The sequence below is a fragment of the Eptesicus fuscus genome, chromosome 14, assembly GCF_027574615.1.
Source record: "Eptesicus fuscus isolate TK198812 chromosome 14, DD_ASM_mEF_20220401, whole genome shotgun sequence".
Taxonomy (NCBI): Eukaryota; Metazoa; Chordata; class Mammalia; order Chiroptera; family Vespertilionidae; genus Eptesicus; species Eptesicus fuscus.
The window spans coordinates 13,846,856-14,135,213 of record NC_072486.1 but is presented as its reverse complement, the minus strand read 5'-3'; the positions used below and the strand labels follow the sequence as shown (position 1 = coordinate 14,135,213).

General features: G+C 46.4%; 2 protein-coding genes and 1 pseudogene across 4 annotated transcripts in view; all 3 read right to left on the bottom strand.

Moving 5' to 3' along the window:
• CDCA7L (cell division cycle associated 7 like) overlaps window positions 1-1,003 on the bottom strand; it is a 34,214-nt gene extending 33,211 nt beyond the window's left edge. For all 3 annotated transcript variants that reach the window (XM_008148225.3, XM_054726108.1, XM_028155887.2), the window contains exon 1: window positions 609-1,003. In XM_008148225.3, the coding sequence (XP_008146447.3) occupies window positions 609-632 (24 nt within the window). In that variant the 5' untranslated portion in view covers window positions 633-1,003. The remainder of the gene's footprint in view (window positions 1-608) is intronic.
• A 75,605-nt stretch (window positions 1,004-76,608) lies between these two features.
• On the bottom strand, window positions 76,609-272,985 carry RAPGEF5 (Rap guanine nucleotide exchange factor 5). Its single transcript, XM_054726573.1, has 26 exons — window positions 272,671-272,985; window positions 234,659-234,709; window positions 232,894-233,000; window positions 226,235-226,356; window positions 224,199-224,367; window positions 208,394-208,460; window positions 195,128-195,176; window positions 172,802-172,875; window positions 163,528-163,653; window positions 135,508-135,617; window positions 134,979-135,067; window positions 118,273-118,351; window positions 114,035-114,179; window positions 112,786-112,883; window positions 110,836-110,866; window positions 109,965-110,043; window positions 107,570-107,719; window positions 103,896-103,993; window positions 100,933-101,055; window positions 99,079-99,257; window positions 93,366-93,456; window positions 90,113-90,163; window positions 89,245-89,332; window positions 84,151-84,215; window positions 79,999-80,053; window positions 76,609-77,011 (listed from the first exon to the last, which is right to left on the bottom strand). Exons 1-26 carry the CDS (start codon window positions 272,899-272,901, stop codon window positions 76,893-76,895), a joined length of 2,646 nt encoding a protein of 881 aa, XP_054582548.1. The 5' UTR covers window positions 272,902-272,985; the 3' UTR covers window positions 76,609-76,892.
• LOC129151492 (small ubiquitin-related modifier 3-like) lies at window positions 228,437-230,627 on the bottom strand (annotated as a pseudogene).
• Window positions 272,986-288,358: the final 15,373 nt, after the last annotated feature.

Sequence of the window (288,358 nt, the reverse complement as noted above, 5' to 3'; positions counted from 1 at the left end):
TAATGACGTCGCCATCCCCACTCCTCCCCAAAGTGGTTACAAATTCCTTGAGAACATTCACCAAAGTTCTAGAACAAACACAAGAGCAATTCCTTTTGCTTAAACGCCATTATCCAGGTTGAACTGGCCTGACCCTCAACTGTTTTTCAGAAAGATGACGCTTTTCTTAAACTTCCTTCTGTCTGTGCCAATTCCGAGAGAAAGTGGGGCGGGGGGGCGCGCACCAGAAAAGCTCCCCACTCCCAGCCCCGGTTCCACGAGCGCAGCCCACGCCGCGCGCTGCGCCTCTGCAGCCTCCCCTCGAAGTGCCTGCAGTCCTGGGGCTCGCAGCCGCCGCGGCGGGCCTGCGACCCTGGGCACCGACCCGGGCCGGAGGTCACAGCCCGAGCGCGGAGGCCCCCCGCCCCTCCAGCCCGGCGGGCACCGCCGCCACCCACCGCGCGCACCTGGGAGGCACGCCCACTCCGGGGTTCGCGGGACCCGGCGCGCCCGGGCCACAGCTCGGCGGCCGAGGGCCACGTTTCCCACCCCGGGCAGAGCCGGGCCGGGCGCTAAGGGAAGGCGGGCCGCGGGGGCGCTGGGGCTGCGGCGAGCGGCCGGACCCTCACCTGAGAGCGAGTCGCCAGCTCCATGCTTCCACCCGGGCTCCAGCTTCCTCCGCGCACGCCGCCCGGGAGCCTGCCTCCCCGCTGGCCAGCGCACGGCGAACGCCCGCGGCCGCGCAGCGCCCGAAGCTCCGGCCGCCCGGGGAGGGGCGCACTCGGCGCCGGGACAGGGGGGAGCGCGCGGCGCCGCCCGGTTGGCGCCGCCGCCCAGGGCCGCGAGGCTTCGGCCCCAGATCCAAACTTCGCGACCAGGGACCTTCGCTTCGCTGGCGGCGCGAGAGGGGGGCTGCAGATGGGCGCGGCCTGGGGCGGCTACCAGTAGGGGGGTGCCGGGCTCCCCCCTGCAGCAGAGGGAGGGAGTGGAGCCGTCCGGCCGGATTTCGCGCGGGAGAAATGAAAGGGGGCAGTCCCGGGGCAGCCTCCAGCTGGCACGCTGGGCTTGGCTTTGCGCGCGGGATGTTTGCAGGGTTTATTGCTGGCGTCTGCTGCAGTCGGTGGGTGTCTCCAGGGCCGCCTCAGAACTTGTCTGGTTTTGTTGTTTTCAAAGGGGCGTTTTGTGCCGCCTTCCAAAAAACATTGAGCCAGAGTTCCCTTTGCAAAAAGTTGCAAACTCCACTGGAACTTTAGATGGCCTTTGCTACCCATTGTAGGCCTCCAGCGCCGCTAGGCAGAGTTCTCCAGCGATCAGGAATGCTGATTAACTTAACCAATATTGGCTGGGCACCTACTATGTGCCAGGCCGTGTGTTATGCAATGTTTTTATTCACATGGTTGAACAAAAAAAACAGGTCCTTACTGTGTTGGAGATTACAGTCAGGGAACCAGCCACCTACAAGATATAAACGTAATAGTGATGCAAATAAGGGTAATAATAATGTAGTTAGTAACCGTTTTGATTAATAATTTAACAATGAATTCAAATAATGCCATTAATCAATAATGGTGATAACGAGTTCAATAACAATGATGCAAATAAATGTAAGTTTGGAGCTCTGATAGGTGGTGAAAAGTAAGGGGACTTCACTTAGCACCGGGCAGGGAAGACTCCTGGAGTTCGGATATGAAGAGTGAAGAATTCAGTGGGTGGAAATTGTGGAAGTCTTGAAGTAGGTTCTGCAGAGGGAGGGCGGTAGAAGTCCTGAAAGTGTGGCAGGTTTGCCGGCCAGATTGAAAGCCTTTTTAGGCCTGTGAACATGAGCTCATGACATAGAGGCACTCTCTGTCTGCGTGAGACCTTCTGCAGGCCTTCTTGGCTGCTTGGGATCTGAGCATTTTCATCTTTTCCTTTTTGAAGGAGTGAATGAACTTGGTCAAACTTTTACTCAAGCTTAAGGAGAAAATATCTGGGAACTGCCTTCTTCCTTCTTTCCTTGGTTCTGCAAACAGGTGCCCTCCATGCCCCAGACCCTCTAAGTAGTAAGATAGTCAAACACTGATTTAAGAAAATGCTTTGTTTTCTTTTTATTGGATAATGTAAGCTATTGATTATAACCACTTTCAGTTTTACTATGCTTTAGAGTCTTCCTCCACATATACAGTTTCTCCTTGAATTCCCCCAACATTCCTCCAGATTCTTATTATCCACACATTTTTAAAATAAGGAAACAGAATGGAGGAAGAAAGACACCTGCCACCCTGCTGTAAGTGACAGCTGCAGGTTGCCAAACTGGAAACCATTCCTTGTGCCTGCAGACTCAACCTTCCCACCATTGTTCTTAACTTTTTCCCTGTTGGTTGCCAGGAAGCTCAGAGCATAATTTATTCAATCAAAACTTTTTAATTTTTTTTGGGGGGGGGTATAATTGATGAACCAGTGATCTTATTTTTATTTATTTCTGCTCTTTGTAGGTTTCATCAAATCCCTTTTGGAATTTGAAGGAGGTCACATTTTGTAAAGCACTTGAAGTAACCAGCTTCATACTTGGAAACCTGTAGCTGCTGAGCCTGTAGCTGCTGGGCCTTAGAAATGTGCTGTAGCCAGTCCTACGTCTTCCAGTGGCAACCTGGAAACTTTCTTGCTTTGCCTGGCAAAGCCCATGAACTTGAATGGTACGTAGGAACTGATTCTATAATGCTGTGTTTTGTTTCCAAATTTGGGTTCCCTCTGTTTAGGGAAATCCCTTTGGACCCAGGGCATTTTAATATCCTGTGATAACACTCCCTCCTCAGGTTACTGATGTGATGAATAAGATGTGCGCATTGAGTTTCAGCATGGCACAGCAAGAGTGACTGTCCCTCCCAGAAGCAATGGTATTCATGTTGCAACAGAGGAACAGCAGACATAATGTTTGCAAAATGCTTTTAAGACGTCTCTGTCTAGAAACCTATGCTTGCTTCCTTTATAAAATGACATAAAAATAGCTGTGACTGGACGTCAGCCCCAGCCCACAATGTGTGCTCTGTAAAAGGAACCCCAGTATCTCTTCTCTACTCTGTTGGGTGGCTCTGCCCTCCCCACAGAGCTTAGCTGTGGGCAGACTGCTCAGTCTGTCCTTCGTAACAGTGAGTTGCGCCAGTTTGGTGTTCCAGACCACCCAGCGAAGACTCCCCCGGTGCCAGAGAGCTGGAAGCATTGTGGGTAATACCTGTTTAGCAGTGTACACGATCATGAATAAATCAAGGACAGTTAAGCAAGCTAACATCCCTGGTTGTTCTCTATCTCCTGGTTCCTTGAGACTGCCATGTCACTGTGATTAGATAAAAACCTGTCCTAGGAAGGGAAGGCATCCCTAAATTTGAAACACTTGAGAGAGAATTTTTCCAAGTTGTTGCAAAATGAAAGATCTAGAATTGAGTCTCTTGCAGCAGAATTCTCTAACAGTGACTGGGTGCCTTTCTGGAAAGTTCTTATCACAACCTGGTATTCCATCTTCCTGACTTTGCACGCAAAGATACTACCGTCACAGCCGTGCAACGTTCTCATGATAACCACTCGAATGGCTATGGAGAAAAGGACCCCAACAACCAAACGTCGATGCCTTCCTAGCTACGGGGTAAGAAAGGCACACGTCGTAATAAAGCTGTCACGCCCGTGGTTCTACCAAAAAGTCAGTAGCAACAGTGGCATCGATAATGGCAGCTGCTTGCGGAGCACTGGCCGTGCACCAGGCCCTGGGCTGGGTTTATCGCTGCATGTGTCTCTCATTTCATCCTTCGGCGGTGACAGTGACCCATCTGCTCCCGGAAAACAGTGCTGTGAACATAAGTGAAACAGTATTTCCAAAGTATTTGGAATTTCTGAGGGCTGCTATGTAAACTCTACGTGTGGTTAATGCAACCCATATTCCATAGGTTTTTGCAAAATATGTAATTAATATAGACTTTGCATATAAAATAGGATTCTAACCAGGCACTGACAACAAATGGATAGAAATTAGAAGGGATTATCCAATAATTCTAGCCTCTCTAAAAACATGTATATAGGATGGGGCAAAAGTGGGTTTCCAGATCTGAGTATGCAAAACACAGTTTATTCTTATATTATTATTTATGAATTCTTGTATTATTTTCCATACGAACAGTTGTAAAAGCACTTTTGTCCCACCCTGTATTACAAAAGAAAATGATAAGGATCCATTTCTAATTTGTGGTACCAGCAAAAGTACTGTGGTACATAGTTTTTAAAGAACTGAAATTTTTCATAATGAATTATATAGGTAGCATTTTTTAAAAACTAGTCTTTAAAATATCAACATAGAGTTCAGACTATATCTATAAAAATAACTTTTAAATTACTTCTTAAATGACAGAAAGTCATAAGACATTTCATTAGAATATTTTTAAAGCAGGGTTGATTTTCAAATTTTGTCAAAACTAAGATAACTCTAGTGTTCAGAAAAGAATTTCAAAGTATCTATATTCATTACAATATTATTAAGGAAACATAACTGCTTTACCTATGGTCAGGAATCTCTATTATTTGCTAACTCTAATTATTTGGCAAGCATTAGAGAACTGTGGGTCACACAATGGGAAATTTGGAATCAGAAATGTAAAACTTCTCTAAATAGTTGGCTCTACAAATATTTTGCATTACTACTATACACTGAGTGGCCAGATTATTATGATCTCTGAACACATAATAATCTGGCCACTCAGTGTGTGTGTGTGTGTGTGTGTGTGTGTGTGTGTGTGTATTAGAGGCCCGGTGCATGAATTCGTGCATGGGTGGGGTCCAGCCAGCCTGGCCAGGGGGAGGGGACATGGCAGTTGGTCGGCCTGCCTGCTGGTCTAACTCCTGGTCGAGGGGACAATTTGCATATTTGCCTTTTATTATATAGGATATACACTGAGTGGCCAGATTATTATGCGTTCAGAGATCATAATAATCTGGCCACTCAGTGTATATGGTGAGGGGAAACCCACAACTTTCCAGATTTTGTGGAATTTCCAAAGTTATTACAGATTTATCCTTTTGTACTGGGAATAATTGAGTTTTATATGCTAGTGGTAATGCTGGATCATACTTTCAATAGAAAAATCCACAGCCTTGAGGCAGTTATGGGGTCGTTGATTTTAAGCCTCCAGATGATTCTAATGAGCAGGTATGTTTGCGAACCATTACTCTAGTTTAGCTCAGTGGTTTGCAAAGTGGGTCTTAAGACCAGCAGCAGCGGCAGCAAACCTGAGCTCTGATAAAGTCACTTTCATGGGCCGCACCCCAGACTTATTTAATTGGAAACTCGGGGTGGAACCCAGCAGTCTGGGTTTTAACACCATTCTGGTGTTTCTGATCCTGGCTTAAAGAACCACGGTGGTTGTAATCCAAGGTTGATTGCTCACCAGTGGGGTGACTTTGGCACTAACCACTGGACTTCATTTTTCTCATCTGTAAGATGTAGATACTACAAACCTGCTCAATCCATGCAATAGTATTCCTACCAAAAACGAATATGTAGTATCCGATGTGATTGTAACTTATTAAGCCTGGGGTGGTGGACACTTGTAATGAGTACGAACAGTGATAATCCTCCTGTTTATTGAACACTGACCATGTTCCAGAAGCTGTCTAGGCATTGTTTCTCCCAGTCTCCACCACAAACGCGTGATGTGCATAATACTGTCTGCGTTATTCAGATGAGGAAGCTGAGGCTTTGGGGCTTTAAGAAACTTGCTCACAGCGACCCAGCAGAGCCAAACGAGAACCAAGATGGGTTCTACTACAAAGCTAAAGCTATGCTCTCACCTGTTTGTCTTTATTCAGATGGCTTGGGGGGCGGGGAGTAAATTCAATTTTTAATTTGAAAAAAAATGGGTACTAGGTTCTTTATGTACCATCGTCCCAACTTACTTAATGTGTCTAGGATTCTGAGTCTTCTCCCCGTTTGTTTGTGAAAGTAACTATTTTTCCATTTGTAGGCCACTTTTAGCAGGTGTTCCTCCATTCATTTAAAGAGTCTCTTCCCCACCCCCACCTCCCACCCCCCTGTCTCTCTCTTCCTAAATCTACATGTGGTCTAGACTGTAATGTGGCTAAATTGTCCCAGATGGTTACTCTCCTGTCTTTAACAGCGTTCAGCTCTGACCTACTTATCATGTCTGGATACTTTTATAGCTTTGGAGTCCAAATGAGCTCCTGACCTTGCTAACTGTGTAGCCCAGCCCCAGGAAATCTCTGACAACATAAAACTCAAGGTCTAATCTTAAGACTATGTAATGAAACCCATAACCATAAATTCCAAGTTGGGCTCAGGAAACCGAGTGCGACAAGACTTGGGCACTTCCGACCGTTATTTCCCAAGCGAATCCTATCTGGAGGTGAAATATGGACAAGAAAGCCTCCGCTCTGCAGGCGTGTTAAATATGGCTTGTTACAGAATGTCATCTTGCAAGCACAGCCTCTGCGCACTCCGCTTACACACAGGAGGTGGGCTGTTTCAATCAGACACGGACCAAGTACATGGAAATGCTGTATCTTGAGTCTTTCTGTTTTTTGTGTTTTTTTTTAAGAAAAGCAATGTGTCAGCTCCCCTGCCTCTTCCCTACAAATGCTCCCACTCCACCTTTCTCTCCCCCAAACACTTTAAAACTGTCAGGCATTTTATATACCAGACCTCGCCGTCAGTTCTCCGCGGGGCTAAGGAAAGGCTGGGAGGATTTCCTAGGCAAGGTGGCATCGCTTTGGCAATTCTTCAGGACATGTAGGACCTAGACAGAACCTATTACACTTGAAACCTGAAACATGCTTCCCAAACTAGGAAGAAAAGCAAAGTAACCAAACAAAAACCATCATCAGCATCACCATCCATGGAGTTTTCCCTTTTCGGAAACTGCCTGTTGATGGTGAGCGTCTGGGGCGGTACTCCCAGCCTGAAGACGTTCTGAGAGAAGGTAAAGCAGTCTCTACATTACACCCAAAAGGGGAGTTCAGCCACAAGGTTGAAAGAAAAAGCAATGCAAGCAAACCACTTATTTGACATCAGACATTTATCTTTTGCTTTCTACGCTTCCCTTACAAAAAAGCAACATAGTGTGGTCCCGTGGCAATTAGCCCATCTTTATTTTTTTTAATATATTTTATTGATTTTTACAGAGAGGAAGGGAGAGGGATAGAGAGTTAGAAACATCGATGAGAGAGAAACATCGATCAGCTGCCTCCTGCACACCCCCTACTGATGTGCCCGCAACCAAGGTATATGCCCTTGACTGGAATTGAACCTGGGACCCTCACTCTGCAGGCCGACGCTCTATCCACTGAGCCAAACCAGTTAGGGCAATTAGCCCATCTTTAAACAGATTGTTTCCATTTTGTCCTCTCTGGGGACAGAAATCAGAATGCAATATACCTCTAAAAGTGTCATTTTTAGTTGACATATTAGGACCTTCGTAGATTTACATGCAGTTGTAAGAACTACATTTTGCACAGTTTCCCCCAATAGTAACATTTTGGGGAGCAATGTACACTGTCCCATCCAGGACACTGACACCGATGCAATTCACCAACCAATTCGGATTCCCCCAGTTTGACCTGTAGGTGTGTATTTAGTTGTATACAGTTTGTCACCATGTGTAGATTTGTGCACACGCTACCACAGCCAAGATACTGCACCAACATAGCAAGGGCCCCTCCTATACACAGAATCTCTCTGTCTTATTTCTTACAATTGCATTTGAATCTACAATGGTCTCAATATTTCAACTAAATATGACACTTTATTTTTTTTTAAATTCTTAAATCTTTATTGCTGAAAGTATTACATATGTCCCCTCTTTTCCCCCATTGACGCCTTCTAGCCCACCCTATCCCCCCCATCCCAGCCCTTCATGACCCTATTGTCTGTGTCCATGGGTTATGCATATATGCATACAAATTCTTTGGTTGATCTCTTCCCTCCCACCACTGACCCCCCCCCCTTCCCTCTGAGATTCGACAGTCTGTTCCACTTTCTGTCCCCAAAGAGGACAAAAGAAGAGACAGTCTATTTAAAAACGGATCTTTGACACAGGACCACACCTCTGAATCACGGCCTTGCTTTTCACCCTATTCCTCTCATCATCCTACTGACTTCAAGTGCTGTTTCTTGACAGTCTCACATTTTATGTCAATCAGAGTCGAGTCAGGCAACAGGATCCCTGCCCATTATTTGAGCAGAGAGAATCTAATATGAAGAACGTTTAGCTAGGTATAAAATCCTCAACAGATAAATGAAAGGGTAGAAGGAGAACACTAAGGTATCATAGAGACAGCAACTGCCATAGGTAGCCACCACTCTAGGAATTGGGTGGAGGGGAGAGGGGCACTATGATTGTCAAAATCAGACCCTAAGAGGAGGGCCTGCTGAGCTGAAACACCTCTGAAGCACAGTCCTCCTTGGCTGGCGCTGGTGTCTCTGAGATAGGCTCCATAAAGCCAGTTCTGCAAGTATTAGAAAACCTCAAACTGGACTCTGTTTTTGCTATGGGGAGGAACTGGTGCCTGGGTGAAGAAACATGGCTGGGGTAACATCGATAGAAACAGGAAACAGACAGGAAGGAGCAAGCTCCTCCTTCCTCCTCCAGCTCTGTCGTCTCACCCTATTGGCAGAGTGTAACAGGGAGCCATGTGGCAAAGCAAAAAGATCTGCAAAGCCCCAGGCCTGGCATCACAAGGGGAAATATAGAAGATGAGTTTTGAGCTGTGAGACAACGCCCTTAACCTTGGCATTACTAATATCTGCATCATCTCTGAAATAGTAATTCCAAGCATCTCACTCTTTGACAACTGCCTCCCCTACCACGGTTTACCTTCTTTAATACTTCCATTTCAAGCGTCATTTTAACCCCATTAAAACCTCCAATCCATTGACAGTTGACAGACGTCCACCATCCATCTCCTTATGGCTTCTCTTTCCTCCTTAAACAGCCCGGATTCTACATCATGATCATCACTTCCTTACCTTGAACTCCCTGGGTTTTCTCTCCTTGTGTCTTACTTGCCCATCAAAATACCATCCCTAATTAAACCCGAACAATCCTACCACCGCGTGCCTGCGCCAAAGTAGCAAGCTCTCCCTGAGGAGGGATGTGGAGAGGTCAGCAGTAAAGCACACACAGGCTGCCCAGGGCCCCAGACACGCCTGGTTGTCAGCCTGTCTGGTCGCTTCACCTCCTCCTCAGAGGGTTTCCAGGAGGAGGGGAGGCTGCACTGAGATGGACCGTATCTGCTCCTGTCCCGTCTGGCCACTTTCTATCTGCTGGGAATTGTGGGATTTAAATTGGAAACAGTCGGCAGTTCGGTACATGTTGAGTTTGGTCTCACTCTCACTCCCCGCCTCGCCTCTGTTCTGTTTCGAAGGGGCATCAGGAAGATAAAGAAGGGGATGCTGGGGGCTCCTGGGTGGAGACAGGATAGTCTTGGTGCCACTGAAGGAGCTGAGCAGGTGGCAGGGACACAGTCTCCCCTTAACTCCCCAGTGGCTCTACCCAGTGGTGCGAGATCTGCGCTGAGGGCAGGGTGACCCCGGACAGGGTTCCCTGGTTCCTCAGAACCGCACAGCCAATGTGGTCCGTGTCCCCGAGGAGCCCTGAAGTGAGGAGAGGCCTCAAGTTTGGGCCGTGGACCAGCTGTCTTGGGTGAACGCCAATCTCAAACGCCTGCAGCCACAGCAGTAGGACAAGTTGAGGGGCTAAGGGCTCCTTAAGCCCCCACCAGGCTTCTGATTGGAGATTTCCGGGAAGAAGTCGGATTATGGCTGATTTGTTTTATGTGGGAGGGAATGAGAATAAACCTGAGAGAGGTTTTAATGGATGTGACTCTACCTGTATGACTGATTTGAAAAAGAGGGAGGTAGATTACAAAGAAAAAAATCTGTTATTTTTTTCTTAAAAAATTAGTTACAGCTATAACACATGAACACATTCGCATGAAATAAACTGTATAGACAAATAGAGAGTAAAATCTTAAAGTTCCTCCTCACTCCTGTCACTGCCCACACACATCAACTCCCAGAGGGCATCTGGGTCAGTGATGTGTGTCTACCCCAGTCCTTTGGGGTGCATTGACACATGTGTCACATGATTCGTTTTAAGTAGAGTTCTGGTTGTTGTTTTTTAATCCTCACCTGAAGGATTTGAGAGAGAGAGGAAAGGGGAGTGAGAGAGAGGGAAACATCGATTGGTTGCCTACCATACATGCTCCGACAAGGGATCAAATTCACAACCTAGGTATGTGCCCTGACCGGGAATCGAAACCACAACCGTTTGGTGTATGGGACGATGCTCCAACTAACTGAGCCACCCAGCCAGAGCTAGAGTTTCTGTTTGGACGTTTGCGAGTCAATCTTTCTGTTCTTTTCAGATGAGAACTTCTAGCTTCAGAAAATAGAGTTGAGTCCCTGGAACCCTGGGGCTTGGTGAAGCTGAGGTTTCAACAACAGAGTTCAGGGTTCAAGATCTCAGACCCACTTTTCTCTTTGGCAGAGATGCTTGTTTTCTAAGCGGAAAGTTAGCAAGTCGGTACTATTTTAGCAACTTCCCATGAGTCCATAATTATTTCAAATTGTAAAAGAAAATTAAAAAAATCATTTTTTAAAAGCCAGCATGTGGTTCAACATATTTTCTTTCCCCTGACCCTGCCACTGTGAAGCACGGGGCACAGCGGACCTCCCATCGCCGGGATCCCTCGGTGACTGCTGGGGGGTGGGGGGGGGGGGTGGGGGGCGGGAGAACCTCCCGGCCCACCCACGGCAGACGGGTAGCATCTGCGAGAAATACGCTTTACTGGGTTCAGCAAAAGCACCAACAAAAACAACAACAAACAAAAATACAAACAGACTGTGATTCTCATCCTGGTCCCCCCCCCTCTCTTGGATCACTGGCTGTGGGAAAAGCCACCTGCCACTCAGGCAGCTTGTGGAGAGGCCCCGTGGGAAGGAGCTGAAGTATTTGGCCCCAGGCCAGTGTGAAACAGACACTGCCAAGGATGGCCCGGAGCTGAGGAGCAGACTTTCCTGCCCTACAGCCTGCGGGCCGGGCAGCCTCAGGAGTGATCTGTGGCCTGAAGCCCCCAGCTCAGCCTCTCCCAGATTCCTGCCCCCCTGAAATTGCATGAGATACATGCGTGCTTCTTAAAGCTGCTAAATTTGAGGTTACCTTGTCAGGCAGCAAAAAATATCACCAACACACGTGCAGGGTCAAGTTGTGATTTTCCAGGGCCCCCCACATGATTGCCTTTGTAGTTGTCTTCCACCATAAATACTAAAAATTCTATTGTGTGGTGTTCACACAGAACAATAATAGGATAGAAAGTTGAGGAGATCCATGTACATGTGGGAGTTCAGTCTATGATAAAAAAAAAAATCAGTATTTAAAATTAATGTAGGCCCTAGCCAATTGCTCAGTGGATAGAGCATTGGCCTTCGGACCAAAGGGTCCCGGGTTCGATTCCAGTCAAGGGCACATACCTTGGTTGCAGGCTCCTCCCCAGCCCCGGGCAATGGTCGGGTGCATGCAGGAGGCAACCAATCTATGTGTTTCTCTCACATCAATATTTCTCTCTGTCTTTCCCTCTCTCTTCCACGCTCTCTGCAAATCAATGGGAAAATGTCCTCTGGTGAGGATTAAAAACATTAATGTGGAATGGAATGACTAGCAGCAAATATTGTTGGGACAACTGGTGAGTTTTGGGGGGGCATTTTTTATGTTAAATTGACAAGTTTAACTATATCAAAAAATTGTTAATTCCATATAATAAATCACCACAGCAAAGCTGGAAGATAAGCAACCTTTCAAAGCTGCTTTTCTCTTTATCAGAGCTCCGGTAAAATAATGGTGAAGTCACAGTCCACTGTGTATGCCCACGAGGGCAAAGAGGATGGAAGAGGAGATATCAACGCATGAGAGATGTTTTTTATCATTTTGGGGAGAAGCACAGCAAGCGGACGACAGGTAGCTGATCTAGCAGAACAGTGGTCGGCAAACTCATTAGTCAACAGAGCCAAGTATCAACAGTACAACGACTGAAATTTCTTTTGAGAGCCGAAAACCGACTTCTGCGAATGGGCCACAAAGTTTCAATCGCACTGTACGTGCGCGCCCGCACGTGGTATTTTGTGGAAGAGCCACACTCAAGGGGCCAAAGAGCCGCATGTGGCTCGAGAGCCGCCGTTTGCCGACCACTGTAGTAGAAGAATCTGAAGCCAAAACCCATGGGTGGGTAGACGGATCCAACTTGCTTCCACAACCTGGAGAGGCTTTGGACCAGGAGGCGGGAAGTGCGGCTGAGGGGGGAGCTGTGGGCTGAGGGCTGGAGATTAGTTCCCACCCTGCATGGCGTGTGGCTGGGGGAGCCCCCCATCTCCCTGACTCCTGTGCTGCCTGGGATCCAACCTGCGGGCAGAAAACCAGCACTTTCTTCCCCGGAGACACGGGGCAGCCTCAGAAACCCCCCAGGCGGGCAGCTGAGGGTCCCCAAGCGACACATTCAGTGCCCGGCTCTGCTGTCCTACAGGGAAGGGAGCCCCCTGGCCGACAAGCCAGGGCCATGCCCCCCGCCAGCCTGTACGGCTCTTCTTAACACAAGCAGTAAACAAGGGATTTTACGAACTACGCCACCATGGGAGAGATTCAAATAAGCCGATAGGAAACACACACCTGGTACAGAAGGTCATTCATATACTAGAAGACATGCTTTTAAAATCTTTTTCGGTCTCCTCAAACGGATACTACAAGATAGTGTGCCCACAGATAAGAACAGGACACCGTGAAAAAGGAGCAAAGCTAGAATAATAAAGAGTTCTTGGATATTAAAAATATGCTCTAACCCGCAACCCATGTACATACATACCCTTGACCAGGAATCCAACCCGAGACCTTTCTGTGGGCTCTAACCACTGAGCACACCGGCCAGGGCTTTCTTCCCGAATTAAAAGAGAGACACAGTTTGTCTGCCTCCAAATAAGATGCGGTTCCAGGAAATGCCAGCCTGCCCTGCTTGGCCCTTTCAGCCCGACATAAAACAGGAAAAGCGGTGACGGGCAAAGCTCTGTTCTCTGCTGGGTTTGCCCTCTTGTCTCCGGAGGTAAGATGCAGAATTTGTGTAGGCCCATTGCCTGCAGTATCGCCTTCATTTTCCATCATTTCTTTCAAAACATCATGCGTGTGTCATTTGAGGACGCTCCTCCATAACGAAGGCTTTCCTCGTTTGTGCATGACTGGGGCTCTTAAAGCCGGGCGGCTTACTCAGGCTTGGGATTCTGCATTACCCATTTGTTTAAACTTTTAATTTCAAAATAATTACAGACTTAACAAGAAGCTGCAAACCTAGGAGGCCGTACCTTCCCTCAGCTTCCCCCAGTGATAACATCTCCCGTAGCGCAGTTCATTGTCAAAAACAGGAAGCTGCCATGGGCACACTCTAGACATTTTCATCGAGAAATATGCACACCCTTGGGACAGCTGTGTGATACCACCTCCGAGAAGGTAAACGGAGTCAGAGAAAGTAGACAAAGAAAGGTGTGTGTGTGTGTGTGTGTGTTCCTCCGCGAGTCACCGTTTTCAGCGAGGCAATGATTTTTCTGTGTTCATTTGGTGACACCAGCACAAAGCATAGTTGTCTTCCTGTCCCCTCTCTTTTTGTGACAGAGATAGCAAAGCAGGCGCATTCCCAGGAGACATGGGAATCCTCTATCAGGTGACTTCGGCCGGGGGACTTCCTGGTGGTGGTGCCAAACTTTCCTTGGAACTGCACTGCCGTCTATGAGGCGCCACCTGGGCCCTGGCCTGTGCGGCTCCGTTGGTTAGAGCGAGCGTGGTCCTGTGCACCGAAAGGTTGGGGTTTGATTTCCGGTCAGGTTGCAGGGTCCATCCCGGGTTGGGGTGCATGCAGGAGGCAACTGATCAGTGTTTCTCTCTCACATCGGTGTTTCTCTCTCTCTCCCTTCCTCTCTCTCTCAAGTCCACAAACATATCCTCAGGTGAGGATGAAACAAAACAAAACTACCTGTCGGCCATTCAATTTAGGGATGAGGGGACTAGGCGTAGGGAACTGACTTGTCCAGCAGCACCAGGACGGGAGTGCATGCCCCTGATGTCTATTCTAGAACCTTCCCCACCACATCCTGCTGCCTCCCAAAGGCCTGTTTGTTTTGCCATCATTTTTGGCACCAACGGACAAGGTCACACTCACGTTAGTACCGAGGCTGTGGGCTCTGTGCCCTTTCTCTCTCGCTCCCCTGCACTGAATTTTCCAAATCTCTTCTCAGTGCCACAGCCTTCCGTGTTGGCAGCTCGTGCACTGGTGGCCACAGACATTTCTTGTTTGTGGTGGAGTAAGCTCAGAAGGGGAAGGAGGAATTTTCTTCCGCCGTAGGAGTGTTTGTACATCAGCAACATGCCAGGCATTTTCCCCCCAACATAAGTAACAATTATATTTATTTTCGATCCCAGTTTCTAAATATATTTTATTGATTTTAGAGGGGAAGGGAGAGGGAGAGAGAGACAGAAACATCAATGATGAGAGAGAATCATTGATTGGCTGCCTCCTGCACGCCCCCTCCTGGGGATCAAGCCTCCAACCCAGGCATGTGCCCTTGGCCGGAATTGAACCTGGGACCCTTCAGTCTGCAGGCTGACGCTCTAACCATTAAGCCAAACCAGCCAGGGCAATGATCCCAGTTTCTAATATGTGACTTCCTCGATTCCCTCGCTGAGCCGGGGTCCTTTGGTGTGTGTGCGATTCTGAGCTCACTGTCCTGGGCTCAGCCACTTGGCCTGGAAAATTCTCTAATTTTGTCAGTTCACAAAACTAGCCTACAAGGAAACGGTGGCTTTCTTCTGTCAGGTCTCTGCATAACAAAAGGCTGGCTGTAAGGGAAAATGAAGGATAACACCATTCAGAACATTTTCTCTTTCTTTCTTGACCTTGAGATCTTGATCTTTCTCAAGATGGTCAAGATCTAACAGTGCCCACAATCGGTCCCAGAGGATCTCATTTTCCCTGGTTACACGATGGAGTCTACTTTTTATGGAGTCTAAAAGTTTACTTTTAAACTTTCCTCTTCCCATTGTTTGCTGCGTGAACAATTTAAATGGCAGTTTTTCACCTGCAAAAATACTTTCAATTTTCTTGCAAAAAGGCTTTTGATGTGTATTTTCTTTGACTACTTTCTTAATACCGACATTTTAGTTTCCCAGTCGTCTTTCCTCACCAGCTCATATTTTTAAAGATGTGATCCAAGATGAAAGGGATCTTGATGAAATTTAGAAGCTACGTCACAGCTTTCCATGAAAGTTGATGTAACAAATCTTAAAATAAAAAAAATGTCTTCTCTCATCTCACTATTCCCCAGGATACACTGAGCACCCAAAGAGTCCTGGTGTTTCCTCAACACATTAAAAATAGAATTACCACATGATCCAGCAATTCCATTTCTGGGTATATGCCCAAAATAACTGAGAGCAAAATCCTAAAGAAACATTTGCCCACCCATGTTCATAGCAGCACTACTCACCATAGCCAAAAAGTGCAAGCAACCCACGTATGCATCAACGGGTGAGTGACTAAACAAAATGTGATATATGCAGACAATGAGCCATTGATTATTCAGTCTTCACACATGCTACAACACGCATGTCAAACTTCGGCCCCGAGGGCCACATGCAGACCACAACAAATATTTCTGTGGCCCAGCCAATATAACGGTACGTAAGAAATGTTTTAATAAAAATTTCATAACTTAATTTTTACAATATCCTGTTATACATAATTTTAATAACGAACTACAACGTTCGCTAATGACTGATGACTATAATCGTGTTGCATTCACTTCCCTTACACGCCTTACGCGCAGGCGCACCGTTTCTCTCCACTAATACCAGCAGCGAATATTTTAGCAGCCGATTGCCACGTCATTAGCCTTGGACTGACTTGTTTGGTGTGTGCAACGGGAAATATTTCACTTTCGGAGAACAAGAAAAATAGGTTTATTTGCATTACGCTTATTAATTTGTGCAATTATTCAGTGTCTGGTAAGTTAATGTTCGGGAACAAATATTAATTTTTATTAAAATGTTCTATTATTTTATGTTAACGATTGCTCATTTATTTCAGCCCTTTGTATCCAGTATGTCTCTATTGAAATAAACCTACGTGTCTATGAAAATTGAAGCTTTTGTTTTCTTGCGGCCCCCGTCAACTTAAACCTTGTTTATTTGGCCCGTGTTAGCCTTTGAGTTTGACATGCTTGTGCTACAACATAGATGGACCATGAGAACATTATGTTTTGTGAAAGAAGCCGGTCGCAAGAGGACAAATATAGTGCCATTCCACTTCCGTGAGGTACCTAGAGGAGTCAAATTTATAGAAACGGAAAGCAAAGTGATGACTGGCAGGGGTTGGGGGAGGGGGAAGTGGGGAGTTATTGTTTAATGGGATGGAGTTTCAAGATGAGAAAGTTCTGGAGATTGGTGGTACCACCATGTGAATAAACAGCACTCTACTGATCTGTACACTTAAAAAATGATTAAGGTAGTAAATTATATGTTACCACAATTAAACTTGAAAAAAAGAGAAAGATCAAGATGAACCAAAACCCCAATTCACACGTTGTTTGAAGCGTCTGCCTAAGAAAATGTAATTCAGTTTCTACTTTTGCTTAGGGAAGCACGTGGGTGGTGGGTGCCACACTTACAAGAATAGACGGATAGACTCTAATCAGAGCAAGTGGGACGAGGCAAGTATCTCGGCACGAAGAGGGAAAGGAGCTGGAGATGTCTCGCCTGGAGAGAGGGATTCAGGATGGAAGTCACCGGTTTCCTCAACTACCCGAAGGGCCGTCTTGTGAAGGAGGGCTGTTCCATCTGACCCAGTTGTCTCCCAAAATGGAATTCGAACTGGGTGGGAGCTCCCGAGACAATTGCAATGGAAACGTTCCATGAAAACGCTGTTTAAATGTGGAATGTGCCGCCGAAACCGGTTTGGCTCAGTGGATAGAGCGTCAGCCTGTGGACTCCAGGGTCCCAGGTTCGATTCCAATCAAGGGCATGTACCTTGGTTGCGGGCACATCCCCAGTAGGGGGTGTGCAAGAGGCAGCTGATCGATGTTTCTAACTCTCTATCCCTCTCTCTTCCTCTCTGTAAAAAAATCAATAAAATATATTTAAAAAAAAATGTGGAATGTGCTGTCTCAAAACAGGTTTTGAAGAGTAGTCTGCAAGCTGCTTATCTGGATGCCAGAGAAGGAATTCTTCAGAAAAGCACTTGCCTCCACAGAAACCCAGACCCCTTCCTTTTCTTTGAGATGCCCCGCATCCATGGAGGTCCTCCCTGACGCTGTCGGCTAAGTAAATCATCTCTCTAATCTGGGTACATTTTGTCCCGCCCAGTTTGGGATCTGTGACTTGACTCGTCTTGGACCTTCCCTTCAGATCCCCCATGAGCTCCATAAAAATACTGTTCGAAGGAGCACATGGTTTGATATATGTACACACTGTGCGATGACTACCACAATGCAGTTAAATAACACACAGTTACCTTTTTATTAGGTTTGGTGAGAAATTCAGGATCAACTCTTTTAGCCAATTCCAAGTAGGCGGTATAATGTATGCTCTGCATTAGATCCCCCAGACCGCATCCCTCTCCAAAGTGAGCGTTTGAACCCTCTGAGCAACCTCTCCCCCTTCTCCCCACACCCCCGCCCCCGTAACCACTGCTCTACCCTCTGCTCCTATGAGTTTGACTTTTTTAAGATTTCACACATAAGGGCGATCAGACAACATTCTTGTCGATTACATCTCAATAATACTGGGGAGAAAATAAATTTTAGGACAAGACTCCTCGGCCTTGCAGGGATTTTCTTGCAAACCCTCGGAAAGATGCATGATCTTCCTCGGAGGCAAACTTCATTTGAGGCTCCTTATCACTTTCCCACTATTTATGAGTTTAAGCCGAGGCGGATTGTGTTTTGACACAGGGACCACAAATATTGGATTTTCCAAGGCTACAGTCTCACATTCATAACAATGAGATTTCAGATTTCAGACTTAAATATGGAACAGCCAGGAAGTGTAATCTCTCGGCCCGCAAGCGTCGCCTGCCTTTGCAGCGTTATTTAAGGAAACGGGACAGCGGCAGTAAAATGTGATTTAGCAGCACGAGGGGCCGGGTTGGAAAGCTGTGGCCCCCACCCCCGTCCACACTCACCTGTAATTTAAGAGGCACGAGAAGAGGCGTGGTGAATGTGGGAGGCGGCTCGTGTGGTAGACTCACAGAAAACAGTTCAGGTCCGTTTCACTACAATTTCACCTGGAGTTTCTCCTGGAGTTGGAGGTGAAAGCTCTAGACTCCGCACTTCCATTCAGCCGGACCAGGTGACGTTATGGGAAGGGCCTGGACTAAAGCCCCATTTGGCATCTGGAGAAACAGCAAATCTGTGTGTGTGTGTGTGTGTGTGTGTGTGTGTGTGTGTGTGTGTGTGTAATCCTCACCCGAGGATATTTTCCCATTGATTTGCAGAGAGAGTGGAGGAGGGAGGGAAAGACAGAGAGAAACATGGATGCGAGAGAAACACATCGATTGGTTGCCTCCTGCATGCGCCCCTGACTTGGGCCCAGGCCGGGGATGAGCCTGCAACCAAGGTACGTGTCCTTTACCAGAATCGAACCCGGGGCCATAGCAATGACAACACCAGAAATTAAACTCTGTAGGTTACAGAGACTGGGTGGGGATGGGCTGGGAAGGATGGGAGAGTGGGGGCGGGGCAGCAGGATCAGGAGGAAGTGACAGTTCTCCAAGTACATGTTTTTAGAGCCCTGGTGACATTTTACATGCCTCAAGACACAATTAAAATCAACCCAAACATGGAGGGAACCCAACATGGAGTACGGACAGTGGCAAATGAGCCTAATCGTGTAACAAATGAGTAACATAACCACACTGAAGAGGGTGAGGCTAAAAGGAAGTAACCTAAGTAGATGAGTCAACACTGGGAGATTCAGTAAGAGCAGAAATTAATCACCGGACAATTTAATCACTTTTACTATCAGTAGCCACATGTATTGAGGATATGTCACCTTGCTGTGGGCGTGGAGACCTCTAGACCCTGAAAGCCACAGGGTTGGGACCTGTTATTGACCAGAAACATGGGGTGGGAGGGACCAAGCAGGTAGAAAACCCAGGATGTGGACTCTTTGGGGTATAAAACACATGATCTTTCCTGTAGGGAGCGGTTATAGGGTTAAGCCTCGGACTGACCTGTTGGCAAAGCCACAAACAAGTCCCAGCTTAGAGGACACAGCCCTCTTAGCATAATGAAGCTTGACCTTATGACGCTCCCTAGATCCTTCCTGGGTAGCTAATGGGCTGTGGGAGGTGCGGCAAGGGCTGCCCAAACAAGTGAAACTCACAAGAACATTGTAACTGTGTTGACCACTACCTTGTTTTTCTCCAACTATAAAATAAAGCCTCAGCTTGCCGGCTGGATCTCCCTTTCTGTGGCCTCAGCCAGGCACAGGAGATCCACCTAGCCCCAGCTTATTCTCTTCGTCCGTCTTTTCTTTAGTCCTTCGCCGCCCCTGCTCAGGCTCGCCGAACCCTTGACTGTGCTGGCCCGGCACACTTTCCACCACACAATTCTAGGTCTTTAGATATAAACAAACTGAGGAAAACATTAACAACAACCAAAAAATCGGGTCAATCCCTCACTCCACACCTTTATCTGCATGGTCATAATGGGGAGAAATAAAAAAAAAGATACAGCTCAGGTTTCTCAGCTCCTCTTTTTTAAAGCAAAAGGTTTGTTAAACTTAGGAGTGGGGTAGGGGGAGAGAGATAGGATTAACCTTGCAAGGTCCATTAATATCACAGGCCCCCGGAATTACCAAATACGTAAAATTTCAAATACGTAAAACTTTACTTATCTGAATAAGACTTTCCCATTAGCGCCATCCATACTCATTCCTGTGAGTTGTCCATTGGGGGAGGGAGAATTCTAGAAAGACAGCAGAAATCTTTCTCTAGTCCCCTGACCCAAATGATGGGCGGCTTTTATACAATACTGCCATCTACTGGAATGATTCAGAATTACAGAACACTCTAGAAATGATGAAGTCTGTTTTCGGCTTCACTTTTAAAACGAGCTAAAAAATGTTGAGATCTCCATTCTTGGTTACTAACAGCTCTATTTTATAAGTTATCATGGGGGTACAGACCTGGCTGATTCCTGGGTATGCACTAAAACCCCACAGCAGCCTAAAAATGGCGCTCAAGGATTTCATACTGGGACAAATAGAAAGAGATGATCTCTGGAAATTCGAGATTCTTTTTCATTTGAAATTGAAACAAAAAATTATTGCAAAGAAACGGTTCTTTGTAGAAAGAAGAGAACACTTACAGGGGCTAAAGGGAAAGATAGTCACCCCATGTTTCTGGTCAATTTCTCATGCTAAAAACAATCAACCTTTACATTTCCTTGTTTTCAGTATTTACAATTTTGGAATCATATTGTCTCTATTGTCCTATAAAATCTTCCTTCCCATTAGTAATCTATAATAATAAAAGCATAACATGCTAATTATACAGGACGTCCTTCCGGACAACCTTCCAGACGAAGTCGGGGCTGCGAGGGAAGCCCAGGTCCCTGGTGCCTGCCAGCAGCCGGAGGGAAGCCGGTGCCGGCAGCCAGGTGAAGGAAGGCCTACTCTTGCATGAATTTTGTGCATCGGGCCTCTAGTAATGATATAATAATCTATACTAATAAAAGCATCATATGCTAATTAGACCTGTGGCGGGAGGGAAGCCTGGGTCCCCGGTGCCAGAGGGAAGCTGGTGCCGGCAGTCTGGGGAAGGAAGGCCTACTCTTGCACGAATTTCGTGCATCGGTGCTCTAGTTATATATAATCATAATTTTATATACAATATATTTGGAACAATGATGATTATATAGAATCATGATTTTATCATTACTAGAGGCCCGATGCACGAAATTCGTGCAAGAGTAGGCCTTCCTTCCCCTGGCTGCCGGCACCGGCTTCCCTCTGGCACTGGGGACCCAGGCTTCCCTCCCGCCACAGGTCTAATTAGCATATGATGCTTTTATTAGTATAGATTATTATAGATCATTGTCTGAAAAACATTGTAATCCTCATGCTACTGGCCAGTGCCCATCACTGTTTTGTTTCTGTTTCATTCCGATAACAGGGTCTCAGGACAAGTCTAGGCAAGGACTTGGCTCTCGCGTGGGTGCTTAGCTGTTCCATCGGCCCTAAAACGCCTCTTATGGGTAAGAAGGCCAAAGAGCAAGAAGCTAACCATTCCCCACCTCTCGTTCCCCCTCTTTCAGACCGTCCTTTTCATGGAAGCCGAGAAGTGAGGGTACAGGGAGGCTGAATCACAAAGCACACAATAAAAGCCCTCTTGCAAAAGGCTCTGAACCGGGAGTCCTCCGCGGTCCCTTAACTATTTAGAAGCCATCGTGACCGAATTGGAAGAAACCCACCCCAGTTTTAAGAGGAATACGGAAGTCACTGGCGTTATTTTGAGTGTCTCTGCTTTTCATAGAGAAATGCAGATGGCCACAGCCATCGAATGATTTCCTCCGCAATTACCCTGAATTCTGAAAAGATCGATATTCTTACACATTAGGGGTTCTTTCCAGCGAGGATCCTCAGCGCAGGCGGGTCCAGTCTGTTGGCCGGATGTCAGTGCATCGGTGCCCATTGTGTGGAAAAGAGAAAACAGTTCTATTTATTGTGAAAAGCCTGCCATGGGTTTATGGTTGTTTTCTGCCCACTTCTCTGACATAAGTGGCTCCTCTTAATGATTTACTTGGTTCTGAGGCCTTGTTCAGGAAAACAGCCTTCAGGGAGAACATCCTTCCTATGGGGAGACAGGCAACACTTGGCAATGATTTACTCCACCGGGTGGCTCCCAGGGGGCCCCAGGGGAGATGGCAGATCTTATGTCTCTGCTTGACTTTGAAGTTCTGTGAAGACAAACGTGATTCCTCACATATCACAGGAAGGAAATGAAGTCCCGTAAGAAGCTGAATGAGGCTAGTGTCTCCGTCTTCCTTCCACAGTGCATTCTGCTGAAGTTATATTCCCGGCCTGTCCTTGATGGGGGTAGGAGTTAAGGTTGTGGATCTGGATGCCTGGTTTGAGTCTAGGCTCTGTACTTGACTTCACTGTGTATTAGGCAAGTTGCTGATCTCTCTTTACTCAGGATTCTAGTCTGTAAAATGGGATGATGAGAATAATAGTATGTTATCTCAGAGAGTTGGTAAGATGATTACATTAATAAAGCAGTTTTTGAACAGTGCCTAGAAGAGAAAAATAACACAATAAATATTAGCTACTGTTGTCTACAAGGTCAATTCAATTATATACTAATAGTTATTTCAAGTATTTAAAAATATAAGCAAAGGTATTACCATAATTTAAATGACATTAATAAAATCATTAATTTCCAGTTGATGGGTGATTACTATATGCCAGACACATTATGTATTTTCTTTTATGCTATTTTACTGATTTTAGAGACAGAGGAAAGGAGAGGGAAAAAGAGGGAAACACTGATGTGAGAGAGAAACATAAATCAGCTGCCTCCTGCATGCCCCCTGCTGGGGAATGAGCCCACAACCCGGGCATGATGGGGAATTGAACCAGTGACCTCCTGGTGCATGGGATGACACTCAACCAACTAAGCCACACCAGCCAGGGCCTTATCCCCATTTTAGAGATGGCAAACTGGAGTCTCAGAGAAATTAAGTAGCTTTCCTAAAGCCACACAGCTAGCAAGTGGCAAAGCCTGTCTTAAATTCTGGGCTCTTCCACTGTTAAACCCTGTGGCCATTTCAGCTGTCAGCTAGACGATGACACACTAAACAACGGTGACCTGGCATTATTTATCTGATATGATGACAACAGTTTGGCTTGTAGTTCAAAAGTCGCTTTTCTGATTGTGAGAGACCAGAAATTTCTTTTACACTATAGGTCATTTCAAGATAAGTTGTTCTCTGAGTGTTTGAGGGGACCCAATGCCAGACAGGGAGCCAATGGTGAGCAAGACACACTCGCTGAATTCAAGCCGCTCGCAGGCTGGGTGGAGGGGGAAGTCCGACCACTAATGGGAAATTGAAGTGCATGATAGAAAGTGTTCCTAAGTAACGGTCGAGTAAGGTGCTGTGGGAAAGTATTTCTTACCAGCCCAGTGTCATGGGGTAAATGGTGGGTGGGGAACATTAAAAATTGATAGACGAGCCCTAGCTGGTTTGGCTCAGTGGATAGAGCGTCGGCCTGTGGACTGAAGGGTCCCTGGTTCGATTCCAGTCAAGGGCACATGCCTGGGTTGTGGGCTTGGTCCCCAGTGGGGGAGGGGGAGGGTGTGTGTGCAGGAGACAGCCGGTCAATGATTCTCTCTCATCATTAATGTTTCTATTTCTCTCTCCCTCTCCCTTCCTCTCTGAAATCAATAAAAATATATTTAAAAAAATTGATAGATGAGCTAAGACCTTACTGGCCCATCAGGTTCTAAAAAGCACAGATAGTACGTGCTCATTACCTGATGAACATCAGGCATGCACCTAAGACACCTTATCTCATTTACCCTCCTCCCCCCAATTCTCTAGGGTGGTACCATTATCTCCATTTTTGCAAATGAGAAAACTAAGGTTTTGAGAAACCTAGTAAGTTGCCAGAGGCTACCCAGCTAGTAAGTGGTGTGCCCAGAATGTAAACCTTGTCTGTCTGCCTAAAACGCTCAGGCCATTAACCACTCTATCAGATCGCCTCCACTCTTACATCGTTTTCTTGTGTTTGGTTCAGGTTAACCTGAAATTGTAATTTTTGCCTTCATCCATGTCTGCATTTTGCTGTTGCACTTGTTTCAAACAGCATCCTACCTAATAAAATGGTAATATGTAAATTACCATCACTCCGCTACGCCCACGATTGGGCCAGCGGGAGGCGCAGGGGGCGGGGCTCGGGGTGGCCGGGGTAGCCGATTGGGCTGGCAGGACACTGAGCTCGCATCACCAGCGGCAGTGCAAGCTCAGTGTCTGCGCCATGGCTGTGCTGTGGAACAGAAGGGGCCTCTGGGGCAGCGAGCTCACATCCTGCCGCGGACCATCAAAAGCAGGGGAGCTGGGTGCCTGTCTGCTCTGGCACCAGGCCTTTCAGAAGTCTCCGGCACTGCGGAGGCTTCTGAAAGGCCTGGTGCCAGAGCAGACAGGCACCCAGCTCCCCCGCGATTGAAAGCGAAAGCGTGTAGGGGACCCTACACGTGCATGATTCAATCATGCACTGGGCCTCTAGTTATTCCATAAGTAAGCAATTTCTATTAAAAAGAAAAGTTCTTCCTCTTCACTGTTATGTTAATAGGCTGGACCGGCTGCATTGCCTTTTCCTGAAGCTTGCAGGGTGCACGCATCTCTTGCACAGCTTCTGTGGAGCACAATAGATTGGGAAAGAGGGGAAAGGACCAACCATCCAGTTTGGAGTTGAATTGGTGGGTCCAGATCCCCGATTTTCTATGCTAAACCCCGTTTGACAGATTTTCAGCTTGTGGGTGGGCCGGTTGTACCAGGCCACACCAGGTTTGGGGAAAACAGATTTAACCTTGGCCTGATTCCTTGAGAAACCCACAAAAGGAGGTAAGTTACTTAAGGCCCTAATGTCATTCTCTTGTACCAACATGAATCAAAACCTGATGGACAGCCACCCAAAGGAGAGGATGCTGGGATATTTAGGAAGATGGAATCAGCTGGGAGGTAGAATATGAGCAAAGCACGATTCCTGCAGCCTTCAGTCTCCGGCACACTGCTCTGGCTCAGTTCTCTCACAGGTCATAATCGTGGGGATGATCTGGCCCCTGACTCCCTTCCTTCCGTGGTCTCTTGCAACGTGCCTGTCTTCCCGCCCCTTCCCCCCGATCTCAGAAACCCCAACACCACTCATGATCCAGCTACAGCGAACTTGCAGTTCCCTACATGTCATGCTCTTTCTCACCTCCCAGCTCCTGCACACACATTTGCCCTCGCCCCCCTCCCCCCAACACACACACATATACTCTTGCCCTGGCATGACCTTTCCCCACATCTCCTTGACCTCTGGCTTCTTACTCTTCAAGGTTAATTCACATTCAGGTCTTCTCTAGAGATTTGAGTCCTCATTTAAAGAATCAGGAGTTTCTCTTTGGGCTTCCCATAGCATCCTCAGAAAGCCTTTTTCTTAAACCATTGCTCTGATTCCTTATTGCATGTGTGTTTCCCTGATAAACCACAAACACTGGAAAACTAGAACCATATTTCATCCACCTTGTTACTCACCACCCCTTGAACAGTGCCTACAACGGGATAGGCACTTACTAATTGAATGGATGGATAAACGGAATTAACTTGTACCGAGGACACATTGCACACGCTCAAACCAACTCAGAAAAGAGACTCTTCAGTCAAGACACCATCAATGACTCAAAAATTAAGGATAGCCCTAGCCGGTTTGGCTCAGTGGATAGAGCATCAACCTGTGGACTAAAGGGTCCCGGGTTCGGTTCTGGTCAAGAGCACATGCCTGGCTTGTGGGTTCGATCCCCAGTAGGGGACATGCAAGAAGCAGCCAATCAATGATTCTCTCTCATCTTTGATGTTTCAATCTCTCTCTCCTCCCTTCCTCTCTGAAATCAATAAATATATATATATATATATATATATTTAAAAATTAAGGATAAAGCAATTTCAGACTTCACTAAGAAAACTCCTTTATGAAGGAGCCTATACTTACAGGATCCTTTGGCCCAGTGACCCCCCCACCCCCGCTGTCCCCCCAGCTTAGGCCAGTTGCTACATTTCATTAACCTAGATTAAAAATGGGGGGAAATTATGGGAGCATTTACAGATTTCCTGAAAGTAACAAGGCCACCTGAAATAGTCAAGAAAACACTTAACAAGAAAGTGATAGATCCTCCTGGAAGCAATGGTGGAGGCTGTGGATATGAAAATGAAAACCACTCCCCTCTCCTGTCGGCTCCTGAACGCTAGTCCTTTCCGGATGGACCAGAGCTGGGAGGGCAGAGGGGTTGGCATGCTCTCCGTCGGCCTTGCTGGCCAAACTCCATAAGTGACACAAAGGAAAAGGCATCGCTGCCCGTGCCTAAGGCAATGAAGTCCTTCAGCAAGCCCGCAATTAAGACTGTGGAGGAGTGAAGTTTCCACTCCTGCTATTTCCTTCCCATTTCAACATTGTTTGTGAAACAGCACTCAGGCCACAGAAAGAACAGCCCAGAAAGGTGTCTATTAGTCAGGCCCCATTATATAAGTCCCCCCACTTCTAGCAAGTCTTGTTAGCAGGCAGCAGGCTTTGTGCCTTTAAATGCTGCTAGTGGCTGCTGGGGGCGCCTTTTCCGCTCGCCTCTGGGGCGGTGATTGCTGCCAATGTGCATGATTTTATCCACAATATACAGTATCGTGTGAAGCTTGCTTTTATTGCCTTTAGCCTTTTCTTTCTTACAATTTATTTTAATACGTTTGGAATTATTATCCCACACATTAGCCAGCTGGCCCGCTGGGGTTTCCTTTGCCGAATTCAGGTCTCTGTTTTTCTAATCCTCTCTTCACGGATAATCCACTCTAATGCTTCTTGGCTGGTGAGGAGGCTTTGCTATTACTACCTGTTGATTAGAAATTCACTTTGTCCTGTGTAGGTGGCTCTAACTGTTCGGTAATGAACAACTTTTTGGAGTTGGCTGAGGTCAGAGTTATATTCATTAAATTTTCTTTCTTCTTTCCAGATTTCTGGATGCTTACTTGTCTTTTCAAATTTTTTTCTTCTGTGCTACAATTCAGTTGGGCCTTGAAAACAGCCTCTAAGACCAAAAAAAAAAAAAGAAGAAGAAGAAGAAGAACCGCCCTAACCGGTTTGGCTCAGTGGATAGAGTGTCGGCCTGCAGACTCAAGGGTCCCAGGTTCGATTCCGGTCAAGGGCATGTACCTTGGTTGCGGGCACATCCCCAGTAGGGGGTGTGCAGGAGGCAGCTGATCGATGTTCCTCTCTCATCGATGTTTCTAACTCTCTATCCCTCTCCCTTTCTCTCTGTAAAAAAATAAATAAAATGTATTTTTAAAAAAAGAACAGTAAGAAAGAAGAAGAAAACTGTATGGCAGGGCCTGAGAAAGTAAGGCTCTCATGTCCTTCTATAGCTGTGAGACACCAGGTATATTGGCTCTTGTCTTTGCCAACCAGTGGGGGGGGGGGGGGAGGGAGAGAGAGAGAGAGAGAGAGAGAGAGAGAGAGAGAGAGAGAGAGAGAAACATCGATGTGAGCGAAAAATATTGATTGATTGTCTCTTGTATGCACCCTGACTGGGAATCGAACCCGCAACCATTTCTGAGGTATGGGACAATGCTCCAACCAGGGCTGGATGGATGGTTTGAACACAGTTGTTCCCTGTGTATAAGCTGCACAGGATGTGGGGGTCAGGTACAAATGGTCAAAGGTTGCTTGGTGAGCGAAGAAACAGAACCACTTAGTACATGAAGGCATCTGGCTCTGCCAGCAGGTGCTTCCATCCTCACACTGGACGGGCCACCCAGACTGGTTTCTCTCCCAGGCCGTGTCCAGCGGACCCTGCGAGCCATTATCTCTCTGCCTCTCCATGGGTCATGTGCTTCTTGCTGACTTACCTCCTTTCTCACCAACAGCTTATTTCTTTAGATGTGTAATAACCCACCAGGTTTAATCCCTTCATACTCAACCTCGGAGCTCTTTCTGCTTCTCCTTCTCTCTGCTCTGACCCATGTGTATTGGTTTATGGTTTTGATCCCATCTACCATTCCACTTCTATAATACTTGAGCTTTTAGCTATCATCTCATGTATGCATTTATCATTTTATGTATTTATAGCTCCTTTAGAGCAAGACGCTCACCTCATACCCCTTGGTACCCAAGCTCTTCAATGGCGTCCCACCATGGCACTCCTAAATGTATGCGATATTTATGAGGAGCCCAGGATGACCAAAGCCTCCATTGGCAGATGGCCCAAGATGTGGCTGTCACCTGAGCATGAGGTGGTTAAAGGTGCCCTAACAAAAGTAAGGTTGGTGCCAGGAATAAAATGTTAATAGCAATTTAATGACACAGGATAGTCAGTAAATTTAAATATAGGAGCTGTAGCTTTTGCACTTTTCAGTTACAGTAGGAATAATAAAAACATGTCATGTGGTTTTTAGAAACCTTAATGTAACCTTGCTGCCTTTCCCCATATTGCATTAAGACTTCCAACCTGAGGTTAGTTTCCCACAGCAGGTGTGTGTGTGTGTGTGTGTGTGTGTGTGTGTGTGTACACACGCACGTGCCTACTCTACTTCTGGATTTAGTGAGTGATGTGGGGATGCATGACTGGCTTGGTGAAATTGGGTACTTAGCAATACTAAGACCAGATGCCCACTGAACAGAATGCCAAAGAAAAATGTTGGCATCTTGTTCTTTTGGAGAGCTGACTGCATCTGATGATTCCATGACAAGCTGGTTTGAGTCTGGGTGAAGTCACAGTCCATAAGCCCTCTGAACCCAGCAGACCGGGCAGAGCTATTAAATGTGAATAATGAGTGTGTGCAATTCAGCCATGTCTGTCTGTGCCTGGGAAATGAAAATGGGAGTTTTGATGAGGAGAAGAGATGGGAAACTTTTAGATCGTGGGCACTGGAAGTGTTTATGGGGTGAGGAAGAGGGAATGACTCAGGGCCCAAGAGCTGATTTGGAAAGGGTACCCTGGGGGTCAGATAAAAAGGAAGCTGGGGGGGAAAGTGCATGCTCAGAAGGGTGCTAGCGAGTGGCCCCAGACAGGAGGAAGGAGAGGATAGTCTGGGCGAGATGATAGTCTTGGATAACGAGGGAGTGGGAGCTGCAGTTGTAGACCATTTAGATAAATTTATCAGGAAATAGAGAGAAATAGAAAAACAGATAGAAGGAGCAGTCAGGCCGGCTGAACCCCAACCCCCTCCCATGACCTTCCCTTTGCATCCTGCTTTGTGGACTGGGGGCCTTTTAGCAATACCACACACCCATGCTATGATGAGAGGTGATCCACACTAACAACTGAGAAGGCCGTTGATGTTGGTGATCCACACTAACAACTGAGAAGGCCGTTGATGTTGGTGATCCACACTAACAACTGAGAAGGCCGTTGATGTTGGTGATCCACACTAACAACAGAGAAGGCCGTTGATGTTGGTGATCCACACTAACAACAGAGAAGGCCGTTGATGTTGGTGATCCACACTAACAACTGAGAAGGCCGTTGATGTTGGTGATCCATACTAACAACTGAGAAGGCCGTTGATGTTGGTGATCCACACTAACAACTGAGAAGGCCGTTGATGTTGGTGATCCACACTAACAACTGAGAAGGCCGTTGATGTTGGTGATCCACACTAACAACAGAGAAGGCCGTTGATGTTGGTGATCCACACTAACAACTGAGAAGGCCGTTGATGTTGGTGATCCACACTAACAACTGAGAAGGCCGTTGATGTTGAAGGTGCTCCACCCTGAAGAATGTGAGAATCCAGGACGAATGGCAATTGCTGGCATAGATTCAAAAAAGCACGAGAAAGGAAATGCTTGCTGTACCCAGATGGGCAGTAAAGGAATGATGGAGGGGGCCCCTTGCACTCCCCTGGAAGGTTCAGTAGAGAAAGGTGTATGCCCTCATCTGGACCTGGGCGTATACACACCTGACCACTGGTGGAGTTGGCCTGTTTGGTGATGGAATGAGTCTGCCTGGCTTTCAGAGGATCGAGGGCTCTCATGGCAAGGTTTCATTATCTTTTGGTTTAATGCGTAGATTAGTTGGTTGGCTTTTGTTGTTGTTGCTTTGGGGTTGTTTTGCAAATCAATCGGGGAGGGGGGAGGTGGACAACATGTTTGGAGGCTGAAAGGAAGCAGCTAGGAAAGAGAGTGGAAGGTCTCCCTTGAACCAGAAAGGGATGAGAATGAGAGCAGAGCGGTAAGGGGAGTCTGTGCAGACAGATACTGTATCGGGAGCGCTGTCACTCGCAGATATCCATTAAGTGCCTAATAGGTGCTGGGTCTGAGCTTGGCACTTGCCTTAACCCTGATAGAGTAGGTTTCTATCTATAGAGTCAGCTTGGGTCAGGGCCATGGTCGGCAAACTGCGGCTCGCAAGCCACATGTGTCTCTTTGGCCCCTTGAGTGTGGCTCTTCCACAAAATACCACAGCCTGGGCGAGTCTATTTTGAAGAAGTGGCGTTAGAAGAAGTTTAAGTTTAAAAAATTTGGCTCTCAAAAGAAATTTCCGTCGTTGTACTGTTGACATTTGGCTCTGTTGACTAATGAGTTTGCCGACCACTGGGTTAGGGGATGAAAGAAAGGTAAACTATTTAGAATAGCTTTTGGGGTTGGGGATTGACTTTTAGGGAACAATAAACCAAAGGGTAGCAGGAACTGAAGGTGGGCTTTAACGTCTACAGAGTTAGCGAGTCGCTATTAAGAAATGAAGAGAAATGGCAAACAAAAAAACAGATCAAGCCAAACCCAGGAACATTTTATGAAAATATCAGGGTCCAGAATAATGGGCAAAGCGCCTTGAGAGAGACTGCACACTCCCAGGCTCCCCTTTGCCCTGGGGTTACCTCATTGTTGGTCATAAGAACACAGTTTCTGAATTCCCAGGCGAAGTAGAAAAGAAAGGGCAGATTTGCTGCTGAGTGAAAGCACAGTGCCCCAGCACAACAGAGGGGCCCATTTCTAGCAAGGAAGCCCGGTGCGTATTAATCCGTTCCGCCGGCCCTGTTGTTTCTAATTCTTGCTTACATTTGCTGTCATGCATTGGAGTTAAAATTTGCACCCCTTTTCGGATGCAAGAAGTTATTTTTATTTATCCTTCTTTGTTAGCTGTTTCCCTTCACAATAATTAATCAGATCACCAAAGCAGCCTCGAATTGGGGGGTGACGATTTATTCGAATTATCTGGCTTTTCTGAAGGGGGTATCTCAGAAGGTGAGGGCTCTGCGCTCACATGGCCCTCTGATTTTATGACAGGTTGCAATTTTCTTGTAATGTTAGATGTGGTGCATCTTGGTAATTATGCTAAATTAGGTAGGCCTACACATTATAGACATGCGTGTTAAGATACATGAACTAACATGAAGAATTTTCATTAGGTTCTACATATCATAGAAATATATATTAAACAAGAATTCATCTGAAATTCAGAGTTTGAAAGTAATTCCACACAACGCCAACAAATTACTAATGGAGAGATGGGGGTAACCGTAACCTCCCAGCCTTTCTCCGGATTTGAAGTTGTATAACGTGAAAGTGAAAAACCCATCCACTCTAATCTTTAGCTATTTACATAATAAACATCAATGAAAATCGCTTAGCTCTAAAAGAATCTTCAAATGGAAGCTGGGCGTTTTGCTAAGTTTGGGGCTTTGATTTTAGAAGGAGCATTGGTCCTGCCGTGAGCACTAATGTCCCGAGTCCTTTCCTCGTGCTCCATACAGCCCTCTTTCTCTTCTTCAAACCACTTAGGCCAGAAGAGCAACTGGCCAACCCCTGAGAGGTCAGTTTTCCCAGAGTGAGACATAGCTAACAATTTCTGTAGAAAACGAAATGACGGTACAGGAACGAATATTTAGCACCCAGGATGTTCAGTCAAAGATAAATTATCGTGGAGGCTTATAAACTTTGTGCTTATTTATTCTTTCCCTGTCAGGCCCTATATAATAAAATAAATTCTTTTGTTTTTCATCCATAAAATGTTAGTGCGCACATTTAGATGGCTCTGCAGGGATTGACTACAGTGGGGTTGGGGGGGGGGGGGGGAGGGCAGGGCACTGCTGCACACTCTCTCCAAGCAGCAAGAACCCCGAGGCTGATTACTTAACTCCATTTCCTGTGAGGCTTTTTTCTTAGTGGGATGACTCAATCCCACAGAAGTCCACAGTAGGGGGACCTAAGTTGGGACAATTATCCTGAATTATGTGCCTTCCCCAAACAATTTACTCTGCGGGAAAGTCCCCAACTTGGGCCTGCCATTCTTTCATAGGAGCCTTACTGTATTTTCTTTGCCTCAGTGGGAGAGGAAATGGATGTTATCACTGTTGTGCCCAGAAAAAAGCAATACATGCCAGACACATGCTTGTTACAAACATCACTGTAAGCAGGCTCAGGGGATTGTCCCCCTGTGGAGTCAGAAGGCGGTTTGGAATGCGTGCATTGCCTCATTGGTGTTAAAAAGTAGATCAACTGGGTTGAAGTCACTCAAGGAGAATAAAGGGGGTGGGGGGTGCGTGTAGAAGGAAGAGGAGGGCAGAGGTGGGCAGGCGCATCTTCCAAGATGAAGTCGTTGATACACAGCCCAGGCAGTACCAATCGCTGTATGTCTCGTGACCAGAAATTAATGGATGTACATGCAACACTCATTTAATTTGCCTAATTACCATTTGTTCGCACCCGCGCCACAGGGCTTTGTTACAAATGATTCCCCAGCCCAGTCCACCGGGTGGAGGGCAGAATACCTCTCCCTGGCGTTTTGTGGGGGAAATTTGCATAGAACATCTCCCCCGTCAAATTATTAATTGGCTCCTGGGGAGGCACTGGTTTCCAAGGTTCTGCTTAATTACTGTTCATGTCAAGGTTAAACATCTGCCAGTGGTAAGCGGGGGGTACCTGCTAGCCCGTCTGCTCGCCGCTGACAGCATCGTGTTTACATTCACAGCTAGGTAGCTGGTGTCAACACATCCCTTCCATGAAAACAAAAGGGTGTGTTGCCGGGGACACTGTTTATGCTGATCGCCCAAGGTTGTGTGGGTGGAATGTAAACAAGTAGAGGGGGGGGGAGGCGTGGTCCTCTGCTCTGTGCGGAGGGGTGTGGGGAGGGGCTCCCAGTGTCAGGCGTGGGGCTGTGCATTGAGAAGCAAACAGGCTGAGCTGTGGACGGTGGCGGGTCCCCCCTCCCCTCCTCACCAAGGATGGGAAATATTCTCAACTCATCTCCTGGTGGTCCCCGGGTTTCTCTGCGGTTCTTGGAAGTGAAATGATGCCTTCTCCCAGCCCCTTGATCCCACCAGATGAAAAGGTTGGGTTTGGGAACATTATGCTAAATGTACTTTTGTTATTTTGTGTTGCTAATCTGATGGCCAGTCTTCGTTTTAAATGTACCAACATCATCGATTTGAAGACCAAGATTTTGGATGGGACAATCCAGCTAAACTGGCTTCCGTCATCACCAGCCAATTCTGTAAGGATCAGGGTGGCTGACTTGGACTGCAGGACCTCATATGCCCTGAATGGGCTAGTTCGACCAGTTAGGCTGAGAAGGCTAAAAAGGGCTAATCCCAATGTAACCCTGATATTTGGGGGATAGTGATCTGAATCCATGCCAGCAAGCTCAGTGTACATTCTTGATAACCTATAATTATGTCCCTACCTCCTTCCCAGATACTGGTCTTGCAGAACCTGTTACTGTGAACAGTGCACTGCCCTGGAGGGAGGGTTATTAACACTGGCACCAGGCCAGACCATCAGATATGGCCTGGAGACCCCCAACACCTGGGGGCCTTCTTGTAAGGCCCGTGAAAAGGACCAGAAGCATAATCCATGTTTGCGGGACAAAGACCGACCACAGGGAGATATAAAGGAAAACCCCCTGCATGTTTCTTCACTCGGATTTGGAAGGCTGTTCCCTGAGTCCGCTGGTGTACTAAGCAGTGTCCCTCTTCTTTAAAACGTCGCTTGGTTTTTCTTTGGTCTTTTGCAACAACGCTAATGAGCAACCCCACTTCCTGACCCTCTCCACTCCTCTCTAAGGGTCTTCCACACACATTGCACATGCTAAGCTATCTTTGCAATTGGAAAACCACATTTCATTCTCATATCCCATGTTCCCTGGCTGGGAGTGTGGGTGGCGGGGGGGGGGGGGGTGGGGGGGGGGTGGAAGAGACCAATACCAACGATAGAGAGAAAGAAATTAACCTCAAAGTACAGTTTCAAAATAAATCAAGAAATAATTGAGAACAGGGGTTGGCCAAATCCAGCCCACTGGCCAAATCCAGCCCACTGCCTGGGTTTGTAAATAAAGTTTTATTGGAATACTGCCATGCTCGTTCATTTACATACTGTCTGCTATGGGCTGAATTGTATCCATTTCCCCCCCCTCCCCAGATTCACACGTAGAAGCCCCCAATCCCAATGTGACTGGATCGGAAGACAGGGCGTTAGGACGTAATGAAGTGAGATTATAAGGGCAGGGTCCCGATCTGAGAGGTTTGGTGGCCTTGTAAGAACAGGAAGAAAGGGAGGGATTTCTCTCTCTTCAGGAGCACACTTGGAGGAAAGGCCATGTGAGGACGTGGGGAGAAGTCAGCCAACCTCGAGCCAGGAAGAGGCCTCACTAGAACCTGACCGCGCGGCAGCCTCACCTTGAATCACCACACTTCAGCACTGTGAGAAGTCCATGCCTGCTGTCTAAGCCACCGGGTCTGCAGGATATTGTTGTCTCAGTCCGAGCAGCCTCACACATCCTCTTTGGCCCATTTGGGGATATGGCAGAATTGAGTGGTGGACAGAAACTGTAGGAGGTGCAAAGCAAGAAATAGTTACTGTCTGGTCTTTTACAGAAAAGGTTTGCTGACTCTGACGTAGAAAGCTACATTCCCAAGTCATGTTTAGAGATGAATACTATTATAAAAATAACCAGGGGAAACACCTCCTCAAGACATGTTAGAAGCAGGCAGTAACATAGAGGCTACACAGATGACTATAGGCGCCAATTAATGACAAGATGTAGATTAGATAGAAGTTGATACCTGGCTAACTGTAGACAGAGACTAATTCTTGATGGAGGTGGGTTGAAAGAAGTGAAAGAACATCATGGAATGAATGTGAAGTTTGGGGCATAATTTTGTATGAATGGCTCATTTAAAATTGTGACTTCCTAAAACTAGGGAGAGCTACAAACTTAAATGCCTAGTCAGTGTGTGGGAACCTGCCAACATGGGCAGGATTCTTGTCTGTCCTTCTCATTTCATGAAAAAAGCCCCCAAATCTGAATTCTTGAATGATGTCTCCTGGTTTGTAAAATGAAAACCACTCAGTTCTACAGATCAGTGTAGAATCTTGACCCATGAGCCACTAGTTTGTAATCTTTTTGTGCAAATATATATTTTATAAAGGACATTATTGAAAAAGAAAGGAAAATGAAAGATTTCCTTAATAATTATTGAGGGCATTTCTTCTGGAGAGGCTTCCCTTTCAGATAGGTTCTGTGTTTTCTGTCTGTATTTCCCCATGTGTCCAAGGTTAGCCAATGGATTAAGCATTGGGGTGTCACTTAAGCCCCAACAGTTCCTCATTTCAGGCAGGTGAAATGTGGTGTGAGCAGGAAACATTGCCTGAAGGCCTTCATTGTGCTTATTTGCTTTCATTTGAACAATGCTGCTGGCCCACAGACCATGTTTGAACTGGGTCAGGGTACCGCAAACATAATTCATCATAAACCCCCCTGGGACGCTTACTAAAAACACCATTCCTAAAAACAAAAGTGAAAACATGATTCCTGGACTCCCACCAAGTATAAACACACATATGTATACACCCGTGCCCATGGAACAGAACTTTTAAAATGTATTCAACACATTTTAAATGAAAACTCAATGATATTCACTATAAATACCTCAATTTCTAAGAGATTACTCAAAGACTTCTTACAAACTTCAGACAATTGAAGAAAACATCCAGACCAAAGTTGGTGGACAATTCCTGCTTTTTACCGTGTTAGCGCTGTGCCATTGCTAATTATTGGGTGAAATACACAACTAGTTCTCCAAATTTTGAAATTTTTCTAGATAAATTCCTGGTTAAATTTCTATCTCAGAAATATTCAAAGTTGTCTTTAAAAGTTTTCCTCTATCTGTTCCAAAGAGTTAGCTTGGATATGAAGATGGGATGGGATGTAATGTGATTGCTTTGGTTTAAAACGAAATCTCTGCCCTCTTTTCAGTAGTGTCACACAGTTAGATGTTACATCATCTGTCCCCCTTTTACAGATGATGGTAATGATGGCGCTCTAACCTTCACAGCTAGACTCAGCCCCAAGCTGGCCCACCAGCTTAAGCGGCTGAACACGTGAGCTCGGGTGAGCCCCATGGAGTAACTTCCCAGGCAACATATAGAATCATGGGAATTAACAAACCACTGTTTTCAGCTAAAACAGGGGTTGGTTGTTAGACAGCAATACATATCTGATATAATGACTTAAAAATAAATACAATTCAAGGCAAACAACTCTCTTTATAACTAAGGATCTTTGGAGAATTGTCTAATTTAATAAGGATTTTTGATTCAAGAAAATAATTTGATGTATTTGATTCAAGAAAATAATTTGATGTACTAAAGAGTAAATGCCTGTGACCAAATTAAAGATGGAAGGGGACACATTTACTCTTAGCGGTTTCCAAAATCACTTATTTTCAGAACCAGCAACAGCAAAGAAGGCCATTAACTAATTGCATTGCTACAAATTGGAATAATCATGGATTTCATATCTGAGATTTGCAGCCAGTGGCTAGAAAGATTTTGTGTCTACATTTTTATAGTATATTGGCAGTGTATTACAAATAACATAATTCCCCTCTTTTAGAAAAGATACTATATCAGAAATATAAATCTCCATTTACAAAGGGATCCAACTTCTAATTAATGGGGAACTGAAGCACTCTCCACGGATCTAAAATCACTCTGTGCTTTTGGTTACTGTGTTGTACATTCCACCTCTGTGTTTGCAAGGAAACCTGTCAAATTGTTTTACTGTAAGCTTGTTTTCACCCACCTAAATTGTAGACCTTTATATGTTTATCGCCGTCAAAAGTCTACAAAATACATTTCAGGTAATTGTGGAAAATCATAAACACGGCCTGGGGTAGGACATAGGGATCGTTCCCAAATTAAACTTTCTGTTAATCAGTTCAGACACAACTGAACTGTAAATGAACTATTTTTCCATGGAAACCACAGGTCTTTTTTTCTCTCCACCTTTTCTCTGCAGCAGGTACAAATATAACAGCGTCTGATAGTTTCAAAATCGTGTACACAACAGAGCCTTTTGATTACTGCAAACTAGACTAACACCTGCATGGGTCACGACGCATGAGGACTTCTAGGGAACTATAAAGCGTTACCAGTTACACAACTATTAGTAGCTCCAAAAATCAAGAAGACTAGGGGAAAGGTCACATGCCTTTTTCCCCTCGATGGAAATTCCAAAGACAGGTGATTGCTTATTATTTTGTGTGCTTTAGGTTCCATGGCAAAGTGTTAGTTATTTGGAAGGCATTTTCTTGAAATCACAAATTTTAAAAGTAATCGTTCCCATAAGCTACTGGTTATCTTGGCCAGCTTCCATTATTGGTAAAAAGTAATGGCACTGCATTAAATTTCTTTCATTATTTTCCAAGAGCCTAATCATGCTAAATCTTTGGTCTGGATGTATATCCCAAAGTTGTTGTTTTTTTAATTTATTGCTATAGATATCAATATTTAGCTAGGAGTCCAATGGGGGTCTAAGATTTTGTGAGACTAATGTCAGATTGGCACATTAATATGATCCATCCATTTATCCACATAAGGAATTTTCCCATCTGCCCAAAAAGGCATCGACAAATTGCAAAAGTGGCCAGTCTCAAACTTTGCCTGAAATTTTAACACAAACTTTAGAACCCAGCTTAATCTATTGTTTTATTTTCCTTAAGATTGATAAGATCAATTTTCCTTGAGATACTGTCAATAAAGGTGTCAACAGTGTGGACATAGAAATGTAGCCACCCCACCCTTCCACGTAAAATGAGCTCAGACACCCTTCCATCTACTTCTATGTCTTGTGTGAATTCTGGTGCCCTCCCCAAGGTATCTGTAATTCATGGGAGATGGGTCTCACACTTTTATACAAGCATGTCAAACTTGTGGCCCATGGGCCGCATGTGGCCCACATGAATATTTTTGCGGCCCAGCCAATATAATGGATGTAAGAACATTTTAATAAAAATTTCGTAACTTAATTTTTATAATACCGTTATACATAATTATTAATAACGAACTACAACGTTCGCTAATGACTGATGACTATAATCGTGTTGCATTCATTTCCCTTACGCGCCTTAAATGCAGGCGCATCGTTTCTCTTCACTAATACCAGCAGTGAATATTTTAGCAGCCCATCGCCACGTCATTAGTCTTGTACTGACTTGTTTGGTGTGCACAACAGGAAATATTTCACTTTTGGAGAACAAGAAAAATAGGTTTATTTGCGTTACGCTTATTAATTTGTGCAGTTATTCAGTGTCTGGTAAGTTAATGTTCAAGAACAAATATTAATTTTTATTAAAATGTTCTATTATTTTATGTTAACGATTACTCACTTATTTCAGCCCTTTGTATTCAGCATGTCTCTATTGAAATAAACCTACATTTCTGTGAAAATTGAAGTGTTTTTTTTTTTTGCGGCCCACGTCAACTTAAACCTTGTTTATTTGGCCTGTGTTAGTCTTTGAGTTTGACATGCTTGCTTTTATAGTTACTCTTGGCTCTTTGATCTCCTTTTTCTGTGGTTTTAGTTGATTTTTAGAATGTCTTTCTTGAAACTGTTGCCCCTTTCTTTACTTGTGTGTGTTAATCCTCACCCAAGGATATTTTTCCATTGATGTTTTAGAAAGAGTGTAAGGGAAGGGGAGAGAGAGAAACATCGATGCGAGAGAGACACATTTCCTGATTTACAGGGTTGGATTTCCACAGTGAAGAACTTCCTTCTGTGGGCCTGCCTTAGTAAGAATTAGGGAATTGCCCTGCAGTTTCCTCTTCGAGAGAAGAAAGTAGCAGCCTAAAGGCACAGTTTACCTCGTCAGCAAGGACAAGACATCGAAAGAAACAGAAAAGGGAAACTTCCCCTGACTCACACTTTGATGAAGGCTGGTCCTGGAACGCCCCCACTTTCAGGTGCTAAAGTTGGTTTCCTTCCTCTCACCCCCGAAAGAGGATGGGCATTTGGCTCAGCTGGTTGCATCTTCTTCCTTCTTCCATCTCTACATCTGCCATTTATTTCATCCATAAAATTCTCTATGAAGTCTTCTTTTAGAAATCTCCGTTAACTCTACATTTTCATACTTACTCAACAAAAGCTTACTCCCCACCAGAAATAGGTATCCTATCCTTTAATAAAGTTATGATTTTACTGATTGCTTTGAGTGAACTGATCAGAGTTAAAATTATCCATTGAGAACAAAGAAGAAACAAATGGCCACAAAACCACCCAGCCCATCCATTTATTCAGACACCTATTCACTGAGCACCTACTAAGTACCAGTCACCAATATAGGTGCTTGGGATACAAATTCCAATAAGACATAGTCACAGTCGCCAAGGAATCTTTGGGAAGTAAGTCGGCCTTTCTAGGTGGGCCCTAAGGATTATCAGGACATAGTGTTCCTCCTCTCACAAGGATTTTTTTTATTTTATTTCATTGCTAGTCCAAAAGGGTGTGTCCTTTGAAGAGACCAGATTTAATATGGGAATCGGGGTTTGTTTAATGGTTTACAAAGGTATAGTCATATCTGGAGTCCATTATAAACATCACGGCCAACTTAGTTTGTGGGAGTTGGTTTCCGTCTGGGTTGGGTATAAAAACAGGTTAACTGTGGTGTTCAGTAAATGGTAAAAGGCAAGGAAGCTTTCACACGCACATTTAGGAAGTTGTTGCTGGACTCGCTGAACGTGGAGGCTCTGTCCTTGGTCTGGGTCTTTGTGTTTTCTACGCAGAATCTACAATTCCTTAGGAGCTTCATCAAAAGTGAAAGAGCAACTGGACCTTCATTCTTTTCAAATGCTCTTTTGCATGGAAACTCCTTTGCCCTTTAGAAATTTTAGGCAGATGGAACCAAAAATCATAGAAGGAAACAGATGCTTTGACCCACTACTATCGTCCGCAGTGTCGCCTCCCGCGAACGGCAACATTATGCCCCATTGAGGGGGCTCCGTGCCTGGCGTCCCCGGGAGAGGATGGCCCGTGTGGCCCCACCTGCCTTTCTCCCACCACCACAGCCACCGCACTCGGTACGTCCAACAGGCCGGTCTTGGAAAACAAGTGGAGCAGTCTTCAGTCTTCTAAGGCCGTTAAGCAAGTTGGCATTTCATGAGCGAGGATAATCCTCTCCCATTTTTGGAAATAAGTTTACAAGCCCGCGGGCAATGGGAGCGGTGTGACAAATGGGGACACAGAGCGTCCTCCCGGCAGTAAATTCTCCTGCTTTGGCAGGTCAGCCGTGTGGGGACACCGCGAGATCGTTTCTCCCTCGGCCTCACAAAGCATCCTTCCTGGCCGATGGCTGCTCAGCCGGGAGAGCAGCTTAATGAAGTAGATGCTGGAAGCTGACAGGAGTATTGGAAATGAATGGAGAGGAAATGGAACTATGATGCACCAAATTGGCAGGACGGAAGACCGAGTGACGATTAGTGGACACAGAAACGGAGCGTGGCTGCGCGTTCTCTCAGGCCAGCTGGTGACAGCAGAGTGTCTGTGCAGGGGGAAGTAGTTAAATTAAAATCCGCCCGTGAGGGGGGCAGTGCTTGGAAATCCGAGTCACACCACAGAAGGCCGGGCCCCACTGGGACATTCGGGCCCGCGGGCAGGCATGCTGAAACAAACACAGCCACGGGGAGAGGGAACGTGAGGACCCGAGTTGTTGGGGAGGAAGGTGAAAGCCCGAAGACAGAGTCAGGAAAGATAACCGGCAAAGAGGATCTGAGGGCGGCAACCCCCCCTCCCCTCCCTCTGGTTGTTTTCTCTTCCGTCTACTAATGTGTTGCTTGTTTGGTCTCTGATTGGTCACCATATTCGTGGTATCTACTTTTTATTTTATTTTTATTTTTTGCATTCTTCTTCTTTGAAACTACACAAATGCACATGGAGAGTAACGTACCATTCAGGTGGAAAATTATTGTAAAACGGGGAAACGATGTTTTACGGTTTGAACTGGTATTCCTAGCAGGGATGCCCATAGGACTCTCCAAGTGGCAGGATGGGGAAATGCATGCACTGTGACCCAAAAGTGGAAGAAAGGTGTGAGGGTGGAACTCTCCTGCTTTCAAGGAAAAAGGGTCTGGCCATTTGAGAACATAAAACGCCTCCTTGAAAAGGACATCCTTGCCATGAGGGAGGACCTCAGCCCAGCTGTGCTCAGCGGAGGCAGCGGGACTGTTGCTCACAGCTCCCCGGTCCCGTCCAGGCGTTGCTGTCACCTGTACAGATCCCGGAAGTTGTAGGGAGTACCCCCCTTGTCCCGAGGTCAGGTCAGGACAGACTCACAAGCCACCCAGCTCTGAAGAAATGTCCCGAGGGAAACGGTGCTGCTCAGAAATAACTCGACTGGAAGGAGTGACTCAGCGACGGCCCTGTTCTGTCAGGAGAACAGGAAAGAATGAAGCAAGGAGGGATCGCACTATCAGGATTAAATCCCAACAGGCCAGACAGGTTTAAAATAGGAAAAGGAGACCCGTGGGGGCCACAGAGGTAGGCATCTCTCCCTGTTACCACCTGCACGCCATAGTGAGAGGGAAGAGGAATATAGGAATAAGCTATCTGAGAGCTACCTAACCGGCAGACATAGATTAAGGCAACGTTATCACCGCTTTGATGGACATGGCACGAGGTGATAGAAAGACAATAAGCGACGTGAGATTCACGCACTGGATCACACTACCAACCCGGCAACTGGCCGCGGGGCTTCTAGAACGTCAGGGTTTTCTGTCCTGCCTCACACAACAACCCTCAGCAACCGTATTTCTATGCAACTACCAACAGGACTTGGAACGTTGCTTCCAAATGGACCGAACTGCCTCCAGGGGAAAGGCTTGGGTTCGGCTCTGAGGCTGCTTTCCCGGAGCCTGTAGGTTTGCACCATGGAGCTTTGCTCTTTCGTTCCCGCCAAGGTGAGTCTCCGGAGCCTGCGGCCTTGACCGCGGGAATCCATATCCCCACACCTTCTCTCCGCTACCGGCTTCAGAGTTTATGCCAAAGAACCCGGCCGAGAAGCTAGCAGAAGGGGCAATGGGGGGGGGGGGGGAAGATGGATGAGCAAAACAAAATGGATTATGAATTTGAAAATTGCCAATTACCTTGTATCATACAGCTCAGAGCCCTGGCACAATGATGAGCCACGATCCAGATTTTTCAGCTTAAATGGCTTTACATTCAAGCAAGCAAATTAACCATAAAATAGAGGAAGGGGGGGGGGGCGGTGGTGAGAAAAAAACAACAAAATATCCCAAGAAAGAATAAACTGCAGATAATAAGCACCAATCTGGTGCTGAATGCAGCCCAAGACACCAATTGTTTTAAGTCACGACAAAGACAGCTGAGCGCTCATCCTGCGGCTGCCGAGCGAGGATGATTGCCTGCCATGAGGATCTTCTCTCCCAAATAACAGTTTTTTTCGCTCTTAATTTTCTGCTAAATTGGAAGCTAACTGCTTCCCACATTGTCGTCGGAACACCTGCAGCTGCGCTGGGTTTCCGCGCCCCATTTCTTTGAGGTAGAGCAGCACCCCGCTTCCTCCGGCGCCTCATTATGCCGAGGTCTTCCTTTCACGGCGCTGCGCCCCTAATGACTCAGGCAGGCTGGTCAGTCATTAAGTGACAAGCAAATGATACCGTGTGCGCCGTGCGAGCAATCGGTCTGAACAAACGAAATCACAGACTGCCGCTGCCATCACTCAGTGCACAGCAGCGGCGCTGTGCCGCACAGCAGGTAGCGGGGTTAAAACCAGCCTGGTAAACGCCTGCCTGCTGCGGGCTGGATGCCTCGGCGGGGGCGGGGCCCCAGGAGTTAAGGGAGGTGGGGTGGGTGGGGTGGGTGGGGTGGGGGTGGAGGGAGACGGGAAGGGGGGGCCTTGGGACATACGGGTTTTAGAGTAATTACGGGTTTTGTGTCCGATGGGTATGTTTTCCATTTCAGAAATGACTGTTGGGGTAGCAGACCCCAAACATACAGCATCCCCGTCCCCGGGCCTTGTCGGAAGGTAGCTGTGGATTGGCCGAAGGGGGAAGTTCCCAAATAAATATTCTGCATTTGGAGTCACTGTCCATCAGACGGGTCGCCCCGGAAGCTAGAGATGCAAATCGCAGTGATACCATAGCTCCTGGCTTTTCTTTTCCCAGGAGAGCCCCTGTTTGGGGGGCTGACCTGTTTGGTTGGGTAATTGTTTTGTGAACCGTGCAACCGGCCACTCAGAGAAACCCGGCTTGCATGCTAACGCTTCAAATAAGTTCGAGTAGCCTGGACATAAAAGGCGTAAAATTCGAGAGAATGACAGGAAATTCTTCGTCGTCCCAAAGTCTGCGCCTTCATGACCAGCCCAGCCCAGCCCAGCCCAGCCCATGCCAGGCAGGACAGGGAAAGGGGCTGCTGTCTTCAGGGACCTGGGGTCTCCCTTGCAGCGTCAGCCGCTCTGGCTCTCCGTGCATTGTGGCCCAGGCCCATCAGGGAACCAGCGGTGTTTTGGTTGAGAGTGTGTTCAAGTCGTTATAGCAACAGTGTGGGGCTGTGGAGGTCAGACCTGGGGCTCTGAGGGCCCCTCACCGGCTCTTTCCTCCCACATCGTCGGAACAAGACTGAACAGGGTCTCAGGGCTGGCACCCGAGTTTCCTCTCTCTGGTGTGATCCTGATGTTGACGTCACTCATACGCACCCTGGCCCTTTAGACAGGAGAGGTGAAAGGTCCCAGAAGAGGGCTGGGCAGTGGGTCTGATTGGGCCACTGGATAGGTCAGTGTTCAGCAAACTGTGGCTCTGTTGACTAATGAGTTTGCCGACCACTGACCCAGACTCTCAATTCCAATCATTACAGGCTGTTGTTGTTCCTTGTGATTAAGCCCCTATAGGCGCACACCGTGAAGCTGTGTGAGGCTGTAAGGACACCTAGGCTTGCGATCGGCCTCCTGGACCCGCACAGACTGCATTTAGGGCCACAGCCTCCCTCTGGCTCGGACACACAGGATACAGGGACCGTGTTACAGGGATGAACGGAAGGCTATCCCTGAGTCAAGAGCATTGGTACACCAGGAAGTTTCCTCGGGGTGAGGCCCACCTTCTCAGGCTGGAAACCCTTTGTGGGTGGGTTTGAACTCACTCACTAAAGCAACTGTAAAAGGATGAGAGAGGGCTGAGTGCGCAAGGCGAAGGGATTAAGAAGCACAGATTGGTAGTTACGGGATAGTCACAGATGTAAATTACAGCATAGGGAATATGGTCAATAATATCGTAATAACTACGTGTGGGGTCAGGTGGGTGCTTGAGAGATCAGGGGGACGGACCACTTTGTAAAGCAGATGATTGTCTAACCACTGCGCTGCACACCTGAAACTAATACAAAACAATATTGAATGAAAACTGTAATTGAAAAAATAAATGTTTTTAAACTGTAAAAAAAGGGTGACATAATAAGATATTCTTCTTGCAAATGGATAAGGCGTCCATTGCAAAGAAGGCATCCTTGCTCCCTTCAGCCCCACCTCCATCTATGTGCAGCTATGAGTCGACCCAAATAAGATTGACACAAAGCTGTTCTTGATTTGCCAAAAAAGGATGCACAGAATTTAAGTTTTCAATAGTATATTATTGAATTTATACCTGCTTGTAGATAAATCAAACTGTATAGAAAATTGTAGAAAGCAATCCTCACTCTGTGTTAGCATTCACAGAGTAACCACTGTCATGAAGTATGTTGTACATCATCCCAGAGATGACTTTTCTATACCAACATGCTCACATTTGTGATCACACTCCACACCCTTCACCAACTTACACTATACACAAGAATAAACTCAAACAGAGGATAAAAGATTTAAATGCAAGTTGTGAAACCATGAAAGTCCTAGAAGAAACCACAGGCAGCAAAATCTCTGACATCTCTCGGAGCAATATGTTTGCTGATACATCTCCTAGGGCCAGGGAAACAGAGGAGGAAATAAACAAATGGGACCACATCACAATAAAAAGCTTCTGCACAGAAAAACAAAACAAACAAACAAACAAACAAAAACACCATCAACAAATGCAGAGAGAGCCCGCTGCCTGGGAGAACGTATTTGCCAATGATACAGCTGATACGGGGTTAATAGCCACACCCTTTTCCGCAATTAATCCAGACCCGGGGGCACCTTTCCATGTCAGACATGGCGATTCATCTCATTGGTTTTAACATCTACAGAATGCTTTGGCCTGTGGGTGCACTTTAATTCATTTAACCATTCTTCTACTGAAGGACACGTAGGTTGCTTCCAATTCTTAATCTATTGAAAATGACGTGGCAGTGAAAATCATTTTATCTTTGTGCATTTGCGTGAGTGTAATTATAGGGTAAATTCCTAAAAACAGAGCTACCACACGGTGTAATCCTTGCCAACCTGACAGCTGATTGTTTTTCACATTCAGTCTTATTTAACTAAATAGGAAGTTGAGAATTGTTTCATGTTTCAATGACATTTGCAATTCTTTCTGTCTGTGGCTGGCTTGTTTGTCCATTTCTCAGTTAGGTTGATGGACTTTTCTTATTGACTTATAGATGTACTTTATTATGCATGTCTACGCAGCATGTGTTACAAATACTTTTAGAAATCACGTTGGCTCTTTTACAATAATAAATTTTTTTGCCCTAAAGTAATGTTTGATGTTTTTGAAATTATAACAACTCTCATCTTGTACGACTTTATTCTTGACCTCTTCTTGGTTCAAGGACAGAACACTGCCCACAAACCCATATTTGGCATGTTAAAGTGCAAAAAACTCAGTAAGCTCACACTTTTTTTCTTCTTAATTCGCTTGATGGCAAAACTAACCTTAACCATCATAAAGCTATTTAAAAATGGGAATAGTGTAAACTTCAAAAACATATCTGGCCCTAAGGATTTTGGAGAGGGGACCGTGGCTCTGGTGAGAGGCATTTGTTTGACACAGAAGCAAAAGCTTGTCAATAGACAGAATGGAGTATGATGAGGGTTCATGGAAAGGGGAGCAGAGAGGAGGGAAAGGATGACAACTGTGAGAAAATGGAGCTGAGAGGAGAAAATGCTCTCACAGACATCTTTTTCCATTTAAAGCTGCAAGTAAGCATACCCATCAGACTTCACACTCAGTGCAATCCGGTCTGAGATTTTATGAAGGGGAGAGCAGTCACAAAGGCACTTAGATTCCTTGCAAAACAAACCCAAAAGGCCTTGAGGTGCTGGTCATCGATACGTGAGAAAAGGCCATGGTTAATATTATAGCGTCTCATAAAGTAATGCACTTCTGCATTTCTCTGAGGATCTTGCAGTACCGCTTGGGACTCTGGGGTGACGTTTCATTTCTGTCAAGGGTAGGTCCTGGAGGCAGATTCTCCAAGAACAGTGGTCAGCAAACTCATTAGTCAACAGAGCCAAGTATCAACAGTACAACGATTGAAATTTCTTTTGAGAGCCAAATTTTTTAAACTTAAACTTCTTCTTACGCTGCTTCTTCAAAATAGACTCTCCCAGGCCGTGGTATTTTGTGCAAGAGCCACACTCAAGGGGCCAAAGAGCCGCATGTGGCTCGCGAGCCCCAGTTTGCTGACCACGGTCCCAGGACATTGTAGGCTGAGCCTTCTTGACCCATAGCACAGGAGGCCAGAATTCTCTCATGTGCCTGTTTGACCTCAAGGACCAGAAACGAAGCAGGCACTTGGCCTTTCCTTAGCTGAAACCAAACAGAAGGACACAGGAAGCGAAAGAAAGACCTAAAGGTTCTTAGCCCTGGTTGCACATGAATGCCATCTAGACTCATCATTTGAAAATATCCAGTGCAGGCACCTCCCTTGAAACCTGACGGTGCTCAGCGCCCCCCGGAGGACTTGGGATTGCTGGGCCCCACCCTCCAAGGTTCTGATTCTTCGGGGCCCAGAATGTGCACCTACGTTCCTGGGTGGCGCTGGTGCTGCTGGTCCAGGGATCTTATTTTGCGATCTTGATTTAATTAGCCTGTGGTGGGACTTGAGTCCTCAATATTGTCAATAGGTTCTTAGAACTTCGGTGAAGTAGCGATTAAGGACACCAATTTGACCACAGGCTGATGGATGTAAACAAGTGCTCAGTTCCTGCAGCATCTCATCAACTTTATAATGAAATGACGGTGAATGAAACGACGTTATTCCAGGACCGGCTGTACTTTTTATTTTTCAGAATTCCCCCACGTGTTTCAAATGGGCAGCCAGGCTGAAGGGCCACCGAGCAAGGCCTGAAGACGTGTCCTGTGCGTACCCGACCCGCAGAGCCCACGGCTTTCTCCCACAGCCTCAGTCTGCTTCACATCTTCAGGACATTTTACCTGAGGGGATAAGGCTCCTCACAGAGCCAGAGACAGTGAAACATGGCTGCTTTTGGGGGTGGGGGGTGGCGGGGCAGAAGAAGAAACATTTTCCAAGTACACAGATAACTAGGTGATCAGAATATGATTGGGCATAAGATCTGGAAATTTTAGCCCTACCTGGTTTGGCTCAGTGGACAGAACATCAGCCTGTGGACTGAAGGGTCCCAGGTTTGATTCCAGTCAAGGGCACTTGCTCGGGTTGTGGGCTCGATCCCCAGTAGGGGGCGAGCAGGAGGCAGCCAATCAATGATTCTCTCTCATCATTAATGTTTCTATCTCTCTCCCTCTCCCTTCCTCTCTGAAATAAATAAAAAAATATATATTTTTAAAAGATTTGGAAATTTTAGGTACAATCTAATTGAAAACACACCTTTTAAAAAATTGTTGTTATAGCTTAGAAGCATAAGTAAATTGGAAACATAAGAGGATGGTGTAAAATGGATATAGAATGTTTAGAAAATGAATATAGAATTTTATAAAATGGATACATTCTGTATCCTTATAAAATGGATACAGAATATTTACAATGGGCTACTGCTTAAGAGCCCACTATAATTTACAGCCTAGACTTGTGCGAAAGTAAATCTTGCTTAAAAATTACAATGAAATAGAAATTCCAGAGGCTATGCAATGAAATGATATCCGTAGAAAAGAAACTTAAGGAGCCATGATTGTTAATTCATTTCTGGACACCCAATAATCTACTCTTATGAAAACAGAATTGTAAAGATGAATGTCAAGGGTACACGAGGCATTTACTTTGTTTGAAATTTCACGTTCACCGAGATTTTGTTCGACTGTTGTTCCTAAATGTTTGAAGAGGCAGAAGACATCCTCCAATGCGCTAGTCCACTCCCCGGCCGTCTGTTAACACTAGACCGATTTGATTCTCTCTTATTTGTTGATTTCTTTTAGAGTCTCTGGCAACACTGCTTGGCTCTGGGATAAGAGCCACTTAATCCTGCCAAAGAGAAGTCTGGGAATTTTCTGATCTGCCTTTGTTTTCCAGATTGGCGTTGAGGCTCCGATGGAACACGAAGGCGGACGTGAGAGAGTATAGACTCTGCTGAATGAAACTGAACAAAGGGAAATAGATCTTCACAATTAAGCAATACTGCGTGACTAGTTTGTTTACTTCTGGGTTAGCATATTTATGCTTCCGGCAAGCCTCATGGGACATTTCTCTGCTGCACGCTACATTTCACTGCTCTGCAGTCTGCATTCAGGTGAGAACACCAACTCTTCCACGAATCAGCAAGAAGACGAAACAACAAAGATGGATGTCCAGCCTTACTGGGAAGGGCTGCCTTGAGCGGAAGTGGTAAGGGCAGGAGTGCTTCCTACGTCCTTGTCTAATGTAGCTGCTAATTGTGCCCAAGACCCTGGGGTGGATTCGGTTCCCTCACTTGGTTGATTGATGAGACACTGTTTCATCGCTCTCTTATCAAATGGGCTTATTTCTTTGGACCTGAAATAGCTATGCACGTGAGGAATGTTCGATTTGGGGGATTTAGCGTTTAACCGCTCTTCTGCCTTTGCCTACCCTCTTAGATGATAACACACAGGTCACTGAGCTCCAGAGCAGAAGATCGGATCAATACTGTTAAGAGGTTATCACCAACCTTCCTTCAGTGGCCGGCCATCCAAGCACAGGAATTCCTTTTCCCTGCCCCTGCCTATGGGAGGGTCATGTTGCCATTCATACAGCCTCCACCATGTGGATGGGAAGGGAAAGGAAAGAAGGTGGAATGCAAACCATTCAGTTTTGGTATTTCTTAGTTGTAGGTCAGAGGCAGCATGAAATAAAGCTTGACTGTCTGCAGTGGGATTACAATGTGGGGACAGATCAGAGCTCCAGTTGGCTACCCCACTTAGGTGTCACACTCTGAGGTGGGGAGAGCTGGCTGGGGGCTTCCGCCATCCTCACTGGCCAATCGCTGCGAAGTCCTCAGTGGCTCTGGGAGGGGGAACAGCCGCTGACTGTGAGGTTTTCCATCTCAAACCCCTTTTGGTTTCTCTCCTCTCTGCCTGCCCACCTTGGGGTGCTGTGACATTGGGCTGGCAGTTAGGAACTTGGATGCCCCCTTCTTGGGGTCCCAAAAGCCATTAGACATTATCTTAATGGGGAGTCATCTTACCCATCCCAGAGCCCACATCACTTCTCACCACTGACACTCTCTTAGAGACCCTTCTGTGTCTGCCCTTCTGGGACGCTCCAGGCTTCCCCTGGCTCATGGGCTTTGAGTATATCTCCAATAGATTCCCAATTCCCTGCTTAGGGTTTGTTTCCAGGAGCTTTCACCCCAGTAACTCAGGCCCTAATCCACAAAGCACTATGGCTTACTTCACTATCACGTACACCTCGATATCTATAATAATAAAAGTGTAATATGCTAATTAGACCAGACAGCCGATCCACCTTCTGGACATCATTCCGGATGTCCTTCCAGACGAAGCTGCCGTGGCAGGGGCCAAGGCAGAGGTGGTTAGGGGTGGTCAGGAAGGCAGGCGAGCAGTTAGGGGTGATGAGGCAGGCAGGCAGAGTGGTTGGGGTGATGAGGCAGGCAGGTGAGTGGTTGGGGGTGATCAGGCAGGCAGGCGAGCGGTTAGGAGCCAGCAGTCCTGGATTGTGAGAGGGATGTCTGACTGCCGGTTTAGGCTTGATCCCTGCGGGATCGGGCCTAAACCGGCAGTCGGACATCCCCTGAGGGGTCCTGGATTGCAAGAGGGTGCAAGCCGGGCTGAGGGACCCCTCACCCATGCACGAATTTCGTGCACTGGGCCTCTAGTATTACAGTATAATAGGCTTGCTTCTTCCTTTGACAAAGCCCAGAGTCATTTGTAACAGGCCTATGCGAGGCTTGCTGCGTGGTGCACAGAACCTGGAATTTCCCACTGAAACAACCACTTGACACATTTAACTGCCAAAGGTGAGAATCCAGCATAAAGAAACCGCCCAAACCAGTTAGGAAAAGACAAACAATCCAAAGGGAAAAGGGGCAAGAGGAGATGAAACACCCTTAAAGTACCTATAAACATGTTAGAAGACACTGAACCCCAGTAGGAATTAGAGAAACGCAAGTCCAAAGCCACCATTAGATTAGCAACATTTTAAAAAGGTTGATCACATACAATATTGACAAGGATGGGGCAGGGGAAACGAGCAGTCTCAGGTCCTGCATGTGAGCATGTGAATTGCTCAGTGCCCTGGAGAGGATAGGGGAGGGCAGGGAAGTTGCTGGTGTACTTGACACATAGCCCAACATTCCCCCTCGCCACCCAGGGTATATGTCCTAGAGAAACTCTCACAGAGGCCCACGAGGCGTTGTCTGTAAGAAGGCTCATCAAAGCATTGTTTGTAATGGTAAAAAGAGAGACATATAAATATTTATCCATAGGAAATAGAGAAATAAACCGTGGTCTACACTCACATAATGGACTTGTACACAGCATTTAAAACCAACGATTTGGAGGTACATTATCAATATGGGTCATTCTTGAAAACACAATAGAGTATGACGCAATTTGCCTAGCGTCATTTAAAAGCACACAAAATGCTACTACTATGTATGCTCTTTCTAAATACACACCTGTGTAGGGAAAGCATTAAAACATAGAAAAGGTAAACCAACATCAGAACTCCTGCCCTAGCTGGTTTGGCTCAGTGGATAGAGCATCAGCCTGTGACTGAAGGGTCCTGGGTTCGATTCTGGTCAAGGGCACATGCTGGGGTTGCAGGCTCCATCCCCAGTAGGGGGCATGCAGGAGGCAGCTGATCAATGATTTCTCTCATCATTGATGTTTCTATCTCTCCTGTTCTCTTCCTCTCTGAAATCAATAAAAACAAAACAAAAAACAACAACAACTCTGGAGAGAGTGAGAAGGATGGCAAGTGAGGGCTGCACCAGAAGCGCCAACGATACCCAAAACACTTCATTACCCTAAAAAGGAAAAAATATATTAAATATGGGTGGGCACAGGCGTGCGTGCTTTTCTGTGTATCTGAAATATCTCTCCTTTTTTCGTCATATTGTAACTTCCATTTGTCATGGGGGAATCCTTTAACCTCTTGATAGGATGGATAAACCCAACAACTGAACTCTCAGTTCCTTCGTCTGGTCCTTCTTCTCCGGGGCTTTTACCTGAAGCTCAGGGACGGAACCACAGGTCATAAAGCAGACGTGCTGGACCCAGAGCACGTCAGGCCAGGCTGCGGGACAAGTCGCTGCTCAGACGCTTCCAGAAAGCTCTTTCCGTCCCCTTCTCCTTTAAATGCTACGTAGGAAGAAGAAACAAGAGGAGATGGGACCCCCCATGGCGTTAAGTCAAACCCTTAATTTTATTTGAAATCGTTTTGTGTGTTATTTTTTTTTGTTGTTTAATTACTGCCAGTTTTTCTTTTCTTTAAAGCTCCCAGCTTGCTGTGTAATTTCTGTATCTACGCAGATTAGCCTGAGAGGCCAGGAAGGCTCAGCCACGTAATTAAGGAGAGAACAGCACCTTCCACTTGACATCCATCTTCCCCAAGCCGAAGAAATGACGCGTTCTGTTTTCAGATCACACGTTGTCACTTCCAGGTTTTCACTGTCGACCAGTATTTTCTGCTCAGACCTGCTGCAGGGAGTTCGCAGCCTCGTGAACTTGGACTTGAGTTGGCAGGGCATGTCCAGAACTCACTGGTGTGTCTCTCTGTTTCTAATTCTAGGAAGAAACAGTGGGGACCGCGTAAAAAACTCCCCCCTCATGCAGGGCCTTCCCTCGAGAGCTTTTGTAGGACCTCGAATGAGAGCTTTTTATAGATTTGGAAGGACCTCCTTGCTGCGCCCGGGTGTCTTTTTGTGGCCTCCCTGGCCGTCGAGTCTAAATTGCTTCACCAGAGGTCTATGCAGCGGCAGTGGGCTGTCAGTCAATGTCCAGAGAAACAGGTGGCAGACCTAAACTCGGGAATCTGAAGAAGGAACTGTTTTCAAAGACGTCGTCAGGGTAAAGGAGACCACGGGACTAGTTACGCACCCCACCCCTCCTTGGCCCCTACAGGAGGGAGGAGCGGTTACGTGCAGCCAGAGAGAGGTACGGGGCAAAGGTGGTCTGGGTGTCAATGTGTAATATGTGGCAAAAAGCCCTGGGAACCCCATCATGGCATTTACTCAGAAAGAAAACAAGAATTGTGGAATGGGCTCTTTTGAGAAGGAATTTGCTTTTGGAAAAGGTGAGGCAAATGACTCAGGATAAAATATTTTGGTTTAAAAAAGCCCAGTTGTACCTATACAAGGAAGAAAACAATGTTTTTAATTACAGCTTAGTGTTGGCTCTGAAGGCAATTTAAAAAGATGTCTCTTGTTTCGTCATTATAATATTCCCTAAACAGGACGGCCAAATGTGGCAGAGGATAGGTAGGCTCAGCCGGAGGTGAGGGAGATAAGCAAATGGTTTCATTTCAAGGGCAATGGAGCACAAGGTTCTGGAAGGTCAACACATCTGCAAGCCCAGTATGAGGGTGAGGCACGAAAGGTGTTAGGGACCCTGAGTATCCCCTTACATTTTGTGCTCTGCTCACTCCTCCCTAGTGCTGGCCCTGGTGGTCTAATTCCGAATCATAAGGAGGCTGATTAAGCAGCAGGTAGCACGCAGTCCCAGGAAGAAGAGAATGGGGCCAAGCAGATCCACTCACAGGTGGCACGTGAGGAGGACAGAATATTGAAATCATCTGAAAAAGTTTTTTTTAATTATTATTATTATTATTTTTAGAGAGCGGGAGAGAGGAACATTGATTTTGTTGTTTCACTTATTTATGTATTCATTGGTTGATTCTTGTATGTGCCCTGACTAGGGACTGAACCCAACACCTTGGCGTATGGGGGCGATGCTCTAACCAACTGAGCCACCTGGCCAGGGCCTCGTCTTGAAAACTTTTGAAGAAACCTGATGTCCCCTTCATAGGCTCTGAGTTCACTGGGCTAGAGTGAGACTCAAACACCAGGTGTTTTTCAGCTTTCCCGCATGATTTTAATGTCCGGAGAGAACTGGGAAAGGCGCACCTCAAGAAGATGACAAGTGCAGGCAGGGAAGCAGAGGTCAACATCAGATCCAGAAAAATGGCGGGAACCATCCAATCCTCAGTTACTGGAAGTTATTGTAATTTATAAGTAACTTTATAACAGCAACCTGATAAGGCAATACCTACTCTGTCTACCAACATAACTACCCAGGGTGAGGGGGCTAGGCCCACTTCACTGAAATTTTCAATTTGACCATGAAATACAGGCCCCTAGGGTTATATAAGCTCAATTTCACAAAACCGGGGAACAAGACTCATGAATGAGAACTCCATCAGCAATGGCTCATGGAGGGCAGAGGGGGCATTATGATCTATAATAATCTATAATAATAAAAGCATAATATGCTAATTAGACCAGACAGCCAAATGACCTTCTGGACGTCATTCCAGATGTCCTTCCGGATGAAGCCGCAGCGGCAGGGGCTGAGGCAGGGGTGGTTAGGGGCCATCAGGCAGGCAGGCAAACAGTTAGGGGCAATTAGGCAGGCAGGGAAGCGGTTAGGAGCCAGTGGTCCTGGATTGTGAGAGGGATATCCGACTGCCGGTTTAGGCCTGGTCCCAGCAGTTGGACATCCCCCAAGGGGTCCCAGATTGCAAGAGGGTGCAGGCTGGGCTGAGGGACCCCGCCCCTGTGCACGAATTTCGTGCACTGGGCCTCTAGTGTATGAATAAAAGGAGATTGAAAAATGTTTATTATACGCATGGTGACAGCATCCAAAAGATAATCCAGTTTCCATGAATCTAGCTCTTGGCTGTAAATTACAGAATGAGGGAGACAGCACTCATTTGAAGTAAGGACAGTCCCAAAGCAGAGAATTCCCACCAAAAATAAAAGGAGAAACCCACCCACTCTCCTTTACTTTCCATCTTCATGGAAAGTTTTATGCTTTTTTTTTTTTTTTTTTGGGCCCCTTTCTTCTCTCTGTGCCTCCTGACACCCTGTAATTAGTGCTCCGGGCTCTGCCTCTGGCTCCGGGGCTGTAGGTGGCTGGCGTGACATCCCTGCCTGCCCCTGCAGTGCTGTAAGGCACCCCGTGGCGCACAAACAAAAAGCCCAGCAGGCCTGACCCGACTATTTTCCTATGAATAGACCGAGCTTCCTTTATGGCGATGAAAGGTGCTTGTGTGTGTCTATTCGCATAGGGATGAGCTATATGCATGTAGGCATAAACACAGGGACTTAATGCATGTGTTTTGCATGTGAGTTTCTTAGTCTATTTAAAGAGGTTCAGGCTCGGACATATTTTTGCCGCGTCCTCAAATAGGACTGGAAACTCCTGAAGGACCAAACTTTTGTCCTCCACGCTGGAAAGGCTGAGAGGAGAGAGTGGACCTTTCTAAGAAGGTCTTTGTTTTCTAATTCCCCGGTTTTCCCATCTGAAAGCTTTCAGGTCTGTTCTCCTGTTGCTGGAAATTACTTTCATGTTTTACCCCTGGAGGGACTATTTTCGATACTGAAACACCAATCTTTCCAATACATATTGACTTGTAAGGGAAAAAAAGAGATGCCCCTTTACTTGGAAAAGCTTAACAGAAAACTACAACCGAGCCCAATAACAACCTAATAGGAGCAAACCAAGAATGCCTGTCCAGAGGGTAGAAAAGGACAGTCCTTCATTAGGGCAGCGCTGCTCCCTGCCATTCACTTCGTTTTCCAAGCCGGGAGGGCTGGTGAGAACTCGGGGGCCGGCTGAGGTTTTCCGTGCAGTAATCTGTGTTCCTTCATTTCATCACTCATGCACTGCCAACCACGTGCCCATCCATCACGGGGCTTTGGTATGAGGCTGGTGGAAGTTCCGGTCAAACTTGTGGCCAGTAAAAGACTCTGGGAGTTCTTCCAGTCTTTATTTATTTTTTAAAATATATTTTATTGATTTTTTACAGAGAGGAAGGGAGAGAGAGAGAGAGCTAGAAACATCGATGAGAGAGAGACACCGATCAGCTGCCTCCTGCACACTCCCCACCGGGGATGTGCCCACAACCAAGGTACATGCCCCTGACCGGAATCGAACCTGGGACCCCCCAGTCCGCAGGCCGACGCTCCATCCACTGAGCCAAACCGGTTTCGGCTCTTCCAGTCTTAAAAAAGCCTTTGCATAGAGTGCTTTTACTTACAAGGAAGGAATCTCATCAGTCACAGCGTCTCCGGTGCTCACCTGCTGAGGCCTGGTGAGCTGACTTGCCCTGGGGGAGGGCGAACGTGGCCACTTCAGCAGGGCTGGAGGTCAAGACCATAGCAGAGGCACTAGGGGCAGAGAACCACTCGTTTGTGTGATATGCGCTGTTTCCATCGGGTAGAATTTTTCAAAATCCTTTCACAGCACTAATCACTTGATCTCTGCAACTACCCTGTCGATGCGGCAGAGTGTCCCATCCCCCTTCTACGAATGGGCAGCGACGATGCCAAAGATGCAGCGACTGCCTTTCCATCTGCCACACGCCCATGTGTGCCCCGCAGGCGTGTAAAGAGCCGAGTCTCACTCCATGGCACCGGGACACTCTGAAAGCCATTGGCCTCAGGCGGACAGTCCCGGGAACGGATCCAACCCGGTGTGCACACGGGCAAGTCATTTTCTGTTGGACATCATCATCATTAGCTCTCAGCAATTAAATGCTTCGTCCCTTTCGCCCGGAAAAGCCGATGGAGAAGCTGTTCAGGTAGTTCTGATCCAAAGTTCCCAGACCCAGGTGGCCCGGTTTCTCCAGCGACGGTTCAGTAACGCGTAGGAGCCGTGGACTGCGAAGGCGCAGAGTGGTTCGCCCGCCACCGTGGGTGGTCCTGCTCGGGCTGTCAGCCTGCGGCCGACCGTGGCTTTCACACATGACTGTGGCCACTGAGTGACAGTGTCAGGAAAGTTAAGCTGGGACTATTCCCAGCTCCTAATTTACCTCTCACTGAAAATGGAGTTTGAAAGAAAGCTAGCTTGGCTGCGGCCTCTGAGTGTTTTTGAAGGACAGGCTGGGGCAGGCAGGGCGAAGGAAGCCATCTGACCGAGAACGTGGGTTAGCTGGAGATGCGGGGGAGCCATTTTTAGGGGGCCGAGTATTTTAAGGGGGAAGTGGACAATTTGTCCTGATCCAGAGGGTGCTCCTCATTTACGGACGTTCAGGCAGACCCCGTGACCTCGGCCCTTTTCAAGCATCTTTTCTTTACGCTCCTTTGATAGTACGTCTCAAACCTGGTGCCATCAATGTAGAAACTTAGGATTCTATTTTCTAATGTCAGGGAATTCTTGCTGCTCTATGTGACTGCCTGGGACACTTTAAGGTAGGTCAGCTTTGTTAATTTTTTTGTTTGTTTTGTTAATCCTCACCAGAAGATATTTTTTTCCATTGCTTTTTCAGAGAGTGGAAGGGAGAGAGGGTGGGGGAGAGAAAATGGGGGGAAGAGAGAGAGAGAGAGAGAGAGAGAGAGAGAGAGAGAGATCGATGTGAGAGACACATCGATTGGTTGCCTCCCACATGCTGGGGGTGGGTAGGTGCCTCTGGCTGGGAATCCAACTCTCGATCCTTTGGTGTGCAGGCCAATGCTCCAACCACTGAGCAACACTGGCGAGGGCTAACTTTTAATTCTGTAGGTTGTTTATTTTAAAAATTATTTCTGATTCAAAGAATTTTATAAGAACCATAATCAAAAGAGAAAGAGAGAGAGAGAAGCTCTGGCCTGTGTGGCTCAGTTAGTTGAGTGTTGTTCCGTGCACAGAGGGGTTGCCAGTTGGATTCCCAGTCAGGTCCCCAGTTGGGAGAGGCAGCCAATCAATGTTTCTCTCTCATATCCTCTCACATCAATCTCTCTCTCCCCCTCACCCGTCCTCTCTCTCTCAAATCAATAAAACATATTTTTAAAAAAAGAAAGTGGGGGGAGAATCTCACTCACTATGCTACCACCCTAGCTTTCAGTTTTCCTCCATTACAGTCTTAATTCCAGCGAATTATTTTTTAAAAGTTTTCCATTAAAGATGCTGAGTATTTCATGGGTCCAGGCCGTGGCACTACAATCGTGATGAAGTGCTGGCTTTTGAGGGTCGCTACTGCTGTAACCATGAGCGAATACCACAAGGACCCCGGGAATCCTCAGCTGACAAATGTTTGGCCCCTTCTCCACCCCACAGCACTGTGAGGTCTCCCACCTCCCACGGCTCTGATCCACATTGGAAATTCCTGACATTGGAAATTAGCTCAGCGCCTTATAATTTAAGCGAGACTTTAATTTAAAGGAATGGTTTAGTTACCATCTGGAAAAGGCCTGGCAGAGGGCTAGAAAAACTGTCTAAAATGTCTTGTATGTTTTACTCCACATTTTCCTAATATTTTGCTTTATGTATCTCTTTCTGGTTAGCAGTTATTACTGGGTCTTTATCTTTCTCTTTGCCCATGTTCACCTGCTCAGCTTGCATTTCTATACTTCTTCCTTCTCTCTCCAGTTCCTCCCTGTTGCTCTGGGTCTCTCTCTCTCCCTTTCCCTTCGGATGAGCTAGTGGTGTGGTGTGCAGGACAGCGCCATAGCTCGTTAAGGAAGGTCCCTGTAGGAGGTGTGGCTTACCTGTCTTATCCATCTTTTAATAGGCAGGTAAGGGAGGTACAACAGTGACAACTTAAAATTAGAAATAAAATCACAATCCATTGCAATTTTTAAAAAGTCAACAGGCATCAAAGGCAAAGGCGATGAAAGCAAAATAAACAAGTGGGACTAGATCAAAGCAAAAAGCTTCTGCACAGCAAGGAAAACCATCAATCAAATGAAAAGGCCACCTACAGAGCGGGAGAAAACATTTGCAGATCACATATCTGTTAAGGGGTGAATATCCAAAATAAATTAAGAACTCATGCAACTCAACAGCAGCAACAACAAAACAACAACAACAAAAATAACCACCAAACAAGAGAATGAAATCATGGGCAGAGGATCTGAATCAACATTTTTCCAAAGAAGACGAACAGATGTCCAACAGGTACATGAAAGTTGCTCAACATCACTCATCATCAGGGGCATGGAAATCAAAATCACATGAGATATCACCTCACACCTGTTAGAATGCCCATCACTAAAAAGACAAGCAACAACAGGGAGAATGTAGAGAGGGGGGACCCGACGGTGAAGTCCTCATTCCCAGGACCCCCAAATGTGACCGTACTTGGAAATAGGGCCACTGCAACCAAGATGAGGTCATGTGGAGCAGGCGGGGTTCCTAATCCAAGATGCCGGGGGAGGCGGGAGACAGGCGAGCACAGGGGGACGGCGGGTGAGCACACAGAGGGAACGTCCTTTGAGGGTTGGAGTTATGCTGCCACAAGTGAGGAACTTCCAGAAACACAGAGAGACCTGAACCCATTGCCCTCAGGGGGAGCTTGGGCCTGCCCACACCTTGATTTTGGAGTTTCGGGCTCCAGATTTGTAAGACAATAAGTGTCTGTTGAAGCTGATCCGTTTGTGGTTCTGTTACCGCCGCCCTAGGAAATGAACAGGGGCGTGCGGTACAATGGCTGCTACCAGTGATTTCTCAGTAAGGGTCTGAAAAGGAGAAAAAGCGGGTCTGGGCCCGCCGCCCTAAGCAGAGTTAAACCCCCGAGGTAGGACAAGGCGGGACATTCGCCCAGCGGACTGAGGCCGGGGTGTGCCAGGCCTCTGGCTGGAGGCTGAGGAGCAGGGGACAGATGGTCACCACTGCTGGTCACTCCTGCTCTGGACGAGGACCAAATGCGAGGCGCAGAGGCAACGGCGTGCTCAGGCCGAGGTGGCTCACCTCTCTGACGCTCCCGGGAGGCCTCCGTGCCTTCCAGGGTGGCCCGCCCTCCCAGCCACCAGATCCCTGCCTGGGGACCAGCATCCACCACCAATTCCCTATCTGTTCGGACCCTCCAAACCCGGGCGCTGTGTGTGTGCTGTGTGTGCGCGGTGTGTGACCTGTGTGTGTGCGCTGTGTGTGTGCGCTGTGTGTGTGCTGTGTGTGTGCTGTGTGTGTGCTGTGTGTGTGTGCTGTGTGTGTGCTGTGTGCATGCTGTGTGTGTGTGTTTGCTGTGTGTGTGCGCTGTGTGTGTGCTGTGTGTGTGCTGTGTGTGCGCTGTGTGTGTGCTGTGTGTGTGCTGTGTGTGTGTGCTGTGTGTGTGCGCTGTGTGCATGCTGTGTGTGTGTACTGTGTGTGTGCTGTGTGCATGCTGTGTGTGTGTGTTTGCTGTGTGTGTGCGCTGTGTGTGTGCTGTGTGTGTGCTGTGTGTGCGCTGTGTGTGTGCTGTGTGTGTGCTGTGTGTGTGTGCTGTGTGTGTGCGCTGTGTGCATGCTGTGTGTGTGTACTGTGTGTGTGCTGTGTGCATGCTGTGTGTGTGTGTTTGCTGTGTGTGTGCGCTGTGTGTGTGCTGTGTGTGTGTGTGTGCTGTGTGTGTGTGTGTGCGCTGTGTGCATGCTGTGTGTGTGCGCTGTGTGTAAGGTCATTAAATCACCTGAAATGGAAATAAATGAGGCAGAATACAGGTCCCTTTCCTCAACCCTCACAGCGCCATCCTCTGGCCGCTGGTTAGAGGTGCCACCTCTGAAAGCGAGGGACTTCTTTGACTTCTGCGTGTCCGCAGAGAGAGGAAAGGAGCCAGGCTGCTGACGTTTCCTTCTGTGCATGTTGCTGAGCAGCCCGGACCCATTTCTTCCTCACCAGCCCCCCACGGCACCCTGCCTGGCACGGGGCGGGGGTGGAACCTGTTTTGTAAACATCTATCTCACAGGGGCTGGCAAGCCAGGTTCACCAGGGCGTGGGGTGTTGCACGACCTCCAAGGCCCTTTTCCACTCCGAAGACCCCACTTGCTTCAAGTCCCTGAGTATATAAAGGGACAGTTGTATCCCTCATCTCCCCTCCACCCCTTAGCAACCGCTCGGTACCAAGTGGAGTGACCGAGCTGGCTGGGCTGACTTCCGCTGCTGCCCTGGGGCCTGAGTGGGTCCATGGCAAGCGGGGGGAGTGAACGGGGCTCCAGTCCTACCAATGGCATCACCGTGCCCCTCTGGCCAGCTCTTTGCTGGCGTCAGCCATGGCAGGGAGGCATGCTGCCCCAGCGGGAAGCCAGCTCTCCACCAGCTGCAAGTTTACATCCAAGCTCGCTGCCCCCACCCCACGGATCCTGGAGCCCCCCTCACCCCCAGGCAGTAAGGGTGTAAGGGCACTAGTCTTAGGGCAGCAAAAATCCTCTGTGTGAGCTCGGGCAACGATCAACTTCACCGCACATGGGGCTTTGGTGTTTCCTCCTTAAAGGAAGATGGGTTTAACAGTGCCTCCGTGGCTTTTCTCGGGAGGCTGTGAGGTGAGGCAGGCTGCGGGTGACGTGGCCTGTAAACAGCAAGAAGCCCCGCTGTAAGCGCTGCACGGAGGGAAACTGACTGTGGCGTTGGGAAATCTGCCTGTAGGTCAGGGCTCCCTGACCTTGGTCTGACAGCTTCGCCCACGTCGTTCAGCGACGCAGGTGGAGCTCAGCAGGAAAAGCAGCAGGCTGAATGAGGGCAGCGTGAAGCGAGCTGCCATTCAGTGGACAGGGATTTATTTTACGTTATGTTTTGAAATATATATTTTAGTGATTTCAGAGAGGAAGGGATAGAGGGAGAGATAGAAGCATCAATGATGAGAGAGAATCACTGGTCGGCTGCCTCCTGCACGCCTCCCACTGGAGGTAGAGCCCACAACCCGGGCATGTGCCCTGACCGGGAATCCAACCTGTGACCTCCTGGTTCATAGTTTGACACTCAACCACTGAGCCACGCCGGCCGGGCTGGACAGGGATTTATTACACCTTATTGCCTTTCATCCACTCAAAAATCAAGTGAGAGAGAGGTAGTTAGCCACGGTCAAACCAGAGGTTCCCAAACATCCTCAGTTCACGCTGCTCCTGGCCTGTCAGCGTCCCGAGGAAAAGCAACACCTACCGGCGCCATTGATGGTGGAGTCAGGGCCAAACGGTGTATGTAACACACACTGCTCTCCTGACGGCGAGCACCTGCGGGGCCTGCACAGCTTCCCGGAGTGGGAACTGGACAGGACTGCACGCCCATTTCTCCGTCCACACTGCCTGCCTTCCCCACAGCACTAGGGTTTCATCACGGCAGAAATCCTAGCTGGCCATTGAAAGGATGAAGCGATGTACTGCTGACACTGAACTGTGCGGAGCTGGTGGGTCACACACAGCGTTGGACAGATGTTACCGCATTTCCCTTGAAATTCCAAAATAACCCAGAGAGCCTGTGATTCACTGGGTGCCCCAGGGTGCCTCTGTGCACAGTTTGGGAACTGAGGTAATAAACTAATGTTCAAAAGGGTGAAGTAACTTCACAGCAGAGTTTTTCAGCTTCTAGCATGCACTGGAATCACCTGGGGATCCTGCTATAATGTGGCTTCTGGTTCAGTAGGTCTGGGATGGGGCCCGAGACGCTGCTTTGCTGGTGAGCTGCTGGGTGTGGAGGGAGCAGCTGTGTGCAGGGAGCTGCTGGGTGTGCAGGGAGCGGCTGGGTGTGCAGGGAGCTGCTGGGTGTGGAGGGAGGGAGCTGCTGGGTGTGCAGGGAGCTGCTGGATGTGCAGGGAGCTGCTGGGTGTGGAGGGAGCTGCTGGGTGTGGAAGGAGGGAGCTGCTGGGTGTGGAGGGAGCTGCTGGGTGTGGAGGGAGCAGCTGGGTGTGGAGGGAGCTGCTGGTGTGGAGGGAGCAGCTGGGTGTGGAGGGAGCTGCTGGGTGTGGAGGGAGTGGCTGGGTGTGGAGGGAGCGGCTGGGTGTGGAGGGAGCTGCTGGGTGTGGAGGGAGCTGCTGGGTGTGGAGGGAGCTGCTGGTGTGGAGGGAGCTGCTGGGTGTGGAGGGAGTGGCTGGGTGTGGAGGGAGCTGCTGGGTGTGCAGGGAGCTGCTGGGTGTGGAGGGAGCTGCTGGGTGTGGAGGGAGCTGCTGGGTGTGGAGGGAGCGGCTGGGTGTGGAGGGAGCTGCTGGGTGTGGAGGGAGCGGCTGGGTGTGGAGGGAGTGACTGTTTGTGGAGGGAGCTGCTGGGTGTGGAGGGAGCTGCTGGGTGTGGAGGGAGCGGCTGGGTGTGGAGGGAGCGGCTGGGTGTGGAGGGAGCTGCTGGGTGTGCAGGGAGCTGCTGGATGTGGAGGGAGCTGCTGGGTGTGGAGGGAGCTGCTGGGTGTGGAGGGAGCGGCTGGGTGTGGAGGGAGCGGCTGGGTTGGGGCCACACTGCACATAGTGAGGGTTTAGGTGGAGCATCAGGAGGGGCAGCGAGCCCACTGAGTGGTGAGTCTCCCAGCCATGCCTTTCCCACCACCATCCTGGTCCCAGAGCTCAAAACTGGAGGACGTGTAAGACATTGCACTAGTGCAGGGGTCCTCAAACTTTTTAAACAGGGGGCCAGTTCACTACCCCTCAGACCATTGGAGGGCCGGGCTATAGTTTAAAAAAAACACTATAAACAAATTCCTATGCCCACTGCACGTATCTTATTTTGAAGTAAAAAAACAAAACGGCAAAAACACCCGCATGTGGCCCGCGGGCCGTAGTTTGAGGACGCCTGCTAGTGCTTCCAGCTCAGCCTGCAAGGAAGCTCAGAAGCCCTATGTCCTATCTGCACAATTACAACAACAAAAAGCTGAACAAACTGAAAATCAACACCTCTTCTTAGATCCATCAGAGAACCGAGGTCACCACACAAGCCACTGCTCCCCCAAACTGGAGAGACATCAGGCAGATATACAGCTACAACCTACAACAGGCGGATATAGAGCCATAACCTACAACAGGTGGATATAGAGCCATAACCTACAACAGGCGGATATAGAGCCACAACCTACAACAGGCAGATATGGAGTCACAACCTACAACAGGTGGATATAGAGCCACAACCTACAACAGGAGGACATAGAGCCACAACCTACAACAGGCAGATATAGAGCCACAACCTACAACAGGCGGATACAGAGCCATAACCTACAACAGGCGGATATAGAGCCACAACCTGCAATAGGTGGACATAGAGCCACAACCTACAACAGGCGGATATAGAGCCACAACCTGCAATAGGCGGACATAGAGTCACAACCTACAACAGGCGGATATAGAGCCACAACCTACAACAGGCGGATATAGAGCCACAACCTACAACAGGCGGATATAGAGCCACAACCTGCAACAGGCGGATATAGAGCCACAACCTACAACAGGCGGATATAGAGCCATAACCTACAACAGGCAGATATAGAGCCACAACCTACAACAGGCGGATATAGAGCCACAACCTACAACAGGCGGACATAGAGCCACAACCTGCAACAGGCGGATATAGAGCCACAACCTACAACAGGCGGATACAGAGCCACAACCTGCAACAGGCGGACATAGAGTCATAACTTACCGGAGCAGAAACCTCCTCCGTGGAGTCAGTGCCGGCGGAAAAGCTAGTGTAGCTGCTGAGTTGCGGGCGGCCCAGTGCGGACACGTCTGAGGGTTCAAGCTGCAGGGACGCCCCCACACTCCAGGTGTGGCCGGCCAGGTCCTCTCAGAGAAGCCAGGCGGAGACCCCTCCTGCTCTGGGCAGGGAGGGGAAACAGCCTGATGCATCCAGAGCATTCGGGTCTGAACAAGGCCTGCGCTCCAGGGCCTCACCTGCGGGGGACGGAGCGGGAGGGAGGTGCCCAGCGCAGCCCCTTCCCGCCTCCCTGTCTCAGCCCAGGGGACAAACAGACCGAATGAAACCGAGACGCCTTCGTGAAGGTCCAGCCCAGGCCACAGGCTCACTAATCCTGTGACTAAGGCCACTGCCCCTCCACCATCGCCTGCCTATCCCCAGGGCTCCTGTGTGACAGCGGGGACAACTGTGCGTCTCAGGACACCGGAGAAGTCTCGGGAAACCCAAAGACCACAGGAGGCACCAACAAGGACACGGAGGAAAGCGGAGCCTCTAGGACCTTGAGCCACAGCAGACAGAAAGCAGCCCAGCCCTGGCCAACACCCACGGCCCACACCCACGGCCTACACCTCCCTCCCTCACCCAGTGCGGCAGGGCCGGCATTCCGAAAGACAAAACCCACCATTCGGAGGGCCTCCAGCCCCGGCACGTGCTCCATTGTCCCACTGGGCGTATGTCAAAAACACAAATTCAAAAAGACAACTATTAAGAATTTCAGGATGGAAGCTACCGAGCACTCGGGGCCTCCTGGGCACGTCTGAGCGCCGTCCTGCACGCCGGACCGCAGTCGCTGAGCTTTGCTGCAGATCCCGCCCAGGACCTCGGCTCTGAGAGGACGCAGTGTGGAGAAGCCGGTCTTACTCCATCCATCACATCATCACAGAGTCCCTGGGGCTCCCCCAGGCTCCGCGGCCGTGGAGCCCACGTGCTCCGTTCCTGGATGCCTGCCCTGACCTGGCGGGCAGCACAACGGCCCTGCCTGCAGGAGGCAGCCCCGTCCCTGCGTGTGGCCGCCACGCTCCGCCACACACGGCTGGGCCGTCTCCTCAGTGTTGTCAACGGCTCTTAGGAGGAAAGCGTGTGTGTAAACTCTGCACGGCACCTGCAGAAGCCATGCACTCGAGGGCCCCTCTCCTAAGACACTCACCTGAAGCAAATCAAAGCTATTCAGGAAGACGAACCACAAAACACAGGCGACGTTACCTGGTTGCAAAGTGGACTTTCCTTAACGCCACGGAGACGCTCACGCCGATGAGAAGGTAAGACAATTAGTAGCAGCTCCACAGAGCCCTGGTCCCCCTGGGCGGGGTCAGCCACCAGGACCCAGCACCCGCACCGTGCACGCAGCATGCTGGGAGCCGCAGGGACCAGCTGGCGGGAATCAGCCAGGGGGATGCCTAACAGGGCAGCGCAGCTGTAACCATCGGGAGAGAACTCGCCGTGGACAACCACAGTCGTTCTGAGGACGCGTCCTGGAAAAGGGAAAGCCCTTATTCTGCCACGTTCCTCGGTGGGTTTGGACTTGCAGAGTGTGGCCTGGAGCTGACCTCTGGCGGTGGGACGGAGGGAGCTGAAATGAGGAGAACGCGGTGAGGAAGGATGCAGGAGAGGAGCTGAGTAGGAAGCCACATGATGGAAAAATGGCCAAGGGATTTAAAAAAACCCCAAACAGGAATGTCTCGAATTCCATGTTCGATTGCCTGTGTTGCTATAGTAACCGGATAGAAGGAGATACTGATTACATCTTCTGTGGCCCTATTTGAAACACAATCACACTCTGAGGTGCTGGAGGTTAGGACGGCAACATATGAATTTGGGCGGGGGGTGTGGACACAGTTCAATCCCCCCAAATGTGTACGGTAGCAACTGTGACAAAGCACACGTCACGAGGACCGGTCTTTGCAAAGAAAAGCTCCCGAATCCCAGCGCTGGGGGGCAGGTGGCGTTGCCCCCACGGTGGTGGCAGGCGTGCCCCTGGACTGTGCACCAGGGGCTGCGCGGCGGAGCCTCCTCCGAAGCCTCTCTCTGAGGAGGTGCCAGCCGGGACACCTGCCAGATGCAAGGCTCTTACACACAGAACAGGCCACCCGTGAAGCCAGGAGGAGGTCACGGCAAGTCGGCTGCAAGGAAAGATGGGCCGCTTACCCACCGCGGGGTGACTTTGCCTTGAGGATATAGACGGAATCTCAGCGGAGAAGAAAGCAAGAAGGACTGAGGGGCTGTTGCCAAGTGGATTTTCTTTTTTTAGTCGTTTACAACTTGTTTTTGTAGACTGGTGTCCTCTCCCTCAGTGTGCTGCCTTTAGCATGGAAATGTTGAAAACCGCACTAACCAACGGGGTTGATGAAAAGATTGAACGGTTGCTCTCTCCGCTGATTTGGGGCACCCTCAGGCTCTCAGGGTGCTCTCGAGGTCTCCCTCTGGCTGCCTGCCAGTCAGGTGGCCTCCGAACCCAGTGTCCAGGGCAGTTGAGGTCTGACTCAAGCACTGATCTGGGGCCCCCCCGGGGAGGGTTTTGCGGAGTCACTTGGTTCAGAGGGCCCAGCGCTCGGCAGCCTTCTGAGCGGGTGAGCCACTAGATGGCGCTCCAGGCCCACACGATCCTGTGGAAGATCAGCACCACCAGCCCTGGGCGTCCCCTTCAAAAACATGGTTCCTCTAGGGCTGCTGGTTGGTCCCGGCATTTTGACACAGAAGCCCCAGCCCGGCCTGTGCACAGAACCACCTCGGGCCAGCAGGAGTGACAGATGGAGAGCTGGGGACTTTTCCTTCTGGATCTGCCCTCTTTCGCGGGAAAGGAGGGAGGCGGGAGGGAAGGAAGCTGTTTGCCTTCTGCCTGCCCAGCAGGTGTCGCGAGCGCCTCACGTTTGGTGACTGCAGTGGTGGAGGCTCTTTCTGTCAACAGGTTAAGCAAACGCTGCCAGACTTACCTTCCAGCTAGACCTGGAATCATTCTACGTCCCTCCCACAACCCCCCCCCCCCGCCCCCGCCGCCCCCCCCTGCCCCGCCCCAGCGGCAGAGGTCACTGTGTGGGTCATCCCAGGAGCTTCCTCACTGGTGATTTCTTGCCTCCATCCTCGCCCCCAAGAGGAAAACTCAGCAGTGGTCTGGTTCAAACACGAATCAGACCCTATCACTCTCTGCTTGACACCTTCCAGAGGTCTCTCCTCTGAGTTAGAGACACGTCCTGGTTCTGTGTGGTCTGGCCCGCGGCCTCTGGCCTCCAGCCACGCCAGGCTCCTGTGGGCCTTGAACCCAGGTGCACCTTCAGGGTCTGCACTCGCTTGCCTCTGTGTGCGGGTGCTCATCCCTCCGGGGTTGGCATGGCTGGCTCCCTGCCTTCCTTCCGGGCTTCCCGGCAGGGCTCCGCGGCCATCTCAGGACTGCCCCTTCCCAGGACTGCCCCTTCCCAGGACTGCCCCTTCCCAGGACTGCCGTACCAAAGCACCACCAGCCGGGTGGCTAAAAAATACAATTCATTGCCTCCCAGCTCTGAAGGCTGAAGGCTGTCAGGAAGGGGTTGGCAGGGCCGGTTCCTCCGAGGGCTGGGAGGGAAGGATCCGCTCCAGGCCTCCGTCCTGGGCTTGTCCACAGACGTCTATCTCCATGTTCACGGGGCGTTCTCCCTGCACACATCTCCAACTTGACCCTTCTTCTCAGGACGACAGCCACACGAGAGCAGGGCCACATAGCCACTGCATCCTAACGTGATCACGTCTGTAAAGACCGGTGTCCAAGTTGGGTCATATGCTGAGATCCTGGGGGTTAGGACTTCAACATGTGACTCTGGAGGGGACACAAGTTGACCCATAGCCAAGGCCTTCCCTGGCCGCCCTGCCTAACACGTCACCCACCTTCCCGGCACTCTCCAGCCCCCTTCCCTGCGTGAGCTTGGTGCTTTTCACAACCCTCTTATCATCTAGGGAACTACTGCGTATTCCACTCATCTGTCGTGTTTATTATCTCTCTCTCTAACTGTCCAGCTGGATCGAAGCTCCATGAGGGAAGGGATCCTTGTTATCTTCATGTCTGTCTTCCCATCACCTCGGATGGAACCTGGCACATAGTAGGTGCTCAAGAAATATGTATTAGACACATCTGATGAAGTCTGTTGCACATTAATGTTAGCTTACACCAGTGATGGGCAACCTTTTGAGCTTGGTGTGTCAAACTTTGCCAAAAAACTGAGCATAACTCGGGAAGTGTGTCACTTTGAGGAAAAAACATTATTTTGCAAATGTTTCATCCTCAGGAGCAGCAAATGTTTCATCCTCGGCGTGCGGCCGCCTCAGAATTGAACCTGGGACCTTTCAGTGCTGACACGCGTGTCATAGGTTCGCCATCACTGGCTTACACGAAAGAGAGGGAGAGAGAGAGAGAGATAGGGTGAGAGAGAGAGAGAGAGAGAGAGAGAGAGAGAGAGAGAGAGAGGTGGAGCAGAGAGAAAGTTAGCTATTGGTTGCTTTAAGGAAGAAAAGCACTAGGCCAGTTGCATCCACAGGCCCAGGGTGAGCTGTCCTTTCGGCCGCCCCTGCTTTCCTGCCTCACAAAGGGAACTGCATCTCAACCCAGGCTCAGAGGTCGGCCCTTTAGCACTGGTACCGACTGACTCCACATGAAACCAGAGACAACTGCCCCCAACCGCAGAGGACACAGCTAGAGGCAGAGAGCGTGTGTCCATCTCCGTCTCCTCGGAAACGGTGATGCTTCCGTGTTGCCCCGGGGAAGCCCAGAGCTTGTGAGGTGGACGTGCTGCTTAGGAGTTCCCCATCCTGTGGTCCAAACCAGGGAACAGGAAGCAGGGGGCGGGGCCAGGAAAAGCCCTCCGGCAGCGGCAGCTTCACCCAGTCAGCTGCCCGGGGTCAGTCAGCCTTTCTTCTCCCCGTGTTATTAATACGTGAATGACAATGTTAATGCTAACAGTAGGGTTATGCCAACTCTGCAGGCTCTAGGCAGACATCATCATTCAGATCAATCAGCAAACGTTTAGGGCGCCCTTGCTTTGTCCCAGCTTGGAGCAAGGCAAGTGGGGGTTCAAAAGGAAACCTCGGATTTGTATCTCACTGGAGCTCCCTGCATTGTCCATTGCCTGCTCACCGCTGCCCTGGGCAGATGTTGCTAAATGCCTTGTTGGGCAATGGAGAGAACCAAGGACAAGAGAAGTTAAGTAACTTGCAGGCCGTGGAGTGCAAATGTGTGTATCTCGCATTAATCACCACCATCCTCACCATCTTCAATCGTTATTTGAATGCCTACTAGGTACCAGGCATGACACTAAGCACTTCACATGCATTTTCTCATGCGATTTCTCATACAACCTTGCCAGGTAGGGGGCAGAGTAACCCCCGTTTTATGGGGTGCAAGTTCAAGACCTTGGCCAGTGCTTTCAGCTTACACATCGGAGCCGGACTTGAACTTGGCGGCATTCTGGCTGCAGAGGCCACACTGTTAGCCCTGCTCCTCACCCTCTGGGCGGCCCACGCTGGGTGGGGGGCAAGACAATGCAGGGTGGTTCCCCCAAGAATAACGAGTGGGACCTGCTGCAGGAATTCAGATAGGGATAAGGGGGTTCAGGAGGGCTTGGTTGTGGATGAGCCTTGCCTGGGAGGCAGGAAAGGGGTCCTGGCATGTGGTATCCAGCAGAGTAGACTGGGTGCAGGCAGGGAGCCTGGGCGAGAAGGCACGAGGGGCCAGAGGGCTGGGCTGGGAACACAGCGACAGCAGATCAGAGCCCCCTCCTTTCCCTTGGGGGAGGGGGGGCAGCAGCTTGGTACCTGGAGGCAGGCCCTCTGTGCGGATGGAGGGCCTTTGTTTGGCTGTTTGTGGCAGGCCTGCGTCCAGGGCAGGACTGTGGAGTCAGCAGGGGCACCGGACAGGGAGCGGCGAGGCACTCCTTTCCGGCTTCCGCCCTCTGCCTCCCCGGCCAGCTCCGGCCCAGCCCAGGTCACTGGAATACAAAGGAGCACGAACAGTCCTTATTTCCCACAGCAGCCAAGCCACTTCCTTGAATAAAACCCAAGTAATTAGCTCTAGCCATCACAGGCCTGCACGCTTTCTTTACAGCCCGCCCGAAGGATCCCAGAGGCCTCCTAGCACAGCCGCATCCTGTGACCGGATTGCTAGGTGGGCTTAGGTCTGTTTGCACATCTCTGGTGGGGAAGGGTTCATCTATCCTGAATGCAATTCCGGGTGGCCTGGGCTCCTCCGGTGAGGGCCCCCCAACCCCAGCTAGCTCTGTATCCCTGTCAGTCTGGCTTTAAGATGGAATACCTTGCAAGTAGCAACTGAGCCTCATAAACACTTACTTGTTTAGCAAATGTCTGGTGCGTGTCATTGTCAACAGGCATTTTCTTTAGTAAGAATCAATTCATCTCCCCATGAGGGATACGAGGTTAAAGGGGCTTCCACCTTATGAGTGTCCTGGGGCATCGGCCCCATCTCTTTGGCCCTGAACAGGTGAGTCGAGGCCAAAATGTGAAGCCCTTGTATGCCATTGAGGTTTATTTAGTTCTATGGCCTGGGGGTGCTATTGAAGGATTTTCAGATGGAAAAAAACCACACATCAGATTTGTGTTTTAGAACAAAAACATGTTTCGGAGAGCAGTTTGGAGATTAGATGGGGGGCATTTAGACTCGAGGGAGGGCGATGGGGTAGCAGGTCACTGCCATGGCTAGAGGGAGGCGGCAGGGCTGCGCTCATGCGGGGGGTGGGGGGGGTGGGGGGGTGGGCAAAGAGGGAGCCGCTGGTGGAGAACTGGGTGCTGGGCTGGGAGCCAAGGTAGTTCCTGGTTTGGCCTTGGTGCTGGCGTCACTCACCACAGCAGACTCTCTGGAGAAAGGACCCACCAGCAGGAGCCGCCAAGAGGCCCTGTGGCCAGAACTTGGGAAAGCCCTCGCCCCGGGAAATTACAGCCTCTAACCACACAGGCAACTTGGGAACCTCCCACCATCGGAGCAGGGAAGGGGCCTCAGGACAGAGGGTCAGTGCCCCCTCCCAGGCAGCATCCCAGCTACTGGCTCCACGCTGGGACCTGGACCACCTGCGGGTCCTCCTGGGAGGAGAAAAGTCTAGTCAGCACCACCCGCCTCCCCGATTCCCACTTACCTGGAGAAAGTGGGGGTAGGGGATGTTAGACAGTGGGGGGCGGGGGAGTCTACAATTGGGCGGGCTTGGTCTTCTCTTCGTAGATGGTCTGTGGAGAAGGTCTGCCCCTTGGTGTGGTTTTAGCGGGAAATAGAGGGCGGGGTGGTGTGGCCAGGCAGCGGGGAAGGGCTTGGAAGAGTGCAGGGCCATCCAAGGAGGAGGACCAGGAATTCTGTCACCTCCTCACCTCGGGGCTGGGTGAAGCGTGGGCTCAGGAGGGGCTGCAGGTGCCGTGGGGAGGAGTGAAGTGGCCGCGAGGCAGACGTGCCCTGACCGCTGACCACAAGGGACCCTGAGCCACCCCTGGAGGACCTCTGGCTGAGAAAGGGAAGGAGCCCTGCTGGACTGAGTAGGCCCAGCTCCTCCAGGGCAGACACGGTCACGGTAAGAGAAAACCGAGAGCTGCGACGTGACCGGCTCTGAGTGAGGCTGGAGCAGGGTCCCAGCTCGTGTCCCCAGGAGCCCAGTGAACAGGAGCCAGGCCTTGCTCAGCAGGTGCGCGGGCAGGGTGGGGGTGGGGGGTGGGGGTGGTGGGGGGGAGGCTTCTCTGCCACGTCAGGGTGGGGCCAGGACCAGGACCACTTTACTGAGGATCAGTCTGTGTAAAGCTTAGGAACCTCTTGGGTGCGGCAGCGAGTGGAACCAGGCACAGCGGCTCACCGGGACCCAGAAGACCCGAAAGGAGAGCCTGCCCACACGGAGCGCTCAGTGCCTGGAACACGATTCTGTGTTCGTGCACCGGGGCCAGGACCAGATTTCGGGGTTTGCAGATTTGAACAAGAACTGGCTTCTGAGTTGGCAGGAGCCCTTGCCTTTCCAGTCTGGGAAACCCCAGTGAAGAAAATCCCCAGTACCCGGGCCATGGGAATGCCCCTTTCTTCCCTACTCCCTCCCGACGTGGAACCCAGCTCCCTCCCTTCCTGGCCTGCGCGCTCATTCAAATTTTATGCGGGGAGGGGGAGACCCCTGCCCCCGGGATGGCGATGACGGGACCAGGACAGCAGGAAGCTCAGGGGTCCCTCGCTCTGGCCCCTGTGTGCTCCACCCCTTCCCTTGTCTCACAGAAGTGCCACTTCCTGGGGATGAAAGTCCTGAGAAACTCATCTGGGGTCTCCCTTTCCCTTTCCCACAGACAAGCCTTTGCACCATCTGGGAGGACAGGGGTCTCGTGCATTGGGCCTCTTGCCCACCCGTGGGCTGAGGGAAAGGGCAGTTTATCAAGGACAGTGTCCTGGGAGACTGCACCTACCCGCCAGCTCAGGCTAATTTCTCCAGAGACACCCCCAAGCCCCACCGACCCCCAATCCCAGTAGCTTCTAATGATGACGTTTTATTTCTCACTTGTTACACGTCCTTCAAAGCTGGAGAGCAGGCGATGGCGCCGCCTCCCCTGCTCGCCTGGCTCACTGAGTCTCGGCAGGAGACGGGCAGGTGCAGGCTGCCGGGTGAAGCTCCGGTTTACGGGCCACACGGCCACTCCCTCCCTTTGTTCACCGGACGGAGCGGGACCTTGGCCACTGGGAGTTCAACCTGGGGAGACACACACCCTGTGCGGGGAGGGACCACCAGGCGGGCCCAGCCGGACACCAGGGGGCAGGACGTGCCACCCTTCCAGAGCGGGGAGAGAGGGTTGGAAGGACAGGCCACCGTGGTGCGTGGGCACCGAGACATCCCATGTCCCCAGAGCGTCGTTAGCCCCCCTCTGCGGAAGCATCTGCCCACACTCGTGTGCCAAGGCTCTGCCTAGGCCCAGGCCACCCCACCAGGGCTCAGCGCTTCCCCGGCCCCTGGCCCTGCTCCAGGGGGTGAGGTGATGAGGGCGTCGCTGAACCCTCCAAAGCCTAGAACCTGAGGAAGCTGATGCGATTTCCAGCCCAGGGCACGAGGGTCTGCAGGAACTCAGGGGCAGCGTGCGTGATGTGGGCGTCTGTGGGCTGCCCCAGACCGCTTCACCCCCTCCCAGCTCTCGCAGGGAGCAAGCGATTTCCGAGCTCCAACTACTGCATGTAATAAGCCGCCCCAACGCGGGCTGCGCACCCACACGCATCACGGACACAGCAAGAAGCTCCCAGGCACGGATAGCGTTATTAGCATCATCTTATATTTGGAAAAGCAGTTTTAAAAAAAAACACTTGAAAATACAAGGTAAGGTAACAGTGACATATAAGTTTTTAACCTTATATTGCCCGGCCGTTTTTTTTTTTACATATAAATTATTGCTTACTAGCTTCGATAAATACACAGCACAGTCATATATGTACAGAAGCAGAAAGCATGAAATCTGAGGAGGGAAATACTGTTAATGGCAATTCTGGTAACTCAACCCATGTTTCATGTTTACCAGCTCCGGTGATGGTGGAAAACTACGGGGTGTGGTCCCTGAGAAGTTAGGTGGGCACCCTGGCCGCGGGTTTCTATCGGCTGAGCGCTCACGCCAGCGGACGTCACCGCAGTCCTAATGAATGGCACATCAGAAGGCCAGCGTCCTTGCTGCAGCTCACTGATTCCGTCCCAGTATTTAATAACAGCGCGACACGAATACAATAAATAGGCTATGCAAATAAATAGTACTCTGCTAAAAAAACGTTTAGTATGTACAGCTTTGCTTTTTACAGTAGTACATTTTCATCTAGCTTTTTGGCAAATTTTAAAAACATTTCCCCCCTCCCCGTGTCCAGCACAGTGGCCCGCTCGTCACAAGCAGGCTGAAATTTTAAGGACATGTTTGAAGCGTTGAAAAGAAAACTCCGTGTCAGGCAACGGCAGGGCACCCGATGGTCCCCATTTTCATGGTTTCCCCCTAGTTTCCGAGAAGCCTGGGTTCCTTGTGCCATTTGGGAACACTGAGTCTGCGACTGTGTACGTGATGGCTGTCACAAGGCGGCCGGGCTGGGACGGGGGCCGCAGGGCAAGCCCAGCTCTGGGGGCCCAGGTCCCAGGCCCCCTCTCCTTCCTGCAGCCATTTCTCCCACCAGGAGGCGGTAAGCCTCCCAGAGAGGCACCTGCCCCTGCCGACCGGGAGGGGTGGGCTTTTACTTTATCCTCACGCTGACGAGCCCGGTGCACGCCCCACCTGACTTGCCTGTGGACAGGGTTTCTGGGTAAATGAACTTCTTCTAAACATAATGGATGATACAGAATAAAGCGAGCGCAGGCCATCCTATTTATCAGGGCAGCCATTTGGCAATTGTGCAGATCACAACGAAGAGTGACTCTGAAACGCTGCAGTCTTTGGAGCAGCTGTAAGTACGGATGGAGAAAGAAGGCGTTTGGCAAGGTTGCGGTTTTGCCCACTGGTACCTGCCCGTTCTGATTTCTAAGCGGGGCTGACAGAGAGAACCACTCGGAAGGGCCGGTGACGGCGGCAGCTGGCAGATTTCCAGGGCGAATGGAGGTTCTATGCGATCATAACCATCTAAAAGAGCCGGGAAGCAGCACAGACGTCTTCCAGTCCACCCGTCTGTCTAGCCAGCACAAGACCTATTCCAAAGAGGCTGCGGCAGGATTTGGAGGGAGCACAGACCATCCCCGCTCACAGGGAGCTGCTGAGCCCCACGTCGGCCGCTCACGGCTGGGGGCTCAGGTTTTTAGAAAGAGCTCCATGTTGCGCTAAACCCGGCTCCCACAATCCCGCCTTGGATTCTTTAGTCCCAGGCTTACGTCTCCTCCGCGCTTCTGAAATCTCTCAGAGCGGCTGCCTGGGACATCGCTGGAGACAGCTGCTACATTTCAGAAAGATTGGGGGATGTGGACATTCAGAAGATGGGGATGGAAAAGCAAATCTAAACGGAACAAAATCCCCCCTTCCCTCGGCTGCCCCGAAGGCCACCGACCACGGCTGGAGGAAACGTGGCCGCACCACGCTCTCCCCCGCCTGTGTCTGCCACGCCGTGGGGCGTGCTCTGCCTACACTACCAAGACCGGTTTAAACGTGATGCACGTGTGGATTTGTCTGGCCGTGGACATATCTGAAATGAGGTCTAAGCAACGGGGGCTTTGCTGAAAAAGTTCTCTACTAAAGAAACTGCAATAGTTTTCGTTGGAGCAAAGCAGGTCCTATGTGAATAAAAACTTAAATGCAAAACAGGGAGACAGTATCAAAATGGCCTTAGATGGTTTGACTGGGCCAACGCTCCTCCCCAGCATGGAGCAGACAGGAAGGCCTGTGCGTGCGGCGAGCCCCTGCCCCCCTGCAGCGTGTGATCGGCCCCCAGGGAAGCCTGCTGCCCTGGCTCCAGGCTCAGGTCCCCTCCAGTGGGTCGGCCCTGGGTGGTGCTTTCGACAAAATCCAGCGAATTTTCAGGGCTGACGTTTACATGCTGGGGCAGACGCAATCTCTCTGCAAGTTCCAACAACATTCTTCTCCCCGTGGCTCCTTCCAGTGACTCAAGCTCTCTGGGGCTCCTGAGCCAGGACACAGCCCTGCTGTGAGGGGACAGGCAGCCCCGGACGGAGGTGCTGAGGCGGCAGGAAGCTACAAGATGCACAGGCGGCCGGGCTGAGAAGAGCATCGGCTCCCAGGGCTGGAACCTGTGTGGACCTGGGATCTCAGCAACGTGGTATGCATCTAGCTGGCCGGGTGCATTTCACTGCTGTATCCCACCGGCTTTTATGAAGGGCAAGGGGACGCTAACCCATTCTGGAGAAGAGCCAGGGTCTTATTTACTGGAGGAGCCCTAATCTATAAAAATGGAAATTAAAAAAAAAAAAGACTTAAAAGACTCGGAGGAAAACAAATAAACAAATTTGGCTGGAAGGTGAACTCTAGGTGAACTGTGAGGGTCCAACATAAACCAGATGTTTGCTGTGAGACGGGCAATCAGCACCATCTTCCTCCCTTGCTCTTCACTAGGGGGGGGGGGGAGTGCGGAGTGCCTCGCACATCCCACCCCACTCACCTCCCTGGGCGGCTGCCACCCCTGCACGCGGCGGGCAAGGATCCCGCGGAGGCGAGCAGAGCACCAGGGCACCGGCAGGCTCCTCTGACTGTCACCCTGACGAACGGTCACGGAGCCGACGATGTGTCAGGCACTGCGCTCTTTCAAAAACCGTGTCGTTCCCAATAGGAGGAGAGCCTGCTTGCACGTGTCAAGAAAATCCCCGGAAATTAAACCACGCGTCAATCTCCTAAGGATTCCTATTTTTCCTTATTGGCAAAGCCACGTAGCCTAAGTTGTCCACAGCTGCAAATCAGTGGAGCAGAAACGGACTTCACCGGCGAGCCGACCTCCGTAAGTGATTGTGGGTGCAAAGCAAGGCCTGCCCTGACGTTTCCCTTCCGGGGCTCAGGGCACGGGCTCCCCAGCCACAAGGGGCCTCCGGTGAGGTCACAGTGTGTATCAGCAGAGACCACGCCTTCTCCCTGGAAATCCGGACGTGCCCTCACTCCTTCTGGGGTTCAGACAAGCCCCTTCGTGGACAGCCTGTACACAGTGGCCTGCTCCCCGGCGAGGCCGCGCTGCTCCTGTGTCAGGCACGCTCTCGCTGGAATATCTGGCCACTGTAACAAGACAGGCCCCCTGGTCGTGATGCTGGCACATCTCAGGTTGAAAACTGGAGGGGATCAACAATGTCCGTGTAAGGAACCGGACTTCCCCGTGCCAAGATGCTCTGAGTCTTCTGCCTTCTCGTCCGAGAGCGAGAGCGGCGAGGCACGGCGAGGCGCGGCGAGGCCCTTCCCCGCCGCGGGTGGCTGGAGCGTGTCTTGTGAGTTACTGATAAAACTCAGCAGCTTTTTTTCTCCCAGGGAAGGGACGTGCTGGGCACCGACGTCCGTGGCGGGAGAGCTGCAGGTGCTCAGGGGGCGGCTGGGCTCACGCCCGGGGCTCGATCCGGTGGGAGAGCTCGAACAGGGCCTGCTGGCTGTCGATGACGAACAGGTGGGTGACGTAGGACTTTAGCTCGTGGTGCTCTTTCGGAGACACGTCCCCTCCTAATTTTTTGGAGGAAAAACACACCCCAGTTAGTCCCACGAGCATGGTGATGTTATGGCTAAATCCCAGTAAACCCCTCGGTAAGGCTTAGTGTAAACCTACCAGGCAGGCTCCGTGAGCCAGGCTCGCAGAGGAGCTCTCGATGCTAACCGGGCGGCTGCGTTCTCAGCTCGGACTAGGTTCCTCGGCCAGGTGTTTAGACCCGGCAGGGTGTTTTGTCTTACCACATGTCTACAGTGTTTATTACCTAACAGAACACAGCATCCAGCAGCTGGGTTATCACCCCTCTCAGAGGGGAAGCAGCACACACACACGAGTGAGTGCCGCGTGGGTCTGGAACCCGGGCCCTGTGGCGCCCGGTCCATGGTCTGAGGTCCCGTGTCTCAAGACATGCCCATGTCCATGGCTCTCACGGGCTCTTAATCTCAGTCTGGAGCTGTCGGAGATCACTGCTAACCTGGTGAGTGCACAGACACAATTCTTTTTGGTGTCCTTATTTTTTGGGGGGAAAAAAATGAAGGGACCCATTAAATGAACGGATATCACAGAACTAAAGGTGAGGCATGGCTAACAGGCACCGCAGGTTCCTAAAGGACGCGGCTGGGCTAACATACCCCGTGGAAGGCGAGGCAGGGGGTTTGCACTCCCCATCCAGGACCCGGGGTGGTTAAATACCGCGGGGCCGCCCGGCTTCGGTGCACGGTGAACACACAGGTGCCCCGCTGGTGGCAGCTCTGATAAGGAGCCAGAGATGAGGGGGCCTGGACAATGGGGCAGGCTCACTTCCCATACTCAGCCGTGAACACATCCACCCCACCCCAACCCCGGGGCCCCGGAGACCGAGCTGGGCCGCGGAGGACAATGTGACCACGAGTGAGCGAGCGGCGTGAGGTCACTGGCGTCGGGATTTCTGGGGGGGGGTGGGGGGGGGGAGCAGGGCCCAGGCTGCGCTCAGTCCGAGCAGAGGGGCGGGGCCTGAGGAGGCGGACATTTCACAGCAGCTGTTTTCTTCTCCCTCCTCTATGACAATGTGTTTGATCATCTAAGGCCTGTATGTCCTGGGTGGCTTATCATTCTCAGGTTCAACAGAAATAAGACTTTCTGGTTTCAAAAGGTGAAAAGCACCAGGAGTTGATGTTTTCACCGTCCTACTTGTTTGAAAGTGAGCAAAGGCTGTGTCGTTCCAGAGGCCGTTTCCGGAGACACCAAGATAATGTGGCAGCTTCGTGAACACTGGTGTCGAACACACGACGCTACCAAGGTAATTCTGTTGTTAAATTTCTGGGCTTAAGAGAAGAAGATAGAACGAATGGTTCCGATCATGACAACGGACACTTGCAGGCACCCCATAGCTTATAGGGGCCTTGATTGATCTTGTTTTATCCCAAATGCCGACAGTGGCTTACCGCGCCTACCTAAACTGTCACCTTGAATTGAGGCAACTCAGTCACATGTGCGATTTTTAAAGATACAGAAATATAGAACACAAACAGGCCTCACAGTTAAGTGAATTTCTCCTTTGCTTTGTGCTAAGGAGACTTATTCTCTGGTAATGGCAGGTTCAAGACAGAGTCAAGGTCAGCCCAGCCTTCCTGTCCACACTTGCAGCACATATAAACCAGTAAATGAGACTGAAGTCTTAGAATTAGCTGAGTGCCCATAAATACGTGGGAAGCACAGGAGGATGGAAGACATATGAACTCGTTAGCAACATTATACTTGTGCACTTGAAAGGATCTCCAGGATAACGTTACTATCGCTGTTTCTATTGTAACAGCATTGTACTTGTGTGCTTACTGGAGAATTATAAGCACATATCAAATGGTATTTATATGAATATTTTTGTACTTGTGTGCTTACTGGAGAATTATAAGCACATATCAAATGGTATTGATATGAATATTTAGAAAATTAGGCCTTGCATTTATAATTCTTCCTTTCGAACAGAATTCATACAGATGTTCAGTTGTTTTGTTGGGGGGTGATACAGCCAACCAAGACCAGCCCAGACGAAAAAAAAAAAAAAATTCTTAAGAATGTGCACCCACCCTTAGAAAGTGCGCCTTTGATTTTCTACTTTACATACATTCCTTGTTGTTAAAGAAAAACTGTCTTACAATGAGGATGGATTACTTAACAAAGTAAGTTTTACTTAGCGGACACCTTTGATGGATTTATAATTTTTGAATTCAACTTCCTATTTTTTAAATTGCCCTTTATATCTACTGAATCTGCAGAAGGCAAGGGGAAGGGCATGGGCCAGGAAATCGGGTGGACTCGGGTGAGTAATGGCTGTGTGATTAACCTCTGAGCTCCCCCTGCTCCGTACCCGCAGGGGTAATATCTCCATTCACCAGTCACCAGTACTGGTGACAGGATCCCACCGCCCAGGCGAAAGCTCCGGGAACTCAATAAAGTCGATTTCCTTCCTTCCTGCAGTGTTTTAACACGACCGAAACATAATGTAAATTGTGCCCAAGATTTAGAAAAGAACGAATATTCCTACTTACATGGGCCTCCGTGGGGAGTCTACAAAAATGCTCAGAAACACACTTTTTCGGGGAAAGGCAGCTCCAGACAGGAAATTTTTGTTGGAGGGGAGGACAGACTCTGGGCGGCTGCATTAGGCACATTCACAACGATATTCCTGTTCCAGGAAGGCTCCAGGCAGAGAGGTTAGGGACGGGTCGCCCCTGATAAACCCACTGGCATTTCTGTGCCCATGGGCACACTAACAAGACTTCCTGGGGTAGGGTTGGGTGGGGTGGGAGCTTCTGACTGTCCAAAGTCACTCTCTACAGTACAATCTTGCCTCCCTCTGCATCCCAAACATGCAGAGATGAAACACAGAGAGGGTAGTGTATGCGTACAACGTGCATATTATACTTCACAGTCTGCTTACATGTTTTACCACAAACCCTTGTGACAGTGTCACCGTCTACTCTGCTGCATGTGAATACATCGCACGCCGACTGCGATTACTCACCACACTGGTTGGCCCTGCAGTGTCTCAGGGTTCGGACGGTGTCTGCAATCATATGCTGGAAGGCAAGCAGGAAGCAGGTCAGTGGGAGGGTTACTGCGGGTGAGGCCCAAGTAGCATGCTTGTGGGGATCGATGGGTATTTACACCCTCGGGTGTAACTTAGAGCTGGACTTTAAGTGATAATACTGAGCCTGGGTTACAGAAGAGTATTTAGTCCTTGTCTGTAGAAACAGGGGCTCCCCCACCTAGCTGCACAATTCTAACGGAGCCCCGGAGCCCCGGGAAAACACACTCAAAGATGCAGCTCTCCTCCGCCTGCTGCCCACCCTTCCTGACCTAAGGCTTTGCCCTCCAGGCGGTGCCCCCCCCCCCTCTTCCCCAGGAGGCCTCACTGAGCTCTCCCGGTGAACCTGCGAGGCGTCCCTCTCCACCCTCCCCCTGTCCTTTGTACATTGCAATGGGCTTTGTGTTGTGGCATTTGTTGTGGAGCTTCCCCTGTCGACCAGGTCCCACCAGCCGGCTCTGCTTGCCGGCGTCTACCAGCTGCCAGGCACGTTGACTCACGCCACCTGCCGAAGGGAGGTTGGCATTTTTGTGGAATCCAAGGTTCACGCGTCTCAAATGGTGAGAGGAAGGGAGGCGTTCATGGAAGGTAAACATTTTCTAGAACCTCCTTATCTTCACAAAAACGTGTAATTAGATTCCCTCCTGGACTCCCCAGTGTTCTACTTCAACGTCTCTCTTTCCAGTCCTCACCGGTCTGCAGGCAAAGGTCTTCTTCAGCTCGCGGCTGCTTCGGACGAGACCCCACCGCCCCCTATTGGTGCCCCTGCAACAGCCTTCTAAGTGCTTGGTTTTCCACGATGGAGGAGACACAGCCTTTAGGGCAAGGCCACTCTCCGCTCCAGGTCCCCCCATCACCTTCCAGAATCATCTCCAGACACTCTCGTCCTCCTGCTCTAGTCTTCGGGTAAGTCCCAGTGACTCCCTGATTTGTTTCATATCAAAACCCAAACATCATCCCATTACCCGAGCATCCGCACTGTTCATCACGCGGTGCCCCAAACCCCTCCAGGCGGCATCACCTGCCAGGCCCTGTGTGTGCGCCCTGAGCCCGGGGCCGTGCAGACACGGCAAACCCACAGGGGACCGCTGCTGACATAAGGTTGGTACTACAGAACTATAGGAACTGTCGTGTGTGAATGTGACCTACTTACTAAACTGTTCCCACAGATGCATTTCTAAGCGGCGGAACATTAAATAGGACAGTGATTAGAGCAGTCGCTCGGTTGCCTGTGTGACGGAAACGGGCCTGACTCATGTCTGCGAGTGCATGGTTACGTTTCCTCCCGCCGTGGGCCGCTGTTCCCGGCAGCCCCTCGCGGGTATCAGCCGCGGCGTCACACTGATGTCTGTCGTGTGCCGTTGGCGCAGCGCGCGCAGGGCTCGGTCCTGAGCGCGGAACCTGAGCCCTGATCCTCATCGTTAGGCTTCCTGAGGGCGCAGAGAGGACGACGTGGTGAAAAGAGGATGCTCTTCCCACTGAGGGGTGGAGAGGAGGAAGGGGAGAGCATTCGTTTCCTCACGATGTCACAGGTTGGACTGGAACACGGGGAGCCGCCGAGGCAGCGTGGGGAACGGCGGGAATCTCGTTAGGCCCGCTGAGCGCTCCCGGGTCTTCTGAGTTAATGTGCCGGCCTGGATCAGCCAGATAAAGATAATGCACTGACTTCTCCGCGAGCTGGTTAAGCTAATATCCGTCATGAGGAATCGGCTCCCCACAAGTTAATTCAGTTACGTTCTATTGGTTCATTATTGTGAAAGATGAACCTGTTTTAGCGTAAGCGAAACCCTGTCCTTTGCTGAGAAATATCCTTAAAAAAACTGCCTCTCCTAGGAAATTCAATTTCATTCCCCGGCATCTGAGTATAACATAGGTTATGTACAATAGATATTTGCCCTTCCAGAAAATTCTAACGTCACCCCGTCTTTTCTGTGCAAGGAGGGGGTCAGCAGCAGGTGTGCTGTATCTTAAATGCCATCTACGTCGAGGCCTAGGAACCCACTGTGTGTCCTATATGGCCTTACAGAATGTTGCTTCTGTCTTCTTAATAAAAGTTCTCTTTAGGAATGTAAAATGGAAAATAAGGTATTACTTACATATGCTATGCTATTTCCTTAAACTTTCTTAAAGAATTAAGGGTACAGATAATTACTGACCACAGTAGATGTACTACTAGGTGGACTTTCTTAGTTTGAGCCCCAATGGTTAGTATGACATCTGAGCACGGATGAAAGCAAGACCCCGGATGACATCGGCAGGCGTTGAAGGCCTTCCCGGGGCTGCTGGGGGAAGCAGGGGAGACCAAGATGCTGGTCAGAAACAAGGAGAGCAGGGGCCGGGGCCCCTCCATCGCGCACTCCCCTTTGTGCCATTACTGAATTGTTCTCTCCCTCGTAGCACTTAGGGGAAATGACACAATGAGCTTAACCAAACCACTGGTTCACTCCGGCAGAGGGTCAAGCACCCGTCAGCCCTTAACAATGGGTAACCGTCTGCGTACAGAGTGCAATTGTTCTCCCATATTCCAAGGGAACTTACTGGACCTTTATAGGGAATTCCACCCGCGTGACAAACCTGCTCTCCAAAGCTTATCTGGCGTTCTTCACTCGGTGCATTGGCCAGGATTTGGAGTAAATATCGACCCAAGGTTTGATATTCCTGCAATCCTCCCATTAATACCAAACATCGAAGATTAATCTGCCTGGAAACCAGAATGTTGGCGCCTACAGCCTTTTGTTGCAAATAGCTGCCCTGTGATCTTCAGAACATTACACAGCGACACAGAACACATCTTCAAAGAATAAGTACCGAAACCCCAACACCTTAAATGCCCATTCCCAGCTGTGTTGGTCTGACCGTATGTAGTATCTAAATAACTGAACTCTGATTCCAAAGCACTTAGTGCAGAGAGAGACGCGAAAAGTTATAGGCATGTCCACTTTAAAAACAACTAGCCATAGAGGGGTGGTCCTCAGGGGTTACACCTATGGCTAGAAGCCTGACGCCTGCCTTCAGAGGCCAGGTGCATGGTCCGCGAGTGGTACGGTGGCCCTGTGCCCTCTCACCCTGTGTGCGGTGAGTTAGAGCAGGGCACTCGGGAGGCCAAGGTCAGACGCCAAACCTCGTGTGGACTCGGCAGTTTGCATTGTTCTGTGGTCATGGTCTGCGTCCCCCACCTCCCTCCTCCTCCCCCACCTCCCTCCTCCCAGGGAACCGGGGGTCATTTCCCGAAAGAGTTCACACAAATCCATTACCGTGACTGAAAAGTCAGAGGCCAGGATCTATGGGCAGAGGTCACTGGTATCGTTCTTAACCATGAAGGACAATCTAATTCATGACTAAAGTTCATCGGTCAGACACATCCATCCTTCTTGTCGTCCACCGGGGCTCGCTGGAGCTCTCCTAATTTATCCTCGCTCAGTTCTGACAGGCAACCCCTCCTCTGCCCTGGGCGTGGCTGGCACAGAGGCCAGGGGGAGCCCGTGCAGAACAAAGCCCCGGCCATGTCCTGGAAATGACTCGGGAGAATCCCTGTGGAAAAGCACTGGCTGGGGACCCTTCTTGTGAGCAGGGAGGGCAGTGTGTCAGAACTGCCTCTCCATGGTGGCCCTCTCTGTCCACAGGCTGATGAAAGGGGGTCCTTCCCCTCACACACAGGCCCTTCCCATCCCCCTTCCTACCCACGCTGGGAGGACTGGGAGGTGGGCACCTCCCCAGGAGGGCAGTGCATGCTGCGACACAGAGAGACACCGCTCAAGCTATAAAACTCAACCTCAGGAGTGTGAATTCCCCAGACAGGATTCCTATGTTTTACTTTTGGTTCAATAACATACACTCAACTGCTGATGCTAACCTAATGAAGTTCCATTTTTTGACACTAAAAAGCAGATTTTTATATTTGGTCCTCAGAACCTTGCTGGTCACGTAGTTTTAAGCGCAATACATTTTACTGACAATGCACCACATGAAGCAAATAGCTCCTGGAAATCGTCACGTGTTCACTGAAGAAAAGGGCTGCATCCACTGGCTTCTTGGTGCAAAATGGAAAGGTATACATTTGAAAAGGGAGAAACAATGCAAGTTACTTACCAGCTTCTCAAAATTGACGAGATTATCCAAAAATGTTTTATTTCCCTCATGAATAAATGTCACATCTGGAAATTAAAAGCAAAAAGATACATGTATCATTAGGAATGGATTATGAGTCAGGGCTGAAGAGGTCTAGATGCAACGTAGCTTATTAATTTTTCTTAAACATTATGGATTGGCCCATGCATTTGACACGGCACCTTGAAATTGAATCTGTTCATTATTTGAAGTGAAAGGGCATCATTTATGTGTGTGTGTGTAGAGGGGGGAGAAAACATTATAACATTAACGCAAGTATATATTTTCCACTGACAATGAAGTGTTTGACTCCAACTGCTTCATATAAACTAAGACTTCGTACTAGTCTATGACCTGACAGGTCCATTATGTTTTTAGGTCAGAACATTGAGCAGAAAACAACAGAATCTCCTGAAATAATAAGATCTTAATATTTATGATTTTTTAAAACAATTTTTGGCAAAGTGTAGGGAACCTGCTTTATTTAAAATGTTCAGACCTAGATTTAGGTGTTTCATGTAGATTTCTGGCTCTCCGAGTCAGTGCCTGATTGTGTACCAGACGTGAGTGAGGAAAGAGGCAGCTTTGAAAATGGCAAGGTCCCCGGCCGTGTCCGCCCAGTAGAAAGGAAACACCGCTGATGGAGATAACCTGAGGACGAAGGATGAAGGCTCATGGGGAGAGGAAGGGAACGTTACGTTTGGCTTGAGCGTCACTGCATTTAAAGTGACAGAAGACATTCCAATACAGGTCTCCTTGTGGTTGCACGAAACTGAGGCGCCCTCCCAAGAGACAGGGGTTTAGGAACTGGTCCCAATGAAGACAGCAGCTGAAGCTAAGAGGATGGAAGACGAAAACGTTCAGATCAGAGGGTCAATGACAGAGCATGAGGGAATCCTCACAGACAAGAACCAAAGTAAGAAATACACGACAACTTGAAGAGCATGAAAATAACCAGGTTTCGTCACAGACACGGAGGGCAAACCAAAGGAAAATAATTTTCAAAAACCTATTAAAACAACCTGATGTAAAAAAAGGGCACCTTACCAGCCCTGTAGATAGAAAGGGAAAGCACTGGTATTTAATCAAGACTTTGATCCTGCTGGCTGACTGGGGGGCAAGTAAGAGCTAGGCGCTCGGAAACCTGCCCACAACACACTGGGCCACCTAACTCTGCCCACCAGGGGGCGACACGAGTTCCACATACACTTTCCTCAAGGCATTTCTTACACAGCTTCCAGCACCCACTGCAACGTTTCCCCATGCTTTTTGCCTTTTCTTTCTTTTTCCTCTTCAAACTGATGTCCTAGCAGGAAAGCAATTCAGTTACGCAGTCGTGTGACCAAGTCTCTGGTTATTGTACTACCTTCCATGATTTTGCTTTCAGAAAAGAATCGCAAGTTTTCACTGTGTAACAGTATTTAGGAAAGAGTAGTCAACGCAGGTAACGTCCACCTTTTCTGTATGGCAAACCCAGCGCCGTGTGCACTGTCTCCACACGAACCCCCACCTGCAGGCCTGGTCTCTCCCAACTCCCTGAGAATTCGGATGACCAACGGCCTCTGACTGCCATCCCGCTCCTGTGTTCCCCAGGATGACAATGAGGGGTGATGACAATAAGGACAGATTATATTGATTGACAGCGTCCAACGCGGCATTAACGCGTTGAATCCTCACCAAGGACTGAAGGTAAAGCCCTGGCAGGAAAGAATGCGGAGAAACACTGGTCCAAAGAACATGCACAGTGCCCCCCACGCTCACAGCTCTACATGTCACAGCCAGGATTCAAACCCAGGGAGCCGGTCCCCTCACCACTGTCCTGGTACCTCACCCGCTGAAGGGACTTGACGTTTCTTACAACCTGTCACAGTCAACGTGCCAAGTTCCTGGCACAGGGGGCGCCTGCAGCCACGGGCTCCTCTCCCTGGGGGGGGCCTCACTTACCCCCCATCTCAGGACTTGTCAGGGGAGCAGAGGAGATGGCTGCTCTCTGAGGGTGGGGCGGTCGGGCAGATGCTGATGAGAATAAGGCCCGGAAGCTTCTGGCAGGTGGGGAGGGAAGAGAGGCAGGAGAAGGGGGTTCAGGTGACTGCGGGTTCTGACCCATTTGCGTGGCAGGGGTGTGATGGGAAAGGTGTGAGAGATGAACCAGGAGGTGGCTGAGCTCAGACCCTGGGACCTCAGAGCGGAAGTCACGGGTGTGAAGCAGCTCAGATGGGAACTGGCACGTGCCAGGTCCCTTTTATCCGAGTCGCCCGGACACACTCCAAACACTTCACAGAACAGAACTGCGGGCGACAGGCTCCATCTGAAGAGATGGCAAGTGAAAGAGAAAGAAGAAACATACCAGCACCCTGCCATTCCTTTTATTTAAATACCCCACAAAACTGCAACATTGATCCTGCTCTAAGGGACACACACAACCCACGGGGACCTCAGTTTACCTTCAAGCACCTGTCAGTTTACCTTCAAGCCACCATCTCCCAAACACCACTTTCTAGAGACTCTTCAGCTGCTTGGGACCCTGAGCCTCAACACTTCTGTAGGGTTTCCCGCTTTCTTACCAGATTCCACACCACAGTGTGGGGGGAGCGGGGGAGTAAATCAAAAGGCAAGACATTCAGCTGGAATGTAGGGAAGCTGATGGCGGGTAGGAGCCCAGGCCATGTGGTTACTTCATAATCTGCAGGCCTCCTGGGTGCTGAGCACCTCGAAGAGTGAAAGATGGGAAGCCAGCCCTTCCTAACACCCAACGAGTTCAGTCCAGTCCCTTTACTCTAACTAAAAGGCCCCCAACGTAGGGAGCACAGGTGGGGCGGTGTGTGTGTGTGTATGTGTGTGTGTGTGTGTGTGTTTTCTAAAGTAGTTTATTGCAACTTTTAAAATAATTTTTCAGTTAAAAAAGCCTAACCATTAATGTAGTTTATTTTTTCAAAATGTCTTATTCTCAGGCATGATATATATATATATATATATATTTCAATTTTTCATCCTATTTTCCTTTGGAAATTATTTCAGACAAAAATGGCAGCTTTAAATACAAAAGACTGCTAATGATGTTTGTTTTTGTTATCCCAAACAATTAATGTGAAGGAAAAATAAGTGCTTATTTAACTCAAGAAAACTTCTAAGGAAGAAAAGAACAACGTGTTTAAATTTACTAGAGCGAATGCGTGATGTCTTTGCAGTAGGAAAAAGGGGGGTTTGTTGTGCTGCCGACAAGGAGGTCTCGATAGGCTCCGTGGGGCAGAAAACTGCGTCTGAGCTGAGTTGTGGGTGTGAGACACCTGGCTGCAGTAAGCAGTTTGGGGGGAAATCACCAAAGTACAGCAGAAAGCTCTGCGCACGTCTGATTAAGTTAAAGGGGCACTGCCAGCTAATTTCTCATTACCTTAAAAACATCTGTTTCAAAATTTTTAATTCCTAAACTCATTCCTTCCTAAGAGCTGTCCTCATTCTATTTTTCCTATTTGTGTCTAAATGAGTCTGTGTTCCTCCCCCTGCCATCCCGCTCTCCCACTGGGTGTGTCTCATTTGCAAATAAAAATCACAAACTTATCCTAAAAGGAAATAAATATGGAGAACCAAAGGTCCCTTTAAGTTATTTTGCTATTACAACCTCTCCTTGTTTCATCCCTGTACATTAGTGGACTCTTTTCGGGCTGGATGAAGTGTCTGTGCACCTCTCAATTGTTCCCAGTGGTCGGCAAACTGCGGCTTGTGAGTTTGCCGACCGCTGGTATAGGGGCTTAATCACAAGGAACAACAACAGCCTGTAATTATTGGGATCGAGAGTCTAGGTCAGTGGTCGGCAAACTCATTAGTCAACAGAGCAGCAAACCGCGGCTCACGAGCCGCATGCGGCTCTCGAGCTCCAGTTTGCCGACCACTGTAATAGACTATTGTCTTTATGGTTTCACAGAGATGCTTGCTTTATGCCAGATGAAGACCAAATGAGGAGCTGCAAGAGTGAATAGCCACTCGGTAATTCGAAGGGGGAGGTGGGCGCAGGGGGAGGGGGCGCAGGGAGAGGCGGGGGAGGAGGGCCGGGCCAGCCAGCCCTCCAGCTCCAGGTAACTCATTTCCAGAATCACATCTAAGGGTCCAGTCATGGGGGCCTGGCCCAGCCAGAGAGCAGAGGCTATGTTGTTTCCATAAAATCCTTCCCAGGAATCACAATATGGCCAAGAAAAATGGCCAAATCCACCCTGGCCGGGTGGCTCCGTTGGCTGGAGCATGTCCCGTACACCCAAAGGTGGCAGAGGTTTGATCCCAGTCAGGGCACATACCTAGGTTTCGGGTTCAATATTGGGATGGGGTGTGTGCGGGAGGCAACCGATCCATGTTTCTCTCTCATATCGATGTTTCTCTCTCTTCTCTCAAATCAATAAAAGAAGAGAGCAAACCCCAGTGGAAAGCACACAGGAGGACATGTACGGAAGGTCAGGAGCGTAGGCCAGATTAAAACGAGCTTCCCCTTCATGAATCCCCTTCGTGTGAAAGAGATCGTGCAGATCTCGTCAGGACATTTAACCAACATGTTCCATGAGGCGTCATTTGCTGCTCCTCAGAGAAGTCAGCGGACCAACTTGGAGCGGTCACGTTCTTTCCCAGCAGACCCCCTCCTGGAAAGAAGCAAGGGAATCCTGTGTCCCACACGGCAGCAGGCGGGGGCTGCGGCTCTGAAACTTGGGCTGCCAAAGTAGCGCTCGGCTGCCCGCCTCTGGGGCCCTGCATGCCAGCCTGGTCCCGGTGGAATTGAGTGGATTGTAAACTCACAGAAAAACCAACGGCGCGTAGGAGCAGGGTAAAGCAAACACACAGAAATTCCCAGTCCTAAATTCTGTGAGTCGCAGAAAATGCTCTGCTGTCTGCTCACGTGGAAGTCCGTATTGTAGGCATCTCAGAAATAATGGCGCATTTGAAAAACAACCACAGGGAAACCCTGTTAGTTCTGAATGTGGAAATCACTTTAAAGCAATAAACTGAGCCCTCTTTTTTTTTTTTTGTTCTGTACAGTTATAACGAGACGTTTCTGGAAGATGGAATGACAAGGGGAAGAGAAAACATCGTTACCTTTGAGCAGTAAGGGCATGAACGGGATTTTGGGCGGCTTCATCTTTTTGAACGCATCTCTGTAGGCCTTGTGGTTCAGGGAGGGATCCTGCCCAGCCAAGCGGATCACAAAGAGAAAGAAAAATCAATCTGCTATAGAAACACTTCTCAACCCACGTTGCTATGCAATTTGAACACGATTTGGATATGGAGACATCTTCCCTAAGAACGAAGGGACAAAAGGCTTCCTAGGAAAATAAACTCACTAAATGAGGGCAGGAAATCTAGGTAATGAATGAAAGCCACGTTATGGGTTTAGAATAATGGGAAGTGGCCGCAAAAGAGAGGCACCTTTTGATGGCCCTATTATTGTCCTCGAATCGGTTCTGTAAGTAGTTTCCTCCGCGTAATTTCTGTCATGAGGAAACCTGGGTGTCTTTTGTCAGGGACACTGCACGGAAAAATGCCCTCGTCACGCACAGACAAGGCAGCGAGCACAAGAGAACACCGCCTTATTGTGTTCTGAAAAGAAACTCTGCATTTTGTGCCTGAACCTAAGCAATGGTACAGAGGAGAAGAGAAGAGGGCATAAGCCACTGACTGCACACTAAATCTATACCAGTGCACGTCACAGGCTGGAATGGACCTCATTTAGCAGTCTGCCTGCTGAAAACCATGCCGAAGGGCCATTCCCAGTGCTGTGTTCCACGGAGAAGCAGCATTCACCGTGTACTTGCTTCACTTCCTAAGAGGCAAAGCTCCATTTTCAGGGCAGGTGAACGTGTGTGTGTCTAAGCTACCTGCCCCGACGCAGTGCAGCCCCCACCACTGGGATCTAGAAGACAGTCAGACGTTGGAAGGGTAAGTCCCCTCTGGGTCAACTACTTACCGTTAAACTTTCAAGCTCAGAGAAAAGTTTCTTAAACTTCCCAGGGATTTTCTAAAAACAAAGACAAAAAAAAACAAACAAAAAGGTCAAAGAGGTCAGCTATTTGAGAGGCGACCAGGGGAGGGTTCGTGAAGTTGTGCTGACGTGAGCCGTGGCTCTGCATGTAACTCTCTCACCTGGCTCTCCCCGGACTCCTCCTCACCGGCGGTTTTCATCGCCCCGCAATGTGGCTGTGCATTGCTCGGGAATGTGGCAAAAACCAGTTTAAAATACGTAACAGCCACATGAACCGGAATTGGGCTGGTTAGACATTCCATACACGGGTGATTTTTTTTTTAAATAAACACTTGGGTTTCAGTCCATATTCTACCTTTGACGAATACTTGCATCTTCTTAAATAGTCTTGCTGATTGGGAGTAATAATGTCAGCTGACACTTTTTGTGTAAATGATATAATTATGTCTCACGGCAGAGGGCCAAAGCGTGGGAGGCTGTGAAAACCCTCCATGACGAAGCCTGCCCTTTAGCAGGTAGAAGGACTGGATTATAAAGATCAGCCGCACGGACAGGTGGCGTGTAAGTGACAGCAGATATGCCATCCTCCCCATTACAGCTTCGGGCCTCAGGAAGAAGAGCCGGGGTTCCCCAGCCCGCCTGTCACGTGGTCAGTTACGTGAAGAGCTGGGCGCCTTCCACACTGACACAGGCAGCAGACGGTCTGCATCTGAGTTCTGCCTCCGCCCCTTGCTGGCTGTGTGGTTCGATGTGAGTCTCGAAGTTCTCCGGCTGACATGGAGACAACGTCTAAGAAGTGCACAGTTCATGGCTGGTGCTTAACCAATTCTAGCCATGAACGCCAACGCCCAAGTTCTGGAAGATATTGGTGGGACTGTCTGCTTCCAAAACACATCAAAGTAACGGAGGCGAACCCCACAGTAATTAGACTTCTACATCATTTAGAAATAGACTTTTCAATGTGATGGTTTTGAATGTGGACTCCGTTTGTCACAGCACACAGGCAGTTTGATATGTTTGGAAATACCTTCTGACACTTCAATATTCATGAATGGAGGACAAATCAAATGAGAAAAGGTAAAATGCAGCCATCTGCAGCTTACTCCCACCGTTCTTCTGAGCTGCATACCTTAGTCTATTGGACTAAGTGGCTCCTCAAACTCGGAGCCAAACTGGTCACCTCCAGGGGTCAGCCATGAATGGGCCAGATCCGGTTCACGGCCTGCTCTTGTGAATAAGGCTGCACTGGAACACGGCCACGCCCACTCACTTACATACACCTTGTGCTGACTCTTGCCCTGCAGTGGCAGAGTGGAGTCATGGAAACAGAGACCACAAGGCCTACACAGCCTAAACACATTGCTGTCTGGCCCCTTCCCTGCAGAGCCGGCTGACCCCGTTCTACTCCTTTAAATCCGCTCCGTTCGCTATTTGGGACAGTGCGCTCACTTGTCAGCAGGCCTAACGGTCCCACGGTCACTTCTGCTTGGTGCCCACCCCAACCCCCAGCAACTCCCAACTCAACCTCTAAGGCCCTGCTTCTCAGAGCTTCTCTGTAGAGCCTTCTCGCTCCCGGGAGGCAGAAGGAGTCCCTCTACTTGCTCCTCTGCGGTCCGACGGGACTTGGTTCAGCACCTCCTCCATCAGAGCCGCTCTGTTCCCATCTGTCTGACCCGTCCTCCTTCTGCCACGGTGAAGACCCAGCGCCTTGCACCAAGTAGGCAGCCAATGTGCTCATGGGATGCACGCGGTTTGAATTTCATTTCTCCTCCCAATGTGTGCAAAGCAAAGCTTTTTTCCAGGTTTGACTCACATTCCACTCTCCTCTAGCCCTTGCCAGCCAACTGTTCCTCCTCTGGTCAACCGGGGCACTGGCCGGCCACCTCCTTCATCTTATGATGTGCACACACACACTCTCGTTTGCTTCACCAGATGATTTCATTTCTTTCTTTGGAACCTTTTTAAAAGGAGCACTGGCCCCGACCCTCAGGCCACCCACCCGGTGGATTCCGTCAGAGCATCTCCCTGACCCACAGAGAGTGACCTGCAGGTTGCCCTGAGACCCACGCTGAGACCTACTGTAAAGAAAAGGAACAGGCGGCCTACCGGCTTCTCTCTCGCAGGAGTTTGCATTGGGACCCACGAAGGGAATGAGCGGTTACTGATCGGAGCTGAACCTGGGAAGATGGAGAGAGGCCAAGGAGACGGAAGGGAACACATGCAGGCTGAAGCCAGGAGGGGGGTTAGAGAGAAGGGGTGGGGAGGGGGGGAGTATGATCCGCGGAGTGAAGTAGGCAGTCAGCAGGGAACAGGCAGTGAAGGAAACAAAAGCCCAAGGAGAGAAGAGCCCTACCTCTGTGCCTGGCTCAAGAGGGATGCCCCACCTTCAGTGCTTCCCACACATACCCTGCAAGTCCATGTCTGAGAACTTGGGCTAACTTTTTAAAAAATATATATTTCTTTGTTGATTTCAGAGAGGGAGGAAGAGGTAGAGAGAGATAGAAACATCAATGATGAGAGAGAATCATTGATCGGCTGCCTCCTGCATGCCCCCCCACTGGGGATCGAGCCCTGCAACCTGGGCATGTGCCCTTGGCCAGAATCGAACCTGGGTCCCTTCAGTCCATAGGCCGAGGCTCTATCCACTGAGCCAAACTGGCTAGGGCTTGGGCTAACTTTTGTGGGCCTCTCCCTCTTAGAACCTACACAGTCTTCATCATGTAACAGCAACAGAGGCAGGACCAGGATTTGGGAGGCCTGAAGCGTACGGCATTTTGTGGGCCCTCATTAAGAAAATCAACACAAAATCACTTCCCTTTTGCAAATTTTACAAAGATGTACATTGTCCACGTGAACACACTGCCAGGGGCCCAGCAAGTGTGAGGCCCGGAAGCTTAATTCGTTAGCATCTCAGCCAACAGACTTCTGGGCACAGGCCCGCAGGCGAGCGTTTGAAAGGACCACCACGGAGCGGTACCCACGCCACCTCAGGGCAGAGCCGAGGAAGACTCAATCTGCAGGGGCTCATTTTACAGTTCTCATCGCTTTCACACACATCCCACAACCGTTCTGAAGACCACTTGATTAAAATAGTCCCTACCAACTGGACACATTATTTTTCATGTAAACCCTTTAAATCAACGTACGCATTGTAAACAAAGGCTTTTTGCGGGCCATCTCCCGTTCGGTGTTATCTGTCCCGCCCCCTCCCCTCTCTGTGAGGACCCCCGAGGCTCACCTCCCAGGTCTGCGACAGCCGGCTGACAGAAGCGGTGTTGAGGCCCATCACGATAGCAAAGAAAGAATTCAGGTTCCTCTGGGCTTTGCAGCTGCGGCATTAAAGAAAGCAGAAGGCACTTTGAGGCAACATCCTTTCTCCAGGTGATCGCAAAAGACACAATGAAAATACTCCCCAGGTCCAGAGTTCAACCTCAAGGGCAGGGCTGAACCCTGCTCCGTGGCCCCCACATGCCTCCACACGCGTGAGCACCCCAGTGGGAGGGTGGTGTCCCCGCCACTGTTTCTCACAGAAATGAACCGATTTCAAAGGTTCAGCCCATCCTTACTTACCATGAGGAGAAGATCTATGCTCTGATACCTTCTGACACTTCAAAAACTTCCTCCTTTTAAACACTCTATTTTGGATGCATTTTCAGTTTCAACTGAAAATTCTTAAACTCGTCTTCCTCTGTATATACCATACCCTCATCATACCAGCTCTCTAGTCCCGCCCCTTTCATCAGCAAGCTGTCTATTTTTTGATAAACAAGCCCCTCTCCCTTCACAGGTCTAAGCGGCCCCTCCCATTACACTCAGACATACTTTCTTTGCTATCTACAAAATTACTGCCATATTCTGGATATATGTAAAATATGGCCCATATTCTGGGGATGCTGTCTCATTTAGAGAGAGAAGGAGATAACATGCAAAATGAGACCATGCTGAGCTCCATTCACTCTGCAAGGTTATCTGTTGTGCATGACATCAACCTTGCCTTTGACTTAATTGGTCAAAATTCCACCAATATTTATTCACGGCCTGCTGAGGGCGTCTGGAACAGCAGAGGGAGGCTTGGCGTCTGGTCAGCCAGAGCAGCCTGTGAGTTCTAGACACTCTGTTGTCTGGGATTCATTAGAAAACAACTTCTCTGAGGCAAGTCTTTAAAATTAAGAAATTACCCTCGCTTGATAATTAAATATGAAAAATATGAACGTGCTTAGCAGTAAGCTGGGTGCAGGAAAAATACCGAGTGTCTGCTAATCTAGCTTCCCTGGGCCGCCATCTCTCCCCGACACCTCCATCAATCATCAATGCCTCAGGTGGAATTTGGGAACAGTGCATATGTAACTTCGTATCTCATTCTTTCAGTTATATACTGTGTTAAATTATACATTGTGCATTCTTCACTACCACCATTAATGGCTATGTAACACTTTATCAGAAACATCTCTCTATATAAAAGCCTAAGCAACCAGTCGCTATGACATGTACTGGCCACCAGGGGCAGATGCTCAATGCAGGAGCTGCCCCCTGGTAGTCAGTGTGCTCCCATAGCCAACCTCCTGCGGCCAGCCAACCTCCTGTGGTCCCACCCTCCAGCCGGCAGGCCCCGATCAGCCCCAATCGCCAACTTGGCCGAGGAACCCCACCGTGCACGAATTCGTGCACCGGGCCTCTAGTATTTCATAATTTGCTTACTCACTCCCCTGTTGTTGACATTTAAATTATTTTCAATCAATTCAATTCAATTAAATTCAATGCAATACAAAATGCTGCAATGAGTATCTTTGTGTATAAAACTTTTGACTATATTAATGATTTTTTTATTATGTTAGACTTCCACGCATTCCACAATAGGTCAAAAGTGATCATGACTTGAAAAGTTCTTGACACATTAAACACTTCTGTCTCCCCAAACGATACCCAGTTCTAGGCGCGCAGGTTGTGTAAGAGCATCCGGTTCTGAACCAGGAAAATGGCCGGGCTGCTAAAGTAGCAATAGACACTGCTGGCTACACCGGGGCAGGTCCTGCAGAACTGCCTGCTCCTGGGGCCAGCCTCAGGACCAGGTGCTGCCCAGTCCAGCTGAGAGCCACACCGGAGGTTCTACTCATCAACAGTGGAACCTGGACAGGCACTGCTGCCTCCACACCCAGTGTCCAGGGCACCTGGGGTGAACTCAGCCCTGTGGGCCCCACCGCCAATCTCCAGGGCACAGTCAGTCCCGGCTCTGGTCTCCGCCTCTTGGTAGGCAAGAGGATCTGAAACTCAGTCTAACTGGCCCTCTGGTTTCTGCTAGCTTTCTCCTGGGTGACCCTGCTTGGTATATTCCAGGAATAAACAGACAAGATACTTCCTGGGCTATGATTTAGGAATCCATCTGTTCTTGAGAACCACTGGTGTCTAAAGGCACCAGTATGGTGACTCTACTTCCTTTCTGCCACTGACCCGCACTCTTTCTATCTCAGCGCAGCCCTGGACACTTCACACCAGCTGGACAGAGCTGAGTGGGCTCCCTCTCTGGACGTGACGACTCTGAGTACCCTGTGACCAGCGAGAGCCGTCCCATCCCGGTGCCAGAAGACCTCGGCCGGAGGCTCTCCCTTACCCCAGGTCTCCTGCTACAAACCTCATGGAGGCCCCTCTGGTCTGTCTCTCCCCACTAGACATTAGGTTCCTGAAGGCTGGATTATAGTCTATTTCTGGCCATCACCCCAATACCGGGTAGGCAGGAAGCCATTCAGATGGCATTTACTGGAGTTGAAACTGAGACTTTTTGGGGAAATGGATTATTATTATCTCTATATGTAAAAGCCTAAGTCACCATCTGACCATTAGACCGTCCAACCAGTAGCTATGATGTGCAATGACCACCAGGGGCAGACGCTCAACGCAGGAGCTGCTGAGCTGCGATGACTTGGCAGCTGCAGTTCTTGGGTGACACAGCCAGAACCAGAGAGGAGGGAGCCCGATTCTGGGGTGCATCACCTGAGAACCGCCCTCTCACAATCCGGAACCCTTCAGGGGATGTCGGAGAGCTGGTTTTGGCCTGATCCCCACAGGCCAGGCCTAGGGATCCCACCCTCTAGTTCAGGAGTCCTCAAACTTTTTAAACAGGGGGGCCAGTTCACTGTCCCTCAGACTGTTGGAGGGCCGGACTATAGTTTAAAAAAAAAACTATGAACAAATTCCTATGCACACTGCACATATCTTATTTTGAAGTAAAAAAAACAAAACGGCAAAAACACCCGCATGTGGCCCGCGGGCCGTAGTTTGAGGACGCCTGCTCTAGTTCATTATAAAAAGGTTTATTCTTCTTTTCATTCAGTATCATTTATCTATGTGGGATCTTAGATATAATTCCCATTTTTATCTTTTAGCCCTCCATAAATAATTTTCTTGGCCCAGATCTCTTTTTCACTCATACTTAAAATAAAAAGGGCACTTATAACTAACATCTGACTCTGTGAAAAGGAAAAAGGAATGAAAACAGACACGATTTCTCTAGAAGACAAATTGAGGCAGTACAAATATTAGATACCATTCCAGTCCGGACTCCTCTGGGACTGAGGTTCATTCATTCCATGATAAGAACAGACCGTCTGACACTAAACATGCCAGTTTAGCAAAACTCCTTTGTCTGTGAGAGGGAATAAAATCCACTCTATCCGCAGAGGTGGGGGATGGGATGGTGAGAAGGAAGGGAGACATGAATATGCAAATAGGATGCCCAAGGCAGGGAAAACACTCCGTGATCACGGAAATGACTGTTTTCCCTTGGCTATCCCTACTACTGTGACGATAAAGAATTTAACTCTGTGTTCCTATTGCCATTCCAGTCCATGGGCTAGGGTTAGAGACCAGGACCGTGAATAATTCAAGACCATGGGGCCGTACGGAGAAGAGGTGAATAGATTTCATTTCCCTGAGGATCCATATAATCTTACACCGAGAAGAGAGCTGTGTGGTGTCATTTGACTCCTTGGAACATTAATCTCCCATTTCTCCAAGTAACTGGCATTTATAAGAGCGTTTTTTGTTGTTGTTGTTTTTTAATTCGAAAGAGCCTCACTGTTAGGTATTTCACAGGCTGTTATAGAATGTATTGGCCAAATTAAAAAAAAAAAAAAGGGAGCATTTAACCTAAGAGCAGCCCCAGATTTAGGCTTCTCTGTTACTCTCTCTCCTTCCCTTCCAGGCACACCAACCGAGGCAGGCACTCCCACTATCTCTCACCGAGTCAATGGAACGCCCTGCCTCTGGGGTCTTCTCCCTATGGTTTACTCTACACCCAACTCTCAGACCAGCCTTCCCGAGGGACCACGCTGAGCATCCGCTTCCTGCACAAACATTTTCAGTGACCTCCTACCGCCTCCTCCAGGCAGTGCAAACCCTTCCATCTGAAATTCAAAGTCCTTTACCGATTGGTCCCATCTTCCTTTGCAGATGAATCTCCCACAACTTCCTTACAAACACCCTCCGCGAGGGCCCCCCTGGGTCAGAGTACTTTCCCGGACCACGTGTGCCGTGCCTCCAGTGAATGGACACCTGTCCAGTTCTACCCGGAATTCAAACATAGCCTCACATGTTTTCCAAACCCTCCTTTCCCACCTTGGCGGTATGTGAGCTTCCCCTCCTCTAAAGCCCCCAGAATGTGACCTCACATCGTGGCACGTCCCCGTTCTAATCTGCACGCTGGCCACTCGCGTTATAGAAGCGCCACCCTGACCCTGCAGACTGCAAACTCCCGAAGGCAGGAATGGGGTGTCGGCTCGGTCTGATTTGCCCACGGTACCCTGCGTGGATCTGCACCTATACTAAGTGATCAGTAAGTATTTCCTGAAGGTTGGTCTGGCATGTACTCAGAACACTGATACAAAAACTATTCTGGAAGACAAAGGAGAAATAAAGTGGGAAGGCTGGGAGGTAGAAGGAACGGGAAAGATTTCGGTTCCTGCCGCCTGCTTTGGTTGGGAAGCTGTCCCAAGAGCGGTCTCAGGACACGGCTCCGGTATATTCAGGGATGCTCCCAGCAAGTTACGAAAATGTCATTCCACCAACATTTACGGAGTCCCTGCTATTCACTGAGTGCTGTTCCAGGCTCCCAGTCCAATGACTGCTTAGAACTGGTCCCTGTCCTCTGGAGCCTCACGCAGCCCCGGGAAGGAGCCCTATATAAACAGATAAGTTCAATCAACATAATAAAGAGGTTTTAAAAAAGGAAACACAGCATGAGTGTGTGTGTGTGGGGGGGAAGGGGGGTCTCAGAAGGGAGTAGTTGACCTTCCATTTGAAACTCAGTGATGTCTTCAAGAAGGAAGCAACACTTGCCCTGCATCTTAAAGAGTGACAGCAATCTGCGGGGTGGAAAGGGCCCTTCTTAGCAGACGCAGCACATGTCCATGCTTGGGGGACGGTGTGCCTGGGAAAGAGACAGCCATTCAGAGTGGCTGCAGCATGGCGTGCACCCAGCCTGGGGTGAGGCTGAGAGGACAGGAGTGAGGCTGAGAGGCCAGGAGGGGCCAGCCAGTGTAGGGCCTGCAAGGAGTTTATAAGGTTCACACTGTGGGCAACAGGGAGCCAAGAGGAGAATTCTCGGAAGCACCTGATTCTCAGTGATTGTTACCCCATCCCATCACCTCCCCCATTTTCCTAGCTGCTGTAGCTGTCTGGCCACATGGCAATTTGGCTGCAGGATGCGTATGTGTGCGCGGCCTGCTTATTAGCTCTGTAGCACAGAGCAGAGGGCCTCCGTCTGGGATTTTGATATTTACTTTAAAATAGAAAGACTTCAAACGCAGAGTCATAAATATTCAGGAAGAGGCCTTTCCAATTATTCGGTCACCGCACCCAATGTGACACGTTTACATCACCCTTCCTATCACCACAAGGGAAACGGTCCTCTGGCGAGGAGCGGAGCGGAATTGCAGGTTTCATCACAAGGAACTCACTGGGCGGCGATTTTGATGAACTTCTTCACCAGCTGCACCCGCTTGCCCAGCTGGCTGCAGAGCAGAATCTCCGTGGCCACCCACAGCTGGACCTCATTGCAGCGCTGGAGCAGAAGGCTGAGGTTCGCGGTGTGCTCCCCACTTCCTTGTCTGCTGAATGTGAAATAGATCAGCTCTTGCTGAAAGAAAAGGTAGTCATGCCAGTGTTTATTTTCAGCGCAAAGTCAGGTGGATACAAAATTCAGTCCATCTTTAAAACCTCTTTCTGGTAGCCATCCTCATATCCGACGATGCGACAATATATTCACTTTGAAACAACTTCCCTTTAGTTTTAGGGATGCCTCATTAAATAATGCTCACTTAGACTCCTTATACAAATGCATTACTTTAGAATGTAAGAATGGTGCCTTTACATGGAAATCTAAGACATTCAACGTTTAAATCACAGGCTGAATGAAATCCAAACTTCCTGAACTTGTTACGCTGGCCAATTCATGCGTAAATGAAATGCTATTATAGTCCTTGTTAAGATCACGTTAGACCCTCACAGGTAGAGTCTCTAGGCAAGGGTTCTCCAAGGGTTTAGTGTGAATCAGGATCACCTCCCTTCCCCCAACCAGCCTCTGATTCAGTTGGTCTGTGGTAGGGACAAAAGTGCCCATTGCTAACAAGTTTCCAGGCAGCGCTGAGGATGCTGGTCTGGATGCCCAGGCTTTGAGAGCCACGGACCCAAGACAGTGTCAAATCGTAAAGAGAAAGAGCAAGGTCCAAAATGAAAAAAAATACGAGTAAGGCCAGTAACTATTTACTACATATATGGCCCGTTCCCAGGTAGAGCAGTAGAAGATGCTTGTTTCTAAGTGGAGGTGTGTGTACTCTACAGAAGTCGTTCACATTCTCCCACTGCCTACGCAGGACGCATCCTGTTCTGTTAACATTTCCAAAGCGACATGTCATTGAGCGGGAATGACTTCACCACTTGCTCAAATTCAGACCACCGTGTTGGAAATGTGATGAGCAGACATGAGGACACTTAGAAGTCATTCCCAACTGACAGCGAAGCGCAGGGAGCACGCTGGGCCCGAGGCCCTCCTGCGGGAGGAGGGGCCGCCTCCTAGTGAAAATGCCACCACAGGCAAAGCAAGGGCAGCGCGTGGTTGCACAGAGCTTCTCGCTGCTGGCCTTCGGATGCCCGTGAGCGTCCCACGGGCTCCGCTCATTCGTTCATTGTCAGTAGCATTTTGCCCATAACCTGTTGCTTTACAAATGTTATAAGCTGTCCTCCAGGGAGAAGTTGATGGACATAAAAGTTTGAAATATATCTCAAAATTTTTAAGAAAGTACTTGACATCTTGCTGAATAGTCTAAATTTATAGAATGTTCTTATGTAAAAGCATGTGTGTGTACATATATACATACAATATACATATGCTTCTTCTATAACTATTATAAACTTCATGGGAAAAATTAAAATATCAATATCAAAGACATCAAATACAAAATAGCTCTTCAGCCCCATTAGAGCTCCATATATATATACACACACACACACACACATAATATACATATATACATATCTATTCATACATATACTAGTAAAACCGTGACATGTTTAAATTACATTCTACAAACATATGATTGTACCAGGAGCAAAGAAAGCATGACCAAGTATTTTGATTTTCCTCGGACTGGATCAAATATCAAATATCTTTTTGGACCATGATATTCTTGCATAATGTTATCACTAGATAATGGATCTTTTAAACACCTAGTCACATGCATAAATATTCTTCAAAAAGAATTCACAGTTAAAAGAGCACTAGCATTTATTTGACCTTTTCTTTCCTTCCTTACCTCGTGAATGGAATTGAAGAGACTCCAATCAAAATTCATTAATTCCAGAGCAAGATCCCAAGTGTTCATTCCCAAGATCCTCAACGGCCTTTGCTGGGACTCCTCGTTTTCTGCAAAGGGGTTCTAAACCAACAGAAGCAAAAGGATCCTCAGTGGCCTCAACGTGCGACACTGCATTGGCTGCCCGTGGAAGGCACTAAAGCCCAGATTAGAAAAGCAATCTTGTCTGAGGGCACTTCATATTCCCCCCGGTCTGTTCACCTTCAGTGAGTTACAGCCAATTTAGGAAACAGCCTTGCAAACAGGAGAATGTGATCAATGAGTTAGCCTGCCCCCTGCCTCCCCCATACGTGCCCACACACATCTGATTATAAAACACTGCCGGGCAGACAGCATAATGAAAGCAAAAGCTCCGAAGCCACGTGGGCTTCTGGTGGGAATTAATATGCCAGCAGGGTGAGTATGAAAACAAACAGAAGAAATGTCACGGTGCACTTCAATAAAGACAGACACGGCTTCCGCAGGAAACGTGCTTAGTAAGACACACGGTCACAAATTGTGTTGCAGCGCGTGTGGAAAGCGAACAAAATTTAAACGTGAAACATAAAATAAAAGTGACTTCATTTATACCGTATAGTGGGTGATTATGTTAAGTACCGGTACTTCCTTAAAAGATGGCATGGAATTATTAAATGTCACCACAACTTTAAATCTACTGTCACTGTTAAATGTATTAAAAAGTATTTGGCCTCTTTTCAAAATAGTTGGTATTTTTAAATTAAAATAGGAACTCTCCCATTTGAGGGGTGGACTGGAGCAGTTAATGAAATACTAGTTACTGACTTGGAAAAGAAAGAATGGGACTTTGCGAACTACATGACATCGCAGGATGGAGGGAGTCGCTCAGATTCCAGATATTAACCTCTGCTTCTAAACTGCAAAATAAACTATTTGCATTTTAGAATTTTTACATTTATGAATAGTTTTTCTAATTAAACCAAGAAATGGCAAAGGACCTTCCTAGAACTATTCCACAGACCTGAATCTGCTCAGAGCAGGTCAAGGTACAAATTGTCTCCGTGTCCCCAGAGTGGGAGGCAGAGGGGAGCTCAGCCCGGGCGGTCGGCCTGGACGCACATGCAGATACGGAGGCGCTGATGGGGGGACAAATCAAGGCTTCTCAGGGATTGTCCGACGGGACCAGACGGACACCAGGCTGCACGGCAGACAGTCAGAGGGAGAGCCACGGGTTGGGAAGTAGCAGTAACCTCGGCTCACTGAGCTGGAGACACAAGGATATTTTCACAGGGCCTTGAACCCCTCCTACTTTCTCCCTAAATACGCCCCTTACCTTGGTACTGCCCTATGGTTTATTCAAGGTTGTCCACCACCCTCTCGGAGAAATGCTTTCTATGTATTTCTCCATCCCATTCATCCAGGGCTCCAGGCCTGCTTTCCAAGAATATTATCTACAGGCAAGCATAGTGGATACTGGTGGTTTCACGTGCTATTCGCCCGTTACAATGCCCCCTGTCAACTGAAATATTCTGGAGATAAAATCCCTACAGCTATGATTCTAATGGGGAAATGTTAGGTGGTGTGCAAAGTTGGTGGGGGAAACATTCGAGGGCAGGATGGTGTCTGGCGCATCTTGGCATGTACTTTGTAGCATCCATGGGGACCGTGACTCGGGCCTGCCTTCTCCTCTTCTGAAGCTGGCCCTAGACAGTGGGGAGGAGAGCTCTGGGGATGCAGGTTCCCTCCGTCACCAGGAGCCCAGAGAAGCCACACAGGAGATTGCCCTCCTTCACGGGGAGGGGTCAAGTCTACTCAATCTCATTATTTACTCAGAGATGCCGTGCAGCATCGGTGTGTCGTGTGTCACTGGTGGAATTACATCGTGCGCAGACACAGGACTAGTGACCGGTGGGATACTCAGAACTGGAAAGGGCCCAAGTTAGAGCCAAATATAAATGGAAGAGATCCTAGCACCATCCCCTCCCTGAGTGTGGGAAGCCAGAGTAAGCTACTCAGCCTCTCCCAACTCCACAGGGTTACTGGGAACGGTAAATGAGATATTGTATATACATCACTCAGCACCTACGTGTCTGGTAATAAGTAGCCAAAATGACAGTGATTAGTATTATGGTAGCTTGATATCCTGCAGGTAATTTAGCATAAAACTTGTGTTATTGTAAGCCAGTCTGGTTTACCTACATGGTATATACATTCCTCAATTATATGTACACCAGGAGCCAGCGAAGCAGCCCCAGCCCAGGGGTGACTCATGACACAGACCGGGGACCAGGAGTCTAGAGGGTACAGTCACAACCTGGTAAAACGGGCTTCTCATGGGCGATGAACCCTCCCATAGAGAGAGAACCAAAAACAGGTTTTTAGAAACAAGCAAATCATCTACTTGGGTGTCAATGTTCTCACATTTGGACTGAAATAACTTAACAGTATGGTTTCTACATTTCCTTAACCGCTCACTCTTCAGCGGCATCTGAGGCCCCATTGTTATGAGACCATTTTGCACGGGGAAGGCTGACACCCCTTCTTCAAGAAAAGGGGTGCACTCCAGGTGCATCAAATGGATGCAAACCAAGGGTGGCGTCTCTCCCTTAAATCCTCGCAGGGTGCATCTCTCGGCCTACTCTCCACATGTCCACCAGAAAAGAAGACGTGGAATTAAGATCCATTGGTGAAGAAGTCACTTCTCTCAAATCCCTTGTTTCAGGGGCTCAGAGAGAAGGAGGATTTGACTTAGGAAGGGTTTAGAATTCCTCATGTTGTGCGTCTTTGATTTGCCAAGGCAATGCTACGCGACACGCGTATTGTTGGCTAGAAGAGGAAACAATTCAATGCATTTTTTCTGACATTCGTTATAAAACAGACACAAGTATGTTTTCAGTCTGACATCTGTGTCCGTGTGTTTCAAGTGCAAGGCTAAAGGTCCTCACCAAAGTGTCAGCCAGGTCTTTCCGGTAGACATATATCCGACCAGATGCTTCCAGGGATTTGGAGATGGCCAGGTCATTGGGATGAAATTCACGCTTTCCTTTAAAAAAAAAAAAAAGAGTAATTAGAACACACAAACAGCAGTAGGCATACAAGGTGCATCTGAAGAGTGAAACACACCAAAGAAAAATATTTCAAAGTAAATAGGATGCAAAGTACATAGAACTGAGTTCTGCGTAGTCTCTGTAATGACACCAATGATACCAGTGGGAGCAGGGCCATCACTGCTCACTATCCATGAAGGAATCCTCTTGTGAGTCTCTTACAATATTTAGTCATTCTTTGGAACACAGAACATTTTAGGGGAGAAAGTACAATTCACTCATAACCCCAGCACTCAGATAACTGTTTGATGGGAATATTGGTTAACATTTAGGCATATTTTTGTTCTGATTTTGATGTAAGTGTGTGTGTGTGTGTGTGTGTGTGTGTGCATGTGTATTCATATACATACATATAGTGGCAATTATTTATACATATGCATACATATTTATTATGAATACATATATTTTTGATTATGTAGTTTTATATTCTGATTTTATTATAAGCACTTACCCATTTGTCAAAATTATTTATATATGTCATATTTAATTGGTTCCATAACAGTCTATTATACTATCATTTAATTTTCCCGCTTTTGTTGAACATTTCAGGTTTTCTAATTTTGTTGGTCATATAAATTAGATGGCAAGATGTACGCTAAGTCCTAGCACAGGGCTTGGGATATAGCAAGGGGCTTGATAAATGGGATCTATTATTACCGCAGCCATAATATATACCGCTGAAGTCAACATCCCTGTGCATAAATCTTGGGCTGCTTATAGATGATTTTCTCAAGATAGATTCCCAGTAGTAGAATTAGTGGGTCAAAGGGAATGAATATTTTTTGAAGTTTTTGATGCAAACTGTCAAATTGTTTTCTAATGCTTACACTGACCAACACTGATCATTACTTTTGGTAATTTTGCTTTTTTTTTTTTTTATTTTTATGAAACCACAAACAGATTCGCGGTTTATTGTGTATTTCTTGACTGCCAGTGAAGCTGGAATTTTTCATATAATCTTCTTCCATTTTATTTTCCTTCTTGCAAATTGTCCCTGTCCTCTGACCATTTCTCTGCCATTGCTGGAGCTCTCCTGTACAATAGAGAAATGTCCTCCTCCTAACTACACGACACAGGTGGGGAGCAACCACAGGAATACTTGAGTTTATTCCACTGTAATACAATCAGCTCCCCGCCCGCACCCCCCCCCAACCCCCCAAAGCAGCCCTTCAGATACCCAGCCTGGCTGGGAAATGCGATATTCCACCTCTTTTTCTAGGTAACCTAATCAGCGTAAATGCCAAATTTTGTTTTGAACAGTTCTGCTTAATACAGAGCACACGAATGATAACCTAATACATTCTTTACGGCCCCACATTATAAAGATCAATAGCACTGTCATGTCTGGCTGTTGACGTGTGTAGTAAATGGTCCCACAAGGCTGGGCTCAGAGGTTCTTCCATCTCCTCCCTCTTTGTTTGGCTACAATTTCTTGCAACCCTCTGTGTGCCCAGATGTACCTTCAGTCAGAATTTATGAGCCATTCTGCACTTGCTATGGGAAGAATACCACGGCGTTCTGACAGTAATTTTTCCAGGTGCTCAGAAACCCCCCCTCCCCTTCTTTCCAGGTTTGTCACCAGACTATAAAAGATTAAAGCTGAAAACATTTTAAGCTCTGATATTCCGGTAGGTAGTTATTACCTACATATCCCTACCCTCGGTACAAAAGAGCACAAAACCTACTGAAAGCTAGAAGGATAACAGCACCAGTCCTTTTAGGAAAATCCATGAAACCTACAAAAGGCCAACATCTTAAAAAAAATTTTTTTGACAACAATAAAATAACAGTCGATCTCATTGTCATTTTATTTTGCAGTAGCATTTGAAATATTATTTATTGAAAATTGTGTAATTAGAACAAGGAATACATTAAGCTCTGTTTTCTTTTTCTTCTTCATAAAAACATGATTGTTCGGGGGATATTAAGCTGCAGGCAGAAAGGTTCTCAACGGATGAAACTGCTGATTGATGGAAACTGATGGCACATTTCCAAACTGGTGGGATAATTCAAGAGATAAGCTGATATTTCTAGTGATGATTAGCAATGAGTCTACGCACATTAAAACGCCACTGCCCACCCTGATGAATCCGATTTAATAGAGTGTAAAAATGGTATTTCATGGCCATCAGATAGAAACTGGGTAGTAAAAGAGCTGCTCATTAATTTCCAGGTCCACACGTTGGCCCTGTTGGGTCCCACGTGACTCTCTGCCCCCCCCCCCCCCCCTCAGTTCACGCAGGTCCCTTCTCCTCCAGCACTTCTGAGTGGGGACCCGGGGACTACTTTTTGTAGCGGTACTGTCTTGAGAGGAAACTGTTGGTTTTGATGAAACTTAGTATTGTTTAGGATCCTTTAATAATTTGGTCACTTAAAATTAAAATACTTGTCGTATCTATCTGGAATGTCTGAAATATTTTATTAAAAATTCAACCACGCTCTGATTAAAATTCATGTAATCCACGTTTCTCCAAGTTTTGCTCTTTGTTTTTCTGGGTAATGTTTTGACGGGATGCACACCTAGGGCCCTGGGAGAGGGAGGAGGCCCCCTTCGCTGACGAGGCTGGATCTGTCTGCCTTGCAACCCACTAGCCTGCAGGTGGGACGGTTTCACCTGGCTCCGAGTAACAAAGCAAGAGCAGCAGTGTCCGGCCCCATGATGCTCTCATGGCGAGTTCAATTCTGACCTTCTCCTCCTGACTCGAGAATGCTAACAAAGGGTGAAGAGCAATTCGGTCATCTGCTCCCTTCCCCCACCCACCCGCTCACCTCCTCCCATTTTTCAATGCTAAGTCACTTCCTTTGTATTTTTCTCAGGGTTAATGAGATATTCAATAAAAACTGTAAGCCAAAAAGGAGGCCAGCGTGCCGCAGTCTCGCAGGCTCTGGTGAAACGAAGGGTCTGCTCAGGTCACAGAGATCAATAGTGTCAGCGTGTAATCTGTGTGATCTTATTCAAAACAGACAAGAAGCCATCCTCTGAGGATCAATGAGGCCCGAGAGGAGACAAAGCTATAAGCAGGCCTCCCTCCCCACGTCCACCTGCGGGAACACTGCCTGCGAGCTTCGGGCTTGTGGTGCAGGCTTTATTTCCTGCAGTGGGGAGTCTGTAAGTATTAAATTGCCAGCCAGCAATATGACCAGCTCAAGGCTGTGCTTCTTCTTCCTTCTTCCTAAAGTAATTTCATCCTTTAGCAATTTCCCACGTTAATTTAAATAGGAAAACAGAGGGCTTATCTAGAGCACAAAATATGAGAAGCTTTACAATGTACTTCAGAGCATGGGCATGCCTCTCTATGCAGCGCTCAGGGAGGATGCTCAGCATCCCACGGTACCCAGCTGTCGTCATGGAAACTCCTCTGGTGGGCGGCTTCTCATGGTCCCTGTGGCCGGCCAGCTGCGAACCCCGAGGGGACACGCCGCAGGCACGTTGACTCTGTACAAATGTCAACTCCCTCCCCTCGGAGGAGACCCGGCGAAAGGTTAGTGTTCTGGGACAGAAGAGCGCTCACCCCCGGAGAAGGAGACGGCCACCAGGGCCAGGTCCTCTTCCGCGTGCTGGATCTTCTCTGCCACGACTCTTAGGACCTCCTGGGCTGTACTGGAAACTTTCGCCTTCACGCTGACATATGAGTGCTCTGTGATGTACACGTGGCAAAAAACTGCACAGGACAGAAGCATGGTTAGTAAACGGAGGGCCGTGGCTCTGAGTCACAGACTTTTCTAAATCCAGGCGCCCACCTTCTTCACCTCACTAGTATGAAACATCCACAGCTAGATGTACCTACTTATGCACGCAGATGGGCGCCGGAGGGCATTTGCACACACATGTGTGCTTGCACACACACAAGATATCTATCCGTCTGTTCCATGTATCCATGCCTCTGTTTCTATTTTGTCTGTTTATTTTGTTCATTAGATTCCACATATAAGGGAGAGCATATGGTATCTGTCTTTGTCTGACGTGCTTATTTCACTCAGCACCATAACTTCCAGGTCCACCCACGCTGTTCGGTGGTGGTGAGTTTTTAGTTTCCAAAGAGTGGTCACATTTCTAGCCATTTTAATTTCCTTTTTACTGTCTGCAGTGCTAATTATTACTAGGACATTATCCCCAGCTGGGTGAACGGGTCCTGGAGAAATGCTTCTTTATGATTTGGTAGCAGAAACTGTTTTCATAGCAGTCGGGATAATTGACACATTATTTGCTTATTATATCAGCTATTTTGAACAGTAGTGTCCCTGGGACACTATTACATGATCAAGGAAATGATAACGCCCAAAGGCTGTGTTTCCAGGCAACTTTACACTCTTCCCACCTTTTCCTCTTCTTTGGAAAAGACAGAAGGACGATGATAGACTGAGACATTTTTCTCTCCTTTAATACAACATTTTTTTTAAAAAAAGGAATGCAGCTGCTGGAGAAATTTCATGTGAAATTTGAACGGCACCACACCACAACCCCAGGAATGTTTGCACAGAAATGCAAGTAAAGCGAAGACAGACTGTGAGTTTACATGTGCCAACCTCAACGTGAACACGCCACCAGGAGGCACTGACAGTATTCAGCGTTTGGTTTCATTGGGTGTGTCGCTGAGACAATAGCATCTAACAAATCGTCGTTTGATATGTTGTCAACAGACTCCTGAGGGACAAAAAGGCTTTTTTTCCTTGCATAGGAGCATGGAATTTTTGAGCAAGGCAAAGATCCCATCTACAGGCCACTAAATATGATGTCATTCACAGCTTGCTTAACGAACTGATGAACAGAAAGAGGCCAGGGCCTTGGAATACTCAGCTTGGAGAATGGCACAATTAAATTGTGAGACCAACAGGCAAGGAAGGTCAGTAAGCAAGGAATGAGAGGTGAGATCCTTTTGTTTGCTCGTCCACTTCTTATGACACAACAGCACCCTTGCGAGCAGCATGAGGTACAAACAACACAACAGAAGAAGTATTCTTGTGACACTGCGTTAAGTGTTCAAGAGGCTGAGCAGATGTTAACGCTCTCCCTTAGAACGGCAGTGCTTACGGAAAGGCCAGTTAAGAGAGAAGGTCTCTGAGTCACCTCGAGTGAACATTTTAATTGCTGTGTTTCCCGGCTCTTGCACTTGACTCAGCCCTTATCCAAACAGGAGGAAACCGTGTTCTGTTCCGTTACAAAATGTTACCATAGAAAAGCACGTCAGATTTCCCCTCGTACTGACTGGTGGGTCCCGAGCCCACTGATGGGCACGGATTGAGGACATGCTGGGTGTGGGGCACTGCCCAGCACCGCCATGCCTTGCAGGAATTTTGGTTGCACATCCTTCATTATTCTCCCTGAGATTTCTTTTCTAAACGTGCCCTGCACGTGCGCTTCAGCGGCCTTTCCAGCTAGTCACAGGCCAGGGGCTGACAGAGCGGGGGAGGACCCAGAGGAAGGCTGCATTTCCAAGCAATTCTGCACCTCTTCCCAAGAACTCGGGAAGCTCTTTGCAGTCTCCTTTCCATAGTTCCCAAATTACAAGTGTCCTTGGGCCTGGCCAGTGTGGCTCAGTGGTTGAGCATTGACCCAGGAACCAGATCATGGTTGGATTCCTGGTCAGAGCACATGCCCAGGTTGCAAGCTCTATTCCCAGTAAGGGGCGTGCAGGAGGCAGCTGATACATGATTCTCTCTCATCATTGATGTTTCTCTCTCTCTCCCCTCGCGGAAATCAATAAAAACATATCTAAAAAAAAATGTCCTTGGTCCCGGGGGACACTATTACAGGATTAAGAAAAGGGTAACACCCAAAGCAAAGCAAAGCAAAGCCATCATTTTTTGATGCTAATGTGCTGGTTAAAGGGTGTGACAGCTGGAGTGTTCAAGCTGCAGAGCGATGGTGATTGACAGCGGCTCCACCTACCCCCAGGCCATACTCACTTTCCTCTGTTTCAGTCACAGTGCCTCGGTGCTGGAGCCAGTTCTCCTTAAGACTGAATTGGTGGAAAAGGGCCTTATTCTGTGAGAGGGGAGAACAAGAACAATGAATGAATGTATTCCTGCCCTTTGGAAAGCCACAGCTGTTTACAACATGTTCCAAAAGAGCTAGCCAATTTCTTTTTTTTTCATACGAAATCCACCCATCCAATCAAAGAGGAATAAACTGGGAGTTGCCTCAGCTAACACATGTGGAGGTGGACAGTCTGAGCAACACGGCAGACCTCCGCCAAGGCCAGCAGAGCAAAAAGTCCCTACGATTATTCTCTGCCACAAGCTGCAGAGTATCTGGTTACGACAGACACCCCCAGATTCTCCTGAGAATCCCCGTATCCACCCTGCTTTGGGATAAAGCAGCCTTGGGATGGCCTCGGACTCTGTGGGAGGGCAATGACTTTCCTAAGGGAAACAGGTACCTTACCAGCTTCTATAAAACTTGTGCCTGAAACTCAGTTTCCATTCTCTCCCTCAAGTTGAATAGGAAACACATTCATTCTTGCTACCATCCCTCTTTCTAGGTTGAAAGTGCGAAACTTTTTCTTCCGAGACTATTTTTATTCATGTTCTTGCCTGGAATTTTTTTCTTCTTCCAGTGTCTGACATTCAGATTTGCATCACTCTGGGGACCCTGGGGAAACTCCGAGACTTCAAAATGCCCCACCAAAAACAAACAAAACAAAAACCCCTGAGAGCCAGTCCAGGGCACAGGGCTGACCTGAGCCTGCACGGGCCCAGGGGGCTGACGTAGCAGAGTGTGAGCAAGCTGCAGCCTAGGTCCCCTGCCTCTTGTCCCAGGCAAGAGGGGCTGCCTTACCTTCCTCTGTGGTGAATACTCATCCACGGTGCTGAAAGGAGAAGAAGGAGAAGTCAGCCTTTGTCCCCAACCCAGAACAATGCGGCTATTGTCCCCGAAGACTGATTTTCAGGCCCTGGGCGGAGGCCTTTGCTTTTCCCGAAGACAAGGCACTTGACTTTGGGCTGTGGGTCCCCAGGGAACCGGGCAGACATGAAGCCGTCCCCCCCTCGGGTGTGTTTTGCTTCCCACCCGCAGGAAGTTAACCCTGCAGGCAGCTCTTCCCTCCACAGAAGCCCCAGCGCCCCCCTGAGAGGGACAGGTTTCAGTGGGAAGGATCGTCCTGGCGGCAGCTAAGTGCCGCACTGCATCTCTCCCAGGATGTTTTCTGCGTGTGGTGGGACTGGGGGACCTCCTCAGGTCCCCAGCTTGAATCTTCTTCCAGAATCTAAAGACGTTTCACAATCGTGTCTTACGCCATTACCCAAGGACCAGGTCTTACACCATTTTCTTACTTTATTATTTCCCACTTTTACGTAAGTTCTTTAATGACATGGCATTGAAGTGTCTGAAGCCAAGGATGGAAGGTTGGAAGGATGGAAGGTTCGCAACAGGAATCAGGCCTCCCTGCAGCACAGGCCGCCTTCCGTAGGGGGACTATTTTGATGTCGTTTGTCTTTTTTTTTTGTTTCATTTCATTGTTCCTATTTTCACACGAGTCCCAGGCAATGGAAACGCTACAGTGCAGACTCCGATAAAAGAAGACCACGCAAACCCACAACATTCATTTCTAACATACTGTCCCCACTTACACCTCATTTCTGAATTTCTAAACATGTAATTTTCGTGTTTGAGGATTTATTTGCACCCTAAAATTACCTAGACATTTAATTTGCAGGAGGACCATTCTTTACTGAAATCAGGTCAGGTTTTAAATCTCAAATCAGTAATCTGGAAGGCCTGAATTAACATTTTCTAGGAGACGTGCATTTGTGACTGCTGGAATCTTACTAGAAGTTTCACCACTTGACAACAGATGTGTTTCGTGCTTGCTAAGTAGAAACCACACTGTAAGTCAGAGGACAATTTTCCCCTTCAGATTAACTTTGCAGCAATAGCTGAACAATGAGCTGATGTTTTTATTTACCAAAATGAATAGGAGAGTTCGTATAATCAGAGCAAAGTCAAGTTTTGGCAGTTTGAATGACTAATGATAGATACCTGGGGGGCACTTGGATATGCTGAAAGTCACTGAATAAGTGGTTTCCTTTAATCTTTCTAAATTGATTAAAAAACAAACAAACAAACAAACACCCCCAGGAGCCCATAAAATGGAGCTTTTAAAATGCTCCATGGTTTACTGGGACATATTTATTAAACATTTTTTTTCCTATTCCATCAGAAATAGCTATGAGGCCCTCAAACGACAAGTTAAATAGTTACACTTTTAAAATTACATATTAATATATTAGATAATTGTTTTTTGATTTAATCCCCACCCAAGGATATATTTACTGATTTTATTTTTAGAGAGATAAAGAGGGATAGAGAGAAACATTGATGTGAGATATATTGGTTGGCTGCCTCCTGCACGCCCCAACCAGGGATTGAACCCCTAACCTAAGTATGTGCCCTGACCGAGAATCGAATCTGAGACCTTTTGGTGTACCGGACGACACTCCAACCAACCGAGCCACCTGTCCAGGGTTGAAATTATTGTTTTCAGGTTGTCTTGGCTCAGTTTCTTTCTCTTGTATCAGAAGAAAGTTAAAAAGTAGTCAATAAGCTTGATTTAGTGTTCACTCATTTTGAGATATAAAAACAAAACACAATTTACAACTAGAAAAGCTAAAGAAATCAAGATGACTCTCAGATTCAAAGTGTTCAAAATGAACTTTCTGGGATATCTCGAATTCTACCACATTTGCTGCTTTCTTTCATTGACCGTAACATGGAAAATAAAATACATACTGACGACGGTGCATTCCAAGTATCTTTTGAAATTCTTTCAATTCTTTTTCAAGTATTGGATATTCATATACATCATCCAGTACGTTCCTGTATATGGTCTGGGGGGAAAAGAAAAATGGCAGTTGAATTGGTTTAATGTCCATTTAGTGATGTCCATTTAGACCCATACAACGGTTATGCCCAGGGAATTGGTGGACCCCAGGACAACGCAGGGGTTAACCCCGGTAGCAGGGAGATCCAGAGTGGGGTCACACCTCCGAGCCCCTCACTCGGCTGGCACGGCCCTCTCGCACTCTTAGGGCTGCAGGTAGGAAATGCTGGAAACTCAGAGCTCTCTGGCTGGCTACTGCAGAATCCTATGCCTGTTCTATACTTTAAAAAAAATCTACCCACATAATCATCTGGGAGGAAAAAATGTCAATTGAGTTAAATTACCCAATTGTTCTGAAATAACGTTAGTTTACTCAAAGAGCTGGGTGAACACCTTTACACTGGATGTCTACATGACATCTGAATTTTGAATTCGAGTGGTTTACTCCATGAAAGAGAAACAGCCAGACACTTCCCTGTTCGGAGACAGAGCCCCTTCTGGCTCAAATCCCACTGACCCCTTTGTGTTAACTGCACAGCTAATACGGCTTTGGTGGCCAAAGGAATCCAAGCACCTACAAATCACCTCCAGAGAGTGATCTGTGTTGAAAAGATGTTGCAGCCTATTACTGATTAGAAAAATATATCAGTTTATCTAATTCCAAATGTAAATCTAGGTTAGCATCTATCCTATAAGCTATTATTACTTAAAATTCTCAAAATATGCCATATCCTCAAAAAGTTTCATAATGTATATATTGGGAATATAGTTTTTAAGTGGTCATGTTTTATCCAAATATTGTATATATGAGACCGGTTAGTTCGAATTTATAATAAATCCCAATATATGAAATACTATTAAGTTTTGAAGTATGTTTTATTTTACCTTCCTTAATTATTTCATTTGCAATCAAACTCCCCATGACTTGTATAAGGTAACATTAAGTTAGTGAATGTAAAATTTGCCCTCTACATTTTTTCACAATGAATCAACATTTTAAAAATTCTATCTATGTATGGAATATCAGGCCTTTGAAGTCAAAACAAATGAACACTTTGTTCAAATCACGACTATAACCTACAAAGGAGTTTTTCAAACGCAAACTAAAAATAAAATCAGTCATCCGGCATCAAGGAATAGCTGGCAGTTTCCCATTACCTTTAAGAACATTTTGGAGTGTTCATCTTCGTGTAGCCAGTCTTTGTACAGAGAAATCCACTGGGAGACAAGATGCAAGACTTTACGTTTCCGACAAGGAACATCTGAGTTTTCTTCTTTGCCTTGATACTTCTTGGCAGAATAGGTGCAAGTGGTTAAGAAAGAATATTGCCTTGTTGAAAATAAAAATATTCTTATGAAGCGTATTTTCTAGAGAATCTACAGGTATCTAAGCAAGGAAGAAAAGAATATCTGTAGAGAGACCAAAAGGTGTATATGGCAAAGAGCAAAAGTAAAGCCAGGAAAATGACTCACGCACACTCGGAGACAGGCCATGCAGGTGAGGGCTAGATGATGCCACTGTCAGCTGCTGGCTTAGTTCCGTAGGCGGCACAGGCTAATGTCACCTCAAAGAGATACGAGGTGGCCCATTAATTTTATGGTGGCTCCAAGAGATCTGGCCACTCTGTTCCCATGAGAGTTAGGAGAGAGCGAAGCCACATGTCCATTGCTCCTCAGAAAGTCACATTCTGTAAAACCAGTTACTTCTAAAGTAGCCCCAAATGAGCACAGATTTCTGAAGCATAATTTGTATCATGTTTCAGATGCCCACCCCTATGAATTTACTTGAAATAAAAAGGGACTGGATAAATGTGCAAACATAAATAAAAAGGACTGCTAATTTTAACTTTCACTGGAATAAAGAAAAGAAAGTATGAATGCTTTAATCATTGAGGATAGTTAATGAAATTATTTACATATCCATTTAATGGGCTATTCTGCAGCCATAAAACTGATAGCCCAGCAGTACATTTACTGACAGAGAACATCCCATCATATCGTTAAGTAGGAGAATAAGAAAAGGGCATGTTAGGATGATCCATTTCCATTAACTATGCTCATTTATACGAATAATTCCATTACCTGGAAAGATATACTGACAGTTAACAGTGGCTTCTCAAGGTAATGAGATTTCAGAACACGTGAATTGCTATACTTATAAGTGTGTTTTCTAATTCATATACAATGACCACGTGTTAACAATGTTGTTAAAATTGTTAAAAATGCCCTAGTGCCAAAACTGGTTTGGCTCAGTGGATAGAGCGTCGGCCTGCGGACTGAAGGGTCCCAGGTTCGATTCCGGTCAGGGGCATGTACCTTGGTTGCGGGCACATCCCCAGTGGGGGTTGTGCAGGAGGCATCTGATCGATGTCTCTCTATCATCGATGTTTCTAACTCTCTATCCCTCTCTCTTCCTCTCTGTAAAAAATCAATAAAATATATTAAAAAACAAAAACAAAACAAAAAACGCCCTAGCTGGTTTGGGTGAGTGAATAGAGCGTTGGCCTGCAGACTGAAGGGTCCCAGGTTCTATTCTGGTCAAGGACACATGCCCGGGTTGCAGGCTCGATCCCCAGTAGGGGGCGTGCAGGAGGCAGACAATCAATGATTCTCTTTCATCATTGATGTTTCTCTCTCTTCTCTCTCTCTCTCTCTCTCTCTCCTTCCCTATCTCTGAAACCAATAAAAATATATTTTAAAAATTTATTAAAATAATAACCTCAAAGGCAACGTGCTGAAAGCCTGAGGAATGAGACAGAAGCTTGGTGTTTTTCAAATCAACCTAGTGTTTTTGTTTGCAAAATTATGATTTCTGAGTCTCCTGGACACATTGGAAGGTTCACTAGGAATAAGAAATGCTAAGATACAACACACAGGTAGGCTTTGAGGTTGATGGACAGGTGTCTATATTCCTTAAGGCTGATACATAATTGCAAAAGAGAAACAGATTCTATATCAGGCTTTGTACTTATTTTAAAACATAATTCAGTCACTGTCTCCTGAACCTGCAAAAATACATTATGACCATCTGATTTCTTTAATTTCCACTAGTGACATAAACTCAAGCAAACATGCAAAGGCTGTTAAAATATCCATTTCGTCTAGCTTTTCTCTTGAAAGGCAAAATATAAAGATTAATCCCACTTATGCAAATTCCCTTTTCTCCTTTTCCTGTAACTATCATGACTTGACTACTATGAAGAAAAAAAAATCTGGAAAATTAAGAAATACTAAACTTCTTTCTTTTAGTTCAAGAGGTAAGCTTTTTATTATGGCTGCATATACATTCTACAATTATGGGCCTGGAGGTTAAAGCAATTTTGAGAACTGAAATTTCATTAATCATTATCACCATTTATCTGCTTAATCATGTTCTCTACCCTACAAGATGCACTTTAAAAATATTTACTGGTTAAATTTACGTTCATATTATTCTGGTTTTCTGGTATCAGGACATATTCAAATGTATGTTCACACATTTTGCTCATGCTAAATTATATTAACTTACAAATTTAGCTGGGTGTGGGGAGAGAAATAGTGGGAAGGTATTCAGTGCAATGCAGTGAACATTAGCCCACCTGGGCTGTGAGCTTAAATAATGCTCTTTATGATGATAAAAGTGAAAGGTCTTAAATTCTATCGCAATAAAAGTATCCACCTTAGATATCCCAACACAGAAGTGGCTCTAACCTATAAGTAATATTCAAAAAAAAATGGGGGGGGGGGGGAAATAATTTGGGCCATTCTTTAGAATGTGATAGCAGTAGGGTATAAAAGATATCTTCACTAAAATATACTTCAAACTATCTCAGATTAAATATGGATACCATATTTTTGTTTGTGATTTGCATTATTTCATAAAAGGCAGAGGTTGTAAATATATCAAAATAGTCATGTAAAAAGATTCCTGGCTTAAAATGTTCTGGATTTCACGGGTTTTGATGATTACTAAAAAAGCTGCTAAGAAATTGAACTACATTTATGTATAAGATGTCTTAGTCAAAGACTCAAAACATGTTTACCAGCAAGCAAAGTTTTAGAGATTCTTTAGGGAAATTCTATGAGGCATTAAATTACTCAGTGGTAATCACAAATTATGCTAGGATCATATTTAAAAATAATTGTTGGAAGGCACGTAACGTCTATAAAACAAACTATTAGTTAAGGAATGGTAATTCTTTTGGAAATATGCTAGCATTAAAAAATAGACGAAGTCAGCTCATAGATATTTTTTCAAAACACTTTTAAAGAAGGAGAAATGGAAAATCTTGTAATTATTGCTAATTTTTTTAGTTAACACCCCACTTGGAAGCTGTGGAAGAAATCTGTTTTTGAAATTTTCCAAATTCAAAACCATGTTTCAAGACAAGTTTTATGAACTGCTTCTGAGAAGTTTTGTGATCTCTACAGTGGCCACACGATGTAGTAAAGCACTAAAACGTTTCTAGCTTATATATTTTTAAGAGAGACTATGCCCTCTATAAAGTTTTAAAGTATTATTTTAAGCAAAAAATGCTAACATGGAGGAGAAATGTAACTATTTAACAGAAAAGACCATTCCTAGGGCTCAATAAAACGTAGGTAAATGCAAAAAAATAAATAAATAAAACAAAAAACCCATCTTTCTAACGCCTTTCACGTGGGCTCGAGTGGAATCTTCAGTTTGGCCGAATAAAACCCCAACAGCTACCAGCTACCTGAATGCTCCTGCAGCATCCCTCCTTCAACACCCAGGCAAGGAGCGTGTCTGGGGAACCGAGGGAGTTTTCCTGGCGTGGCTCTTTGGCCTTTCTTCTGTTGCATCTCTTCTCCTCGGTGCATAAACCATAAAGCTCCCTACACTGGCCATTACCCTTCTCATCACACCCATCCTTCTGGGAGAGCATGCCATGACAAAGCTCTGAAAAGACGAGGGGTGGCTCCGGGGCGGGGGGTAGTTTAGACATCCCAGGTGACGGGATGGCTGGCCTCCCCTGGGACACTTGCCCAGAAACACGATCGCACACACGAACACGTTCCCCGCCATGTGGTCCGGCCCTGACTGAGGGATTGCCTTGTAAATTCACATACAGCCAGTTCACTCAACCTCTTGACCCCGGGGCTTACCCAGGAGGCCACATTTGCCTCCAGATGTGTCAGGCCTTGAGACATAGGGATGGAGAAGAAAACAATAACGAACAGTACGATTTCGAATGGGAAAAAGGCAGCTGCGTTTCCAGGCCCCCCGGTCTATTCTGTCTCATTTCATCTTTTGCCTTGGCTGTCGTCACATTAATAGGGAGCATAGCTGTCCCCGACTGGGGGTTGAGTAAATGAAGAAAGGCAGTTAATCCCTAAATGCGAGCCATCTGCCTGCGAGGGGGGCGGCGCAGCCCCCCGAAGCTGACGAAGGATATTGTCTCAGCAGCGCCTGGCACAGGTCGTCCGTGGTCATGAAGACGGTGTACGTGAGGAGGAAGTCATCGAGGAGGGTCTCTGCAAGGAAAGAAGCACCAGCACGAGGTAAGCAGAGTCGTGAGGAGGAGGATGAGGGAACATGACAAGTGCTGGAGGGTGGGAGGAGCCAGGAGGGAGCATTTTAGCCACAAAAGAGATTATTTATTCAAGTTAAGATTTTTAAAACTCCTCACACAAAATACTTCAAGTGGTGTGACATTTTTATTGCAAGACTCTAAACATACAACTTGTGTCATCTTCCTCCCCCTCCACCCCTAAAACAGCATTTATATTTGTGGGTAAAGATGTTATGGAAAACCAATGCATAAATCATGTGCTTTTAGAATAAAATTTTACAGTATTTCCGAGGTATACACTCCAGTCCTACAGGGAATGAAGCTGAGTGTTCTAATAAATGAAGGCTTTCTAAAGCCATTCACCTAAGTCTAGGGCAAGAACGACGGTAATAAAACCCAGAGGACATGTATCGGGTTCCAAGGGCGTTCGCCTTATCTCTCAAATGTATCTGTAAGAAGCTGGGAAAGTGGCGAGTGATTTTCTTATTGCTGTGAAGACAGACAAGAGCTGAGTCCTTGCTCCGTCCTAATTCCTCTTCCACCTCCTTAACCAACAAGAATGGGCTCCATTTTCATCACCTCTTTGCCTTGGGAGTTCTTTGAAAAGTCCAGCTCACATATAATATGGAACTGCTGACCTGGCAAATGTGACCTCGAATGTAACTTCCAAACGGACAGAAAAGATTATATGCAGAATACTAAGTAGAGCTTCTGCCCTAAGTCTTTATCTAACCTCCTTAACTTGAGATTCATTTTACTAGACAATTTCATTTTACATTCTGGACATCAACCTTTTAGTTATTTGAAATAGTAATAAATATACAAATAGTGGGCTTGGCGTATACTCAAGAGTATCTGTGATCTCCAAAGTCTATCCACTAAAGACGTGGAGACAGAAAGAATTGTACAGGACAGAACTTTAGAGATACACGTTGGAGACTGGAAAAATTCCAGAATCTTTAGAAACAACCAGTACCATTCACTTTAAAAGGTTAGGATCACAACCCTCTGCTGACAAGAGGTTGTGGAGGGCATCTGCAGGCCTAGTCAGCTGCAGGGCTTCATTTATTTCCACGCTCTGCTTATGCTGCAGAGTGTCAACAGTAACCCTGATCCACACAGGTCGGGGCCGCAAATGGTAACGCTCAACCACAACAACACAAGAAGGGAACTTTTTCAAATATATTTATTTATTTTCGGTAACAATATCCCTTCTTCAAAAATAAGCTTGACAAATGGCACCTACAATGTAAAACAAGCCTACACTTGGGAAGTATCTCACTGTAACATGTTGTAGATAGTCACCGGCCTAACTTACTTGATGGCAAAAGCAAGTTCTCAAGCAGCCGTGCCTGGGCCTTGCCGAGCATGGGGTAAGTCCAGTACGAGAAGACGCTGGGAATGTGTCTGGGTGGACGATTTAATGTGAGGGGAGAGGCCCAGCCTGCATTCACAGGAGAGCGAGGGGCTTCCTACTGGAGCCCCTGTTTACAAGAGCCTTACATCTGCACAAAAAGGCAGGGGAAGCTTCGTTCGGAGATCTGCCCCCATAGTCGTTAACCTGGCAGCAAAAAATATATCACTGGTCGCCCTAATAAAAAAGTGTGGAATATACATTTGAAACTTTATGTGTCTCTCATTCAGGTTTTTAAATAGTTTAAAGTCAAATGATGGCATACTGTCTGAATCCCTGGGATATTTTAAAGAGGAATGCTCACCCACAACATTTTTCTGTACTAAACATACCTAGTAATTGATGAAAATCCTCAACTTCTCTTGTCTGATTAGAAATTGAAAAAAAAATTTTTTTCTTTATTTTTGCATTCAATGGTAGATACAGGCAGCAAGGACGAGAGAGAGCCTAGAATCTGCCTTAGATTGGCGCCAACGACGGACAGAAACTACTGCGTGACGGAGCTGAGACCCTTACCCTGCCAGCATTTCAAATGCTGGCCATTCAGGTTCAGGCTCTTTGGGGGTGATCTTACACTTAGCTCATTGAATTAGGTTGCAAGGAGTCTCTAATCAGGATTTACTCCATTAGGAGCCGAGATGAAGAAGAACACCATTAACTTTGACATAACCAGTCTTTCCTTTCTGGAACAGCTTTAGGTAATGAGCTGAGCGACTGTGAGTCTGGTTGGATGCTGGCAAAACAACCTGACATTCGGTTCAATTAATCAGCTCGCATATGACAATATTTTGTTAAGGGCTTTGACCCAGAAATGCTTATTTCCCCAAAGTTACTACCATATTAAATATTCAAGGCATTTGCCTAATTATCTCTCTGCCATAGAAATATTAATGAAATAAAAACAATAAGGCTTCATAAAAACATCTCCAGCTAAAATCCTAATGAATAGAATAGCTAAAAGTCGTAAAGAATAGAACAGATTCCTAATAGTCTTGAATTTCTCTCTATTTAATTAGCATATTGTTCTGAAATTTTTCTATATATAAAGAGCTTTCTTTTATTCTTTTTCAGCACTGGTATTTTTTTTCCTGCACATGAAAGTAATTGAGTGATATAATCAAAATGACACACTTCAAGTAAAAGTGCATTTTATAATAGCCATGCTTCAAAAAAGGCTGTCCCATTGGTACTTAAAGATATTTTTAGAACCACAATAGCTATATAAATGATCCCCTGAAGACTATTAGAAAACAATAGCCATTTAGAAAGACTAGCAAATCCATTGGCATCCACATTAACTCTATAATTATCTATTACATTCTATAGCGCTTAATTAATAGTAATTTAAGACCAGGCAAAAAAGCACCTTTGTGTATAAAAGCATCTTTCATTAAAACAAATTCCTAGTTGCCATATGCACTAACATTCTTATAAAAAGATGTATTCACTTTGATTTCTAAATCTGTGAATACCTAGGTATCAATATACAAAAAACCTTTACTTTAAAATTCTATTCATTAAATCAATCACTAAATCTAATTCCAAGTTCTTGGCTCATCACTGACAAAACTATTCAGCCATTCTTTTGGGAATACCCCATACTCAAATATAAAAGAATATTTTTTAGTGGCTTTTTAAAATACAGGAAGTACTCTTACATTCAAAAAGTAACATGCTAATGGCAATCAAAACTGGAAGGCAGCCCGGCTGGCGTTGCTCAGTGGTTGAGCGTCGACCTATGAACCAGGAGTTGGTCACTATTTGATTCCTGGTCAGGGCACATGCCTGGGTTGAGGGCTCGATCCCCAGTAGGGGGCGTGTGGGAGGCAGCCAATCCATGATTCCCTCTCATCATTGATGTTTCTATCTCTCTCTCCCTCTCCCTTCCTCTCTGAAAGGAAATAGTATTACAGTTTTAAGTACTGTGTAATAACCTGAAATAAAACATATCAATGTGTAGTTAAAACTGGAGCGTTGGTAGAAGGAGCGCTAAAATTCATGTCTGTAATTAGCCCCAATGACGTTAATACAGGGCTCTTCCTAGCATCTGTTTTCATTTTAAGGCATAAGAATTGGCTATTTTTATTTGGTTTTACTTGAATGTATTTTTCTTTTATGTATAAATTAAAATATTTTCTCGGTCTCATTTTGAGTGTATCAAGCATTAATAATTTCCATTTTATTTCTGCAAAACATAAGCATTTCTAGAGCCTCCTGGATGTGTGTCATGGAGGAAAAGTAATTGGTTTGGTACAGACCCTTTTTGTAATCAAATTCTAGAGGCGCTGTGCTAAATGTTTCCAAGAGGTCTAAGCTTAATGCTTTTTTTTGGTAAAAAAAGAAAAAAAAACACACATAAAAACAAACCTTGAAGCCCAAAAATCACAAGGAGTATAGGGTTACTTAGGAGCAATTAGAGAAAACTACCTCAGTTATTTTTCAACACTCATAAGCAAAATGCACTGCAATAATGAAACCACTCATCTGTTAAAGTGAATTACCAAATGAAAAGAATTTTGACAGACAACTGCCTATAGTGGCCATTTAATCTAAGTAAGGTAATGTGAATATTCGACATTTCTGTACTAACTCATATTCCCTAACGTACCGTTAGCAGTTTTGTGTCACCTGTATTTCTACCTCAGATGCAATGGAATGTCAGGCACTCTAAAATATGTTCTACTTAACCTTTATTTCAAGGAGACAAGAAAAGCTTTGTACTTGAAAGGGCCCATTTCTGGCCCTGGAATGTCACAACTTACCATTATTTTTTGAGGAGCAGTGCCAACATGTACCATGTAATTTGATAAGTGCACTCACACGTGCGCACACGCACACACACAAACTTTCAGGTTCATGTTTGAATCGTAGGTAGGTTACAGCCATGCTTCTTTCTCAATGCCTTGGTCCACAGAACAACTGTGAAACAGCCATGGGAGAGATCACATGGTATGACAAGAAGTCAAGCTAGGAAAGTAGGTTGGAATAAATTCCCAGAGGGACTTGGAGCACCAGACTAAGGAGCCTGGAGCACCTTCTACAGGAAAAGGGGAGATTTTCAAAATGAAGAGTGACAAGAGACACAGACTATGCTTGCTGCACCAGGGAAGTCAGACTGGGTAAGGAATAAGCATGTGTTTGCTTTCAAACACCTTGAGCTTGAGTTCCATGGGTTTAAGTGACGCTATTGAGCAAAAGCCTCAGAGATGAGAGCTTGCCAAAGAGGGCTGGATGAGTATGGGTGCTACTGTGGAAGATGGCTGAGACCAACATGAATTCTCAGACACAGTCCTTGGAAAGGTGTCAGCAGGGGTCTGAGGGTTGAGCTGGGTTGTATGTTCACATGTGGGCAATAGTAAGAGAAAGATGAGTTAAGGCAGGGGAAAGAGAAGAGAGATATAGGAGAATTGGGAGATAGAAATGTAACAGAAGCCAACAAGAAAGAAGGATTAGAAAAGAGAGCAGATTTTAAGTGTCAAAAAAGTGGCTGGAAGGAGGTTCATGAGCCTGGGCGTTCAAAGGCCATCGGATCTGGTGTGCGGATGGTCCCTGGTCTGAAGGCTTTAGAGCAATGACCCTGAGTAAGTGGTAGGGGCATACTCTTGTGAGACTAAAAGGGACAAAGGCTATTCTGATAATCAGCTCTCACACCATCTATCACACTGTTTTCCCCCAAAGACTCCGACTGCAGTTGTACAGCTCACTGATTAGTAACAGCAGCTGCTCTCACAAATGAGGCAGGAGGAAAAATTTCTTCATGATCAATGCAAGTATCATTTTGTTTAACAGTATAGATTGGAACATGGGAATCGTCATGGGTATGTGGCCTTCAATACAATCTGCCAGCATCTACCAACAAAAATTAATATCCGGTTGTGAGATTCACTCAGTTGAACATAATTGACCTCTCTGGGTTGCTCCATCTTGTATGATTAATAGCACATAATGCATTCTTGTGATATAAACTGTGTTCCTAAGAGCTGGCCAATTAAACATTCTAAAACTTGATGTCATAAGTAAAAAAGAATTTTAACATTAAACCTTAAATTAGAAGTCTGGGGCATGGTTATTTCAAACAATAACTCTAATACTATTAGAATCAACTTAGAACGAGGTATGATATTTTATCTCCCAAGCACCAAGAAGAATCTCTGCTATCAGCTTTCTTTCAAAACTAGAAATATATCACAATTCAGAAAGTTTCCCACTCCCCCAGATTGTTGTGAATCATTAGCACCGAGTTTCAGAGAAGCAAATTTTTATTTATTTATTTTTGTTTCTGGTTAACAGAAATTCTAGGGATACTAGAACTTCTAGAGAAGTTATTTTCTTTAAGGTTTAGCAACTGACGATTTTAAAGCTAAGAATCAGCACGACAGCTAGATATATTAAAGATAAAAAGATATTGCACAAACTTACTAATTTAAAGTAAATGCAACTAAACACAACTAACGCTCTTTCTAAACAATCTGGCGCAAGGTCTTCCACACGCCGAAAGCTTCCAATACGGGAAAATTTACTTTAGTGTATTTCCTATGCTCAAACGTACTCATGGGATAAATATTTCTACCAGTGGCTGACAGCAGGCGCGCCTTAGTGTTCTGGTTTCCAGAACAGTCATTGGAGTCTTCATCAATAACACAGAGCTGCCTCCTTTCTCACACAGGTGGAAGGGAGACGTGGTTTAGGGTCACAAAGAAAGGCTGGGCCCCAACCGAAGACCTATTACTTACGGTTGAGCACGGTGCTCTCTGTTCTGAAGAAGACAAAGTTGTAAGATATGGTCTCGGTGAGGGCATGTGCCGGGGGTTAGGGGAGGCTGCGGGGAGGTCAATGGGGGAAAAAAGGAGACATAGGTACTACTATTTATAATACTTTAAACAATAATAATAAAAAAATAGAAAAAAAAAAAGATAAGGTCTCAACTTCTGTAGGGGTTTGGCATCTGACAGGTGAGATCATTAAAGAACCACATAAGGCAGCTACAGACCCAGGCTGATAAACATCCCATTCATGCGAATGTCGGCGCAAACCTCCACATGCCACTCCTGCCTACCACACCTATTCTTACTGTGCACCGGGAAGCCAGGGGTGGCTTTGGTGGGCAATGAGGCAAGTAGGGAAGGGAACACAGTAGCTACTTAAAGCCACTACTTAAATGACCACTACTGTGTTCTGTACCAGAGCTTTACCCCCTGATCTGTGCTCTCCATATCCACCCTGGGAGGGTCGGCCTTCTATTATTCTCTTTTGTGATGATGACACTGAGACTGAGATCCATAAGGGGGATAATCACCGAGTTACTACAGATCGATGTTGGATGGTGCCTAGGTCCCAAGGTCTGACTCTCTCCCTGTGGGAACCAGGTCAGGGTCCCCAGATAGTCAAGGCCAATGGGAGCACAGGGGCCTTGTTGTCAATACAGCAGAATGGCCAAGGCCGCTCTGAGCAAGAGCCTAATCGGGGTGCCCAAGGCCAAGATGCCATAAGCGGGTACAAGGACACATGGTACCCTGTGCCCTTCTGTAGCCAAAATATGATTGATGTCACTGCTGGCAACTAGCCTTCTTTGTCTCTGGAGTAATACACACGTTACTGACCAGCTAGTGCGCTGGAGTGAGAAGAAGCAGAGGAGTAGGCACAGAGAACGTAGCTCCTGTGTGTGCAGGAGAGAGGAGAGCTCAGACGGAGCCGAGAGCTGGTACTGCTACGATGTAAGGCCAAGAGCTCATAGAGAGCTCAGATATAGCTACCGTGTTACCTAGCCAGTGTGCTGGGCAGGGGAGACGGGAGAAGCTGCTGAGCCAGAGAGGTTGGAGAGAAGGCTGAGGCGCTATGTAAAGCTGGGGGTCCAGAGGCAGAGTGTGGCTGCTCAGATAATAACTGTGGGTACAGAGACTGATGCTGCTTTACGGGAAAGATATGTATTTACCAACCAGTGTCTGGCTGCCTGCCTGTATGGACTTTGCTGTGAAGAATCGTCTTTTCTGATGGCTATGTGGCGGCCACTGGATTCTGCAATAAATACTCATTCTTATATACCCACTAGAGGCCCGATGCATGAAATTCGTGCAAGGGTAGGTCTTCACAGCCCCGGATGCCTCGTGAGGGTGACACCGGCTCTGGCTGCCTCACAGCTCTGCCGCCCCCCCTCCTCCGCCTGCCTTGGCCTGGCACTGACCATGTCCGCTGCCACACACCCCTGGTTCCTTGGTTCCGTGGAGCACACCCCTCCACCCCCGATCCATCACCCCACAGAGGGTGGCCTGGGCCTCCCTCTTTGGGGCGATCATGTAGCCCCATCCCCCAATTAATCGATCGCCCCACTGGCCAGTGGCCTGGGCCCCTTTGCAGGGCGATCATGGGGCGATGGCCGGGGCCCCGACCAATTGCATCGCACCCGCCTTAGCTGGTCTGGCGCCATTGGGTGTCACAGTGTGGTTGTCTGGACGGTTGTTCTGCTGTTGGGTTGATTTGCATATTACGCTTTTATTATTATAGACAACCTCTCATGGCTTCTCCGTCTAATACCCAGCAACCTAGGAGGTCCATCCCCAGGCAGAGGGGCTCAGACCTAACACCTGTTACTAGTGAGCAGAGGATAAAGGAGGAACTTGGACTAAGTTCCCAACAGTTAGTACAGTGGGCAGGGTTCTAGAAGGACCTGCCCTGGCGTAGATGGGAAAAAATTAGAAAAATATATGGACTTAGAACAACTCAGAGCAGCAGTGCTGAGCAGTGCTCCTGCTGTCTCTGACACTCCCTCTCCCTTCCTCTCTGAAATCAATAAAAATAATAGAAGATTCACTAAGTATAAAAAAGTTAGAAGATTCGCCAAGTATCCTGTATACCCAGAACAAATAAGAACAGTAACTTTAAAATAGAAAAGGATACAGAATTGCTCTAAAAATAATTTTCTGTTCACTATTTAGGTTATAACAAGATATTTTAGTTTTCCCCATGTTCTGCTCAGCCGCATTTAACAATTCTAAGTTCATGTTTGTTTCTGAGGTTTGGGGGAGTAGTGTGGGGAGGGGTGGGGGCGGGGAGAGGATTGCCAGCCAAGTAGCTGCCTTAAGTAGAAGGCAGAACGCTGCAACCTAACGAAAAGAATGGTTTCAATTATAGAGCAAGAAAGCCCCGAGGGCAGAAAATGAAGATAATGGGAAATGGGAGGGAAGGTTATAATGAGAAGACTGTGAAATGAGGAAAAGCTCAATTACAGGTATGTTACAGGCAAAGATCCCCCCAACTCACAGAATGTCCCTTTCAGACATGTGCTTGTCAATTACAGCAATTCAGTGGCAAGGCACCCCTTAAATGAAGCAATAATTTGCCTGAAACATGCTGTGAAAGATTAACACGCAGTGATTATAATCAACAAATTGCCATCCACTAACATTCTTTCCTCACACGTGTAAGACTGTCTGAAGTACACACTTGTACACTGAAAAATCACTTTTTTTTTTTCATTTTCTGATAGGATGCTCAATTTTGCTTGAGGAAAATGTCACAGCATTTAAAAATACAGACAAGGACATCTGATGGTCTCACTTTAAATCCATCAACTGTGTGGGGAAGTGCCCCTGAGATCTCTGAGAGACAGAGAGGGAGAAGAGTGTTTTCATCCTTTGACATTATCTTCAACGGTCTCGAGTAATTCCAGGCACTGATGTTACAGTAAAACTATGGTTTCCCTAAAATCACTAGATTGTTAAACTCACTGTTGAACATAATATCTTGTCTCCATGGATTTCAGAATCTGTTGCTCCTTTCAATTTGCTGCTCCCCAAATGCCTGCCTTACATCACACCTTTAAGCAAGTTTCTGAGAATGAGGCTGGACGCTGAGAAAATCACAAGTGTATCATCTACTAAAGTACAATTATTATGACAATAGACCCAAACTCACTTAGAAAATATGATACACTTAAAAACTTTAAGATTTGAGAATAGCATTTTCTTGTTAAAGGAACAAAAATCCATTTTTTCTTTTAAAATAATACAAACAACACAAAAAGAAAAAATTTACAAGAACAAATATTGGCACCAAACTGCTGGGAACCTGCTGTAGAGATTACAGAACTATAGATGGAAAAGAAACAGACATAGCAACCTTCATTCTTAAAGGGCGGAGATTAGGGAGACAGATTTAAAAATAAAACTAAACAAAGCTGTCATCTTTCTCAAATGTACTTTTATGAGGAAAACTACAGGCTATATTGAAGACTTGTGTTTCAAAACAACCTTCATCCTATGACAAAGAGACAATACAGATGTAATATCTTATTCATATAATAAAACTGACGTCCTAATAGACCTCAAATTCTATATGAACTTTGGAACTTATTAAACAGGGTCTTTATATTTTAGAATAGATTATAATTTTATATATTCTGATTTTTTAAAAGCTGACCAATCAAACACACACTTTTAGCAGCTCTCAATGTGCCAGAGTATTATATTACTTGGAATAACTTATCCTCCAGATAAGTTGGAAATGTACTGAACAACAAGGAAAGAAATACCTAAGGTTTCCACCGTCATCTTTCTAAAAAGATGAGTATCAAACCGGCATTTGAGGTGGAGGGAAAGCAATTCAGGAGATGCAAATACAATGTAAATAAGAGAAAATGCGCAAATGGGTATAAAGAAGAAAGCCCATTCATGCCCAGGTCTTCCATATTGGCTGCAGTGTACACAGGGAAACCCCTATGGTCAGGGGGTTGAGAACATTGTAACTACAGAACCAGCTCAAGATGGTCCTATCTTGTTTAGTGAGATGCTGAGTTGCTTTTTGGAGAGGATATACCAAATCATGCAGCCAAAGCATGTGCAGAGGAAAGAACGTGGACCTCTAGCTGCATCTGGAACCGAAGTCTTGATCCCTGGCCCCCTTTCCTTCCCCTATCCTCCAAAAGCAAAGAACCAGGACATGACCCCAACCTGGACACCAGAACCCTGTCAGAAGCCAAGGGTCCACTGTCCAGGAAGCTCTGGTGTTGATGCCCCTTTACCATAAACGGCCAGGTGCCAAGGTCCTCCAATTAAAACTTGTCCCACCAGCATTTCCCCATGCCTGTTCCCCCATTCCCTTAAAAACCCTTAACCTAGTCCAGCAAGTGAGATGGATTTGAGGCTTCATTAAGTCTCCATTCTTCTCAGTTGGTGCTTTCTCAATCAATAAACTTTTCATTACCCCAAACTCTGAAGTCTTGAGTTTTGGCCTTTTGAAGCATCGGGCACAAGAACTTGGGTTCAGTAACATCATCATCAAGAGAACTGACTTTAGAGACACAAGCAGTCACGTGGGTACTACTTCATTTGGAACACAGTGTGAAGGAAACTTTCAAAGACCCTCTACCTCACCTCCAGGCTCCAAACAACCAGAAAGGGGTTGACAGTTTCCTTAAAAGCATTCAAAGAAGAAAATCTAAAAATTCTTGCTAAGATGCCCAAGTTTTTCAAAATTCTTATAGTCAAGAGGGTTAAGATCTACTTTCTAAGGTAATTCTTGCCCCTCACATATTTCATTTCCACCTTTGGATCCTCTTGAAATTAATTTCCCATCGCTTTACAATACTTCAGTTTGTTTCTAGTGTGCTCTAAGAGCTATACTTAACCTCTAAGTATTGGAAGAGGTCATGTGGAGTCAACATGAAAATGATGCAATTAAGAAAATGCATTGCAATGATCCCTTCTCATTCCAAATGGGGACTAAACAGTCCCTGAAAAGCATCTTTATCCATTAAACATCTCCCTTTGCCCATTGGTTGTGCTACAATGAAAACGTCCACATTTCCATTATTAATCAGTGCATGTTAATGACCTTATGCTCCCGTCTGTCCCGCTTCATTTCACCTTGCTTCATTACCAACGAGAGTATTAATTAACCCACAATCTCCTGGCAGTGTAAAAGCACCACTTTCCTAGCTATCATACATGATAGCACATGTTCAAAGGGGCTGTGGATAAGATGAGTCCGGAAGATGAACACCTCAAATGAAATCCAAAGTCAAAACCTGACTTCTAGTCACTTCTCATGTGAATGTCTGATACAGCACCATCCGCTGAAATTAGGACCTCTTGTAACCTTCTTGAAGCAGTGAGCTCACCCACTGGCCTCTCTGCTCACAGCTGGGAACCAAGCAGCAGGTTTGTGCTGGAGATTAGATCGCTCTTAAGTGGCTACTAAAGCACCTGATTTGGGGGCATATAGCCAGAGTTGAATGGTAGGTTTTTATTTCATTTATGTCTTTCATCCATGATTCTAAGTCACTGGACAAAAATGATAAAGGAATAAAGCTAGGAATAGACCTGGGTCCATCCCCAGATTCAAATGATCACTTGATCTCTGAAACAGCTTAGTTAACTTCTTTCTTAGTTTCTCTGTCCATTAGATGAGGATAATGATCCTGTATAAGGATCTATCTAATGGGGAGGAAGTTTAATGGATTAAATGGAGTGGTGTCTTGAGTAATCTTCAAATCCTGGCTCTCAAATCTGGAAGGGAACTCAAATGTCACATGGTCTAAGTCCTCTGCTTTCACAAATGAGGCAACTGAGAAGAACATTTCTACGCAATTCCAATGATCCTATCACTTTGTCAATGCTAATTTATAAAGTCTCCCAATGCTTCATTTACAGCAAACACATTGCATTCTTCATATTAGTAATTAGGAGAGAAGCTAAGGGAACTGCCCAAAACACACACAAACCAAACCAAAAGAAACAATCCCTGGAGTACAAAGATGAGAAAGCAGAGCAGAAACCATATTACACACACACACACACACACACACACACACACACACACACACACATTTGTATTAATTTCAGAGAGGAAGAGAGAGGGGAGAGAGATAGAAACATCAATGATGAGAGAGAATCACTGATTGGCTGCCTCCTGCATGCCCCCTATTGAGGATTGAGCCCACAACCTGGGCATGTGCCCTGACTGGGAATCCAACTGTGACCTCCTGGTTCATAGGTTGATGCTCAACCACTGAGCCACCCTGGCTTGGCAGAAACCATATTCTAGTGTAAGCACGTCTGCTCCAGCTCTCCCTCCCTCCACAGCACTTGGAGATTTTCACTGTCACTGCGGACAGCTGTCTCAAGCCTTTGCTCTGCCTGGAAACAGAAGGTGTCTGTCCAAGCTTTACTCAAAGTTCTGGTGGTGCAATAATACTCTACAAAGCCATGAAGCTGGCGATGGAGAATGATGTTTGGACTCTATCCACAGAGGGAGAGGCTCCCCTCATACATGCCAGGCACTTACACAGAGGTTGTTGCCTTGTTACAATGACATGCTCCACCTCCTAGGTGCTCAGCACACCACCAACATGGAGGCGCCTATCACAGGATCCAAGCAGGCTGGGGAGACATTCCCACACTGAGCATAGACTATACCAGATAACCCATGAAGTTAAAGAAAATACCAGCCATACCTTGAAGAAATCAGGTCAAGCCTAATAAGAATCAGCTGGTAGGATCTCCCTCGTTCCCCTATCCTAGTCTCTGTTTGCTTCTTATTCTTGGAAACCTGCAATCATAGCGCATTTTCATCAAACAGATGAATGAGGAAACTAAAAAAGAGGGGAGCACATCATGCATTTCCTGGTGTTTCCCTGAAGGTCCACCCATCAGACTGCAGATTTAGAGAGAAAAGTCAATAAGAAGGTTTTTCTCTGTATAATCTAGGTGATACGTAGTCCCCCCCCCCCCCGCCCCTGCTTTGAAACAGACATTGTTATTCCCAGAGCATCTCTAATAAAACACGCTTTATCCTCTCGAGGATGGGGAGAGGGCTAAAGAGAGGCAGGGACCTCTGTGGCCCTCAGTCCAGGGCAGGCTGTGGACTAGCCCTCCCTCTCTCCTGCTCTCAACTCCTCCTCTCTCTTCCTTCTTGCCTTCCTGGTCCTTCTCCTGGGCTGGGAATGCCCCGGGACGCCTGCCCTACTCTGAGAAGATGAAGGATACAGCTGTTTGATTTTTCTCTAACATTCCCAATGTTTCAAGTTAGAACCTGAGCCTTGAAAGAAAAGGAAATCTTTGAAAATGGCTTCCATCACTTTCCATGATCACAAATAGATATCCAATCACCAGACTCAAATACTTGTTCCATTTTAAACAGGGAAGAATCATTCATTCATTCATTCATTCATTCATTCATTCATTCCTTGTACCTGGTACAGCCGGGGAGGAAAGGTATGCACATAGGGGATTATGAAGATCAGCCGGCAAGTAAGTGCTGTGGGGATCTAATCAGTTAGGACAAGCATTAGTAGATTGCTTTTAAGCATTTCTGACATTACTTTTGCTTTGAAAACTCAGTTTGATTTGGTGATAGAACACCACATGAATTCAGGTAGCCACAGAAACACGTTATCTCAGTAGCCCTGGCATTCTCCCTTCTTTTCCATTCAATCGAGTAGACTTTCCCCCGCTTGTGCTTTAGCATCACTTAGTAACCACTTCAACTGGTCCTTTGTGATGTAGAAGGTTTCTTCCGCTCGGCCTTGCACCTACACTTTCACAACTAAGTGACTTTTGTGGAGAAGAGATGGGAAAAAATTTGCATCTCATGCTTGGTTATCTTTCCCAACCTCCAGTGGGTACAGGAATGCCAGGTCCAGAACAGGTTCATGGCAGCCACTGGGACCATTTATTTCCTCCCAGGTACCCCGTTCCTCCTCACTGCCGTCGGGCCCGGGCGGATGACTGCCATATGGCTCCACCCTGCCCCATATGGCTCCATCTCCCTAGCAGGGGCGCTCGAGAACATAAAACGCTGCTGCACACTTTTATTGCAGCCCCTTCTCATTCCCCTCCATCTGCCTTCCATATGTTTATGTGACTCTATCAGGCTCCTGCACACAGAGCCTTCTGTAATGAGGACTGCCGGCCGGACCAAGATAAAGAACTCGACTTCACCTCCCTCAGGGACAAGGAGCCTCGAGGACTTTCAATATGTGATTCCTTCAGCATTCAAACGACAATGCACTCATACCCGGTGTCCTGCAATTTGTACACAAAATGTATTTTCTTTCATATTTATGATCTCTTTCAATTTTATCGACAAAAGCCACATGGTGGCTCCTCTGTCGACAGCACTGCGCATGAAGTTTTGAAGAATTGCATGTGACTGTTACATGCACATCAATCCAAAGTTGACTTCCTTATTGTCATAAAATTCTCCTTTGGTCAGAGAAGTCGTTACCATTTCCCCCCTCAAGTGTCTGTAAAACAATCTGAAGTGTGTCCTCCACAAACTCTAAGAAAAGGAGAAGGAATGAGGGGAGGCTGACCCCAAATGGCGTCTCCGCCTGCCCCCAGGGAGTTGCCAGTATTCTAGTCCCAACTTAGGTCAGACCACTGCCTCTAGTCCTCTTGAGCAGGGGGCTAAAGTGACACAGTTGATCCCAGTGTTGGTGTAATTGATAAGAAAGTGGAATAGCAGTCACCAGACACCACGCACAACACCAGTTCCCGACAGGAGGCAACTCCTGGCGTTAGGAAGTGTAATCGGGGTGATTTCTCACTCCCAGTGTTCAACAGTGGGAACTTGTGATTGGCCATCTTTCACAGGAAACTAATGGCAACGGGAAAGAAAGAAAAAGAAATCAAGCGAGGCCTTGGGTTGGCTTTCATAATCTCTACCCTTGTCAATATGACCTGGGCACAAAGTCTTGTATTAAAGAATAAATTGTGGTGCTATTAAGAAGAAAGCATTTAATCCCCCCGAACCTCTACCCATGTTTAAAGGTGGCCTCTTCGTGGCAGGTGAGTTGCTGGTATTCTAGTCCCAACCACCTGTGAGAGGCAGTCAGGTGATCAGTACATGGGCACCCTGGCGGCTCCAGGAGGTGCTCTCTGATGAAAGGGGGACACGGGAACGGTGCTCAAGCGCACAGACTATTAACCGATGGGCGCACAAAAGCACCCGGCAAACGCCGCGAGACCACACTTTTTCTTTGGTTTGTTCGTGTACAAAAGACAACTACTGATTGTTTTCTGCCCAAACCTACCTGTGCAAAATAAAGTATTTATTTGAAATTTGAGATAAAACATAACATCACTGTAGGAAACCTGATTGGGTCATTTTGCTTTGTTTTCCTTACCCACCTACATATTCCACACATCCTTGTTTCTCTTAATGTCCTTTGGAATGCAACGGAGAGCCAAACATCAGTTAGGTTCAGAGGAACCTCTGGGACCCAAGGGAATTCTTGCTCCCACCTATGCTGTCATTTCACAATCCTTCCAGCCTGGAAAAACCTACGGAGTTCCTTTGTACTAAGACAACTGAAAACTGCCTCTTCCCGCTGCAGTCAATACCTGATCGCAAACTGGGGGCATCCCAGGTGCTCTGGTGGCAGCAAAAAGTGCCTTTCCGTCAGGGGATCAAGTTACCAGAATCAGGCTCTGGCCAGGGGCCTAGTCATCGGAATAATTGCTCCAGGCTGTGGAACAATTTACAAATCTGGTGAAGAGAAGCAAGTACTCACCCTCCTGTGAAAAAGCAAGTGTGGCTAGTCCTTCTGTACATGGAACAGTAGTGTTGGCAAAAGGGCAAAGGTGAAAGAGCGAAACGGGCATTTTGCTCCCCGATTAAATAGAAAAGACAAGGATTCCCATCAGTCAGACTTCAGTGAGTTGTAATTTCTGGACCGAGAGGCTGTGCGTGTCCTATTCTGCACAGCAGGGCGTGCTCTGAGCGGCGTGTAAGCCGCTTGGGAAAAGGCAGAAGTTGCTCAGCTTATAGTTGCTGAGCAGTTGCATTAACTGTTGACATTTCCCTGGGAGGCTGCTCCCCCCAGTGCAGAGCCCCCCACAGACCAGGTGAATGCTCCTTAACCCCTCACCTGCCTGCATTTCTTCCCGCTGAACACTGGCCTCTGGCCAACCGTCTTTAGGTAAGGTCTGGTAAAAACTGCCCAAGAAACAAGCACATCTGCCTGCGTCTCCTCTTCTTTGTACAGCTACTTCCCCGGCAGCCGCTGGGATCTCCATGTGTCCATTTAGTGGATTTAAACAAAACGGCACGGGGCTGAGGGGGAGGGGCACAGAGCAGACGCTGGATCAGCCCACCCTGGGGCGGCTTGCTCCTAAGGATACACACGGACAAGGGCAGCCGCTGCTGAGCCTGCAAGCAGGAGACAGCCCGGTCTTACCTGTTTCTTTGTCCTGGACATCTTCCAGGTGCAAGTCATTCAGAAGGTGCTCCAAGATCTTCTCGGGGGTCCCGGACACGACCACGTATCTGTCGGAGAGCAGAGAGTCCACCGAGTCATCCTCCGTGGAGGACTGCGAGCGGCTGCTCCACGCATCGTCCTCGTCCTCCTCGTCAATGTATTTGAAATAAGGCACATCGAAGGTGGGCAGGGGCAGCGGGCGGTCCGAGAGCCCCGCGCAATCCTTCCTCTCCAAGTGCGGGTCGCGGACCCGCAGCCGGGAGCTGCCCATTGTGCCCGGCTCCTGACAAAGGCATCCCCTAAATGCTAAGAGATCTTGGCCATCTCGGGCTTTCCCTGGGAACTGAGTCCATCTGGCTGCCGAGAGCTCTGCAGTCAGCTAGAACGCTGAGAGGCGGAGAGAGAAAGGAGGGGGAGGAAAAGGAGGCAGAGGAGGGAGCGAGGGGGAGCGGGGAAGGGAGGCGGGCAGCGAGAGGAAGCGGGAGCGGGAGCCTCCGAGGGAACTCACCTCCAATCGCTGTCGGCGCCCCCGCCTGGGGGGGCCGGGCCGCTGCGCTGCACTTTCCTCAGCACCAGGACGCTCTGCTCCTGCTCCCTGACGGTTGTCACCTCACCATCCTGCTTTCGTGGGGACGGGAGAAGGAAAACGGGAGAGAAAATTAAAAAGGAGCTCACGAAAGCGGCATTTTTCTTGAGTTGTTTTGTGCCATAATTTCTCTGAAGATTCAGAATAAATTAGGAGGCTGGCCAAGAATCTCCCTCTTGGACAGTGTCCAGGCTCAAGTTCTACAGACACAGAAAGCATGAGGGAAACAGAAATACTTTGAAGCGTTTTCATGTCACGAGGCCTTTGGGTCTCAGGGAACTCCTGCGGCGGCAGGTAGAGTTAAGTGAGAAGATGACCTTTCTGCATGGGGGCAGAAAAGGGGCTAAAAAAATAAAGCAAGTAGAAAACCCATAAAGTGGGGATAAGGATTCAAACTGTTCATTGTTAAAGCTACCTGAATGGTTTGAATTAAGGAATCCAAAGTTTCACCAAACACAACGTACAAGTTGCATGTGTATTCCCTTTTACCTGGGGAATGCTTATTAAACAACCACTCTTTTAGAATGGGAAAGTCATTTACAACATATTCTTTACAATTTATCTTTATTGCTAAAGGTATTACAGAAGTCCCCTTTTCCCCCCATTAATTCCTTCCTTCCCCCTCCCTCCCCTCCCTAGGCCCTCACTGCACTATTGTCTGTGCCACCCTCCAATTTCATTTAAACACAAAAACAATGCACAAGCCACATTAAATAGTGGTGGTAGATACGTATACTCAGTCACATCACAGTCCTGCTTTAAAAGGTGGGCCTAAAGCTACCCATTCAATCATTCAGGTCCATTTTTTCCCCAGACTTGAGATGGGACTTCCAATTTATCATGTACTTGTTTTGCCAGAATACAAGCAACAAGGGGTCTCCAGTAAGAATCTCATCTAGGCTGAGATTCGGATGTCACGGGTGAGTGCCCTGACTTTGTTCACCTCAGTCCGTTTGAGAAAGGAGAGAAGGCGGAACAATCATTCATTTCTGCACACACAGCTTCCACAGCCCAGAGCCAGCGTGGCCGCTGACGTGGCTGTCGGAGAGTGGGCTCGCTGCTGACCCAGCAGTGTGCCGCGGACCCAGAGGGATGAACTCTCTCCGAGTGTGTCCTGTGAAATCCTCCCCATGTGCCACAGCCGGTCAGTGTAAGAGAGCCAAATGCATGTCAGAAAACCTAGTTTCTGTATATCTGAGGATTTGAGCAAAAGATTAAAGCAAGAAAAGTTGATAGTAAAGTAGGCTTTATCTTAAAAATGATGTCGCTTCTTTAACCAGGGAAACCTGTCCTAGGGTCCCCTGCATGTTTCTGCGGCTGGCAGAAACTCCTGCCTTATAATTAAGTGCAAACATAAAGAACAGTCTTCCCCAAAGGAGAAGAGGCACTAGGTCTGGCCTGCCTTATTATCCATCAAACCCACAGACCTACAGGGATCTCCATGTATGCTGTTCACCCTTCATAAGGAAAGCAGGGCACTCATCTTGTTATAACTGCCAACCAAATCAGTGATAAAATTATGATCTCAGCTCCCAGGATCCTGACTCCTAAGACAATGCAGTGACCTAGTCGTTTGAGTGCTCCAGGATCTTCTTAAACACACACAAAAATACTAGTCATTCTAAACAGCAACATAATTTTATGATGATTCTTTTTAAATCTTTTGGTGGCAAATAATTTTCCTATGTAAAGCTGATGTATTACATTTCAGCAAGGTCAGACACACAGTTACTGTGGCAATTAATGTGGGATATTCATTGTTAAACTCCCCAAGGACAGAGTGCGACTCCTGCAACGTGAATACCAATGTGTAATTGCTATCTCTCGTTTCTCCAAAGGGCTCCTTTTGTTATCCACAGGAAATAAGGTGGCCAAAGAGAGGGGCACATACTGAAAAAGCGTGGGCCTGGGATACTGCGACACACGGAAACAAATAATTCAGTAAACAGTAGATCTGAAAGGAGAGAAATCTTCCCCTGGTTTTCCTCTTCTCAGAAGCCAATACTCATTTTGCATGAGCCCACCGCCGTTCTGACATACGTTGCACATTCTCTGTGCACGTGATATATGGCGTTATTAACTTCCACGGGCCATGCACACACATATGGATGGGAAGGGCTTCCCTAATGTCTGTGCGACTAATATGCATTACAGGGCTGTGCACAGAGTAGCCACACTCTGCTGGGCAGGAGACGAGCTGCATCAAATTGATGTACTATCAATAGCACCTAATGTCATAGTGGTGGTTTCCATTTCGAAAACCTGTTAAAAATAAAGAAGAGAAAAAGCAGAAAAATCAATGTATAAAGGGAGATGTAAGTTATCTAAAATTGCCATGAAAACATGATAACCCTCTGTATCATAGCTGGCTCTCAAGAAGGAAGGTTAGATTAATGCCTCCCGACCCATGCATCCTCACCTACTTGCTCTTCCTGAAAAAGAGCAGAAGTGGCATGGTTAGGGGTCTGGGTGTGAAACTTTATTCTAGTGCTTGCTTGGTTAAGAATAACAGTATTTAGAGAACTAAAGATGGAAAATCGGTTCAATGACAAGTAGCTCACAAGATGCAAGTAAAGCATTAAAACACTTAATTTACAGTCATTTATTCAACAAACAATGAGGATCTCCCATGGTAAGGGCACTGTGCTGGCCACCAAGTGGCAAGCAGAGATGAGTAAAACAAGTCCCCTGCCCTTAAATGACAAGTTAAGAGGCTCCATAACAACGTAAGTCTAACTTAGCACCTTAAGATGAGGCCAAATGCAAGAGACAACTCAAAGCTATAACCCGGGGGATTTGATGGTCAAAGATGACTGTGGGTGTCAGAGAATGGGATGCCATTAAATGGGACAAAAATGTACAGAGAAACTGGTTCTGGTGAGAGTGGTGAATCTGGTTTCAGACAACTGGTATTTTAATAATGATAACACATCATGCTGTCGACGTTTAGCAGACAGAAATAAAGATCGAGGCCCCTGGACAAAGGTCAGGGACAGAGACAAATCTGTGAATTATTCAAGTTTGGGGAGTGGATGGGATTGTTAAGAGGGAACAGGAGAGAAAGGGTATTATAAAGGTAAGGATAAAGAGAGAAGACACAGAAAGCCGGGGGGAGCGGTAGGGAATCGGAGTCATGGAGGAAACCTATGGGCAGAGATTATGAAAAAGTAAAATCAAGATGAGTCAGGAGAACCTGGAGAGCACTTTCTCAGGAGATTCAAAGAAAAAGCTCGCCTGATGCTGCCGAGTTCACAGAGATGATAAGTCTGAGACAAAGTGATGAGAAGATCACTTCAGGTCCAGTGGTGGGGAGAGTGGTGTGGAGGTGTGAGTGAATGGAGAGGGAGTGAACCAGGTCTGAGGAATGTCATCATGAAAGGGAGGATTCAGACCAAAGAGCCTGCATGGCTGGGAAGGCAGGGTGGAGAGTGGGTATTGAGAAGATGTGACAGGTTCAGGAACACAGTGGAGGGGTTAGGCTATAAAAGGACTGAGACTTCATCCTTTCAGAGAGGATCACAAGAAAGAAGATGGATGAAGATTTTTTAAAATATCTTATTGATTTTTTTTACAGAGAGGAAGGGAAAGGAATAGAGTGTTAGAAACATCGATGAGAGAGAAACATCCATCAGCTGCCTCCTGCACACTCCCTCCCGGGTATGTGCCCACAACCAAGGTACATGCCCTTGATTGGAATTGAACCTGGAACCCTTGAGTCCGCAGGCCGATGCTCTATCCACTGAGCCAAACCAACCAGGGCTGGATGAAGATTTTTTTAAAAATAAGTAGAGATAATGAGGAAGCTTAGGTAGATCTAGGAGAAGGCTTCTATCTTCTTAGCACAGTGGGAACCAAGAACATCGTATGGAACTTTGTGGTGAAGGTGGTGGCCTAAGGAGATGATTGGGTAAAATGGGCTCAGAAGATGGTGAGTCAGGAGACAAGATAAGAAAGCTACTGAGGGAAGTGCAAGAGTACCACTGGAGTAGAGGTCAGACGACTAAGCAAGTGGCAGAGACCTCAGGAGTGAAGGGACTTCTGTAGGGGCATCAATGATACAAAAGGTGAGGTGGGGAGCGGTGTATATTCCCAGAAGGCACCATGCTTCATGCCTTGGCCCATGGTTGGAATATGCTGTGAGAAACTCCCTTCTCCCCAAAACATACGTTAGCCCCCAGATATGCATAAGCCAGTTCTTGCCCTACTTTCTTAAAGGGATGGTGGGAGGAACAGGAAACTTCAACAATAAACAGGTGTCCTCAGCTGAAGGAGGGGGAGATGGCTGACAGGAGGAAAAGCATCACAGGGGCCATTAGGAGTATGAGGGCTTCTGAGTTTGCCCTGCTCCCCACCTTTGTTCCATTCTTTGGGTGAGTAGCTCCGATTTCTTTTCTTTCTATGGCTACACTTCTCTCCTGCCCATGAATTCTGAACGAATAATAGAACCAGTACCTTTGACTTACTTTAGATTCACTTCCATGATCATGATCAGCTTTTGTACTTTGAAATAAAACTTGGTTCTTTCATTTACTCACATAAAAGACATACTTATTTTAAGATGAAAATACCTATGGGGCAATAAAAATATCGATTTTTTTTTTTCCTAAACAGGTGAAAAATTGGTGTTCCCAGGTTAGCAGGTCTTAATTTGTCCTGAACCATGCTTTGGTCTGTATTTATATTTCCACTTACCACCAACACTAACAAGAGAAAGTGATCACTAAGGGACTTCTCAGCCCTGCTGGCATTGCCACAACTGCTTCCTTGAGTTTTCCATTAGCAGAGATAATGGAAAATATTCCTCTCCCAAGCACTCCCATAAAGCAGCCACTGGCGTTCTCCATGGCCTCATGTCCCTGCCGCTCTGTGAGCATAAACTCTTACAGGAGGGCTTAAGTAGGGGTTTGTGGATGGGCTTTAGGGATGCAGAGAACCCTCAGAATATAAAATTTTATGTGTAGGCACATTTTTTCTAAGCAGAGCTCAGAATTCTAAGTCTCACTGAATCTATGCACCCACAGATCTATGGCACAAACCATCCCATATGAGGCAACTCATATTTATCACCTCATCTTCACTGATGAGTCTCCTGCCACTAACTCCCTCTATCCAGATGAGATGCCCAAAGAACCCTGTCATGACGCCCATCACGCTGACCTCTAATTATCCACTCCCTCTGTGTTCTCCTTGAAATTGTGACATCTTCAGGGCAGAACTGTGACCCCGATTTCTCTTCCTAACACAGGGAGGTCTGGCATGTGATAGTCACTTGATAAATGTTTATTGAACATGCAAATTACTGAGCAAGCAAGAGAGTGAGTGAATTATCTTTAAAACAAAGAATTCTATCTCACATGACTCAAAGGTCACTCTTACTAGGAGGCATCCTTTACCCGCTCAACTTAGTCACTTTTCTATTACAAAGCTCATTACAATCACATGAGTGTCAATTATTTATTCTCTCTGTCAGAATTCTACCAAATGAAGCTCTCATGCAACTCACATATAAGACACCATGTAACTAACACAACATTAAGGCAGGCATTCACTAAATGGTATTGCCTCTCAGTCTAGGGCACATGAAAAGAAGGGAGTGGGCATGAATGCCAGACATTGGGGCATCATTTAACACTGGTTGGGTCTTGATCTGGCATCCAAAAGGGTTCTGGAGTCTGGAGAAGGCTGTGCGTAGATTAAGTAAGAGTCCAAAGACGATTTTGAAAGGCATTGGGGGTCAGGGGAGCCTGGCTGAAGAAACCAGGTTCTCCTTTTCTTAGGACCCCTTGCTTTTTATTAACACAAATTGTCCTAAGACAAGGTGGATATATACACTTCAAAGGGTAGGGTTTAGTACAGAAGCATTGTCAGATTGGGGAATTGCCTTCGGCTGTTCAGGTGTTTGGCCAACAGGAGGCAATAACATGTAGATTAAGATGTCCTGAGCTGTCTGGCAGCAAACAATCATCCTATTCAGGTTTTGGGGAAATGCCTTTAGCCATTCCCAACAGGTGATAACATATGTGACTCAGCCCTTGTTGAGTTCCCAAGTTCCATCAACCTTTTGATGAAACTCTTGCAATTATGACATGCTGGAATTGGCTTCTGGCACATGAATAGGTCAAACTATGGGCTAAACTATGAACCTGGCAAGATGTGTATTTTTTTTGCTCTCTAATCTCCCTTTCCTACTCCATTGGGCCTCAGTCAGGATCCTCCACATTTCTCCTGTAGTCCAGTGCTCCATAATCAAACTTTGTCTGAAGCAGGCAGCACCAGGGACCCTTTCAATGGAGAACACAAAGAATCACCTAGCTTGGTGCCATGGCATGCAAGGTCATACAAGTGGAACAGGTCACAATACTGTTTTCCCTCAAGTTTGTGAACACAGTAACTGAAGATGTTTATTTATAGGAAGGCATTTGCTATGGATTGAACGTTTGTGTCCCCCATCCAAAATCTCATATATCAAATTACAATCCCCAGTATGATGGAGATGAGGTTTCCGGGAGGTAATTAGGTTATGAGGGTGGGGCCCTTGTGAAAGGGATTAGTGCCCTTATAAAAGAGGCCCCAGAAAAGATCCCTCATCTCTTCTGCCATGTGAGGACACAGTAAAATGATGGCTAATTATGAATCAGAAAGTGGGCTCTCATTAGACACTGAACCTGCCTGTACCTTGATAGAAATAATAATTTCTATTGTATGTAAGCCACCTAGTTTGCCATATTTTGTTATACATGCTGAAACAGACCATGACAGCATGTATAGCAATAGTTTGTTATGACTCTTTTCATATCATAACTTCTTGGTTTTAACTTTTATTCATCCCAAAAAGCTGACTTCAAGAACCATCTCCTCCAGTCTGATTTGGTTGGCCCATCTGTGACCCCTGGGCAGCACATGAGTCCTTCTGACTCAGCATTCCAAGGAGCACACGCTGACACCCTTTTTGTCTCCCTTCTAAAGCATAAACTCACTTGTGGGCAGGTACCATATCTTCTTCAGTTTTGAATTCTCAATGAACAGGCAGGTCTTGACACTTCACAGATACTGAAAGAACATTAACTAAATGAATAAATAAATGAACAAAATTGTAAACGGATAGCCCTGCCGGGTGGCTCAGTTGGCTGAAGCATTGTTCTGTACACCTAGAGGTTGCAGTTTCGATCCCTCGTCAGCGTGCATACGGGGGCAGAGCCTGTTTACAATATTACAGAACCAGGGAAGGCAGTTCTTCAGTGAGTGGACAAGATGACCTCAGTGTCTCTCCCAACACCAAGATTCTACAAAATTCAGCTGTCTTGACTCTACTTTTCTCACAGGAGCCCACAATGTTGTCCTTCCTAAATAGGAAAGAGGCACACGAGTTAGCAGTTAGGTGTGTCTTCTCATCTTGTACTACAGAAATCCACACACAGCTTGCAAACCAAACTGCCAGTGCCCGCAGTGCATCTATTCTTGTCCTGCTAATGTGGGTACAGCAGAATGGATGCACTTATCTGAAAAAAAAATCTCTTCAGGCCAAAACCAATTTTGCCTGAAAACAATCCTCATAAAATTTGCTGACAATGTATCTCATGATTCTTTATTCTCTTGAGAAAAAAAAGTAAACCGATTTTTAAAAACTATTGCTGGCAAGATAGACCTGATTAGGAACGTACACTGAGGAGAGATTAGTAAGCAGATGTGTGTCAAGGTGAGCGGTGGTTGAGACTGACCGGACTGCCAAGTGCTGGCCTGGCAAATACATCTCTGTGCAGAAACAGAGTACTTAAATCATGATAATTGGTTCCTTTTGAAAATCCCACATATATTAAGATGAATAACCCAAATTAAAGCCTAAATGGGACTAATCGGATGCATCATCCCCAAAGTTACAAAATCTAGGTAAAGCCTGACTTCCATGGGTGTGAAGCAAACACAAAGCTGTTCTGGAACATGAACGAACTCCCCCAGGAAACCAGGAAACATGACCGGATAGGAAGCTCTGGCTGTGAGCGGGGAGCTGTACTTATTAAATCTTATTGCCTCTAATAATTACCATGTAAAACGAGTTGTCTAAGAGCTCTTAAATTAGGGCAAGCCTGGGAATTTGATCCTGAGGCCAACTTCCGCTAGTAAACCGATGGGAGAAAAGAGCAGGAGAGCTGAGGATAGACTGTAAAATCTTGAAATATAAAGCCAATATCTTTGCATCCCAAGTATATTTCAATATGCTTTATTAGCTTAATGGATCATTCTGGCAAGGAAAAAAAAAAAAAAGGCACATTCATCTAGTGCAGTGGTCAGCAAACTCATTAGTCAACAGAGCGGCAAACCGAGGCTCGCGAGCCACATGTGGCTCGCGGGCCGCAGTTTGCCGACCACTGATCTAGGGTTCTGAATGTGTTTAGTGAAGGGACTATTTACAGAAGTGTAGGTAGGTTTGAGGAAATTAACCAAAAAGTGGTGAGATAACCATAAACCAGCAAAGAGGGGCAAAGGGAGGTAAGAGTGAGTACTGGATCCCATTGGGAGCTACAGGCGTAAGTGAGAGGCTCTCAGGGAGCAGCTGTAGTCACTGAGGGGTGTGGTCACAGCCAGGAACCTGACTTCTCTCCTACATGCTGATGTGCTATGGCATTTCCCAATGGCCAAGACCCACTGGACAGTGGGAGGCAAGTGATCGTGGGTGACATAGTCCACAGGGGTCAGGACTCGCTGCCTGCAGCACAGAGCAGGGCTAGAGTGAAGGAGGGATGGGAATGGGGATGATCCAGCACACCTGACCTTTTGGTTTCCAGAGAAGCTGTGTCAATTGATGAATTTAGATGCCCTCTCACAGGCCATGCAATCCATCATCTTGATGCCAGAAATCAACTCACACTCTAATAGCTTTAGAGGAAGGTATGTTAGCATTTCCCTACCTGACTTAATCTAATTCTTGCATGCTTTATTGTCTGGATACTCTGTCTTGTCTAATACCCATATCAGTTTATTGCAATTCACACCCTACAATTTGCTTTACACTCTACACTCCCCACTCTCCACGTGACCTTTGAGAATTGTTATTAAATCACACAGGTGTTGTTGTTGATTTTTTAAAATCATACAAGCTTAAAATGTATTAAATCTTGCCCAGCAAGTCCTCCAGTTCCAGTATAAAAATTCTTGGTTGCCTCACCAGCATGGCTCAGTGGTTGAGCATTGACCTATGAACCAGGAGGTCACAGTTTGATTCCCGGTCAGGGCACATGCCCGGGTTGTGGGTTCAATCCCCAGTGTGGGGCGTGCAGGAGGCAGCCCATCAATGACTCTCATCACTGATGTTTCCATCTCTCTCCCTTTCCCTTCCTCTCTGAAATCTATAAACATATATTAAAAGTAAGTAAATAAATAAAAGTTCTTGGTTGATGACCAAATTTAGTGATAGGGATGGAGGAGCGAAGAGAGTGGAGAAATGGCAGGGCAAGTTCCTCTCTGATGTTACCTGTGTGAGAACAGGGCTTTGGTCTGCTTTGCTCTGTGGACTATCCCACCATCCAGAACAACAGTGCCTGGGAAATGAATGAATGGCCTGCTGAATGATGCATGAGCAGGCAGATACTAGACATCAGAATGGCCCAAGATCAAGGACAGAGAGGTGGCAAAGGCAAGGAGGTTCAGCAAGGAGGGACACAGTCCAGAGAGCAGACTAGAGCAGAAAGGGGAAATTTAAGCTAGAAGTCTACAGGGCACAGGTCAAGATGGAGACCACCTGTGACCAGGCACCCAGGCTCCGTAGTCAGATGTGGGCGCAGAGTCAGATTAACAGGCACAGATCACCCGCAGCAGAAACAGAGCGTGGTTCTGACTTTGAGGCACTTCTCACCCAGGGAGAGCTCTGTGCTCAGAGAAAGGCTGGGGTCCCCGCTGCCCAGGAGGCCTCCAACGGTACTGAGAGGACAGGGCTTTGCCTCATCTGGAGAGAAATCCTAACCACCATTCAATGGCTGTGTTCCATGGGGAAGGTGGACTCCTGAAATCCTAACGTGTCATTTGAAATATGAGGCTGTTACACCCTTCAGAATATGTTTAAGCACTAAAACAAGAACGCAAAACTGTGTATGCAAAAGGCCTAGCAGTCTCACCCTAACTACCCTTTGATCACCAATGACTAGTTAAAATAATTTATCAATTCACACACCTTACCAAGCTCCCCCCAGATCCCAAGCAAAGGGTGTGATCCACTTCTATTTCATGGGTAATAACCAAGTCTTAGTACAAAAATTAAACTCAGATGATGGCAGCCCTTAAAAGAACTTATGACCCAAGTCAAATTAAAGTGATAGCAACACCAAAGTGAAGACAGACCTGCCTGGGTTCCAATCCTAGAGCTGCCACTTACTAGCTGGGTGATCTTCACCGAGTTGCTCAATCTCTCTGAGCATCAGTGTCCTTGCCTGTAAAATGGGTTAATGACTAACTGGGTCAATTACGAATTGCTGGAGGCAGAGAAAGCCCTCAATAAAAGGATGCAGAAAAATATACAAACTCTTGCATCTGTATGACACCACGTATAGTAACATCAACTCTGGATTTGTACCAGGGCCTTGCTACCATTTTGTTTATGTGTACGTGCGTTTAAATATCCCCATTAAGAACACACACAAATAATGTCCTCACATTTTTTCAACTGCACTGAAAACTGCTCCCTATGGAGGTGTGTGCGCACCATTGAGAGCCCAGAAGCCACCAGGGGAGCTGATGGCAGAGCTCACTGAACCTGAGGAAAGAAGGCTCCCAGCCCCTCTGCTGGAGACCTGGGGCGGAGGAAAGGGATCACTTTCATGGGAGTGGAGGGCCGTGTCTCTCTGCCACTCACCTCACCCTTTCATATTAAGTCCCTCTCACCAAGAAGCCATACACTTCCAGAGGCTGAAATCTCAAAGAAAGGAGAAATGAAGTTGGGTTGTCTCTGACTCTTACCTTTTTTAAAGTATAATTTCAATAGTTAGTTAACTAATAGTTAGTGGATATACTTGTCACCTGGGCTTGAATAATTCCAGGTAGCATCTTTACAGAACCTTTAACACAGGCCTTATGAGCCCCGAGACTTTGGGCGGGGTTCCTGATTTCTGCAAGAGAGCAGTCAGCATCCTTTAGCATCAGCAAGACTGAAGCATAAACAGGACAAACCACCAGCAGCAACAAACAAGGCGTGACGTCAGCCACGGCCACTGGGGCGAAGCCACTGAACCCCACTTCTCTGCCGTCCCTCCGTTCCAGACACGGTAGTTATTTCATTCTGCTAAGACTCATCAGATACATACACCCCTCCCCCCCCTCCGGTTAGTGGGCCCAGCGATATATATAAAGGGCTGAGCTGGAATCCAGAAGCCTAGGTCAAAGGGCACCTTGGGCACTGCCTTGGACATACATGATCTGATAGAGGCCCATTGAAGGTAGTTGAGGAGAAATGAGATGCCTTCAAATTCTAAATTAGATCCTTCAGCATTTCCTAACACGTGGACGCAAAAGGGGGGGAACCTGTCAATCACTGGGATCACTGGAGAGAGCTCTGTCAATACTTTGCACACGTGAATTCCACGCCTTGTTTGTCGCTGCTGGTGGTTTCTCCTGTTTATGCGTCAGACTTGCTGATGCTAAAGGATGCTGACTGCTCCCTTGCAGATAATCCCATCAGTTCATGGCATCCATGCCGGCTGCTTGTGAGTTATGCTTGCAACAGGTTCTGTCGCACTGGGATTTGCAAAAATGTGGACGACTCAGTGCTGGAACAGCACTTATTTCCACCTCGTATTATTGGTGACCCTCAAAATACAACTCATAGGTTATCTGAGATTTTAAAAAGAAATAAATATGGAATCTTGCTTCCTAGATTTTGTAGAAATGACACTATAAATGTTACACAGAAATACCTTTTAGTTTCTAAGAATTCTTAAATCTGCTCGCACACACATGTGTGTGTAACATACATGCAAAGTTATTCTAAAGGGAAAATGTCAAACTGGTACTTTCTCCAAGCAGCCCAAGGTGGGATAAAAACCTGTGCTAAATGATGACTCCAAGTCTCTATACCCGTGGTCGGCAAACTGCAGCTCGCGAGCCACATGCGGCTCTTTGGCCCCTTGAGTGTGGCTCTTCCACAAAATACCACGGCCTGGGCGAGTCTATTTTGAAGAAGTGGAGTTAGAAGTTTAAGTTTAAAAAATTTGGCTCTCAAAGGAAATTTCAATCGTTGTACTGTTGATATTTGGCTCTGTTGACTAATGAGTTTGCCGACCACTGGTCTATACCCTTGTAGCGGATGTACTTGTCACCTGGGTTTGAATACTTCCAGGGAGCAGCTTTACAGAACCTGGAACAGGACAGTGTGGATTTCAGAGCAGCCTTGAGAGCTAGCCCTCACGGATCCCTATGGCTCAGGTTTCTCCTCCCAAATTCCTCTCACTGAAAACTCAGCTGTGTTAGGAAATGCCCCTGGTTAAGCCCTAATTCATAAACTGAAATTACTGGAAAAAGCTAACTTTTTTATTTGTATGTAATGAATACTGGTTTTTTTTATTACAGATGTCCCCCAGATCCTCCCTTTGTCCACCTCTCCCCAGCCCGAGTGCACCCCCTGTCCCCGCCTTTGGCCATCCCCACACTGGTGTCGGTGTCCATGGGGTATCCATATATGCTGTTTGGCTAATCTCTTCACCTTACTTCATCTAGTCTCCCCATCCCCTTCCCCTCTGTCAGTCTGGTCCATGTATCCATGCCTCTGGTTCTGTTTTGTTGACGGGTTTATTGTGTTCATTATGGAAAAAGCTAGCTCTTAACTCTGAACAGATCTAAAAGAAGCATTCCTCACATTTAAAAAGCACGGAATACTTGAAATTTGCTAAGAGAGTAGCTCTCTAGAGTCTCTCCCTCTGTCTCTCTCTAATGGTAACTGTGTGAGGTACGGATATGTCAATTAGCTTGATTGTGGCAATCATGGTACAATGCATAGGTTTATCAAAATATCACATCATGTATCTTAAATAGATATGATTTTGATTTGTCAATCATACCTCAATAAAGCTGGAAAAATCCTATACAATAAAAGGCTAATATGCAAATCAACCCAACAGCGGAACAACTGAACAACCGTCGCTATGATGTGCACTGACCACCAGGGGGCACGCACAGAACATTGTAAGTGTGGGCAGCAAGTGGCAGAGTGGGGAACATGGTAGGCCTCAGCTGCGGTGGGATGGTGGAGCAGGTGATTGGGGGCACCAGACCAAGGCGGGGCTCCGGTCACTGTCATTGGGGTGAGTCTCTGGTAGTTACTGAAAATTCTTTGCTCCCAACGCTTGCACTTGCTGCTGGTGCCGGAGCTGCTGCTCACACCCGCTGCCCGGGCCCAGTGCTGGCCCCGATTGCTTGGCGCAGTCAGCAGGTGTGAGCGGGGGCTGCAGGCCCTGATCGCCCCTGAGGTTTTCTCCACCTCCCCACTCCTCCTGAGGGGTGATCGGGGCAGCTGCTCTCACCCACTGACAGAGCCAGCCCTGCTCACATCGCTGCTGGCACTGGCCCCGCACCGTCAGTGGGTAAGGGCAGGACCAGCGCCGTCAGCGTGTGGGAGCAGTGGTGGTGGGAGCGGGGCTACAGGCAGACAGGGGACCCGGGGCCACTGTGGGAAGGGCCGGGTGAGGGCGCGGAGAATAAGCCGAGACCCGCCCCTGTGCCCACTGCAGCCTTGCAGCCCACAGTTCCTTTCAAAGTGCACGAATTCGTGCACGGGGCCCCTAGTATTAAAATAAAATGCAAAGATAGCATAAAGTAATATGCTTAGAAAATGCAAAGGCTTCAAGTCAAGGAACTCTACAACTCTCTCAATCCCTTCCGTGTTTACTTGTGTGTGTCTGCATGTGTGTATGCAAATATGCTTGCATGTCTGTGTGTACACAGGTGCATGTGTGTAACTTCAGAGAGGGCAAAGCATTAATAAAAAGGGCAGCCTCAGTACTTGCACAAGTTATGGAATAAAAAATTCCTAGTTACCACAGCAACTGCTAGATCACATGGCATGGGAGCATGGAGATAGAAAGCATTTTGAGTAAACGCTCTTGTTTTTTCATGTTTGTACATTCCTTGATGTTTTTAGAGAGGCACACCTTTCGTCTCTGCAGTAACCATCTCAGAAACCTCATTCCACAGTTTGCAACAAATTGGGAGAAAGGTAAGATCCGCTCACTCTTGGTTCATTGCACAGCCATGGAAAGTTGGTATTAAAATAGGTTCAGAGAATTTGAAAATGCAACAAAATATTGCTAAAACTATTTGAGAGGCAAACAAACAAAATTAGGAAATGAAAAGGAAGAGAGGAGGTTAAAAGAAGGCAAAGTAAATTTGGTAGCACAGTAGGAGGTCATTCTCCCTCTTTTTCTGGGGGTGGGGATGGGTATGAGAGGAAAGAAGAATGAACTGAAAAGAAAGGGAAGTACCATATTTTCTGGCGTATAAGATGACTTTTTAACCCAGGAAAATCTTCTATACGCCCAGTCATCTTACATGCCGGAAAAAAACGGTATTTAATTGATTGACCCAAAGGAGTTCTCTTTTCCTGAATACTGATTTGCACCTGGGTGACAAAGAGGATGAAACCTGCCCAGGTAAGATCCTTGCTTCATAAACGGACTCACTGATGTTTGAAAGTTTGTGTCTACTCTTCAGCAAGTATGAATTCTGTCAAAGGCGCATCCACAGTTACACACTGACTATCATATGGACCTCCCAACTTTTTCTGCTTTGTCATTTCCAGGTTAATTTCCCGAGGTACACACCATTTCATTTAAAACTTGATCTCCAATGAACTGGAATCCTGGAGCTGGTACAACTTGGATTTGGAGAGATTTGGTCTGAGGGCTTGAGCTTGGGAAAGATTTTAAATCACCCACAATTGCCTTCTCTGCCCGATTCAGGCCCACAAACAGTAACCGAAAGCCCAGTGCTAGACGCTGGGGATAAAAGTTCAAGTAAAACATGGGATTGCCTTCAGAGAGCAGATTCTTTATGAGAGAGACATGGAAGAGATAAAAATTTGCATTTTTTAGAAGCAGTGGTTTGGAGATCAGCTGCAGCTAGGGATTAATGAATTGAGCCAGTATAAACAACTAGGCCACTTTCCTGTCATTTCGAAGAGTTCAAGGCAGTACAGTCAAGTATTTTTTTAGTTTGTCATTATTCAGGAGTTCCATATCTCAGTCCTCATCAGGACATTCTGAACTCAGAAAAACAATTCCAAATATTTAATGACTTGACTTGAAACATGGCTTTCATACCCTGATAGCAGAGATCCTTCTAGCGGGATATGTTAGCTCAGCCATCTGTCCCATATCAACAGCATTTCACAGAGAGTAAATTTTCAGAAGTTCTATCCACAGGAGTATTTTTAGAACATAAAAGAACAGAATGATTCTTGGCATTGATAGGCATATTAAACCAGAGGAAAAACTCAAAGCCTCCTGAATAATCAATTGGCATCCACTTACTGTGGCGACGGTTTCCCCAAAACTGTACAACACCCACAAGTGTGGATGCTGCTGACCTTGAGGAGATTCGTGTCTTCCGTTTAAGAAAGGAATGTTAGAGCTAGAAGAAACCTTACATCTTTCACCTTTACATTTAGAAATGAGGAAACTAAAGCTCAGAGAGGTAATGTGACTCATGAAATTTGTAGTCAATATATTTACTTTGGAGGAAGTTTGTTAACAGAGTTTCAATTCCTCCAGAATAAAATGAATTTTTTAATATGGGTAGCAAAATAGTAAATTAAATGAAGAAAAATTTTGCATGTGATAGCTAATCAAGAAATCTTACTTTCACATTACAAAAATAAATCCCAGCAACACTGAAGACCTGAGTGAAAAGTACAACTCTAGAAGAAATTGTAGAAAATAAATAAAATTAAGTATATGGCCGAAAGTTTGGGAAGGGCTTTCTAATTTTAAATTAAAAACATGAATCAACAGTTTTGTTCTCATATGTATAAAAATAAGTAAATAGGTAAGAAACAAAGTGGGGAAAACTACATGCAACAAATATGACAAAGATTTATATTCTTATATGTAAAGAACTTATTCAAATCAATGAGAAAAGTCCCAATGGAAAAATGGGCAAAGGAGGTAGATTATTTACAGAAGAAAGGTAAGTGGATTAATATAAATTGTAAATATTCAATCTCTCTAGAAAAGCAATGTAAATTTGAACAAAACAGTATCTCCTTACCCCATTATCCTGACAAAAATATTTAGTTTCTCCTCCTAAGAATCATAATCCTCAATGGGGGTGAAGGTGAGGGCGAGGGCATTACATAGCAAGTGCTTTCATGTATTGCTGAAGTAAGTGAAAACTGGAACACGCTTTATGAAAAGAATTTAAACAAAAACATAAAAGAGAGAACACAGTTCATACCTGTAGGTAGGTAGTAATGATTCAGCTAGGAATGTATCCTTAAGAAATGCAAATTAGATAAAGATTTTTTTGTAGAGATGTGCCTGTCAGATCATTTATAACAACAAAATTTTGAAAACACGTTTGACCCCCCCCAAATGGAGAGATGGTTAAGTAACGTATGTTATGGAAGCATAAGGAAAGCCTCATCATGTACATACTGGGAAAGGGGCGCGGGGGGGGGGGGGGTTGGAATGTGGTTAGTTATCACTACACTTTGCTTTTCTTCCTTGTAGTTTTTATTGTTTTAAAGTTCTCTTCTCTCTGTTAACTGCTCTTCCTCTTCGCTGCCTTTGTTTTCTCATCCATTTCCTTCACTAAATGACGGTCAGGCTCAAATCAGATCTCGCTCACTTCTCTCTCTGTCCCATTTCTGTGATGCCTGTTCACAGGTGCTCAACAAATGCTTTTCCCAATGCAGAGAGGCAAGAATAAATTAATCTTAGCCAGATCTTTTAAAAATGTACAGATGAAAAGGAGAAAATCCTCCTGAGATTGAAATTTACTTAGGCTCTCTACAAAGTCAGCTTTATGTGTTGAGGCTGAATGGCACGTCGGGTAGGAACAAGCTAAGTAGCTATTTGGCTGAATCCCCTCTTCACCTAGTTCAGTGGTCGGCAAACGGCGGCTCGCGAGCCACATGCAGCTCGTGAGCTGCGGTTTGCCACTCTGTTGACTAATGAGTTTGCCAACCACTGGACTAGACTAAATGTTACCATGTAGTTGGAAGCTGTGAGGATTAGGCAATTGTGGCATATTGTGTGCAAAGAGGTAAAGGGTAGTATGTGATTCCCTCTAGATCTCCATGAGCTCGAGCATGGGAATCTGAGATAAGCTGCCGACTGTAGAGAAACGACGTCTCTGGTGGCGTGATGAGGGATGCTGGCCTCTGTCTGAAGACCCCAGTGAAGTTATGTAGTGACTGAATTCCCCTCACTCAGCTAAAGGCACGTTCAATTCATTATGGGTGGTCCATAGGCCTGTGCTACCCCACTCTTCCTCCTAGGGTCCCCAGACTGGGAGGTCTGCAGCCTGCCATCCGGTGTCACTCTTGGATTAATGTAATCCATTCCTGGCTTTTCTATTCTGGACTGAAGCAGTCTCAAAACTTAGGTTTGGGTCAAAAGGGGACCATCAAAACACCCTCATACATCCTTCCCTACAGGTTCTGGAGTAGCCACATGTGGAGCAGGAAAGTAGAAGTCAGAGCTAAGAGGCAAAACTGGCAAACCTCCGAGGGCGGGCCCCGGGGAATAAGCAGCTGCAGATGTTGAATAGACCTGGGGCCGCTCTGAGCTTTATTAACAAGGATTTTTCCAGGGTGTGGCGGACTTTCCTCAGGTCTGTGCAGATCTCCCGTCTATGCCAAGATTATGCGTAATACCCAAGGGCAGGAATTTACTGACTTGGGACGGAAATGGGATCTACTGAAAACTGAGATAAAGGTCAGATTTGATTGCCGAACGACAATGGAAATGGCACTTAACGGGTCAGAAGTCACGAATACTCCTGACCACTAGCATCTGGCAGTCAACTATATTCCTTCAGACAATCCGAACAGGGCTGGCTCTCTGCTTTACGCCAAGAGGTTCCTTCTCTTGGGTTTTAAGGGTTAGTCAGCATCCTGCCTGATTCCAGGTAGAACTCTTCCCTTCATCACCTTGTTGGCTTATCCCTTCATCTCAAACGTGCAGGTATAAATCCGCACCACCTGGGCCACGTGTGCGCCGTCTCTGCCATTTTATACTCACCTCTCTTAAAATGTGAGCCATGCAAATTCTAGAGGAGATAGTTTTAGCTCCATGGCTTCAACCACCCTCTCGATTCCCCTGTTTTTAGAGTCATAGCTGAGTACTGTTTTAATACAGAGGTAATTTTTAGGTCCGTGCTTCCCTATGGATGTTTAATAAGAAGTGCTGAATGATCCCATTTATTTTTTGCCGACAAAATTGTTTGTGCCTGCTTTCAGGAGATGCTGTGCTAATCTCCTGATGGAGTAATTGCTGATACTTAGGGGAGAAACAGTTCGGCAGAACGTTTCATTGGGACCAGGGTCATTTCGATGGGGCGAGCCTCGCATGAGGGCCCCACAAAGTACAACTTCAGGGACACAGAGAGGTGAGAGCACAAAGACTATATAGGACAACTTTCTCTAACAAACCTGCAAGATCACTGCTATTTTTATTCGTGATTTTTTTTTTTTTTTGCTTCTGATGACAGAGGCTAAAGGGTATTCTATTTCACTAACAGACTATTATCAATGAAAATATTTTAAAATATTTTCTTGTGTTTAACGAACTTCCAACAGAATTAATGGGTTGTATAGCATTTACTCCCCATTCTAGAGGAAACTCTATAATCCTATTGAGCAGGTGCCAGTTTATGAATGAAATGATTTCTTACCCAAACAATCAAGACACATGACACCTAAAAGTTCTTCCCAACACTTGTGACTCTCAGAGGAAAGCTTCAAGGTACTCAGATTGATCGCGAAAAACAACACATCATCACAATCCCCCGACTTGTATTAACAGTACGTGCACTGAGCAGGGAGAAAGTGATAGTATTTTTGTCAACCATAAAATTCCGTTTGGGATTTTATTTTGCATTGCACCCTCTGCAGATCGTTAGCAATCTTTATTCCTAAGAGTGTCAATATAGAGCTTGTTTTACCTCTATTAATCCTAGCCAAGGAAAGACCACGGAAAGTCTAAAGAATCATCTGTATGAAGTATACACTCTCTCCCCTCTTTGATTGCAAAGGGCCAAAATGTGACCTTGACAAATCCCACCCCACCCTCACCTTCGTGGTCACCAGCTATGTGCTTATGACTCATTACATTTTCATGAGCCTCCTTACAAATCCCTATCCCCAAGCCACTTCCTGCCATCTTAATTACCTTAGTATCACCATTATTCTCTCCCTCGGTGTGTTTCTTGGATCTGAAGCAGCCCCTAATCCCTTATTCTGACTCAGCTTGCCCCAATCATGCCCAGCCATTCCTGGAACCTGAACAAAGAGAACATTTACAAGTGTTTATTAAAATTGTTGAGCCTTGTTCACTTAATTATGTACAAATGTACAATAAAGGAACATGCATGCCATATCTTATTTCTCCTTTTTTTATTATAGGAGGAAAGTATTGGGAAAGAAAAAAATGGGGGGAAAAAAAACCTCATTCCAGGTAAACCTAACTGCTATAACATTGACTTCTACAGACTAAAACAAGTCCTTTTCCTTCTGTAGTGGAGTGGTCCACTTTTTAAAAATTAAAGACAAATTTTCATGTAATGACAAATAAGAACATGGTCATGTTTTAAGAAAATATGGGTATTTAATATGACTTATTAGAGAAATATGTACTGCACACTTGCCCACAGTCTGTTATGTTCTGTTATGATATTTTCAGCGATCTTCTATTTTTGCTATTCTAAAACAACATTTCGGGCTGCTGTATGCCAGATGGAATTTTTCCTTTACACCCACTTCTCATTGCAAAAGGGAAAAAATGGTTCTTTGCATCCCATATGGAAATCTTTTATAAATTCCTTTTCCTCATCTTTATCAATTGAAGTATTCGAATCACTCAGAAATCACCAAACTTTGGCTGAATCAATCTGGGGCAAACTCCATACAGCAGAGTGAGAATATTTAAAGCGAACATATATGCCTGCATGGTGTTTGTGAACAGAAAGTGCTCATATTGCATGCAAGCTCAAACTTCATTTCTAAAAAAATAGGACTGACTCAAAGTCGACTTTTTAAAGAAAGCGATGATGTGGTGGCATATTTTAGGATAAAGCTAATGAACTAGACTTGAGCTATAATTGGACAGTCTGTCTTCACAGGGACTTTAGCTCACGTCCCTGGACTTGAGCTCCTCACAGCAAAGCCTTCGTGTTTATGCTAGTTCCTGCCTGGTAGAACCAACAGAGAGGACTTGGAAGAAAGGAGAGTCAGAGAGAGAGCTTTGAGAGCAGAGAGCGAGACCCATTCTTCGGCAAACCTGTTCCCACGTGGCCGCAGAGGAATCTCAGAAATTCGAATCTGATCATCTTTCTCTTTGTCTACTGAATTCCTCACACGGGCTGCATCGTGTTCTTAGCTCTCAGCCCTGTATCCTCTGGCCCCTGTGCCTCCCTCACGGGCCTGCCTCTTCTCTCCACTATGCTCCAGGTACTTGGTTCTGCCTCCAGAGCGGCAGCATCCTCCGAGTTAGACTCTTCAGCTCATCACACAAGTTCCTTCCTCCGCCTGGAATGCCCATCCTTCCCACTTCTCCTGGTTACTCTTCTGACCCCTCCAGTTCTGTCTCTTCATCAGGGACACGTGCAGGCCTCCCTGGCCCAGCGGAGCTCCCTGGACAAGCTTCCACAGCGCCCTGTGGAACACCCTGCAGGTAACTGAATTCCGCCTCTGAGTTTCCTGCGGAGCGTCAGCTCCCTGAAGGCAGCGATGTATGAGGACAGCACTGAGACCCACGGCACGTCATAACTTGGCACCTGTGTCTCTCTACTCCTTGATACCTCTTCACACCATGTCTCCAGGCCTCAGTGGTACACACTGTCAGGAAGAACTGTCTGTCTGTCTGTCTGTGAAGGACTGTCCATCTTTTCTCGACACGTTTGTCTTAAAGCGTCCAATACAAACCCAAGTGAAACTGAACCAGCAAGGATTTCTAATGTTATCTGATCAGACAACAATCTATAAGGCAATAAAATTCTTATATTAATTCAGATCAAGTCTTGATAAGGGTAGATAAGAATATATAGTTGCCAGGGGTCTAGAATGAGATATACCAATGAGGAGGGCAAAAGCCAAAGGAAAATAACCTATTTTTCAATATTTCACTTTAGTGATTTCTCTAACATACTAGAGATGCTATGGCTACTTTAATCACAGAGAACTTATCAAACTCAGGGAGCAGCATCTGTACCATAGAGAATACAAGATCCTTGAAGAACTTGAGTTCGATAAATCAAACTAACTGAGCCAGTATCAATTTTCTTAATTGGGCCTTTTCAAATAAACTTGGATATTTTCAGAAAAATAAACAAACAAAAAAAAACATAATGACCAATTCCCCCATCTTTAAAAATGCTGAAACTAAAGTTTTTAAACTGTCAGGACGTGCAATGGGCTTCTTGTGAGAACCTAAAAATACAGCGAGTGAGCAGATGGCTCCAGCCCCCAGCACATCACTGGCTCTCGCTGGTTGCTGGCTGCCACTTTTCTGGAGGATCTCTCTCTCTCTCTCTCTCTCTCTCTCTCTCTCTCTCTCTCTCTCTCTCTCATTAAAGAGTACACGAAGCAAACTGAACTTGTAAACCCTGAGTTTGAAGAGCATGATTGAAGCAACTGTGAAATTTGTTTACAGGAGGTATTTCCCACTCTCTGAATGCCTGTGGAGTTATTTAAAACACTTTATTGAATGCTGTCTTGAAGGGTTGTTTCTCATGAGCCAGCTAGATTGTAAACTTCCTGGAGGCAAGAACGATCTTCGACCACTTTTGTGTTACTCTGGTGACCAAATTAATTCTGGTTAAAAAGGAACTAAAATTATTCACGCAAGGAAGCTATTTCCTCTGAAGAGGTGCTTTCGTACCCAACCAACACAAAGTCAGGGTTTTGTTATTAAGAAAAATAACATGGTTTCTACATAGGAGGGCAATTTAACGTATTAGGAATTGCCCATTACACCTGAATTCTGGCGTTCAACACCAACCAGCAATGTCACAAAATTCTCCCTGTCTTTAAGTAGTTTCTTGGTTAAATTAAATTATTGGTAAACTTCAAATAATGCCAAGATTGCTCTTAACTTTACTTGACTAGATGGATAATGCAACTTTAAGTATAGACTGACAGTACCACTTTGCCTTTTAGTATTTCACACAGTAAAAAGAGGGCTTTCCGCTTATATTTAGGCTTTTTATTAAACAAAGTCACAGACGAGATGAAAGTTGGAAAGAGGCAGAGACCAACGTTTAGCATGAGAAATAAGAGTGACAGCAGCCACATTACTCCCAACCACTTCTGCCCTAGTGATCCTTGCACAAGGACCCTTTGGCGCAGGCAGAATTCCAGGATGAGGCTGCAGGAAACAGGGAAAAGGAAGCCCCGGTCGGGGTCGAGGGAGAGGAACCCTGCCCTGGCAGCCACCGTGCCAAGATTCAGTTTCAGAACGTGAAAGTCCCTTCCCACCCTATTTCACAAGTGAATGAGAAACGGGGAAGGAAGTAGGGTGGGTCCCCAGACTTAACAAAGGAATTAAAGAAAGCGGGGAGAGAGGGGAGGGCACAGGTGGGGGGTATACAAACAGGTCCCTAGGGAAAGTGTCACCAGCATGGCTGTCACGTACATTATATAGACCCTCCTTTCTGCAACTTGGAAATCAGGAACTCGGTTCAGGAGCTACCTACTGTTGGTATTCCACTGCCCAAGTTCATTAACACACTACACAGCATACACTACATCTCAGGAAAAGCAGTTTCGGTTGTCTGGTAAACAGTGCAGTTGTATTCCAGAAAAACGGACCCGTAGCTAAACGTATATTTTAATGCAGCTACTTCACTGATAAAATGCGAACAGTGTATAAGCTTCTCAAATCGGAGTTAGGACTCCAAGGAAGCCAGCCCCTTTGCATTCCTCTTCCTTTGGTCCCTCTCACACCTCCCCCCACCTTTTCAGTAAGTTATCGTTCTGTCTTTCCTGCAGGACTGTCCTCCAAATCGGCCCTCGTTCTCAGGACTATCAGGACTCTAATCCTCTTAGCTTCCGTCCTCCTCTCAGTCCTCCCCCCACAGGCGACTGCCGAGGCCATCGGACTGAGTTCACGCTCAGCCCCGCTCTGCGTACTCACGCAGCTGCCTCGGCTTCCTAATCTGTCCAACTGAAACAGAGCAACACCGGCTCAGACCGTGTGGGCCAGGAGAGCGCCCCTAAAGCCACGGTGAGTTCTGAAGACGGCATACACATCATTGCGGCAAATGCCAACCCTTGGCCAAATAATCCAGTTTGTTCTGGGGCTTCCAGGGATTCTCGCCGGCTAAGGTTGTGTCAAGGTGTCTGGTCTAAGAAGGAAGCTTATGTAGGCCCCACACTGTTAGCCAGACCCCATGGAACAATGTGTTAGTGAGATAAATATCCCGTGCCTTGGGAGACATGCTGCAGGAAAACAAAGCAAGGTACACGTCTCATGCATCTTTCCGGCCAAGGAGACCTACCATTCTGGCAGCAAACAGAACATTCTCGTGTCTACCACGGTACCAAAAAACCTTCATACAAATTCAAAAAGTGCTGACTATAAAATAACAAACACACATACACCCCCCTCCCCCCCTTACCAGTCATCCGTTCTGCCAATTTCACCGCCTACATCTTATTTCTCATAGTTCCCTCCCTGGTGTAGGCTTACATCTTTCAACTTGACTCACTACAATAGCTTTCTAAGGGTTCCCTCCAAAACTTTCCTCTCCCTCACTCAATTTTTCCTCTAAAGAAATGTGAGAGAGACCTTATTAAGACCACATCTAATGATGCCACTTCCCATCTCTGATGGCTTTCTTTTGCCAGAAAAGCAAGTCTCAACTCCTTAGGTTGGCTTACTGGGTCTTTCATAATTGAATCCTAACCTCTCCTCCATCCCACTGCCTTCTTTCCCCATGAATCACCCGGTGTTCAACTCATGTGTCTTCCTGCTGGTCCGTCTGCCTAAAACACTCTTCCCCATCCTGCCCTTCAGTGACCTTCAGTCATCCTTCAAGGTCAAGCTCAAAAGTTCCCATTTGGTAACACATGCCCCCTCCTCTATTGATATAATCACAGAATTAAGATGAGGAAATAGGATGCCTATATAAGAAGTAGTTTGTTTAAATAATTAATGACCAAGTGTTAATCTCACTATCATAATATTTAGAAGAAATAGTCATTTTCTGGCCCCTTCTTAAAGTCCTCACATAATTTTCAACGTTTAGGAATAAGTACGGGGTAATTTTGCCTACAGCTAGTTCATAGAAAAGAGGAAAACCAGGTGCTTCCTGAGAAACTTGTGATAATTATACATTTCACTTTTTTCATTTCAGAAACACCCTGGCAAAAGCTCAGAGTGAAGCGTTTCTCTAATGGCATGCATTTATGATAATCATGGCAAAAATTAGAAATGTCTCCTTAGGAAGCTCTGAGCCCCTTCAATTTGCAACCAGACCTACCAGCAACCAAAGCTTTATCCTACCAAATTCACGTCTTTCTCTATGCAGTGCTACTTCAAAGTAGCTTTCTCATGTTGGCACATAGGTATAAAAAGGGATGTGGTGTTCCAGAACTGGGGAAGCAATGCAGTTTAGTAAAAAGAATGACTTGATAGGCAACTCGAATTCTAACTTGAATTTTATGGCTATCTCCTGAACCAGCTTTGGCCCAGGAATAGTAGATGAGGTAGTGAAGCATTTTATAAACATAAAAAAAGGAAATCTGTATGTCATTTCAGGCTTTGCTATTGTTATAACAAGAGGAGGAAACTGCAGACCTGGGTTTACATTAAGTAAACTGTAGTTTCCTCTGTACATGCTGTGTGTTATAGTTGCGTTTTCATGAGTAAGAGCAGATGACGGCTATTGAAAAGAAAACAAGGGCAGGAAAAATAAAAATGCTGCACCCACCACTTGGACACTGTGAACTCAACGTGCAAGTACAGGGATTGATATACTGAATGCTGAAGACATAAAAGAGTAATATAACCTACCAGATGGTTTTTATTACTAATAAACTATTATAAAAAGGATAAGCATCTAGTATCAAATAATCCATTTAGCGGAGCACCCAATGAATATCAGCCTTGTATATGGAAGCAACCTAAGGGCCCATCAATAGATGATTGGATAAAGAAGACGTGATACCTGTATATAATGGAATATCACCTGGCCATAAAAAAGAATGAAATTTTACCATTTGCAACAGATTGGATGGACCTAGAGGGTATTACGCCAAATGAGATAAGTCAGACAGAGAAAGCCAAGTGCCATATGATTTCACTTATATGTGGAATCTAAAGAACACTATAAACAAGCAAACAAAACAGTAACAGATTCAGAGATACAGAGAACAGACTGATGGTTGCCAGAGGGGAAGGGAATTGGGGGACGAGGTGAAAAAGGTGAAGGGATTAAGAAGTACAAATAGGAAGTTACAAAACAGTCACGGGGACATAAAGTACAGCTTAGGGAATATAGTGAATAATATTGTGATAACTATGTATGGTGCCAGGTATATGATTGTCTAAGTGTGTATATTAGTTTCACACCTGAATCTAATATAAAATAGTCTTGAATGTCAACTGTGATTGAAAAATTAAAAATAAAAACATTTAAAAATAAAGAAAAATAGCACTGAGAGCTGATTAGTTCAACTGGTGTCATCCTATAGGAAGGAGAGCACAGAATGCCTCCCTGTATATTCACCACCAAGGAGAAAAGCTTCCTCACCTTTCCCCGCTGTCAGCTTCAGCAGGAAAGGCCTCCAGAGAAAAGGCCTTACTTCCCATGTTTATTTAGACACCATCTTCCCTCCCAGAAGCACCAACACTTCAGCTGTTAGTGCATCCCTGTTATGACATCATGCGAGAAGTAAAAAAAAAAAAAAAAATCAACAAAATAAACAAACACCTTTGTGTTCTATTTTATAATCTTAAAATGAAAGTTCGAAGATGACAGAGTAGATAACATAAGCAGAGTTGCAAACCTCCTGCCACTAAATTCCTATCTCAAGTTAAAAGTCTTTCCCGTTATTGGCACCAAGTTCATATTCCTATTATGACATCTTCGGAGGGCATTCTGTTCTCAATAGCTCTAACTGTAGTATTCTGAATTGAACTCAATAGAAGTCATCCACAACACAGGTACCTTTTAAGTAAGCATAAAGTTGTTTGTGGCCTAAGGCTGATGATTTCTAACCTTGGTGAAATGGTACTCTACTGTTTGTTTGATTTTAAAAGATCTTGCCCTATGCTCAGGCAATCGCTATTCCATTGAATTGAATATGCAATGCATTGTAAAATATATCACTCATTTTAGGGGCCAGTTGGAAAGAAAAATGCCCACACCTAAACTATAACATGCTTTTATGTCATCATTCATGAAGATTCAGCCTGATTTCAGAGATGCTAAAAGGTGGGAGAGATGTGCATCTTGAAATCAATGAAATATGGCATATGAAAACTGTTGCTCTTTTAATTAAAATTTATCAAAAGGAATACTGTTTTTGAGAAATTGAAGCCATGGGCTGGGATATTCAAATACGCTAAGGACATGGAAGGGGTGAGGAGTTCGTCTTTGATGCTGTCAACCTTCAGGACTCTTTTAACAACATAAACAAGTCCCTAAACTTTCCAATGGTGCCCAGCAAAGTGCAGGCTCCGGAGAGCTCCATTTGTCAAGTCAAACAGTCACCCCCAGAATAGTTCAGCCACGAGGCTCGGAAACTGCGAGGTTTTCTGTCCCTTGCAACACCAACTGCTCTGATCTGAAGGGAGGTGTGGTTACTGCACTAACCAGCCTGCTATCCCGGCACAGGCTCCTCGCCTGCTCAGCGAAAGCCTGGCCTTGGTACAGACGGCCTTGGAGCAGAAAAGGCATGAATAGCTTTCCCCCCCTCGGAAAGGGTGGAAAACAAAATTCCAAGGAAAAACTAAAGTCAGAGAAAGACATGTTTATAAGCACTGAGGAATGTTCCCTCCATGAGCAGCCCTGGCTAGCTCGGCACCGAGGGTGAAGGCTGACAAACAACAGCAAAAGTCCACAGACGACCGTGTGCAGCCGAAGAAAGCGGCTCCATTGTCTCCCGGCCGTGACGGCAGTGGTCTCGGTTCTGAGGCTCAATCTGAATGACTGCTTTCAGGGGAACCCGGCACAGCGGCCCTTCCTCCAGTTCCACTACGTGCGAACAACATAACTCTTGTTGGGACACAAACATTCATAAGACACTGGGAAAACGCCCCGCTGACTGTCCCGCTGGCTGAGAGCATCTATCACCGGTCCTTCTCGTCTTGTCTATTTCTAGGGACTTAGGATACATTTGTTTGGTAACTAGAGCCACCCTTGTCCTAATCATAAAAAGTACACGTTCTTTCAAAATCCACATTCCACAAACTTTCTGATGGGATGAAATCCCCAAAGTCAGATTTGAAAGCCATCCCATCAGGACCATACGTAGACATGCGATCATAGCGGCTTCCATGTGTTCTTACACTTCTACGCGATTTACTTTTGAGAAGCGTTCTCTTATAAACCCAGTGGCATACACCACCGGCCTGGATGTCATTTTTACTAAGGAGGATGCTTTGGGGGGGGGGGAGGGGAGGGGGACATAAAAAGCCAAACCTTAAGGAATTTAAAATAAAAAGTTCTTTCCTTCAAGCATACAACCAGGCAGAAACATTTCCCACCCTTTCAAAGTGCACCCCCAAGAGGAAAAGGGCTTACGTGTTCAGATTTGTCCTGTTCTTTTTTGTCCGTCTGCAAAAACTGACAGTTCTCCCTCGCCAGCTTCTGGACCAGCTCGATGCGCCCGATGTCCTCTCTCTCCTGAAGCTTGCACATCACCCCTGCCTTCAGAGTCGGAGAAAAGGCAAAGATGTACTTAAACCCGCAGTCCCAGGACATGACACCGCCGCGGAGTTCACCCTTAATGCACGCTCATCTTCTCTGTCGCCCGGATCCAGTCATGGTCGTGGTCAAAGAGTCGGCCTTCCCCAGATTGAAACTGTACGATTTTAATCTAGGAACGCCACTCCAAAAGTGTCACGGGGGAGAGCATGGATCGGTCTACTTGAAGAGAGCGAAGGGCAGAGCAAACTAAATCATTTGCTGCTAACGTGTGCTCCTGATATGCCGCTATTTGTTCCAGACAGCCTGTTTCCTGTTACATAAGCAAAGCCTAGCAAGAAGGTTAAAAACTCATGGGAAAGTTAGCCAGGAACCACTCCGGCAAAAAGGGCGAAGTGATACAGAGTTCTAAAAATAACAGGACACAGCCTCCTAATGTTTTAGCTCCACCGGATCACTCCATGTACAAATACACAATTAACAAGATCACAAGGTTTTACAATTTTTTTTTCCATAACTGGAAAGTTACTATGGGTTATTATTAGCAGAAGATCTCCAATGTTGCATAAAATATAGTGGAAAAGTTTATTAAAAATAAGCTGGAGCCCTGGCTTGTGTGGTTCAGGGGTTAGAGTGTCAGCCTGAACATGGAAGGGTCGCAGGCTCACTTTTTGGTCACGGGCATGTACCTGGGTAGCAGGTTTGATCCCCAGCCCAGGTCGGGGCACGTGCGGGCGGCAATCAATCGATGTGTCTCTCTCATATTGATCTCTCTCTCTCTCTCTCTCTCTCTCTCTCTCTCTCTCTCTCTCTCTCCCTCCTTCCTATCCTCCCTTCCTCTCTAAAAATCAATGGAAAAATATCCTCAGGTGAGGATTAACAAACAAACAAAAAAATCTGAAAGAAAGGGCTTAAAATTTCATCAGGGTTTGGAAATGATCCATAAAACATCACATTTTTTATTACGCCAAAGTACCTGAGTAATAAATAATAATATGGAGAAGAATCTGGGACTTTGATTAGACAAAAAATATGTTTGTTATAACACAGGTGATGAACTGTTTCTGCTCAAGTTCTTTAAAAAAGGCTTCATACTGACATAACAAGACATGATCTAATAAAGAAATCTAAAGTTCTCTTAGCAGGAACAGCCAAAACTGGAATTTTTGTTTTACCCAATACAGGATTTAAATCAACTCAGCAACATAACCAAATAGGAAAGAGGGGCCAGAACTGATCACAGCGCCATGGTCTTAACACTCAGTGATAAAGGTACCCATTTTGTTGAGTGGGCATCAGAGAAATGAGACCACACATGCCAAGCAATGGCTAAATCTTTACTCCCAGGGGCAAGGACATCTGCTTATCTAGCAGGTTCTCTGACAACTAGGAAGGAAACAAAAAAAGTCCATGAAGTGGCCTGAATCACCAACTCCCAGAGGTCAGCAAGTGGAATTCCTTCACCCAAGTCCGAGATTTATATTTACAACATCCTCATAAGAGGTATTCCACTTCCTATCCAAGGTTGGACAGGCATCTGTTTATCTTAGGGCAGCCTGTGCACTTTGGAGAGTCAGGGTTCGTGGAAAGTCCCCTTCACACTGGACAAAATTCTTAAACCTCTGAACTTCAACCCATTTAAGCAACTGAAACTCTATTTCTTATTCAATATGACAATCTTTCAAATATTTAACTACCCATATTTATGATAGCCTCCTTTTAGCATCACACACACACACACATACACACGCATACACACACATATATATTATTCATTGACTTGTTCTTTCATTCACTCTTGCAACAGATTTTATTTGAGCAACAATCATGTGCCAAGGTCGACCATAGGTTCCTGGGATATAGTAGTGAACAACAACTACTCAGAGAAATTTCTAGACCAAAATGATGAACATTATTTAAATGTTTTGACATTTAAAGGAATAAGTTTCTCTTATCTAGAAAGTTCATTTATGTCGACCATCTGTGATTTCTTCTCTCTCCACCCAAGTCATCCTCAGTTGTAAATACTGTCCTGCTAGTGGAGAGAGCAGGCTGGTGACCCCGCACCTCAAGCCCTGCACCCTGGGTGTCTGTTCAGTAGAGTGAGGGGTTAGTCCTCATCCCTCTGCTCCTGGTGGGTAAGAGACGGAAGGGCACGTGTGGGGTTGGGGCAGGCTGGGGTGGTGCACAGGAGAAAGCACCATAGAGCCATCTCATTTGGCAGCGGGAATGAGCCTGTTGCCTCTTCTCACCAGCACAGGCTCACCAGCAACTGGGCTAAGTTCCCCGAGACTACAATTTGAAGAGAGAATCTTTCCTTCTGTGTGTGGGTCCCTTATAATATCATTAACGAGAAAAGGGTGGGACTGAGTGGAGGAAATTTAAGAAACCTTGACTATTTGGGGGTTTCTGTGTCACATGAGTTTTTAAGGAACTCGAACCATTCTTCGTATCATGTGCTTAGGATTCTAGATACCGACTTTTCTTTCTACAGGAAATACACGTTTATTAGAACCTGATACGTGGGTGCACAAATTCTGTATTTTAAACACGAAATGCTGTTACTGAAAAAAAAAAATGGGTTTCAGATTGACTTAATTATTTCATATTGATAATTAAATCATCTGATGATTTAAAAAGGAATACTGTTGTCTTGATTTTCTGGTTTCCACATCATTCCCAGATGCATTTTCACAAGATAATCAATTCTAAGCAATCCTTACATAACACTTATTATCAAAAGAGGCTTCTCCATTCCCAGAGAACTTTTAGCCCAGAGAGATGGCCACACATCCTCTATCATTCCGTAAGGCGGTTCTCTTTGGAAGTACCACACTGAACCAGATGTTTTCTGGAGCTCCCTTTCAAAACTCCATAATTTAGTGATCCGATTCCAAAAACCGATGAATTTATTCAGACACTTTAGGAACTTTGCTCTGGCAGGAGAAGCAAGACAACTAACAGCTTTCGCTCTAGACTTTCACATGCCGGGCCTACTTGATTTATTGATGTGAAATTAATTATAAACAGTTTACCTAACACTATTAGGCCAGAAAAAAATTAATGTGTAAGGGTCAGAAGAGTTATTGAAGGGCCTCATTTCAAGGTCTGCTTTGGAAAAACAAATCTGTGTAATTTATCATTAAAGCTATTCATGATTTTCAGTATTTGAGAAGAGAAATGTTATGAATGTAAATGAAAAGTCTGTTTCCTTTATAAATGGAGTCATAAGAATGAATGTTGGGCTCATTTTTCAGTGGCAAAATGAAACTTGGACAGGATTCCCTTAGGAAAAGCTACGATGATAAATGAACAACCTTTATGACAAAAGGTGAAAGAGCACAGTTCTATGTCTGAAACATGTTCTACATTGTTGTACCTTTAAAAATCACTTAGAAAAAACAGCATGCAAAAACTGCCACCCAGGGAAAATCAGGATGAAAGAGTCCGCCTCCCGTTAACAATTATAGAATGCAATTCCGTACAAACCTAGGGTATGAGAACGAATTCTTATCGATTATTATGTAATATATTCATTTCTCTAAAAATTAAATCTTGAATAGAATTTCATAAAAAATGAATAATTTTTTTTTTCATATAAAAACTTTTTGCTCTTCTAAACAAATGGCAGACAATCCAAATGGCAGAATAAAACACTGATGGGCTGGGATGATATACTACATCACTCAATTGTCTGTACCTATTTCCAACACAGAAAATAATTTCATAAAAAAATGAATAAATATTTTTTTCATAAAAATACTTTTTGCCGTTCTAAACAAATGGCAGACAATCCAAATGGCAGAATAAAACACTGATGTGCTGGGATGATATACTACATCACTCAATTGTCTGTACCTATTTCCAACACAGAAAATAATTTCATAAAAAATGAATAAATATTTTTTTCATAAAAAAACTTTTTGCCGTTCTAAACAAATGGCAGACAATCCAAATGGCAGAATAAAACACTGATGTGCTGGGATGATATACTACATCACTCAATTGTCTGTACCTATTTCCAACACAGAAAATATTAAGAATTCTTTCCAGGAAAATTCAGAAGACAATTAATAAGTAACATTATTACTATTTATTATTATACGTTATTAGTCGTATATTAGGGAAGCAAGTATTCATTGTCTCAAATTTCTTCAGAGAAAGGAAGAAAACTAAGAAAAATTTCTTCCTGATTGGGGTAGGAGAATATCCTCTTTGATAATTGGGAAGGACCAAGGAGCATTCAGAGTGAACCTGCATCTGAGAGGAAGTGTGCTGGCAAAGGCGGGTTCGCAATGCCCAGAGCATCCCTAGGACAGGCCTGGATCACCATGCTGGGCATCTCAGGGCCTCAGAAATCATTTAGTGCCTCCCAGGCACTCACTGTACAGGTGAGGCAATGCAAGTCCAGGGTGGGTCATTCCTCTGGTCCTCTTCTTTTGTGGAATTACTGGTGTTAACACAGCACGCTGAGTGGAGAGACCCATCCTATACAAACACTATGTGATACTATGGCCTGCAGAGAGCATGCAGGAAGCAGGGGAGAAGGCCGAAACCATGGTTACATGGAATTTGTTACTGTGATTTCCCTCAAATATTTTCAAATATAGTCGTATAATTTTCTCTTCTGATGAAACTAAATATATTATACTAGAGGCCCGGTGCATGAAATTCGTGCATGTGTAGGGTCCCTAGGCCTGGCCGGTGGTATCTTCACATATATATAGGTATTTACATAACTGACGAAGCAAAGGGTTCACTCATTACATATATTTGGTTCCTTGAACTTTCAGACTAGAATAGGGAGGTCGCCAATATTTTATCTTGTGTTGATGTGAAAGTATAGCTCAGATCTGTACATATTATTGACCATACAGCTTAGCTGCTAAGCAGGGCAGCAAAGTTGACAGATAACAAAGAACTAAAAAACCAGAACAAGCAAATTCTAATAAATTCTAACCTAGAGGATTTTAAAGGATCACCTATTTTCTATAGTACCTAGCACAGCCTTACATAAAAGCTTTCCTCAGTCCATTAAAGAAAAGTCACACTTTGGCTACTGACAGATTAATCTTCAAATATTTGGCAATTAACTTGTTTAACTAACAGTTATCACCACTTAATTTATATATATAAAAACCTAATATGCAAATTGTCCCCACAGAAGTTCAACCGGGAGACCAATCGCTCGCTATGATGTGCGCTGACCACCAGGGGGAAGCATGGAACGAAGGAAGGCCCCGGCCAGCAGCCGGAGGCCCCGGTTAGCCCTGATCACCAGCCAGGCCTAGGGACCCTACCCGTTCACGAACTTTGTGCACTGGGCCTCTAGAATTAAAATAATTGATTCCAATGGGTCGAGGGGACAATGGAAATAATTACTAAATCTGGTTGTCAATGGCCTCCTGAATGAAAGTGAGAATTTCCAAAGTTTGACATGTTATAAATTACTCATTGAAGATCTCATGAAATTGGAACCTGGCAAAAGTCTAACGAATCTTTATTCTGATTCTTTAATCCTTAGTCCTGTAAAAAGAGTTACAACATGTGAAGGGCCAAAAATGGTATGTGAGCATGTGAAGATCCCATAACGGTAGACAGAGGGTGCTACGCAGCCAGCCACCTTAGACACCTTAGTATTCAACCAAAGAGCAATGTGCCCAACGATCATGATGACAATGACAACTCATGAGGCTAAGTTTCTTGGAGAACTACGCTCCAGGCACCAACCTAATTACTTCCCATATAACTCATTTAATCTTCAAAACAACTCAACAATTACCCCCATTTGACAGATGTTAGAAAGGCAGTTTCATACCTTGGTTAAAAGCAAGGATGCCAGAGCCAGACTTCCTTGGTTTGATTTACCAGCTCATCTGTAAAGGGGTGATATTTACATTATCTGCCTCATAGGGTTTGCTCTGAGGTTTAAATACATTAATAAAAACAAAGAGCCTAGCAGAGTGCCGGTGGATATGATGCGTTAACTCGCAGTCCTAGCACAGCAAGGCCCTGGGGCCCAGGAGAGTGGAGTCACTGCGCGAGTGCGGCTGCGGAGGCAGAGCCACATGGCCCCTGAGGGAGCGAGCGAGCTCTGAACCTCACAGATGCTGCCTGACAGTTATTGACACTCTTACCTGCCAGCATGGTGAGCATAGTTTATATTTCTTCTTTATTTTATTTTTTTGTTAATCCTAACCTGAGGATATTTTCCCATTGATCTTTTAGAGTGGAAGAGAGAGGGAAAGATTGAAGGAAACATCGATGTGAGAGAAACACATCGATTAGTTGCCTCCTGCACGTGCTCCACCAGGGCCCAGAGGGAGCCTGCAACCAAGGTACGTGCCCTTGACGGAAATGAGCCCAGGACCCTTTGGTCTGCAGGCCAGAGCTCTATCCACTGAGCCAAACCAGCCAGGGGTATGTTTCTTCTTTATAATATCTCCACTTTCCAGAGATGAAAACCAAACATGCTACTCACTGCCTTGCACGGTGGGGACACTTTGGTGACAATGACACAGATGCTACCATACAGGAACTCACAGGTTTAGAGCCATAAAGAACTTGCCTACAGGCACCAGCGAGGAGGATGCGCTGGGAGGCAACCTCAACTCCGCATGCGCTCTCCATTGGGCCCACACATCCCTGCATCAACACAGGGCGTTTAGTAAGCAGAAAAGATTTCTAGTGAGAAAAGGAAGAGTGGAACCACCACATCAGGGGAGAACTAGAGTTTTCTGGGAGGTGGGAACCTCTGCACAAGGCCCGTTTCTCTGGGGTTACTGATGGCCTTACCCCTTCATACACCCAAAGTTTTCAGCAGCCTTGGGGCATTTTTCCACAGTGAAATCTTTCATCCCATATGGGGAAGGAATGAAAAACCAGTTTCCACCGAACTTGTCTAAAATGGGCTCTGGAGTGAAGATTGCAATTATGTGATATATCAGAGAGCCTGGCATATAGGTGCTTGGTTAATCACATGTACATACATCAAATGCCAAATTAATGAAAGTGAATACATGTATACACACCCATAAGCACACGCATCATCTATTTCCAGTTCTGCGTAGATGGCCGATGGTGAAACTCTGAAAGTGTTTTTTAAGCTCACCTTACACGCCTTGAACTACTGATGGTTCTCCCCAGAGCGTCTGCATAGACAGACCCACAGAATCAAAACAAAGCAAACACTCTGGTGCTTCTGTGTAGCAAAGCTTGCTCAGTGCGTCAGAGGAGGTGACAGCGGCTCCTTCCTTCAGCCGAGGCCTAGGACTCCCGTAACATGCATCCCAGTGAACTTAACGCATCACTTTCAAGCCTAAACAAAACCTGTTCTGATCTAATGACTGATGCCCTGGCTTCGGCAGGTTTCAGGATCTCATTCCCCTGTACATCCTGTGCGACTATGTCACTGCTGCTGAGGAAAAACCCCAAATCTCCAAGAGCGAGGTCTGTGTATCCTTTGGAGACACACAAAGAGATAAACGGGCATTAAGGCAGACTTTTACCCACAGAATTGGTTCAAAACAGATAAAGAATAACGACTTAAGTCCAGAAACATCTGTCCCACTAAAAACTTAGTGATTTAAGAAAACCTCAAGAAAAGAATGCCTGCCCAGGTTTGCTTGGAAGCCTGACATGTAATTTCAGCATGAACGTGTGGACTGTAGCGTTCTGAATATTGCCACAGCAGAACAATTCCAAACAATTCCTGATGTGACCTCAACATTCCGACCTGTGCAATCTTGACCGAAAAACCTAATGTGATTATTCTGCTTCCTTATTTCCTTGTTTATTTTTTTATCCTCACCCGAGGATATTTTTTTCCATTGATTTTTAGAGAGAGCGGAAGGGAGGGGTAGAGACAGAGAGAAAGAAACATCAATGTGAGCGAGAGACACATCGACTGGTTGCGACCTGCGCTGGGGATCGAGCCTGCAACCGAGGTACATGCCCTGGACTAGAATCAAACCAACGACCCTTCAGTCCACAGGCTGATGCTCTAACCACTGAGCAAACTGGCTAGTGTTTTTTTTTTCCTTTTTATTTTAGCTTTATTGAAGTATAGTAAATATACAAAAAGTTGCACATATGTAACGTACACATTTTGATGAGCTTGAACATATGTGACATTGAGACACCGCTGCCACAATCCTTGAAGGCCATTTCTGCTGCAGGGCAGAGCAGTTCCCTGCAGTGAGGGCTCACAGCAGGCTCACGTGCTTGCAGAGTTTCTCCACCCCGTCTGCCTGAGTGTCGAGTCTGTCCGGTTCTTCTACTGGGCAGACCAGCCCATGGCTCTGGACATGCCACAGAAGTAGATTCACTGGGAGCACTCCTTTCGTGTTCTCACATATAATAAAATCCATCGGCTTATTTATTTTACAGACTTTTTAATACTCACAACTGTCCTATCAGGTAGGTTTATGGGTGAGTAATCTAAAATTCAAAAGGGTTGAGACCCCAGCTTAAGGTAGCTAGCTATTGAGCCATGCTACATAATGCTAAGGCTGGGTGTTGAGGGCAGTGGAATTCTGAGGAGTAGATTTGAATTACTGGGGACTTGCAAAAACTGTCTTTATATTGGGGACTTACAAAAGAGTCACCTGTTCGGCTTCTCTTCCCGCGGTCCCCACTAAAGCCCTTTAAATGCCACGCATTTACATGAGGTTAACAGTTGACCACACTAGGGTGTCCAAGTTTTTATGCTGCAATAGTATTTGGAGGTAAGTTGCTACCCAAGGCATATCCATGCCATAATACTTGGGGTTGGCACAGAATCTCTGGCAGGTATGGCATCACATGGACCTGCCTGGCCACGCCCCGGCTGTGCTGTTAGCCGAGTCTCCTGGGCCTCTCTGTGGGGTGGTCTGGCCCAGGGGGTCCTCTCTCCTGGTTCCTCACTACTTTCCTTGCCTTCTCTGGGAAGTGGAGTATGTCTCCCTACCTGTCTCTCCCCCACGAATAAAATTATAAATGTGACTTATAGAGCCTTTTTATTTTTGGTGAAATGTCTTTTTTTTATTTTTTATGAAAAGAAGTACTTTATTCCCATAATGTGACTATTTTTCCAAAACACAAAACCTGCACTCTCTCAGCTCTCTCAACACAAAGAAAGGGGCCCTGAGGGGTGTCCCAGGATTGGTCCTACCTGAGGATCTGGAACACCGTCAGCTTCTGCCGCAGGTACGTGCTTGTCCCTGCTCTCCTCGTCTTGTTCAATTGCTTAAATAAATAAAAAAGAACAATATTAAACACTTGCAGCATCCTCAGAAAACTGCATCAGATCATTTTCTGGTAGCAATTTGACAGGGAGAAAATGGTAGGTAGATTCACAACATGTAAATATTGGTACTATTACTTGGATAGAAATTTAAATCAGTGGAACTGGGCACTTTTCATATACATCTCATTTATTAAATCAAGGGCAATGGGAAACTTTGAACTCATTCTCCTTTTCACCAAAACCTAACAAGCAAGACATCATCATGTCAGTTTCATTCTTCACCCAAAGGGAAATGGGGTGAAGAATGAAACTGACATGATGAAGGCTTCTGTCAAGTCCATGTGAGAACGTCATTTTAATGTGATTTTTTGGCTAAGAGTTTAGTGTTCTGTAATAAAAGAAGTACAACATTGTATGTTTGGGTTGCTCAATGCACGGTGACCACAAAATTCTGAACCGTGAAGCCTTGAGTCTACCTCGTCTCCCACATTCCCCCAGCATCACCCCGTCCAAGTCCTCGCCTCCCTTTCTGTGCTGGTGCAATAGCCTCCGACCACAAAGCCCCTGGTTCCAGCCTCTCCCTAACACAGTCGCGCAGCGGGGGCATACCTGCTAAAACAATCACTCTCAAAAAATGTAACAAGTGCCAGGCTTTGGCCTATGTATTGCTTATCTTATTGAGTCCGAACTCTGTTCATCATTGGAGGTCTACCTGGAACTCTCTTGCTTCCTCCTAATCTCCAACTTCACCCTGACATTCAACACCAAAACATATGGTACTCAACTCTGATGCAGGCACAGTGATTTCATTATTTTTCTCCTTATACAGCTTGCTCTTCCATTTTAACCAATATTTATTGAGCATCTATGATATGCTTGGCACTTGGGTTATCCCTGTGAACAAGACAGATACACCCCTGACCTCATGAAGTACATACACTAGCTGGGGAGACAGCAATGAACAATAACCACTACTACAACTAATAATAACAATAGCAACAATAATTGTAAAAAAATACAATGGAATTGAAGATCATGATAAATGATGGGATGACAGAAAACCATGTGGGAGAGGTCATCTGGAGAGGAGGCAGGGGTGGGGGGGGGGGGGGGGCGGGTGCTTCTCAAAAGAAGTGACATTTGGGCCGAGACCGGAAGGCTGAGATGGAGCCACCCATGGCAGGCGTGAGTGATGCGATGAGAGGATCCTGGAGAAAGTACAGACCAGAGCAAACTCAGACTCTAGCCTGAGGACATGGGGAAGCACTAAGAAGTTTAACATTGGGAATTGCATGATTCGGCGTATTTTTTCGAAAGTGCTTTTTGCCTTCTTTGTGGAGAACAGACTCACGAGAGTCAAGACAGGAGGCAGAGAGACCTGTTAGGTGACTGTGCTCCCATCCTGGCTGGAGAGGACATAGGCTCAGACCAGGGAGGGGCAAGGAGCTGAAGAAACACGGAGGATTTGAGTTGTATTTTTAGACAAAATGGGCAAGATTTGCCAATGATTTGATTACGGGGGTGGAGGGGCGTGGGGGGAGGGGGGGAGAAACAATCAAGGATGACTCCTAAGTAGAATGAGTTATTGCTCATATCCATCATACCATTCATTCTTTTTGTCCTCTCCATCAAAAGCAGACCCAAAAAAAGCCCACCCAGACCAAAAACATACCAACCCTGCTGACAGCGAGATCACCCGCTCACTTCAGTCTTTGCATTGTTTTATATACTTTTAAATATGATGCTTTCTGCTCTGCATTTCTAAAAATATCATCTCATGTACCTTTTGCTTTTGCATGCCTCTTATGCCCGCCTAAACGCCGTGTACACAGGATGAGCTCTGTCACTACTGCTGGGATGAACAATTCCTCCCCAAGTGACCAAAACGGCACGACTTGACTACACCTACTTACGTAAGTCCTGCCTTTCATACCTATTTATGAAAAAAGAGGGGAGGGAAATTCTGTTAAACTCTGTGGATACCTAGGGTAACTCCTACCAGCTGAGCATCGAAAGGCATGAACCGTGAATGTGGGCAGAAGGTGTTAGGTTCCGTTCATGCTCATTCAAAGGCCCCTGTTGCTGCTGTGGTCTGATTAGGAGGAAACTTAAGAATAAAGAAAAACATGTTTTCTCTGCAAAACTGGAGGACAATACAAAGGACAATATAAAATATAGAATAACATCCTAAAATCCACTTAAAATGCAATGGGCTGGAGAAGTAAGGAACTCCACCTAGTTAATTGAAATAGTATAAGAATTCTTTCCTCATCCCATAATGGGGAGTAATTTTCTTTGGGGGGGGGCAATCTGATATTATACTCATGTGAGACAACTTCATCCACACGAAGTACCAAGAATACCTTGGCATATTTAATTTATGCTTCATTAGAATTTTTGTTCCTTCAAGTTTAAGTGTCAATGAAAGTGAAGAAAATTAAATTTTGGATTTTTTGTAACCTATTAAGTTTATGTTTTTAAAACAACAATGCTCTGGGATAGAGGCATTTCTTTTCCTTACCTTATTATACTAAGAAATAGGACATGCAGAACAATGATAACAACGTCAGGATTGAGAGTTAACACTATCTTTTGAGTTTTAGGCAAATTTATTTATTTATTTATTTATTTTGTTAATCCTCACCTGAGGATATTTTTTCCGTTGATTTTTTTAGAGAGAGTGGAAGGGAAGGGAGGGGGGGGAGAGGGAGAGAGAGGAGAGAGAGAGAGAGAGAGAGAGAGAGAGAGAGAGAGAGAGAGAGAGAGGTGAGAAAGACACATGGACTGGTTGCCTCCTGCATGCACTCCAACTGGGGGCGGAAAGTGAGGAGTGAGCCTGCAACCCAGGTATGTGATGTGCCCTTGATCAGGAATCGAATTCATGACCCTTTGGTGCCCTGGTCAATGCTCTAACCGCTGAGAAACACCAGCCAGGGCTAGGCCAAGTTCTCAATACACATAAAGAGAATCAAAGGGAAAGAGATTAGCACAAAAGCATATTTGGGAGGAAAATCCAGTCCTATAGTTCTAGCTTCTCCCCACTAACAGTGCTGCATTCTTTTGGTCACATCTTTGAAGACCTCAGTATTTGTTGCCCTGCATTACACGTTGGTTAACAGAGCAAAAATCAGACACACAAGCAAGTTAAGGGACTTGGCAAAGGAAACTCAGCAATGGATCTCAATCAGCATCATAGAGGGACTCTCCAAGGGCTGGTGGACTCTCACCACAGCGCCCTCATCATGAAGAAAAGACCCCAGTCTCTTCCAACACCGAGACAACATCATTTTCTTGGAAATACTGAAAAATTATGACTCCAAAAATGCATTTTTGGCCAGTGGTTCATATATACTAGTTGAGAACAAAAACTCAATTTATAGTGGCCTTTTTAAGGATTTATAATTTCCCCCATGAAGTCTCACGTATGAAATCCATAGTCAGCTAAAAGGGAGTGCTCTATGACCCTTTAGTACGAAGATTAATGTCAAGGAATAACTAAGGAGGCAGTTTCTCTCCATGTCTCCTACTGGTGCGGCTCATGTGGTGGGAGGAGGAGGAAGCAGTTATTTAGATTTCTGAGCTGAGTTTTCTTCTTTTATCTGATCAGAATAAGAGTGGGCTGGGAGAGATTTCCTCTGCAAATATTGATTCTGGGACAGTTCCCTCCAGGGTAACACGTACACGGGAATGACAGCGCCTGGGACCAGGGAGGCTCGGAGCCTAACTCTGCCAACACAAACCATTTCCTTATCTCTCAACCCACAGAGTCTAAAAGCAAGAAAAGGCCTTTGAAAATAACTCACCACAACAAAAGTCACAAGCACAAGATCAAAAAGCATATACTAGTATTTTGAACAGTGAACGTGAGAGCCCACATGAGAACTAAGAGTGTATGTGGATTAATTAGCTCTAACTCACTGAAGAGCACTTAGTTTAAATGCCCCGGGACAAATGACAGCCTCCAAGAACTGAAGGGCTCCCCCGATATCACTTTCTTATTGCCTTGAGGAATACAGGTATTTTCTCCCTTCCACTTACTAGAGCGATTGCTAAGAAAACTCTCCTAATAACTCCACTAAAAATGTTATTTTAACGCAAAGGGGATCAATGTCCTTTCAAAATGATGCTTATTTAATTTCTGCTGATCAACTTTGTACAAGTAGGAGCCACACTAACAATGAAGCACATGATGATTATAAATCACTGGGGTGACTACAGTTGTTAACAATCGAAATTATTATTTTCAAAATCAACCGAAACTATTATTTTTTTTAAATTTACAAACCAACCAAAAATTTCTCAACAGTTAGCATTTCGAGTCTCAATGTGACAAACCAGCAAACATAGTTAAGAAAAATAACTGTTGAGTATTTTGCCAAGAATTAAAGTTTCGTCAATACTACAATCTTTCGCCTGTGCAGCATTGACAGGGAGAAAGCTCTTTCATCAGGGGGTCTCATCTGATGTTCCCACAACCTCACGAGTCGGGCAGGTAACGCCCCCAGTCTATAGATGACGTTAAGTAACCTGTCCCCGTCCTCCACACAAAATGTGTGTATCTGTGGCAGTCAAGTCTGCCTGGTCCAGCACGGAGCAGAACAGTGCTGGTCAAACTGCACATCCATTGGTGTGGACCTGCGTTTCTTTTTTCTTTGGTTAATCCTCACCCACGGATATTTCTCCAGTGATTTTTAGAGAGAGTAGAAAGGAAGGGAGAGACACACAGAGAGAAACAATGATGTGAGAGGGACACACTGATTGGTTGCCTCCCACCAGGGTTTGAGCCTGCAACCGAGGTACGTGCCCTTGAACCCAGGAGGGATCCTTTACTCCGTGGGCTGACGCTCTATCCAAACCAGCCAGGGTGGGACCTGTGTTTCTGTTCATGTCTTTAATGAAATAGAACAGAATGCAATAGAAAGAATATAAAACACTTTAAAAAGCAATGCATCGCCACTGGTATGTTTCACAAGTGTGTACAGGCCAGGCGCTTTTGCCTGTTCTGTGGTTGTGGACACAAAAGTGTTAGGAAAACACAGAGGTGTTTCTGGGCCACAGGAGGCAGGACCCAGTTCCTCATTATCTAAATACCAGCTATTTTTTTGTACCATTCCTGGAGAAGGGCCATAATATTTGTTTTAGGAAGTCCCTCCACAACGCACCACCCACACTCAGCAGGCGGTACATCCCCTGTGGGATGACATAAAAACGAGCCTGCGGCAGGAAGTGCTGATAGAGCGTAATCAATGTTGGTTACCAGGAATATAATCACAAGTGCTTCAAAATGCTCACATCTTTTCTGTTCTTTAAAAAGTAAGGGAACCCTGGCTAGTTAGAGCCCACCCACCCACCGAAGGGTCCTGGGCTCGATTCCTGCTCAAGGGCAGATACCGGTTGCAAGTTTGATCTCCAGCCCCTGTTGGGGCATGTGCAGGAGGCAACCAATTGATGTTTCTCTCTCACATAGATATTTCTCTCTCTCTCTCTCTCTCCCTCTCTCCCATCTTCCTCCCTTCCACTCTCTCTAAAAGTCAATAGAAAAAATATCCTTGAGTGAGAATTAGAAGGGAAAAAAAAGGAAAAAAACAGCAGTTGCAACCTTCACCTTATGACTCTCTTTAGTGTTAAAATCTGAAGAATAGTGGTCAGTGTTCACCATGGAGATGAGCCATAGAGTATCAGAATCTGGCGCATCCAGGGCTGCTGGAACTTCCTTTGAAAGCTGACCTACGACCACTTTATCTCTGTCCCAACAATCTTTTCTCGGCCCCAGTCTGTTCCAGCCTGTCAGCTGAATGTGAGACTGTTGTTTTTAAACTCTCTTTTCTTGGTCCTTATCACCCGTGAACCCTCTAAAGACGCAAGCTTCCCGCAGGCTATTTCCCGGTGATCTTATCTGTTCCTGGGGTGTCAACTTGCACCATTATATGGGCGATTCCCAAATCTGTGTCTCCATCTCTTCCCTCTTCCCCGAGTCCCAGGCCCACAGCTCCAGTTACATGCTGAGTGTGCTCATTTCGCAGACCATCCGTATCTGCCGTGCATGAGCTGCTGTGACGAGTCCCCTGGCACAAACTCTGTCCTCAAGGAGTCACCTGTTTAACACAAAGGCCTGACATCCATGCAGCGCCTTCGAGGCAGCCTGCACGCCGCCTCCTCCTCCTGGGCCTGGTGTTTCCGGTGAGATCACCACCAGCATTGCCCGTTTTTCCTCTTCCTAGGTCCTCGCATAAATCTTCCCCTAAATCCTGTCACTTCCACCTCTGAGGTGTCTCCATCCCCTTCCTCCCTGCCACAGGCACAGCTCATGACCTCACCCCATCACCTGGCCAGCCTCTCCCTCAAGCCATTCATTGTCCACAGGTGCCCAGGCTCTGCTAACAAAGGCCAGTCCTACGGTGGCACCTCCACCTTCAGACTGCAGTCTCTCCCCACTGTGGGAACCGAGACGCACACAGGGAGACCAGCGCTCCTGGTGCAGGAGGGATTCGCCCAGGGATGCGCAAGTTGAGCACCTCAACACCGGGGGTCCCCACTTTATTAAGAAACACTGGCCAACATTCAGGCTGAAGCTCACCAGGCCTGGAAGGCCAGGCCATCCGGGCTCAGACTCCATCCCCAGATGCATCTAACAGGTATTGTATTTATTTCATACAGAAATCGAGTTAAATGAGATCATATACCTGCTATCCCCAAATGGATGTTTACTTCCCAGTGATGTTTTAGGACAGGTACATGGTTGGCCTTTTCCTTAGTCATATTCCTAGTGTTATTATGTTATCCTCATTTTACAGATGAGAAAACTGAGGCTGAGCGATGTGAAATAGCTTGCCCAGAACGACACGGGAAGAGGAAGTCAGCGGAGGAGAGTGTCAAATGCCCGGGTCTTATTCTTCATCTGCTCCAATATGCTATGAAAATCTAAACTGTCTAACTTCCGAGGGGAGGGGTGGGATGGGAAGGAGGGGCAGGAAGAGTTTAACCAAAGAACATATATACTTATATGCATAACCCATGGACAGACAATAGGGTGGGGAAGGCCTGGAAAACAGGCGGGAGCGGGGTGAAGGGGGGTCAATGGGAAAAAAAATGGGGACATCTATAATACTTTCCAATAAAGATACATTTAAAAATAAATAAAACAAACTGAACAGCAGTGAGACTGAAAGACAGAAAACTGGAGGTTTATTGTAAACAGTCTAAGAACTGACTTGAATTTCCTACTAGGCCTTCAGTCTCTTGGAAAATTAGGGCCACAATGACCTACTCATCCTACATAGCCCTTTCCCTTCCAATGCTCACCCTGCTTCATAACCCATGGATTTACAGAGAGAAAATAAATGCCCGCTGCACGAAAGAAACGTATTACTTTTATTAACATGTGAATATAGGTGCGCTGATGTCCTGAAAATTCACAGCTCCCAGGCAACATAAAGAACCTGTCATGAGTAGGCCAACATCAGAGGTAGCTGAAAAACGGCCACCATCCCCATCAGATTCCCCACGCCCTGCACACGTGGCTGGAGGCAGCTGGAGCCACTGAGAACGGCCTGGCTGCCTTCCCGCCGCTGCTGACCGCAGGATTCATGCCCCTGAGGCAGACAGAATTCCATTTCAGTTCCATGTCTCTGTCTTATAGCAGAGACCCTCCCAGCTCCCTTTCCTTCCACTTCTTAACAGGTTTTCACATTTAATACACGTCCAGTCCATGGAAAAGCTGGTCAACAGAGAACAATGATAATGTGCATCCTGTACCAATTCTTTTCATTAGACCAGAAACATGTGCTCTGTAGGCCAGCGCAATCAAGAGCTAATCCGTACTTGTCCCAAATAGCCCATTTGTTTGCCCTTCTTATAAGGAAACGCACCAGAAAAACCCCAAGCAAGTTCCCTTTTAATGCAAACATGGCTTGTACATGATCCAACTCAAATAAAACCTCAATAAAAAAATCAGGTTAAGCTTAGCTATCATTTTTCTTCAACGTTTTTTACTAAGAAACAGAAAAGCTTTCGTTTTCTAAGTGCCTCTCAAGGATGTTCTGGCGACAGGGCAGGTTAGGTCCATCTGCTGAGGTCACCCAGTAAAGACAGCAGCAGTGATGCCCAGACCCCGCAGGCCGTGCCTTTAAACAGGCCCCGGTGTCCTCTGCTCCTCCAGATGCTTTCTCTCAGGAATCCACATTTAAACAATTTTAACTCGGGGGGTAAAGAAAAGTGATTTCTGACCCCAACTATATGTGCCAACTGAAACTGTAAGCTCTCTGCCATCTCATTTAACTTTCCTAACCCCTCACCAGCACCACCCCCCCACCAAAAAAAAAAAAAAAAAAACAAGCCACAGAGCTATATGCCATCAGCTCCTTTTGTGTTGTTGTTGTTAATCCTCACCTGAGGATATTTTTCCCATTGATTTTTTTTCCTAAGAGAGTGGAAGGAACTGGAGGGGAAGAGGGAAGAGGGAGGGAGGGAAGGAGAGAGGTAGGGAGAGAGGGAGGGAGGGAAGGGAGAGAGAGAGAGAGAGAGAGAGAGAGAGAGAGAGAGAGAGAGAGAGAGAAACATGGATGGGGAGAGGGAGAGAGAGAGAGACATCGATGGGAGGAGGGAGAGAGAGAGCGAGGAAGAGAGAGAGAATCATCAATGTGAAAGAGACACATCGATTGGTTGACTCCTGCATGTGCCCTGACTATGCCTGGGGATCCAATCTGCAACCCAGGAATGTGCCCTTGACCGAGAATCGAACCTGAGACCCTCTGGTGTGCAGACTGATGGTCTAACCACTGAGCAACTCCGGCCAGGGCCATCAGCTCTTTTTTGTAGAATAAAAATGAGCCTCTGGAAGCCACTGAGTCATAGCAAGTGGCTATGGCAGAACTGAACCTGAGTCTGTGGATTTGGTTTTCACAGCTACACGAATCTGCCTCTGGGACTGCAAGCCAGAAAACGCAGCAGGTCAGGTGTGCACACAGCAGGTCAGGTGTGCACACAGCCAGTCAGGTATGCACACAGCAGGTCAGGTCTACACACAGTAGGTCAGGTCTACACACAGCAGGTCAGGTCTACACATAGCAGGTCAGGTGTGCACACAGCAGGTCAGGTGTGCACACAGCAGGTCACGTCTGCACACAGCAGGCCAGGTGTGCACACAGCAGGCCAGGTGTGCACACAGCAGGCCAGGTGTGCACACAGCAGGTCAGGTCTACACACAGCAGGTCACGTCTGCACACAGCAGGCCAGGTGTGCACACAGCAGGTCAAATCTGCACTGACCCCCTTGTCAAGTAAGGTTTTATGGTAGGCAAGCATCTACATTTAAAAAATAACATTACAACCTTCTGCCACTCATACGATGCTCTTCAGATTTTTTTGTTTGAATTTTCAGCAATTCTACTGCTACATCTCCTAACATGACAGCGGGATTCCTGGCAGAGGAACCATCAAGAACTCCCTGAGAGACCTTGTGTTTGCAACTACTAGCAAAGGATTGGTTCAGTCAATCAACCAATCAATCAATCAATCAATGGAGGGAGGCAGACCAAAAGGAGACCAGGAAAGATTTGAAATTTTCCCTGAACCCTCATCTAAAACTAACCTGCTAGACCTTAAACGAATGTCCTTTTGTTACACATCTGGCATCCTCCCTACACTATTTCTAGTATTTGACCTTTGCCAGGTTACGTCAACTCACCGAACTTCAACTGTATTACTTGCCAGAGGGGGTGATGATAAGCACTGGCCCACAGACAGCGTGCAGAAGAGAGGGTGGATGAACGTGCTCAGTCAAGGAGCTACTTTATAGTACGAAACACGGTGACGTGCTTTTTACTTCTGCATTTCATCTGTGCATGGGAGCATCTTTCTAATCGGACCCACCTCCTACTGGGGCAGAATGGAAGACAGGGGATGTAAAAACAGAGTCATTACTATTTGTATTCTGACACCCAAGGCAGAACATTGTAGCAAGACAGGCTGGAAAGGGCAAAAGCTGTCGAAAGACGTTCCTTCCCTCCGCACATCAGGAGCCAGCTCTGGGAGGCTCCGATCTCTGTCCCGCTCTCCTGGGAGAGCTGAGCCAGGGTGTCCCCTCAGGAGGCAGTCAGGACAGCTCAAGGCTGTCCCCAGGTTGCTCCAAGTGGACCTCAGGGGGAGATGAGTAAAGAGGCAGCAGAGATGGGAGGTCCGAGCCATGGACCCCATCTTCCCTGGCTGGGCTGGGCTGGGCTTCAGCTCTGAGCCGGTGAGGACCCTGAGGCCGGGAGTGGAGGTTCAGGCCCAGACTGAGCCGTGGCACACAGAGGAGACTGCCTGGAAGTCTGCCCCAGCTCGCCGGGGGCCCAGCACACTCACAGCAGATCAGCAGTGAGCACCGTAAGGCTGGGGGAGGCCAGGGCAGCCGCTTTTTCCTGAGTTGCTTTTCTCTCCCAGGATGGGAAGTTTGCAAGGAATCAAGTGTTGTTTTTTTTGTTTTAATATATTTTATTGATTTTTTTACAGAGAGGAAGGGAGAGGGACAGAGAGTTAGAAACATCGATGAGAGAGAAACATCGATCAGCTGCCTCCTGTATACCCCCTATTGGGGATGTGCCCGCAACCAAGGTACATGCCCTTGACTAGAATCGAACCTGGGACCCTTCAGTCCGAAGGCAGATGCTCTATCCACTGAGCCAAACAGGTTAGGGCTCAAGCGTGTTTTTTTTTGTTTTTACTTGCCCTGGAGACAAAGGCCAGTAAAGCAGCCAACTCTCATCAAGAGGGAGAGGCTGGCTGGAGCCTGTGACAGTTCACAACCCCAGCAAGAGGCAGTGTGTGTGTGGGGGGGGGGGGGAGGGGGCAGCTGGGAAGTCCCAGAGAGCCTGACCCCGCCGAGATGGGCCCCTGACCGCCCCTGAAAATCCTAAGGGGCAGCAGGGACTAGCACGGGCACCCCTGCAGAGCCCAGGGGAGCCCAGGCCACGGTGGGCTCCAGCGACCTCACATCCAGGAACTGAGAGATCCCAAAAGGAGGATTGAAACCAGGCCCAGGCAGGAGCCACGTTCTGAGCACACCATCTTTCACAAAAACAGCTAAAATCGGGAGCAGCTAAACCGCTGCGCGCTGGCAGCGGGAGCAGCTGTGCGGACCACAGACAGCCCAGCTGCTGGGAACGAGGAACCCGGCATTCCCATCTGCACTGCAGTGTCGTCAGTAATCCTGAGGACCTGCCCCATTACCGTTTTTGAGTATCAGACCAAGTGCTTTAATGGCTCACAAGACAAAACAATCTTCTAAGATCAGCAGATAACAAGCTAAGCCAAATATGTTTGGGGAAAAAGTTATGCTACAACACTGGCTATTAGCCAAAGCTATTTTTCATATCATCGCCCAAGGCTCTGAGCCATTGTTTCCTCTCACATAAGTGAAAGGATATGTATTTTGGATTTTCAAATAAAATAGACAAAATGGAGGCTATTTTGGCCCTTTATCCGGGCTTTCTTCCTGACATACCAGGGTAATAAAACTGCATTAGGGCAGGCCCCAGGGAACTGCCCTTGGAGGGGCCTGGACCATTCAAGTCAGTGTGGTCTTTTGATGAGACGGTCCAGTTGGTTACACGACTAACCCTGGAATTGGCTGACTCGTGCAGGCCTGACATGACCAGCAAAATGAAGCAACTTTAATGACTTGGATGTAGGTACACATGCTCAGCCTGAATTTGACGCCCGCTGTTCATGTCAGTGACAGCGCTGAGAGGACTGGAGGGTATGAGGGTATGAGGTCCCAGGGGCTAGCCCACAGCCCAGGGGTGCCTCTCCAGCACCGTGAGGCCTGAGGACGGGCGCTGCCCCTTCCCGGACCAGACAGGGCAGTTATGCCACCTCCTGGGACCACAGGCTGCTGGGACAATGCCCACCCCCTTCCCTCACCCATCTCCACTGTCAGCAAGAGGTGTCCTGGCCTGGGCTTATCGACACTCTCCCCTAACGCCCCCTAAATGAAGGATGGGGGAGCTTGCTTTCTTACCAATTGTGAAAAGTTTGTGTGTGCTGCAGAAGGAGCCCTTTAGACAGAGGAGAAAGTCCCGCTCTTAACTCCACCATCGGAAATAAGATCTAGAAATGGGTCTTTTAAACACACAAAAACAAAACTGAAAATCAAAAGGAAGAAAACGAGAACATATAAAACTAAGTTGGCCATTGGATCTGCAGGCTTTGCGCCCCCATTGCAGTTAGAGGGGAGGAAAACTGGCAGCATTTCTAAAAACTACCATCTGTTCCTAAGGTTATAAAGATAACCCCAATCTCAAACGTGTCAGTCATTTCTTCTACCAGAAAACAATAACAGGATAAGGTGTAGACTTCCTCAATCGATCTTAAGTCTTAAAGCGAATGCTTCATTTTTATTAAATGTTTGCATTTTCAATAAATAGAAGCTAGCCACTTCCTGGCAAAAAGAGAACCAGACAAGCCTTTAGTTCTATTGACTTGGGATTTGTCCACAATTTACAAGGATATGGCTTCGTTCAGGTGCAATTATTTGGAGCCAGGGTTAAAGTCACTTCCCTTTAACCTCCCACCCGCCATGTCCTCCTCCTAATTTTAATGTAGAAACCTCAGTGAGAATGTTCGCTTACTCCCGAGTCTGCCCACCAAATAAAACCTGGTAATAATTCTCTTACTTTATAAAGCTTTTACTGTCAATGCCATGAGAACTTTGTAATAATTCTGTTATCATTCCTATAGGAAAATCTCCTTTCAGGTAGAGAAACACTGAAAAGTTAGGCAGTTGTCCAATAAATGAGTAAATAGCAAAAGTATACTATTTTTCATTCCCCCTACCCTGCTTAGTTCATTAGCACAATACCCTTCATAAAACACCAGCTGTGCCCAACCGGTGTGGCTCGGTGGTTGAGCACTGACCCTTGAACCAAGAGGTCACTGGTTTGATTCCTGGTCAGGGCACTTGCTGGGGTTGCCGGCTTGATCTCCAGTAGGAGGCGTGCAGGATGATTTCTTTCCCATCAGTGTTTCTATCTCTCTATCCCCTCACTTCCTCTCTCTCTAAAGATCAATAAAAACATATTTAAAAAGACACATAACACGCACACACAAATCACCAGCTGGCTCCCTGAGATTGCAAATCACACAGACCTTGGCATGTGTTGGTGAAAGTGGGCAGCTAAGTCACACGGGGGTAGTGGTTATAATTCAGATGCCAGGGCCTCCATCCACACTTAATTGGGGGGTTGGGGAGAGCAGGGCAGGGATTAGCACTACTAACAAATACTGCAGGGAACTGCTTTGCAAATTCGACCTGGAGACCACTGCTTTGGGGAAACAGTTTTATTTAGTTAAGGAGGAGTTTTGATATAGCTTTAGAGAAGGAGAGCCAGGATTATTTTTAAAAGTATGTATCCATCTTCCTAATCTCCAAACAAAACACTTATGTCAGAAGGTACTGTGCAGAATTACACAGAAGCTGTTCAATGGGAACCTTCTCTGACTCCAGGGTCAAAATTTCTATCACCAATCTCATTCCAAAAAACAGATTGCAATCGCTGTATTAAAATGAAGTCTTTTTATAAGCTATCTGAAAAACGCAAATCGCTAGAACCACAGTTTGTTTAGCCCCCTTCAAGGAAAATGTCTGATTCAGAAACGATCGAATATTAAGTGTTTATGTGTCACTTAATGGAAAGACTAGTATGCGAAGTTAAATCTCACTTTTATGAAAACAGCATCAAGGCACTCTGCAGAATTCAGCTGAATCCAAAGGCAGGCTTGGCGTTATGTACCAGGGAGCGTCAGTTACTTCTACCCACACACACTGTGTTCATGTCATTTTCAGTTTCACTGGGAACGGCTCCACTTTCATGGCTGTTTATACAATTAGACGTTTAATGTGACGAATGATGGACAATAGCTGGGTCATATGGCCAAGACAAAGATTTCCCCCGATAGCTCTTACCCCTCAATACGAAGGGCAGCGGGAATGTTCCCAGGGGTGTGTGTGAGGGGGCGGGGGTTATGTGTGGGAGAAGAAGGCCTTTGGAAGACTTTTACTTAGGAAAAATGTCAATGAAATGAAAACAGCTCAGAAAGCAAATCAAATGAACAGCAGTTACTACTCCTAGATTCAGATCGAATGGGCAGAGATGATTAAGAAGGGCAAAGCTGCCCTTGCACTTGGTGTTGAGGACTGAACCTAACCTCTTCCTTTTATAAAAAACTAGTAGCCCATTTGCAGGAAAAATCCTGCAAGCGGCCGCTATGGCCTCATGCGCTGCTGCTGCCGCCGCTGTTGCAGCCATCGCGCCTGCACCCGCGCACCTCTGCCACCCGCCCCGCCCCACCTGGGCTTTCCCTCTGGCAGTCATCTTGCTTTCTGCTTCCCCTCACCCCCCGTCTTCCTTCTAAGTTGTCTTCAGTCTTCACTCCTCCCTCCCTCAGCGTATGCAAATTAACCGCCATCTTTGTTGGGTAATTTGCATACTTTCCCTGATTGGCTGGTGGGCGTGGCTTTGGATGGTGGGTGTGGCTTGGGCGTAGCGAAGGTACGGTCAATTTGCATATTACTATTTTATTAGGTAGGATGGGAACAGGATGAGGGAAGCCAGTGACTTTCCAGAGTGAGCCCGGGCCGGTGTGGGAGTCAGAGTTCCTGACTACCAGCCCAGGACGCCGGATTCGGGTAGGAGACTGGGCTCAGCCGACGGCAGAATTTCCTAACTTTATAAAAACAGCATATGGCCAGGATTCTTCTTCAGGAAGCCCAGAACCTGAGCCAGCGGCCTCGGAGGGGAAGCTGCCCCGTCCACAGTGTGTTCACGACACCCATTCGTTGCCTCAATCAGCTAATCAGCTCAACAAATGCAAAACCTACCTCATGAAAGAAAGGGGCCCCGATGGCATTGCTGGCTTCTGGTGTGGTGCCACTTACCCAGCAGCGCGGGGACAGGGTAGCTCCACGGACAACAAAACACTGTCCACCCCGGGGAGCTGGGATGGGAAGGGACTTAATTTGTGAGGGAAGTCGAGCCCTGCCAGGAAGTTTCACTGTGGAAAAGGGGGCACCTGGGAGATCTCTGTGTTTATGCTTTGAAACTTAAATCAATTTAAATATGAATTGCTCTCCTTTCCTGTCATTATGAGAAAGAAGTGGAATGTGGGTTTCAGATCTCTGGTGTGCAAATGGCCATTAACTTTCATCTGACCTTGGGTGCAGAACTGATATTGCATTGACGCACAGGGCACACTCATGACACTCATTTCGCTTCCTCACAGAAAATAGGTTCCCAGGAGCGGCGGTGCTAGAAGCTGCTTTTCCGGCGAAGAGAAACCACGATCCTCCCTTTCACGCCTTTCTCCAACCTCACACCCACCCCCTGCTCCAGACCCCGGGAAACCCATTCTCCAGATGGCAACGTCGATGAAACAGGCAATAAGATGTCAGAGTCTGGATGATGTAAAATCACTGTCCTGGACCACACAGACCCTGGCCTGGGAGCCCTCACAACCCTGGGTTCAGGGGCCTTCAGTGCTCATTCTCCTTCGCAGTATCTGATTCTCTAAAATAGAAACAAAATCCCATTTTGAGCAATAATTACCTTCATCTAATCAGCACTGCATAGAGCCACCGAAACACGCTGCAGCACGTTTTTGAAAGCGAAGGCCTCCAAACCTTCCATTCTCGAGAATACTCTGCTGTGGTTATAATGCTTCACCTCCTTGGCACAACAGATTCAGTTACTATCTTCATAGACACAACCATGTCGAAGGATGAAAATGACAGTCATCTCGCTTTGCTTCCTAATTCCCTAAATCCCGAACAATCCTCAGGGTTACAGGAGTCCAACCAACTTCCTGCACTTGCTCTCAGCCCTCTTGCTGCCCAGGAGCCATCAGGGCAAAGGGATGTTCTTTTATAGCACGCCATTGCATGGTTGTTTATCATTTCGACTTAATAGCTCTAATTACAAAAGACAGTGTTGTGGGATTTTTTTTAAAAAGAGGCAATTTTCTTTGTATCCCAGTGGGAGAGTTAGGAAAATTTTACAGAGCATCTGCTGCGTGCATTTTCCATTGTTCCTGGCCTTTACGGGTGCTATTATTTTCTCAGTTGTAGGAGTTTTACATTTTCAAGTATTACTTAAGTTTACACTGCACTGGGAATTATAGTTTCAAGACTCTTGTTATGGTCTTATGCCATTAAAATAAAAAAGGAAGATACAACCTTTCAACCACTGAATTGATTGCTGGTCAGTAAGAAGCAGCGTCGGATGGGATGCGAATGTACAAAGTCTGTTAGCAAGCAGGGGAAGAACAGTCTCGGGAAATGTTAGAACAAGAGGCTATTATAGCACCAGAGAAGGAGAGATTTTACAAGCTTCAACAATAGGCATGGTGTCAGACAGAGCCCTCTCTTCCAGGGAAAACATCCTAGACCATCGATCCATCAGGGAAGACCAGAATGCTGTTGGTTATTTTAGGAGAGAACACTTGCTACTTCTTTCCTCTTGGTTAACAAATGCTAAATGCCACATTCAGTGGGGTTACAAGGCAATCAGTATAGGTCCCTGCTGACCACATTGGGAGTGGTGGCCGCTGGCCAGCTCAGCGTCCAGGAGCTGGCAAAGGAGAAGAAAAGGCAGAAACCAAATCATGTGGAAATACCAGAGAGAACAACGTTAAGTGGTTGAAAGTATCACTAAAAATTAAGCACAATATCTTAATTACTTAAAATAGAGTCAAAGACATCTGCCATTTTAAGCTAGTATTCTTTAGCTCAACCATTCATGATAAAAACACTCAAAGATTAGAATTTTAAAAATAGCTTTTAAGAGTATTTACTTTTTTTTTCCAATAAAAAGTTATCACAGAAAAGCAAAGGGTAGAAGGAGTTTGAGATAGCAATGATTGTACTAGCATGTGAGTCTATCTTTGCTGGCCCCTAATTTTATTATTAACATCTACTCTCAAATCCCATTATATTATGCAGTCCTCTACATTTGAGTGATGTGTTTACAAAAGCATAAGGGTCAAGTCCAACACAGTGCAAATGAAAAGAAGAATCTGTCAACTAAAAATAAAAAATAAAAATTTAAACTGATAAGAACAGATGCCTATCCTGGATCTTAGTCAAGAATCGATAAAACTAAAAATCTGGAGCACCATAAAAACCAGAGCAATTCCATACATGTAATGTTTATTTTTTCCTTCTACATGTGCAAAACAAAAGGCCTTATTTTCTACTGTTAAAAATAACCAGCCGATCTATTTCATTTCTCATGACAAAGACACACGAAAATCTTCTCTTTGGAATGCTTCTGCCCTGAAGGAGAATCTCTCTTGTCAATTGTGTCAGACCTCAAACTTTAGACAGAGCTTCTTGTCAGCATTCCCCCATCTTATATACACTTAAGAAGGGGGCTTAACACTGCTAAAATCTCCTAGTAGGTGCTATTGGTGACCAGTGATTGTTACTAACAGTGGATCTTAAAAGCTGGGAGTTTCAGCAGAATACCAGGGTCACAAAAGATGTTCCACTTGCCTGGAGATTACAACCAAATGGATTTTTTACTAAGATGGAGCCTTGAATCATTTATATAATTTATTGATTGGCTGTTACTTTCATTTCTGTTTGCCTGGTGGGTCCACCATGAATGCCAGACCCAGGGACAGCCTCCTTAAACGTGCTACACACAGAGTTCAATGTATGCAAACAGTACTAGTAACCCGGCTGTTGAAATCACACAAACATTCAAATGCCTCGTTAAGCTTGAATACAGGATTCAAGCCAAGATGATGAAACAAGAGAATGTCTGAGGCTAGGAGAAACAATTTAACTCCAAAGCAAAACATTGAAGGCCCCCTTATCCTTTCTAGCCCATTAAAAAGAGCATTTCGCCCATTAAAAATAAGGGAGATAGATCAACCAAAGGACTTATGTGCTTGCATATGAGCCTAACCAGTGATCACGGACAACAGGGGGTGGGGGCATGTGTGGGGAGGGGTTTGGGATGGGAATGGGGGGGATGAGGACAAATATGTGATACTTTAATCAATAAAGTAATTTAAAAAATAAATAAATAAAATAAAATAAAAAAATGGGGGGGGGGGGGGGCGATAAAGAAAAATAAATAAATAAAATAAAAATAAAAATAACATGTATAGCCGGGCCGGAGTGACTCTGTTGGTTGAGTGGTTGGATTCCCGGCCAGGTCACATATCTGGGTTATGGGTTTGATCCGTAGTCCAGGAGCTTATGGAAGGCAACCAATAAATGTTTCTCTCTCAAATCAATGATCTCCCTCCCTCCCTCTCTCTCCCTCAGCATGTCCTTGGGTGAGGATTAAAAAGAAGAAATACATAACATTTATAAAAAGCCAAAACTAAATGCAACAGATAAACCATTTTATACTCTTTTATGTTATATATATTTTAATATGTCAAAGAAACAATAAAATATATTGGTGCCAATCAATCCCCTCTCTGGTTTCCAGCTTTTCTATCATTTTCACCTCAAAGAGTCCTGTGTAAAATATTCCTAGGGTTGTAACTCCATTAAGGATAATGAAGGTAATGAATAAAAATATTCATTGTTATGATTAAATGTTAGAGCTAGAAGGAATCTCTAAAGTTAGCATATCCTATATAACCCTTACCCCCCAAGACACAAACTGGAATCACGTTGCTAAGGTTCCAGAGACATTTAATGGCACAAACAGAAGAAAACCCTTCTTTCTTTTCCAAACATCAATGTCCTAGGTATGTAGTTTTAAAACATCTAAATAGCCATGGGCTAAGCAGAGAAAATGAAATAAAAAAACTGCCAAAGAGATTTACCAATACGAGGTCTCAGGTTTTCCAGAAGTAGAAGCCCACCACGCACAAGGTTCCTGTGATCTAAAGATGACAGAGCTAAAGTGCTGTGGCTGGGAATTCCCTGGAAAAGGGAAGAAACATCTCCCGAGATTCGAATTAGCCAGCATTAGCAGTAGAATTAGCAAACTAACAAAGAGAAAGACAAACAAGGATATCTGGGCTAATTTATAAAAATCTTGTGATGCCTTAAAATGCTGTTCACATTCACTAGTTAGCAGTTAGAGGAGAAACTGTTTAAAGGTACATCCTAATGGTCTCTGAGAAGATTACAACCAAATGGACTTTTTACTAAGCTGGAGCCTTGAATCATTTATGTAATTTATTGATTGGCTGTTACTTTCATTTCGGTTTGTATGGTGAGCTGAAACAAAACAAAACAAAAAAAACACCAACTTCTTCTTTATACGAATTCTTGTTTTAATAACCCTTTGCAGTAAGACATAAATCTGGCAGGACCACCTGAGCCCTAATGAGTAGTTTTACTGCAAGATGTAAGATATTAGGGTAATCAATTCCTTCTGTCAAGCCACAGATGTACCAACTATCAGTTTAAGACTTTTTATTAGATGTTTACCAGCTTTTTGCTTCTTCTTTAAAAAAATAGTTTTAAAAAACTATAAAAAGCACACACAGAAAGTGCCACTCTGCAGCTGGTATGCTTTAATCTTTACCTGAGATCATGCTTAGAGAGAGGGAGAGAGAGAGAGAGAGAGAGAGAGAGAGAGAGAGAGAGAGAGAGAGAGAGAGAGAGAGAAACATTCATGTGAGAGAGAAGCATGATCAGTTGACTTCCGTATGTGCTGCAACCTGGGTATCTGCATATTAATATATACTACAATATCTACAAATGAATAAAGAGATGTCTGAAAATATATACAAGACAAGAGTAATAGTGGGGAAAACTCATAGACACAGACAATAGTGTGGTGATTACCAGAGAGAAATGGGGGTGGGGAGGTAGAAAAGGGTAAAGGAGCGATAAGTGGTTATGAAAGGAGACTTGACTCGGGGTGGTGAACACATAATACAATATACAGATGATGCATTATAGAATTGTACAACTAAAGTCTATATAATTGTATTAACCAATGTCACCCAATAAATGCAATAAAAATGAAATTAAGTTATTTTTAAAGGAGTAATAGTGGTTATCTTTGTTGGTGACATGATGGATGATTTTTCAATTTCTTCATACATTCATGCATTGCCAAATTTTTTTCAATGAGCATGCTATCCTATAATTGTAAGAAAAATAATTAAAACTATTTTATTATGAAAAAGAGAAGTAATACATGCTTATTGTATATATTTTTCCACTGAACATTTTACTACATTAATTCTTCAAAATGTAACTTTTAAAGCTGTTCAACATTCCATCACACTGATCTCCCAATTTTACCATTTCTCTACTATGGAGGCTTAAGGACTGTTTCTAGTTTCTTATTGTTAAAAACAACAGTGCAATAGATTCCTTCTACATGAATCTTTACATGCCCCTCTGGTTATGCCCAATAGCTGGAACTCCAGTTATGCAGTTACTGGATAAGAGTCAGGGATTCTAGAATACCGAAAAATTGCTGTCCTAAGACACTATAAATTCATGTCCCCATCATTAGTGTATATGTGAGAGACCATTTCACTCTGTCCCTGAGAACTTGCCAAAGCTGTGTTTGCATGCCAAGCTCCATAAATCAAACAAGTAACAAAAACAGACTAACTTCACATAACAACACATCAAGGCACAATCAAGCTGACTTCACACCAGTCTTCAACTTTGCACCATTTAACATGTATGGGCCTTACTCCTCTTCGTTTCCCTTCACCTCCTGAAAGTTCAAACTTCTTAGCCTGTCAATCAAAACCTACCTCTTTTCACCTTGTTCATCTGGCTCCAGCCACTCTTGCCTCCTTGCTGTTCCTCAAACACATTTCACACCCCTCTGCCCAAAAGCTCTTGCCTGGATCCACAGAGCTGACCCTCTCACTGTCTTCAGCAATTTGCTCAGAAGTCCCCACTCCCCACCGACGCTGTGTGAATTAGCACCCCCCTTCTCCAGCCTCCCTGTCTATTGATTTGATCTGTTTTTCTCCAGCACTGACACACTATGATTTTTTTATTATTTTCCCAACATTTTCTGAAATTAAAAAAAAAAAAATCCTCCAAGGCACTGCCATCCCAATTCATAAAACTATAAAAGTCTGTCTCCTTATCATTATAGGAACCAAGATCAGCTCTAGCACAACTTATTTCTAAGCCCTCCCTCCTGCAATTGTTATACTGATGTCTTCTCCATGTTGGCCTCTGCCCATGCGAATACCCACAGTCCAATGCTGCTCTCCGAGGAGCTCCGTCCACTCTGCCCTCTCTGTGCAATAACCTTCCCGCCAAGACTGCTGCTCTTTGCATCCTCCTTTTCACCTTCACAGCACCCAGCCTCTGTGTCCTCTACGGCAGTCAAATCAACAAAGATAAGTTTAAATATAATCAGATAATTCCTACTAAGGTGTGTGTGATTCAGTAAGTAACTGTGAGAAAAGCAAATTCTTGGATTTGCTTACTGGAAAAAAAGAAAGATATAAAAATAAATGTATGGCTTGTGTTCTTAAGACATTTCCATTCCACTTATTTCTTCGAATTTTGTCATCTCTTTTCTTTTGTCTTAGTCTTTCCACCTGAAAAGTCTTATCATAGCTTGCCATTATCTAAGAGCCATCTATCTCCCTTGTGTTTGTCATTCCATTCAGCACTGACCTCCTCCCTCGGAACAGCAAAGGATGCCTCCTTCTGACACTCCTCCTCCCTAAGCAAGTGTTCTTCTACCTCAGTGAGTCTCCATTTCATATTGGATGTCAGCCTCTCCTTCAAAATGCATCTGAAAGCTGCCTTTCCACATACCAATTCCACCACTTGTTCCCCACAGATACTCGGCAACAGATCCGTGCGCTCGGTCCTACGTAAAACGCCGGCTTTTAGATGTCATTTCACACTTAAGTTATTTTCAGGAGTGACTACTTGGAGATAGGAAATATCTTTTCAAAAAAGACAACCTTGGTGTTGTTTATTCTCCTCTTTCAAATTATAATAGACAATGCAACGTGTTTGCTTTCTTGTGTTGTATACACAGACTTCTTCATGACTGCAATGAACTAAAAACCTCTTTAATTTCATTTTTCCTTGAAATTTAAAATAAAGGCAGCGAATTGTTAAAGAACCATTTGTGACAACCTGTGCTATTTTGATGGTGGGATAAATTATTTTTAAAACAAACAATGGTACTTTTCTGCATTCTACGCCAAAACTTCCTGAGGTGCACTCAGCTGCTCACTGCCACGTGATATATGAAATATTCCCTCAGAATGAAAACCTTCCTTAGGTCCATGAAAGACTACTCACCAGACTTCTTTGCTTTCAAAGCAATGACAGCTGCTAGCTCTCTCTGCACCTAATAAAATAGTAAGAAAAACATCAATTAGAATAAGAAAAATGTAGATATCAAAAGCGGTACTTTGTTTTTGTAGATATGCAACCCAAATTCAGAGCTATAGCAATCAGAACTAAATATGCTGCCACTTTTTGGGTTTTTGTTTGATTTGAGTAATGTGGAAAAACCTCTGCATAGAAATTTTAAGCTAAAAAGCTGAAAGAATCATAGTGATCTACTTCAATAAGAAATTAAGATGGTTGCCAGAATGCATGTATCATGAAACATTGGTATTTTTGCTATACTTACTATGGGAAGAACTTCAAAAATATAATTATCAAACACTCAGAAATAATTCAGATAACAAATGATTAAAACAGGCATATATGTTGGCAAAGATAGAACTATTATTTATCTCTCAAAGATTCTAGCTTATACAGAAATCCTACAACAATTAAGATGGGTGACCCTGGTTTAATGGGACCTCTGCCCAAACACAATAAATGTTCATTTGAAATCTGACAGGTTTCCAGCCAACAGTTCAGAAAATATGCCACAAAAAAGCAAGTGCTACCAAGTCACAGGGTAGGTGAAGTGGGGGTAGACAAGACAAACTTAAAAATCCTAAGTGCTGTAACACCCCCCCTTATTTGTCCAGATTTTTGCTTGCTCATTCTCTGTCTCTCAACCCCACATATTCGAGTGCTTAAATCCTTTCCTAAAAGCCTTCCAGAAGAGACAAAAAAAAAAAAAAAAAAAACAACAAAAAAAAAAAAGTTAACTACAATCACTTTCAAAGAAAAAAAAGTAACGAAGATTAACTTTGGGAAATCTGTGTTGGGCAGCAATTAAATATTCCATAACAAGAAAGCGCATGACCCTACAGGACACAGTCTTTGAAGCTTAGCAGTGTGTGTCTTCAGGTGTGTGGAGGTGGAGGAGGAGGAGGTGGAGGTGGAGGAGGTGGTAGTGGTGAGTTTGGAAGGGTCCTGATAATGAATTTTAAAGGGAGAACATGGAAGTTCAAGGTTAAAGAAGATTTGCTGTTGAGATTGGTTTAATCTGTATTTTTTTACTTGTAGGCAAAAGTAGCACAATATGCTAGACCCTGGGACTCCACCTAGGGACCAGGTTCACGGTGGCCAGGGCATCCTCACCGGGAAGACAGCAGCTTCTGTGGCACTGCTCTGCGGCCTTGCTTTCCCTGGCTGGCAAGACCCAGTGCCATTCAAAAGGGCATACTCTTTATCATGCTAAGTGAAATGAGTCAGTCAGAGGAAGACAGGTATCACATGATGCACTCGCATGTGGGATCTAAGTAACAAAATAAACTGATGAACGGAGTGGATCCAGAGACATGGAGGCATGGAACAGCATGCGGAATCTCAGAGGGAAGGCTGGGAGGTAATCAACCAAAGACCTTGTATGCATATATGCATAACCCATGGACATGAACAATAGGGTGCTGAAGGCCTGGGGCGGGGGTGGGCCAGAGGGGGTCAATGAGGGGAAAAGGAGGACATATGTAATACTTTCAACAACAAAGAATTATTTTTTTAAAAAGGGTATACTGTTGATTTAGCTGATTCTTTGATGCCTTAAAACTTTCTCCAGAAACTTATACAGTAACTAGTGGCCCGGTGCATGAAAATCGTGCATGGGTAGAGTCCCTAGGCCTGGCCAGCGATTTGGGCTGATCAGGTTCCCTGCCTCTCCACCTCATCCTTCCCTCGATCCCTCAGTGCCCTACCACTGCCGCTGGTTGCCCAGCATGTTCTGTGCCTCCCCCGGTGGTCAGCGCATGTCATAGCGAGCGATTGAGCTCCCGAACTCCGGAACTCCCAGTCAAACTCCTGGAAGTCTGAGCTCTGAAAATGCTCACGGTAGGAAAATGTGCAGTTCAAGACCATCCAGGGAAAAAGAGGGCTGGGGGAGACAAGTGATGCATGGCCATAGGAAAGCCTTCACAAATACGTAAGCAGGCAGTCAAATAAAAACAACTGAACAAAACATCCATTGTTGCATATTTTATATTTTAAAGTTGTTAATAAGTTTTATTATAGTATCACCATCTCTTTTCGGGATTGTGCCCCTTCACAGTGCCACAGATATTCGGGGTTGGGGCCAAAATATGGACCATAAACATTCACTGGGATCTTGTCAAGGCTGAATGATTTTATGACACCCCCCCCCCCCCCACCACACACACACACACAGGAAGATCCCACCATGGCTCAGTGACTGAAGGGAAGCAGGAGTGGAAAATGATGCTTGTGGTTCGCTGCATTTGCTTACAGAGGACCAAAGTCCATACCTGACATTCTCTTCATTGGATCTCAGCTTTTCTTTCTCTAACTGCAAATAAGGCGCGGAATAGAACTAGCTCAGAAAAGGAAACTATTATATTCCTACCATTGAATGACATGACATCTTTTCGCGGACTTGGTGGGGAAAGAAAGGAGGAGTGGGAGCAAGAAGCCAATCTAGCACTTGAGGGGGAACTGGGAAGGTGATGAGAGGGGACAGTGAGAACGGACTGCACAGGTCAATTTAGAAGGCACCTACACTTCTTCTTCTTCTTTTTTTTTTGAAACATAAAGTAAATGAGATCACTCTAGACACTGAATGCCCTGCATGTCCGCAGTCTGGGAGGATGGAAGAGTGTTTTTTGCAGGGCGGGATGTAGACTAGCTTCCACTACCCCAGGATGGAAAAGGTTTCCAGACAAAACCTCAGAGGTAGGTTATTCTTCAGACAAAACAAACCACCTGGTACTGATCAAGCAAAATCACCAATGAACTAAGATCCTACTATGAGCTCCTATAGCTTCTTCACAGCACTTCCTTTCTTTTCCTAGCTACTGGCCATCATTTCATCATTTCCAATTGTCTGACTAAGGCCTGTCTTCTGGATGGTAGGGACCTGCTTGTCCTTTTATGGTATAGCCCAGGGCAATCAACACTCACTCACTGACCCACAGGAGGCGATGCACAGGCAGCCTTTAAAAGGACATAGGGAGGATGTAGGGGAGAGAAAAAGCTGCCCCAGGGAGGACAATGAGAATCAAAGGAGAAGGCGTATGTTTGCTCTTGTAAATATCTGTATAGTGAATAATTAAAGGACTAGTTAGACGTATTTCGAAAATTCCCCTCTCCCCTGGTAACCCATCAGAAACATGTTGAATTGTTTGGATTTTCTATCTTCCATAACCAGCAGGGCTGTTCACAAAATAGTCCTGAAATTTAACAGGCTCAAGAGCCTATCTTGTTTCTAGCATTCTGTCTTCTTTTCTCTCTGGTACTTCAACAGTGCCTCCAGCCTCTACACCTGAATGCCCACAAAACTGTGCAGCAACAACACCAAGACTCAAGAGGCAACAGAAAGAGTCCAATGCAGACCCTGGGTGCCAGGGAGCACCTCTGTGGGAAAGGCCAACTGAGAAGACACGGGCAGGCCTCATGGAGCAAGAGGCCCTAGAAAACCAAGTGAGGGGCTGGAGAGAATGCAGGTCATCTGGGGGAGGACAGACCAATAGTGGCAAATGTCTTAGCTGACCAAAGCACTGTCCTTATAAATCAGTTTTGAGTAGAATCACCAATTCACACATTTCCTAAAGGTCTTTAGTAAGTCTATTAACTTTGTCAACATTTACATTTTTGGTGCCATGATAGAAATGTTTTAAAACAGAGAAGTTATTTTCTAATTTCCTACATTAAATATAAGAAGGAACACGACCCAGTCTTCTTCCCCGTTTTATTCCCAAGTAGACTTCCTCTTAAACCTCTATAAGATTTTAAGTTAGTAAGGACTTTAACCACCCTAGGAAAAACACATAAATAAATATGCTTCTTAAAGTCATCAACACACTTGCAGATAAGATACAAACTGAGCAGTGATGCTGGATAGACTCTCGTCCTATGAATACCCATCGGCCAAGCGGCAGTTTTCTTTGTTCCGCAGAAGCCTGTTTTCCTATCTCCAAGTTCATTATTTTGTTCAAGAGCTAATGTTGCCACAAATCTGACACATAGATAATGCTGCAATACCTGTTCATGTCAACCAATAATTGGAAAATTAAGAAAGATATATAAATATCTGTCTAGACACCACGGTTCTCCACCTAATAGTTTATTTAACAAATTGCTGTTTCCCCAGTAATTGCTGTCACCACATCAAAGATGTGTTTGTTTAGCATGCTGCGAAGACAAAACATGCTTACGCTTACACAAATATATCAAGACTAGGGATATTTTTAAAATCTTTTTATTAACTTTTATTGTCGTCACTGTTAAAACCTTTTATATAAACTTGTTTTGAATACATACAGATATGCCTATTAATTTTACTAAAAACATTGTTGCCCATTCTAAGTAATCCAATTTCCATTGTTAACTCATACTGTGCTTGTGATCATCTGAAAACTATCAGATCTTTTTAATGTGAACCTCTGTCCAAGCAGATGCATGTCCATGTAGCTGACTTACACAAGAAACTTAAAAACCTATAAGCAGGACTTTATTCCCACTCACTGTGCTTTTTGGAGGTAGGTGTATCAACGACAGCCTTATTATAACCAGAACACTAGTCGGGTCCCAGGTATCTCAGGGGTCTCCTATGTAGGGGTCTCCTACCTGTAGGGGGTAGACTCCTGTAGAAGCATAAAGGGATGTTACATTCGAAACACTGGATTGGGATGAATCCAGATCAAATAAGACCTTTGCCAACTAGAAAGTCTGTCTATAAAAATCGCTGACACAGGAGGGATTCCTAGGAGAAGAAGAGTCAGAACTCAAGATTCAAAAGCCTAAAACAGGCCAAGGAAACGTCCGTTTATTTTATGCCAACCTTGAAAGCAGTTCTAGGATTCCAGTGTCACCTGGAACTCGCCCTTAACGCCCAGAGGCCTCTATGGTCATTGCACGTGGGCTCCTCCTCCTCTGAGCCAGCAATGCTGTGTTTAGTCCTTCTCGTGCTTGGATTTTTTTTTTTTAACCTTCTCTTCTGCCATTTCTCTTTGACTTTTGCCAGAGTAAGTTCTTAGCTTTTCAAGGTTCATGGGATTCGAATGGGTACATGCAGACAATCCAGGTCTGTAGCTTTAATGATCTCTGATGGCCCCTTTTACCCGCTAATGTGATATTTGCAGGTGCTAATGAGGGGATTCATCTTTGGGGGACCAGTCTATCAACCATGAAACAGTAACACAGAGCCTCAGAGCCTTCCTGAAAACTATTCCTCAACACCTGCTCAGGGTCTGACAGGAACTTGCGAATAGAGTCTAGTTCTGGAAAACGATTGATCTGTTATGAAATCTTTACCAGTCTGCACACTCCGGAGTGCACATAATGAAGCCAGAAACCCTCAGAAGCAGTCTGACTGAGTTCTCAATTGCTAAACCACACAGCCGTGTTTACCAGTATTTAATGACTCCTGACCATTTAGATATTAAAATGTTATTTACTGTAACTTGTCAAGTCTCATTTCATAAAATTCTTCCAAAAAATTCTATAATCTAATCCTAAATCCCATTTGTTGAGACCTATTCAGTAACTATAATGTGTTAAGTGAAGATGATGTAGAAAATTGTTTTAAGAATCCTAAATTGTTATTTTTAATTAAAGTGGACTCTCTTTTTTTAAATCATCACTCAAGGATATTTTTTCCATTGACTTCCAGACAGAGTGGAAGGGAGGGAAGAGGTGGGGAGAAAGAGAGAGGAACATTGATGTGAGAAAGACACATCGACTGGTTGCCACAAGCATGCGCCCTGACTGCCCTGACAGGGGCTGGGGATCGAATCTGAGATATATGCCTTGACCAGGAATCCAACCCACCACCCTTTGATCCATGGGCTGACGCTCTAACTACTGACCCAAACTGGCCAGGACAAAGTGGACTCTCAGTGACTACTTCTGTCTAAAAAGCTCCATCTCCTCACTGTGATGATAACGCACTCTGCTGAGTGAGCCTGAAGTGCAATGGTGCATGAAAAGCGTTAGCAGAATGCCCGCACAAGGCAAAAACTCCAGATATCAGTCATTCTTAGCCTTTACCCGCTTCTCAGGTTAATTCACTAACATCTTCCCCATTTTACCCACACAGAAGGTCATCTCTGTGCTGTTTATAAGAGCAAAAGATTAAAAATTAAGCATAATATTCAAAAGTAGGGGAAATGGTAAATCATGAAATGGGATACGACAGATTCACTATAAATATCATAGGAGGTACTTTTAGCACTGAAAACTTATTAAGTGACAAGTACAGACCACAAAATAAAAGGGTCATTTTAAAAAATAAAAAATATACACATAAAAAAATAACCTAGGAAGCCATAAACACCAGGAGTGTTAATAAGTTATTTATGAGTGGTTTCATTAGGAGCACTTATCTAGTCAGAGATTTTTAAAAATTGTAAAAGTCTCTAAGTCCAAGTTAAACAATCCAGGTGTCAGGTACATTAGAAGAAAACTGCAGAGTTGAATCCACAGTGAAGACAGCTCACCACCAGGTTTACCACCAATTGACACAAATAGAGGAACAGATTTCACACTATTTCTACCCAGCAGTCACATGGAATTTCATTATATTCTAACTTTTACAACAAAGTAAAAAGACAGAAACATAAAAAAAATCTACCTTATTTCATCACCACCAAAAAAATTCAAGTAAATTTTCCTTTTTTTATATGCCTCCTGGTCCTTCTGCAATATGAATATGTGCTATATAAAGCTATGACATTGACTTAAGAATGCAAAATTACATTTCATTGAAGTAGCTGTAAGAAGTTTTATTTTAAACAAATGCACAAAGAAGCAGCCCAATATGAGATATTCATGGATCATTCTTTTAAAGCTCCTTTAATGTCCCTCAGACAGAATTTCACAGTAACACTTCACAAATGCATGACTGTCAATATACCGACTGACAGCTGAGTAGTATGTTTCTAATCAATCAAAAATGTCTATGTTTTCTATGTGTATTGCATGTCAAAATAATTTTCATATTGGGAATAGATATCCAAATACCATAGTATACATATATATGTATATATATACATGTACACACACACACACACACACACACACACACACACACACACACACTCACTCTTCCCCTTTTCACAAGAGATTTGTTGAGACACGTTTTATTCTTGAACGGGTTCTACACACTTACAGTGTCCAGAACAGATGCTTTTAAATAAATGTCCCCACAGTGCGCTCGTTTCAGTAGGCAAACAGCATGTATTATACTGTTCACCAAAAACTAAATTCTCAAGGCTGGAGTTAAAGTAGATTACTGCATAATCTGGGTAGATGCAGGTTTACTTGGAAGCAGAGATGATAACTGAGTCATTAATTTTAAAAAGTTGTGTGTGTACACCTATAATTTTGGAATTTGAGGTCTATTTCCAGGATGAAGAAAATCATTCTGATGTGCAACAGACATAGAACATATATGCATTTTTTAAATTGACAAATGATAGAAATATTCCATTCAGCTGTCTGTTCGGGTATTGATAATCACAGGTTTGGGAAGTGTGATCCCACCGGGGGGAGAGAGCACTCCACCAGGCCCGCAGACCTACACTCCACGGCCCAAGGCCCTTTGGACACTAATGAGCCCCACGACTTCTTAGGAAAAACAAGAACAAGGAATACTACACCAGAAATGTGCTTCAACTCCTCTGGTGCTTTATAAATGCTCCTTGAAACCAGATCTCTCTTCTAGGGTCTCACTTGACACTTTCTCTAAAAACTCAATCCACCTGGCCCTTCTCCAAATCACAGGGTAGCTCTTAAGCCACGGGAAGAGCTGGAGCCAGGCTAAGGATTCCAAGCAGGAATTTTATGTTCCCGACAGATAAGAAATATAAGGTAACAAGATGTTCATGATCCTGTGGCAGCCAGACAGAAGTTAGTCATTCCCTGGGGGAGTAACTTACTTTTATTCTCTGAACAAACATGCTCGCTCAGGTCTGTGACAGGCGAAGAAAAGGGAGATTAACTACACCCCGTTTCTCCATTCCCCGGAAAGGAAGAGGCAGACAGCCAGGAAAAGGTGCATGTTTTAAAAAAAACATATTTCTATATGTGGTGAAAATCATCCCTGGGTTGTGCTCATCGTGTATTAAATGTGACAGATTCTCCCCACGTTGACTAACCTAAGATTATTTCTAGACCTTGCTACCTTGGCATACGGTCCAAGTTAAAGTAAGTCTCTAAAAGCCTAACTTTTTGAGATTCATCAAAACCCAAATCCCACGCTATTTCTGCTCGCTGAATCAGGACCAACTGGAAAGCTTCCGATTTGAAAAGCTGTCACTGTTATCTTCAGATACTACCGTTGAAAAAGAAATTCTCCAATGAATCAAATCCAACTTGCAGATTCATCGAGAAGTACAAACGACAGAAATCCTGGACACGTTGTATGCTTCCTGGGCCCAGAGAGGGTATAAATAGCATCCTGTGACAGACACAGCCTTCAAGAACACAGCTGACGTTTCAGGTGAAAGATCAGACACGGCAAAGAAGAGGGGCTTCAAATGGTTCGTGAAAGCAAACCCTGAGAACTGGCAATGTCAGAGGAAGGAGATGGCGGACAAGAGAGAAAATCTTGAAAAGTTGACGTCTTTGAGTTTCACAGCGTCATGCACTCAGCAAATCAGAACAACTGGTTGTTCAACAGACCCAGTTCCTTGTGCCTCGGGAACCACCATTTCCCAAGAGAACTGTAAGGAAAAGGCGACTAGGGAGAAAAATCAAAGGTCCAAGTTAAGGGCAGGCCTTAGTGAATGAAAGTGAAATCAGATCCATGTTATGGGTCAAGCAGGATTCCAAATGGTGTGTGTGGGGGGCGGTGTGTGTAGGGGGGGGCCGGGGGGGGGGGGGCAGTGAGAACAAGACCTTAACTAGAAGGAATGCTGGAATCATGAGAACAAGGTCACAGTAGACGTGAAAACTGAGAGTGTTACGTCACCATTTCTGGACACTGAGCAGGGAAAATGTTTCTGTGAAGTGGACACTATGCAGAGTTAGTAATAATCACCTCTCTGTTGTTTTCCTCCCAGAGAAACCCAGAAAGAAATCCCAAAGCAGGTTTCTTTTTTCCTAACACTTTCACCAAAACATGGCTTACTTGCTTCTTAGGGCTTCATTTGCTTCATTCGGTCTTCTAGAACTTACAGCAGGTACCTTCATTTATAATTTGGGTTTGATTGGCAAGTAAGATTTTTTAGCTCAGCGGAATTTCTCAGAGGACTGGTAATGCATCCAAAGACTCCATGAGAAGGAATTTAGAAAATGCCATTAAAAGCATTCAGAAGCTTGGATTCTACCTTCAAATGGGATGAACCGAAGAACATGAGTGAGGGGACAGAGCAGAAAGATGCTGAGAAACTGAAACAGATGAAAATTATAAACTAAATCTGTTCTGAGAAGCAATGGGAGGGTGTAAGAGTGTCTAGTTACATGGTCCTAAAGTACTGGAATTTGCTCTCATCCCCTTGACCTCTCTGCCAAATGGTGAACACTTGATTTGTAATTTTAAATCATCTCTCAAGATTTGGCCACAAACTCTACACCACCATCACCCCAACTTCGCATTATATTGTAGACACTCAACACTGTTTCCTTTCACCATCCAAATGATGGCTGATTTCACAGGACCAACCAGCACAAAGCACTACACCACATGCCCCCTAGTCTTTCATAAATGCCACTAATGTAACCATACCACCAAACAGGCATCTGACGCATGAAATTCACATCGTCGCCTAGCTCACATCAGCTCGGTGGTTTGCCAACTGAACAAAATCCACGAATTTTACTCAAGTCCAGATCAGATGTTTGTGTTTTCTTATCCCTACAATTTCCATCATGAAAATTTAGCCAAAAGAAAGAGAAATCGTTTAATAGCGATTGTTTGGGATGTTGCTTTTAAAGAAGCAAGAGACGGAAGTCTAGAATCAGTTTTTATCTCCTTTTAAAGATGTCTATGTTCCTATTTCCTGTCTTTGGATGCTTCCCAAGTACTCTCAGTTCTTCGCAATGCCTCAACGTTTAACATATCCCCTAAATTTACATCCTAGGAGTTATGGCTTTGAAAGCAACGCTTAATTCATTGTAAATTCTTCCCTATATTTTGTTTACCCTGCATTGCAATACAAATATGTAAAACATGTTGTCAATTCTGAGTACTCTTTTTGTCATGAACACTGGAGGGATGCATGGTTGAAAATAAAATCAGGCTCAGAACTTCAAGAGTGGGAACTGGGAGGCTATGTCGCCCAAGGGCCCTTCTCAGCCCACCAGCTTTATCAGACCAACAGAGACTCACAGTAAATGAAAAAGAGAAAGTGTTCAAGGTAGCAGAATTCGTAGGGTCAGAAGAAATTAGAAATGAAGCTGAGGTGCTAAGGCAGAAACTATATATAACAGAGAAACAGTTTCCAGATAATAATGTCCAGAGTGTTTCTGTAGACTTCCTATCATGGAAGGATTCTATTACGTCTGTCATTTTCCCGTGAGCTGAAAACTTCTTACAGAGTTTTATTGTTTAGGTTTGCGGACGTCAGGCACTTGGGAGGGTGGCTCTTTGCTGAAAACCACCAGAAACATGACCGGAACATTTATATTGGTCATGTTTGAAAAAATTCAACAACTGTAAATCTGGCTCAATTATAAAGACATTTTCACTGGTATTTCTAAACATGCACTATCTCCTCATGTTCCTTTACTATGAAAACTCACTTGTGTTTTCTTCCAGGGTAGAGTTTCAGGAATTTTTTTTTTTTTATGAACCTAAACTGGGACTAAGAAATAAACAATTGGGGTTTAAAGAATGCGGATTTTTTTTAAAAGACAGCCACCTACAGAACTCCCAAGTTTGAATAAAAAGAGATGACTGTAAAAGACAGTACAGTGAATGGTATTGCTGGGGAGAACATGACTGGGAAGTAGAGAAGTCTGCGTTTAGACCCTGGCTCTGTTCCATTCTAGATGGGTGATCTTGGGCAAATTATTTAACGTCACAAGCTTTCATATCTATGAAACAGATATCCCACCTATTTCCTAGTGCTGTGGTGGGTGCCATTTTAATGATTGTGCACACATGAGGCACTCTTCTTTGGTCCATATTTTAAACTGCTAGAAAAGGTTTCTAGAAAACGAAGCCATTGGATAAAGAATTTGTGTGAAGGATTGCTAGAGCTCTATCAAAGATGACATACGGAATGGCCCATGGGTTTGCAAGAAGATGCTCAACATCATTCATCGTCAGAGAAATGCAAATCAAAAGAACAATGAAATATCATCGCACATCTTGTTAGAATATCTATTATCAAAAAGACACGAAATAATACGTGTCTTGGCAAGGATGTGGAGAAAAGGGAACCCTTGGGCACTGCTGGTGGGGATGTAAACTGGTGCAACCACTATGGAAAACAGAATGGAGGCTCCTCAAGAAATGAAAAATAGAACTACTGTGTGATTCATCAATTCCACACCTAGATAATTTATCTGAAGAAAAGTAAAACACTAACTAGGAAAGATATCTGCATCCCCATGTTCACTGCAACATTATTTATAAGATATGTAAACAACCAAAGTGTACATCAGATAAATGGATAAAGAAAATGTGATTTTATATCTATACTAGAGGCCTGGTGCATGAAATTCATGCACGAGTAGGGTCCCTAGGCCTGGCCGCTGATCAGAGCCTATCGGGGCGAGTAGCCCAGTCCTGATCGGGAGGTTGGCACACTGTCCAGCAGGGGACAGCTCCTGTGTTGAGTGTCTGCCCCCTGGTGGCCAATGCGTGTCATAGCGACTGGTTGACCAGTTGTTCTGGTTGTTCAGTCGTAACGGTCGCTTAGGCTTTTATATATATATCTATCTATCTATATATCTATATATCTATATCTATATCTCCAGAAGCAGGGGTAGGCAAAATGGGTGAAGGGAGTCAAAGTACAACTTTCCAGTTATAAAATAAATAAGTCATGGGATGTACTGTACGGCATGGTAACTTTAGTGGATAATACCATATTGCATAGTTGAAACTTGCTAAGAGAATAAATCTTAAAAGTTCACATCACAAGAAAAAAAATTCTGTAACTATGTATAGTGACAGATGTCTGGACTTATTGTGGTGAACATTTCACAATATATACGAATATTGAATCATTATGTTGAAACGAATATAATGATGTGTGTCAATTATACTTCAATATGAAAGATAAATGGTAGGGAGAGGGATGGGGTGGTAGAATAGGGCATAGAAGGAATAAATGGTGATGAAAAAATAAAATAAAATAAAAACATATATAAATAAATAAAAGTAAGCTGCAAAGGTCATGCTAAATAGTTTTTCTTAATATGCTGTCAAAATTCCATTTCACGTGAAGCTTTATACCACCGATCACTGTATTTAGTCAAAAATTACTTTTCTAAGCTATGTTTAAGAAGAGTAAGAAAGGCTACTTCTAACTTTTAAGCTATGCTCAGACACCAACCTGGTGTGTGAAACTGTACAAGATCAGTTTCAACCACATACATAACCTAATCCAGCATGATTTTCAGCAATTCCAATAATAACTTCCAATAATAAAGTTAAAGCAGAATTAAAGAAGCTTTGGTAAGGCTAGAAAGCCAAGCCAGTGGATGAAGATTCTGTGCGGAGGATTGCTAGAGCCCTTCAAACCTGCAGCCCCATGGCCAGTGACCACGCTAGCTTTTTCTATGAAGGTGGGCATAAACCTTCTATGTAAACACTAGTTAGTGTTTTAATTTTCTTCAACCAACAAGGCAATTACCAATTCTGATTCTTGGCCTTAAAAAACACAATGAAAACGTTCCATTCTCGTACATTAAAAACCAATAATCTGGCCTTTTGTTGGCTGAGGAAATTTTTTTTTTTCCCCTAATGAAACAGTCTTTTCTCCTTCGTGCAGCAGGTCACAACTTCCCCTAGATTAGGTCATGCTTTATTTAAAAAAATCAGATTTTATGCCTCCACGGAGGTGCCAGGAATTTTCCACCAGGAATATCTATGGTCTTGCTGGACAGGCTGCACCAAGTAGAGCGAGTCCATGACGGGGCCTCCTTTCGCTTTGACTGGGGCCTCCAACAATGATGAGCAGCACAGGGCAGGTGTCCCTACATCACTGCCAAATGCCTCCCTTCCAAAACCCTGGATTCACTATTTCCGCACCCCTCAGAAGGGAACGTGTGTGGCCTTACCGCAGACGTTAGACGCGCAAGAATTTCATCACTGCTTTCTTCCGAGTCTTCGATTTTCCGATGAGACCTTTGAAAAACAAAGAGCGAATTACCCTTCAGCTCTGGTTACTCAAATTTATCTACCAAGTTATGGGGAATAAGATGGCATTCCCACTGTTTAATACACGATTGTCTAATGATTCTTGTTTAATATATTAGTGAAAGTCCCCAAGCAGATAACATGGTGTGAGTGGTGCCGTGGGAACTCAGTTCTGTTGCAGCCCAAATGTCCCTTCAAATTCAGTCAGCAAGAACCTCTTCACAAAACACCAGCTAAATCCTGAAGATGGAGTGCTGTTCTACAAATGATTTCACTACACAATCCTGGCACACTGGTATTTACAGATACGGGCATACACAAAGCATAAGTGGCTGTGACTATGTGCTGGTTAAGCACTAACATTCCCTCTAGACTAAATGAAATCCAGATTTTGAAAATGTGAATCATGAATTTTCCACTACATCTGAGTCCCAGCCAAAACAGATGTATTCTGAAATGGTCTATTATAGACCTAACACTATGATAGGATTTATGTGGAAAACAATAGTAGAAGAAGCCCTTTGTTCTTTTTTAAGAGAGACAGCTCAGTTGAGAAGCCAAAAAAAAAAAAAAAGTATATGCATATGTTGAATCACTACAGAGACATCTATTACACAGTATAAGATCAGTTTGCTTAGGAAAATCACCTTTCTAATGTAATTCACGAAAAAATGTTCACTGCACAAATGCATGTACTAACGTATAAAATGATCTACTTTTTAAAACAAATCTTATAGAGCTGCATTCTTTTTCTTGGTTTGGTGAAAGAAAAAAATTAACTAATGCCAGTGAATATATAAATTGTCTCCTTGGTCCATATTTCCACAAGCAACCCCTTCTCCCCTGTGGACCTGGAGGGGTGTGGTAACTGCCCTTCGGAGTGGCGTTATCAGGATGGCAGTCCAGTGATTGATTTCAACCGCGCTAACGACAGTGGGCCGGCTGGGGTGCTAGCTGGAGGGGCAGGAGGGTGGCTCCCAGCTCACAGGGGAGCTAAGAAGCTCTTTAAGGAAAGAAACGCTGGTCAGATCAATTCTGACATTGGCTTCCTGTTCTGTACATGTTATTAAACCTTTTTATAGAAAACAAGCCATACCCTTTCAGAGCAGTGAGTTACAAACTACTCCCTTTGTAAGAACTGCATGATGCAGGTGTGAAACAGTGCGGGTGTTGTCCGATAGCTTAATTCCTTATGCAGCAAAGTGTTTGAAACATTACCTAATGACCTACCCAATAAAAACAGTGGGAACTGAGCATGATAATTTTTTTTTTTTTTTTAATTTTATTTTAAATTTCTTTATTGATTAAGGTGTCACTTATTTGTCCTCATCCCCCCATTCCCATCCCACCCCTCTCCCCACGCATGCCCCAATCCCCTGTTGAACTTAACCGTTGGATAGGCTTATATGCATGCATACAGGTCCTTTGGTTGAACTCTCCCCCTCCCCCCCGCCCTCCCCCTACCCTCCCCTATCCTCCCTCTGAGGCCCGATAGTCCGATCGATGCCTCCTTGCTTCTGGTTCTGTTCTTGTTCCTCAGTCTATGTTGTTCATCATTTCCCCTAGATGAGCGAGATCATATGTCACTAGATATATACTAATAAGAACTGAATGTGAGACGAGCAATAATAGTTATGCTGACAGGCAAATGAATCAATCTGTAGCGAGCTTCCCCCTGGACCAACAGTTCTTTTGAGACCCAATTTCAATGTCCAGTAGTTCCTTATGTGTACATGTCAGCACTGACCCCTCAGCTCTGGATGGTGGACAAATGGTGGTAATGGAGGTCCGACTCCCTCTGGTTTGGTCTCGGCCGAACCCAGGGGCACGGCGTCACCCGGACTAAGGGGCACGTGGCCTCACCCATACCCAAGGGGCGCGTGGTCTCACCCGGGCCTGGGACCCAGCCTCACCCGGATGGATCCAGGGGCGCACGGCCTCTCCCGGACCCAGGATCTGGCTTCACCCGTACCCAGGGACGCTTGGCCTCTCCCAGACCCAGGGGCACGTGGCCTCACCCGGGCTTAGTTGCACAAGGCCTCACCTGGTTCCAGGGACACATGGTCTCTCCCGGACCCAGGGACGCTTGGCCTCTCCCAGACCCAGGGCCACTTGGGCTCACCCGGGCCTAGGTGTACGAGGCCTCACCCGGATCCAGGGACACATGGTCTCACCCGGACCCAGGGACGCTTGGCCTCTCCCAGACCCAGGGCCACTTGGGCTCACCCGGGCCTAGGTGCACGAGGCCTCATCCGGATCCAGGGACACATGGTCTCACCCGGACCCAGGGACGCTTGGCCTCTCCCAGACCCAGGGGCACGTGGCCTCACCCGGGCCTAGGTGCACGAGGCCTCATCCGGATCCAGGGACACATGGTCGCACCCGGACCCAGGGACGCTTGGCCTCTCCCAGACCCAGGGCCACTTGGGCTCACCCGGGCCTAGGTGTACGAGGCCTCACCCGGATCCAGGGACACATGGTCTCACCCGGACCCAGGGACGCTTGGCCTCTCCCAGACCCAGGGCCACTTGGGCTCACCCGGGCCTAGGTGCACGAGGCCTCATCCGGATCCAGGGACACATGGTCTCACCCGGACCCAGGGACGCTTGGCCTCTCCCAGACCCAGGGCCACTAGGGCTCACCCGGGCCTAGGTGCACGAGGCCTCACCCGGATCCAGGGACACATGGTCTCACCCGGACCCAGGGACGCTTGGCCTCTCCCAGACCCAGGGCCACTTGGGCTCACCCGGGCCTAGGTGCACGAGGCCTCACCCGGATCCTGGGACACATGGTCTCACCCGGACCCAGGGACGCTTGGCCTCTCCCAGACCCAGGGCCACTTGGGCTCACCCGGGCCTAGGTGCACGAGGCCTCTCCCGGATCCAGGGACACATGGTCTCACCCGGATTCAGGGACGCTTGGCCTCTCCCAGACCCAGGGCCACTTGGGCTCACCCGGGCCTAGGTGCACGAGGCCTCACCCGGATCCAGGGACACATGGTCTCACCCGGACCCAGAGACGCTTGGCCTCTCCCAGACCCAGGGCCACTTGGGCTCACCCGGGCCTAGGTGCATGAGGCCTCACCCGGATCCTGGGACACATGGTCTCACCCGGACCCAGGGACGCTTGGCCTCTCCCAGACCCAGGGCCACTTGGGCTCACCCGGGCCTAGGTGCACGAGCTGAGCATGATAATTTACCATATTCCCCAAAAAGCAAGTTACATTGATGATGAATATTTCAAACAATGAGTTTTATTATTAAAGTTATCTATTCACAAGGTTTCCCTGCCCGGGCAGTATGGCTCAGTGGTTGAGAGTCGATCCAGAAACCAGGAGGTCACAGTTCAATTCCCAGTCAGGGCACATGCCTGGGTTTTGGGCTCAATCCCCAGTACGGGGGCATGCAGGAGGCAGCTGATCAATGATTCTCTCTCATCATTGATGTTTCTATCTCTCCCTCTTCCCTTCCTCTCTCTCTGAAATAAATAAAAGCATTAAAAAAAAAAAAAAAGGTTTTCCTATACATGAAGTTATACGAAGGAGAGATTTGCAACCTTTTATAACCTCAGCCGCCAAACCAAATTTATATGATTAAGTTGAGGTGACTGACAGATCTGTCAGGAAATGAAGCACCAAACGCACCGAGACACCAGGGCACATCCCAAGGGCTTCGATGCTCCGTCTGGGTCCACAGAGAGGCGCGGCTGGTCACGCTGTCCCCTGCTTTTCAGACCCTGCAGACACCTGGGTTAGTGGATGGATGAGGTATTTCGCACCACAGATTCTGTCATGAATGTCACTTCAACCAACTTCTGAGAGAAACTCAGAATTCCAAGGGAAGCCCTTGGGTTTGTGACTGATAATGACTATTTCATGAGTGATGGCTAAGCAATTGCTGGTTCAGTGGCATATAATTTAGTCCCTGTTCAGAAGCAAAACTATCTGTCATCCTTCTTCCAGCACAAAACATGCCTTGGCTCAAGCGTTTCTAAAGGAAATGCGCCGGAGGAAAGCCGGGTAATGCTCTCCGGAGAGCTGTCCGCAGCCCATGTCCCACGTTTATCACCTCAATCAGCACAGTTTTTGCCCGGACCTCCCAAATCTTCCTCCGGCCTCCAGCTCCCCTTGCTTTTCCATCTGCCTTCAATGTGGCTCTCAGTGGCAATTTCAGGAATTTTTACCCACGTGGGGAATCTTTAGGCTCCTGGAACTCAGCATAACTTACACTGAACTCCTCTTCCTCCTGCCCGCGCCCCTCACAGCTCAGCTCCATGGTCGCCCTGTGGCCATCCCCTTCCTCCCGCCTCGCCAGACACCAGACTCTCTCACTTCCCTTCCTCAGGCTCTGCTTTCCTTCAGTCCCTCACGGTCACGGTCAAGCCTCACGGACGGTTGAGGCCTGCACCTTCTCCTGCACAAATTATTGTAACCACCTGATCAACTTCTTATTCTCTGGCTTCTCCCCTGGTGCTCAATCTCCTGCAGACACAAGGGTTACCTCTCTAAGACCCAGATCTCGTCCTGCTGTTCTCCAGACTCCAAACGGCCTGCTGAGAGCTGGAGAATTCAGAAACACCCTTTCTTTCCTGCTAATGTGCCCCCTGCCCCGGGCACGAGCAGGCACCTGCGTCTCACCAGGTGGGAAGGAGAGTCTTGGGAGCAGAACTGGTGGGAATGGGCAAACAGTAGGAGTCTGAAAAGGGCAAAGGAAGAGAGAAGGCTAACCCTCAACCACTTGTCTTCCTCACCACTTGGGTCCCGCCTCGGCTCGATGCCAAAATGCCCGGAAATACCAGACTGTCTTTCCCCAGCAAATGTGTTTTCATAAGATGTAGGTGAATTCTGATTATTTTATGTATGTAAATACACATCCGTGCAGTCCAGTGAAGACAACGTTGTCATAGATCAGATCAAAATAGATCATGGAACAGGTGGGGCAAGGGAGAGTAAAGCAAAGAATCAATTGCAATTCTTGCATATTTCCCACGCATTGCTCAGTGGACAAGAGAGGAAGAGAGAAGTTCCGAGAGTGGCTAGGGAAGGGAAGCACAGAAACCCGGGCTGGAATCCCCAGGTACCGGCAGCGACAAGTTGACTTTAAGACAGAAGAGGAGTGACCCCAGGAAGAAAGACCCATCCCTGAGGGTCGGTGTCAGCAGGAAGCTCCCACCCAGTGGGCACCCCCCTTTAAGCATGTTCGTGGTTGCTTCTCAGTGTCTCTGCTTAACAACAGCCCAAGCCGGAACCCAAGTCCTAGTGCTGCGGGCTGACGTCTTTGTAAGTTGGAGAGGTTAATATCTGAGGGTAGCTGAGAGGACACAGGAGTGGCAAAAGCCCTTGGTCCTCTGCCCTGGTCCCCCTAACTATCAAACTGGATATAGTATCATTCTACCCAGCTCCCACCAGAAACAAACAAAAATCCCCCCCTCCCCACAGTCTTCCCTGACCTTAACTAAGAGCAAGTCCATCCTCCCAGTTGCTACTCAGCCTTGGTTTTCTCTCCCTTCCCCCCAAGCACAGCCACCCACCCACAATCCACATTGCATCCATCCTGGATCCTACTGGCTTCCAGTGTATCTTATTTGACCACTTCTTACCACCTCTGCTACCACTGTGGTCCAGCCACAGAATCTCTAACTTGGACCCAGGGGCCAGGGTGGACTTATTAATATGCAAGTGAGATCATGCCCCTCCTTTGCTCAGAATCCTCAAATGACTCTCCATCTCCTTCTGCATAAAATCAAAGTCTTTACGAAGCCCTTGGGATCTGGCCTCCCGGTGGTTTTCTCCTCCCTCCCTCTCTTATCTCCCCCAGCCACACTTGCTTTGTTTTCGATGCTTCTGCCTTGAGCCTCTGCACCGGCTGTCCTCTCCACCTGAAACGCCTTCCTCAGATACCCACATCCCTCAGATAGCCACATTGCTCCTCTCCTGACATCCTTCAAGTCTCTGACAACTTCCCAGAGAAGCCTTCCCTGACCCATAGCCCTCATTTCCCACTTTATTTTTCTTCATAATGGTTTCCACCTTTAGCCAACATAGATCTGTTCATTTGTGAAATTCTATCCTCTCCTACTAGACTGTAGGCTCTGTGGGAGCAGAGATTTCTGTTTTGTTCATTGTTGCATTCCCAACACTTAGAACACAAACTGGTGTGAGAGACATTCAATCACTATTTGTTGAAGACAGGGTGGGGCAAATGTAGGTTTACAGCTGTGGGTACACGAAACACAGAATTTGTCCTTGGATTATTATTGATTGCATTATTTTCCACATGAACAACTGTAGACCTACTTTTGCCCCACCCTGCATATTTACTGAGTACCTTAAACTTCAAGGAATGCTCTGCTATGAACTACCATCACCGGAGTATTGCTCACAAGATATTAACTATTTACCTAATCAAGTCAACTGAAGGACCCTGCTTATACTCAAGAACTATTCCCTCTGGTTATTCATACATTCTCCTGTCTCCCTGCAGCAGATCTTCCTTTGAATGACCTTTTTGTCACTAAAATCCAACAAGATTGACTCTCTTATACCTAATACCAAAGATCTGTAACTTTGAAAATATATTAAATAACAGCAGCATAATTACCACCCCCACCACCTGATCTTTTTCTAGGAAATAATCAGCACAGACTTAATGTCAGTACCCTACCTAGGCAACTGTTAGACAATCATTTACGCAATTCATAATGTAAAGAAAAGAAGCAGAAGCTCCCCAGCCAAGAACGTCTGCGGTAGGAGGCAGCACACAGGAACCGTGATCTGGGCAATAGTTCCATACCAGCCAGTCCCAGCAGCATCTCCAGCAACTTGGACTTAACTGGCTTCCCTGCAGAGGTTCCCAGAATTCTCTTTGTGAAAACGTCTTCATGAAAATTAGTATAATGGGTTTGAGATTATGATTCCAATGAAGTTTTCACAAAGAAAACTTACTGTAATTCTATCCATGGGCTAGAACATTCTTTAATCAAAACATTTGTGCCTCAAAATTCAAGGTGGGTTTGATTTCCTGGTATTCCACGGTGGAAGGTTGGAAGCATTTTCTTAGAGAAATATTATTATCACTTTACCTTTGTATGTGATCTAATTTTTTAAATTCACTAGTTCTGTCTATGTCTCAATATTGAATAGCATATGTGGGCTGCCAAGGGCTACCACAACATATATAACATTGTTCCTACAGAAAAAAAAATGTGTTAACTGCATCCCAACAACCACAAAATAGACAAACATTTGGAGTCAAGTTCTTCAGGAGATAGAGACTGTGCATAACTGGCACATGCCAATCCCGCTGAGCTGTCACTCATGCCCTTCCAGGCCTGCTGAGCCAGCACTGCTGGGCATGGCGATGCTGCTGGGGCTGCAGGTGACAGACACGTCTAACAATATGAAATGTGGCCTCCGTCAGCTTTGATGTAAAATGCTCCTACTGCCATCTCAGGGGCTTTCATTTGTTTCTGAGTGTGCCTTACAGACATACTACACATTAACCCGTGGGTTAAACAGAGATATTCTGGACTGGGACTGATGAGGGTGGGTAACACACCTGTCTTCCAACCGGAATTCTTACAGAAAAGAGGCTGTCAGACAGGCCTGTCCACTACCTCCCACTGAAACCCCCCACAGCCAGGCCGATGTTGACCTTCCTGGTCTGTTTGGTTTGAAGGAACTTGAGAGAAACATGATTTTTAGGATGGACTTCAGACTACTCCTGCTAGGGGCTAATGAAATTCCAGGACACCGACACTGTTAGAACCAAGATAGGAATCTTTCAAACATGATCCCAGGACAAACAGGAGATATAGAGCACACAAATATGTGGGGGGGAAATCATAATATGCAGTAGATTTAGCAAAATCTATCTTTAGGATACTCTGCACCACAAGTGAGAGCCACTTAGCCCGATCTGTGATTGTCAGAGGTGTCTTGGGAGAAGTGACATCCATGGTGAGTTTCTGATGGATAAGGATCGCCCCGGAACTGCGGCAGGGTGACCCGGATATGCAAGTGGGAAAATGGCAAGCGCTAAAGCCAAGGCCAGCCCAGTCGGGCTCCATCTGTTATTGCTAAAGAATCTGGGTTTTAGGCTGAGAGCCATGAACTTTGGCTATAAAGCAAAGGAGATGGATGAAGAAGTAGCTAGAAGACATAAAACCAAAGGTGGGTTTGATTTCTTGTTATTATGATTGAGAGAACCATTTGGTTACTGAAGGATAAGAGCCAACAAAGAGAGAGAGCGAGGAAGCCGGGAAGTAGAACGAGTCTTGAGCAGGAGGAGGGCTCCTGCACCAAGCTGAGAAGGAAGTGGCGCAATTCACATTCTCCTGGGACAACCCAGAATCCATTTCACACCTGCTGACTGTCAGGCAAGGAAAGGTATTCTGGGACTTTTTCTTTCAGAAACACTTCCTGGGCCAGATATGAGCACTTTCTTTCTAAGAAATCATTGCCAGCAAGTCCTCAAGAGAACACTCCTCAAGGAGCGCAGACTCGATCTCTACCACATCCAATACCTACTGACCCCAAGTGGGTGAGAAGGGCGTCAGACCCAGCACTCAAGTACTGTCCAACTGTGCCCTCCCATAACACCTACATTCTGGACAGGCCTGCTTTTCTTAATAAAGCAAATGCTATGACAAAAGGAAAAACTGGGGTGGTAGGAAAATGAGAATTGGATTTTTTCTTGAAGTGTTCAATATGATGAATATAAACACCTCTTAAACCTTCTTAAGGGAAGATACTTCTTCATAGCATCAGGCTACTAGTTATGCTTCTAAAGGGAAGTTCTCCATCAGTAGTAAATTGTGAATGTGACAGGTTTCATTAGAGTCCGGGGTATATAGTTACACATTCATCTAAAACTGAATAAAATTAGTTATTACTGATATCTCCTTTGTATATTTTACATTGAGGATTTTAGCATCAACCCTGGATATTTAAACAGCTGCAATTCAAAAGCTAGCACAACCGGGCCTAAAAGTTGAATTTTTATTAAAATTCCTGTACTACTCTTAAACACTGACGCACTCTGACGAAGATAAGCGATCTGTTACCACACCTGCAATAAGCCTTGCATGTAAACAATGGAAATTTGGGAGGATTTAGCCTTTTCTTGGGAGAAGGGGTGATGAGTAATAGCAAAGATTAACGTCAGCTGACTTCAGAGTCATTTTTATAAACAATTTCAAGTGATAAATGGACATTTTCTTCACCTTTGATCCCAACACAAAACTTATGCCAAATTCCATCATGAAAAACATTTTTGCGAAACACTAAAAAAAAAATGTTTGTTTACTCGTGCGTATTTCCTCCTGTTCAAAGACCATAAAATGAAGATCTAATTAGGAAAGTCAAAACTACAAAGGGTAGGTTTGGGATGTACCAATGGCCCACTCGAGGTTGATCTCCTCCATTAGGAAGGGTTAATCCAGCACCATTTCCTACATGAAGGATGCTGATGGATTTCTCATGTTGTTTCTACCTGTCAGGTGGACATGGAACAGTTAGGGAAGATAAGGAGGATGAAGGGAGCAGAGGTGACAGGACAGTGGGAGGTGCCAGTGTATAGAGGGTGCTAAGCGGACACAGGCACATAAATTTGGAGGCCATCATTGTGGAGTTGATATCAAATACAAGACTGGGTGAGGGCACATCCAGATGAGAGAGAAAAAGTCTGAAGAATGAGCTCTGGGACACTCCCTGCTTAGCGGTCAATGTTTCCAAATGTAGGTGTTATTATTAACAGTGAGGTACAGTGAGGCCAATGACCAGGAGGCAGCTGCCATTGGAAAGACAGGTCAGTTTGGGAAGAATTAACATCCTAATAATATTGAGTCCTCCAATCTATGAACGTGGATGCATCCTCTACTTCTTTGTCTTATTTCATTGGGCTTTTGAAATATTTGGCAGGCATCTTTTGCACACACTTTCTTACATTTACACCTAAGTAATTCATAGTGGTTTTTTGTCCTAATACACAGACATATAATTGAATTTTGCACATTGACCTTGTATCCTGTGACTGTGCTAAATCCACTTATTAATTCTGGTAAGTTTTTTGTAGACTCTAGGGGATTGTCTATGTATATAATTGTGTTATCTGCAAAGATAGACAGCTTTAGTTTTTTCTTCTCATCTGTATACCTTTTACTTCTTTTTCTTGCTTATTGCACTGGCCAGTACTGGAAGGAAGTGATAAGAAGAGATGTATTAGTCTTGTTCCCAATCTTAATAGGGAAAGACAATTTTTTCTCATTAAGCATCATGTAAATGACAGATTTTATCAGGTTGAGGAAGTTGCCTTATATTCCTAGCTATCTGAGAATATTTTGATCATGAATGAATTTTGATTTTTCTCAAAAGCATTGTCTGCATTTATGGAGTTTATCATATAAGTTTTATTCTTAGACTGTGAAAACAGTGAATTGCATTGATTTTTGAATGCTGAACCATCCTTGTATTTTTGGGATAAACTGCCCTTTTTCATGATGTATGATCATCTTCACACATTGCTGGATTCTATTTACTAATATTTGTTGAGAAAGATTTTTGTGCTTATATGCATGAGTTGTATTGGTCTGTTTTCTTTTTCTGAAAACATTGTTGTCCCTGCCAGGGCAGCTTGGGCAAAACGACTAAGTCAGTTGCTCTCCATTTGTCAAGTAGCGGAACTCCTTGAACATAGAAAGAGATCATAGACCGGAAACTCTGCATGTCGATTAAGCAGATACAAGACAAAAATGTTACTGTGAATTCAAATAACAAATCATTTTATTTCTTCCAGCAGGACCCATATATAGTTAAGTCATTCTCTTTAGTCAATGTAAAGGTAATGCGTGGCTTCCCTGTGGATTTGCAGACCCTGAAATCAATCTGAGCCTTGCTTCCCCGCCTCTTAAAGCTGAGCTCTGCTGGGTGAGCCCCCTGCCCCTGTCACACCACGCACCTTGCACTGCCTCAACATGCCACCCGTCTTCCCAGCCTCCTGCCCACACTGCTCCCTCCGCCTCAATGCCCTTCTGCTTCTCCGTCTAGAGCATGGAATCGTGAATGCCAGAAATCCGCCTCAACCCACTGGGTCAAGCGTCCCCTAGAGTCAGTTAGTGAGGGGTCTGAACGCTAGCACACAGCACACGCATCAATTAAGTGCACTGCTCCAGCGCAGTAACAACAATGAACGGGAAGGATTTCTTAAAACGCAGCTAGAATCAGGCAAAGCCAGCTTGGGAGGCAATGAGAGGGGCTGTCTCGGCAGAGGCCGAGCGGCTGGATGCGAGGTCTGTGGAAGCTCCCGCTCAGGAGCAGGAGCAACGCCAGCGGGCACCCAGAGGGCAGACCAGCCAGGCAGGACCCCAGGCACGGGGCAATCCAGGACAGAAAGACCCACTGACACCAGCCTCAGGCTCGACGGCAGGGGCAGCAGAGCACCCCAGGGTCACTCAGGGCTCACTAGGGAACTGGCTGCCCACCCACGAGGCAGCACCAGCGAGGAGGGGAGGGGGCCCACCCTCCACCCTGACACGAGAGCCTCCTCTCGGGGTCCAGGGCCCACGCCACTCACCGTACGCCCACTGAGGAGCCGGGGAGGGCGCGGAGAGGCCGTCTTTTCAGCACCGTATGCTAACAGCTAACTACAGGGACCTTTAAATGCACTTGAGCAGGATGACTTTACTGAGCAGATTAACAATACGGGCTTCTTTTCCTTCGGTCTGGCTGACCATCAGGATGCAGGCTTATTGGGGAGCAGACTGCTCGGAGAAAACCGAAGAAGCTACATTCTTCTTTATATGTGTCTGAGCGTGGCGTGAGTCTGATTTTAGCAATCCTCTACAGCTCTTTTAAAAACGGCACCAATGCTGACTGTCCTGTAATTGGTAGAGTTTAGTTTGATGTACTAGTATCACAAAGGTCAGTAGAAGGACCAGGAGACGGGCTTTTGGCTCGTGAGTGGTCAACCTCGATTAGTGAACCGAGCAGACGTTAGAGGGCATTTCAGTAGAATGGATAGAAAGTAAAAGGTAACAGCTGAATGGACAGGACTAAGAATGACAGAAAAATGGAAAAAGATTTTGATACAAACAGCAAGAACAGTAAGTTACTAAGAGACAGACAGACCTGGACTGGAGACATCATGGAAGTTTTGCAGTGAAAGTAGGACTTGGGCTCCCCCTTGAGGGGTGGGTAGAATTTGACTGGACAAGAAAGAAGCTGAGGAGAGAGCACAGCATCCTCTGGGCCTGAGGGAACTCGTGGGTGTGGGGCGGGGCGGGATGAACGGGGATCACGGGTTAGAGCAGGAGTTATGACAGGATCAGATGCATGAAACCACAGGAAGGGTAGTGTCAACTGAAAGAGGGCAATGTCTCCAGGCACCTTTTTTTCTGACTATGCTTTATTCCAAGTCTGGATAACCTTTATTCTAAGTCTGGCTTTCCAAAATTTGGCCGAAAACATTCTACCATAGCTTAGCAATTGGCTTGTAGCTCTACTGTAGAAAAAAATGCATGTCCTCTCTCTCCAGAAGAGATTTGCAGTGGTTCGGTAATTTTATCTGTTTATAGTTAGGACTTACAATGTGGAACAGACAGACCCATAGCTTCCTAATGACCCAATTTTCCCAGAGAAATTCCTCCTCCCAAATGTGCATGTTCACACCAACATAAAAAATGTGCTGATAGACAAGGCACGCTACAGCGATTCTCAACTCCAGAGGCAGGGACCAGTGTGACGTAAGGCTGGAAGTAACCTGGAATAAATATTAAGACCCCACTTTTTAAAACACTTTCCTTTTCAGAACTTACAGTAGACCTAGGATTTCCCTATATACAAAGCCGCCTCATTCACCGGCATTCCAGTCTGCCGAGTGAGGAGAAAGGACTGGAGCTACAGCCTGAGGCCTGCTTGCGAGTTGAGTTCAGTTGCCCCTGTGCCCCCGTTCATCTGGGTGTGCCCGTGGGGATGCACCCAGTTCCATCTTGCCCTCGGGACGGGGGACGGTGAAGAGCTGCTAAAGAATGCCGGAGCCGGAGCCGGAGCCGGAGCAAGGCACAGCCACCTCTAGCTTAACGAGCAGGCCACTCCTTCTGAGAAAGCGTGTTCAAGTTTACGGAAATGCTCCTCGGCTTTTCTCAGGAAACTTCTGACCCATATTAACAGCACATTACCCTACAGAACACTTTCTGTACTTAGACAGCTGAGTGGGGAGTAAATATGTGAAGGCTGCTTCACCCTTGCAAGGTCCTCTGTAAACAGTGGTGGTGAATTCATCACCATTTCAGAGTCAGTCTAACATGTTTATAGCTGCCATCTGTAACATCTCCGAAAGGGAAGCTAGGAGGACCCCCATACCGCCTAGGAACCTGGGAGCAGGTGCTAAAAGCATGGTTATTAGAGCCAGATAGTCAAGCACTCAAATCCTAAACACTCCACGCACTTGTATGTCAGGTTATCTGACTTCTGTGCTTCAGTCTCGTCACTTATAAAATAGGAAAAACTGTAGTAACTGTCTTACAGGATTCATCTGAAGACAAAATAATGAATACAGAGCAGTGGTTCCCAACGTGGGGCACATGCCCCAACAGGGGGGCAATTTGATTTTTAAGGGGGACAATTCAAGAATGAGTTATTCACAGTGAATTTTTGTATTTCTTATGGTTCTAGGGGCCTCGTGCACATATATATTGTGACCTATTTATGCATTTCAGTACTCTAGTATATGTTTTGAAACTTTATTTGCTTTTTTTTTTCATATCACTTCATATTATTATTTTTTAAAACAATTTCTTAGTGATTTCTTCCTCAGTACTTCAACTGTCCTTTCGTTCTTTTATTTTTCTCTTTCATGGATGCCATGTACTTTGGAAACTTGTTTAGACCAAGTTAATGGCCTTTTAGGCTTCCTCCATGTGAATAAGAGTTCATTTTTTGAATAATAAGAACTATATGTCACAGGGGGGCATCAAGATTGTAGAGATGCTTAGGTGGGGAATGGCCAAAAAAAGGTTGGGAAACACGGATATAGAGAATTTAGCATAGTTCTTGATATAAAATGTGTTCTCTACAATCAAGCTTTCTGTTACCCAGTGTCTCATTAGTATTCTGATACTTATTTTTCTAAAAGCCTCTATCAGTGGTCGGCAAACTCATTAGTATACAGAGCCAAATATCAACAGTTTTTTAAACTTAAACTTCTTCTAACGCCCCTTCTTCAAAATAGACTCGCTCAGGCCGTGGTATTTTGTGGAAGAGCCACACTCAAGGGGCCAAAGAGCCGCATGTGGCTCGCGAGCCGCGGTTTGCCGACCACTGGCCTATATTAACTGTTCAGTGTTGTATTTTTCCTCATTTTGTTAATTCTCACCAGGAGGATATTTTCTCCATTGATTTTGAGAGAGAATGGAAGGGAGGAAGGAGGAGAAGAAGAAGAGAGAAATATCAATGTGAGCGAGACACACTGACTGGTTGCCTCCCGCATGTGCCGTCACAAGGGCTAGGGATCAAACATGCAACCCAAGTATGTGTCCTTGATCAGGAATGGAACCTGAGACCCCCCGGTGCTGGGGCCGACACTTTAATCACTGAGCCACACCAGCCAGGGCTCCCTGTCCTTTTTAACAAGCGTAATTTATCTCTGTTATGGGTGTAGGTATTTCTCCTAGGACCTGCGCTCTTACCCATGAGATGAGGATAATACCACTTGCCCTGCTAACTGAAAGAGTCAACAGTTTGGTAATGTATTCTAAAAACTAAATATGTAAAAGTTACAAACTGAAATCTTTAGTCCGCAATACACTACAGTTAAGTAAGCTTGTCATTAATGGTGTGGGCAGTTTTGAGTTGCACCTGCAGCATGTCAGAGAGGAAAAGAATGTTTGTGGATGTCCTTGGTTTTTGTCTCCCCACAATGCCCCCAGGTCAGAATGCCATATCATGACAAGTCTTTTTTCCCAAACCTTCTCTAAAATGAGTTAATTTTAATTCATTTTAATCATATAGTGACTCAGTATCTTCATGTGTTTTATTTTTTAATATCACCCGAGGATATTTTTTCCATTGATTTTTAGAAAGAGTAGAAGGGAGGAGGAGAGAGAGAGGAAGGGAGGATGAAGAAAACATTTGGATGTGAGAGAGACACATCAATTGGTTGCCTCCCACATGCACCCCAAACCAGGGCTGGGGATTGAACCTGTAACCCAGGTACGTGCCCTTGACTGGAAATCAAACCTGAGACCCTTCGGTGTACAAGCTGATGCTCTAACCACTGAACACACCAGCCAGGGCTATGACTGGTGTTTTAGTTTGCCAAATGTTGCTTCTAGATTATTTCCCTAAATGTCTGTTGAGCTCTTTCTTAGGAAAGTCACGACTTGGGTAGTGAATAAGATATGAGTTACTATTTTATTCTCAACTCAAGTCAAATCATGTTTATTTCTAATTTAGATCATCTACTCATATAGCAATAATTAAATTAGTGCAGCATGGTGTAGCTGGCAAGGCAGGGACTTCTGAGATCTGAATGTTAAATCAGTCACTTAATAGCTGATTTCATTTTAAGCAATTTATTTTACCTTTCTGAACTTGCACCTGAGAAATGGGACTAGAACAGCTACCTTTTAAAGGAGATGGTAATCTTAAAGAGCAAAGGACGGTCCCCAGACACAGTAAATGTTCTTAACATGAGAGTAATTTAACAACAGAACAAAAGAGCATCCACTTACAGTTCACAGATGCCAGCTCTGGTGCGAATGACAGGCACAAGCTGCAGTAACATCTTGACACCATTTTGCCACTCTTCTTCTCGTTCGAATTCACAGTATAGGTAGCTACATTCATCAGATGAAAACTGATAGAAAACGTAGGTGTCCTGAAAGTATAAATGCTGGTCCACTGTTGGAAAGAAAAAAGGTGTGGATCAGTTTTTTAAAGTATATTATTTAGAGAGTCGTAAACCAAATACTAAGCTGAAAGCATTACTGAGTACTATTCACCAGGGGTGGGACTACAATCACATAGTCTAAGTCTATTCCTGTTCACAATTCCAGTGGCCAATCTATTTTTATTATTTGAAGCTTTGAGCAGCATATTCACACATATTTTATCACTTTTCTGCTTTAGGGACAGGTAAAATTTGCAGTTATTCAAAGACAGTGAGGAGGTATTTCTTTAGTGTCCCAAAGCAGACTGATACATGTAATTACTGTAGTGGAACACAAGTACAACATGGTGGCAAGTTCTAGATCAGTGGTTCTCACAAGGGTGATTGTGCCCTCCCCAGGGAACACTTGGCAATGTCTAGAGATGTTTTCGGTTGTCACAGCTAGGGGGTGCTTGGTCTCCTTCAGGAGACCAAGGACTATGTAGTGTAACTCACTATTATACCCCAACAACTAGGACAGTCCAGGTACACAGTAAGTGGTGAGTGGAAGAAAGAGATGCTGCTACACATTCTACAAGGTACGGGCCAGCCCCTTACAACTAAGAACTATCTAGCCCAAAATGTCAACACTATCAAGGTTGGTAAACACCATTTTAAAGGAATCGGAACTGGGGACTTTTCCAAAAAATATTAACACAAAATGTTTTGTGGAATCTCTCAAGCAAGCTGATAACATTGCTCAAAGGTAGCTAAATGATCTACACTAATAAAAGAGAAACATGCAAATTGACCGTCACTTCACTTCACCCACCAGCCAATCAGGAATGAGTATGCAAATTAAGATAGTGGTGGCCCCGCCCCCCACTGTTCCGGGCCTCTGGGCAGCATGAATGCAGGCACAGAGTGGCTGGGTGGGGCAGGAAGCCTGCTATGAGAGGGAGGAGGGAAGAGGGGGCAGAGGGAGCTACAGGAGCAGCGCTCCACCCAAAGCAAAGACTGAAGGTGGCGCAGAGCGAAGGCCAAGGTCTCGGGTGCTGGAGGAAAACCAGTGCCGGCAGCCAGGGGAAGGAAAGCCTACTGCACGAATCTCTTCATGCAACGGGCCTCTAGTTTTCTAAATAAGAGAATCAGGTGTTAGTTATTATTAACTCACTAAGATTATATCCCTTTCCCATCTGAACCACTCTTCCATTGTGGGACTTTGGTTATGCCTTTCTGAACCTTCCTATGTTCTCTGGCCCTCAATATTTATTACCTAGAGAAAAAAAAGGGTGTGGGGTGGGCAACCAACATTGACCAACCAGCATCTCTGCGAAAGAGCTAAAAAAAAAAAAATCAGATTGCATCACTCTTATTCTCCAAAACCCTGGGCTCAACAAAGAAAAGAGATATCAACTATCTTTCGAGTTAACAGCAATTTTATGTTCTGTTTAAACAGCTAATTTTTATAGGTCATATCTCTAACTATTCATGATTACTTAGTCAATCAAAATGGCATACACATTCCACTCATAAAATCAGTCTCTGATGATAATTCTAAGTACAGCAAGATAAATCACACATTTAGGGCAACTAAAAATGTCACTGATTAAAAAAAATTGTGAGCAGCATTTTGAGTAGAGAAGGGAGGGGGGGTACGTGAACAACTCTTATAGGCAGATGTCTATGAATCAGCAGGTACCTAATTATTTTTACAAAAGGTGTGAGAGAAATAACAATCAAAAGATGACCTATCACTTTTATTTTTAAAATAAGAGAGAATGCAAATATTTATCTGCAAAACCAATATCCACCCAGGTAACTAGGATAGCAAGTATATTTTGGTCTGGCCACTTAATAAAATAATGATTCTGTGCCTTCCAAACATGCCCTACTAACCTGATGACAGAATCCCCATGTCCAGTAGGAGCTGCCAGACCCCTATGGCCGTGGATCTGCACTGGACGAAAGGACAGTGTTCCAGAAGCCAGTCGACCAGTTCTGATCCAACACAGCTTCGCCTGCATAAAACAAAGACATTCACATGAGACATTGTGACCACTCATTTGCCAAAAAATTGGTATTTAACAGCATCCCTCTCATGTGCTTGCTTTTTAAAACGAGTGACTCAATAATACATGACATGTACCTCTGATTCATTCCTCTTTCAGATTTTAGCTCAAATATCACTTCCTTAGAGAGACTTGGAATCAAATTCTCTTATACTTTTTCTTCAAGTCACCTAACATTTAATAATGATACGTCTTTCTGAATGAATAATATCTGCTTTCTTCACTTAAGAGTAAATTTCAGGAGACCAAGGACTGTGTAGTATAACTCACTATTATACCCCAACAACTAGGACAGTCCAGGTACACAGTAAGTTCTCAAAATACCTAATTTTGCATAAATTAAAAAATTAATTTAGCAGTCCTTTATAGAAAGATAATGCTTCTGCCTTTGGCAAGACAAGTACCTCAAGTTGGTGGTGATAGATTTTGGTTCCACCATTTATAGATTTTTATCTAGTCTCTTTTCCCCCCCCCCCAAATGCAATATTTAATATAAGAGACAGAATATCAAACTATATTTACTGTTTACAGTAGTAAAGGACAACAAAGAATGTACAAATTGTGAACAAACAGCAGAGCCAGCAGACACCACATCCACACCCCAACAGCAAAACACAAAGGAAAGGCAAGACTCTGGGCAAGCAAGAGATGACGGTCCAGGTCGCACTGCCCAGGTACCAGAACGAGGCAGAGCAGGGCCATCAGGCAGCAGGGGTTCCATACAGAAGGGCAGGAGGAGAACTGAACGTTTAATAGGTACAGGCTCCAAAATGTCTCACAGAAATGAAACCACAGCCAACGTCAGGAAACAGAGAGCAGTCTGTGAGAACAACAAGAAGTCGTCTTTGCACGGGGCCCATTTGTAACCACACTTTGAAGTAGCTCTTTGACACAAGAACATCAGCAATACTTAATCGTACTTTTTTATAGAAAGACCGTAATTATTCATCAGAAGCAAATACTGGAAGAAATCTGAGGCCACAATACCACTGCCAACTGAGAAATATGGGAATTGCTTTCCTCTGTATTAGAAGGGGACACCTGCAACTAATACAAAATAATATTGAATATAAACTATAATTGAAAACTTTTTTAAAAAAAGAAGGGGGAAAGCCAATATCTGCTGCGCCCTGTTTTGCCCATGCACTGTCAGGGGCCCTGGGCCTGGCCCTACGCCAGGGGACACGAGAGGAACTGAGTGCCCAGGCCCATGCTACTGAGGGACTCAGGTATTTTTCTTTTTACCTCTTAAAAAGCATTCCAGCCCTAACCGGTTTGGCTCAGTGGATAGAGCGTCGGCCTGCGGACTCAAGGGTCCCAGGTTCGATTCCGGTCAAGGGCATGTACCTTGGTTGTGGGCACCTACACAGTGGGGAGTGTGCAGGATGCAGCTGATTGATGTTTCTCTCTCATCGATGTTTCTAACTCTCCATCCCTCTCCCTTCCTCTCTGTAAAAAATCAATAAAATATATTTTTAAAAAGCATTCCAGTATTCTCCCTTCAGCTTTACCATATTCTCACAAACTTGCAATATTTAGCATTGAAGAAACCTACAGGACAGTAAGTGGACCTATGAGAAACAGTTAAGTGGAAGTGTGTCTCCCCACAATGCTCCCCACAGAAGCACCCCCACTTTGGTGATGTGAGCGCTCTACAATGGAATAAGCAGGGGGATCAGATCCCCGTCTAAACTAAAAAGGGACATTCACACAACAAGCTTCGGGGAAAAGTTGTAAGAGGGGGAAAGACAAAAATGAGAGCAAAAAACAAACCCCCAAAACCTTGCAACTCATTTTCCTAAACAGACATGACACTGGCTGGCCCGGTTCCAGGTAAGGATTCGCCCCTGCAGACAGTTTTGAGTGGCACCCGCAGGATGTCACAGAGGAAAGGAATTTTTGTGGATGTCCTTGGTTCCTGCAGGCTCCTTGGTGATTGGCGTGGTCACTAATAGTGTTCACTATTCAACAGCAAATGCCAGGCCGGTGACAAAGTGGGCTGGCCCCTCTACAGACCACACCCCAAGAGTCAGCCAGTCGCCCTTGAGCCTCCTGTCGGCCGCTGGAATACGTCCATGGTGTCTTCATCCTCCATGTCCAACGGGACCTGGGTGTCTGCTTCAGTAACTGGCGGCCCATCAAACCGGAACCTAAACTGTCTCATTGGCCAGCCCGGCTGCTCGCAGTAGGCCTTCATCAGCTTGCTCAGTGGGGTGTGTCTCTTAATCTTGAACTGGACCACGGAGCCATCCTGCCCGGCCACTTTCAGATTGTGCGGTCATTCTGTCTTCACTCCCTCCTTGGGCTTCTCCTCGGACGTGGCTGCGCGCGGTTGCGGGGCAGTGGGGCGGCAGGGGATTAGGCAGCGCAGCAGCTGGCAAGGGCGAGTCACAGTCTAGACCCACCGCTCTCCCACCGCAAATGCTCGGGGGGGCCGCGCTTTGTCCCCCAAATCCTGGAGCACCTGTTGGCTGGTGTGAGGTCACATGACAAATGCATGTGCAGGACACGCGTGCCCTGGGCACTGAGCACGCGCCCAGTTGGGCCGAGGTTCCAGCTCTAGTCTCTTTTTAAAAAACAGTTTTAATTGATTTTCGGGGAGAGGAATGGAAAAGGAGAGAGAAACATCTATGTGAAAAAGAAAAATTGATCGGCTGCCTCCTGCACGCCCCTACTTGGACGCCCCTACTTGGGACTGAGTGCACAACCTGGGCGTGTACCCTGACCTGGAACCGAACCAGCGACCTTCTGGCGCATGGGATGACGCCCAACCAGCTGAGCCACACCTGCCAGGGCTTATCTCGTCTTTTTAATAAGAACAAAATAATTCCAAGAGGGTTTGGTAAAGTTGGAACACAGTGGGTGATAGAGAATTTTGTTTGCTACTTTTCAGAGATTAAATCTTAGAGTTTGTCTCAAAGGGCAATCCATTTGACTGTGAATCTTTTTAATATAATCTAAGCAATCTAGCTAAGGAACCTAGATCGTAACACCCACAAATGCAGATGTGTGTGAAGGATTCCACTAACCACACACACACAAAATATTCTCTGTAATCTGTCCTAAAATATACAACTATAGTCAAAGACTGTCCAATCTTGGTGTTACAAGAAGTATCTCATGCCTCCTTTTCCATCTTTATGAGCCTGTGATGAAAAACCCAAAGAAGAAAGCTTGCTGAAATGTAGATTCTCATTTGCAGAAATTTCATTGAATCCCACTCTCTCTTATGAGAAACTGTCACCAAAATGATTTTTAAAAAAAGGATGTATCATGTAAATGGCTATGTTCATTCTATATTTGGTATTTAAGGACCAAAAGATGTAAACTTTATTTGTATTCCTAAAACAGAAAAATATTGCCTATCTCCTGTGATTGGCATAAGCACAAATAGCTAGAAATCACACAGTAACCAACAATACAAAGATATGCCACGAGGCGCTACATTTTCTAGAGTGAAGAAAAAAAATAAGCTTTTTCTGTTGAGAGATCTGATCAAACATTCTAGCTTTTGATAATGCATCACAGTTTTTTGGTACAGTGCTACTGTTTGTAAGATGCTCTAAGGCAATTAAGGCAATACCGGGCATGTTTAATTGCAGGTTAGCATTAAGACATTAAACAGATTAACAGTCAAATAAATGGATGTGTTTTTTTAAACAAAATGAGGAAACAGATCACAACGAAACAGTCCATTAGACCAATATTAACTTCTAATTCGATAGGACACCTATCATGTGAAAGGCTCAAAGTGTTAATTAATTCCTCAACACCTCTGTCAATTAGCCAGCATCTTCACACTAATTGCTCGAAGCACAGTTATCGCACGGATTAAACACTGTATCGTTTGTCATCCTTATTCTCAGAGCAGTCCAGCTCCTCAACCTACTGTGTGGAACACGAAAGGACACGATGGAACATTTACTGAATAAACCAAACTGTTAAACTGAAAAAGGTGGCTGGATGGGTGGGCGCGCATGTTTGTTCACAGGTGATGGCGGAGAAATTTCTCGGACGGGGGCTCCTCAAAAGCATGGTTAAGCATTACCTGAGAGATCTGGCTAACCTGCAGATCCGAGGCAGGATGGCTGGCTGGGGCCCGAGAGGCCTCGGTTCTAACTGGCTCCCTGGTGATGCTGGTGACCACAGAGCCCCAGCCCCAGGCTCTACCTTGCCATTGGGAAGAGCTCGCTCTGTTTGGGGGTCAGGGCTGAGTCCATATGCGAAAACACAGCACTGCCCTGACAGCGGTTAGCAAGGAGGTGAGCTGCCTCTGCATTGAACTCATCCTCCCCTGACTTCTGGCCAGGCCCGCAACAATCCAGTTAAAATGCCCAGATCCACAGGATTTAAGGAGAGCAGTGAGGAGGGAAACGGAGACGGTGGGAAGGGAGCAATCTGAATACGGACAGCAGCTCTTATTCCCGGCGTTGTACTGAACACGGAAACTGTTCCGAGGACATGCAGACCTGAACACGGAAACTGTTCCGAGGACATGCAGACCTGAACACGGAAACTGTTCCGAGGACATGCGGACCTCACCACAGTCGCGCGTTAGGTAGGAACGCTGTGATACGGAGGTGACTAGGTACAAGGCCATGAGATTGCTCTAACAAAGCTTTCTTTTAACAATCTCTGGAGCTGAACATTTGCTATCTCTTAGCTTCCTTCTGTTACATTTTTAGCCATTATTTCATGATAGTGCAGACACAACTTTAATCTCGGATATAAATGGGGCGATGCTATTCGGAGACCAGCTCTGAAAGTACTTCTCGTGTGGTGCACAGGGAACACTTGCCCTGAATGCACTAGCAGACACACGAAAATGATCCCTTCTGGGCCACCATATTGGCACTTTGTCTTTAGACCCAGAACATGCATCAGTCCTTAGATTTTAAAAGAAGGGAGGTTCTGGCCTGACCATTGGGAATCTGAAATAGCAAAAACACGTGCTCTTTCCTCATTCTATTCCCACCAGTATGTTCTAACTTGGATGGATGGTTCTTTCCATGAACTCAGCTAATGCATATCTCTCCATTCTTTTTTCGATCTATATCCATAGAGATCACATAAAGAAACGAAACCGAACAGTGACGGACATCACACGCAGCCTTATGTGCAGCGAAAATGAATCCCATGAACCCTGCTGGAGAGCTCAGTTGGTTAGAGCATCATCCCGATACGCCAAGGTTGTGAGTTCGCTCTCCAGTCAGGGCTCATGCAAGACTCAACCAGTGACTGCATAAATAAGTGGAACAACAAATTTCTCTCTCTCTCTCTCTCTCTCTCGCCAATAAATTTTTTTTTTTAATGAATCCTATTAGCTCACTCACAACTAAACCCAAAGACTTTGTACTGTTCTTGTTTTTAAAAAAATCAGACATGTCTAAGTTTAGTTAAAGAAATGACCTTTATCCTGGGAATTTTTCCTACTTTTTTTTTTTTTGCGGTCATTTATTCTGAGTATTCTTCCTATTCTTTATGGTATTGCGATTTCATTTCTATAAGAAAGAATAATGAAAATCAATGATAGTTTGTTTTTTTTCCTTTTGTAGTTTTCTTCTGGTATTGTTTGGTGTGGTTTAATATCTTTACTTAACATAAAAATATGGAAGACTAATAAAAAAACTTTTGGCCCTAGCCGGTTTGGCTTGGTGGATGGAGTGTCGGCCTGTGGACTGAAGGGTCCCGGGTTCGATTCCGGTCACGGGCACATGCCCGGGTTGCGGGCTCGATCCCCAGTGGGGGGCGTGCAGGAGGCAGCCAATCAATGATTCTCTCTCATCATTGATGTTTCTATCTCTCTCTCCCTCTTCCTTCCTCTCTGAAATCAATAAAAATATATTTTTAAAAAACTTTCGGTTTTTTTTTAACCTCCAGAAAATGAAAATATGGGCTCCAAACTTTCCAAGTGACTACTCTCTTGGTCCAGCTGTACTTTAAAGCAGGCCTCTAACCCACCCATTTGCTCTAGCGCCTCTGCCCTTATTCACTAGCCAAGGCAGAGAAATGCCATCCTTACGCCAACCTGCCCCTCCCGCTCTTCACAGCACCCAAGGGGATTCTCACTCCCACCTGGTGAGCTGAGCAACGGTCTCTCAGCCCATGGACCTGAGAGTCCTCTCAGAGCCTCGATAAGGTCCCTGAAGGAGGACCTATATTTATTGGCGTTGCTGTGTAGGACACGCCCAATAAAATTATGCTAAACTATCCCAGCTCAGAGGAAGCAGGGGCTCTCTCAGGAACCCATCCACACCCGGGGATGCCAGACCCTAACTTCAGAACCAGGAGTCCAACTGTCAACAAACACTTAGCTAAGTTTAAAGAAGAGACAAGTCATCACCAGTGACCCAAAGGACACTTCACACAAACTGACCAACCCCTCCTGCTCCTGATACAGCCTGTCTCTGTGATCAAGCTTACGATTTTAACACTTTTTTTTTTCATAAGGAGAGTTTCTGACAAGATGTTAGAGAACTGTGTTACCTGTAAAATCCCTTGAGGTTCACTCTGTCCTTGATCAGATCAGCTGCCTGGACGATAATGATATTCCTCAGTGCTCTTCCTGCACAAGAAGAATTCTCCCCATAAATCTAAGTGGAAAAAACAAACATTCCCTGTAAATGTAGAACAATCATGCCATAATTTGTGAGCATACTATATATAAAAAAAATGATGACCAAATCCATAAGCTTAAGACACTTATGCAGCTACAAACACAGCTACCTATTTTATTTTACTTCTGCTGTTGGTTCATTTATGCTATAAAGCTCTAACAGCTATTTTCCGTATGCTAAACAGCTTTAACTATAATTACAAATAACACATTTTACATAAGTTTTTAGTGTAAAATACCCACTGTTTTTACTAGTAAAAACATGGTGTTTCTATCAATAGGGCAAATCAAAGACTATTTTTATTATGCATTAACTCTGCCATATTGATAACGCATCCATGTAAAGGACTTGGAAGACGGGAAACTATTTTTCTCTGTCTCGTGGACACCTTGCACCACGACAATTTGACAGCAGGCTGTTGTCTGCGCTGCGTTTAAGGGTCACTCCACTGCAGAGTTCATAGTTAATTCTAAGAATCATGGTTTCCTCTACTTTGCAATTCCAGCGAGCAGATAAAGAATTTTTTCAATCTTCTAATTTGCCCAGATGAGTCTCTGGTTCTTAAAGGATGAAGGGACATTCCTTAGATCCAGAGAGGCTTAGGAGGTGTCCTTTAATACACCTCCTTCCCCCATAGTTGCCCCGCCCCCGTCCCCGAGTGCATTGTGCTGCCCTAATGAAGGAGCCGAGTGACAATGAACTGTCTTCATAAATAAAGGCTCAAGAGAATTCGTATACACAGGGCGTAGGTATTCATATCTGTTCCCTTGTTTCTTGGAGAACTCTTTCTGCACCTACAAAATTTTGCCTCCATAAAATACATATCTTCGCTCGAAGCAAGCAAATGGATAATATGTTGATTATAACTTAACAGGGAATGAATCAATCCCATCCTTACACTTTTTAATTTTCCTGTTATCACCTCCTAAACACAACCCTATGGAAAGTGAGGACAGAACATGACTTATTTTTAACACATTAAAACTTAAGAAGAACATGAACAAGTCAGATGACAGAAACTATTACCCTAAGTGAGGTACAAGTCAGCTGACACTTGACTGGTCCTGACGTGGTACCGGGATGCAGTCCCTCAGTCATTCAGGAAAACGTTTAATGACGCTGGGGATATAATCATGGAAAAAGGCCAAAAAGGTCTCTGTCCTCACCAAGCTCCCCAGCTCCTGTTGTTTTAAAAACGCAACTCTCTGACAACATGATAAAGGCTCCTCATCTTTTCTCACCAATTAGCATATGGTGATATTCTACTATTAGATAAATGTAAGTATAAATAATCCCCTTGCCAGTTTTCAGTGTAAAATACCCACTTTTTTAAAAAAAAATACAATGTTTCTATACAGGAAATTGAAAATGTTTGTATTATGTATTAAACTCTGCCATATGGATGATGCATTCATGCAAATTACGTGGAAGATGGGAAATCTTTTTTCCTATCTAGTGAACATCTTGAATTCTGACCCAGTTGTCAGGACATCTCATCTGACTCTGGCTGTGTCACCCCGGTGAAGGAGACGGCATGGTCAGGAGCACAGAGGACAGCTGTGACTAGAGAATTCACCATCAGGGTCTGCGAATCACTGTTTCATAACATACAGTATGAGAGAAAAGAAGCATACCTGGGAAGAAGTGTGCTCAAGGTATGGATTGGAAATTCTTCTCTGGAGAGCCTATTTTAAAAGAAAAAGGGGAGAAATCAGAACCAAGTAGAAATCGTTGTCCGCTAAGGGCACACGACATGCAGCAGCGGAAGGCCCAGGCGTTGTCCCTGCCAACAGAGGAGCTTAAACATCAAGTCCCAGAGCACTAACGTCCTTCTTCTCACGCTGTAAATGCCTGGTTAGCCTTCACTCCAATGGGACAGGGCATATCATTCGAACCCACAGAGTGCAAGTTTAAAAAGTGCAACAGAAAGCCTGGGGTGTTTCTGTACTTGTCACTTGGTTCTTCACGTGGTTTTGGTTCCATTTCTCCTTTCCTTCTCATGTCCATGTTCACAGTCTAACTAAGCTCTCATCCCACCCACCGGAACCGCTGCTGCAGCTGCACGATGGGTTTCCCTGCCCTCTAGTCTAGTCACGCCCTCTCCGGCCATCCTGCAAACCTCCCACCCCCCCACACCACCCCCCCCACACACACACAAATGTCTCTAAACCGCCCCCTCAACTGACAGTGGGGCTCCTATTGCTTATGTGCATCGACCCACACCCCCCCAGCCTGCCCTTCTGGGTCCACCACAGTCTGCCGCCAACCGGCAACCAGTAGTCTCTTTCCACCTCACTCCCTGGGTTCTTGGTTTTTTTCTTGTTTGTTTGTTAATCCATAGATTTTTAGAGAGAGTGGAAGGGAGGGAGGGAGACAGAGAGAGAGAGAAACACTGATGTGAGAGAGACACATCGATTTGGTTGTCTTCTGCATGTGCCCTGACCAGGGCCGGGGATCGAGCCTGCAACCCAGGTACGTGCCCTGGGCCGGAATCAAACCCGGGACCCTTTAGTCCACAGGCCAATGCTCTATCCACTGAGCCAAACCGGCTAGGGCGCTCCCTGGGTTCTTTATTCTTCAAGATGTACTCATCAGAAGACCCTGCCACTCCAATACCTGCGCGCATGCCATTCTCCACAACAGAAAGCCCTCAGTCTCCCCTGACCCCCGAGTCCAGGTTTGTGCAGTCGCCTCCGAGGCGAAGCTCCTCCCACCCACCCAGTCCACCGGGGTTTGCCGTCTTTGGAGCTCTTTGGTTTTGATTGTTCACAGGCCAGCTCCTGGGCTCCGTGCTGTGGGCTGTCTGGCTGGGAGTGCATTTGCCCCAACCAATCCACACGCTCCTGGGGAGAGTGCTGGCCGTTTCCACAGCTTCGCCTTCATGGCACCCAGCTCAGCAATGGTCATTTTTCTATCCAGTTATTTGTAGATATCCGTATCTCTACATCCACTCGGTAACGCAGGAGCTCATTTTTCCCACCGAACAATCCAGTAGGCAGCACCATCACCCAGGTGTGCTTACGCACAATGGGAAATGGTCATTTCCCACTGCAGGGAAAAGAACAGAGGAACATTTACTGAGCCTCCAACCTAGGTTTGAAAAGCTCCTTGCTCCTCTATTCCTAGGCTTGCTGTCTTTACAGATCCCATGGTTTTCAGTCTGCCGCCTCCACTTCTTAGAATTTGCTAAATTTATAAACCATATCCTGCCAATCATCGCTTTCCGGCATCTGAAGCTTCTACCAAAATGTAATGTAAGACAGAATTCCCCTTCCGCCTCTTCCCGCTCCACACGCCTCCCACACTACTTATCTTCTAATTAAACTGAAATAGACATATAGACGCTTTACCCAAAAATGCCAATGGGTACACCCTGCTAAAGACTTGCAATGGCTTCAAAGAAAATGGCATTTATAAGGCAGAGAGGCCATTCTGAATCCCCATGAAAACATCCACCTCCCCCTTCCGCTCTCGTCTTACCCACTCCCAACTGTCTCTTCCGGGGGCTTCTGCCATCCAGCCTCGGTAATGTATTCACTTATTGAAATACTGAACAATTTAAAATTTGCATATGCACCAGATTTATAATTTGACGATGAATCATCATGATAAGTGATTTCCCTCCTCAACAGAGCGACTTTTAAAAATCAATATAGCAGGCCAGACCTGACAATCGTTATTACTCATCTATTTATTTGCCTGGATCAGCTTGGAAAAGCAAATACTTCCTATGATCTAGTTCAAAAGAAAGCATTTAGGGAGAAACAAGCTCTGAAGAGCCAGGCAGGGGCACTTCCACAAAAGAGAGGCTCGCTCGCTTTCTCTCTGCTGCCGACCTAGACCTGCCTGTCTCCGCCCTGGCCTGGCACGCCCAGTCCCACTCACAGCAGCGGCCCCCTGGATGCTTGTCTGAAAGGACTGGTGAGTAAATAAAGCAACGGGATTCTTCCCTGCTGACTAGATAACGGGGTTAGATAAGCTGCTGGCCCACAGGGAACCGACTAGAGCAACGCCAGAACTGCCTTTTACAGGACACAATACCCAGACCTGCCGTCAGACACTCCCCGAAGCCCTCTCTTAACCGGGGCCCTGGGGAGCTGGGTTTCATCAATGCCCCTGGTCGGCCGCTCTGGAACTCCGCTGAGCTGGGGGAGCCGCAGAGCTCTCTGCAGAACTCCGCAAAGTCCTGATTTCTTACATTTAAAATAACTACATAACTACGCTCTCTTTTTTAGAGGCCACTCTATGTAAGTTGTTGCAAAAATAGCAGGTGCCGGAGACTCAACGGAAGAAGCGCGTGGAGGAGCAGTCCATCCGTTACCTCGTTTTTAATAGGATTGGGAGGGATTGCTGCACCATTTCATCCACAGAGGACCAGCTCACAGGAACCCGAGGCTCCCTGCCCCACATCACCTCGCTACGTGCTCTGTCAGCATCTACCTGGCAGCATACAAGAATCCTCTTGACAGTGCACCCCTCTCCTTTTCAGCATGCCTCCGCCGTCACACCTCATAAACACAGTGCCCAGAGAAGATAACGACCCCCCCTTATTTCCAATGTCCTAGAATTCCTTATATTCGATGCCATGAGTCTTTCATGGAAGACATACATACACCATAGAGAGAAAACTGCTAATAGTACAAATAAAATTAGATTGTAATTCAAATTTATTTCTTCTCCTTTCCATTTTAATAAACCATGAAAAAGGATTTCCTAGATGATTCTAGGCAAACTGCATATTTTAAACAGGTATTAGAAAATTACAACCCTTTAATATTCGCTTCCAAAAAAAATAATGCTATAACTCAAAAGGATAATTGATTAGCAATCATATATTACGTTCATGGCTTATTTTTTGTTTTGTTTTTTTTTTTGGAGTCAGGTATCCACGAAAGCTAAACTATAATAGTCTGTGAGGCTGGGTGTGAACCAAGCATGAAATTCATTCCAGTCACTAAAAGTATCTTGATAAACTATATGATAGACTTAAGGCACATTTCTTGTCAGCTCTTAAAGGTCATCTTAATACCCTCGTTGGATTGAGTTAAAGTGCTTAGGCTACTGAGGGGAGAGAGAAATCGAAGGAGAAAGGCCGAATCGCTTCCATCACCACAGCAGGGGGGCCCGCTCCATTACAAACAGGCACCAACAAGAACCACCAAGTGTATTGATAACTTGCGAATTCAGTTCATGACACAACTTTCTATCACCTTCGGCCACTGTCCTTTTGCCATTCTCGGCGACCAAGCAGGTGGTGAGGTAGACTAAGTATCCTTGGAGTTCTTACCATCCTATGAAGCCAGAAAGCTGCATAAGTACCCGGAGGGCACCTGCAGTAAGAGATTATGGACTAAGACAATAAAAGTTGTGATCGGGTAGGCGGTCCGGTGGAGTGCTAAGATGGTGGGTCCTTTTTAAGCCACAGGATACACTTACGTCTCAATCAAAGCATGGTCAAGGTTAAAAGGACAGAATCCCAGCCACCATGTTGGCTTGAGAATTACATGGTCATCACAAGTTAAGCACAATGTAAACTGGAGACATGAGCCAACTGGTGACATGGAAGGGCAGGGCAGTTCACCACGACTCCCTTCCTGCAAGCTCTGGTCACCGTGCAGGCCCACCACCATTTCCCCAAGGAGCCAGCTCCCAGCAGCCAGTCACAGCCACAAAGGCCACTGGTCATAATATCTTCTCAACATAGCCTGGCCACATCAAAGCCCATGATGTTCTTGAAAGCACTTTTTTCCATGGCTCTCAGTTGTGTGGCGTGAAAGGGAAGGTCGCAGAAATGCTTACTGAGCACTCCCCTTGTCTTGAGCACTTTCCCATAATAGTCACTGTACCCACCTATTCATATTTTTACAGACAAGAGGCCGGAGGGTGAGAAAAACTAAGAAGTTTACTTACGGGCCCCGAGCTGGGAAGTGACAGAGCCAGGACTGAGGCAAGAGTGACGGGTTCCAAAGCCACCACTCTCCTGTAACGGGCTGCAGGTCGTGAAACAATAACAACTGCCCGGCCCGGGTGGCTCATGTGGTTGTCCTGTGCACCCACCGAAAGATGCGGGTTTGAGTCCCAGTCAGGGCTCTTAGGGAAGGCAACCAATCAACGTTCTCTCTAAAATCAATAAGCATATCCTCGGGTGAGGATTAAAAAAAAAATTTTAAGTAAGAAGTGGTTAACCTTTTGCACTCGGATGTCGAGTGTGACTCGACACGGTTAGCATTAGAATAAAGGAGTCGAGAAAAAAGCAAGCGAGTGCAAAGGGTTAAAAAATAATAATAAATAATTAAATGAATTATTGAGTTCCTAGTATGTGCCAGAAGTTATGCTAAATGTTTTACATGCAGCGTATCACTTAATCCTTCAAAAAGGATGAGGTAAGTACTATTATTAATCCCTTTTTGCAGATGGCAAAACTAGACTTAAAGAGGCTAAGAAATCCACTCAAGTTTGCAACTTAAGTCTATCTTCAGTTACTGCCCCATCCTATGTAATAAAAGCCTAATATGCAAATTGACCAAACAGTGGAACAACTTGTTGCTATGACGTACACTGACCACCAGGGGTAGATGCTCAATGCAGGAGCTGCCCCCAGCCCGCAGGCTCCTGGCCAGCCAAGGTGGGTGCCAGTGGGGGCCTCCCGGTCACCCCGCCGGTTGCCCCGCAGAGGGAGGTCACTGGCAGCAGCATGGGGCAGGGCTGGCGAGCAGGTGGCGCCAGGCCGGCCAAGGCTGGTGCCAGCGGGGCCCCCTGATTGCCCTGCCAGCCGCCCCACAGATTGGCCCTGATTGCCAGCCAGGCATAGGGACCCTACCTGTGCACGAATTTCGTGCACCAGGACTCTAGTATACATATATTCTACCTTAGAATGTGGTGATTTAAGAGGAACGTGACAAACGAGTACATTTAACTGCCTGCGGACGTCACAAGTAGCATCCACTAGGTCTGGCTTATGAATTAGAGCCACCCGGGAAACTAAAACAAGCAAACAAACAAAACAAAACAGGTGTTCAGGCCTCACCGCAGGCCACAGAACTAGAACCTCTAGCCGTACCTGCTGCTCTTTGCCAATCTCCCCAGGCAATTCTAACCCAGGTGTGAGAAAAACGGTCAACATCGGGGGATGAGATGGGCCATTTGAACCTCTCATCATCCACCACAGCCAAGAGGCTGGGAGCATTCTCAAAACATTGCCTCGATCACACTCCCGGCTGAGTTCACAACACAGCAGAGGAATCAGCCATTTGACCAACAGCGCCGCGCTTCTAAGTCTGGCTGGTGCAGAACAAAGAGCCAGTGTTTCGCCGCGTTGCACCTGTTCGTGTGGTTTGTGTGTTCACATACCCCAGCCCAGACACAGCCCTGAGCCACGAAGCCTTCATGTCTGCAGAGCAGCGCAGCACCCTCACCCCTCCCGAAAGGGCATTCCCTTCCAACGGCATCCACAGCGTTCGGCTTCATTGTTACTTCCCATTATTAAAGGACTCTTCTAGTATAAACGTGTTTGCCCACTTAAAAGCTAAAGTAAAAAAAAAAACAACAAAGAGGGTTCTAGGAATACCTGTAGGTCTTTCACAATCTCGCCTGCCTAGGGACATAAATCAGCAAGAACCTGCAGCTTCTGGGAAATAGGGACTCAACAGGCACAACAGAAACAAACGCAAAGGCGCCATCAACTTGTTTCCGTTCAATCCTTGGGAAAATACCTTTCTTCTCACCGTTTTGAAAAGCAAGAAAATAGTGTTGCCTCACAGGGTGGGCTTCCTGGGTGAATGCAATCACATAAAAGCCTTTACAAGCAGGAATCAAGCACTAAAGATCTGGCTCAACAGTCCAATCACCAAGCTCGCTCAGCTCCGCCTTTCACTGGAATCCTGACTTGTCTTAACACCAACCCACCAGTCAGCCCCGGACTCCCCGATGAGCCCTTCCCACAGCAGCCAACTCGAGGAAACTCTCACGAGCCAAATCTGGGACCATCTGAGCAGCAAAACAGTTAAAGTACTACATTATAACTCCGAGACTAAATATCCATGAGTACTTACAGGTAGAATAACTGAATAAATAAATGTGGTGTTTTGTGTGTGGTTTTTTTGGTTTTTTTTTTGAGGGGGGAAGCTCTTCCTTATGCAGTAACTCTATAAGTAAATGCAATAAAAAGAGGAAAACAGAGGTCCCCATTCAGCAAGCACCACAGTGCTAAATGTTGCAGACAAGAATCATCAGCGGACGCCATGATGTGTGGGAAAAGTATACTGAGATACGGGATATGGATACAGTCCAGTGAGAAGCATGGTGTCTCCCCAGAAGACAGGAATGGGCACAGAGGAAAAAAGATAACTTTCCAGCAGACATCACCTTACTGCGACAAAAGTTATTATCAATCCTGGGACAAGCTGACATCATTTGCCTGCTATTGATACGATACCCTGATACAAGACACTTCTATGGTACTTTTATCAAAATGCATACCTGAATTCAATGAGAAAACATCAGACCATTCCACACTGAAGGTCATTCTTCTATGTAACTAGACTGCGCTCTGCAAAAATAGTCAAGGTTATGATAGAGCAAAACCAAACAAAAATAAAAACCCAAACAACACGGAGGGGCGACCTCAGACTGAGAGAGACGGAAGGAAACTGACAGAGAAAGGCAGTGTGGCCCGGGACCAGGACAGGGACCCGCGTGGGGCAGCTGGCGGAACGTGACCGAGTTCTTGCATTTGAGTTTTAACGCTGGTTTTCACAGCTGTACTGTGGTTAGAAGGGAACCCTCTTGGTAATGTGTGTGCAATGCTTTAAGTCCAGAATTATTTCAAAATGAAACGCCAAACAAAAAAGTAATGGCCTCTTTCCTCCCCATAATTAAACTCTCGAAAAAGCCCCCACAACATTCAAATATCGTTTCCAAAGACAGCCCCTCCCTCCTGGGGGACGCTGCCCGGCCTTCACATGTTATTATCGGAGGCTGCACATCAGGGTGACCCTACGTGCTTCCTGCCCTCGCTGGCCCCCAGCACCTTCACACAAACCAGATTAATCTTCCCAGGACACTTCCTCACATATCTCCTGGGTTTTTCCTTCTTTTTGTTTCCTTGTTTTGGTTAATTCTCACCCGAGGACACTTTTTCCTTTGATTTTTAGAGACAGTGGGAGGGACAGGGAGAGACAGAGAGAGAGAAACAGCGATGTGAGGGAGATACATCAGCTGGTTGCCTCCCGCACATGCCCCGACCTGGGCCAGGGATGGAATCTGCAGCCGAGGCACGTGCCCTTGACCTGAATCGAACCCGGGGCCCTTTAGTCCACAGGCCAAAGCTCTAACCACTGAGCATCCGGCTAGGACTCCCCTTGTTTTTAAGAAGTAAAATAGTTACTTAAAAACAAACGCAGCCAGGCCGAGTGGCTCAGTTGGTCGAGTGTCGTCCCATACACCAGAAAGTTTGCCAGTTCAGTTCCCAGTCAGGGCATACACCTAAACACCTGAGTTTCGGGTTCGATCCTGTTTGGGAGCGCATACGGAAGGCAACCAATCAATGTTTCTCTCACACGTTGATAACTCTCTCTCCTTCTCTCTCATCAATAAAAATATCCACAGGTGAGAATTTTAAAAAATTATTAAAAACAAACACGGTTGCCCTAGCTGGTTTGGCTCAGTGGATTGAGTGTCGGCCTGAGAACTGAAGAGTCCCGGGTTCAATTCCAGTCAAGGGCACATGCCCGGGTTGTGGGCTCGATCCCCAATAGAGGACATGCAGGGGGCAGCCAATCAATGATTCTCATCGTTGATGTTTCTCTCCCTCTCCCTTCCTCTCTGAAATTAATAAAAATTAAACACAAACACACACAAAAAAAACACACACACCACCAACAAACACACACAAACACCACGGCTTACTTTTCCTGAGCGCTCACTGACAATGTTCCAAGTCTTTACCTGAGCAGCCGATGCCCTACTGTCCACGTAACCCCTGCTGCCCTTCCCTCCTGCACTCTGCCGTGGCACGTAGGGCCACCCGGATGTGCAGCCTCCGATAATAACATGTGAAGGCCGGGCAGCGTCCCCCAGGAGGGAGGTGCTGTCTTTGGAAACAATATTTGAATGTTGTGGGGGCTTTTTCGAGAATGTATTTGGCAGGCAGGCTGTCCTGTTTACTATGCAAACCGTGTCATTCTCGCCCCAGCACCTGCCATGACCTCCACTCCCTGCATTTCTCCACATCTCCACGCCCTGCTCTCCCTTCAGTTCATGGAAACGCTGCAAGAAGCCCACCCAGGCCCTGAGACGCCCATGGTTTATCTCTTCCCCAAACGCCCTAACACTTGTTTGCCACTGAAACAGAAAATCTCCCGGCTCCATTACACCTCTTCTCAATCAACCTCGTAACCCCCCGGGGGCCTCAGACCTTCTGCGGATCTAGGACCTTCTACAGCGGGTCGCAGGGCTGACCTTTCTCCCAGGGGCGCGCTGCCTGGTGAGTCTCAGGCCACGTGGGAAACGTGATGCTTCCGCCTGGAAATCTAGGACACCCTTTGCCACCTCTGCCACGCCGCCGCCGCCACCGTGCCTTTCACTTCTCAACTCGGTCTTAAGTGGTCACCCATGGAGCGAGTGGCTATAGCGAGCCGCCACACGTTTCAGGAAGCTGCGACTTTAAGAGGAACTAAACATAATCCATATGATTTCACTTTTACGTGGAATCCAAAGAACAACATAAATCAGGGTGGGGAGCGTTGTTTCTGCCAAGGGCCGTTTGGATACTTCCAGCTTCCTCTGCGGGCCTGGGAGGGCAGGGCCAGGGGCGCTCAGGCAGCGTTCTCCCACCCCGGTTCCTCCCGGTCAGCCGGAAGAGACCATAGGGTTTTGGAGAAAGGAAACGGTCCTCCCTCCCGGCAACCTCCCCGGGAGTGTGTTTTGGACAGAGGCCCTTCCGTTCACCCCCAAGCCCATGAGGTAGTTCCCACTTCCCATCCCTGGGAGCCTGGAAGGGCTCACTCAGATCAATCAGCAAGCTTCGTGGGACCATGAGCTGTTCCCAAGGGGGCACACGCTTTCTATGGGGTTCAGCCGAAGGCAGCACCCTCTCTAATTCCAGGTACAGTCAATTCTCACATAAACAAACGTCTTACCTGGACACTGCCCAGTGGGAATCCTGGCATTCACTCCCAATTTACACTGTCTTTTCGTTATTACTCCTTACCTTCCTTCCTCAGCGCTCCAAAACCTTTTAGTTCCTAATTCGTTTTAGGGTGTGAGAGGATGAGTATTAACCTTAGCGGTCTACAGTACCCCGTGTACAACTTACGAAATTCATGACACAATGCCGGGGTTACGACACAGACCCTCCACGATTCACAGCAATCCTTACAGCAGGGCGGGGACCCACGGGCGGGCGCTCAGAATCACGGACGGCCACGTTTCCAGCTCTCCCGGAGTCAGCTAAGGCCGGCGGGGGCTCTGTTACTGCCTGCCTGTGCAATCCCCGTTTGAAAAATCGTTCTCTTGGTGGAGATCAGGACAGTGTCATCTCGCTGGCCCATACCTTCCCATCGGCCACAAGGAGAGGCCGAGGCCTTCTTGTTTCCTTGTTCTGATCACACGTAAAACCGGCAGCTTCCCTGCCTTCGCTTGTCTCCCGGGCCCTCTGTGAGCTGGCACTCAAGTCCTACGGGCTTGTGCAACTTTACTTATCCCGGGTCACTTAGCCCCCTTCCTCTCGTACTTGTCTTTTTAAAACCAAAGATTTTAAACTGGAAGCTCACTTCATAGCCACGTGAGTTTCTTTCATTTCCGTCTACTTTTCTAGTATATTCTAAGAGGAATACATCTTGTTCGCCTTGCCTCTTACTGGTTCCAGAGAGGGCACCCTAGCTATCGCTTCTCTTAACTTACCGAAACCGGATTCCACGAAGTGCAGGGTTCAAAACCGGGTCCCTTCCCCCCCAGGCCCCTCCCTAGACCGGGCAGAGCCTAACCAGTACCGCGCAGCATTGACGCTGGGCTGCGCGCTTCCACTCTCCAGGGCCTTGACACGGACTTCGGTCTCCTTCTGCCTCCACTGAATCACCTTCCTTCTAACCTTCCCACCGAATGATTTCTTCTCACCTGTCTAGGCAGCCTTTCTTTTCTCTAATAAACCACCACAGGCAGGCCCTTTCAGGCCCTTTCCCGCCTCCCCCACCCCCACCTTTCTACCCTGGCACTGCTACAGTCCCAGCAAACAGAGCCAGTGACCCCTTCAGCCAGAGCGAGAAACGAAGCACGAAGCGCACGCCCACCGGTCACCATAGCAGCCGTCAGATGCTCTGGAATGCAGGGGATCTCTGGTTTCCCTCTGGAAATTCCCCTTTCACCACCGCAGCTGCCAGTCAGTCCTCCTGCTCACCCGGGGCCTCCCGGAGAGGCTCCTGGCATGCTACTAAAACTCCCTGGCAGACAGCACCCCCCTCAGGCCCCCGCTCAGCTAATCTCAGTGCTGGGAACAGTGACCGACACCCTTCCTCCCAGGGTGGTCCATGGAGCAGCTCGGCCTCCCAGAGCTCCCTGCTGCCCACCACCATCCCAGCTCCATCCAGCTCCGCCCCTCCCACACCCTCATCCAGGTACATGACGAAACAATATGCAGCCATTACAAATATTTTAAAGATCTTGTAACACGTGGAAATATTTTGGAGAAAGTGGCGGGGGGCGAGGGGAGTTAAGTAAAACGGAAGAGGCAGTGCGAGGTCAACTCAAACAAGTAGAGAGGAATATACTAGCATTCCAAAGTGTTAAGAACAATGGTCTCTGTGTGATCAGCTACTGGTAGATTTTTTGGTTCTTTCCAAACTTCCAGCTTTTCTATATTAATTATATTACTTTTATAACCAGAAAAAAAAAATCTGTCTTAAAAGCAGGATACCCCACTCATACCACTACCCTCCACCTCCAAGCCTAAAAGGACAGGCGAAGTTACACAGATGAAAAGGGCACCTCTTCATACATAAAGGGTTAAGAACATGTCTACGGTCAGAAAGAGATTCAAACTTCAGTTATCTCTAATGTAGGTGTATGTATGGGTGGGGAGAGTAAGATAAACCTGTAGGTGGAGAGCCAAGAAGATAGGACAGTTAAGATTCTACTCCTTCCTCCTTTCTGCTCAGTGGAGTCCATTTAGCCACTTGCAGCCTGCCCTGAAGAGACATGAACACGGGGAGAGCACGGAGGTCAAGTGGAAGGAGCTTCGGGGACAGAAGAAGGAAGAGTGGAAACAAGGAGAGACTCAGTGGGGAAATTTCAAACAGCACAGCAAGAAGGGATGGGCCAGTCCTTCCATTTCAAAATGCCCTTGTGACCTATATATGGGGTATAAATTGGGCTCTGCCCCAAGTTCCTATTCTAATAACATCAGTGCTCAGAGGGTCTTGCTTTGTGGCCAAAATGCTGAATGGTTTAGGACCACTTTCTCTGGCCACTAACCTCTGAATACTCAGAGCTAACAGCATCCAAAGAAAACAATTGAGGAAGTAAATACCCCAAATTCAAATATCAATAATGTGGGGGTTCCCAGTGTTTGAATGTCAGTGTCTGCACACAGCCAGGTCAGATATCAGCTTCCAAGGGAAGAATGAGAGATACACAATGGATTATGCGGCAGCTACACGGTCAATGTACTTTCTAGTAACATCTAAACTCCCTCTCTGCCCCAGAATACAGGCACTGCGTTCACTTCTCTTGGATATGAAAATTGCCCATTGATTTTTTTATTAATCATGATCCTCACATATATTTCCACTCATACCACTACCCTCCACCTCCAAGCCTAAAAGGACAGGCGAAGTTACACAGATGAAAAGGGCACCTCTTCATACATAAAGGGTTATGTATGCAGAGCCATAAGCAAGAGTTCACGCTTCGATCCCAGTCTCATGAGCTTCATTGTCCATGACTTTCCTTCCTGAATCCCCAGCGGCAACTCTCCAGTTCTGTACAAGAAAATGTTGTCAGCACTCAGACCTCCCCAAGCAGACAGGGACCAAGTTCTCAAGCTGTGGGAGGAAAGGGGGTTTTAAAGAGCCTTTAAACCCAGCCAGTGTGGCTCAGCGGTTGAGTGTCAACCCAGGAACCAAGAGGTCACTGATTCAATTCCCAGTCAGGACAGCTGATCAATGATTCTCATCATTGATACTTCTCTCTCTCTCTCTCTCTCTCTCTCACTCTCTCTCCCTCCTCTCTGAAATCAATAAAAAGATGTATATTAAAAAAAAAAAAAGGAAGTGTAATTACCAGCAAATGAAGCTCCAGGAGTTAACACAATTGTGTGCCCCATGTTTTCTTCCTATAAATGTATTTAAATGCAGCACAAAAAGTCATCGGTATAAATAAAGCCTTAAATCTGAAGGTGAAAATGAGGGCGGTTCCCCCTGCAGTGAATAGAACTTGGCTCTTTCCTGGCAAAGCACTTCCTACCTCCACTCTCACCCACATTTCTGTAGCCAATTCAATGCTAACAAAGGTTTTCAAAAGTCAGTCCCCACTTCTTATTACCAACTACATTTGACACACACAGGGAAACGTGTTTTTGAAAGCTTTCCAATTGTAAACTAATTCCATGACTCATGGCAGGCAATTCCTTTCACATAACTCCCAGTTAAGTCCTATGTATCTCCAGCTGGATAGCGAACACTTAGACACAATCACAGTCCTATTAACCATTCGGTGATGCATTTAATCTTCAACCATTGTCTCTCTTTTTCTCACACTCTTCTGTGCCTGAGGGAGCCCACTACAAACTGAGCTGAGACACAATTGGAAGAGGTTGTGGCTCTTTATTTAAATCTTTGCCTTTTGCCCAGCCAGCATGGCTCAGTGGCTGAGCATCGACTTAGGAACCAGGAGGTCACAGGTTCCATTCCCGATCAGGGCACATGCCCAGGTTTCGGGCTCAGTCCCCAGTGCAGGGTGTGCAGGAGGCAGCCAATCAATGATTCTCTCTCATCACTTATGTTTCTATATCTCTGTTCCCTCTGCCTTATCTCTGAAATCAATGAAAATACTTAATAAATAAATCTTTGCCTTTCAAACTTTTTGACTGCAACCCACAATAAGGAGTACATTTTATATGATGACCCAGGTCTCATAAACATGTATACATATGTATATAATTGAAACAAAACACTTTTAATTATCTCCTTATAGCGCCTGCCAATGAGATAAACTCTGAGCTCCTTATTATATATATTTATATTAAATGCTAATATTCCACTATAATAATTCTACACTTCTCATACTCTCAATAAAAAAACGTCTACTATTTTAGCTCCTTGAATTTTCAAAATATTCAATAGATGAAAATTGTAAGTACTTACATATCTACATATTCATAATCAGGCAGAACTACATGACTATATATTTAGATATTATATGTGTTTGTGTGCAGAAAAAGAGAGAATAATCAAGTAATCATGGGACCCAAAATAGCATATTCAATGCATGGAATATACTTAGTCATTGAATTTTTAAGTAAAGCATCTCTATAAATAAATATTATGATTTGCCAGAATAATCAACACTCAACAATCTTACTTAAAGGAAAGAGTATCTTAGCAAAAAAACAGATAGATATAATTTTATTTTAACCAAATTGACAAGGGAAAGGAATATGTATTGCAAATATCTCCCATTATTTCTTATCATCAAATATTATTGCTACATTTTAAAAAGAAGGGGGCTCCTAAAAATCTTCACAGAGGTCGGATGGTTTATCTTCTACAAGAGTTTCCATTTGGGCTGTTTATAATTTAACAAAACAACAGGAGGAAGAGTAAAGGGGATGTTACTAACGATCATGAAAACACAGTGTCAAATAAACAACGACAAAGTGGATGAAAAAATTGACTATACTATCACTGAGGGTGATGTTGTTACCTACGAGGTGGGCTCTTGGTTCAGCAACCTCAGTTCTTGAGTTTGGCAAAGAACGAATTCAGAGACAAGAACTCTAGTGCAAGAGGAAGTTTACTTAGCGCAGAGGCAGAAAAAGTGAGCCAGTGGGGCTGTGTGGACTTGGGAAACAAGTTCCAGAGGCAAAAGAAGAGCCTTGGAGAAAGAAAGCAAAGACACATGCCTGAAGAAGGTGTGAATGCGTGCACATGTGTGTATGTGTGTGTGTGTGTGCGTGCGCGCATGAGGGGGAGGAGAGAGAGAGAACTTGCAAGCAAGGGATCTGGATTCTTTGCTTTAGGATTTTTATTTGTTTTCTAAAGGCAGGAATTTTATGGGAGGTCTCAGGGGAAGATCTCAATAGAATTTTTAAAAACTATTTTTATTGACTTTTAGAAAGAGAGAAAGGAGAGGGAGAAACATTGACCAGCTGCCTCCTACTGGGGATTGAGCCCACAACCTGGGCATGTGCCCTGACTGGGCATCGAACCCAGCAGCCTCTTGATGCACAGGACAATGCCCAACCAACTGTGTCACACCAGCCAGGGCTCAATAGAATATTCATCAGCTTTCCAGGTATTCCTTTTAGGGCCGTGGTCTTTACTGATGGTGGTCCTTACTGACCGGTCAGCACTAGGGTAGGGGGTCATTAGTCATTGCCTCAGGTCCTGATGTCAGCCATATGTCATCTGGCTTTGCTGCTTTTCTGGGCCTAGAGCTGAAATGCAACTGAGGCCTAGATGTGATCTCTAGGTTTGACCAAAACTCGGTCTCTGGGGTCAACAGACCCAAGGCTTTGTTCCTAAGATTTTTTGATGCTGAGGACCAATGCTTAAGGGAGTGGTCGTGCAAGGGCAAGGGAGGCAGGTGAGTTGGGGTGCTGGATGAGGCTAGTTTGAGTCAGCCACCTGCCTCAGTTTCCCCCACCCCACTTGTCAAGGAATTTTCCTAGCTGCTTACTGTCCTGCCTCAGGGTGGTGGATGAAGGAACTTTCTCCTCTACCCTCCAGGGTTCTTTTGGCTATTCTCATACTCAAATAGGCATGAGACAGATTAGCAAGGGGAAATGACCAAATTTAAATACATACATGTGTATGGGAATCTCCATATACCTGAGAGAGTCAGAGACCCCCACATCCATGAGCATTCCAGGCAAAAAAAAGGAAAATGAGGTAGATAAGACATTCTGGGCTGAGGATGAAGTAAAGCATGTTGGGGATTCAGAAGGTAATTATAGGGCTGAGCACATATTCAGTAATCAGTAATTTAGCCCTGCCATATGTAGGTTATCTCTGACAATCTCTTATTATGGGTAAGGCCCCTAATTCGAATTGCACGAGATAGTTGGGGGTGGGGGTTCCGAAGTTTCTCTTGGGCCCACAGGGTCTCAGTTGCCTTTAGCTCCAAATAATCTGCATACCACAGAGGCGCATCTTGGGGTGGCTGGTTCTAAACCCCTACAGTGGCAAAGTGAAACTAAAGCCCCAAATATGGACTGGGATCTCTGCGTGCTTCTGTCGTTAATAATGTGAATAATGTTCCAGAATCGATGTTTCTGAGGGAGCCACAAAGAACTGAAACAAAGCCCTTGAGCAAAGGTTGACAATTTGTAATAAGCCAGTGTGAGCAAAGAAGAGGTGGCGGACATAAGCTCTCAGTAGCTTAGAGAGCAACCTGGCATCTATCTGTCAGCTAAATACCTGTGTGCCATACACGATTATATATATATTTACCAAACATTGATAGACTGTTTATCATTTGCCAGGCACTGTGTTAAGCACTTTTTATAAATATTAATGTGCTTATTACTCATAATTATCTGTGAAGGCACAGAATGGGTAAGTAACTTCCCATGGCCCTTCAGGTGGTGAGCGGCAGAGAAACCCAGCTGGCTGGTTTCAGCGTGTGTGCTTGTATCGCCTCCATTCTGTGGCTTCTGCTCTGTAAACGCTTTTGGTTCCTGCCCCTTTGGATGCCTACCTCTCCAGCCGCCCAAAAATTCTGCAGGTCAATCTGCACTCCAATATCTTTCTAGTCATTTCAGAGTTGGTTTCTCTGTTTGCAATCAAGACCCCTGACTGACTCGTCCCAAATCCAATTACAGAGACAAGCTTAGGTGAACACAAAAGCCTGCACTGTACTCTGGCCCAATAACAAGTCAATTACCTGAGAAACACTGGGGAGAGGAGGGAGACATGGGGGAGGAGGGCACACACTTGTCTTGTAAATGAGCCAAGTCCTCATCTTAGAGGGTGGGAAGCAGCTATCATGAAATGTATGAAAGCAAGAAACAGAGGTGTTCCTGATTCTCAATTTCCGGCAGAAGGCAGGTGGATTTCGCGTGGCCAGCTACAGAAGTTGGCAATTTCCTACCCGAGTCTGCTCTGAAAAGCAGCTGTGAGTATCTTCAGGCCACCATTCCCAGGACTTCACACGCAGAGAAATTTAAGAACTGGAAGAAGTCAGGAGTGATTAAGAGAAATAAACACTCTCCTTTGTATCCAGTCAGCTGCCTCTCTTCCCACAAGAGCTATCTTCTCCCTATCTCCCTCCGCCTAAACCAAGGTTGGGTTTGAGGGCAGCTGGCACACCGCTTATCCGGCGCTGAAGGTGGGGACCTGGCACAGAGCAGATGCAGCCTGAGGACAAGTGTTGGGGAGGGGGGCGAGGGGGAGGCATCCATTTCCGGCTCCATGGAGGCCACAAGGCAGTAGGGGCTCTGAGGGGAGGCACCAGAATGGGAGCCATTTGGTTTCTCCTTCCCTAAACCAAGTAACTGAAACTTCGAAAAGTGTCCTGGAGATAAATACCACCATTTAGTCATTTAAAAAGCATACCCACTCTAACCAGTTTGGCTCAGTGGATAGCGGACTGAGAATCCGGGTTTGAATCTGGTCAAGGGTATGTACCTTGGTTGCTGGCTTGATACCCAGTAAAAGGGAGGGGGGCAGTTGTGCAGGAGGCAGCTGATCCATGTTTCTCTCTCATCGATGTTTCTTTTTTTTTCTTTTTCATTTTTTTATTGAGGTATTATATGTGTACTTATTTTACCATTGCCCCCCACCCCACTCCCATACATGCCCTCACCCCCCAGAGTTTTGCATCTATTGGTTATGCTTATATGCATGCATACAAATCCTTGATCTCTTATCTCCCCCACCTCTCCCTAACCTTCCCCCTGTAATTTGACAGACTGTTTGATGCTTTACTGTCTCTGTATCTATCTTTTTGTTCATCAGTTTATAATGTTCTTTATTATCCATAAATGAGTGAGATCATGTGGAATTTTTCTTTCATTGACTGGCTTATTTCACTTAGCATAATGTTCTCCAATTCCATCCAGGTTGCTACAAATGGTAAGATTCCTTCTTTTTATGGCAGCATAGTATTCCATTGTGTAGATGTACCACCGTTTTCTGATCCAGTCATCTGCTGACGGGCACCTAGGCTGTTTCCAGATCTTAGCTATTGTAAATTGTGCTGCTATGAACATAGGGGTGCATATATCCTTTCTGACTGGTGTTTCTAGTTTCTTAGGATATATTCCTAGGAGTGGGATTACTGGGTTCATCGATGTTTCTAACTCTCTATCCCTTTCCCTTCCTCTCTGTAAAATCAGTAAAATATGTATCTTTTTAAAAATAAAAAAGTAAAAAGCATCCCCTTTCCTCTTTTTCCTTTATATAAGCTGAGTTACACACACAGAGGCAACTCTTCATGTAAACACAGACACACACACATATACATTCTCTTTCTCATCATTTCTCAAATAAGAGTCCCAGGAATCTGAGAGGCCTTCTGTGTAGAATAAGGACAACCTTTGTTGTCTCTATTTGCTCCTATTTCCAACAGTTATCGCTCTCTTAACCCCAGGAACTTACTCTGAGTGCTGGCTGACTTTTAGCTGTCCATTAAGACAGGAAAAAAATCACTAAATCCTAGCACCTGTCCTTCCCCAACTCACAGCCTTGTCATTCCCAATGCCTCCCCACCCCCTTAGGACAGGCCCTCCGCCCAAGGACCTGAGCCGCAACCCTCCCACTTCTTTCTCCACGCTGCACACCAAAGCCTAGGCCCTAGACTAAACCCTCTCTGATGGCCACCTTACATCTGTTAGATCACACCCACATATAGCCTCAGCCTTCTTGTGGCCCAGAACCCGTACATGTATGGTATGAAGTCGTTCCCAAATGTCTTTGTGAGGCACAATAAGAATAAGGACAATGTAGTACGTTAAAAAACATTTTTATAATTAAGTTTATTTCATTATGAAGAGTAGTCCTTTATTTTTTGTGGGGTTGTGTGTTTTTTTTTTTTGCCTTTATGCTAAAATGTCTTTCCCTTATGAAATGTAAGAGCTACTGAATCTTTTTCAATCTTTATATTGTAAAATAAAAGAGTTTGAAGTCATATGTTAGATCCCTCTTTAAAAGAAACTTTTTTAGTAGGGCATTCAATACAAAATCTGACAACCTCTAGATGAACAGATTTTTCCATTTCTGTTAACAAGATTAACACAAAAACAAATTCAAGATCACTTACCACCTTCCCTCAATTTCCAGATCCACTCTGTTTACCCCATTCTATCTTGCCTCAGCCAGGCCACCCTTCAATGTCCCTATCACAGGCCATGCTCTTCTCTGCTGTCTTATCAACTAGTCTTGTCTTGAAATACTACCCTTGCCCAGTAATCCCCTTTAATCCTGCTAATCGAGTTTGATCTCCTTTCTCCTTCTTATAGTATAGATAGTCTAAACCAATTATTATTAAGTGAGCTTTTGTGACACACTTAGTTGCAATATGCCATAAGAGCTTTATTAGTAGTAAGTGGAGTACTGAGGTTTATAAATAAAAATTTTTTATCAAAGCAGATTGTTTTTCTAAAATAATCTTTTTTCAATATAACTCTCTGGGTGGGAGAATAAGATGTGAAGACCAATTTCATGTATCGTTTGGTAGAATCCTCATGAAAAAATAACCCACCAGTTGTTGACAGAGGGTTCAATATAACCATGGGGTGGCCTAGCATGTGCACACCACCCTTCATGTGCCTCATGAGAGAGAAAAGCTGGGAGCCACTTGAGTGCACCAAGTGGCACTGGGGAAGGTATTCCATGCAAGTTCATGATGTGAAGGGACAAATCCTAAGTCCTAGTCTATTGCACACGCACACGCACACACACACGAAGCTTCTAGAGAGCAGGAACCCTATTCAGTATTGACACACAGTAGGCACTCCAAAGCTGGCTGAATTTAATTAAATATTACACAGAATCAGACAAGTTGCTCCACCAGACCATGAGCTCCTTAAATGGTCCTCAATCTTGCTCCCCCAGGGAATGGTATTGATGCAGTACAATATTTACTGATTTAAAAAATGATGAGGCTTTGTGGAAAAAAATATATGTACGTATACAACTTTTTGTACCGTTTAGAGGAATCTTTATGGGGAAAACAATCCCCCATATGTTCAGTTCAACATGTATTACTGAGAACCTATTACAGTCTAGCCACTGGTCTAACTGATTATGGATACAACCATGTATAAGACAGAAAATAATCCTGGCCCTGGGGTAGCTTACATACTAGTGGGAGAAAACTGATCATAAATAAAATAAATAAGTTAATTATCAATTATTTATATTAGAAGGTGGTATATGAATAGAACAGTAGAAGGAGATAGATGTTACAATTTTAAGTAGGTGGCTAGGGGGCCTCATCGAGAGCGTGGCCTTGGAGTGAAGACTTCAAGCAGGTGAGTGGTATCTGGAGAAAGAGTGTCTCAGACAGAGAAAACAAGTGCAAAGGCCCTGAGATGGGAGTATGTCCAGCTCGATGAAGGCCCAGCAAGAGGGCCAGTGGTCTTGTCTTGAAATACTACCCTTGCCCAGTAATCCCCTTTAATCCTGCTAATCGAGGGTGACAGCAGTGAAAAAGGACAAGAATATGGCTGTATTAGATCGGAGAATGGGATTGTCTTCTTTTGTCTATAAAGCAAACTCTTTGCACTGTTAACACACCACCCACATTCATATCTAATGTAAAATATGTCAAAATCTCTAGGCAAATCAAAGGGCTGCATATGCAACTTTTGTTGCCTAATAACTAACCTTGATTGTTATTTCACACTTGGCTTTGTTCTTGTCTTACTGTAACAGCAAGTTTAATTTTTGAGATCAAAGAACTGTCAGCAGCATAATCACTCAGTGAAAGTAGCTCATTACAAGTCTCCAACTATGTATGTTGCATTTCATGTGACCCAGCAGGTCTGTTCTATTGCTGACAGACTGCTCTCATTTCTTTCTTGAGGTCTTAAAGAACAGATAATCCTATTTCTTTTAGCTGTATCCCAAATTACTAGTTTAGATGTTATGCAGCACATAAAATAAAATTAGATACCACCCTTACCAACGTAATGTAGATGTGAAACTGGGGAACACACATATCCCAGTTCTCATGTGACCTCTGCTCTGAAGTGTTCCTCTCATCCCCAGGTGCTGGAGGCTAAGACCAGCAGGTCACAATAAACATGAGAAGTCCTCAGAAGGCTGATGGACTTTGATATTCAGCAGGGCTGAGAATCAGCATTGTATTACCCTGCTGTTGGCTGAATAGCTGAAGGCAATTCCCTAAGCTGATAATCCTTTATTGTTTACCAAACTTTACCTTTGATATGTCTGTTTGCTTTGCTAAAGGGCAAATGTATATTCTAGTAAATAAAATGTCGTAGGTTCAGAGATTCAGAGAGCCCACCCCACTAGAGGATAAGGCCTCCGCCTGGCTTTCCCCCATGCCTTCTAAATTTATATTTCTTGTCTAGTGTATCCATTTATGTCGCAGCCCCTTCTCCAGATCCTTGAACCCTTGCTGCAAAAGGTTGTGGCACCCAGGCCCAGGGAGATAAATTCTCTCCCTTTGTGCTCCTAAGGTACTTTCTGTTCTATCATAGTGGCTATCATGCTATGTATTTCGTTTTTAGCACAGTTTTGTAAAACTATATTACAATACTATTAACATGTTTATCTCCCCAACTGGACTTAAAGACTGGAATCATGCCTTAATTTATTTCTGCCTTCTGAGTTTCTGATGCCTGAGGTAGACATTACTAATATTGTTCTTCTATCCTCCTTCAAAGCTCCTGGGAAGAGGGCAATTCCTCGGTGTCTTGAAATCAGGTAATGTGACTTGCTTTGGCAAATGAGAGCTGAGCAAGTCACTTCAGGCAGGAGCATTTAACAGCCTGTGTGAAATTCTCTATTCTTTCTTCACATGTTGCAGTCCCTGTGGAAGTCGATGACATGGAAATGTCATGAGGTGGAAGCAGAGCCGTGACATGGAGAGTACCCAGACACAAAATGTTCCTTTTGTGAGCAAGAAGAAATAAACTTTTCTTGTGTTAGATCACAAGGATTTTGATGTTTTTTTGTTACAGCAGCAAAACCTGCACTATCCTGACTGACAAATCAGATCATAGGGGTATAATACAGATTTTTAAACAAATAAATGATACCAAGAAATGCAAAAAAGGGGGTGACCACATCGGAGTTCAGTCTGAGATGTGAGAGGTAAGTGCTATACGACGCTGTCTACCAGTACAGTGAATGAACAATGAATAAAATCGTTAATCCACTTTACTACATCTTCTCTTTAGCCTTGCACTTCCAAAGATAATTTCTTAAATAGAAGCTTCTTCATTTATTACAGTCATTAAGAAATGAAACTGATTTTAAATTTCACAATCTTACATCGCACCACAGCAGTACCTTTTTTCATCCATTCTTTGACCAACCTGTTCAAAGGAGGTAGTTTTGAAAATGTAATGCTGATTAGCAATAAATACATTTGTTAACTCTTCACCCCATAATGTAGACCAGTTAGGTAATGGCTACTTATTTGCAAAAGTTCCACTTCTCTTGGTGGGGGTGGGTCGGGGTTGGACATGGAGGAGGAGAGGATAATAATAAATGTTGTAAGAGTTTAAATAAATAGTCTGAAAAAATTTAAGGGAAGTTGGATGAGGGACTCTCAGGGCGTCCTAACATAATTATCTTTAACATGCAAAAGTCTTGAATCATCCAAACTCCTTAAAAAAAGCATCTATCATCATCGTCCATATGAAACAGAGCCCTCAACTGGGGCCAGGTAAATGGTAACAGGGTGAAGAAATCAGAGGGCTGTGCAGTGTAACAAGAACAAACAATGGGATGAGCTGATTCAGGCGCTGGGCAAGCGACCTACCCAAAAAGCCTTAAGGGAACAAAGCTTTAAGGGGGGAGGCGGAGAACGAGTGGGGGGAGCAGGAATGGTAAAGCCAAAGGAAACCAAACCCAAAATGAAGATGTATAGCTTGTTGCAAGGGAAGTAAGGAGATGAGTCTTCAAAAAACCCAGGAGCAAAGCTAACCAGACATTTCTTAGGGCCAAACCAAAGAGGAAGACACTGAGAAAGGGCTCCTTCCCCAGTGACAGGTAGAGGGGGGACTTCCATTCTGGACCAGAGGTGGAAACAAGGTAGGCCAGCAAGACCATCCAACGGCCCAGCTACACCCTCCACACTGAGCTCCTCTGTTCCCTGAACCGAATATGGACTCCCCACCAGTGTCCTGTGCACTAGAACCCCTCTCGCTCCCTCTGCGCGTTTCCCCCTAACACCACTTCTGGGCGGCCTCCATCTAGGGCAGCACCCCCCTTCCCTGAGGATTGGGGACCCTCGCCTTTGTGCTCCAAAGGCCTTGTCTTCTTGGGAGGGGCGCAGCCATCAAGCCTTATTGGGTAAACGACCAGAAAGGAGGGGAAAAATAGAGCAAAAACCAAGGGCTTATATGCCTTAAATCTGTGCCACAATGAATAACATCTGATTTCATCATGATTTGCCTCAATTGTAAGAGGTCATCTCCCTGACACATCCATGCTTCCTGACACATAAGTATATGAAAACCCAGGGAAACATTCGAGTTAATTTTTCCTCATAGAGAATTTTTCTTCTTCCTAAAGAATTGTAACAGCAGAAAATTTAAGATTCAGGGTCTGTAACATTTCATGTGTTAAGACAAGGTATTTGGATGTTGGTATTCAAACTTTGCTACCCCAAAATTTACCTATAGGAGCTGTGGAATAGTTTCAACCTGGGCACAACATTTCAATACCAGAGACCTGACAGACACACAGAACTGTAGGAGTGTGTGTTGTGGTCCTGCTTCATGGGGAGGTTACTGTAGAAGATGATTTGGCTGAGCCCCAAAACCATGGAAAATGTTTTTCATCTCATTGACACGCCCAGCACTGGGACCGATAGGCAACGGCACCCAAGGTGTAATTATTACGTTCAACTATTAGCTACTTTGTGGATGCCGTTTTGGCAGGCATTTCAGAACGTGTTCAATACACTGTGCCAAAAGTTAGCAAGATCAAAATGCCCCATAAACTTCTTATAATGCCTTCGTATAGACTAACATTGCTAAGGGTATCTGGGAACAAAGCACGAGAGAAAAAAACAAAAACCGGTCAGGCAATTGCAGAGAAGGAATGTAAATTCCTCATATAAACGCTTCTCTGATTCTGAACCCGAGCCATGCAGGTTTATGCACAGGAATGAGTCAGGAAAGGCACCTGGGTCCCCTTCCAGTGCAGGACAGCTTCCAGCAGGGACCACTCAGGACCTTCTGTGGTGAAGCCCAGCACCGCTTTAGAGGCCAGGCCCTTCCCTGCAGTCCTCACCCTCCACCTAAACTTCAGGGGCTGCGCTGGCTTCCTTGCCTCAATCACTGCCAGTGCCCACTCTGTTCGTGAGGTTCTTCTCAGCAAGGTTCCACCTCCTACGGCACTCCCCCAGCACGGCTCTTCCCTGGGCTCGGACATGCAGGGTCTGCTCAGGAAAGGGCCTCCTGGAGATGTGTGGGCAAGGTTCAGAGACCCATCGGACGTGGCAGCACACAGGGGCTAGTAGTGACCGGTCTTTCACAGCCACAGGCAGGAGGGACTGGGAAAAGACAGATTTGCTGGAGACTGGAGAGAGCCAAAGCAACAGAGGGGGGACTGCCCGGTGGTAGCTAGTTCCTGATGGTCCCGGTCACTGCACCAGCACCAGCACCACACAGAAAAAGAGGGAGCAGGAGCGACAGGTACCCCTGATTTCTCTCTCTTCCTGGCCTTCTATTGACTGATCCCAAACCAAAGCCCGATGATCCAGAGAACCCCGGATGAACATTCACCGAGGCAGCCTCCAAGGTACACACTAGAACATGAAAGGGGAGAGAGAACCTGGATGGACAAACAGAGACTGACCAGCACGGCCGCCCGGGCACTTCATGTTCCCCATGTTCATCTCTTCTTTTTAAAATATGTTTTTATTTACTTTAGACAGACAGACAGAAAGAAAGATAGAAGTATCAGGGAGAGAGAAACATTGATGGGCTGCTTCCTGCATGCTCCCCACCCAGGCATGTGCCCCGACCTGGAATCAAACAGGTGACCTCTTGGTACATGAGTTGATGCTCAACCACTGAGCCACACTGGCTGGGCCCTCACTTCTTTTTAACTGCCAGTCTCTCTGTGGAAGCCAACAAGGGGGATTTTCCCATATTATTAATTCAATAAAGGTCTTAGAGTCATGGTTTTCCCCCTTGGTTTGGCCTTCATCATAAAGGTGGCAAACAGAAAACCAGGCAGACTCCTGGCTCAATCATTTTCTGGTGATGAAGGTACCCTTTAGACCAGTGCTACTAAGTGTGGTCCATGGACCGGCAGCATCGGCATCACCTGGGATCTGATAGAGATGTGGATCCTTGGGACCCATTCATGCACCGTTAAGTCCAAGTCTCCAAGATCGGGTCCTTGGAATCTGTTTTTCAAATCCTCCAGGGATTATCACACATGCTAAAGGTTGAGAACGCCATCTTTGACAGCTTTAAGGAGAACAGTCCATGGATAACCGATCAGAGACACTCACACTAAATGGAGTCTAGTCTATGGAGCCCCTGGATCTCTTTCAACTTCCTCACTGTGACCTTCAGCAAGATACCAGTGTCTGACCCTAAGTTTTTGTACTTAATTGCTATCAAGATAACCAGTAAGACCTCTCTCAGCTTTCCAAAGGGACTGAGCTTGGAAACCCTCAGATCTGTCACTTCAGCCAGTGATGATGATGGCGGTGGCAATGGCAATGACAGCAGCAGGAGCTCACACTTACTAAGCCATCTGGACATGGCTAGCTCTGTCTTAATATCACTGCACATATTCATTTACTCAGCCCCACCCCGATGGGATGGGCTCTATCTTTGCTTCACAGATGTGAGGTCCTGACCTAAAGAAAAGCTCAGTAACTTGCCTTTGAATCTGCAAAAGAAGGAAACACCTATTCCAAAGTTATGGAAACAGTGAAGTAAAAATGTATGTGAAAGGACTTTATAAATATCAAGCATTATATAAATGACAGAGGGATAAACAGCCAACTATTCATGAATTGACGTTGCTGAGTTTTTTAAGCTCTAACTTCATTAGATATTCAAGGTAAATTAGAATACGGCTAAGTGGCTTTTTTTTAAAGACGGGATGTGCCAAGAGGAGGGGAATTGAGTGCTTCAATTGGTGCTATTTAAAGATTTATGATAAATTTAAGATAGTAGAAGACAACAAACATTGATGCTAATTTGAGGCTAAGAATCAGCTTTCATTGATGACAAGAAATAGCAACAAACCTCTTATCTAAAAGAAGATAAAACCACCTTGTAAGATTTCCCCCGACACAGAGTTGGCTGCCACAAGTTCTCTTCTGACATCTCTCCCAGAATTCTGTTTATGGCCAGCTTAATCTTCTAGATACAGATTTATAGATATGTTCTTTTTACTCTTTTGATAGGACAGGTTCTTGACTTAATCAGATTCTTCCTGCATCTTCAAATGCTCTTCATACTAATACATTAGCTTCCCCCGCCCCAACTCAAGAGCCATGGTGAATGTTAAAGATCCATCTTTCCATTTGCTTAAGATACGCCCCCAAGGCATTCTGGAGGTTCATGGCATCGCAATGGAGAAAAACCACTGCTCTGACCTTGGTCAAAGAGCAAGAAAAAGAAACGGACTCCCTCTCCCATCACTGATTTCCATGAGGGAATACATGAGAGACTCATAAGGTAATTTGACCTATTCCAGGTCACACAGTCGTTAAGTGACAAACACAGAAAAAAAGTTCTCTCTACGACATCACTGCCAATTCTATTTTAATGGATTGATAGAGGCATCATACTTTCCCTAATTTCTTCTTTTTTTTTTTTTAATCCTCATCCAAGGACATTTTTTCCATTGATTTGTAGAGAGAGTGGAAGGGAGGGAGGGAGGGAGGGAAGGGGGGGGGAGAGAGAGAGAGAGAGCGAGAAACATCGACGTGAGAGAGACACATCACTGGTCGCCTCCGCTTGTGCCTCAACCCAACCTGCAATAGAGGTATGTGCCCTTGACTGGAAATCAAACTGGAGACCCTTGTGTCTGCCGGCCGACGCTCCAAGCACTGAGCAAAACTGGCCAGGGCTTCCCCTGGGTTCTAAAAGGTCTCATCATACATCTTCCCTACCTTTGTTTTCTACAAAAGATTTCATACCTATATATAAATTCACAGCACACCATGGAGGAGTATGCCATTCGTAGTGTTGACTCATTGCTGTCAACACTTGGTGTGTTAGTTTAAGCAGAAGTGATAAGCTATTCACGTCTCTCAAGAGGAACAGGAGAGAGTAAAACAAATTTACAGTCAGCACCAAAGGCGTCAGTGTGGGGCAATCACAAGTATTTGCCTGAGCGCCTCATAACAGCTCCAGGTAAATGATCTGACAGAGTCAAATGCAACTGAATGGCAAAACCACCAACAGGGCTGCAGTTCAAGTTGCTAGACCAGTTCGGGGGGGAAGTACAGGAAGACAAGCAGCTCGACTGCAGACGCCTGGCTTTCCAGACCCCTCAACTTCAGCCAGGGCTTGCTTTGCCTTTAAGAGAAACCCTGAATTAGGTGCTCTCTGCAGGAACACAAACAGTGCAAAAGGAAAGAAAAGCCTTTTACCCAGAAGCCAATGCCCATGAACAAAGCAGACAAAATAAAAAGAGATGAACTGAGTCACAGGTGAGATCTGCCAGCTCACCACCCAAAGTCTGGTGACTCAAAGGCAAGTCTGAATCTATTGTCATTTGAATATATTCACAGGCCTTTGTTTTAAAAACTGAGAAATTTATATGGGAGGTTTAACTTCAAATTTGACTTAAAAAAATCTGTGAGGAAACCAATAATAAATTTTATATGTATATATAATTTCACTGAAAAGAATTTTGGTTTCTTCCACTTTAATGTTACTCTGAGGCTATTTTCATGCTTTTTCAAGAAAAAAATTTAAATTTATTCTCCTGACATTTAAATCAACGCCTAAGCAATATCAGTTTCATATCCTCAGTTAAAATACTCTTAATTCACATTTTTCACACTTCATAAATAGATACGGATTTTGTTTTAAAGCTGTGATTTACTTTGATATTTCTACAGATAAACTATGCAGCTAATTTTAGAAACTAAAACATGACTTAACTATAGTTCCTGTATTCTAAAACAACAAAAATTTTAAGACACACCATCACTAATAATAGCTTTACAGGGGGAAAATAGATCCCATTAAATGATCACATCATTGTAACATACATCCCTACTCCATAAAAAATAGAGAAGGGGGGAGGGGTCTGCAATCAGGAAATACATATTTTATTTGGAGAGAAGATACAGCAGGATAGGTAGACCTTTTAATATGGAGCCCGCTTTCTTGGGTTCAAATCTTGGCTCCTCCACTTAAAGGATGATCTCAGGCAACTTTGCTTCTCTCTTCTCTGTACCTCATTTTCCTCTTTGGAATAAAAAAAAGACAATGAGAGCATCCGCCCCATTAAGGTTGTTATAAGGACTAAAAGAGTTAATGTTCTTAAAGTACTTCAAACAACTGGACCATAAATGCTGTATAAGGACTTGTTAAATAATCATCATCATCGTCGCCACCAGCACCTACCAGGCCTCACGAACCTTTAGAGGCGAACCATTTTCAGCCCGTCTAACCGACAAAATACTTTAATTCAAGGAAATATTTACTGACAAGAGAATCATTGCTTGAGACTATGTTAGGTTTTTGAAGAAAAAGATTTTATAAAAAGTAAAATCATTATAGAACCACGTGCTGCTCTCCAAAAGCAGGGTCTGCGGTGACCCAGGCTTCACGGCCTCTAAAGGCCCCTGAAATGAGATGCAGTTACGTCCGCACGTGCGTTTTACGGGGGTGCTGTCCTCTCATTCTTCAAAAGGCCTGGGACCCAAATGTCAGGGCCATTCGCTCAGGGTCATCACACCACATTAAAAGATACAGAAAGATCCCAGGGTTTAAGGTTATAAAAGATATCTGTGTGTTCTCAATGACTTTATTCCATTGTAAGCACTTCCCATCTCCTAATCTGAAGTTGTCAAAATATCAAGTCGCCATTAGAAGTGAAATGCTGGGTTACCAGAAATTCCGCCCTCTGCTCCAGTCTCCGGGGCACCCCAGGAGAGGAGACTGCTTGTTTATACATCTCCATGTACATGTGCAATGTGGACCTAGTCAGCTTCCAAACCTCCTGAGAAAACAATGGCTTCTGGGATGAGTCATCCTAAGCCTTCACGTTTCTTGTAAAAGGCTGGTATTGCTGGGAGATGATGACAGCTGCTGCTCAAGCCATTGCCAAACTCTATATATAAGAGGCTAAGTGTCCGTCCAGCTGACCAGTAGCTATGACACGCACTGACCACCAGGGGGCAGACACTCAATGCAGGAGCTGCCATGACGCGCACTGGCCATTTAAAAATAAATGGCACCGTGGACCTGGTGCCGACAAACCAACACTCAGCTTCCCCCAAGTGGGACACAGGCCCTGCCACCACCCTGGAGTGGCAACCCACCATATCGCAGCCAACACTGCCAAGACCCCATGGCGCAAAATGCAGCCCCCAGACCAGCCCAGAAACGGTGGCTGTGGGCGCCAGGTAATAATGTCATGTACCAACGCCCGGCTTCCTCTCCCTAGCAACTAGCATCCTTGGAGTTTCTTCAGCCCAGGAATCCGACTTGCTTTATAGCCAGGTGCAAACATTTTACAGTGTAACCAAATGTTTGTGAAGTGTTTTCCCATGCCTCATCTCATTTGATCCTCACAGAAGTCCTGGAGTAGGTAGTTAGGAGACTCGGTGGAATCCTATTTTCTTTTCATTAGCAAGATGTGAATAGTGATATTAAAATATTTCTTCTAATTAATTTCCTTTCAATGTGCAGGAATCCGTGCACCAGGACACTAGTGTGCAAGAAAGACCGCTCCTGGAAGCCACTACTGAAGGCACTTGAAAGAGAGCCAGCTGGTTTCACACTAAGGCTTGGAATGTCCGGTGCATCCATTGTTTCAATCAACCACGTGTTATAATTATGTCAAAGTCTTCGATTACATGGTATTGTGGAAAAGACACAGATTTTGGTATCAGACAGCCCTGAGCTCCCTTCTGCCTCTCCTACTTCCTTGCTGGGTGACCATGGAAAAGTTACTTAACTTCTCTGGACTATAATTTCCTCCCTGTAGGGGGCTATTGAAATTTCAATTTGATAAAGACATGCTAGTGTCCACAATGGCATCTGCGGACTTTCCCTTTTCCATATCCACTTATGAATGATTTTTCATAACACTAATTTATCGCAAAAAGTTAGGTCACTGATTTTAACTATTTTACCTTCACAGAAAATTGTATAACTTCTCACAAACTACTTCCAGATCACACATCATTACTGAAATTATCGTATCCCTAACAAGGGTTATTATGCAGATACTGTATTAAAGCAAAGAAGAAACCTTAAAGTCATCACCAATGACTTACCTCCCACCTTTCCACCTATTTTTAGCTACACACGTTACCAATTACTGCCAATTTAAGAGATGGTGCAAGTGAGAAACTCAGACTATTATGTACGGCACCATTACTTAGGCACCATCTTACATACTCACTATCTGTTAGGATATCCCAATTTTTAAAAACATAGAACCTGACATTGCATACGAAAGCAAAAAAAAAATTTTGTGCCTAGATTTCCATAAATATGTCTAAGAAAGCCCATTCCCCTAGAATAAGCACCCAGCTGGGGAAGGAAAAGTTTAAGCTCCAGTGTGCCCCAAACTTTCTATGTCTTATCTCTATTCTTGGAAAACCTGACCCATAGTGCATCTCATTATAGAAGAAGAAACTGAGGCTTAAAGAGCTCAGAGAATGTCACGCAAGGATACAGAGCGATGGCACTGGGATTCAAGCCCTATTCTGAAGCCATAACCCAGGCTCTTTCCCTCTGGTCTAATTAAGCAGCCACCGCCTGTGTGGGTGTCAGAAGAAAGAGAAAAGAATGAGTAAGTACAGCATGAACTTGCCATTGAGTGCCTTTGCTAAAATTCACACGAAATTAAAAGAGAATAAATGAGCCCTAACCAGTTTGGCTCAGTGGATAGAGCATCGGCCTGCGGACTGAGGGGTCCCAGGTTCAATTCCGGTCAAGGGCACGTACGTTGGTTGCGGGCACATCCCAGGTAGGGGGTGTGCAGGAGGCGGCTGATCGATGTTTCTCTCTCATCGATGTTTCTAACTCTCTACCCCTCTCCCTTCCTCTGTGTAAAAAAATCAATAAAATATATTTTTTAAAGAAAGAGAGAATAAATGAATCTATAATTTCTTTTCCTTCTTCCCAACTAAATATTTTTAGAGGTGGCATCTGTGGCGTTTACTTTATTTGTAGCCATGGTCAACATCTATGCATATAAAAGCCTAAGCAACTGTTAGGACGGAATGACAGGTCGCTATGATATGCACTGACCACCAGGGGGCAGAAGCTCAACACAGGAGCTCCTGGTGGTCAGTGCGCTCCCACAGCAGGAGCGCCACTCAGCCAGAAGCTGGGCTCACAGCTGGCGAGCGCAGCTGCAGCGGTGGGAGCCTCTCCCACCTCCACGGCTGTGGCGGCAGTGCTACCGGGCAGCGGGCAGCGGAGGCAGGTGCAGCAGGGCCAGGAGCAGAGCTGTCCCTGGCCCCGGCTGGGGCTCCTCCTCAGTTGCCTGCCTCTTCAGCACTGCTACATCCCTTGGCAGTCCGACATCCCCCGAGGGGTCCCGGATTTCGAGAGGGCACAGGCCAGGCTGAGGGACCCCACCCATGCACAAATCCAGGCCTCTAGTAGTTGCATAACACTGTCAAGGCTCGAGCTGGTAAACAGTCAACGCTTCTGAAATAATATCATCACGTGTCCCTCGTGTCTGATCTGACTCACCTTCCCTGGAAGGCGCCAGCCTGCCTTAGTGACCGTATCTAAACAGGCAAATTCATAAGCTTTTTGGATTGACTTTGATTAAGGTGGGCCTGCTGATTTTTGCTTATGACACAAGGGAAGCGACTTTTAATTTTAGTATTAGTTACCATTCACCTATGACCACAACATGTACTCCCCCTCGCTGCCTGCCCTCACACCCAGTAGGTCTATCACCAGCGTTTGCGTGCTCGAATGAAAGGAGCATTAACATCTGGCATTACCAACAGCATGACCTGCCCCTCTCAGGGTGGCCGGGTGGTAGCAGCAGGTACTCTCAGGCTATGGCAGTTCAAAGTAAATATGCCCTTTGCCCTCAGTGCGTTTGAGGAAAACCAGAGTCAATTCAGAGCATGGACTATGGAACCAGAATGGCTGGATTCAGACCTCCCTCCCTCCACCCACTCTGGGACCGGAGGCAAGTTGCATCTGTTTCCCTCCCCTCATCTGCAGAATGCAAACAACAGCATCTAATGCACAGGCTTGGTATGAGGGTGCAGAGAAGTTTATACCAGAACACGCATGGCACCGCAGTTCGGTGTCATGAAGTGTCAGCCGTTGCTTTTCATTTAAATACAAAGAACCAAGTACATGCGTTGCCTGGAAGGTACGTGTATAACGTGACCATGAGTGCGGCCTGCCGGATCACTGGAGCAGTCGGTGTCTCTCAATCAGCAAAGTCTCACTTCCGGCAGAGGAGGGATTAAGTCCCAGGTAAGCGGTCCACCTTGGACCGGCAATGGGCTACCTTGTTCCTCTCGGAGAGGGAATCTGCTGGGTAGTGACGTCGATGAAAATGAGAGGAGGTCAGCACAGAGCCAGCAGCAGTTCTGCCAGTCCCTCCCGCCTCACCACCATGCCCAGGGGCCCTGCCCGAGTGAAGGGTGGACGGGGAAGAGGTCGGGGAGAGAAGCCAGTCCAGAGCCGGAGAATCACTGCTGGGCTTTGGGGAACAGTGGCACATCGGTGAGCCCTCCGGCTGCTGGAAACGAACAGATTCCCCGGAGCCGAAGAGGTGGCAGAGCCCTGCAGAAAGGATCACGGCGGCCAAAGCCCAGAAAAAGTCCGAGCCGGGGCTCTGGCAGGAAAACCAGTCCGAGGGGAGGGTCGTCACCAGCTGTTTCATTAGAGGGAGGAAATGACGGCCTTGGACACAGCCTGTTGAGAAGGATTTAAAAGAAACAAAAACTTAAGATGAAAGGCTTAAGACCAAGGTAAAAATAATGTAACCACTAAGAGAGGCAAAAATCAGAGGGGATAAATGGTTTTCAATGAAAAGAATTAGTTCTCCTTGGGAAAATGGCTGGCTTCAGGTCCGAAGCCCGGAATGGACAAGATAAGCTCTGAATATCTTGTACCAGAAAGCAAGAAAGTATCAGGCGCTAGTGGGGCCTTCGTAACGGTATTCGGGAGACGAGGGCAAACTGAGCATCAGAAAGAATCTTGACTGCAGTGGACTGAAACAAATACATTAAGAGCCACAAGTTCTTAATGATACTTTATAAAGAGAAACATTGATTATCATGGGAGGTTGTTAGAGCACAAATCATTATTCAGAAAATTGATTAAAGGAAAAAAATTAAGCCTTTTCCCTGTCTTTCCTGCAGAATCTAAATTTCAGGAGACTCAGTCCATGAGGGTGAGTTCTTTACAGGCAGAATTCCAATTAATAAATGCAGGAGGAGTGATACAAAAAGGACAAGAAGTAACCTGTGCTGGGGAGGATGTGGAGAAAAGGGAACCCTTGTGCACGGTTCATGGGAATGTAAATTGGTGCAGCAACTATGGAAAACAGTAAGGGAGTTCCTCAAAAAATTAAAAATAGAACTACCATAGGATCCAGCAACTCCACTTCTGGGTATCTTTCTCAAAAACACTAACTTGCACCCCCATGTTCATTGCAGCATTATTTACAATAGCCAAGATATGGAAACAACCTAAATGTCTATAAATGGATGAATAAAGAAAATGTGGTATATATACAATGGACTATCATTTAGCCATTTAAAAAGAATGAAATCTGGTCATTTGCAACAACATAGAAGGAACTTGAGGGTATTAGGCTAAGTGAAATGAGTCAGACAGAAAGAGACATATGATCTCATTTATATGTGGATTCTAAAACACATACACACGCGTGCGTGTGCACACGCACACACACACACACAACCTCACATACAGAGAACAAACTGTTGGTTGCCAGAGGTGGAGGTTTGGAGGGCGCATGTGGGGTGAGCAAAATGGGTGAAGGAAGTCAAAGGTGCAAACTTCTAGTTATAAAAATAAATGTCAGGGGATATGATGTACAGCCTGGCAACTATTGTTAATAATACTGTATTGCATATTTGAAAGTTTCTAAGAGAGTAAATCTTAAAAGTTCTCATCACAAGAAAAAAAAATTCTGCAACTATGTGTAGTGATGGATGCTAACTAGACTTATTGTGGTGACCATTTCACAGTATCTACAAATACTGAACCGTTATGTTGTACACCTGAAATTAATATAATGTTGTATGTCAACTACATCTCAATAAAAATGATAAACATTTTTAAAAAGAGGAATCATAGATTTAGATCTAGGCTACAATTATCTATGATGCTAAAATTATTTATTAGGTGAAAGGTCGAAAGGTAAGTTGACTCTACCTCAACCCACTAATCAATCTTAACATCTCAAAAAAAAAAAAAAAACCATCTAGACATCATGCATCTTGTGATGTGATGCAATGATTTTACGTAGCACCACCTACGAAGGATGCTTGCCTTTGAACTTGGATCTAATCAAGCCTTTACATCTAACTGCCAGCTTACGGGAGACATGGAGAATAGAGAAACAAGTAAAACAACACCATGGTAAGAAATCAGCCCAGAAAATGGGACATTCTACTGGAAAAATGACCCACTCTCTCCAACAAATCAATAGCATGAAAGACGAGGCAGGGGGTAGGGGACGACTAATAAAATAGATTTCAAAGCCTAAGGACCTTATTTTGTTCCTGATTCCAACAAATCATAAGTAAAAGAAAATCTGAATATGGGAATTATATTAAGGATTATTGTTAACATTTCTGTGTGTAAAAAAGGCATAGAAGTTGTTTCTTTAAAGGAAAAAAGTCCTTATCAGTGATGTAAACTGAAACATTTATGAGTGAGATGACATGTTTTAGACTATACCTTAAAATACACCAGCCTACACACACACACACACACACACACACACACACACACACACGTGGAGAAAGAGGAAATAAATGAAACAAGACTGGCAAATGTTAGTAACTGTTGAAGCCTGGGTGCTTATTATAGTAATTTCTCATAATCTCAACAAATGAATAAAGGGCTTTGGTGGGAATTCAAGCTGTGCCTTATCTTACCACTAATTTTTAAGCAGTAGCTAGGGTCCTCCCACAGGTCAAAATCTAGTCATTCCCCACTTAGCCTAAAGAGGTGCAAAGAGCCTTAGTCAGTGTGCATTTGGAATCCAATATGATCAGAAGTTACTGCACCCAGGAGCCCTGGGGATCTGCAGCGTTAACCAAATGTCAGCTTGGTTTTCCCAGGAAGAGAATGCCTACAAGGCATTCTGGTTGGACAACACAACCCCAAAGAGCTTTCAGGGGGACCGTTGCTATCAGATTTGTGAGAGCCCAAGGCAGCGTGGACAAAAGCTACCAGATCCTCAACGAGATCTTGGTCAATGCAGAAATTGCAAACTTTCATACCAATTTGTGCAATGCACAGAGCTGCTTTTGATTTTTTTTTAAACCAGGGGGAATGATTTCATGTTAACGTGTCCATATAATCACTCAGCTGTGATCTGGAGGTGCAGCCCATGAGATACAAAAAAAAAAGGTCCAGAGAAGATCTAGCCGTGAGTGGTTTGCATTAGCCTCACTGCCCTAACCAAGGGACTAATCAAATTACCTCAGAGGCTCACAAGTCACCAACTGGTTTGGTACATATAGTTCTTCAAAGCACTTCTGTTATGTTTGTGTCTCCTCAAAGTCCATAACGTGAAGACCTAAACCCAATGTGATGGTATTTGGAGATGGAGTCTGGGGGGTGGGGGTTAGACTAGGTCATGAGGGTGGGGCCTCTGTGATGGAATTAGTGGGCTTAGAAGAAAAGGAAGAGAGGGATTCTCTCTCCATGTGCATGAGGAATGGCCATGTGAGGACGCAGGGAGAAGGCAGCTATCCACAAGCCTATGAAGAGAGCTCTGACCAGAAACCAAATCAGCGGGCACCTCGATCTTGGACTTCCCAGGATCCAGAACTGTGAGAAAACACATTTCTGCTGCTTAAGCCACCCAGTCTAGGGCACTTGGTTATGACAGCCTGAGCAGACTAATACAGGTACACATTTCACCTGTTCTTCTTTCTTTCAAATTCCTACACTTTTGTTATGGAAGGTTCCAAATTCCAAAGCCAACGGAGGGGAAGACGGCTGAAAAGTATTTATGAAATGTGTTTGGAATGTCTCAAAGAGAATACAGTATTAGAACTGAAGAAGGGTTGATGAAGTATACATTACTTGAAGTAACCATATTCAGAATAATTGAGAAGATAAGCGTAAACTTGCATATCGGCGAGGCACACGGCATCACCCCAGGCGGCGAGAACCACTGCCTCCGAGCAGATGAACTAAGACCTGTTTACACAGAAGCCCTGGCATTCCCTCCCCAGCCTGCCTGGCCGCCCGCGTGGCTCTGTGCGCTGTGCCACGAAGAAGTAACTGTCAGGATAACAGGAGCGCGATCTGACCTACTTTTCCCTGGATTCCTGCAAAGTCTACAGCTCGGTTCTGTCACATCTTTGGGACCCAGTTCCTCGCATTCTTTGCAGGCAATCCCCTATGCTACAAGGGAGTTCTTAAACTCCCCTGCTCAGCCTGGCCAGCATGGCTCAGTGGTTGACTGCTAACCTATGAACCAGGAGGTCCTGGTTCGATTCTCAGTCGGGGTACATGCCAGGGTTATGTGGGCATGATCACCAGTGTGAGGCGTGCAGAAGGTAACCGATCAGTGATTTGCTCTCATCATTGATGTTTTGACGTTTCTATCTGTCTCTCCCTCTCCCTTCCTTTCCAAAATCAATAAAAATATATATTTTTAAAAATGCCCTTGGTCATGAACTTCAAGACACCCTGCTCCGCCCAGCTAATCCTCAGAACATCCTTCCGAGGTAGATCATGTACAGCCCTCCCCACGTGGGGAAGGAAACGCCTAAGAAAGGCAGAACAGCCTAGAGAGGTTGGAGACCTTGGTGAATTCAGACCCTCCTCTACCCACAGGAGGCCACAGGGGACCAGTGACTCTCCCGGCTCTCAAGCTTCCAGGCCCACCTCTCCCCGCAAGAGCGACGTCCCCACGGATGTCTTTCTTCCAGAGGCAGACAACCAAGACTTCATTTGTTAAGCTCCAGCCCCCAAACCTACCTTGTTGCAGCTTCTCAGTAAAACCTGATTCATAATGACACATTTTTAAAAAAGAAGACTGAGTAGAACCCACCAACGGTGCCCTGAGGCCGTGGTGAGCAGGGAGACCTGAGCGGCCAGTGCGAGACGCCAGGAGGTCAGCAGGCCATTGCTTCTCGCACACACAAAACATGTCTGACTGTCTGACCTGCTTGAGCCATTAGATGCTCTTAAAACCCAACGAGGGACACACACACACACACACACACACTCACACAATCCAATCTGAACACACCGTCAGAAAGTATTAAGATTTAAGATTTGGGGGGCGTGCACCCTCCTGTTCAAGGGGGCGTCGCCGAGCGCTGAGAGCTGGAGACCCAGAGCCAGGGAGCCAGCAGCTCCTTCGGTCACTGGTAACTTCCCAGTCCAGGGTCCCCCACGGTCGTGGTGGCGGCCAGAACCAGCCCCGACGCCCAGAGCTTGCAACGGGGCGTCCCAAACAAGCGCACACGTCCCCCGCCTCCTGCAAGCTGGGACCCCGCACGTGGGCCCCGATGCTGCTGTCTGGACGGGGCTGGCCGCCGTGAGGCACCGGACACCTGCAGCCTCCGGGTGGGGAGAGGCAACGGCCCTCCTCCGGCGGCGCGGGTCCGGTCCGGTCCGGCAGCGGGAATCCAGGTGCTGGGGTTAAGTCAGGTGCATCTGGGGGGAGGGGAACCGCCGCTCACCGGGGGCCCCCTACGGCCTCGCCGGCCCGTCCCAGGACCTCTTCTGCCTACTCCCGCATAAGGTGGCTCCTTCCGCCACCCCCGCCCCCCAACTTCCAGACGCCCCCTGAGCCCTCCCGAGGGTGGGCGCGGGCACCACGTGCGCGCCGCCCTCGCCCACTCGGGCCGGACCCGGCCGGCCACTCACCCGGCCGCCGGCGACGCTCCGCTTCCTCCGCAGCGTGAGCCCGCTCCGCAGCAGCGCCGGCAGGTCCCGCAGCCGCGGCCGCGGCGGTGCGGGCGGCTGCTCGCGCTCGGGCTCGCGGGCGCTGGGGCTGCGGCGCAGGGCGCTGTCCGCCGCCGCCACCGCCACCGCCCGGGCCAGGGCCGGGCTCTCGCACGGCGGCTGCATCTTGACGGAGCCCACGGCCATCCTCATGCCCTGGCGGCGGCCGCGGCGCCGGCAGCTCCCGTCGCCCGCGCTGCCTCCGCGCGCCTTCTCCAGGCAGCGAGAGGGCGCGACTGCGGCTCGGGCGCAGGGCGCGCTGCCAGCGGCGGCCCATTGGCGCGCGCTGGGCCCCTGCCTGGCTCAGCCCGGCGCCGCCCCTCCCCGCCCAGGTGCGCGGGCCCCGCCCCGCCCCGCCCCGCCCCCTCCTGTGGCTCACCTTTGCCTTAGAACCTGGACCCTCAGCCCCTCCAGGAACCCGAGAGGAAAAGGGTAGGACACCCTGGACACCGTGTCTCATCCGTAGACGCGGGGTTCCCAGAATCCTCCACCAAACCCACTTGACTGCCCACCCCCAACTCCAGTTCCCTTAAGGCTGGAATCCCCGCTTCACTCCTTTCCCTGACAGCCAGGGCGGACTTGGACTTGGATCAAGTGACTGGGAAGTCTGAGACGCTCCCTCCGCGTGAACCCTCCGTGCTTTGTGCACAGCCCGGCCCCAAAATCACAATCGCTATTCCTAGAAAAGCTTGGAGCCCAACAACTTCAAAATAGGCTCTGCACTCTGCCACAAGCCACACACCACCGAGACCGCAGGCCCCACCACACCGTCCCCTCTTGGGCACACTCGGCTTGAAAAGACGAGGGGAGAAAACTTGCATTGTTATGATCGGTGTTTAGCAAACTAGGTGCGAGTCTAGTGACCCGAAGGTGAATCTCTGCGGACGTGTTGGAACCTGACGTCCCTGGAAGCCTGATGCCGTGATGAACGTGCTGGGTGAACTGTGAAGGCCGGCGCGGTGTGAATCATTGTTTACACCGCTCCACACGCCAGGAGAGCGAGCCCTGAGAGGAAGCCTCCAGCAGGGCCTTCAAACCCAGGCAGCGTCTGCAACAAAGGCCAGTTAGGGCCCAAGACTTGTAAGAATCGAATAAGCTTACTCACATTAAAAACATAAATAGCCGAAACCGGTTTGGCTCAGTGGATAGAGCATCGGCCTGCGGACTCCAGGGTCCCAGGTTCGATTCCGGTCAAGGGCATGTACCTTGGTTGCGGGCACATCCCCAGTAGGAGGTGTGCAGGAGGCAGCTGATCGATGTTTCTCTCTCATCGATGTTTCTAACTCTCTATCCCTCTCTCTTCCTCTCTGTAAAAAATCAATAAAAAAATATTTAAAAAAAAAAAAAAACATAAATAAATAACGTGGACAAGTAAGGAGTGCAGGAAGTCAGGGCCCTGAGTTGGTTTGCTGTGTACCCTTAACCACTCACGGGGAGATGCATGGCAAATACCTATGGAAATGTGGCCATGTCAGGAGAAAGGAAGCATGACCTGTGACCTTTGACTGCAAAGAACTTAGATTTGGCCCCGGGAGAAAATAAACATAAAGACAAACAAAGGGCTGCCTTGTACTCTTGGTCATTGCCAAGTGAGTGTGGCTAATGCGGATTCCCAGCCACGGGAGCGAGAAATGCTTCTGGCCTAGGATGGGCAAAGCCAAGCCAATGAAGGCCCTTTAAACTGTGCCTGGAAGCGGAGTGGGGAAGATTCAACCAGGCAGAAAGCAGGGAGGGTCCTTCTAGTAATGCGGAAAATCATGAGAACAATGCCGGAACCTACTTACGCACTGCTTGTGTCATACTGGTGGGAGAGAGGGACCCATAATACCAAGGGGAAGCAGGAGAAAATATCAGAATGGGTGCTGGTGGCACTGCAGAGCCGTCAATCCTGTCACCGTAAGCTGTGCGGATAGAGCTCTGCAATAAACTGTGTAGTCCATGAGATTCCAAATACCTATCACGTTTATTTATTCAAGGCTGAAATCCCACTTGTGCACACCGTGTGAGACTTACCAGTTGATGTAATGTTGAAATACTTCAGCTCCAGTTGGAAATCAGTCATTGCCTTGAGCCCCAGAATGTCACTCCATCCTCCAGACTTCCTCCTGACACACCGACTGAAGGCCCTGTAATCCTGGTGCAGTAGAGGCTCTCCAGGCCGCTTTCGGTGAGTGTTCACTCTGGTTAGTGGGTGCTTGTGCCATTTCCTTCCTGATGAAACCTTTCGAATCACACCATACACCTCCTCTGCACACGTGTCTGCCTCCTGCTCCCGATTCTTGGTCTTTGCCGTCTTTCACACAGCTTCTCAATGCAAGACCAGGGGGCTCAGACTTCATCCTGTAGCTTCTATGGCATTGGCCAAGGGTCTAAAACTCACTATCAATAAAGGCCTTTGGACAATTTATGGTACAATTATGGAAATGTGAAAACTGGATATTTGACAATATTATGGAATTACTCTTTGGTGGGGGTAGGGAGAGGTGGTTGTTATTGATATTATGTTTATGTTTAAAAAAGGGAAGTTCTTTTTTTTAAGATACATAGAGAAATATTCACAGATGATATGATATGACATCTGAACTTTGCTTTAAAATAATCCAGAGGGGCAGATACTGGGGAGGAATACAGAGGTCAAAAGATTGGCCATGAGTTGATAATATTTGAAGCTAGATGTTGAGTACATGATGGCTTATTGTCTCTATTATTGGACATACTTGAAATTTCCCATAATAAAAATGTTAACTGGGTAAAAACAAAAATATTGTAAATAAAGCATTTTAAAAAAAAAAAAAAATAAAGGCCTTTGGAAAGTTGGCTTGAATTATGGTAATAAATGAAAATTGCCATTCAGCCACAGTATACGGCAGGCAACAGAGGATAGCTGGAATGAGTAAACAGAAGAGCCATGCCACTATTTAGCTTCAGTCGATCAATGTCCCCCCAGGACCTTTGCACTTGCTGTGCCCTCAGCCTGGAATACTCTTCCTCTGCAATGCTGTTCAGTAGAACTTTTTGCAACCGTGGGCATGTTTGTATCTGGTTTGTAGCCACTAGCCACTTGCAATGTGACTAGTGTGCCTAAAAAACTGAACACTTTTCATTTAACTTGAATTAACATACATTTAGATAGCCACATATGACTACAGGCTACTCGATTGGAAAAGAACATTCTGGAAATCCATATGTCCCTTTCTCTACTCAAGTTTTTTAACTGAAATACCTCATTTCAGTGATGCTTTCCATGACGTGTGACTTAAAATTGTAGCCTTCCCCATCCACTCTTTTTTTAAAAAATATATATATTTTTATTGAATTCAGAGAGGAAGGGAGAGGGGGAGAGAGATAGAAACATCAATGATGAGAGAGAATCATTGATTGGCTGCCTCCTGCGTGCCCCCCACTGGGATTGAGCCTGAAACCTGGGCATGTGTCCTTGACTGGAATCAAACCCTGGGACCCTTCAGTCCGCAGTCCGACTCTATCCACTGAGCCAAACCAGCCAGGGCTCCCACCCACTCCTTTATTGTCCCCTTCCTGTCCCTCCACAGAGCTTATTGCCATACAACATTCTACATCTTTTACTTATTCATTTGTCCATTGTCTGCCTCTCCACAGGGACCGATATTTTTTTCCTTTTGTTCAGTATCTAGAACATATTAGTTGAGTAATTAAATTTCCACATATGAGAACCCAGTTTTTCAAAAGGAGCCTAATCTGGATTTTGCGATGTTGAAAGTTAAAAAAAAAAAAAAGAAAAAAGAAAAAGTAAATACTCTATATGCCAACATCACACAGATCAAACAAACCCACTGTAGTACTTGAGCCAATTTTTACTTAGGACATCATCAAAGCTAAATTTTATGGAAACACCTGTGTAAGAAAATACAAGTTTTATTGGCTATTGGCAGTGAAGGGATATTGGAGACCAGGAAGGTAACTCTGACAATTAACTAGCTACAAAGAGATGAAGGTCTGAATTAGGGGAGTCCATGGCCACAGGGGGAGGTTAGATGTCAGACTTTACAAAAGGAAGTTCCTTGGGCTTCCGACACGTGTGTTTGGAGGAGTAGAGCAGGACTTCAGGTGGTGCTGCGGATGTTATTTTACAAAGATGGCCAACACTGTCTTCCTATCCCCAAGACGAGCTTCTCTAATATGATCTTGCCGCTCACCCCCTTGAAGACACAAGGTTGATTTCTCCGTGCCCTTGAACTTGGGCAGGCCCCCTGGCTACCTTGGCCAATGGAATACAGCAGAGGTAACGGTGCCAGTGCTGTTAGTAGTCCCTATTGTCCCGGTAGCTTCCACTTCCTGCTCTCTTGGAACGCTGGCTCCTTGGAGGCTCCCACTCGGAGCCCAGCTTCCTGCTGGGAGAGGCCCAAGACACACGGAAAGTTCATGCAAAGGTGCTCTGGCAGCTGAGCTTCCGTCCAGCAACCAGCATCAACTGCTGACCATCGGTGCGCCAGCTGGGACACCGGGTCCAGCCGGGCCTTCACATAGCTCCTGTGCCAACCAGCGTCTGACTGCAACCACGCACAGGTGAGAACTCTGTGCGAGAACGGACAGCTGGCAGGGTCCTATCAACCCACCAAACGATGAGGGAGAATCAGAAACTGTTTTAAGGCACTATGTACAGAGGTATTTGTTACACACCAGTAGAACACATGGTTCAGAAAAGCATGAAGAACATAATCCCTTGTGAATAAAAAGGAAGGAAAGTTATATTCATATTTGTATGCGGGTGAAGAATCTTGAAATTTCTTGCAAGTGGCTGGAATTGGCTCCATGGGGAAAGGATAGAGGAAATTTTTCATGTATAACATTTTTAAAAAAAAACACCATGTGACTGTGTTAGCTATTTTTTAAATTCTGTTTAAAAACTGGTTCCAGGTTTAGACAAGTCATGGAAGTAGGGGAAGCTGTTCCGGCGGAGAGGTTGGGTTAATTTTGCATAGCAGTTAAAGTGAGCAAACTAGAGGGCGCCCAAGTGAAAATCCCACCAGCAAGAGCAGCTGCAGCTCAAGAGAAAGGACTAGCGATATGAATATGCCCGTGTCCCAAAATAGGATGGCAAAGGGTGAAGCCCGACCTCGGTGCTCGGGGGTTGAGAAGGAGCAAAGACAGTCCACCCCTTCCCAGGTTGGCCCTCGGAGAACATGCAAGCAAACGGCGTTCTGTTCCCAGTTGTCCGTGGAGTAGGGACTCTCATGGATTTTCCTCCTTTAATTTTTGTGGTCTCACGTGATTACCCTGAATATCAAAGACAGCGCCCCTTAGCTGGGATCTCCCTTGTGTCTCCCCACTCCCTGGGTACCTGCTTGTCTCCTAATAAACGTACAAAATGCTTGTCATGCTAATGAGTCTCCCAACACCTTGACGAATCCTCCTTGGAGTCCATCCCTTCCCAACATCCTCTGGTTTTACGTTTCCCCCCTTTTAAGGTGGTTGGCATTGCTTTACCAGCTCTCGAAAATGGAAAACCTAAGTGCAATTTATTTCCCTATTCAAGCCTGCCAACACTTCAGTACGTAATGATCAACGTGGATTGAATGTGACCTCCCCTAGGGAGATCAGAAGGCAGAGAGAAACCCAGGACTGTCCACAGTCCTCTGCTGAGAATGCGAATGCCAGACAGGACTGTGCATGTGGCACTCGTGCTATTTTTATGTTTTCTTGTGGAATGAATATGCAATTGGGAGGAATATAGCAAAATAATGAAACATGTTTCAAACCTAAAAATGTGAAGCCTTACTCATTTCATTTTCAAGAACCCTAAACAGAACGATCTGCCATCAAACTGTTCATGACAGCCCTGGGTGAGACTGCGCTGTTATTTCTGTAGTACATCACGTAGCACGCGTCATGCGAATATTCCCCTTGGGATGATACATCTTCTTTACACTATTTGCATTGGTGGCTCCAGCCCGACACTGGCTGATAAGGATGGGTGCCATTCCTTGTAAATTTATCTTCTATTCATTACACTCACAATCTTGAGATAAAATCTCTCTGCTTATGCCTTTTCATGTGCTATTTATGATTATTCTCCTGGAAATTTCCTCTAAAAAAAAAGTCAGGTGTGAAAGCTTACCAGTTTAGGACACTTTTGCCAAAATATATATATATATATTTGTGGTCAAATATCTAAGCAGACAGACAAGAGAGCAGTTAATAAGATAACTAACTTGACAAACAACAAAAAAGCCAGACTATCCTGTCCCATCCTCCCTGCTCTGTTCATGAAACTCTATTCATCCTGCTCTTCTTTAATGATTATTAAACCTTAGGGCTTACCAACAACTACCAATCTACTTTTACCCCCTCTCTTATCACAGCCTGTCTTATATTTGAATTAAATGTTTGCATGTAAGACATAAGGGAGTTTACAAAACCCTTGAAGGCAGAAATGGTTTATCTCTGTATTCCCCTGCAATGCAGAGCCTAGCACCTAGTAGATGCTAAGTTAATAAATGCATGCATGAGCGAATTCGAGATGAACAAATAAATGAACAAAATTGTAATGAGCAGCTAACACTGCCATCCTTGTTGAGGAAAGCAGGACAGAGGTCTCAGCAGATGCACAGTCTCGAAGGTCACAGGGAAATACATTATCCCAAGGATGACAGGAGGCTATAAATGGACTCCAGATGGTGGCATGTTCGGATCAGCAGGAAAGGAAGATGAGTTTAGCATCAATATGAAGAGTGATTTAGAACAGGGAGATGCTGAAAGCTGGCAGCCAGCAAAGCAGGTTGTAGAATCCCAGGCATGAAGCATTAAGATGGTAATCCATGAAATCCGGTTAATGGAAACTTCTATGTTTTTCTTATACTATTTGCATCAGTGCATTCTGTGCACAGTCTCTGAGCTAATTAAGTGAGCTGAAGCACGGCCCCTATAGCACTGCTTTCTGTGGGGTGAGAGGGAAGGGACCAAGGGAACGATGCCTTGGAGAAGGGTGTCGAAGATCATGCCACCAGAAGCGAGGCCTTTAAGAAAATGCTGACCTGGGCCCGGGTGAGGCCACACGCCCCTGGGTCCAGGTGAGGCCGCGCGCCCCTGGGTCCGGGTGAGGCTGGGTCCCGGGTCCAGGGGAGGCCGAGCACCCCTGGGTTCAGGTGAGGCCACGCACCCCTGGGTCCGGGTGAGGCTGGATCCCGGGTCCGGGTGAGGCCGCGTGCACCTGGGTCCGGGTGAGGCTGGATCCCGGGACCGGGTGAGGCCGCGCGCCCCTGGGTCCGGGTGAGACCAAACCAAAGGGAGTCGGACCTGCATTACCACCATTTGTCCACCATCCAGAGCTGAGGGGTCAGTGCCGACATGTACACATAAGGAACTGGTGGACATTGAAATTGGGTCTCAAAAGAACTGTTGGTCCAGAAAGAAACTCACTACAGACTGATTCATTTGCCTGTCAGCCTAACTATTATTGCTTATCTCACATTCGGATCTTATAAGTATATTTCTAGTAACACATGATCTCACTCATCTAGGGGAAATGATGAACAACATAGACTGAGGAACAAGAACAGACCCAGAAACAAGGAGGCATCGATCGGACTGTCGGGCCTCAGAGGGTGGGTAGGGGAGGGTGGGGGTAAAGGGGGAGATCAACCAAAGGACTTGTGTGCATGCATACGAGCCTAACCAATGGTTAAGGACAACAGGGGGGTGGGGGCATCCGTGGAGAGGGGTGTGGGATGGGAATGGGGGGATGAGGACAAATATGTGACACCTTAATCAATAAAGAAATTTTAAAAAAATAAAAAATAAATAAATAAAAGGCCAAAAAAAAAAAAAGAAAAGAAAATGCTTGCCTCTATTTGTGAATGTTAAACATTGGCCCAAGCCAAGCACAGAAAAAGCCATAAGAAAATCAGCCTTAGAGAGAGGGTGCTGGCAACATTGCATGAACTCAAATTGGTTTTTTGATGCTGCTGAAAAGAAGGTGTGGATTTGGAGCTAGAGAACACTCGAAGCAGGAGGTCTCCAAAGTTCTTAAACATGAAGGCCTTTAGCGTGGAGAGGATGAGAGCCCTCAAGGGGCAGCAAGGTAGTTGTTTTCCAATATAAAGAGGAATGGGACTTGTCCTGTACAGCGTTAAGACCGAATTGGGAAACCATAGAGAAAAGCATTTCTCCTCAACATAATAGAGGCTTTTCTGGCCATTTACAGTCCTCTGAACATCGGGAAGTCCTTATCCTTGCGAAATGGGAGCTTAGACTAGACTTCATGGGATTTTGTTTCATCAAATGGATGATTGGACTCAGTGACCTGTAATGTTTTCTCCAATACAATATTTAGTTATTTCATCTGCCCTAGTCCATACTGAGGTGGGTAGAGGGCAGCAATTTCCAAAATGTAGAGACCGCTGGGCATCCTCAAGACCCTTTCAAGGATTCCACGGGGTTAAAACTGCCTGATCAGTGTGGCTCAGTGATTGAGTGTCGACCTATGAACCAGGAGGTCACAGTTCAATTCCCGGTCACATGCAATCCCCAGTGGGGGCCGTGCAGGAGGCAGTCAATCAATGATTCTCTCTCATCATTGATATTTCTGTCTCTCTGACCCTCTCCCTTCCTCTCTGAAATCAATAAAAATATATATTTTTAAAAGGTTAAAACTATTTTCTTAATAATGCTAAAAAGTAACCTGCCCTTTTGGTTTTCATTCTCCTGTGAGTATGCACTGGTGTTTTTCAGAGGCTGCGGACATGTGATGTTACCGCAGACAGAATGCAGGGGCAGGTAAGAGAAGCCAGCTGCTCCCAGAAAGCCAGACATTAAAGGAATTAACAAGAATGTGAAGCATGCCACTAAAGTTTGTTTTGTTTTGGGAAACAGTTATATTTCATAAAACACATCATTTACATTAACATATAACTGATTTATTATTAAATTGATGCATATTTTTACATTTCTGTGTTTTAAATTTTAATGTAGTTAGTCTCCATAGATATAACCCACATAAACAAAGCTCTCTGGGGTCCTCAATAATTTAAGAAGGTAAAAAGGTCCTAAGACCAAAAACCTTGAGAACTGCTATTACAGGGAGGGGCCAGAAAAACATTTCTGCTAAGAAGAAAGGAGGAAGAAGTGAACAGGCTAAGCAAGCCTTCTGACTTGCCCACTTCCCAGCTACCTTCATGGCGCTCAGATCACCTTTATCCTGACACACAGTCGGCCATTCCCCAGGTGGCTGCTCCCGGGACCCAGAGGTGAAACGGAAAGGCTCCTGCTCTGGAATCACATGGGCCTCAGTTCAAGTCCAGCTTTGTCCATAGTCTAGTTAACTGGCCTTAGATTGATCACTTGGCCTCTCTGAGCCCCCACGTTCTGCTCTGTGTAAATACGTCTGCTTCCATCTTGTTGAGATTAGGCAAGATGGATGTGAAGAATCTAACCCAATGCGGTGCCCCTTAACTTGTCCAAGCGGCCGGGCTGCTGTGAGGCCCTCCCCAGTGAGCTGCAGGGCAGCCGCTGACACGGCGAACCAGCGATGCTCTGGACCCGGTTCCCACCAGCTTTCCCCACACAGTCGCCTCTCCAGGCAAACGCCAACTCTTAGAAAGGTTATACAGGTTCTTCCTGAAGTGCCCTTTTTACTGCCAACCATCAAAATACAACTTCATCACCCTTAATAAACTGAACAAAGCTGTAGAGTAGTTAGAACAAACAGTGGACCTGGGCCCACAGTTATTGATTTATTAACTCTGTGACCTCAGCCCTGCACTTCACCCCTTTGAGCCTGCTTCCCCGTCTATAAAACAGGGATAATAAAACCCATTCTGGGAGAAACCAAGATGGCGGCATAGGTTAAACACCTAACCTGCAGCCGGGCACAACAATTTCAAAAATACAACTAGAGGTCAGAACGGACATCGTCCAGAACCACAGGAAAGTTGGTGGACTGAAATGCCCACAGCTGGGGGGAAGGAGAAGGCCACGGGGACAGTCGGGGAAGCCGTAAAAGCCTGAGGTATGGAGAAACGGGCGGAGACACGAGCACACGCGCCTGCGGGGAGGATGGAACCGGAGAGGAGGGGGCGGCTGATGACCTGGCCGGAGTTCACTGGCAGGAAGGAGATAAAGGCTCCGGAGTGCGCTGAGCACCGGCTCCGATTGCACTGAACCCCATTCCGGGCGAAACCCTGGGAAACTCACTCACTTTCGCAACTCCGCCGCCCCCGCAGGCCGCCCGGCCCGGGACGCTGGGGACGCCGCCGCAGCGGCGGCGCCCGGAGCCCGGCGGCCTCCCAGCACCCGTCCCCGCCGCGCAGCCCCCGCGCGCCTGGTGCCGCGGGCCGCGCGCCCCGCACACTGGACGGAGGCCCGGGCGCCCTCTCCGTGCACCTCCCGGCGGCGCTAGACTTCAGTAGAGTTGACTGAATTCAAGGGATTAAGAAGTATAAATTGGGGGGACGCCGCGGCGGCGACGTCCGGAACGCGGCGATGGCGGTGCCTGGAGCTCGGCGGCCGCCCAGCGCCCGTCCCAGCCGCGCGGCCCTCGCGCGCCTGGTTCCGCGGGACGCGCGCACCGCGCACCGGACGGAGGCCCGGGCGCCCTTTCCGTGCACCTCCCGGCGGCGCTAGACTTCAGTAGAGTTGACTGAAATGAAGGGATTAAGAAGTACAAATTGAGAAGTTTGAAAAAGATGGCGGCGGAGGTTAAAGGCTGTTCTGTTGCCTCGCACCCAGCAAAATCGGAGGGGATGAGGTGTGGAGGTGCGTGGGTCTGGCTGGTGGCGGGGGAAAGGGGCTTTTGTTCCAAACCTAAGGGAGATTAGCTCTCCATCACCCTGAAACCCATCTTCTGGCGAACCCCGGGAGACCCAGATGCCTGCGGGGAGAGCCGGGACTCTTGCGGAGGTGCGCCCAGCAATCAGTGTTTGCTGCGCTGGAGTGCGGAACGAGGGGACTTAGATACGTGGAAGGCAGAAGGACCAGACTCACAGCCATCACGGCTCGCCGCACCATGGCCTGTTGGCGCCCTGAGACCCCGCCCCGCCCTGGGACCCGCCCCGCACGTTTTGAAGACCTGCCCCGAAAGTCTTGCAGGCACACCTGCGCCCCAAGCAACGGCTTATGCATGTGGGTGGCCTGCCCTCTGGCAGCGGACCAGATGATCTGCTGTTCTAGTCGGACTGCTCCAGGGCCACTCAGACAGGAGGAAGAAACTACAGTTTTTGCTGTAATCCTTGCTGAGTGCCTAAGGCAGTAGCTGATCTACACCCCATTGGAGACCCAGAAACGAGGGCATCTATTGGTCTGTGGGAGATGACACCAGATTTCAACCACGTGCATAAGGGACACATTCAACGGGAATATTCAGTGAGCGCCAAAGCTTTGCTGCACCAAGACCCGGCCCATAAACGTGGCTCCTGCACAGCAACTCTTCCTTTATAGACAAAGAGAGCCCCCCCAGTGACACCAACAACAATCAAGACTTAACTATACAAAGGAGGACCAAGATGGAGGCATAGGGCGGAAGCCTGATTGTTGCCTACCACAACAACTTTGAGACTACGACAAGAGAGCAGAACAGACACCATCCAAGACCACCATAGGGCTGGCTGAGTAGATGCTCTACAACTAGAATAAAAGAGGGGTATGTGGGATGATGCTGATGCCGGTGACCCAAAGACCACACTTTAAGAACTACGGCTCAGGCGACACAAAAGAACTATGGCTCAGGCGATACAACAGCGGCCTGGAACGTGCTCGGCGCAGTTCCCCCGGCGGTCTCCGGCTGAGGGGATGGCTCCACTGGCAGCCAAGCACGGACAGACGAGCCCCTATGAGACATGGGGTGGGAGACTCGGCGCTTGCTGACCTCTGAGTCCGTCAAGAATCTCAACGCCCCGGAAGCGGCCAGGTGCGCATGCTCGGCGACCGGCCACCGATGCAGACCCAAGGGCCGACGCAGCGACGCCAGACTGGCCCACCGCCATGCACCGGGTGCACCGGAGCTTCGCCGAGCCGCCGCCCGATGAGTTCTGCAGCAGCCATACTGGAGCTCTGGAAGGATGGCCAGGGGAATTGCTGAGGGGGGATTGACCGGCAGGAATTGGGATCGGGAAGACGGGGCCCCGCTGAGACACGGGTGCGGGCGGGGTTGCGCGCCTCTGGGCTCGGGTGTGGTCACACGCCTCTGGGTATAAGTGAGGCCTCACGTCCCTGGGTCTAGGTGAGGCCACATGCCCCTGGGTCCAGGTGAGGCCGGACTCCGGGTCCGGGTGAGGCCAAGTGCCCCTGGACCCGGATGACGCTGGATCCTGTGCCCGGGCGAGGCCAAGCACCCCTGGGTCTGGGAGAGCCCACACACCCCTGGGTCCAGGCGAGACCATGTGTCCCTGGATCCGGGTGAGGCCGCGTGCACCTAGGCCCGGGTGAGCCCAAGTGGCCCTGGGTCTGGGAGAGGCCAAGCGTCCCTGGGTCCGGGTGAGACCATGTGTCCCTGGATCCGGGTGAGGCCTCGTGCACCTAGGCCCGGGTGAGGCCACGTGCCCCTGGGTCTGGGAGAGGCCAAGCGTCCCTGGGTCCGGGCGAGACCATGCGTCCCTGGATCCGGATGAGGCCTCGTGCACCTAGGCCCGGGTGAGCCCAAGTGGCCCTGGGTCTGGGAGAGGCCAAGCGTCCCTGGGTCCGGGTGAGACCATGTGTCCCTGGATCCGGGTGAGGCCTTGTGCACCTAGGCCCGGGTGAGCCCAAGTGGCCCTGGGTCTGGGAGAGGCCAAGCGTCCCTGGGTCCGGGTGAGACCATGTGTCCCTGGATCCGGATGAGGCCTCGTGCACCTAGGCCCGGGTGAGCCCAAGTGGCCCTGGGTCTGGGAGAGGCCAAGCGTCCCTGGGTCCGGGTGAGACCATGCGTCCCTGGATCCGGATGAGGCCTCGTGCACCTAGGCCCGGGTGAGCCCAAGTGGCCCTGGGTGTGGGAGAGGCTAAGCGTCCCTGGGTCCGGGTGAGACCATGTGTCCCTGGATCCGGGTGAGGCCTCGTGCACCTAGGCCCGGGTGAGCCCAAGTGGCCCTGGGTCGGGGAGAGGCCAAGCGTCCCTGGGTCCGGGTGAGACCATGTGTCCCTGGATCCGGGTGAGGCCTCGTGCACCTAGGCCCGGGTGAGCCCAAGTGGCCCTGGGTCGGGGAGAGGCCAAGCGTCCCTGGGTCCGGGTGAGACCATGTGTCCCTGGATCCGGGTGAGGCCTCGTGCACCTAGGCCCGGGTGAGCCCAAGTGGCCCTGGGTCTGGGAGAGGCCAAGCATCCCTGGGTCCGGGTGAGACCATGTGTCCCAGGATCCGGGTGAGGCCTCGTGCACCTAGGCCCGGGTGAGCCCAAGTGGCCCTGGGTCTGGGAGAGGCCAAGCATCCCTAGGTCCGGGTGAGACCATGTGTCCCTGGATCCGGGTGAGGCCTCGTGCACCTAGGCCCGGGTGAGCCCAAGTGGCCCTGGGTCGGGGAGAGGCCAAGCGTCCCTGGGTCCGGGTGAGACCATGTGTCCCTGGATCCGGGTGAGGCCTCGTGCACCTAGGCCCGGGTGAGCCCAAGTGGCCCTGGGTCTGGGAGTGGCCAAACGTTCCTGGGTCCGGGTGAGACCATGCGTCCCAGGATCCGGGTGAGGCCTCGTGTACCTAGGCCCGGGTGAGCCCAAGTGGCCCTGGGTCTGGGAGAGGCCAAGCGTCCCTGGGTCCGGGTGAGACCATGTGTCCCAGGATCCGGGTGAGGCCTCGTGCACCTAGGCCCGGGTGAGCCCAAGTGGCCCTGGGTCTGGGAGAGGCCAAGCGTCCCTGGGTCCGGGTGAGACCATGCGTCCCTGGATCCGGATGAGGCCTCGTGCACCTAGGCCCGGGTGAGCCCAAGTGGCCCTGGGTCTGGGAGAGGCCAAGCGTCCCTGGGTCCGGGTGAGACCATGTGTCCCTGGATCTGGGTGAGGCCTCGTGCACCTAGGCCCGGGTGAGCCCAAGTGGCCCTGGGTCTGGGAGTGGCCAAACGTTCCTGGGTCCGGGTGAGACCATGTGTCCCTGGATCCGGGTGAGGCCTCGTGCACCTAGGCCCGGGTGAGCCCAAGTGGCCCTGGGTCTGGGAGTGGCCAAACGTTCCTAGGTCCGGGTGAGACCATGTGTCCCTGGATCCGGGTGAGGCCTCGTGAACCTAGGCCCGGGTGAGGCCACGTGCCCCTGGGTCTGGGAGAGGCCAAGCGTCCCTGGGTCCGGGTGAGACCATGCGTCCCTGGATCCTGATGAGGCCTCGTGCACCTAGGCCCGGGTGAGCCCAAGTGGCCCTGGGTCTGGGAGAGTCCAAGCGTCCCTGGGTCCGGGAGAGACCATGTGTCCCTGGATCCAGGTGAGGCCTTGTGCAACTAAGCCTGGGTGAGGCCACGTGCCCCTGGGTCTGGGAGAGGCCAAGCGTCCCTGGGTACGGGTGAAGCCAGATCCTGGGTCCGGGTGAGGCCGTGCGCCCCTGGATCCATCCGGGTGAGGCTGGGTCCCAGGCCCGGGTGAGACCACGCGCCCCTTGGGTATGGGTGAGGCCACGTGCCCCTTAGTCCGGGTGACGCCGTGCCCCTGGGTTCGGCCGAGACCAAACCAGAGGGAGTCGGACCTCCATTACCACCATTTGTCCACCATCCAGAGCTGAGGGGTCAGTGCTGACATGTACACATAAGGAACTACTGGACATCGAAATTGGGTCTCAAAAGAACTGTTGGTCCAGGGGGAAGCTCGCTACAGATTGATTCATTTGCCTGTCAGCATAAATATTATTGCTCGTCTCACATTCAGTTCTTTTTAGTATATATCTAGTGACATATGATCTCGTTCATCTAGAGGAAATGATGAACAACATAGACTGAGGAACAAGAACAGAACCAGAAGCAAGGAGGCATCGATCGGACTATCGGGCCTCAGAGGGAGGATAGGGGAGGGTAGGGGGAGGGTGGGGGGGAGGGGGAGAGTTCAACCAAAGGACCTGTATGCATGCATATAAGCCTATCCAACGGTTAAGTTCAACAGGGGATTGGGGCATGCGTGGGGAGAGGGGTGGGATGGGAATGGGGGGATGAGGACAAATATGTGACACCTTAATCAATAAAGAAATTTAAAAAAAAAAAAAAAAAAAAAAAAAAAAAAAAAAACCCATTCTGTCGGGTGCTTATAAAGGCTAAAGTAAATAATGCCTATAAAAACATCTGGCAAACTGTAAAAATATATGTGTCTGTGCCATTAATAGAGCTCATCTATTCTGTGTTCAAAACTGGTCTAACCTAAAAAAATCGGACTGGAATATTTAATCAAAATTATCTCCACGAACACATACATTCACACAAAGTACACATGTATTGGAAATTAACATGAAACACACACATGTTTTTACAAGCACACACATTTTGTGAATGTGTTCTGGGCAATCCCCAACATTTGTTCTCCTGTTCTGAAGCTTTCTATCAAGCCCACATAAAGAGAAACACTAAGGCGTATCCATCTTCATTTCTCAATAAGCCCACTTAAAAAAAGGTAACACTGATGAGAGCAGCAAGGAAGAGCTTTCCTAGGAAATGAAAGTGTGACAGTCGTCTGCTTCTCTCCCTATGACCCAGTCCCTTGGGAAGG

What these genes read in the sequence shown, in the direction of transcription:
- RAPGEF5 (XM_054726573.1), bottom strand. Translation starts at nt 272,901, where the DNA reads ATGAGGATGGCCGTGGGCTCCGTCAAGATGCAGCCGCCGTGCGAGAGC. An exon ending in TTTGAAAGCAAAGAAGTCTG is followed by an intron (nt 172,876 to 195,127) that starts GTGAGTAGTCTT and finishes TATTTATTTAAG; the next exon opens with CAATTGAACAAGACGAGGAG. An exon ending in CTGCAGGGCCAACCAGTGTG is followed by an intron (nt 77,012 to 79,998) that starts GTGAGTAATCGC and finishes CCAAAAAATTAG; the next exon opens with GAGGGGACGTGTCTCCGAAA.